Source organism: Erpetoichthys calabaricus, chromosome 2, assembly GCF_900747795.2.
Source record: "Erpetoichthys calabaricus chromosome 2, fErpCal1.3, whole genome shotgun sequence".
In the NCBI taxonomy this organism is placed as follows: domain Eukaryota; kingdom Metazoa; phylum Chordata; class Cladistia; order Polypteriformes; family Polypteridae; genus Erpetoichthys; species Erpetoichthys calabaricus.
In genome coordinates this window covers 157,579,369-157,867,726 of record NC_041395.2, presented here as the reverse complement: position 1 = coordinate 157,867,726, position 288,358 = coordinate 157,579,369, and the positions used below count along the sequence as shown (strand labels likewise).

Sequence of the window (288,358 nt, the reverse complement as noted above, 5' to 3'; positions counted from 1 at the left end):
GGAAAAAATGAATGAGATACTGAGGTTAATGTGAACAAAACAGAAGAGGGCAAGTGCTGTTTTGAGAATGGAGGCAGGCGGCCAAGTATGTGAGCCCAGCGGAGAAGTGTGTACCAATGCTTAAAGAGATCTGAGGTCGCTCCTGTAGAGCATATTGGGGGGCAGCAGAAGCTACCTATCTTCTCCAGGAGGGCTGGCGTGTTAAGTCCAAGGAGTGGCAGGAAGTAGAAGGGAGTGACAAGAGTGTCAAGGGAGTAAGACTCTGCATGGCAGCCCATGGAAGCCTAGGTTTGGAGGCAGGACCTGAGTCTGTTGTAAGGTTTTACTGCGCTATTGTGCCTGCTCAATGGACCTGATTAGGTGAGCAGAGGAGGCATTATGACTCTGTGATTTTTTAAGAATGGATTAGTGTCTATGAATTTTAATGTTGTTTTAAGGAAGTATTTATTTTGAATTTTTAACCCTCACGGGCACTTTTTTAAAAATCTCAGATTATTTATTTATTTAAGAGCCCTGCACTTTTAAAACACTTTGATGGTTTAATGAAAACACTTTGTACTTTTGGCAGCACCCTCTTGCTGACAGTTTGTGTCCTCATTTATTCAGCTCATCTCAGTCATGTTATCGATGGTTTTCGAGTGCAAGTGTTACTAAGTATTGTGGAGCCAACCCTAGCCACCACAAGTAGTAATACAAATATTTAAACTGTATTCTTTACTGTGCAAAACCAAGGATTGAGAATGTATAACCAACACTTTCCATAGACAAGTGGGATCCCAAAGATGTTATTACTGGGTTGCTATTCTCTACATACAGTGGTGTGAAAAACTATTTGCCCCCTTCCTGATTTCTTATTCTTTTGCATGTTTGTCACACAAAATGTTTCTGATCATCAAACACATTTAACCATTAGTCAAATATAACACAAGTAAACACAAAATGCAGTTTTTAAATGATGGTTTTTATTATTTAGGGAGAAAAAAAATCCAAACCTACATGGCCCTGTGTGAAAAAGTAATTGCCCCCCTTGTTAAAAAATAACCTAACTGTGGTGTATCACACCTGAGTTCAATTTCCGTAGCCACCCCCAGGCCTAATTACTGCCACACCTGTTTCAATCAAGAAATCACTTAAATAGGAGCTGCCTGACACAGAGAAGTAGACCAAAAGCACCTCAAAAGCTAGACATCATGCCAAGATCCAAAGAAATTCAGGAACAAATGAGAACAGAAGTAATTGAGATCTATCAGTCTGGTAAACATTATAAAGCCATTTCTAAAGCTTTGGGACTCCAGCGAACCACAGTGAGAGCCATTATCCACAAATGGCAAAAACATGGAACAGTGGTGAACCTTCCCAGGAGTGGCCGGCCGACCAAAATTACCCCAAGAGCGCAGAGACGACTCATCCGAGAGGTCACAAAAGACCCCAGGACAACGTCTAAAGAACTGCAGGCCTCACTTGCCTCAATTAAGGTCAGTGTTCACGACTCCACCATAAGAAAGAGACTGGGCAAAAACGGCCTGCATTGCAGATGTCCAAGACGCAAATCACTGTTAAGCAAAAAGAACATTAGGGCTCGTCTCAATTTTGCTAAGAAACATCTCAATGATTGCCAAGACTTTTGGGAAAATACCTTGTGGACTGATGAGACAAAAGTTGAACTTTTTGGAAGGCAAATGTCCCGTTACATCTGGCGTAAAAGGAACACAGCATTTCAGAAAAAGAACATCATACCAACAGTAAAATATGGTGGTGGTAGTGTGATGGTCTGGGGTTGTTTTGCTGCTTCAGGACCTGGAAGGCTTGCTGTGATAGATGGAACCATGAATTCTACTGTCTACCAAAAAATCCTGAAGGAGAATGTCCGGCCATCTGTTCGTCAACTCAAGCTGAAGCGATCTTGGGTGCTGCAACAGGACAATGACCCAAAACACACCAGCAAATCCACCCTCTGAATGGCTGAAGAAAAACAAAATGAAGACTTTGGATGGCCTAGTCAACGTCCTGACCTGAATCCAATTGAGATGCTATGGCATGACCTTAAAAAGGCGGTTCATGCTAGAAAACCTTCAAAGAAAGCTGAATAACAACAATTTTGCAAAGATGAGTGGGCCAAAATTCCTCCAGAGCACTGTAAAAGACTCATTGCAAGATATCGCTAACGCTTGATTGCAGTTATTGCTGCTAAGGGTGGCCCAACCAGTTATTAGGTTCAGGGGGGCAATTACTTTTTCACACAGGGCCATGTAGGTTTGGATTTTTTTTTCTCCCTAAATAATAAAAACCACCATTTACAAACTGCATTTTGTGTTTACTTGTGTTATATTTGACTAATGGTTAAATGTGTTTGATGATCAGAAACATTTTGTGTGACAAACATGCAAAAGAATAAGAAATCAGGAAGGGGGCAAATAGTTTTTCACACCACTGTATCATTCTCAAAGAAACATTCAATTCAGATTCAAGTGAGGCCAAACCCTAACCCAGTGACACTAGCTGTAAAGCAGAAGCCAACCCCATGCACACTCACACACACATAATCCAGTCCAATTGCAAACTAACTGAAATGATTTTTATAAATAATATTGATGAAAAGGTAATACAAAAAAATACTCAACATTTCCAGATGTCCCTAAATTCATTGAATTACTAACAGGTTTGAGTCTATTAAACAGAAGACTTAAAAAAGTAATCCGTTTTTCACTTCTATTTAAAAACATGAATGAATTAACACAAAAGACAAAAGCTTAAACTCCTGATCCTGTTTTTCCTGGAGAATTTTCATTCTTTTAATCTTCCAAATTAAATAATTCCTGGTATGATACTAAATCCAGTGGTAATTGGTATGCTTCCTGTGGGGTACAATTGCAGTAAACAAACTGTATTATACTAAATAAAAATATGTTTATTGAAAGGCTGTATAGCACATTTAAATTAATCACTAATTCCCGTCCAACCATTGCACCACCATACTGCCCTAAAAGGGCAACATCATCTATAAAATGCTGAAATTCAACCTTGAATTTATTAAATGAAATACTGTCCAAACCTAAGCTTCTCCTTGCTAATGTAAATGGAGTGCACTTTACTGGCATCTCCCCAATTTCAGAATATCAACAAAGAGATGAAATACTCATGAAACCAATGTTTATTCAAATGTAACACACACAAAGGAATAATACACAGACAGACTGCAAAGTATTATAATAAACTCAAGCAAACTGGTTCTTCCATTCTAGATTTGCCTTCACTTGCCTTCAGCATTAGTAACTATGTCTCTCCAATTCCCAAAATCCAAAAACACACTTTTTTCATCTGCTATCTCTCATGACTCGTTTTCTCAATTTACCTCTAATCTGAAACAAATTAAAGCTTCCAAGATGAGCCCTAAAATCACACTTGGCATTACGAGTCGCCCAATTTTGTTATATGGATGCCAAGCTAGTGCTTACTCTTGCAGCACCTCCATAAGGTGCCCTGGTTATGTCTGAGAAATTATTTTTCAGGTTTTTATGTTATTTCTGATAGTTTTATTTATTATTCTTTTTATCCTGTACTGTTTCTTTAAAGTGGTGTCCATTCCTTGTATTCTGTTGGTGGAACCCCAAGAGCTGGGGCCACTCTGACATCAGTCCAGACCCAGCAGTGGATCAATATATGTTATTTGGAGTCATTGTGCGTATGACTGTTTCCTTGGATTTACTAGTTCTTTTTGTGATTATTTGCTTGTTTCTGGGATTTGCCTTGTGAATTGCGTATTAGTTTGCCTTTTTTATGCACAACATTTATGGTTATTTCTGGTCTTTTGAGCATTTTTGTTTTTGTTTATTTATAAAGATTCATTATGGAACTTGTCTCTACAAGCCAGAATTTGATGGTTTTCTTTCAGTTATGAGGCACTTTTGGGATAATATTTTGGACTTCTCTTTACTTTTTTAAACTTTAAGGCAGATTAACATTTTTTTAGTCTGCCAAAGCTTACAGGTGGTTGGAGCTGGCTGACTTGGAGTGATGCCTCTTCTGAGTAGGCCAGTAAAAGTCCTGGTCTACTTTAAAGTCTTTTAGACTCCTTACACTCTTTTCGTCATGTTTCTGACTCCTTGTCATTACAATCATATGAAAAGGTTTTTGATTTCTATTCAAAGTATTCCCAAAGAAAGAACTATGAAATAAGGACTCCTTGATCAAATGATTATAACATCAGTAACTTCATGTAGCATATATGCTAGAAACATTAAAGAAACATTGTTTAATAGTTTTTCAGGCTGCACCTTTTTATAGCTAGGGGCTTTGATTAGACGCCCACGAGCTGCGCTGGCATAGGTTTATACAAAACACTGCACTTGTGTATAATCAGCACTCTGGCCAAAACACTGATGTCTCACATAACTTTCAGGAAACTGGTGTGTCTGACTTTCACATGAACAGTCTGTCTCAGCTGGAGTCAGACAGTGGGGTTTCTGTGTTACTTGCTTTCTTGGGTTTCTCCCTTGGGACACCATTGTTACATCTTTGTTGTGTCAGAAGAAATACCAAAATTCCAAAAGGGATACATCATTTCCTGTACTAGGAGTGAAAACATTTTTAGCACTGAAATATTTGCAGGTGATCTTTCATAAATAGCTAATACAAGGGAGCCCCACATAGATTAGGAATACTTTTGAATTATTGGAAACAGATTAAATCTATATTTTTATTTCCTGTGGCTAGTTAAAGAAACCTTTATGCACAAGGAAAAGCAACTTGTAGAAATCAGTTTTAAAAAGTACTTAAACTAAGAGCATGTTATACGCCATGGGATTATGTAAGATTTTGGCCTACAATCCTTACAGCTATTTGTTTTCTATACTATTTCTTCAAGTAAGAGTCACTGTGCCAAGTTTAACAGTCTTGGAAGGCTACAAGTGAGGAGTTTTTTTTTTATTAATTTCTTTATGCTAGGTGGTCTGTTCTGTAAGGTTCCAAACTTCTGAATTCACTTAAAATAATAATAATACATTACTTTATAGCAGAGCTAAAAAGCTTTGAAATTTTTGTCTGTCTATCTATTCTCAAAACATATTCAATTACATGGTTCTGTTGAGTTTACCCTGACATTTTCTAGCCTATCTACATTTTGTGACAGACTTTGAAACGCTTTGATTCAGTTGAGTATTTACAGAACATTTACTAGTAGTCTGAAATACTGTGTAAAGAATAAATACTAGTATCCAGAAGCTAATTGATTCTTAACCAATAATTTAGTTATCTCAGCATTGAGGGTATAACTTAAGCAATAGAAGGTGTAAAATAAACACAGGGACACTGTCAAAGGTTTGGGGGAATTCTCCATATACTGTCGCACACAAAAAAATGACGTCTTTACAGACAGAGTTCAAAAAAAGAAACTGACACAAAAGGAAATGAGGGTAGTATATATAGGTGGGTCTGCAGGAAGTGATGTGTAGGAAGAGGCATAATCTTGAAGGTTGGAACCGGAAGAGACATTATTGGGTGGTTTCTTCAATTCTGCCTGAAGAAAGGAAAGAAGAATTAGAGGGCAGCGCCAACCCCCAGTTCTGCGGGTAACTGCAACTATTTGAGCCCATAAACTGTCTCGCAAGCACACATGTGACAAAGGTTATACAGCATTTTACTTGATACATCCATCCATTCAGCCCCTTCGCCATCTTTCTGAACCATGATTAATACACTAGATAGATAGATAGATAGATAGATAGATAGATAGATAGATAGATAGATAGATAGATAGATAGATAGATAGATAGATAGATAGATAGATAGATAGATAGATAGATAGATAGATAGATAGATAGATACTTTATTAATCCCAAGGGGAAATTGACTTACTCCAGCAGCACCTTACTGATACAGAAAAAACAATATTAAATTAAGATTGATAATAATGCAGGTAAAAACAGACAATAACTTTGTATAATGTTAACGTTTACCCCCCCTCCCCGGGTGGAATTGAAGAGTCACATAGTTTGGGGGAGGAACGATCTCTGACCACAATGTCAGATGTGCAGTTCCCAAGATGCACATACTGAGGTCTGTCTTTAAGATAGTCCACGATCCATGCCACCAGGTATGAATCTACTCCCATCTCTGTCAGCTTGTCTCTAAGGAGCAGAGGTTGGATTGTGTTGAAGGCGCTAGAGAAGTCTAGAAACATAATTCTTACAGCACCACTGCCTCTGTCCAAGTGAGAGAGGGATCGATGTAGCATATAGATGATGGCATCCTCCTCTCCCACCTTTTCCTGATATGCAAACTGCAGAGGGTCGAGGGCGTGTTGAACCTGTGGCCACAGGTGGTGAAGCAGCAGCCTCTCCATGGTCTTCATCACATGTGATGTCAGAGCAACAGGCCGGAAGTCATTCAGCTCACTAGGACGTGATACCTTTGGGACTGGGGTGATGCAAGATGTTTTCCAAAGCCTCGGGACTCTCCCTTTTTTTCCAGGCTCAGGTTGACGATGCGCTGTAGAGGACCCCCCAGCTCCGATGCACAGACCTTCAGCAGTCGTGGCGATACTCCATCTGGACCCGCTGCTTTGCTGGCACGAAGTCTCCTCAGCTCTCTGCTCACTTGCGCTGTTGTAATTATGGGTGGGGATGTCTCTCCTATGCTGGCATCAGCAGAAGGATGTGTGGAGGGTGCAGTACTCCGAGGTGAGAGTGAGAGTGGGTTAGGGTGGTCAAACCTGTTAAAGAAGTTGTTCATTTGGTTTGCTCTCTTTACGTCTCTCTCGATGGTGGTACCCCACTTCGAGCTGCAGCCAGTGATGATCTTCATCCCATCCCACACTTCCTTCATGCTGTTATTATGCAACTTCTGCTCCAGCTTTCTCCTGTACTGCTCCTTCGCCGCCCTGAGTTGGACTCGGAGCTCCTTCTGCATGCGCTTGAGCTCATGCTGATCACCGTCTTTAAAAGCCCTTTTCTTCTGGTTCAAAAGGCCCTTGATGTCACTTGTAATCCATGGCTTGTTGTTAGCATAGCAGCGTGATCGTGGAGAGATGAATCCTGTAAGAATTAATGGTTTTGTCTTTTATATGAAGAAATAAATTGGAACACCTGGACAAAAATCCAAGTGTACATTGGAAGAATGTTTAAACCCTACACTGAACATTCAGGGATTCTAATCAAGACTCCACAAGCATTGTATGGTAGCAGCACTAACTTCAGCGCCAATTTACCGTATTTGATTTGACTCTTCCAAATTAAATTGATATACTCCTTTTCAAAACCACTGCACCACAGATTATAGTTCAACAATTATTTAATGGACTGGTATTGTTAGGCTCCAATTACAATAATTAATTTCAAATTACTTTCTTTTTTGTAAGTTTGTAGTTATGTTTACTGAGCTTGCACTACGTGAAGAGCATTATACAATAAACTGAACAGAATTGAAACTAAATATAACGTCAAAGACTAACCCTTACACATCCATAACCTAAGCCTGTTTTGAAAAAGCAGCATATATAGCAAAAGTGTATTAGAAAAAAACAGTTGTACAGCTCTGAGAAATATTAGTTTGATTTTTATGAATATTTTCTGGGGTATCTGTTTCAGATCCTTGATGGTTACACCCAGATGCTGTAGTGAATTTCTTCTTTAACATAGTAATCATTGACTGCTACGAGATAGCCATGATAGAAAGAATTAGATGCCAACCCACTGCAGCCCACACTCATGCCATGTTTTTGGAGTCAGTATTAGACCAAAGATGCTCAGGAAAAACATGCAACTTGCAGAGACAGAGGCCAGGCTGGAATTTGCATCCAGTCTCATATAATGATGACTATTAAGGCCATGACACATTAAGCAACTTTTCAATTGATTTTCAGTTGCACTAGGGTTGCCAAACGTCCCTTATATACAGGACATGTCCCATATTTGATAATTTTGTCTCCTGTCCCATACTGACCTTTCAGGGACACCCAAATGTCCCGTATTTAGTTCATTCTCAAATTTTGTAATAAAAATGTATTTTATTACCTTCTTACACTACTTAGTTGTAACTTTATAAGTAATTATACTTTCTTTTCTCAGATTCTCTTGATGAAAATAACCCAAATGTAACGAGGGAACTAGTGTTTGCTGCCTGTTTGCAAATTGTTCAGTTGCTATGGTTGGCCGAGGACAGCGACACTGTTACCATTTTGCTCTCCAGCTGCACTGGTGTATCAGCATTGCAACATACAGTGTCAACAAAGTGTGTTATTACTACTTGCCACGGCCCACTTTTTTTCTAACTGCCTGTATTAAATAATAATAATATTTCTCTGTTGTCTGTATTAAATAAATATTTTCAAATTATTTCACTTTTACAGAATTTTTTTAGCTTGTATTAAATAATTTTGAAATGATTTTACAATTGTTTTCCACATAACCCATTAAAATCCTTACTTTATGTTTTTAACTTATGTCTCTACTTTTATATAATATATTAGTCTGGGTGTGTAGGAAGTATGTATAAATTTATATATATAGTAATACACAGAGAGATTTTATTTCTAATTTTCTAATCTGGCAACCCTAAGTTGTATCCTTCATTTGTATAATCTTATCAAGTTGGAGGCAGTCAGGGCAGTTGTGTAATATCACATGCCCAGTGGCTCACTTTAACTACTCTGTGACTTGCCCAGACAAAAGGTTTGTCTTTAGTTGTAGGGGAGGACTTTATGTGCATGAGAGCTGACAATCAGTGAATGTTTATCCAGAAGTACAATGCATATAATGGATATGGAATGTGGGTATTTTGGACCTCACAAACAGAAGTGAAGCATGTCTGCCTGCTGTCTTGTGTTTTACATACCACAACAGAATGGGGGAAAAAAGAAGAAAAAGGTCTGATATTGTGGCTGAACTCGCCATATCTGTTAACCCTTCATACAGCACTGGCTCTGTCATGTAACATGGTAGTGGCTGTCAAAGAAAGGGGAAAGCATGACTGTGCTGGGTGTTCAGCTTACAGTTGCTAAATGTGACATGCCCAGTGCTGTTCCGTCCTGTAAACTGACATGGTAACTCCGACATATCCAGTGTTAAAAAGTTACATAATGTGACATCACCTTTAGTTGTCTTAATAAATCACTTCAACTGAGATATCTATTTGTATGTTTTTGAGGTAACAAATAGATGAAAAAACACTTAATTCCTAAGTGTAAATAAAGGTTTTCAAAATGTAATTGAAGTGATTTAACACAAAAACATAATCCATTTTATTAATACTTGATTGAATGACCATAAACAGAATGTAAGGTTTTGTAATTTAGACTATTAGCAAGACAGAAAGGGTATTCATGATGTAACATTCAGGTGTATTCATGGACTTAGCTAAATGATTTGAAGTTTGGAGCATTTTAATTTTTTAGTTACTTTATCAAAGAGTGAATATGAGTCACATATTTGTTGATTACATATTTTTGCAACAATTAGTCATATTAAAAAAAACTGATAAAAAAATGTAATTATACGCATTAATAGACTATACTAAATGTGGAGTTAGTGTAGGATTGAGTCAGTATGCATCTGCAAAGAAAAAAAATGTAACAGTTAACACCACACTGAAAAGGAAAAAAAAGCTTAAAGACTGAATCTTTTGGATGTATAGCTTTATCAGGTGTGTGTTGTTGGTCTCACACCAAAGATCAATTCTGAAACTAGAAACTCTAAGCATCAGAGGAAACCTACAAAACTGGATCTCAAGATGGTTAACCAACAAGTTACAAGGTACAGATAGAAGGGGAATATTCCAAACACCTCAGGGGTCTGTCCTGAGTCTGTTACATTTTCTAATGACATCGATTCTGCTACAGTTAGTAAACTTGTGAAATTTGCAGATGGCTCTTAAATTGGAGGAATGGCAAGCACTTAGGAGGCAGCAAAAAAGAATTCAAAAAGACTTGGACAAGCTTTAGAATTCGATGAACACTTGAAAAAGTGCAGTTAAATGTAGAAAAGTGCAAAATGCTACACATGGACAGCAGGAATGTCAATTATAAAGACAAGATGGGAGACACTGTTTGTGCTGACACAACATGTTCATCTTTTAATCAATGTGTAGATACAATAAAAGGTAAATAAAATGTTAGGTTATATCATAAAACTTCCTGAATATAAATTGGGAGACTTTATGCTTAGACTATGTAACACACTAGTGAGACCACATCTGAAGTATTGTGTGCAGTTATGATCACCATGCTACAAAAAAGACGTAGCAGCACTTGAAGCTGTGTCGAGAAGAGCAACCAGGTACATCCCAGGGCAGAGATCTCTGACAGATTAGAGAATTAAAATTGCTTGGTCTTGAGCAGAGGAGACTGCTTGGGGAGCTAATCCAGGTCTTTAAAATCCCCAAAGGAATTGATAAGTTAGATCCAGTTGAATTCAGTTTCAGTTTAAGGGTGAATCAACGTCTTCAAGGGCACCAGTGGAAATTAAGGGGAAGTTAAGTTAAGACTGAAGCCAGGAAGCATTCCTTTACACAAAGGGTTATAGGATTCTGGGACAAGCTACCATGAAATGTTGTTGATGAAACCTTGAAAACCTTTAAGAAATCTCTGGAAGACATATTGGGACAGCATAGCTATTAGCTAAACAAACAAACTTGATGGACTAAATGGTATTCTCTAATTTGTCAAACTTCTTACGTTCTAACTGAAATTTAAAAGCAGGAATCGTATATAGGGGGTAGGGAGCAAAGCCAGGTCAGATTAAAAGAATAAGATGAGAGTATATATGAAAATGCTGCCTTTAGGGAAGACAAAGGGAGAGATGAAAAATGTGGGTGGTCATTGAAACTTGGAGAAATATGTGATCCCAGGGTGAGATTAAGCTTAGCTTTTTCTGATATTCTTTAAAAGTGTCTGTGAAGCTCTGTGAATGAACACAAACAGAAAGATCAATGTGACTATGATCAAGGAATGTAAAGTGTTCTAGAATAAGTTCTTTGACTTTAATTACTCAAATGGCTGGACATTTCCTACAAGAAATGTGATAAAAAAGATTTTTAGATTGGCAAGATTTTCTTTGTTTTATATTGAATTTACCAGAGGGACCAGATACAAGGGTATCATTGGTGATATATGTTCAAGTGACACAGTGGCTCTTTTTACAGTGCAAAGAGGCACATAACATTTTTCAAAGATGCACCCTATGGAGAATTAAAATCTCTGTTTTGGTCCCAATGTAAAATGTTTGGCTGTTTCAGATCATGATAGACTGCAAGATTTGGAGCTTTGCTGATAAATCAGTGTCTGAAAAATACTGAATAATGATAATGTGCAGATAATGCAGCTGTGAGGTTGTTTTTAATGTAACTTAAATATTGAGTAAGTATTTGTTCGCTCTTTGCTTATTGAGTAATGCTTACATATTCCTTTTTTTGTACTTTTATAATTATCTTACCTAGCAGCAGGAGAACAGAGATGGCGCACCAGCAGCTTTCACGCAGACACATCTCTGTTGGCATTTGACTAACTTGTATTGGGTATGTGTTTTGCAATAAGAAGCTGCTGTAGAATAAGTAAAAGAGGAACATATACATAATATAAAAATATAAGTGATCTCTCTCAAGGTAAATTTAAAACAGCAAACTAATCCATAACTGTCACATAGAATGTTTCTCTTTTTAAAGATAGATGAGTTTGCAAATTCGGCCATGCTTTTCAATGGGAGATTTTCCAATTTCAAAAGTTTGTGCACCAGGCTTCATTCAGACATGTCAATGAAAATGAAACTTTCCTGACAAAAGACTTACAGTAAGTGTGGCAAATTTAAACAAAATCGATCCACTGGGAACTGAGTTGTTTCATGTGGATAGTGTTTTTTTCAGCTGGTTATGTAAGTGCGGACAGTGTGGTTCGTGCTCTAGCCTGGAAGGTCTTTTCCTATCCTTGAGGCCTGTACAGATGCCTGCAATTTGTTAATTAGTGTATGGTTAGCACGCTTTCAGTTTTACTAGTTTTGTTTTTTTACTAGTTTTCACAATTTAAACTAGTAAGTTTAAAATAGGTCTGCAGTGTGGGTTTTTCTTTCCCACAAAAAAAAAAAAAATCCTAGAATTTGTCAACGACATTTATTTTATTGCACACTTTCATACACGAGACGTAGCTCAAAGTGCTTTACAAGATGTCAAAAATTTGTTACAAGCAAAGAAAAGCAAATTAAAATTAGACAAGAATCACAATGAATACATAACATCAAGAAATAAATAATACACACATAATACAGACATATAATTAATGGTGAAAGTTTGTTCAGGAGTCTTTGAAGACTATTTTTTTTTCAATTGTTTTTAAAAAGTGAATTAATTTCACTCTTTTGCTGTACTGTAGGCTTTTATCTGTTTTCATTCATAGCTACAGTGTATTTGTTCATTGGAAAAACAAATTTTTAAAGTCATTTAAGAAAAAAATAGTAATCATTTTAACAAAACTGGGACAGATGATAAATGTATTTCTGGGTTTTAAAAGTTTACAGTACATAAATATATGTTCTGCTACATTTGATTAATTGTATACTTTGAGTACAAATACAGGACAATCTGCAGTCTGTCTAAACACCAAGTTCAGCTAAAAGCAGGATGGAACTTCTAATCAAAAGCCCAATTGCAGGGAAAATCTGCAGCTATTACAGGAGTTTCCCAGACATAGAAGTGTTGAAACTAGTAAGCGCTGAGTTAATTAATTCTGGAGATCTATAAAAGACACAATCCAGGATCTGATTCAGAGACTGGCTACAGTCAAAAATTACAGATACAGATGTCTTTAATCCTGAAAATAAGCACCCTGGTCTGCAATTAGTCTTTATGGCACATTTCATAGTACGAATAAATGTTTAGTTTTCATTACATATGGAATCATTCAAGCGGAGCTTTCACAAAGCATAACATGATATAATATTGTCAAACTCACTTAATCCAATACAGGGTTGCAGGAGGCAGGGGCCTACCCTGGCAGCTTTTGGCAAAAGGCAGGAATATAAAGTCATTCATAAATACACTCCGAAAAATACTGCTTCTTTAATGGCACTTTATGGTTCTTCACAGAGTTGTGTGGTTACTGACAGAACCTCTGCTTGACAAAGCAGAATTTCATTGTGGGAAATTGATTCTTTGTGCATTGAAAAACTTCCTAATATGAGAACGAAAATAAAGAAATCTTTAGGCTAGCTAACAGGGCACTAACAGATTATGAACACCAGAGCCTGTGTTATAGTATGCAGTTAGAGTTCTTTTAAAATCAGGAACCCATTGTTATTTCACAAATCTGTTACCGTCTACTCATGGTTATTTACTGTATGGAGACTGTCCCAGACCTAAATAAATAAAGGTTCTTTTTGGATGTGGATGGGTCTTTTGGGAACCAAATATGGGAACCTCTGCACCTTTAATTTTAAGAGTGTAGGGCCAATATTCAGTCATACATAGGACTAATTTGGGATCATCAATTGTAGTACTAGGGTGTTGTACTGTGTTAGCCATTATGAATGTAGAGAAAAGCCAAGCAAAATGACACCTTTTATTGGCTAACTAAAAAGATTACAATATGCAAGCTTTCGAGGCAACTCAGGCCCCTTCTTCAGGCAAGATACATCTTGCCTGAAGAAGGGGCCTGAGTTGCCTCGAAAGCTTGCATATTGTAATCTTTTTAGTTAGCCAATAAAAGGTGTCATTTTGCTTGGATCATCAATTGCAAATTTAAGGGTGAGGATGGAAAATTGAATTCCATGAAGACACACATGTAGACATTTAAACATTAAAAATCCACATGACCAGGCACTGTAGTCAGACTGAGGATATTGATTACCTACTTTATTAGGCAAGTCAGTTAAAAATTAAATAGGTAGTTGTCTTTTCAAATAAAGCACTGTGTTGTTATGATATATAAGCAGAAGGAATATACTGTATTTTTGTTTTACTTTCAGTAATGTTTGGTGTGACTATCAAACATCATATGCTAAAAAAGAGTTGGTAATTGGTGTAAAGATGCCTGGATTGGAAGAGTGCAGGTGTCTCAGGGTGTGAATGTGACCAATGACAGTTTTGATAAAGTAATACCAAGAACATGGTGTTAAAGAGACAGCTGTTGCTTTTCCATTGAATGTGCATGCCTATTCTCACCTGTGATAACAAGCTCTGGGTATTGAGCAATGTTACAAGTACAGCTGTAGATATTTGGTAACTCTGCATGGGGACCACTAGGTGGTCTCAGTCTTCGTCATAAGGTGATAAGTTTGGCAGTATAACATGATCTCTGGATTGAAAAGAGACAGTTGCTGTGATTTGGGCATGTGGGTAAGATGGATTCTGAAAACATATCACAGAATTAGGATGATTCCCCATGAAGAACTATAGACTGCTTGTAAGGATAACGCGGCCTGATCTGTCGAGTCTGGCAGGTTGACACTGTGGTGCTCACCAGGAAGACTGCATCAAAAGTGAAATACAAATGGCTGAAAACTGACAAATTATGAAGTACAAACTGCAGTGTATGAGTGGCTATAACAAGGAAGAAAGCAAATAAGGGGAATAATAACACAGTAGGAGAAAACAAGTCACCGTTTGAAGAATTCTTCTTTTAGAGGCAATTACAGGAGAACATAATTTTTAAATTGGGTCAGCATTCCAGAGTTTGGCGCCACAAATTAAAACTAATATTACATTACCACACCTTTCTAATTATCTGGTTTTAAAGTCTGCTTTTTTTCTGCTTTTACATACATTGAGGTAAACTCAACATATGTAATATATTTTTCTTGTATTTACTTGGAGATTTTTTTCTACTATAGTCACAATTTAAAAGAAAACTTGTTACTGCAACCACAGTATAAAAAAAATTATTTATAAATTCCATATGTTGATAAACACTACACAGTGAAAACATGTCAAAAACAGCTGTGCTGTGTTTGAAATGTAGATCATAACTTCACACAGTCTGCTTGTATAACATCCACATCTGCTTCCTCTTGCAAAACCTTAATGTGCTGATGTAATTTCAACCAATCTTTTGACTTTGAATTCACTGTGTTAACAGAAGCAGTAGAAATTGTAAATATTTGCAGAATTTAATGATCCATTATTAGAACCTTTTTATCCTGGCCACGGTTACTGCCCAGGGATCTAATCTGGTGAGGCTGGTCATTGATGTGATGCAAATGTGATATTATCATTGATACAGATGTAACAGGAGAGGGTTTGTGATGACCAGTGTTCTCAACCTTAGGTTTAAGCAGACCGGAATGTTAAGCAGAAGGAACCAAACACGAGTGGAGCAGTGAATAAGGCCAAAACCAGATATACAATTATATACACATTTTTCTATTGTGCCAAAGTCACTATGAACAATAAAAAGGTCAAATTGCAGTTAAGTACAATATGTCCAATACATTGTGTGTGAAATCAAGGAAGAGAGTGTCATCTTTAAAAGTTTATTATATAAACAATTTTAATCACCCACATAACACATTTTCCATTCTATTTTCAGTGCAAAACCCATGCTGTCATCTAGGGTCCTAAAAAAAGAAATAAGTACAATCCCCTCTTCTTATTTCCCACTCTCTCTATTTAACAGAAGAATGATTGAAAGGATTGCAGTTTCTTCCTCCTCTAACAAACGACCAGCAATCTGAGTCATTACATTTATTCTATGGCCTATACCTCCCAGAGCCATGATTATAAATTCTTAAAGCACTCCACAATGGACTCCAACCTGCACTCTACCCTACCTGGACCACAGTTACTGGCCAAGTGCATTAACAACCACCATTGTCCATCTGCAGTGTAATAAAGACTTTTATATAATTACAGTGTATCACATGACAGAGTTTGTGAAGCCGACCACTTCCTTGTCACATGCACACAATACTCTATAATTACTCTACAGTATGATCATCATCACTAGTGATGAGTGAACCCCACTGAATTTGCTTTACCTTGAGTGTGGTGAAATCATGGAAATGTTTTTTGAACTTCAGCAAACTCTTAAAGAGTCTTTAAAGAGTCCTTGTGTAGGCAAGTATCTGCCAATTGTGCTCAACTGATTATTGTGGCCATAAACTGTGCCCTGAGCTTTGAGTCACTGTGCTTCCTTGAGATGTAATTAATAGAATTAAATATCTGAACAGTAAAGTTTCTTACAAAGAGTGGCAGAAATGAAACACAAATTCATTAACGCTTGCCCTTCACAAATTTGATAGCAGGTACTTACCTCACTCAAACCAAAAAGTGCAGATTTTTTTTTCCTTAATGGTTTTGCTCATTCAATGCTGCTGCTACCAAATAAGCACAATACTAAAGCATAAGGATCCTTCACTCCTTCATTCTTGCATCAACTGCAAGATGGCGGTGCAGCTTGGATCATTGTTCAAAATTTTTAGATATTGTAACAATCTTTGCAGTTTGATTACTTATTCTTAAACAATTTAGGAAGTTAGGACTTTCTGTGAATTTTGATGTAACGTTTGAACAAAAGATGTATTGCAAGGCAACAGCTCACAAATAATCATGCAAGAGGCACAAACTCACAGCTCCTTACCTTCTGAGAGAAGCCACCACTGAGTAGTTTTCGTAGACAAAGTGGACTGTCTCAGTGCCTTGTGGTTTTATTGGCAATAACAACTTTTACAATAATTACTGAAAACCGAGCACCCTGATGTTATTGTAATACTATTTTCTCACAATTTTTTTGGCCATCTACCATTACTACATGCAGGTCTATTAAGCAATGTTGTTTCAACTTACAGGAAAGAGAAGACTAATAAAATAGCAAAAAGAAAATTGATCAATTAAATTTTATTGTCACTGTAGGGATTCGATGATGTTTTTTTAGTCTTGAACAACTGATATGTTTGTACAGTATTAGCATTTGTCTATGCTGTTAAAATATTTAACTTTTTCAAAACCTGAGATGATATTTTGATGGCTGCTATTTCTACCGGCTTTTAGCATGCACTATATGAATCTGGGCATGCTCATACTCATCTACATTTACCCAAATTAGATTTGCTAATGAGCCTTGCAATGATGTTTCCAAAGCAAATCTCCTGGAGCTATAAGACATCACTGCTGGCCCCCAAAAAAGACAGAGATACAAAATAAAATATGAAGAACCCACAGCATTCCTTTATATTCCCACTCTTGATTCTGCCTTTGTTTGAATACAGACATTCAGAAGAAAAGATTTTGTGATCTAGGATTTGGAAATAAATTGATGGGTACAATTTAATCAATGAATTAATGAGCACATATTGTTGGGTTTCCATTTATAATTACTCTGGTCTCCCTAATTATTTGTGTGTTTTAACAAATCTGCATTAATACTGTATGTGTACCAGTTCTGTACTTAGCAATTGACTATAATCCATACTTGTATTTTAACTGAGAATTGTTCACAGCACTCTGCGCCTGCTCTATCTAGAGTGCTATACAAAAATAAGTTACACTGTTTGAAATAGAGAATCAACTAAAGGACTTCTTCTGGTTGTGCGGGAATAGTTGGCATTCACAGTAGAGTGTCCATAAAAACACTTGGAAGGTAGATTTCAAATCCAAACTTTTAATTTGCAGATATAGCTGTACATATGACAGTGTGGGTGTGTGGTCTTCAATAAAAAATAAAGTAGATCTATTCTTAGTTCTCAAATTACACATAAAGGAAAATCACATTGCAAATCTTACATATTGTAAATATTAATCTTAAAGTTGCAATACTGAAGTTGTACCTTTGTAACTAAAGGCACTATTGAGAAACATTTTAGTGTTAATGAAATTACAAGCGTAACTATTATAATACAAACAAAAAACAAATGAACAGAACTTACGTTGTTTCGTTTGACACATACTATTTCTAAGGAACTCTTTAACTTTGTGAAGTGCAAATACTTAAACAGACAGTGGAAACAACCATGCTTTCTCTTTCTTCCTGCTACCCACAGTATTTTGCTCAGCGGAAGGCAGCATCTAAGTCTGCCCTCCTGCTGACTGAACTCCGCCTCTCAGACACTGTTATATATTATACAAGTTTTTTAGAATTATTTTTGGTATCTCTGCCACTCAGTATATTTAAAATGACCAGATATAATGTTTTTGTTTTCATGTTTCTGATTTTTTGAAAGAAGGTTGGAGTTAATACTGTTTAGGCTTTTGGGCCCAACTATATTGAGATGGTACATTTTAAATACCACAACATAGTCCTTTACTTAAGTAAAGTGATATTCCTTATGACAGGGCCCAGTTTCCTTCATCATGGTCTAACTTTTTCCTCCTAATATAATTTGTAGATTTTCTGTACTATTTAAATTGGAGAAACAAATGTTAATTTAGTGAATGACTTGTCCCTTATTTCATGGGGCCTAGAATGGAGTGCATTTCTAACTCCACCTTGTTATGCTTACAGTGACCACATTGCCTCTTTCCCAGGATGTCTAGTTCTGTGGCCAATTGCAATGGCCAAGCTGTGGTTACTATGATTGTATTTGTTCAGGAGTTGTCTCTATTTAAGGCTTTTTTATTTTTTCAGGTACTGTGCCAATTCATACTATGTTTTTATGGTCTCATAACCTTTTAATTTCTTGTAATTTTTAATTTTAGTCATCCAATGAGTTTTGTAAAGTTTTTTTTTCCATATTTTGTTTGATTTCCTTCAGATTTATTGTTGCCATTTTTGTTTCGTTGTGCTTTTGATGTTCTTTTGGCTCAGCTTGTTGGAGCTAGTTGGAGAGACAGGGCAGGGTCATTTATGTGAATCTGTGATGAGGACAGAGTGGAATTGTACAAAACATTTAATGATAGGACCTTAATTCTTCATGCTACAGGTGGCTCATCTAGTTCTTGAGAAACATAAATACACGTAAATAAATGCATAGTTAATTGTATGCAGTATTATTGTATATTTGTCTGATTGTGGGGAAAAAAAATCATGCTGGATATCTATACTGATATGGAATGGGTAATGTGTTAGGAACAAAAGGATGCCACATCGTTTGATGGAAATGAAAATTATCAACCTACAGAGGGCTGAATTCAAAGATACCCTGAGCATCAAAGTGAAAAAATGATGTGTCAGGCTAGTCCATTTTGCCGAAATTTCACTGCAGCAACTCTAAATCGTACACAGTAGTTTGTATGGCCCCCACGTGCTTGTATGCATGCCTGACAATGTCGGGGCATGCACCTAAAGAAACAACGGATGGTGTCCTGGGGGATCTCCTCCCAGATCTGGACCAGGACATCACTGAGCTCCTGGATAGTCTGAAGTGCAACCTGGCGGCGTCAGATGGACCGAAACATAATGTCCCAGAGGTGTTCTGTTGGAATAAGGTCAGGCAAGCGTGGGGGCCAGTCAATGGTATCAATTCCTTCATCCTCCAGGAACTGCCTGCATACTCCCGCCTCATAAGGCCAGGCATTGTTATGCACCAGGAGGAACCCAGGACCCATTGCAGCAGCATAAGGTCTGACAATGGGTCCAAGTATTTCATCCCGATACCTAATGGTAGTCAAGGTGCTGTTGTCTAGCTTGTAGAGGTCGGTGCATCCCTCCATGGATATGTCTCCCCAGACCATCACTGACCCACCACCAAACTGGTCATGCTGAATGATGTTACAGGCAGCTTACAATAATGTTCTCCATGGCTTCTCCAGACCCTATCACGTCTGTCACATGTGCTCACGGTGAACCTGCTCTCATCTGTGAAAAGCACAGGGAACCAGTGGTGGACCTGCCAATTCTGGTATTCTATGGCAAATGCCAGTGAAATTCCATGGTGCCAGGCAGTGAGCACAAGGCCCACTAGAGGATGTCGGGCCCTCTGGCCATCCTCATGAAGTCTGTTTCTGATTGTTTGGTCAGAGACATTCAAACCAGTGGCCTGCTGGAGGTTATCTTGTAGGGCTCTGGCAGTGCTCATCCTGTTCCTCCTTGCCCAAAGGACCAGATACCGGTCCTGCTGATGGGTTAAGGACCTTCTATGGCCCTCTCCAGCTCTCCTAGAGTAACTGCCTGTCTCCTGGAATCTCCTCCATGCCCTTGAGACTGTGCTGGAAGACACAGCAAACCTTCTGGCAATGGTACGTATTCATGTGCCATCCTGGTGACATTGGACTACCTGTGCAAACTCTATAGGGTCCAGGTATTGCCTCACTGACTGTAGTCAAATTCAAAACTAGTGAAAAAACAGTCAGAAAAGATGAGGAGGGAAAAATGTCAGTGGCCTCCACCTGTTAAACCATTCCTGTTTTGGGGGTCATCTCATTGTTGCCCCTCTAGTACACCTGTTGTTAATTTCATTAACACCAAAGCAGCTGAAACTGATTAACAACCCCCTCTTCTACTTAACTGGCCAGATCAATATCCAAGAAATTTCAGTGACTTGATGCTATAGATAGATAGAGAGATTTTTTTTTTGGAGTAACAATGTACATGGTTATATATGCGCATTGCCCATTCTGTATATCTTATTTTATTTGAAAGGTGTCAATAAAAGGTTAAAATGAAAGGTTTACTACTAAACAGTTCAGAAAAATGAAAAGATTGTGACAGGTCAGGTACAATTAGTCACTCACCCAAAATGGCTTCATCAATTAAAAATGTATGTTTTATTTTGGCTTTGTGTTATTTTTTTAACAGATACCAGTTTTGGCAAGCAGTTATTTTCTTCAAACTTAGCACAAAGGTACTTTAGGAGAAAATGTATTTTTATCTCTACTCTTTCCTCCTTATAATCATTACAGAACCTCTTCTCCATGGGTGTCCAAATCTTCTTTTGACAACAGGCATATGTTTAGTCAGGAATTGTTAAACCTTAAGGTTTGCTTTACTTTAGTTAGATATTATGCCAACTGATATTTCATTAGATTTACTCAAATCATTACATAGTAGATTGAATTATATATTTCTTTTACTTTTTCCTACTTTTATTTTTTTGTTTTTGCACATGATAGGGAGATCTGTTATTTTAAATTTTGGTTGACTGGTTGAGGTTCAGGACCACATCCTTGAGGATTGTCTAGTGTGGGCAAAACCTTTAACTTTGTGGTGATTTCTAATGATAGGACATGTTTGTTGCTCTTTCACTGACTGCCTTCCTCATGAAAGTGTTGTGCTTTTCATGAGAGCTGGTAGGGCAAATGTACATTGGATATGTTAACACAAGCACAGCAGACCACCATGTTAGTGGATTTACACAGGATGTCAGCTCAGGGCAGAAGTTAAGCTATGATAATTCTGATTTAAGAGAACTTGGAAATACATTCTGAATTTAAATTTAATTAAAAAATTAAACAGCTTCACTATTGATTTTATTTGTAATATTTTGTATTTTCCTTCAAAATAATAATTGATTTCAAATAACCTAAACAACTTTAAAAAATAACCTCCTTCTTGCCTGAAAATCTAATATATATATATATATATATTATATAACCACACACCGTGGCGGAACGTTAGGCGCTTTGCTTCTAGCGCTGACGTCCGAGGTTCAATTCCCGAGAGGTAGTGCAGTGAATGTGTACGCCTGATGAGCCCAGAATTAGGGCGAAACATGTGTCGCATACTCTTTGCATTATTTGACAGTAAAACTATTTTCAACCATATATATATATATATATATATATATATATATATATATATATATATATATATATTCCCGTAGGGCATCATGGAAGATGGAGTTTGGCTTCACAACCCTGCTGGGTACCCTGAGGACCATTGTATGATGCTGCAGGGAGACAAGGGGATTTTTGTTTCCCGTATAGCCCGGAAGTACTCCCAAGTCACGGGGATGGAGGAACAGAAGTACTTCCGGGCTAAAGAAAGATACAAGTCTCCATCTGATAATGAATCACATGGACAGAAGGACAGGAGCACTTCCAGGTCAAGGACTATATAAAGGACTATGGGAGACCCAGCAAGAGAGCCGGAGTTGGGAGGGAGTGTGACAGAGCTGCTGGGAGGAGAGGAGGATTGTATTATTGTGATTTATTAATTATTGATTATTTGTGTATTGTGGTGAATGTGGTGCTTTAGAAGCACTATATTGAAGAAAATTAAATTACTTCTTGGTGCTTTTAAACCTGTGTTGGCATCTGTCTGTTGGGTTTCACGGGGCAACAGCACCCTCAAGCGTCCACTTACTGACACAGTTTACGGTGCTTGATTGTTCCCATTTAATAACCAACAGAATTTGTTTCCACTTGGGCACCAAATAACCAAAATACAGGGCCAGTGGTCTAATCAAATTATTCTCACTATTGCCTTGCTTCTTGCAGGTATCTGTTCTCCTCGAAACCTGGGTCGGGATTGAAGATAGGCTTCCGGACATGTCATCTTTTAAATTGGCCCCAGGGTGTAAGGGGTGTGGACCAGAATCACAGGACAGGAAGTGTTCATCGTTGTACTGGTCTTCAAGGCTGAGGGAAATAAAAGGGACTCTGTTACAGACAGTGCAGCTTCATCTTCCTTCTCCTTTTCTGTCTTTCTAGAGCACAGCAGCCACTCCTGCAATTTGCATGTGTGACAATTGATAAAACCATACAATGTAAAATGTCAAATCAGAAATTAGGACCATGATTTAACATATACATTTGTACTGCAAAGTTTTTCTCTGAACTACAGTTGACGTGAAGGAAAGAAAGACAACTTTGGACTACTTTTATCTTTTTCACTGACAAATATTATAAATGTCTGAGGCATATTGTAAATTTATTTTATATTAAGTTTGCAGTCATTAAATTTAGAAGTTCATTAGGATGTTGCAAATAGCAAGATGCACTTTAGTCAATTAAAGTATATGCTTTAATGGAAACACTGATAACTACCATTATAACAAAATTTAACAAAACTGATCGTGTATTATAAGTCTGCGGTGGGTTGGTACCCTGCCCAGGATTGGTTCCTGCCTTGTGCCCTGTGTTGGCTGGGATTAGCTCCAGCAGACCCCTGTGACCCTGTGTTCGGATTCAGCGGGTTGGAAAATGGATGGATGGATGTATTATAAGTACATATATATATATATATATACAGTAATCCCTCGCTATATCGCGCTTCGCCCTTCGCGGCTTCACTCCATCGCGGATTTTATATGTAAGCATATTTAAATATATATCGCGGATTTTTCGCTGCTTCGCGGGTTTCTGAGGACAATGGGTCTTTTAATTTCTGGTACATGCTTCCTCAGTTGGTTTGCCCAGTTGATTTCATACAAGGGACGCTGTTGGCAGATGGCTGAGAAGCTACCCAACTTACTTTTCTTTCTCTCTCTCTTGCGCTGACAATCTGTGATCCTGACGTAGGGGGTGTGAGCAGGGGGGCTGTTCGCACACCTAGACGATACGGACGCTCGTCTAAAAATGCTGAAAGATTATCTTCACGTTGCTACCTTCTGTGTGCAGCTTTTAAGTATGCTGCACGGTGCTTCGCATACTTAAAAGCTCAAAGGGCACGTATTGATTTTTTTATCTGTCTCTCTCTGCTCCTGACGGAGGGGGTGTGAGCTGCCGCCTTCAACAGCTTTGTGCCGCGGTGCTTCGCATACTTAAAAGCAAACAGCCCTATTGATTTATTTGCTCCTTTGAAGAGGAAGATATGTTTGCATTCTTTTAATTGTGAGACTGAACTGTCATCTCTGTCTTGTCATGGAGCACAGTTTAAACTTTTGAAAAAGAGACAAATGTTTGTTTGCAGTGTTGGAATAACGTTCCTATCTCTCTACAACCTCCTGTGTTTCTGCGCAAATCTGTGACCCAAGCATGACAATATAAAAATAACCATATAAACATATGGTTTCTACTTCGCGGATTTTCTTATTTCGCGGGTGGCTCTGGAACGCAACCCCCGCGATGGAGGAGGGATTACTGTATATATATATATATATATATATATATATATATATATATATATATATATATATATATATATATAAAGACTCCTCCTTTAATAATAACAATTTTATGTCATTTTAAATGTCTGGTATATGTGCTCACATGTTATCTTACAAGGTACTAGAAAAGGGTCAGTTTTCTTTTACATTTTATAAAAACCCAATGCAAGAGATGCATTACATACAGTAACATTCCCAAAATAAGAGATGGCAAAAAGGATAGGAAAAAAAACCAAAGAAGATGTAGGACTTGTCCTGATACACTAAGAAAACAAAATCTCCTTCTTAATGAGACAGGCCTGATAGGACAGGATAGCGCTCATCGAGTTCTTAAAAAAAAGTTGATCGATCACAATTCTTTCAGTTAAATGATGAATAACCTACTCAAGAAGATAAGTGGAAATGAAAAGATACAAGATGGAAACCAGGAAGTCCCTCTATACTTAAAGCAGTGGTTCTCAATCTGTGGGGTGGGCCCCCCCTAGGGGGGTGAAAAGTAACAAAAAGGGGGAGCGCGAAGATGTGAAAAAAAGAAAACAAGAATCAAAAATATGAAAAATACATCTATTGAAACCAAAACAAATTAACTTAAACTACATTCTGATACTAGAAAAATAAATATAGAGTTAGATAAATGTCGATAAAAGTTAAGTAGGTATAATAAAATATGCATCTATGATATATCATTAATTAAAAAAGAACAAATTGGTATTAGTGGGCTCCTTTCAAAAAAACATTAGGGGGAGTGCGATTAAAACTTATGAAAACTCGGGTCCCGAATATTTAAAGGTTGAGAAACACTGACTTAAAGGGTCGAGGAAATCTTGACAATTCTAAAAAGTATATCTGGAAGAGATAACTTTCCTATGAGTTAACTAAATTAGTTGAAAGGTCTGAATTGACTTCTCTTGATTGTCAAACGTCTTATGTTCTTATGATGTTGAATCAAGAGGTGGCATTTTTGATGGCAAATTTTTGTTGCTCTACCTTTATTTTACTGACAAAGGAAATGCTGATTTAAAAAAGAAAAAATGAAACATTTAGAGGTTTCATTTTGTTTTCTTTTTCTAAGTTATAAAACAGAAGTAAAAGAAAACCTACCATGTATCACATATGTAATTTATATCTATACTACGGGGTTCACCCCCTGCTCGCTTCGCTCGCCAACCCCCCTGGCCTGCGCTACACGTCAGCCACTTTGCATCTCTGCTGCTCGCGTTGTGAAGAGGGGGGCTGAACGCACCTTAAGGACATGTGGTCACTCCTCCGAAACCCCCTCTTAAACAGTGATACAATGGGAAACAAATACAGTTTTTTTTTTACCTCCTCTTTGCTCGATCATCTGCTGTCTTGCTGCTGTGGCCATGCCACGTGATCTGCATCTCGCTTGGCACTTAGAACATTTAAAAGTGTATACAGCAGCTGTCCTACTCTTTGTTTTTTATTTCGGGCCCCAGGCATGGTTAAATCTCTTGGCACAAAGTTTTGTCTTGCGGGAGGAGAGGTTTTGATATTTTTTAGTTTATAATTTAAATATGAAATAAGAATCTGAAAATCTAACAACATCACATTAAAGTTCGATAAATTCTGAAAAGAATGATACCAAACATATATATGTAGGTTTTAAAATAAGCCAAAAATAAGCCAAAAAGCCAAAAATAAGACAAAAAACGTCACATAAAAACGTCACATAAAATCGTTGCACTTTTAGGCTTAAGTTTTTATATAGTTCAAGTTCAAGTTCAAGCACTTTATTGTCATTGTGTAACACAATGAAATTACTTTTTGTGACAGCCCCAAGGTGCACTAAAAGAAGAGTCAAATAATTCCAAATATGTCGTATATGGTGTTAAATGATCAAGTAACCAGAGCAAATTATTATTGCTCAAAGTACAGCAGTTATTGCACCTGTTAATGGGTAGTACATTACATATTAAATATTGTATTACATTAGTGTATTGCACATTACCAATATAGCTTATTGCACATGTTCAATTTAAAATGATCTCAGACTAAGGAGATTCAGAGTTCAGAAAGTTTATGGCAGATGGGAAAAAGCTATTTTTAAGTCTGTTTGTGCATAAACGGATTGACCTAAAGCGTCTCATGATGGGAGAATTGTTTTAAATACTTTTTTATTTCATTCCTTTTTCTAGTATTACTGTTTGCAAATGCACACTCACAGCATATGGGAACTAACTTCATTCCCGGGCAAGGTAACTTATATGTTGAGTTTTAATGTACTCTGTGTTCAAATATATTTTCTCCTGTGTCTAAAGACTGACATGACACTCTTCATAAAACTGATGTCTGCAAGGGTCCGAATTTTTCTGAATTCTAACATTTGCTGTTGGAACTAAAAAGAATGTGTGGAAAATTATTTGGAAGAGTACTGTTTGTTTGGCAACAATGGGCATAGAATGTGAAAATATTATTAAAATAAAAATATCTCCACTAGAGACTGAAATTTTCCTTTTATTTGAAAGCAAATATAAATGTACTTGGCTTGTCATTCTTGTTTAATGATAGCTGTAATACAGCTACCTAGGCAATGGGTGGCAGCAACTCTGACAAGGATAATGTAGCTGTAGAAAAATGAATGATGAATAGATGCTAGAATAATAATGACAGAATTCTAATTGCTGTGCATCATTTGCACTTGCCTTCTCTAGCTTTTTGGTTTGCTGTTGTCCAGTGTTGTTCACCATTGACATATTATGTTATCTCTATTCTGCATGAAAATATAAGATTAAAAAGTTTTCACTGGCTTCACAACAATTCTACATGGTGCAACTAGTATAACAATATCATTTTTTGGGTGCAGTTATGAATGTATTTAGACTAAATTCTCAATTTGTTGGAAATGGGTACTACAACAATAAAAAGTATGAATTTGTCATGTGCAGTTTATTTAGTTGTTTCAAGAAAAGCACAATAAAAAGAGCTCTACTTAATGTTAATACCTCTTCACAAATGCACCGCGCAATCTGTTGTCTTTTTCACTTTAGTAAGGAGTCTGCCCATTCTACATCCCAGGTCATCAGAATATTAATACTCTTGTTTGAAAAGTACTTCTTAAAGATACAATAGTGTGAAGAACCAAGGTGGGGCTTCTATGATCCAGGTTCAATCGGGAATGATTTGTTCTTCAATGAAGAAAGAACAGACAGGCACATTAAACTTTTACATGTTGACTGCACCTCTTCCTGTGTTTCCTTGGATACATTCCCAGAGGAACAGCTGTAACTGTTTGTTAAAATAATAATGTGTAAAATTACAAATCATGGTTTCAAAAGAGTCTTTAAATATATTGTTACAAGTGTCTCATAATTTTGACTTTATTTATAAAAGAATGATGCTACTTAATTAAGTGTTCTTTTCCAGAGAATGTACATTTTAATAGCCCATTCAAATTTTATAACACCTAGAGAATGTTATGGCTGCAGGTCCCTTCCACTTGCTCTTCCTGGGGATTCCTGGGCATTCCCAGGCCACCTGTGAGATATTAACCATCTTCAGTCTGTTGTAATGTAATCTCCAAGTAGACAATGCCCAGGAAATGGATAGCTAGACAATAGACAATTCCTTAAGTATCTTAAATAATCACTGATTGAGCATAAGTTGATTAGGTTTTGCTCATTTTACATTTTTTAATGCAACAATACTAGAATCTATTTTTAGCAGTTGCACATTCCTAGTCATAAGTACATGTTATGCCTCAACAAACCAAAAAATATGAATTTTCCAACTCACTGATTGCTAATCATAGCAGAGAAATGTGTTCATTTTTATAGAATCGGGTCAAAAGTGTACATTCCTAAGGCCTCATTGTTATTAAAGGCACCAATCACCATCTTATGTTTTAAGGAAAGAATGGCAAAGTGAAGGTCTCTGACAATTTCTCCAAACCTATAGGATTTCATTTATAAATCAAAGTGTAACCATCATCTCTCATCTCTTTCAACTCCTAAATCTCCAGCCTTTATATAAGCACATGCATGCTTGTGGAGCAAAACCACATTGTATTTCCAACTGCTTAATCTTGGTACATCTATAAATTATGTTAATTGTGTTTTCTCATCAGGTTTGGAAGTCAATCTAAGTGGTTTTTGCCATCCTTCCAAACCAAGCTGCCTTCCTGTGTGGTCACTGATGTAGTCCCTAATCAGACTAGTTCACCCTCACAAGCTAAACACAGCGTCAGATCAGCTCCTGTCTAAACAGGAAAGGAATATCAGTAGCTTTTCATGGAATGGCTATCTCAAAAGTTTCCATATAAAGAGTGGGTTGCTGGCATTTACCAATTCTATTTTAACTGTACTCAGACAAAAGTCAGATGAGCTTTCTGGGCAGATCTGAGATGTTTAATTACAGAAGTCCTTGTGAAAAATCATGGGTGGATCAAAAATGACATTCCTTTAATGCAAAAGAATGGTTTAAATATATAAACTGCTTAGACATCAGAATGAACACTATCCCTTAAGACAAAACAATACTGAATACAGAGATTTATTTGGTAAAGGATGTAAACTGAGTCATGGAATGTGCCTGCCATAACAAGTCTGTAAATTTATGTGATATTGATGTTGGTTGGATATTATGTAAAAAGTGGAAAAAACTGAAGTACTCTGTGATATTTTTTGGGAACATGGGGAGAATTTGTAATCCAAATTAGGACAGTGGCCAGCAACTAAACAAGGCTTGTGAGGCTGCACATCTGAGCAAACCAGTGGGTCAGTAAACAAGTCTTTATTTTATTAATTTCACTTCATCACAATGTAAATAATATTACAGAAACTGTTCTTTTTGATTTATTTGTTAATTTTCCATACCAGCTTATTGCAGTGCAGGGTAATGGTACAGCTAGGAACTATCCAATGGATCTAATGCTTGACCTTTTCAAGACATAGTCAGGAATTGCCAGTTTAGTGTCACCAATTCACATCTGTCAGATGAGAGAGGAAACAGAACCACCCAGAAGTAACTCACATAAACATTTCAGAGCACATTCATGCACATCAAGTTAAGAGGTTCCAAACAGCTTAAACTGCATATCTTTTTAATATACCAAAAAAGGTTTTGCAAACATGGTAAGAATGTATGCACATCACATAGACAAGGATGGGGCTGGACTTCAGACCTGTGTTTCTGCCACCCTACATTTCTACATTCTTCCTTACATTTTTTATTCGCCCACTATTATCACTTTAGGGTTGCACATTAGTCACAAGGCAGGAACCAGATGTGGATATTTCATCATATTTACAGAGATGTTTTGACAGCCTATCACTGAATGTTCCTGACTCAGAAATCCACACTTTCTTCTAAAGTTTTAACTTTGGGTCACCACTCAATCTAACCCGTGCATCCTTGGAATATGGGAAGAAGATCAGAGTTCCCAGAAATCACAAATAAACTGACAGAAAAAAACACATAAAGACATTTAGAGAGCATGCAGAAAGTACACAGCCACACACCAGACCAGGATTCAAACCAAGTCTTCTGTCCCTTTGAGACAGCAGATCTTACCACTGAGCCTTTATACATCATGGAAACAATGGCACTAAACAGACCACACTGCAAAAAGCTATCAATTAACAAATGAAATGAAAGATACACAAAACTACATGCATGTCAAGTGGTGGAAAATTCAAGAATATGAAATAACTCCAGGATAATGTGACTTATAGAGATAAATAATCCCATGTGAACAGGACAAATTGTATATAAAGAGTATGTCAGGCAGATATAAGCCATCTGACTACTAAGCTACTTCCTGGTAATCTAAAAACACAAGCACAAAAATTTCCAGGCATGTATCCAAAACTGGTGATGTACAAAGCAATGAATCAGGGCATACTGTATACTTGAATTAGACTAAACTGCATCTGATATCATTGTCTTCCCTTAGTGTGAATGCATAATGTAGACATGCCTCCACTCCCTAACACACTTGTGTCATGTTTTCTTAAACTCTGGTTGGCTTTCTGTGATTCATGACATGTCATCTGCTCAGTCCAGCAGTCCAAAACCAATTTCAGTGTAGGGAAACAAAAGTCAAAAGGGTGAAAAACGAAGGCCACACTTGGCTTGTTGCTCATCAAAGGTGTCTAGAGCAAACAATGAGAAAAAATTCATAACAGGGGTTAAAGATTAGATTAAAAATGTATATACAGTATTATCTGAGATAATGCAGGAGAATGATCAAAGGCAGACATATAGTCAAAACATAACCAAAGCTAAAAGAATGTCGTGAGAGAAAGTCAAAACTACAATATTAAAAGCAAAACTAAGCACTCAATTCACAAAAATCCTACAGTTGAAACAAATGCATCAAAAAGACAATGTTCAAGGAATTGCTCTTCAATTTACCAGCTCTCAACCATATGGTAAATGTTAACCAGTACCAGTGGCATCTTTGGCATAAAAAATCGAGTGGGGCCTTGCAAACCTGGGAGAGAGATGCTGTGAGAAGGGGCAGAACCATCCAGATTAGCCATACAGAATACATGAGTGTGTGTGAGTGAGCATGCAAGAAAAAGAGAAGGAGTGAGAGACAGATGATCAAGCACTTAAAGGGCAAAACTTACAAGACTGGCTTCTCTCTTTAAATCCATTAACCCAGTATGCGGCTGTCAGTGAAAGTGAGCGCAAATTATGTTGGAGCCAAATTGAAAGACCTATGGAAACTTGGAGTAGCTGTAGTGGCATTGGAGACTAACTTAGGAAAGAAAAGGCCTCATTTAAATCTCATGAGAGAGAGAGTAAGACACCACATTTCATATGTAGCACTTGTGATCATAAACTGTCAGCAGAATAATGTCATAAAAAATCACACAAAATAAAGGTCTGTCAACATATTATTTTATCATACAGTCATCAACACGACTGCTGAAGGTCTGTGCATCGGAGCTGGGGGGTCCTCTACAGCGCATCTTCAACCTGAGCCTGGAACAGGGGAGAGTCCCGAGGCTTTGGAAAACATCTTGTATCACCCCAGTCCCAAAGGTATCACGTCCTAGTGAGCTGAATGACTTTCGGCCTGTTGCTCTGATATCACATGTGATGAAGACCATGGAGAGGCTGCTGCTTCACCACCTTAGGCCACAGGTTCAACACGCCCTTGACCCTCTGCAGTTTGCATATCAGGAGAAGGTGGGAGCGGAGGATGCCATCATCTATATGCTACACCGATCCCTCTCTCACTTGGACAGAGGCAGTGGTGCTGTAAGAATTATGTTTCTAGACTTTTCTAGCGCCTTCAACACAATCCAACCTCTGCTCCTTAGGGACAAGCTGACAGAGATGGGATTAGATTCATACCTAGTGGCATGGATCATGGACTATCTTAAAGACAGACCTCAGTATGTGCGTCTTGGGAACTGCACGTCTGACATTGTGGTCAGCAACACAGGAGCGCCACAGGGGACTGTACTTTCTCCGGTCCTGTTCAGCCTATATACATTGGACTTCCAATACAACTCGGAGTCCTGCCATGTGCAAAAGTTCGCTGATGACACTGCTATCGTGGGCTGCATCAGGAATGGACTGGAGGAGGAGTATAGGGACCTAATCAATGACTTTGTTAAATGGTGCAACTCAAACCACCTACACCTGAACACCAGCAAAACCAAAGAGCTGGTGGTGGATTTCAGGAGGCCCAGACCCCTCATAGACCCAGTGATCATCAAAGGTGACTGTGTGCAGATGGTGCAGACCTATAAATATCTGGGAGTGCAGCTGGATGATAAATTAGACTGGACTGCCAATACTGATGCGCTGTGCAAGAAAGGACAAAGCCGGTTATACTTCCTTAGAAGGCTGGCGTCCTTCAACATCTGCAATAAGATGCTGCAGATGTTCTATCAGACAGTTGTGGCGAGCGCCCTCTTCTACGTAGTGGTGTGCTAGGGAGGCAGCATTAAGAGGAAAGACGCCTCACGCCTGGACAAACTGGTGAGGAAGGCAAGCTCTATTGTTGGCATGGAGCTGGACAGTTTAACATCTGTGGCAGAGCGAAGGGCGCTCAGCAGGCTCCTATCAATTATGGAGAATCCACTGCATCCACTTAATAGTATCATCTCCAGACAGAAGAGCAGCTTCAGCGACAGACTGCTGTCACTGTCCTGCTCCACTGACAGATTGAGGAGATCGTTCGTCCCCCAAACTATGCGACTCTTTAATTCCACCGGGGGGGGGGGGGTAAACGTTAACATTTAACATTATACATAGTTATTGTCTGTTTTTCACCTGCATTATTATCATTCTTTAATTTAATATTATTTATTGTATCAGTATGCTGCTGCTGAAGAATGTAAATTTCCCATTGGAATTAATGAAGTATCTATCTATCTATCTATCTATCTATCTATCTATCTATCTATCTATCTATCTATCTATCTATCTATCTATCTATCTATCTATCTATCTATCTATCTATCTATCTATCTATCTATCTATCTATCTAACATCAAATATTCAGCAATGAACACAGAAATGCAAATGAATCTTCATTCTGTACACACGAACAATTAGGCGCCTCACTCATAGCATCCCTGAACCCTGAAAATAATGCAAATGAGGACAAAGTACGAAAAATAAGAGTGTCATTAAGCTTTATAAATAAGAAGGAGGGAAGAACAAAGAGAAAATGCAAATAACTCATTTAAACAGAAAAACAAAAACCTGCTGCTACTTGGGGCATGCCTCAGCAGGTTTTGAACCCACTTAAATTTTCAACACCACAACACTTCCTTTACACTCCTTCTTTCCCTGATTCTCAAAATGATCTGTCCTCTCCTTCTGTTGCCAGTAGAGCACTTGCCACAACTTCACAAGTCCAAATGTTTCTTTGGGTCACATAGCAGCTAATGAAAAAACCTTTCTTGACACCATGCTAAGAAGAGAGTAACATGTGATGGGCTGAAACTTTTCTTTTTCATGTCTAGGAAAAATAAACGTCTACTACTTGTTTCATTAAATAGGAGAAGACATTAAATATTGTAGCGTTATTAAATGTAATATAAGAAATGTGAGCTAATAGGAAACAAATATTCTTGTATGAAATGCAATACAACATAAAGGATGAAAGGTTATGTATTAAAGATATTAAACATTTGTCTAAAATTAGTTTATAATCTTCATAATTAGAACTTTTTAGCATTATCCTAATGTAACACTAGAGGGCACTGTCGCTCCTCAAACCCGACAGACAAACACTCAGGACACCAGGTAAAAAGTACTCAGAAGAGTTTTAATTCGTAATCTTCTTATTAATATTGTTCAAGCACCACAGCCACCATACACAAGTAAACAAATAATAATAATAAAGCACACAAATTTCTCCTCCACCCCTCCCAGCAAGCTCTGTCCTACTACCTCCCAACTCTGGCTCGCTTGCCGGGTCTCCACCAGTCCTTCATATAGTCTTTGACCTGGAACTGCTTCTGTCCTTCCATCCATGTGACTCATGAGCACTTCCGGGTCAGGTGGAGAACTGTATTTTTCTTCAGCCCAGAAGTACTTCTGTGCTTTTGTCCTCGTGATAGTAGGAACTCCCCAGTCTCCCTGCAGCGTCTCCTGCCAGCACTCACAGTACCCAGCAGGGCTTTCTTGCCGAACTCCAAGTCCCATAGTGCCATGCGGGCATCCGGGGTACTGCTACAGTCCAGGGAAGCTGCCATCTATCATCCTGCGGAAGGCAATGTCCTTCATAAGCTGCCTTCCCTCATCCTTCCATTACTGGGACTTCCCAGCTGGGATAAACTGCTGGTTGTCCCTTACACTGTTGACTTTTTTGTTTTTGGTAATTTTTATTCTATCGTATGATGTAAAGCCTGCCTAAAAAAAAACATTTTTTGTGAAACTGAAATGCTCACTGATCAATCATTCCAGACCAGGGAAGAATGAAAAAAAATGTCTTCTTTAATGAATTGTAATGAGAAGTCAAGTGAAATGACACCTTTTATTGGCTAACTAAAAAGATTACAATATGCAAGCTGTCAAGCCTGCATATTGTAATCTTTTTAGTTAGCCAATAAAAGGTGTTATTTTGCTTGACTTCTCATTGCATCTGTAATGGCTAACAGCACAACGCCCTAATACTTAATGGATTTTGAATGCTTTCTATGGTTTATCTTCACATGGTGTCATACAGAGTTGCATGCACAAGGTGAGATTTTACTTATCGTGTGAAAATATGCAACATTCTTTGTGAGCAATCTTCAGACTAACACCCTCTTTTGAATGTGTAAATTATAGTGACAGACAACAAATACTTGCCACCAAAACTGGGGTCACTGTGTACTATAGGCCCATCCTCTCCTGTCTGTTGTAGCAGAAGTACAAATGCTCTTTATACTGTAGGTGGGAACATATAATCTAGACTTGGTACCCTTAAGGTTTAAGGGCAGCTGGAAGTCCCTGTAAATAGAGATGAGTCATGTGACATAAGAGGGAGCTGCATAGTTGCTACCTGTTTGTGTTATTCCCTCACCTGATTTAAGATCCATAGAGGCAATTAAAATGGGGATGGGAGATGAACAGCAGCTGACATACAAGTAGAGAATTGAGAGGTACAAGAAAGCGAATGTTAGAGAGAAGGACAAGGACCTTGGAAACCAGTAAATTGGCAAAAATTTCAGAACTGTGTTTGGAATATTATACTTCATGTGTAAACCATATTCATGTTCTGACTGATGCTAATGATTATATATGATTCTATATCTTAGAGTACTTATTACTAATATAAGTATTGATGTATATATTTTATTGATTATAAGAATTAAGTTTAAACTGTGTAGAATGGTTTGTTACTACATATAAATTTAATATCTAAATGGCAAAATGCTATATAAATAAATAATCATGCTAGTGAAATACAGTATGTAATTTTCAAACTGCTTCCCTTAATTCAATGTAGTGTTACAATTTCCTACTCTACACATTTTTATTAATGTTTTATAGCTTGTCACTTAATCTCAACTTCTGTATTCTTTAAAGGTCCACACCTTTTTGACAAAGTTCCTGTTCAAAAATTATCTGGCGCACATCAGATTCAGTTTTTTATTTCATACTTTATGATTATTTCTGAAATGTGTTTAACAAGGGCGGCACGGTGGTGCAGTGGGTAGCGCTGCTGCCTCACAGTTGTGAGACCTGGGGACCTGGGTTCGCTTCCCGGGTCCTCCCTGCGTAGAGTTTGCATGTTCTCCCCGTGTCTGCGTGGGTTTCCTCCCACAGTCCAAAGACATGCAGGTTAGGTGGATTGGTGATTCTAAATTGGCCCTAGTATGTGCTTGGTGTGTTTGTGTGTGTCCTGTGGTGGGTTGGCACCCTGCCCGGGATTGATTCCTGCCTTGTGCCCTGTGTTGGCTGGGATTGGCTCCAGCAGACCCCTGTGTTTGGATTCAGCGGGTTGGATGGATGTAACATTCCCAGCCATCCCGACCTGAACTTTATTTGAACAATGTGCTGGAATTACCCCTCAAGTGACCCCTTGAGTAATTATGCAGGATGTTAACTCTGAATGACAAAATCTATTTGTCCCCTGGGTATAGCACTACTGGCAGTGGGAAGTCTTGTCACTTTAATTGTCTTCCTTCTAACACTCTTTGAAAGTGAGACAAGAAGAAAAAAAAAAAACAAGTAAACTTTCCTTAAGCTTACTTTTGGTACATTTTACAGAAGTGAAAGGAATTAGCACAAGAAAAGCAACATAAAGCAGCTGAGCATACATGTTGGATAGTGCAGTAGTTGTAAATTAAGTCTCTTGAGCCTCTCAATGGATTTTAGTGTTCCTTTGTTATGTAACTTTGGTTTTGTTTATTTATTGTTAGTTCTTGCTAGCAGTGAAACAATGTCAATGCAAGATTGATGGATTCATTTTGTTATGCTCATTTAAATGTATTCAATCAAATAATTTTTGATTCAATATCTGCCTTTCTGAGGCATTGCATTTCATTATGAGCTTACATCAAGTATTAATCTTAACGCTGAACTTTACACACAACTAAATTCATTTAGAAATATATCACTTTTTCACTCTTTTTCTGTACATTCAAGACTTCACACACTTTTCAGTTTTATTTTGTTTGAATCACAAAGAGAATAAACATTTTCTCACATTTCTTTCTCATAATGAAGAACCAATATTCTGAGTTTATAATTAACTTTGCATTTCAAATTAATACAAAAAATAATACAAAATTCATTGTAGAGAAAAGCCAAGCAAAATTACACCTTTGCTTGCATATTGTAATCTTTTTAGTTAGCCAATAAAAGGTGTCATTTTGCTTGGCTTTTCTCTACATTCATAATGGCTAACACGGTACAACACCCTAGTACTACAAAATTCATTTAAATTTATTTATGCTTAAGGTTTATTAGGGCACTCCATAGACAGTAGAATACATAAAAATAATTCCAAAATTAACTAATTTTCTCCTTTTTTAAATTTCTCTACATTCAATTACTTCAATTAGTTCAAAATATTACAAAGTATTTTATTGGCTCCTCAATTCTCAACATTTTTTTCAAATGAGTGTATACATTATTTGTGTTTACATTGTACTGTGATTAAAAAATGAAGAAGAGAAGCAAGAACAATGTGTACCAAAGGGAGAACTAATAATAAAAATATAATTGGGTCAGAGACTCACCTCGCCTACCGCACACTTGGTTTTGTTAAAACCATTCACTACCAAATGCAGGCCAAGAGCACAACATAACAGAAAAGAGATGCCTGCGAAAGCAGCGGATCCTGCCAGGAGAAAATAAAATATCCCAAATTAAAGGTAGGATAGAGGTATATATCACCAGCCACCTCTCCCCAAACTAATTACACAAGAGATTCACTTTTCTATGGATGACCTGTTAATCTGCACTGTAGGGAGATCAAGGAGGACTAAACTAGAAGGAGAGGATTTATATAGATTAAAAGAAAAAGAAGTGAAGAGATTTCCAATAAGAAGCTATCATGGCCCTTGCCACAATTGTTCCGAATGAAAATTGTTTCTGCTTGGATAAAAGACAGGGAAAGAATAGATGGGTCTAAGAGCAGAAATATTTGTGGGAAGAGGTAAATGTTAATTGAGAGAATAGACTACAAATCAAAGGGCTAACACCAGTTGGATCACCCATAATATGTGAAGGAATGTCCTCTCTGAACTTAATGGGCAGAGACAGCAATAGGGGTCTGCAAGCCTGATCAATAACATGACATGTGTTGTGGCAAGGTGTAAGTTATATACTGTATATATTTCAACTAAACTTGTTGATAATTTGAAGGACAATGATATACAACCCCAATTCCAATGAAGTTGGGACGTTGTGTAAAATGTAAATAAAAACAGAATACAATGATTTGCAAATCCTTTTCAACCTATATTCAATTGAATACACTACAAAGACAAGATATCGAATGTTCAAACTAATAAACTTTATTGTTGTTTTGCAAATCTTCACTCATTTTGAATTTGATGCCTGCAACACGTTCCAAAAAAGCTGGGACAGGGGCAGCAAAAGACTGGGAAAGTTGAGGAATGTTCAAAAAACACCTGTTTTGAACATTCCACAGGTGAACAGGTTAATTGGAAACAGGTGTTTGTCATGATTAGATATAAAAGGAGCATCCCCAAAAGGCTCAGTCATTCACAAACAAGGATGGGGCGAGGTTCACCACTTTGTGAACAACTGCGCGGGCAAATAGTCCAGCAGTTTAAGAACAATGTTTCTCAATGTACAATTGCAAGGAATCTAGGGATTTACAATACAATACAATACAGTTTATTTTTGTATAGCCCAAAATCACACAGGAAGTGCCGCAATGGGCTTTAACAGGCCCTGCCTCTTGACAGACCCCCAGCCTTGACTCTCTAAGAAGACAAGGAAAAACTCCCAAAAAAACCTTGTAGGGAAAAATAGAAGAAACCTTGGGAAAGGCAGTTCAAAGAGAGACCCCTTTCCAGGTAGGCTGGGCGTGCAGTTGGTGTCAAAAGAAGGGGGTCAATACAATACAATACAGTACACAGAACAGAACAATTTCTCAATATAGTAAGAAATAAAAAATATAAATTTTAGAAGTACAGAGCAGAATTTAACAGTAGATGATATATCCCATAATAAGATTTGGATTTGTGTAGAGTCCTGGAGACCTCATCCTTCAAGCTGCCTCCCCCATTTGGCCATTCCATGGCTGAAACAGTGCTGGGCCAGCCAATCCGATGAAAGGACCCCTCTTTCCCACGATTCCTGCGATCCTCCATCAGAGATGACTTTTCCTTAGGCAGGCAAAACAACTTGGCAGGTGGGCCATGGCACCAAGTGCCACATTTGAGTACCAAGAAGAAAAACAGAATAAGTGAGGGTTAGTATACAATTATAACTGTCATGTTACTTATGTTTAAGTGCTAATGACTAACAACAGAGATGCAGTCTGTACAGTTAATCAGCAGCTCTAGTCAGGATATGCTAAACTGAAGTAGTGAGTCTTCAGCCGGGATTTAAAAGCTGAGACCGAAGGGGCATCTCTTACAGTAGCTGGCAGACCATTCCACAGTCTAGGGGCCCTGTAACTAAAAGCTCGACCTCCCACTGTTATTTTATTAATCCTTGGAATCATAAGCAGACCGGCATCTTGAGATCTTAATGTGCGCTCTGGTTTGTAAGTCATGATAAGTTCAGACAAGTAAGCCGGACCTCGACCATTTAATGCTTTATATGTTAAAAGAAGGATTTTGAAATCTGCCCTAAACTTAACCGGGAGCCAGTGTAAGGATTTAAGAACTGGAGTTATGTGTTCGTATTTTCTTGCTCTTGTAATAATTCTCGCAGCCGCATTTTGGATTAACTGGAGGCTGTATAAAGAACAGTTTGAACATCCAGTGAACACCGCATTGCAGTAGTCAATCCTACTAGAGATAAATGCATGAATTAGTTTCTCAGAATCCTGTTTATTTAAAAAGCGCCTTAATTTCCTAACATTTTTAAGATGGAAGAAACATGTCTTGGACAACTTTGTAATATGTGCTTTAAATGACATGCTAGAGTCAAAGATAACTCCTAGATTGTGGGTTGATTCAGTAAAATTGACTGGGATTCCCACTGAGTTAAATGATGACAAAATATTGTTGTGATCAGCATCATTCCCTCCAACAATTAACATCTCTGTTTTATCTGTATTTAAAGACAAGTAGTTCTTATTCATCTACTCCTTTAATTCACTAACACAACTAATTAAAGACAACATTGGAGAAACTTCATTTGATTTAAATGAAAGGTATAACTGGGTGTCATCTGCATACGAGTGAAAATTAACATTATGTTTCCTAATGAGAGATCCCAGTGGAAGCATGTACAGTGAAAACAGTAAAGGTCCCAGTACTGAGCCCCGCGGGACACCATATTGAACTTCTGTGTATAATGATGGAGTACTGTCAGCACATTTCTGTACATATTGGAATCGATTTGATAAGTAAGAACTAAACCAAGTGAGCACGGTGCCTGTAAGCCCAACATCATTTTCTAGCCTGTGCAGTAATATAGAATGGTCGATGGTGTCAAATGCTGCACTTAAGTCCAACAACATAATTACAGTGGACTTTCCTTCATCAGAGGATATCAGAATGTTATTTACAACCCGTGTTAGTGCCGTTTCTGTACTATGACCAGTGCTAAAACTAGACTGGAATTTCTCAAATAAATTGTAATGCGTAAGGTGTGTCTGAAGCTGACTGGCGACTACTTTTTCTAGTATTTTAGAGAGAAACGGTAAATTTGAAATAGGCCTATAATTATTTAGTATATGTGGGTCAAGGTCTGACTTTTTAAGTAATGGTTTAATGACTGACACTTTTAGTGTATCAGGTACTGTGCCATGCAATAATGAACTATTGATAATGTTTAGGATAGGCGCTGCAAGAACATCCATTGCACTTTTTACTAGTTTTGTTGGCACTGGATCTAGGGAACAAGTAGTGGGCTTCATTTTAGAAATTAAACTTAAGACTTCCTGCTCAGTTACAGGATTAAAATTACTAAAGTGCTGAGTGCAATGTAAGACAGGGTCTGCTAAGCTAGTATTTGGTTTGTACTGTGATGCAGAGATCTGGGATCTTATATTTTTAATTTTCTCATTGAAGAAGTTCATAAAGTCTGTACTGCTAATGTCTGTTGGTATTTTGCACTGTTGATCTGAATTTCCATTTGTTAATTTAGCCACTGTTCTAAACAGTACCCGAGGATTTTTATTATTGCTATCTATTAATGTAGAATAATATTCTGACCGAGCTTTAAAGAGGGCTTTTTTATATTTATTAACACTCTCTGTCCATGCAATTTGAAAGACATGTAGCTTTGTTGTTCTCCATCTGCGCTCCAGTTTTCGACACTCTAATTTAAGAGTTTGAGTGTTTTCATTAAACCAGGGAGAGTTTCTATGTGCTTTGAACACTTTTGTTTTAAGGGGAGCCACTGTGTCCAGAGCATCTCTCAAGGTCACATTATAATGTGATGTTAGCTCATCTAAATTGTTTTCCGTGTTTACATTTGATGTTAACTGATCTAAATGGTTTTCCACAATTACACTCGACTTACTCAAAGTATCTATAAATTTTGAAGCAGAATTACAATCTAGATGTCGCACTGTCTTTGTTTTAATCTGGGAGTGTGTTGGCAAGGGCAGGACTAAATCAAATGTAATTAAGTAGTGATCACAAATAACTTCATTTAATGGAGTAATAATTAAATTTTGAATTTCAACTTTGTAAGTTATAATTAAATCTAATGTGTGGTTATGATTATGAGTTGGACCTTTGACATTCTGACAAAATCCTACTGAATTTAACAAATAAGTAAAACATTTGCTAAAAGTGTCAGTTTCCACATCAATGTGTACATTAAAATCTCCTATCAGTACTACGTGATCATAATTTATAGCCAAGTCAGATAAAAGGTTGCTAAATTCAGACATGAACAAAATTCAGACATGATTTCATCATCTACTGTCCATAATATCATCAAAAGATTCAGAGAATCTGGAGAAATCTCTGCACGTAAGCGGCACGGCCGAATACCAACACTGGATGCCCGTGACCTTCGATCCCTCAGGCGGCACTGCATTAAAAACCGACATCATTCTGTAAAGGATATTACCACATGGGCTCAGGAATACATCAGAAAACCATTGTCAGTTAACACAGTTCGTCACTACATCTACAAGTGCAAGTTAAAATTCCATGCAAACCATGCAAAGCGAAAGCCATACAGTATATCAACAACACCCAGATACACCGCCGGCTTCTCTGGGCCCAAGCTCATCTGAGATGGACTGACACAAAGTGGAAAAGTGTGCTGTGGTCTGACGAGTCCACATTTCAAATTGTTTTTGAAAATCATGGACGTCGTGTCCTCCGGGCCAAAGAGGAAAAGGACCATCTGGATTGTTATCAGTGCAAAGTTCAAAAGCCAGCATCTGTGATGGTATGGGGGTGTGTTAGTGCCCATGGCATGGGTAACTTGCACATCTGTGAAGGCACCATTAATGCTGAAAGGTACATACAGGTTTTGGAGCAACATATGCTGCCATCCAAGCAATGTCTTTTTCAGGGACGTCCCTGCTTATTTCAGCAGGACAATGCGAAGCCACATTCTGCATGTGTTACAACAGCGTGGCTTTGTAGTAAAAGAGTGCGGGTACTAGACTGGCCTGCCTGCAGTCCAGACCTGTCTCCCATTGAAAATTTGTGGCGCGTTATGAAGCGCAAAATATGACAATGGAGACCCCAGACTGTTGAGCAACTGAAGTTGTACATCAAGCAAGAATGGGAAAGAATTCCACCTACACAGCTTCAACAATTAGTGTCCTCAGTTCCCAAACGCTTATTGAGTGTTGTTAAAAGGAAAGGTGATATAACACAGTGGTAAACATGTCCCTGTCCCAGCTTTTTTGGAACGTGTTGCAGGCATCAAATTCAAAATGAGTGATGATTTGCAAAACAACACTAAATTTTATCAGTTTGAACATTCGATATCTTGTCTTTGTAGTGTATTCAATTGAATATAGGTTGAAAAGGATTTGCAAATCATTGTATTCTGTTTTTATTTATGTTTTACACAACGTCCCAACTTCATTGGAATTGGGGTTGTGTTTTTAAAAACAGAACTTTAACATATGAAAAGTAAATTATGGTGGCAAGTTTGTTGGTAAAGACATGTAGTTTGGCTTGCACAGGGTGAAACACAGTGTTTTCACTGGTTTCAAAATGAGACCAAATGTGAGACATTTTCTATAGTGAGGAAATGATGCAGAGAGAGCTTTTAAAAAAAAGACTTTGGCTTTAACTACCATAAAACAAATTGACTACATACTGTATATTGTAACAGCTCAAAAGACGCTCACTTCAGACAATGCTGGTGCTGGGTAACATTTATAAGGACCATTGGTTATTCTGCTACTGAAACCACAGTCATTTTCTGCCACTGGTGCTCAGAAGTCAAGCAAAATGACACCTTTAAGTGGCTAACTAAAAATATTACAATATGCAACACAGGCCCCTTCTTCAGGCAAGATGTAATTCATAATGGCTAACACGATACAACACCCTTCTACTAACACTACTGCTGAAACTTTGATCTTTCATGGCTCTTTCCATGTGACTGTAATCTTTTTACTGACTCCCATTGTCCCCTCATCTGTCACATCCACAGACTGCATATTAATGTCACAGTTCCACCTCAGGCAGCTCACTTGAGATCAGAGGCAACAACAGCTTTACTTACTTTCATTAACTCTGTAACCAGATCCATGCCAGGATCCAGCATAAAAATCAAGCCAATGGATTTAAGCCAAGGCAAAGGGCCTCCTAAGTGCTGCTCTTTAAGTGCTTGATCCCCAGGCCTCTATGAGTCACACTGCTCATGTCCCCATTGTATAACAAACTGCTCTGAATGGTTCTGCCCCTTCTAACAGCCAATAGACTTCACAATTTATATATATTATACAGTATATATCCTTGCTCAGCTGGGAGGCCATAACAGAAAAACAGCATGAGAGGAGGCACATCCTGGCCTGAGATGGTTATTGATTCCTATCCCAGTTGGGATAAAAAAATAATGAATGGACTAAGAGATTCAAAACAGTTCATCCTCCAGTATGAGAGTTGGCAGTGCTCCTCTGGTTTGGCCCCAGTCTGGACACCCACAGAGTTGCCTGGGACTTGTTGTTTTGAAGAGTGGACCTATTTGGGTCCTTGGGTGTCACCAGGGGGTGCTGTTGGGAACACACCTCCCAGGTTTAAGAGGTTTCCATAAAACCTGGAAGAGCTTCCATTATGCCAGGCTGTGGCTCCAGAAATACTCCCGGGCCTATCATAAAAGGAAGCCATCTTGCTTCAAAGGTTGAGTCAGAGTCAGGATGCAGAAGGCAAAACTCATCTGCAGGAGAAGAAGAAGGAGGCTTTGTGTTCATTGGAGATTGTGGTGTGAAATTTGAATAAGAAAGGTATTGTGAATAAAAACCATTTATTTGCATTTGGGACTGTCTTTGTGTTATTGTGTATAGGGTTTGGTGCTTGGTGGCGCCCTCTGGAGGTCAAAATATATACAATTCAGGGTGGTGCGTGAATACATAAACATATTAAATATTTCAAATGAAACTGACACATTACTTTTGAGGCAGTCCTTAATTGCTATGTTTTCCAGTGGAAAGCAATTCTGAAGGACAGAACAAATTCCCTTTTTCATCCAGTATATTGGCATGTTAGTGCTATGTGTATAATTATATAAGTTTCCATGTTGTGGAGATTCAGCCCGGAAACAAACAGGCAGACAATGATAGTTCCAACACACACGTATTTATTTACAGTTTAGTCCTCAATAAAGTCCCGCACAACACACAGTGCCCCTGCACCAAACACCCTTAAAGTCCAGGCCTTTCAATGGACCTTCCTTTCTTCACCACCTTTGTTCCTCTTTCCAGAGCTTTGTCCTCTTCCTCCCGACTCCGCCTATTGACTGGAGGAAGGCAGCCTCTTTTATATCCACCTGGATGTGCTCCAGGTGGCGAAGTGCCGCATGAGCACCGGGAAGCACTCCGAATGTCCCTGGTATTCCTTCAGGCAGCACTTCAGGCAGGTGTGGCAGAAGTGCTGCCATCCAGGGCTCCTCAATCCTTCGGGTGCCCCCTTGTGGTGGCCATGGGCCCCAATGGGGTTGAGCTTCCATGCTTGGTTCCCGTGGCCCCCATACCAACCAGGGCGGCTGCTCTCTCGTGGCCTGGGGGAGGCATAGTCCCTCTCCCGGTCCTTCCAGGCATCCTGGCTGGGCACAACCCCCAGCTGACTGTCACAATGTATGTACTGGATAAAGTGAGTGCAGAACATGGAGGAAAATACATAAACAATTAATTAAAATTATTAAGTAAACTTTAATGAAATATTCAAGATTTTATATGTACAGTAGTTAGCACTCAAATCCTCATGCCATATTCCATGACCGTTATCTCTTCTTTCACTGTGTCACAACTGACTGCAAAGATTGAAGAGGCTAACAGATATCACTCTTTATTATGGGTTAAAACAAAAGTATGATGTCAAAAATTTCACAACTTATATAGGTGCTGTAGGTCTGTCAGCTCCCAGAACCAAGTAGTCTGCAGGGCTGCCCATTTAGAATGTGTGGTCTCTGGTACAATTTAAAAAGTTCAAATGGGATTTGTTATCCTTTGCTATAGGTGATGTATATTATTCCAAGTATATTATCTGAACCTGCCTTTTTGTGCTTAAGTCTGCAATGGTCAAGCCAGAATTTACAAAGCAGTTCTGAAAAAACAATAACAGTGCTGATCTTTAATGATAGAAAGGTTGATTATTTAGTCATTTTTCATTCTGGCAGTTAGCACCAAATTCTGAAGCAATGTACTCCATTATGGCTATGGCACACTTGCTACAGGCTACCCTTATGGAAAAGAAGTTCAAAAAAAGAGAACATGGGCACAGTAGACAGAATGGGAGAGCATGGGTTGGGGGGGTGTCATGAGGTCACTGGAAAGGGGTGTGTGACGTTCCCAGTATCTTTGCAAAAGGATGAAGGTTCAAGTCTTTAGAGTCCTGGTGCTTCCTGTCTTGCTATATGGTTGTGAGACATGAACGCTATCCAGTAACCAGAGACAAAGACTGGACTCCTTTGGTACTGGGTCTCTTTGGAGAATCCTTGGGTACCGTTGGTTTGACTTTGTGTCGAATTATTTAACCCAAGGTCACTGAATTAATGGAAAAGTCATATTAGAGTTATAGAATACCAGGGGAACATCTCCAGAGCAACTGATGCTAGAAAATGTTTCCCACATGGAACCTGTGAAGCTTATTATCTATGTAGAATAATATCTATAAAGTATGATTTGAAATTTAATTAGTAGTTGGTGTTCAGATATGCAGTGATACCAAAGCGAGCTCAAATGGGGGACCACACAAGGATATCAGAGAGCATTTCTAACTTCAGAAGTAGTTTCAAAGATTGACATCTCTTGGCACAGTTTCAAAGCTGTTCCCTGCCAGTGGATTATTGAGCTTGGATTTGGGAAGTCAATTAACTTTCACAGTCAGGAATACCAAAGCTGAAACAGAGAGAAAGTAAAATAGTGAAGGTTAGTGAGAGAGTGTTTTTGATAGTCAGGGACCACACTGTGTACTCATGTCCATTGGGGCTGTTAGAGTTAATTTCTTTTCTGTTTTACTTGATAACATACATTTTACCTTTTACTATTACTTCTTGTTTGTTTTGTTTCATATAATTATTTCTCATATCTTTAAAATGTGTGACTCTTTTTGTTCTAACTTGGTGTGGCACACAGATGTGCCACCTATTCTGCAGTATTTGAAATAATCTGAATTGAATCAGGCAAAGGGTGGCCTGGTGGCACAGTTGTCAGCCTAGCTGCAGAGTTTGATTATATATTACTGGAGCAATGCATGTTGGGCTAACTAAAAGAGCCTAAGGTGAAGCTGTATGAAAGTGCATGTTCGTGTTTCTATGTCTGTGTCCTGCAAATGCCTGCATGCTTTTGTGTGTTTTGGTATTTACAACATTCCCATTGAAAGCAATAAAGTCCTGCAGCAATGTATGCAAGCAAGTAATTGGAGGCATTTTGAGAAACAACTCTTCCACTTAAGCTGTAAATGTTCTAAATACTTCTAAGAAAATTCTTAAGTATGCAACTTTAAATGCTTACATTTCTTTTGCTGTTTTCCTTTTTAATTTGAAGGCTGAGTCTTGGCTTTGAGGCTAGGGATCTGTGTCAGCAATTGGCAGGTTGCTGGTTCAAATCCCATAAATACCAAAAATGACTCTGCTCCATTGGGCCTTTGAGCAAGGCCCTTAACCTGTACAGTTGCTTCATCCTGGGTATGATGTTAATCTGCATCCACCCCTGCAAGCAGGTCCTCCAATTTACAGGGAAATCTTGGGGGTTGGGGGCAGGATTAGCACTCCAGCCACTGTAAAAAAACCTCATATTGTCCCATTGTGATGGTGGGGTGTCACCTGCTGCACTTGGGTCCCAATCCTGGTGGTTCATTGTGTGGGAGGTGTGGCAACATGCTATCTGAGAATGCTCTGAACCCTTGTCTGTAGTGTCTATTGCCCTCATTTTATACTTATGATTATCTATGAGCAGTGCAGACACATTAAACAAACTACATTGAACCCTATAGAGAAGCAATTACTTCAAGGCCAGTTTCAGTTGTTTGTTCATTAAACATTTCTTAACAATGATCAGACAAGTAAATATGGTACTCAGGTGCTTTCTCTCCTTTCTAGTCAGTGTTGTCAGCATTTGGATACCAATTAAAGGAGTAAACTCTAATAGAGAAAGGTTAGGTAAAAAGAAAAATGCATAGGAAATGTAAGCATTTCTGCCAAAAATGCAGATATTTCAGAATTTCTGAAAATATTCTTCTCTTCTGTAAGAATAAAAGAATACAAAAATCAGGTTACTTCATAATGAAATCAGTTCGAAATAAGAAGGACTATATTTGGGAACCTATACTGTATGTATCTTGCATGTTTTTATCCAATTTTTTAAAATTATAGTAGGCCCATGACAAACTGTGAAATCTAGAAAAACATTAAAGAAAATTCAATTATCAACATTAGAAGTTTCAGATATTTAAAAATACCTAAATAACATTGAATTTTTACTAGAATCTTATGCTAAACTCTCCAAATTACACATTTAAATTACTTTATATTATTGGGAAGGAAATACAGTTAAACATAATACAGTACAATGCTAAAATAACACCATGTTCTCATGATTTTAAGCTGTTTTAACAATCTGTGTTTTCTCAAAAGTGTAAATTTGTAATTTGCAATTTTTCCACATCAAAGAATTAAAAGAATTGTGTAATGAGTTGCACTGAGCCTCTCATAGAGAATACCATCCTTAGTACATCATTCTAAGAACAGAGGTTGGAAAGACACACATTTATACAGCTGGAGCACAGGATGACTAAAGAACTGACTCAGAGTTCACACAATGCAATCTGAATTTGCTGACTTGTGGCTTCCAGTCACCAGCCACATATCCTGCCAACAGTAATTAAATACGTTTCCATACTGCATGAGCTTACTTTTTAAAGGATCAGTGTTAAGAAGTAATTTCCACACTGAAAACCATGTATGATACTGACTTCTGTGATTTTATTACTACTCATGGTTTGTGTTCTGAATATATTTCCATGAACTGCATAGCTAAATGTTGACATGCATTTCCTCTAGAATTCAATTCCTCAATTCTAATGGGATTGCTCTAGTGGGACTGTCTGTACTGTGTATGTAATGACTGTTCTGGCAGATCATACATTTAAAAGCCATAATTGTTTTTTTGGATTAGGTTCAAATTTCATATTTCGGGCTTTTTAAAAAGTGCACTTTCTTCTTTGTATTCTGTAAAATAAATGGCTGACTATTTTATTGAACAACTAACCAATGCTTCAAAACATCACATTATTTTAGTTAAAGTACTGTAAGAGGTAGCATTTGGAGGAATTACTGTAGTAGGATATTTAGATACTGCTTGTCTTTACTCTTAATGTTTAGAAGTAATTTTCACAATGAAAACCACTTATGATACTAACTACTTTGATTATGTCATTTCTTAGAATTTGATTAATGAATGTGTTTCCTCGAAATACACACCTTAATATTGACATGCATTTCCTCCAGAAATAAATTCCTTAATTCAATTGAGCAGTCTTTTCAAGTCTGTGAGGGAAAAAATAACACAATGGACAATCTAGTGAGAAAAACAGTAAAGAATGTGTTAAAAATGCAACAGTCTTGTAACTAAGAGCCTTAATCTACAGAAAATGTGGGTCTTATAATCAGAGTTTGAAACTCCTTTTCCAGAAATGTGGTTCTTTTATGGGGTGAAACGGTTTTACAGAGGATAGTGCTGCTGCCTCATAGCACTCAATAAGCATTCTCAGGATGATTTTCTCTTAAGTATTTTTAACTGACATAATATCTGTTCTTAATTGGTTTGTGAAGTTGTTCACTGTGCAACGTGCTAAGTAAAATCAACTGTATAATGTCTACTTGTAGACGGATGGTATGGTAGCACAGTGGAGCACTACTGCTCCATGATCTTGGGTATAAATCTTCATCTGATTACCATCTGGGTGTTGTTTACATATTTTTCCTTTGTCCTCCTGGAGTACTCCGACTTAGTTTTACATTACAGAGATTACAGGGCACCGTTCAATCAGAGGGAACTCTCATGCACAAATACCAGTCATTCACTAATACAGAGACACATTTGTGTCAGAAATTAAACTCTCACAAATATCTTTGGAATGTAGGAAACAACCAATGTACACATAGGGAGAACACGAAAACTCGCCATAGATAGTAACCAAATGTAAAGTATGAGTTCAGTATTTTTCAATTGAAACATTGTATATATGCATTTGTCACATGAAACTGTCCTAAAGTAACACATCTCTCTATTATAAAAAAAAATCCTGTGGGAGGGAATGACTAGGAGACGATACATGATCTTCACGTTAAAGTCACGGAAGACAAATAAAAGACCCGCGAGACGAAAGATCGCTGGGATATAGAACATGAGATTCTTGCAAGACACGCCCTACTTACAAGCAATATCAGAGCATGGCCAGCAAAAAAAATCAGTACTGTAAAGGGAAACAGCACACACAGATACAGCTGTCTCAGTGCATATAAAGCATATAAAGGACAATATGTTATAAATGAAACGTCGACGAATAAAAGATCGCATTAGCGCAAACAAAAGGAAATTAATCATCAGGACCAGGTGTAATTGAAAAAATAGCAGGACAAAGCGAGGTCAGAAATAAAAGGCAAAGAGCAGAAAACAAAGTGTTTTTGCATTCGCATCATTCAATGCACAAAATGTAGATTTACACAATAATGGAACATATGCTATGAGAATCTGTGGTCCCGCAACAGTTAAAGCAACGACAAGTTTAATCTACATTACTAAATGAAGGATGTATATATGCACGGATGCCAGACGCCAGAAGCAAGCCGTGCCGAAAGTGCACGCACACAGCGCCTCAGTGCCCCATAGTCAAACCCAGCGGCTTCCCAAGAGTCAAACCCAGCGGCTTCCCAGAGGCAGTAGGTGGCGCCCAAACAACACAACACACCGAAGGTTGTATATATGCGCGGATGCCAGACGCCAGAAGCAAGCCGTGCCAAAAGCGCATGTGCACAGCGCCCCAGAGTCAAACTCAGCGGTATTAAGAAACCTTAATACTACACAAGGTTTATGCAGCGGTACATGGTTGGTCATGAACAGCATGAGACAAAATGTTATTGAGGCACAAGTGCTTACGGGATCCCATACTGGCAATACTGTTTTAATTCCCAGAATTGACCTTACAAGTTCTGATCTGGAATTACCTTTTAAACTTAAACGACGCCAATTTCCCATTAAGGCTGCATTTGCCATGACGATCAACAAATACCAAGGACAAACCATGGACAAAGTAGGGATTTACCTATCTGAGCCTGTATTTGGACATGGACAACTTTATGTTGCCTTTTCAAGAGTCCAGCGTTCGTATGACGTTAAAGTGAAGGTTTTAACTACTCCATACCAGGGACAGCTGATTCAAGGACAGGAAACCATCTTTACCAAAAATATTGTTTATAAGGAAATTTTTGATTAACTATTTTGAATTTACCATTTTATGAATTTTTTGTTTCCAATTTACTTCATTTAAACCTTTTAATTTTAGTTTTAATAAATTGGTTAAAGTTAGTACAAATATATTTATTTAATTAAATGAAAAGTTTCCCAGGACCCTTCCACCCTCCATGATTTTTCATCCCTCCAAAGATCGGAGGAAATAGAAAGTGATTGCCATTCTTGGATTTGCGATTCTTTAGAGAATCGGGGGTTTACTGGTTTCAAAGAAAACACAATTCGGTCAGGTGTATATTTATGATCATGGAGAAGCGAGCACAATGCGAGCAGCAGAGACACGAAGTGGCAAAAAGGAGAGCGGCTGTACAGGCTTTAAAATGATCAATGACCCTTAAAATGACCCTTCACAACGTGAGCAGCGTTATACATCCTGCAAGAAAGAGATTTAACCACGCCTGGGGCAGGAAATAAAGGACAAGTATTGTTTTTACAAAAGTTTTTAAAGTAAAAGTGAAAATAATGCATATGTAACAATTCCCATGAAAATAACAATCTCTTTAAAATGTATATCCGGTAAACCAAACATGGGGATGGGCGAGCGAAGCGAGCAGGGGGTGGAGCCCCCTAGTTTCCTATAAATTTAAACAAATGCATATCCTGTCCTAGCATTTCATGGGGCCAACCAGAAAACAAAAGCCTAAAAACTTACCGAATACATTCATTTCTCAAGCCAAGAAAGTTATAGAGTATTTTGAGGTTACACATGCATTGTACAAATGGCTTATACATGTCATTTTTTAAACAAAGATACACCAATATTATGAGATTCAGCCATTTTAAAGAACACCAGCTGTGTGCTATAACTCAATGCATGTCTTCCCCCACAACAACCTTTCACCCCCTGGAGAGTGGTTTCCTCTCGAAAGACAGAATCACACTAAAGTGTTCCTGCCACATGCTTATCGCTGTGTTGATTTGCTTCTTTATTTATGTCAGAACTCCTCCCATGAGGACCACTGCTATTACACAAGTGAACAGAAAATGTATCCTCACCTCAAGAAATATAGTACCAGGAATATGTGATAAAATGCTTTTTCCAGATCTCTTTTGTTGTCACAAAAAATGCATAAAAACACAGAAGGCATATTTTCTTATATTGAAACTTTTGCTGCTTCAAACTGGATGTAAGTTTCTAGGCTTTTGTTTTCCAGTCGGGCCTTGTGCCGCATGGCTTCCATTATAAAATTTCAGGACAGGTGATGTATATTTTAAATTTACAAAAATTGCTTATCTTTAGAGTACAGTTTTGTGTTGCAAATTTATATATTCCATGTTTGTGAAGTAATAACTATGACTTCAGAAATGCCAGGCTTCTCCTTAAAATCAAACTCATGTCTGTGGACTAGAAAGCATTATTAATAAATGTTGTGCCATCATATCACCCTTGGGATATGCAGTGTTTACTTCTGCATTAGGAAATGGAACAAAATCACAAGTTATACACGTTAAAAAGTGTTTCATTTACACAGAATACTTGTCATCAAAAAAGAATTTTTCACTGATCAATGAATTAGCACTGAGGACTTTATTTTTAAAATGCTGAACAGCAACCTGGGTGTTTTCATTCACTTAAGTTGCATCAGTTGTACTTTAGATTGAACCATGTGTGCCTTTATTATGTACTAGCTGTCCACCACAGCACTACCCATATAATAGTGAAACAGGAAAAACTTCAAAAATCAATAATAAAAAAAAAAGTAATTCTGGCCAAGTAGAAAGTAGGTCTGTATCTGATCGTGTTCAGCTCTGATGGTAAAACATCCCCCACGTGGGGAGAAAAGCACGTAACAGTGATATTTCGGGCAAACAGCAGCTACCCAGTAAAACACATGTTGCTCTAATCTCTCACTCTGAAAAACATCAAATGTTAATCCTTAACAATCTGTAGATGATAATGTCTGTTGAACAAACAGGTATCCCTAGCTAAGTGGAGGCAAGGTACACTCCAACACAACAAGAGGTAGACCGACTCGAATGGAGGTTGGGGTGTGAGTGAGGAGGGCCCTCGGCCCACAGCCGCGCTCTCGGATTCTCGCAAATAAATCAATAATGCAACCGAACTATGATACTTAGTGAGATGAGAGAAGTCACAATATCAACCGGAATGTTAGAGCAAATTATAGGAAAAAACCAGATCTAAATCCGTTAAGTAGTTCTCTTGTGAAAAGTGGACGGACGGACGGATGGACGGACAGACAGACAGACAGACATTGGATTATATATATATATACTAGCCATGTGCGCCCAACTACGTTGTGCGTGTTAAAGTTGTCTGTGAAGGGCTCCCTGTTTAAACGCGGCTGCCAGTCGTGAACTGGGCCCTTCGTTGCTCAGCATTATGATTTTTTATAAGGGAAACAAAATTACAAAAGAAAACCCTTGGACATTGATTCGATAGGAACAGCCTACTCAGAATCACTGTCCGAATAGTAATTATGTGGTGGTGTAGGAGCATTTCTGCTTCTGTCCGTTCACAGTCCGTCTCGTTTTCACAACGCTGTCGTTTCCTCTCATGATCTGTTCTCAACCTTTCTCCAATCTCGCAGGTTGCTTTGTGGCAATCCAAAGAGTAAGGCAATATACACGGAGCAATGGTTATAAAAGGGGGGCACATAGGTATCCAGGCTCTTTAAAGGGGGGATCACTTCACTGACATGTGAGCAAGCCATGGTACAACTGTGAGATGCGCAGCACTTGCCGGCTACAACGTAACAATAATAATTTCCAGAACGTGCTGTTACGTTGTCATTCATTTTACCCACTGTCTTTCTTTCATTCATATGTTACGTAGGCACGTACCTTTTATCTTCAGCAATATCGTTCTCTAACCAGGCCTCAGGAGCTAACCAGTGTAACACTGTCCACCACCCCTTTCGTTATTCCGGCACATTGTTGACATCCGTGAGTAACAACAACGTACTAAACTGGAAGGTGGTCTATGCATGCGTGGAATTCGCAGACAAACAAAGATCAAGATCCAAATGAAGATTATATATAAAGATTAGTTCATTTAAAGCACATCAATTTGTTTAGTTTGAATGTCTGTGTTTTGAGGTGTGACTGGAGTACTACAGTCTTCAGTAGTATAAGCCTGGAGGAGATTCTTAATGCAATGCCTATGTTTTAGCTGTCTCTCTACTGCCATCTAGTGCTTCTTCTTCTAATTCATTCGCGGACAAACAAAGATCAAGATCCAAATGAAGATTATATATAGATATATATACATATATATATACATATATATATATATATATATATATATATATATATATATATATATATATATATATATATATAATCTTTATTTGGATCTTGATCTTTGTTTGTCCACGAATTCACTGCCTTGTGTGGTGTTCCTGCTGTGTTCAGTAGAGGGCAGTAGTGATGGAGGAGGAGAGGAAGTGAGGGGGAGGATCGTTGGATGAGGTTGGAGTGTGGTGATTAAAGAGGATTGAACTAAAGGAGACTACGTGCTGTTTGTACTGGCTGAATACACACCTTGGTTGTTACTTTTGTTTACAAACACTGTCGATACCACTCTTTGTGTTTAGATCTGGCGTCGACACCTGCTTCGTTGTCGAGACTGTGGTTTTTTGTGTTTCTATCAACCGTTGTTGGCAGCACTTCGTCCAAATCGAATGTTCACCCACTTCTTGGAGTCGGCAGTCAAAGTATATAAGTCGGGCACACTTCTGTGATTTTCCATCAGTTGGCGAAAGAAGCATTGGTTCTTCCTTACTCTTTGGATTGCCACAAAGCAACCTGCGAGATTGGAGAAAGGTTGAGAAGAGATCGTGAGAGGAAACGACAGCATCAGGAAAACGAGACGGACTGTGAACAGAGAGAAGCAGAAATGCTCCTCCACCACCACATAATTACTATTCGGGCAGTGATTCCGAGTAGGCCGTTCCTATCGAATCAATATCCAAGGGTTTTGTTTTGTAATTTTGTTTCCCTTATAAAAAATCATAATGCTGAGCGACGAAGGGCCCAGTTCACGACTGGCAGCCGTGTTTAAACAGGGAGCCCTTCACAGACAACTTTAACACGCGCAACGTAGTTGGGCGCACATGGCTAGTATATATATATATATACCGTATATATATTGTTTCTTTGCCTCATTCACCAGTCTCTTGATAAACATACGATTTCTAGTAACATTCTGTGGTATTACACTTTTCATTTACAAGTACATGATTATTTGGAAAATCTGATGACAGGAGATAGGCAAATTTATAACACGCCTGTTCAATATGATATTGAAGTATTGGAATCCATTTTCAGCACCCACTTAATCCATCACCAGAGCTTCTTCCAGAGCCACTGGACCAAGGGAGAACTTACTGCCAATTTGTCACAGGCCATAATCATGCACTCATTCACTCACTCATACTGTGAAAATTAGGAGTCAACATTTAAATGAATATATCATTAAAACATTGTGAAAAAACATGTGAACATAAGGAGAATGTAAAAGTTCCACAGAAACAGTGACTCAGTCCAAATTCAAACCAGATATGTGGAGCTGTGAGGTAATAGCTTGATGTCAAGTATACTTGACTTTAGTCTATAGAAGCTTCAAAGCAGTAGCCTAAGATGCTTTGGCTGTATCATTCATTTTCATTTTTTCTCTCTCTTGTGCCCATTTTCCTTTTTCATTTCTTGACATCACACTGCCTACTGTTAAATGATGTATTTAAAGCAGGCATGTAATGCAATACTGAGTTCCAACTGAAGTTCTCTATTATCTAATAATAACCATGTAAACTAGTTAGATTTTTTTACCGAATCATCTTTGCATGTTTCCTGTTCCCACTGTGTAATATAAATATTATGCAGTCTCCAATGAAATCCAGCTGAGGGGGAAAATGAAGGTATCTCTTGTTACATTTCTGGATGTAAATTTTTAGACTGCTTTCTTGTCTTCAAGTGTAAAATATTAGTTTGACCATTCATGATGACTTTACCAACTTTGAGGCTGCGGCTGCACCTTCTGTCCTTGGGTACGGAACAGGATAAAGGACTAGTAAATCCAAATACCATGGTTCTACTGAAAGAATTTGGACTGCTACGGACGAGCGGTGAGGCCAGTCTAGCACCGATATTATCTACCAGTGCTATCCGCGCCTTGAGAACAAGACGGCGGCAGCGTATGCATAACCAAAAGCGAGGTGTCCGCAGTGGGCTGAGCGTTAAGGCTAAAGCTAATCCATGCAGAACGCCACTACCATCGATGTTGGTGGCAAATATCCGCTCACTGGAGAATAAATTAGACTACATTCGGTTGGATTTAATATCGAAGCGGGAGATTAAGGATTGCTGTGCTTTTATCTTTACGGAGTCCTGGCTCACCGACTCCACAACCGACACTGCTATTAGCCTAGTGGGGCTAACGATCCATCGGGCAGACAGGAGCAGCAGTCTCAGCGGCAAAACACGGGGCGGAGGTATCATTGTCTACATAAACAACAGATGGTGTGTTGACTCAAAAACAATCCACACATGTTGCTCTCCGGACACTGAGTTTTTGGTAGTTAAATGCTGGCCTTTTTATTTGCCACAGGAATTTTCCATTGTACTTATAGTAGCTGTTTATATTCCCCCTGATGCTGACACCAAGGCAGCCATTGACACACTCTGCCACTATATCAACGATTTGCAAACCACACATCCAGAGGGAGTAGTCATTGTTGCTGGGGATTTTAACCAGGCAAACATGAAGAGAGGTTTACCCCATTTTTACCAACATGTGGACTTTGCAACTCGAGAAACCAATATATTGGATCATGTCTACACCAACATTAAAGCAGCATTCAAAGCATCCCCACGACCCCATCTTGGCTCATCAGACCACATCTCTATTATGCTAATCCCAGCATATAGACCTGTGCTCATCAGATCAAAACCATCACTCAAACAGGTGAGAGTTTGGCCAGAAGAAGCCATGAATGCACTACAGGATTGTTTTGAGTTCACTGACTGGTCTGTGTTCAGTGAGGCAGCTACCACAGATCAAAGGATAGACATAAATGAATATGCAGAGGCTGTGTCTGGCTACATAAATAAATGCATGGATAATGTCTGCGTCACCAAAAACATCATTGTCAGGGCAAACGATAAACCGTGGTTGACTGCTGAGGTGCGAGTTTTGCTGAAAGTGAGAAACTCTGCTTTTAAATCTGGAGATATAGCTGCCCTTAGAACAGCAAGAGCCAACCTAAATAAAGCTATCAGAAGAGCTAAAAGGGCTCATGGAAAGAAAATACAGAGTCATTTTCAAGATCACAGGAACAGCAGAAGATTGTGGCAGGGGATTAAATCTGTTACAGATTACAAAACAGTTTCTTACCCCTGTGATGATAGCTTCAACTTCCTGAATGACCTAAATAAGTACTTTGGACGGTATGAAGCATTGAATGATACATCACCAGTGAAGGCCACCCCTCATTCTGACGAGAAGGCACTGTGTCTGGAACCGGATGATGTTCTACGGACTTTGAGGAGAATTAATCCAAGGAAAGCTGCGGGACCAGACCAGATACCAGGATACTCAAAGGATGTGCGGAGCAGCTGACACATGTCCTTACGGATATATTTAACATCTCTCTGTGTCAGGCTGTTGTGCCATCTTGCTTTAAAACCTCAGAAATCATCCCAGTTCCGAAAAAACCCATAATCACAACCATGAATGACTATCTCCCTGTAGCCCTAACACCAATAGTGATGAAATGTTTCGAGAGGCTGATCAAGGACCACATTACTTCTGTCCTACCCTCCTCATTTGACCCACTCCAATTCGCCTACCGCTCTAACCGTGCCACAGAGGACGCCATATCTATTGCACTCCATTTTTCGTTGGAACATCTGGAGAACAGAGACGCTATGGTCTACATGCTGTTTGTTGATTTTAGTTCAGCTTTTAATACCATCATCCCTCAGAATCTGATCAGCAAACTGGGCCCGTTGGGACTGAGCATACCTCTGCAAAACTGGATATTGGACTTTCTAACGGATAGGCCTCAGTACGTACGGGTAAGGAAGAATAAATCAGATACCATTTCCTTGAACACATGTTCTCCACAGGGGTGCATTCTAAGTCCCCTCCTCTTCACGCTCATGACCCACGATTGTTGTGCCAAGTTCAGCACAAACCAAATTATTAAGTATGCGGACGACACAACAGTGGTGTGTCTCATTCGAGGTGATGGGGAGGGGGATTACAGAGAGGAGGTGAAGTCATTTGTGGAATGGTGTGATAAAAACAATCTAATACTGAATGTCGGAAAAACGAAAGAACTGGTGATCGACTTCAGGAAGAAACAGCTGATACACATCCCGGTCTACATTAAGAACACTGCTGTGGAAACTGTGCAGTCTACCAAGTTCCTGGGAGTCAATGTGACAAACAACCTCACCTGGTCCCTGCACACCTCCTCCATCATCAAGAAAGCTCACCGGCACTTGATCTTTCTGCAGAGGCTAAAGAGGGCCCATCTCAGTAAGTCAGTCCTCACCACTTTTTATAGAGGGACCATAGAGAGTGTGCTAACCAGCAGCAGCTCTCTGTGGCAGGAGAGCTGCAGCGCTTTGGACTGGAAGGCACTGAGGAAAGTGGTGAGGGCTGCGGAGAGGATCATTGGAGCCCCGTTGCCTAATGTACAAGACTTGGCAAAACAACGCTGTCTGGCCAGAGCTGTGCGGATTTCTAGAGACCCTACTTATCCTGCCTCTGAACTCTTTTCCCTCATGCCCTCAAGCAGAAGGTACCGCAGCCTGAAATGTAGAACTACCAGGTTTAAAAATAGTTTTTTTCCTACTGCCGTTCGTCTTTTAAATGAAGCATTTTAGTATTTTATTGTAGGCATTTTTAATTCAGAATTTTATGTATTTTCAATTTAGACTTTTATACTTTCTGCACTTTTAATTAGAATGTAATTGATTTTAACTATGTGTTTTTATTAATGTCTTGTGCATCGTATTTTCGTTCTGCAGCACATCTTGGATGTTCTGCTGAATGACAAATAAAATTGAATTGAATTGATTGAACTTATAGGATGCTTTAAAGTAGTTTAGGTTAGTTGAAAAATTTCATTCACTCTTTTTAAAATTTCTAACCAGTAATTATAACTGAACTATAAAGTTTTGTTAGTATCTTTAATGCAATCCAATCAAAACAAAAAGGATAACGGCAATGAACAATTTACAATTACATAATAACTGCATAGTAATTTTTGACATCTAATGAATGGCAATATCATTTTAATCATCCATGCTGCTGAACTGTCTAATTATGCAAAAATAGCTTATTGTTATCACAACCAAAACAGGATCTTCTACTGGTATGGCTGTAATTGTGCACTTATGCCTAGTTCCTCCATTGTTCTCCCTTTAATTGTGTGGTTACATCATCAGATCTCATTATTTTCATTATAATTTCTTTGCTTTACTGCTAAATTGCTAATCATGTGGTCTTAAAATAATTTCTTACTATTATCTCTTTGCTTCTGAGTTTGTGCCAGGATTTCTGCAATTCACTGTCAATTTGCTGATAGTGCTGAGAACTTTTCATGCTAATTCTGTTGCTTTTGTGTTCTTTTTATATTTCTAGTTTTCATTTTTCAGATTTTGTTAGGATCACTGTAGAAGAAATCCTTCCATTCACTCATTTATCTCCTTTAGTCCCTTACTATAGTGAGTCAAAAATGATCTATGCAGTAATGTATTTTCATTGATTTTTCAAAGCACAAATGTTTTGCTGAAATAATAATATTTTGCATTTATATAACACTTTTCTCACTACTCAAAGTGCTCAGCAATTGCAGGTTAAGGGCCTTGCTCAAGGGCCCAACAGAGCAGAGTCCCTATTGGCATTTACGGGAGTCGAACCGGCAACCTTCCAATTGCCAGTGCAGAGCCCTAGCCTCAGAGACACCACTCCGCCTATATAGCAGTGGCTATTACTTATAAATATTCAGTGTATTTATTCAACCTGATCAGTTTGATTTCTCTCTACTGAAGAGAAATTTAAAAAATATTCATGTTTATTAATATGACTGCAGTGATAATCACACACTAAAATGCTATTCATTGAACCCACTAGTAAAAATTAATGCCATTTTGGATGTGTTTTAGAAAAATGCAGGAAATAAATACAAACACCTTCTGTTTCTTCAGAAGTGTTTTTTCTTAAGTATTGTATATAATTTGTGCATTGATTTATTATACAGTATATTGCACTATAATAAAAATTAGACATATTTGTCAGATTGGATTTCAAGTTTATTAATTTGCTAGATGCAATGTATAGAGGTAGGAGGCGAATGGTTTAAGTGGGATGGTCATCAGTGGAGCACCTCAAATACAAGCATTAATTCTTTTAATGTATACTGATATCAATATAGTTATTGATGTTGTGAAATTCATGGACACCACCTACACTAATTCATATACTAAAATTGTCCCAATCCAATAGGATAAGGAAATAAATCTCAATAAATCTGAATTCTTACTTTTAAGTAGTGAATCGTGTATAAGTGGAAGTTAAGGGGCATTTAAGACTAAAGACAGGAAACACTTCTTTACACAAAGAGTCCTCTGAATCTGGGATAGATAGATAGATAGATAGATAGATAGATAGATAGATAGATAGATAGATAGATAGATAGATAGATAGATAGATAGAGTGGAACCTCTAGATACGAGTTTAATTCGTTCCAGCACTGAGCTTGTATAGCGAATTTCTCGTATCTAGAACAAACTTCCCCATTGAAAATAATGGAAATCCTGTTAATCCGTTCCGCACCCCAAATATATTAACATAAAAATCAATTTTCCTAACAACACTGATAAATTATATATACTGTAGTCTACCTTTAATAAATAACACTGGTAAATAATATAACTGACTATTAAAAGAATCAAAACAGGTGTCCAAAGTGCAGTAGAGCATTCAAAAAATCTTTAAATAAATAATCCTTAAAACAGTTGTGAAGTGGAGGTTTAAAATACACAAGAATAACAATCCTTTAACACGAGGTTAAAACTTCAACAGGAAGCAGTCTTTAAAAAACAGATGACAATCCCCGGTGCTTCTTCTCTGTTAGCGTCTCACCTGCTTCTCCCATGCGGGCTCTGCAACAGGCGAGACACTCTTAATGCAGCTGACCTTCTCTACACCATCCTGCTTCAGCTGTTTGGCTCGCCTGTTCAGCTCACTGTTCAGCTACACGCGAGCCTGCACTCGCTCGCTCTCCCGCACCGACTTCCTACTGCTGCCGATTCCTGTTGCTTCCTGCCTCCTTCTGCAACCTCCGTTCTCTCTCCTCTCTTTTCTTTTACTTCTTCTCCCCGTTAACCGGCTCGCGCTTCTCTATATATGCGGGGAGGACATGGCAGCTGCAGCCCATCAGCCACAGGAACAATCATGGATTGGGGCAGTTTCCCACCTGTGCACTTAGGTGAGAAATGCAGACACCGCAGATCGCCCTGCGGCTCGCTACTGCTACCACGCCCCCTCGCTAAGCCGCGAGCTATGCCCACAGCCTGGCTCGCGGCTCGTTACGCGAGCCAATGCTCGTATTTAGATCTGAATTTTTCGCTCATACTTTCCTCGTATTTTGAATTTCTCGTATACAGAGTTGATCGTATCTCGAGGTTCCACTGTAGATAGATAGATAGATAGATAGATAGATAGATAGATAGATAGATAGATAGATAGATAGATAGATAGATAGATAGATAGATAGATAGATAGATAGATAGATAGATAGATAGATAGATAGATAGATAGATAGATTTTATTTGTCCCCATGGGGAAATCTGGCTCTTTAAAGAAGCCTTTTAAATAACACACTTTTGTTGAACAATTCATTGGCTTAAAGTCCTCAGTATTAGTGTGTCAGAGAGAGGATATATAACATTGTTCATAATGGCACTCAGTTTTGTTTTTATTCTCTCCTTCACTACTACCTCAAGGGGCTCCAGAGTGTGTCAAATAACTGAGCTTGCCCTTTTCATTATCTTGTTGATTTTTAAGTGATATTACCACCACAGAATACCACAGCATAGAAAATCGTATTGGCTGTCAAAAAGTGGTAGATGTGAAGTGTGTCATATTAAAACAATTCAATTTCCTAAGGAAGAAGAGCCTGTTCTGTTCTTTCTTATATAGTTCTTCTGTGTTTCAAGACCAGTCCAACCTGTCATAAATGTGAACCCCCAGGTACTTGTAGGAGTGTGGCACTGTAACATCAGCTCCCTGACCTACTGACTGGACATGGAGGCTTTTTGATGTGGTGAAAGTCAATAAACAGTTCCTTGATTTTGCTGATGTTAAGTTGCAGACAATTCTCAAATTTCTCCCTCTGACTCCTATACTCTCTCTCATCCCCTTTATCATTACACTCCATAAGTGTAGAATCATCTGAGAACTTCTGCAAATGATTTTGTGAAATAGAGACTTTGAAAACTTTTACACTTTCAGCTTTTAGCTAGCTGATGGACAAGTCTCATTCGTTTCTCAAACTCTTGTTTTTATGCAAAATAAAGCTTGTTTATTTGACATTTCCACTGTGTAAAAGGCCAACATTGCAAAGTTTTGCATTAGGTATCCACTTTTCATACCATTCTCTAAAGCAAATATTGCAGAATGAATCCCAACTACTGCCTTACTGTGACACAGAGTAAGTGTCTTCACTTGTCAGCACTCCATTTGTATAAACATGGAAACAATTGCTGCACACATGTCTTTTTAGGAATGCAATGCTTTAAAGAAAATAGATACAACATAGATATGTAACATAACATTTGCTTGCATGTTTATGCATTTTATTTTGTCATAAAACAAACAGAAAAACTTTTTAAGGGTAAGTGTACAGAGCTTTAGATTAACTGCATTATCTTCTCCCTTGCCTTTTCAGACTACTGTATATGAAACATGCTTGATTCAGTGGGTGAAGGCAATGCTGCTTAGCAGCTAAAGAATCGCAAGGTTTCCAGTTTAATCACAACTTCTAATTCACAGTATGTCATTGAACAAGCCATTTGGCCCGAATATACACATGCAAACAATAATGTTACAGTTCTGTAGTTTCAGAGCAACTTCAATGTTCACTCTAGAACGATAATTATATAAATGAAATACTGATTGGTCGTTGTTTTTGTATAAAGTGCCTTTCCTTAAACATTTCTTTTTTAATTATGTACTGTGTCTAACCACTTTCACTTTTAGCTCTATAACATGTAAACATTTTAACCATACTTTGTATTTAAATACCAAATGACATTTGCCATTCTGTGCAGTCAATCATTTTCAAAATGCAGTGTTGAAAGGGGAAAACAAAGAGATTTAGCCCATCCCAGCAACACTAGCTGTTAAGCAGTTTTTCAGAAAAAAAGATGACTCACTTATTCCTGCAAAGTATTATCTATCTATCTATCTATCTATCTATCTATCTATCTATCTATCTATCTATCTATCTATCTATCTATCTATCTATCTATCTATCTATCTATCTATCTATCTATCTATCTAATCAAAATCTCTATTTATGTGTAACGAAGTATTCTTAATAATATTTCTATCACTGTAAAGAAGACCTACAAAAATATTAGCAATGGCAACATTTTATTTGGCATGTGAACAGAATGATGCAAATCACTGTGAAAATGTTTATAAAAGAATGAATTCAGTAGACTTAGTGTTTTCATGTTGCGTTCCCTAAAATGTCTGAAATGCTTCTATAATATTTGAATAAATTGTGCTTTGTTTTAATAATGTTTTATTTCTCTTTTAACTTTGTGCCCTTTGAAGAACTGAACTGAATTTCTGGCTGAGCCTAATGTTTCTTGCAATATGGTTCCTCAGACTGTTGATGACAGTAGGAATCCTTTATATTGTACATTCATTCTTTTTCCAATCTATTTGTGGAACTCATTTAATCTAGTTTTGGGGTTGTGGGGAGACAGAACCTACTGTAGCAACAGTAATGGCAAGGAAGCAACAAACCTACACACTTGCACACTTACTCCTATACTTGGCCAATTTAAAAGTGTTAAGTAGTAATATCAGACAGACACTTTCAAAGGGGTGATTAATGACCATAAGCCCTACCCCCAAATATTATTTATGAAATTTGATTTAAGAAACCTCTCCCCCTAAAAGGAGGGGCTTAGAGATTGTCAGTTATGACAGATGTCTACCCCTATAGGGGGCATGGCTTAAGGTCATCAATCACCCCTTTGACAGTTTCTGTCTGATATTACTACTGTGCTAGTTAACCCGCAGCACATGTTTAGGCTGTAGGAAGACTCAGGATGAACACAAACACTTTACTTAAATTCTACTGGAGTTATAAGGCAGCAATACATATCACTTCACTGATATGCTACTGTCCATTAATCGCCAGTTTGAAGAAGGTATTTTCTGTAACAAGAAGTGTTAGAGCAAGTTGAGAAAATTAATATGATTAAGAGCATAAATATTAAGAGTAAATAAGGGTAAATTTGGTGTCAAAGTGAATTGATGGAAACTTGAGACTAATTTGGTGTAAGATTTTTCCAGTCTATTTACACAAATAAATGCTCTTAATCACACAAAACCATGGCTTGAAGTGGGCCCATATGTACCAGCAGAGTACTGGCATTATTTGTTAGCATATCGACACGCATAATGCTTCACAACCACCAACACTCCCCTGTTATCCACTCCACTCTCTTGACTAAATGTAAATATATTTAGACATTCGAAACTTTAAGGGGGACTGCCCAACAACAACAAGTCATGCTAATAAACAAATATAAACATTCAGTCATGTAGTTTCATTTTCAATAAATCTTTTTAAATGTTATGAAAATAAAATTAACTGGTGTGTTATTGATGTTAACTACAAGAAAGCTGACATTTCAGTAGACATTCCATTTAGATTCTTAAAAGAAGCTAAGGCCCACTCTTTCTCATCTTTTCCCATATGCTGTACTATAAATTGTATGTATAAAGAAAATGTAATATAATTTTATTTTTAAATGGCTTCAGAAAGGTACCTATCAACCAATAACATTCTTAACCAAATCACTTCTTTCTGAACAAAGTGATATACAGTTACAAATTATTAACTAGCAACAGTACCTGTCAAAGACAAGTAATAGAATAATTAAAAAATATTTTCTGTCTGTTGCCCTACATGTACTTTCAGCATCTTTCCTCTGTATCTCTTCACCGACACTTCTTCTCTTGAGTGCCTTCCCGTAAAGCATTCTCCTGTCAGTATTTTTTAGGTGCCTTTCTCTCCCTCTGTCCTGTTTTATACTTTCCAACTTTAAAGGCAACTCACTCAGTGCACATCTTTATCCCTCCTTGTGCATCTCACAATCGCACTTTCTCTTTTATCACTTCACTATAGCCAAACTGACCAATCACACAAAACCCAAACTGACCAATCAGATTGCACTGAGGAACTAAACACTGTTTTATTACAGTATATAGTAGATAGGTATGCAAAATAAATTCTTTTGCAACTGAAGAAGGAAGAAAATGATTTATTGTAGGATTTAGTTAATTCTGTTACTTTCAAAGAATAGCCTCTTCAAAAACTCTTCCTTTGCAAAACATTACAGTGGATATTATATGTGAGGTGCTATCAGCTTTAAAAATTAAGGTGGTGCAAGAGAGAGAGAGGTAGTCAACGCAACTTTCTGAAGCATGGTCATATACCAATTACAAGCAGACAGCTCTGGAAAAAAAACACCACATGACACACTCATGTACACATCCACACTTATTCATACTTGACCAATTAACTATTTAAAAATGCATATATTTGTGGATAAATTGGAAGTGACTGAGAAACCTCAAGAGGACACAGTAAGAATGCACAAATCTGTCCAAGAAAGTAACCCAGGAGCTAACCACTGAGATAGCAAAATATCATTTTAGCTGCACAGCTCAGTTGTCGAATCTCTTCAGGTACTTACAGTATTGGTTCAAGTTTTTGGATTTTAGCTTAGATAACACGAGATATATCGAGTCAAGGTATTAAGCCAATCTTCTAATTATAACTGGCTGCAAACGTTCACCCATACATCCATTTTTGATACCACTTTACAGGGTCTTGTGGTACTGGAATATTACAGCAATTGGTTTTTAAGCAGAAACTGACTCTGAATGTGACTCAAGTACATCACAGGGCACACTTACACAGACATCTACACCTACTCACACAACATATTTTAGACATTTCAGTTGACCTAATGTTCATGTTTTTGGGTTGTGGATGGAAATGAGATAAAAAAGCTTAAAAAACCCCTGAACAGAAAGGAAACATGGAAAATACACACTTCAGTGATTTTTAACCTTTTGATCTACTTATTCCTTACTGAAAATACTGAGAAAAAGAAAAAGGAACAGAGCTGCAACTGTGAAAAAAATGTAAGTAAACTTTGTTTTGATTGGTTCATTTTTCATAAAGACAATAATTTACAGCATGCCATAAATCATCATCATTTTAAATGTTCATAGAATATTTTGTGGTTATTTGTCTCTCCAAAACCAGCTTTCAAGATTTATGAATTATTTTTCTCTCTTAAAGAAATTCTCTTGCTATGTACCTCTCACAGTAAATAGACACTTTGTCAGTGGAGAACGCACTTATAAAAATAAGGGCTGTCATGACTTCATTAATAAGCTTTAGGAAAAAAAGCTCAGTGCATCTCTTTTGATGTACTATTCTCCCATCGGCCCAATGACTTTTTTGATCAGATATTTCTTCTCTTTTTAAAGAAGGGAGACATTCTGTATCTATCTATATGTATTTTTGCAAGATTGGATATCACATGTTTTGAGAGTATAATGCTTCACTTGAGATTTTCTTCTTTGACTAAATCTGCACCTAATTACTTGAATATTGTTTCTTGATGACAGACAGTCTTAAAGACAAAGTTTATCTCCACTAACATCAGTAAAGCTCTTGATATGGGTCATATTTAAAATCTAATAAAGAGTGTACAGATTTACTTCACTTAGTTTGGTGATCCTGAAAAGCACAAAAATACAGAATAAATACTCTATAAGTTTACAAAGAAAATCTAGTAAAAGACTAAAGTGTAGGGCACAATGTTTTCTCAGTTTTCACTTTTTACCCACTTTTTTCACAATTTTTCTCTCGTGTCTCTATTTTTCAGTCAAGTTGTAAACTTCTATACTGCTCCATTGCACAGAATTTATGAATAATGCTCTAGGCCTAAATGAATAAAATAATAAATGGAATTAACCTCTACAAAATTTGCCAAATCAGAACTTAAGATAAATGAATACATAATTGTACATTTAATCACAGAGTGTTTCTATATGTTACAGTACCAAAAAGTCTTTTAACGCTATGAGATATATTAAACTAATTTACTATAGCTAGTCAAAGATGGGGAAGGGACCTATTTAGAGCTGAAGGCAGCTGAAAACTCTTCACAGCGTGGACCAGAAACTTATGGGATGAGCCAGTGAAGTTAGAAATGCTGAACATTTCACAGAAATGTCTTAAGGAGAGTCCTTCCTCAGTCCAAAAAGGCATTGACTGAATTTTGTAGGGGGTACATGCTACCTGAAAAATTGTTCTTTTATTTTGCAGCCCTGGCTAATTGCCTAATCTGTCTCTACACACACACATACACCTCAAATAAGGAAACTAAACACCTAGAGCATTAGAGAAAAATTACACACATAACTTTCCTTTTAGGTTGTATTAACTTTTCCAAGTAAAGAGCTGTTAAAGTAGAGAAATAGAGGAAAGCAGCACATCATCGGAGCGTGAATTCAACAGTGAAAACAGAAACATGCTAAAATTCCCCCTTGAGAAAAGCAAAATACTATTTATCTATCTATTGGCTAGTTTCTTGCATATGTCTATATTTTTGGCTTTACAGTTTTATCCAGATGACTTGCTTAGACAAAAAGTCCAAAGCCTGGATGGCATTCAGACATTAAGCTGTTGTGACAGACAACAACCACAGAGGTGAGGTGGCTGTTTTCTTGTCATCTTATTCGAATGTCTTTACAAACATTAGCCTAAGATAGAGTTGCACGAAATGCCCATTCTTGGTGTTGTTTCAGTGAGTAACTAGAACATCCTTGTGTATTTTAGGTTAAAAAATAAGTTTGGTACTTGACTTTCAGATTGTATATTTGAAAAGGACATTACCTTACAGTTTTAAAAACATTTCTTAAATCATGTAGGTTTTTAGAATCATTATTGTCATGTAACACTAAACATTAGGTAATATTCTTTCTTGGGAAAGATACATTCTTCAAAGTGTGCACATGTAAATATAGTAAAATGGTGTGTATTCTTCACCATAGCTATTTAAAACATGGTATACTGATTTCTAAATATTTGATATTGATGCACTATGCTCCTTTTTTAAATAGTGGCATCGTTATGTTTCCAGTCCTATAATCCAAGTCGAAAATTAATTATTGTCTTTCCTAATAACATTTTTTGTCTTCTCCAATGACTTTTGAATCTTAAAATATAGGTCAATGTCATTCTCTGCTTTAGTCACACATGATTATGTATTGGAATAAGTTCACTCAGAAAATTGGAGGATGTTTAACCTAATGGATTTTAAAATCATTAAAGCAGTATACAGGCCTCCTTTACATTTTAATTAATTTTTTACACTGTCTTCCAGTTAAGCTTGGGGTAGTCTTTAAACTTCCCTTTCTTACATATACACTTTAAATGACCAAAGCCCTGTCTATCTATTTTAATTTATCACTGCTTAGAAACCAAAGTGTGAATTAAGATCTCACAACGCCAGCCTACTAAAGATTCCAAGGATTAATAATACCCTGACTAGAGCTGATGATTAGCTGTTCATATTATATCTCTGTTTGTTAGTCATATGTATAAAAATATAAGTAATAAAATAATTGTGAACCATTTCTAACCCTTCCCTATTCTGTTTCTCTTCTCAGAGTACTGCCATGGCACTTTTTGATACTGCACTACTTCCTAGAAGTTTTCCTTCCCAAGGGAAAGACATCTGTGATAGTAGGAGCATTAGAATCTACAGATGGAAACATTCTATCAACGTATTAGAAGCTCCAGCACACACTTTACTGTAGAGTGCCCGTGGGAGGGTGAGTGGCCAGTTGGCCAGAGCTCCATGACCATGGACTTCCAAAGATTTATTATCTCCAGGAATGATGCTGTTTTTGTTTTCCTCTCATCTGTTGTCAGCTGACCATAGCTCAATGATAATGTTAATTGCCAGATATTGTTAGGTTCCATTCATACTGATCATTGTGGAGCTGCTTTGGTTTACTATGTGTTTAAACAAATATGTGTCATTATGTTCATGCATTATGTAATCAGTAATTTGTAAAGTGGTAATTGCATTTTACCTGTGAAATTCTTACTGCACTCTGAGCTTCCACTCACTGAATAGCTCTAAACAAAAATAAACAGAATTAAATTGAATTTCAGTTTGCTTAACTTGCAGAATTTTTGACATGGAAATGCCAAAACATGAATTTAAGTGATTCATTACGACTACAATCAGAAAGAAACCACAATTTACTATGATATCACATATGGAATCTTTAGAAACAAGTGATAACATCAGCTTACATTTCTCTTGAATTTTTTTGTATCGCTGTCAGATTTTCTCATTCTTTTTGACAGCTTGTAAAAAGGCCAACTGAATGTGATTTTTTTTAAACTTTTAATAGATTTTTTTTCTTTAGAAATATTTGGAATACGGTGAAAGGTGGTGAAACAATAGACTGTAATGCAGTGCCTCAAGTGCATAACAGGAATTCAGGGTCTATTTGTGAACAGTCGGCTTAGTCTCTCTTTTCAAATATGTGGCCGCAGCTAGCTTTCTGATTGAGAAAAATATGCCTTAATGCTATTCTCGTACTGTGAAAGGCTGAATTCCTTACTGTAAGTACAGTTTATCATATTTGCTGTAGTGCATGTCAAATCAAACTAATAAATACAATGAGCTCAAAGTCTGACAGCAACAGAAAAATATACCGTAAAATAAACAGCTAACCTTAGTGTGATTTTTGAGTTGATATTATTTGAATTATTATAATTACTATAAATAGACATGAAAGTAACTAGCTGTTTTAAATTGACCTGTCAAATCATTTATTTGGTGAATTTTAAAAAGTGACAGTAAATTTTTTTCAGAAGAAAGCTACCAATAACATAGAAATTATGTAACATCAAATAACTTATTCGTCACTTAAGAGTCATTTTCAAGGATTGTGCCAGTTTTCTTGCAAATAAAAACTTAACAGGAGCTTCCGTTTTTCAGCTTTACAGGATGTAAATATTTTTTTGGCCATGAAAGAAACCTTTCACATCTGAACAGCTGAAGTATAATTACTGTTGGAGTTGAATACGTGAATGTTTAAATCTCAGAAAGTTAAGCAAGACTTTAAATAAACATATTATTAATAAAACTATTAATATAAATAATAGTAATAAATAAAGATAAAACATCTGTTTCTTTAATTTAGGAGTAAGTACCCTTGTTTTACACTTCTTTAGAGACAATTCTGTAATATACTTTACAACTCTTTCTGTGAATCTGAACAATATTCTTCAAACTTTAAGTATAAAGCTAATTTTGTAACCTCTGTATTTTGGTGTACTTAACACTGACACATCAAAATGTACCCTATCAAAAATGAAGCTCACTAACTTATATTTCTAACCATAAATAAAATTTGCATAAACAGTACAGCCTTTAGATTCTTAATTTGTAATAATCTGAACATACGGGGTGCTTCCTCAACCTCAGAATTTATGATTAATGCATTTTAATAGAGTCCCCCTTACAGCAAGTATTTTTGAATGTATATTTGTAGTCTTTTATAGTAATGTGAGTTTGTCAATTGGCTTCATGGGAAAAGGGACACAGCATTACAGCAGATAAGGAAGTAGCATCAGAAAAGTGTGATTCCAGAATGGGGCCCACTCACTGTTTTGCATACTGCAGCAGATATCTCAGTTACTTGTCTAGATACAGTATGTTTTTTGCTCAGTTTGAATGCAGTAGTAATATGAAAAAAATGAGTCCCCGGGTCTATTTTTCTACTAATTAAACCTTTACAAGTGTTTTGTTTTTATTCTGTTTTTATGTTTTTGTTCAGCTTTTGGAATGTGTTTATTTTTGCTCATTTTGTTTCTGAATCAACTCCACTTTTGTGGATGGGTTTCTGCGCAGTTCTCTGAGCCAGAATGGTTTTAATACAGTGGTCCCTTAACACTGACAGCGCCCTCCTTGTGTCACCCAGCGATTCTGACAGGGCTGCACTTCCGAGCTCTAGTTCCCAAAAACCCCTGCAGGTGTCCAACTTGTGTACAGGGGATGGAACTGATCCTGGCCTCCAGTTTCTGCTCATCCATCCTCTGGCACCTTCCAACTTGGCAAGAGGCCATGCCGTCGTCCAGCTGGGATGCCTGTTTGTCCTCTATGGCACTCCCACCATTATCTGTAATACGTGTGGAAGCACTGTTTATGCATATGCATAAACTTTAAGGCTGTCCTGAAAATTGACACATTACTTACTAGATGTTTGCAAACAGAACAGGATGAAAATGTATTATCTTTCAATTCAATTTTAACATGATTTATTAGTATTTTATGTGTCACATGCATTTTTTTAAACATTTTATCTTTATATATAATATGCTACCGTGGCAGTTCGTTTGTCTGTCCAGGATTTTAAATCACCTGTAGCTCACAAACCGTCTGACCTACTGACCTGAAATTTGGTACACATATACTACGTGACCATTACTGTCTGCTTTCAGGGTGATTATTGACCTCCAAGGTTATTCTTCTTTTTATTTTTATTTTATTGTAGAATCAACTCTCGGCAGCGGCCAGCAGGGCGGCGCATGTGTACGGGTGCTGTTCTCATCCCTACCACCTTCGCCGTCACTTCCCCTACCTCTTCATATCTTAAATCATTCTTGAGGCAGATTGAAGACTTAAGTGCCAGCTTAAGTGAAAAATTAAAAGAAAACGTACTAAATAATTGCAACACAAACACTGACTTAATTAGTTTTAACATGAAAAGATGCCGACAAAAGAAGAGAAGAAGTGAGTTGCTAGGGTGGAGAAAAGAAGAGTTGCTCAGGAAGCAGCAAGCACATCAACCTCTGAGCAAAGGAACGTTAAATGTACAGAGAAAGAGTATAAAAACTATGAATGCTCAAGTCAAGTGTATTCACTGCACGTTATCCTGAAGTGCGCTGTTATTGATTACTTATAATTCAGTTTCTGGTGGTTTTCAGCCAAAGCACCACGGGGTATAAGGCAGGAACCAACCATTACTAGGACACTAGTCCATTAAAGGTTGTGCTTATCCACACTGAAGGCAATTTGGAGACACTAGTTATCCTCAACTGCCTTGATGAAATCCTATAATGACATTGGAAAAATGTGAGATTTCCACATAGCCCATAACCATGCAATAACTTAAATAATTTTTCCTGGTGTTGTAAGGCAACAAAATCATTCTGGTGTTTTGTTTTTTTATGTAATGTTATACATAAGCACTTGCATTATTTTTGACATATTGAGACACATTCTACTCCTAGATAAAAACTTCATATTGTATTTGTATTTACTACAGCCAACAATTAACCTGGCTGCATATATTTGTACTATGGAGTAAACTGGACCTCCTGGGATAATTCCACAAAACTACCAGAACTGAAGCAAGGTTTAATGCTATCTTTTGTGCCAGTGACCTGCTTGGAGCAAGAAGCTGTTTGATTTAAGGAAGATTTACAATTGTACATCATTGTGCTGCTTGTATTCCCAGACAAAATGAGCATGGTCTTCATATTTTCTTGCTGATGTAATCCAAGTGCAGTAGATAATTTTAAATGCAGTTTATAAGAGACACATTATAGCTTATCTTCTTTTTTAGCTTTACTTAAGGAAATTGAGTCAAAGAGGTCACATAGCTAACAGAATAGGTAATGCCTCCTGTTTTGCACTATACAAGAGGTAGGAGGTTCTCAATAGTAAAAAGAGCTTTTGTACATTTTGGTGGGATTCCACAAGCATAATACTATATATAAATTCCTTTGCAAGAAAAACTGCCTGTCTTCCCACCATCTTCTAAATATATGCACAGTTGATGGTCCACTGCTGTCAGGCAACAGAAAAACCCAGAAACACACCACAATAGAAACAAACCATTCATTAAAAAAAATATGTGTGTCAAGCTGAGTGATAGTAAAGTATGGTTAAAAAAAGGTTTTAATGTAACTATTTAAAGTTAACCTTAGATACAAATATTCAAAGCAATCCACCATATGTGGACCATATATTTAGTACTGCTTAGGATTAAAAAAAACTTCTTATATAAATTGTTAGATTAACTGTGTATAGATATTCTATAAAAGGTACTTTATAACATGTGAATTGCACAATATCCCTTTAGTTTGTTGGGGTCAGACCTGGTGATTCAGTTTTCTATTTTTAAATCAACAGTCTACTAAGATGTTTTGTTTAATATTATTTAAGCTTCAGAAATATATATGATCATTTATTTTGGAATTTCTTTTAGATGTATTTCTAACCCATGTCCACCAGACAAGAAATCTGCTCTATAGTTTTATGGCACTTGTCCAGGCTGATGAATCAATTGCAGACAGACACAGCAGAGCCACTTTAAACTTCAACTTTCAAAAAGGAATTGTTGGAATTATATTTGGTCATTTCCATTTGTGCTAAGTACATCATCATTTTTATGTCTGAAATTGAAAAATAGATTTAAAATGTTATAGGATGGTAGTGGGTGTTGTGCAAGTCTTTATATATAGTACAAAATATTTTTCTTGTGTTAATACTTAATACTGTCATAAACTATATATGGAGGGTTCTGGTTTGATTATTTCTGGACATTGTGGCAGGCGGCTGGCATCCATGCCCAGCCGGGACGCCCCTGCACACTATATTCAGGGGGAGCAGCCCTGGAAGAGACAATACCTCCCCCTGGACGCTAGATGGCCACCCCCCTGGGCTGGAGTTGTGCTTGGGTTTCCCCACAGGGCTACCTGGAAATTGGAGTTGGGGTCAGCCATGTTGGGTCCCGCAGGTACCGCCAGGGGGTGCTGTGTTTGGGACTCCTGAGCCCGTGTGGGCAACAGATTCATCACACCTGGAAGTGCCGCTGGAACTCGGTGATCCAGCACCTGGAGCACTTCCAGGTGACCTATAAAAGAAGCCAGCGACCACCACTCAGTGGCCAGAGTCTGGTACAGGAGGATAAGGTTGCTAGAGAGAAGGAGTGGTGGTGCCAAGGAGAAATGTTTGTACTGGTTATAAGTGCTTGGGACTGTGTTCTGGCTGGGGGGTTTACGGGGAAGATGTACCCTCCAGCTGAAGAGAAATAAAATATTTGCATTGTATACGTGCCTCCTGTGTCAAGTCTGTGCCGGTTCGGGCGTAATATAGCGCCTTTGTGACAACATTATTGATATTTCTAACTTCTCTCTAAAATACTCATGCTCTCGGAGGTGTACAATACCATTCTTCATAACAGTAACAATGTATATGTTGCAGTATTAAGGACTTTATCCCTGCACTTTATCCTTGTGTATAAATTAGTTTTTCTTAGTGTATGTTTTTATAGAGTTCAGAATTACACTTTTTGTATTTTTCATGGCACTGATTTTGATCAAATTCTGCATGTTTTAAGTTACCAGAACGTATCCCTGTTTTAACTATGTTGACAAAGGGTGGTCTGCCAATCTGGGCTAAGGACAGATCTAAAGTGATGAAAGAACAGAGAAAGGAATTATTATAAACCTATCAAAAACAATGTAAATATTTGACAAAGCAAATTATGTTTGTGGATAAAACTAAGTTCAATGTTAGACATAATTTTTCTTCAAAGGACATACATCTAATCTTTCCATATGCTTTTCCAGGTGAGGGTCGCAGTGGCAGCAGCACAAGCCGATCAGCCCAGACTTCCCTGTGACCAGATAAAGATTCCATCTCTTTGGAGAATTCCCAGGCAATCCCAGTCCTGCCGAGAGAAATAATCCCTCCAACATGACCGGGGTCTGCCACAATGGTTTCTAGTTATAGTCATCTGCAATTTAAAAATATTGCATTAGGATCACAATATGGAATACATTGTAAATTAAATATGAAGATGTTTATCTAACTAAGCAAGTTAACTCCACAAAATAACAAGTAGATGTGCAAAGGCTTGTGTTTAGGCATATTTACTGCATATTAATGTTCATCTTTGAATTCTTTATTTGACTGAAACTAAAATCCTTTTTTTTCATTATAAGACAGGGATATTTCAGGAAATATGCCTCATTTAAATAATTTTTCCTCCATCTTGAGTAATTTGATTTTACATTATAATTCCTTGTGTTACAGAAACAACACATGAAAATGATTAATAATAATAATAATGATTAGTAAAACAATAATAATTACAAAAATATAGGATCAACTTGATATCACGGTGATTAGTGATATTGCCTCAAAACTCCAGGACTCAAGCTTTTAAATCATGTGGCCAATCAATGCTTGTTTGAAGTTTGCAGTTTATCTCTGTGTATAAATTAGTTTTTCTTCGTGTACTCCAGTTTTGCACCCACCTGTGCAAGACATGTGTATCTGTGTGTCCTTCAGAAGATTAATTTCTCATTCAGGGATGGTTCCTGCCTTGTACTCACTGATGCCAGGATATGCCCTGGCCTTTCTCAACCCTGAATTAAACAAAGAAGACCCAGATAATGGATGGATATCACTGTATATGGGAGACTGATGCAAAGGGAGGGGAGAATGATGCAAGGGGAGAATCTGGATGTTGCACCACAGCTCACGGTTACCTTTTGTTTCTACTGGCAGGGTTCGTCTTTGCCCAGTTCTCACCTTCTGCTGACTACACCTCTTCTAGTCTCCAGGGAATAAAGACTACAAGACAAGAAAAATGTAGACCAGCATCTGAAGATAGTACACTTTTATTACCAGATAATGGAGGAACTATCTCATTTTTTTTTTATTAGGAGGTAGTAAATAGGATTTCTGTAGTGGATTTCTAACTCTTCTTGTGTTCTCTTTCTGTAATAGATATTATTATTATTATCCATCCATCCATTATCCAACCCGCTATATCCTAACTACAGGGTCAAGGGGGTCTGCTGGAGCCAATCCCAGCCAACAAAGGGCGCAAGGCAGGAACAAACCCCAGGCAGGGCGCCAGCCCACCGCAATTATTATTATTATTATTATTATTAAAGTGAATGCCAAATATTCATATACGATATTGTTGTTCCAAAAAATAAAATAGTTACAAAACCATAAAGCCAACACAATTTTAAGGGCATATACAGTCAAAAAGCAAAATTCAATTATTTAAACAGCTGCTACTGCTAATAAAAGGTGGTTGACAGTTAAATGGACTGATCATGATGAATGCTGCTTAAGACTTTCGGTCTGGGTAACACCCTGCTCTACGACCATCACCAAACACACATGCATTAACATTTTAGCAGGGTCAATGAGTGGGAGAGTAAAAAGTGATAAACAAAGAAGTAATTGATGGTTACACTTACAAATTAGCCATTGCAGGCTGCAATTTGTTGACCGAGCATACAGTAAATAATAGTAGTTATCACAGAATGTGTACCCAGGTGCGCTGCATGGTAGTGATTTAAGTGAACTGATGTTCATTTCTAATAACAGCCTGGCTAAATACAGTAGAAAGTGTACAGAGGTTATTGAAGCAACTGTGTACAAAGTGATACTAACAAAATTAATATTCTGCAAAAAGAATAAAAACTCTATATGTTGCAACATCAAAAAATCCCTAATATAAAAGACTTTTTGTTTTTTGAAAGGTGTTGCTTTAAAACATTTTACATATCCTTGAATGAAAATAAGCCAAATGTAAATGGAAAATATGACTCTTTGAGGGACTTTTCAGGATTATATCTCAGTCATTACATATTGGGTATAGCACATTTCACATCAAATTCAATCATAAACAAATATTTATGACAATTCAAAATTATTACAGTGAGATTGATTTAAAACCATTAAATGATCAAAAACATGCTATATAGTAATATAATATCAGGCAGGACAGCACACTAAAAAGAATAAGTAGAAGGCAAATAGAGAAAATGAAGTGTCACAATTTTGGGAATGAAAGCACCTGATTTAGTGAGGTCAGTGGGTCATGATGCTAAATACAATACTGTAGATAAAATATTACTGTGATGTGCAACTACCCCTGCATAAAGCAAATAATTTAGGAAAACATTTTAATCATTCATAAATATGTCACATTTAGGTAGTGAAAATGTACATTACTTACGTTTCTAACTTGAATTTGAATTCTGAGATGGACACATCTCCATTTACAGAAATAGCCAATTGGTCAGACATATCAGAGATAATAAATATTAACACCCCTCCTGTCACAAGAGTGTATAATAATGTTTTGAAGCATGAAGGGAAAAACCCATGACATTAGACTAAAAGGGTGACTACGAATTAACTAATACTGATTTTTATTGTACGTTTTTGTTTCCTTCTTAGACGATTATCATTAGTTGGTACATTATATAATTATTTCTGTGAATATTTATGCGAAATTGTACATTGTGTAATACTTTAAATGTGTTAACTGCTCTAAGATACCGCTTATAATAGAAACAAACAGAATATTAAATTTAGTTTAAATGGGCTGAGACCGTAAAATTTAAACGAGTTTATTACATGGAAGAATTGAGGATTTTGCTCTTTTAAGTATAAAGGCTCTATACAAAAGAAAGCTCGACTGAGAAATAATCAATGCACCTTTTTTTCTAGCATTGTTCCAGAGAACAGAATTATTATGTCCTCATATAAAGCCGCTTTTTACGTGGTGTCGAGCAGCGGCTCCCACAGGGTTCACAGGAAAGTCAGTAAAAGTCAGCTTTCCATAATTGCTGCAGGCGATTACAGTAGCTTTACAGCCTAGGGGTAAAAGTAACACCCGTATAAGCTGTTGAATAAACTCCGGATATTTCTTTAAAAACTTAAAAAAGTGACTGCACATGGTGCAAACTTTAATTAGGATCAACAAAAGTAGCACGGAGGTTAAATACAGCTGTTGTGTCAGGCAAACAAGACGCACAATTTACTCTCGGTGAATCCGCTAGCTCTGTGTCTGTATTTGGCATAGCGAGCGCGCGGCTAATGGCAAGTGTGCAACTCAGACGGACGTGTAATTAAAGAGCCACGCCTCGAATGACACTATCTGCTCGCTTCTAGCAAGCCGCCGTTTAAATAGGGTTGGGGTGGGGGGGACCAGCTCTCCAGGCGTGCGGGGAGCGTTTGTCGGTAGACAAGAAACTTTCTTCTTCCCATCTGTGTGTCCGGTCAAGCTATCATCGTTACCAAATCGAGGGAAAACCTTTTTTTTTTAATTTACTCACCCACTCACCAGGAGCAGCGGAACATGGCGATGGAGCGCCTCAAACTTTTATTTTTTTCGGTGCCAATTTTACTTTTGGTGACACCCGTTCATCTTACTTCTAACATGGAACCCATGTCGCTACCAACAGGTGAGCGCTTCCTTTTAAGTTTGTGTTCGGAGATCCTGAAGGATGTGACTTAATAGTGACTGCAAGGATGGCTACTTATAATCTATTTATTAAAAAGTCATTACTAGAAACTTGACACGCAATTTATTATTATTTATTTACCTGCACAACCGCTCAGCTTATTATAAATGGTTGCAACGCAAATGACCCAATGACTAAGCTGTAGTTTCTCCTGTTGGAGCAGCTTCTAGCCCGTTATATCCCAGCAGGAATTCGTATTTACATGGGTGACTGCACCCAGTTTTAGTTTGCTTAAAGCATTCTTCCTGGCTTCTCCGAGCACGGTCAGGACGTAAAAACGCATGGCTAGACAATACTGAAAGTAACTGTCCAATGAAAGGTTGTACGGTGGCGCGGGGTTTAGCTCTGCTGGCAAACACATTTTAAATTTAGTGTCAGCTGTGAATTTGCGGAAAGTGAATGTACGTGCGTGCGTACTCGTCAGTGCGTCTGAAATCGTAGACTTGCGTCCAGTCAGTCCTGCCCGATACACACTGGGTTATAAAATGGATGGACGGACTTCACTTCAGCTGCACTTTTTCAATTACCATTTTGAACTCCAGCCGCATCTCATTCATTACACGCCTGTTTAGTCGCAAAACGTTCATTTTTTAACAGAATTAACTTTTCGAATTATGTTAACTCCAGTATGTTTTCAGATGACGTCTTTACTGTTAAAAATACTCCCAAATGCTTCGTGTTTATGTGTAAGTAAATGTATAGGTAAAAGTATTGTTTTTAAGTGACATAAATAAAAAAAGGACTGCAGTGTTTACTGTTGCTGGCACACCTCGCCATAAGACTGTGGTTCGAATCCCTGTTTAGTCTCATGCTGCGTCCACTTTGCACTTTCTATCCGTGTCAGCGTGGGGTCTTCCCCGAGTACACAGAACTATGCTTTGCTCCGGACTAGCGTCCCGTCTAGCGTTTGCTCGTGTTTTGCCACAGATGCTCCCAGGAGATGCTATAGGATAACCACAATTCTGAACTGGATTAGCCAGGTGGAAGGACATAAAGAAACATCCAAGTATTTTTGTAAAAACCTGACATCCCTAAAAAATTATGTTAAAATGATGATGTTAATGATCTCATTATCTTATTATATAATTCAACATTTTATTAATTAGATATAGGCAATTAATTATCGTAGGTTTTTAAAATTTGCCTTTCTTCTCCTAGATTCAGTATTTCTAATCCTATTATTTAATTTGATCTGTGATTATCATTTTTAAAAGGACTATTAACAGCTTCCATACTCATAGTGTATTTGTTCTCATTTTTTGTGAAATGTAATTGTACATTGTAATTTGTATAACATACTTTACAAACATTATTTGATTTGATTTTAAAATAATAAATTTCCAAATCTGCAATGATACATCGATTAAATTAAAATATTGTATTGTGTCCCCTTTTGAAATTTCATTAGAGATAGTAAAAGGAGAGCAAATCCTTGATCTACATCTTGTCCTATGATTTGTAATCATGCTTGTTTATTTTACTGTTATTATTATTTTTTAAAGTTCAGTAGAATCTGCTTTGCTTTAGTATTGTGTAGGAAGATGTGCTTTGAAACACCAGCTTATGTGGACTTTCAACTTTGAGCTTTGTACTTTTTCAGGGGAAGAATCTACTGATGCACACTTCGTTTTCAAAGTCTTCTTATTTCAGACTGATAGATTTGATAAAGATAACTTTAAAATATTTACAAAAGGTAGATTTAAAAAATATATCTTGTATATATACCAGCCGACAAAGTAATTTACAATTCATATACTTTTTATGTCATTCAGCTAGATGATTAAAATACATTGCAAGATTAGGCCAGTTGATAAGACTAAAGTGGTCCATTATAAATGACTGTGTGTGTGTGTGTGTGTGTGTGAGTGAGTGGGTCCTGTGCTCATCATCTAGTCTGAGGTTGCTTTCTGTATTTCATTCATTGTTTATGGGAAAAGCTGCTCTATCTCAGGACTGTGCACATTCAGGAAACATATTTTTACGTTTACCTGTTTGAATCGGAAATCTGCCGCAGCATTTCATATTTATGTCACATAACAGAATACCAGCTGTTTATTTTCACTCAACATGTGAAGTTTAATAACCAAGCAATAAACTCAAACTTGAAGAATATAATTTTAAAAGATATAGTATTACTAAGCAAATTAATTTGCATTTTAGAGCATTTGATAGTTTTCATTCTTTAGCGAGTTACTTTGGCATTAGGAGACATTTCATTTGTTTGTTACACTAATTTCAGTTATCTTGAATTACTGAATCTTTTGAGAATCAGTTTTGATTCAGTAAATTGTTCACCTCAAGGTTTCATTTGAATATAAGAAGCAGTTCTTTGGATTTTGTTCTTGTAAGGGATTTTCAGGCAAGAATTAAACCACTGCATAAATAAAGTATTCTTCTTCTTTCACCTGCCCCTGTTAGGGGTGGCCACAGCGGATCATCTTCTTCCTTATCGTCCTGTCTTCTGGATAAATAAAGTATATGACCAGAAAATATATCCCACCCCCATCAATTCATTGCCTGTACTGGAAACTTGTCATATTTCTGAATAGTAAATTGATGAGTGCATTAATCCAATGGCAGTCAGTAACAAGAAAAGGAAAAAGAGAAACAATCTACTCAGAGTTCAGAAAAAAAACTCTAGAACTTATGTTTCTTAGAAAAATAAAAATGAAAAAGCAGGTCAAACTATGCCAGGTTTTTTGGCCAATAGGCTTTACAGCTACTGCCCATGCATTCAACAATGTACATGCTCAGCCGCAATTGTAAAAAGGGAGAATGCTGTTTAATCCACAAAGACCAGGAGAATGCACAAAGTCAAATAAACAAGCAGTGTCTCAATCAATAAATCAGTAATACCAGTAGATATGAGCTAAGTCAGTAACAATGCAATAATCCTATCTCGCTAATTCGAGTTTTTTTTAAGTAACTAGCAAGCAAAGATTTTGTATAGCCTTTAGAAACTTGGACACTACAAATACCGTACCAGCATCATAAATAGGAAATTGCCTGTGACATCACACCATGACAGTTTTTAACCATGTGGTAGTAATGACAAAAGGAATTGTCAATAGTATGGCAATAGACATAAAAAACATACACAATGGTGGGGTTTTGAACAAAAGTAAAACACAAAATGGTGGCACATATTAAAATAAAAAAGATAAAAAAATGATAACCTCAGAATGAAAAGGAAATTACAAAATATATACAATGATACACTGTTCAAAAGCTTCCTAAATAGTAAGAGTAAAATGGATCAGAAGTTACAGGCAGTGATTTTGGAAGAATACAACATTCTAAGGTCAAGAAAGATACCTCACTATAATGGCAGTGACACTATGGGGAGCAAAGTAATGTGAGAAGGAAAAAATAAAAAGATTTAAAACTGTAAAGCAGTGAGCATTCACTATGTACACCATTGTCCCCTTTAAGTTGGCGGCTTCTAGGTTCTTAAGAGATAAAACATAAGTAAATAGTCATGTAAATAGATAGTCTGAAAAATGTCTCTCTTTTTTTCTGCATGTGAAATCAAATAAATTGGGTTTCCATGAAGAAAAAGCAAGCCAATTCCTATTGCGAGGTCTGGAGGGAAGCAAGGCAATCTTTATTTGCTGCTTTAATTTATGGGCACACACTTAGAGCTCACGAGACCCACAGCAAGAGCTCAGTGTTCCTTATTGCTGTTTAAGTAGACAGTGTCTTGCCAATTTTTTCCCACATACTTTCAATATACTATGTAATAACCATGCAGTTCTCAGTAAGGAGCAGGTAGCCAGGCCCTTCACAAAAATAAATGCATATTGGAATGCAGAGTGAAGTTCATAAACACCTGATTATAGTTCATCATACAATACCACTAAATGAACACAACCTGATTTGATTCCTCCGGGTACAGCAGTTTAATAATGAAAGTCCAGTTTCATTTTGGTACTGGATAATCCCCAAACTGAACAATTTAAATGAGTCAAATATCGTGTGTTACAAGCAGCATCAGTTTAAGTCCTTCAGCTGCTTATGCAAAACACAATTGTGCCACCCCATTTCAATGTACAACATTACAACTAATGAGCAGTAACTCATAAAATACACATGCAGGCCAGTATCTGTGCGTACACATACCCAATTAGTAGTGTAGCACTAGGGGACTATACTTTAAGCACTCATTTGAGCTATACGACACACACGATGACCCTAGAAAATCTTTGAGACTTTAATTAATGTTTAATATACCTAACCAGCTACTAGTGGAAAATTGCAGATATGTACTGTCTTTCTCAGGCAAATCAACAGATTTAAACTAGACCTAAACAGGGAAATAAATTCCTCAGAAACCAGACTGGCAGCATATTATATTTATTATGCTTAGCTTTGAGAATGTATGCACCAGCCGTTCATGGCTAAAAAAGTCTTAAGTACATCATCTATTTCAATTTTCTGTGCCAGTGTATTTTCTACAGAAATTACGGCCACTCCATTAAGGCTGTCCTATTTCATTCAAAATTTCCTCACCTTGTAATGTTAGCTGCTGGTTAGTTTCTGTTTTGGAAGAGACATAACTGTTAACACTGCCCTTGGGATCAGAGCTATCTATGCCTGCTTGTGCTTGTGACGAAGCAAAGTGAATTGGAATCAGCACCTTGATGACTTAATGATAGCAAATTATCATCCTTGCTAACTGAGTCTATAAGACAATGTATTCTAAGAATTAGCATCTGTGTTTTTGGAGTGCCAACTCTTTAAACAGTCTCCTCTTTTTGCCTTCACAGCTAGACGGTTTTGGCCATTTTAAAAATGCTGCACATCACTAGATCATCAACAAGAACAACAATTGATTTCTTGTATAGCCCAAAATCACACAAGGAGTGCCGCAATGGACTTTAACAGGCCCTGTTTTTTGACAGCCCCCCAGTCTTGACTCCCTAAGAAGGCAAGAAAAACTCCCCAAAGAAGGACACTTTTAGAGAAAAAATTGAAAGAAATCTTAGAATAAGCCATTCAGAGAGAGACCCCCTTCAAGGTAGGTTGGCCATGCAATTGGTGTAAAAAAAGACACGGTGCTAGATGGCCAATCTGTCGTTGCCATTTGAGGAATACAATACAATAGTACAAACTACAAGGCAAAATTCAAGAATAGCTTAACAGCTTGTACCACTGATACAGATTTGATGAAATACAAGACAAGCCAGACATAGACAGTCCTGGAAACCTTGGCCAACAAGCCACCTCCTCCCTATTGACGATTCCACAGCTGAGGCAGTGCTGGGCTGGCCAGTCTGATGAAAGGACCCTTCTACCCAATAACTCCAGTGTTCCTTTATCAGAGATGACTTTTCCATAGGCAGGCAAGCAACTTGGCAGTAGAGCAGTGGCACCAAGAGCCACATGAGAGTAGTGAGAAGAGAAAAAGAATAGGTGAGCTTTAGTATCAGTTTATAAATATCGTATTACTTATATTTTAGTACCAATGACTAATAGCTGAGATGCAATATACACTGGTAATCAGTAGTTCTACTCAGGGTATGCTAAACTGAAGTAATGAGTCTTCAGCCTGGATTTAAAAGCTAAGACTGAAGGGACACCTCTTAAAGCAGCAGGGAGATCATTCCACAGCATCAGGGCCCTGTAACAAGTAACCAAAAGCTTGAGTCTCTTACTCTGCTAATTAGAATTGGTACCAGTACCATAGAGTTGGGGCATGGTTGGCCCGAGCTTAGACTGACACAATCTTCTGCCATTTGATATGATTAGAGAGAGCTTGGCAGGATGACATACCTTATGATCAAGTTCCTAATAGTTTGCATTATAGTTTAATGTGGAATATCTACAGAGAGTCCCTTTATGCTGGTACATTTTCCAGGCAATTGCCTAGTTTTCCTTTGTAAATGGGCCAGCCCAGGTTCTGATTTATGTACCAAGCAATGGTTCTTGGTAAAGGCAGTGCCATATATTCCAAAATTTTCAAACTTCAGATTGGAGAGCCTCTATAACCCCAATAAAAACTAAGTCTCTTTCCCAATTCAAAACTTTCATATAGGGTCTTCCTTATCCTTTCAGTTGTAGTCTTACTACAATCTTATATAGTGTCTTTCTGTATTTGTATATCCTCCTGGATTATAAGAAGGAACAGCACATTCTAAATGCAGTTATCTTTCACTAATCCACTTTTGTGAAAGTTTGCCACATATTGTATCTTGTGGTCTCTTACGTCTTTTATCTGAAACAGCACTTTTATCACTGTAAACTGTTACTTATTTTATTATTTTTTGACTAGTAGAATAACCTGAATAGATAAGAGCTGTTTTTTATGAAAAGATTATATAATAGCTTATAAAAATATTTTAATGATCTAATTTATTTACATTTTGTTAGGGTAGCAGCACCAGTGTTTCTGAATCCAGATAATTTACTTTCATGTAGACTTCATAATGATAACCACAGCTTTTTACTTGGCAAAGATTGCTTGTGCTTACATATTTACATGCACAATAAATGTCATATAGAAAGCATTTAAGCTCAGTAGGATGTAGATCAAAGACATGTTAATTGTAATGCAAATTTTTGGTACCTTTCAACACCTATTTTTACATTTCCTGTACACATACAATTAGTTAATTACACTTACTTAATAATATATGTAGTATTATATATCATTCAGTTTTAAACTCAGTTCTAAATCACTTATTGATACAAAATTGAAAGAGTGGCAAATGATGGGTGGGTGTTTGTCTTGTAGTAGTTTTCAAACTCCATATAATAATCACTAAGCCTTTACATTTAGAAACAGAATGCTAAAAGAGTTTCAGTATGTTTTAAAACATTTTTTTCCTCCAAATATATTTAAGACTGCCATTTTTCTATTTTTATAAGAAGCAACTGCAACATCAAAATGTAACATTTCAATGGTTCTTATTTCAGGACTTGGGAAGAGTGGTGCTAAGGATCTGTTTGTTTGTTTGAGATAGGGAGTCCAGATGTTTTGGTTACAAGGAAAACATTATGTATGTTCATTGTTTGACATGTGTTGTGCAGCAGCAAACATTCTCAGAAAATTAGCCTTATTTTAAAAGACCAATGAAAAATTTCATTAGATATTTTTATAGCTTAAGATCTGTTCATCTCCTAAGAATTATGTTTGTAGAAATATACAGAAACTGAGGGAATGAAGTCATTGAAATTAATTACAAAATGTTGTAAATGAATCCATATGTGCTATTTTGTGACGTGATAGTAGAGTTTCCCTGTGGGTGTACCCTAATAATTGTGGAAGATTTTTGTATTTACAGTAAATTTGCTTTTATACTGTAACTATCTCTTGCTTTACTGAAAAATCAGACTGTGATCACACCTATGCATGCAATACTCTGCACCCTGTCAAGTAAGCGAACTAGCCACCATGGCATAATATCTGAGGATTTGCCTCGGGCACTGATGTCAAAGGTTTTACCCCCGCAAGGAGAAGCAAAAGTGCGTAGACCTAATGAGCCCCAATTAGGGCAAAACATGTGTTGTGTACTTTTTGCATTATTTGGCAGGTAGTATTAATTTATCATTTCTATGATCTGCTTGTCACAACTGAGAGGGCATGATGGATATCTTCCAACTGGCCGACCGACCACAAGTGTTACCTGATAGGTGACCACCCATATATCAGATTGTGAACAGACTTACTGTATGCATAGATAGATAGATAGATAGATAGATAGATAGATAGATAGATAGATAGATAGATAGATAGATAGATAGATAGATAGATAGATAGATAGATAGATAGATAGATTAATAAGAGACCAAGTCCTTTCAAGATAACCTCCAATTTGCTTAATGTGCAAAGAGAAGTATGGAAGATGCTCTGCTGGTTATTCCACAACAAATCTATATATTTCTTGATAAGCCTGGATCATATGTCAGAGCACAATTTTTACATTACTTTATACAAAACTTTATTACATTATGGATTCAGGACATTCTTTTAAATAGTTCACAGTTAAAGTACATTACATTTTTTCAAAGTCGTTCTTCCAAATACAGGGGCTCCTCAGGACTGTGTTTTGTCTCTATTACTATTTACACTGTACACAAATGACCGAAGACTGAACAGTGACCACTGTTCCATTATCAAGTATGCTGATGACACCATTAGTAAAAAAATATACTCTAAATACAATCAGCTCTTACTTCTTCTGTGTAAACTCAGACTATTTAAACTGGATAAGGATATTATGATGTCCTTTTACAGTAATGTGATCAAGTCTGTCATCACTTACAGCTTCATTCCCTGGTTTATTAAGAAAATTAAAAAGAAAGAAACCTTCTGACTTGGCTGTCACAGTCTCAGTGAGGCATTATGCAGGTGTATTGCCATTCGTTTGAAGTCACATTTCCTCACACACTTTTGCTGCATAATTCATTGGCTGAAAGTACTCAGTGTTAATGTTTAGGAGATACGATGTGCTGCATTGTTTATAATGATGCCCACTTTTGTTTTAACTCTCTCCTTTGTTACTACCTGCAGGGGGGCCAGAGTACATCACATAACTGAGCTTGCCCTTTTAATTAATTTGTTGATTGAGTGGGCCTGTTTTGAAGTGATGTTAGCAGCCCAGCACACCACAGCATAGAAAACTGCACTGGCCATCACAGAGTTGTAGAATATGTAAAGGGTGTCACTACTCACATTAAAGGAACGCAGTCTCCTAAGGAAAAAGAGCCTGCTTTGTCCTTTCTAATTGAGTTATTCTGTGTCCAGTCCAACCTATCATTAATTGCTCATAGTTAATTGTCATTAATTACTGTTCTGACAAATCAAAAATTTAAAAGTCTCCATCAGATTATCAAACGTGCAGTTAAAGTTATTGGATCTGATGCAGATGATTTAGTAAGAGCATGTCAGACAGCAACTGGAAATCATCTCAGCTGATGACAGACAGCCATTGTGTACAGAATTTAACTTCAGCAAATCAGGTAGGATAGTTGCTTTAATACCTACAGAAATCTCTCCAGAAATTTCTTTTTTTCCCAGTGCTGTATGCCTTTTTATTAAGGAATATTGAAGATAATAACAATTTCAAGGAGTGTGAAGTTTTTCATATGTATCATGTGACCATTTGTGGCAAATGCATACTGTCAAACTGGTAGAAGAAGTATGCAAAGTATTTGTTTTCAAATGATATTAATATTTTAGAATTTCTGTCTAAGTGTTAACCTGACTTGTCTCTATTATAAGAAAATAAAAGTGTTCTGAAAGAGTACATTGACTTGAGCACCATTGTCATCTCACCTTAGCCCAGCTCAAGATTCCTTTCACAAAATGGAAAAGCGTTTGCTGAGCAAATATAATAGCTGGTACACTGCATTGTTAGAAGTTAGATGAGAAAGGAGGTAGTAACCCTGACAAAAATCACAAGTAGCATACTGTAGTGTCATAGCCCAAAAGCTAATATATAAGTGAACACCAATTTGCTATATTCATACGCCCAATTTGTATGTATCCTATTTTAATCTGTATTATCACCAGTTTTGTATTTCCAGTGGTCAGATAAATATGCTCATTAAAAAATAGTGATTTCCAACAAAACGGCAGGGAGAAATACAAGGATTCCTACATTGAATTGCCACAAAATGCATAATTTAGTATACAGGCACAGATCTGCCTAAAGCAACATTTCATATCTGGCTTAATTAGTTTATTTCCAAGTCTTATTTGTGTGGTTAAAAGAAAAAAGCTGAAACTTGGCTTAATAGTGATGTGCCACGATGTGAGTTTTGACCAGAATCTGAGTCTCTGCTACACCAGCAGGAATGCTATGAATGCTGAAGTCAATTTGCCAGAGAGATCAAATAGTTTAAAAAGCATACATAAGTATTCCTGTATTTTTATAGTGGGCAGTATATAATTCTAGCTTCTTTGATATTATTTGTAACTAAACTTTATTGTTGTGTGTGTTGCTATTCAGGATCGATATATATTAGGGTTGACAGTAAATTGTACAGCTCTTTTAAACCATATTCTCTAGCCTGAATAATATTTGTACTCGCACATTCCTGTGGAAGACAATATGTAGAGTTTGTGTATCTAGATTATTATAATCGTGATCTCTGACTGTATATTGCACACTAATGAAATGAAGATCCCTGCTGACATAAGTGCAGAGTACGTATGTTCTTCCCTTGTATGTTTCTTGAGGTTCTTTCAGTTTCTTTTCACATATTAAAGATACCTATGAGTCTAAATTGGTCCAGTATGAGAGAATGTCACTATGCCTGTGTGAGTGCTGGACTAGCTTCCTGTCAGGGGCTGGTTTCTGACTTGTACTCTGTCCTATCAGCTCCCTCAAATTATTTGAGGGAAAAAAGTATACATGGAAAATATATGTTGTTTGAATTTCATTAAAACTAGGGCATTTGATCTTAGCTTCAGTGTAGTATTCTATGACATGTTTTGCTGTGAAAGATATTGTATTAAGTAATGTTTAGTTAACTGAGATTATTAAATGAAGAATTCACACATGTACTTTGTTTAAAAAAGTAAATCTAATAATAACAATAATTATCAGAAGTTATTCAAGTAAACAAGTAGAAAATAGCACCTATAAAAAACTATGCACAATGAAAGGGTGAGCCATGCTCAAAAGTACTGTATTTTATTCCTTTTAGAAGGTGCTGCATTTTAGAGTGCGAAAACACACAATTAACATGGCCTTTCTCAATGTGATTATTTACTAAAACTGTTTTCTGTGTTGATGTAAAAGCTTATGCTTAAGGCTAAATATACATTCATTGTTTAAAGAAAACATTCTTCTGTATCCATAAGAAAGCCAACTGTAGGTTTTAATAGTAGTTCTCATTGTAGGTTATAATTTGTGAAAATGACATGCTATTTTGTATAGAACCCTACATTTTAAGTTTTCTCTTACAAAATAAAATGTCAATCATGACAGGTGTTAAGGTAAGGAAGATAAAAGTTTCCATCCACCAAAAATTACATTCTGTTGCACAGCTCAGTTATTTTTTTGTAATTTGGTGTGAAGTTATTCCTTGTGTTTCCAACTGAAAACTAAATTACTTTTCTACAGGCTACAATAAATAATACATTCTGTGATTTGAATTTGAGAAAAGTGTATTATGTTAAAATAAAACTCAAACTTCATGTTATTGAACATGTTTTAATTACTTGTGCAGTTTTTAATTACATTTGGTTAATTAGCCAGAAAGTCCTGGAGAAAACAGAGAAGCAGCACTTAGAAAACACCTTAGCTCAGATATGAAGCTGCATCTTGGTGCAAAAGATTTTACTGGGAATCAAAACAAATATATATTTTTATAGGGTTGCACCCTCAGGAAATGCAATACTACTACTACTACTACTAATAATAATAATTATAATAATAATGATGGTGATGATGATGTTTTAGTTTGTGGTTGGGGCAGCACAGATGGTGCAGTAATTAGAGCTGCTGCCTTATGGATCCAGCATTCTGGGTGTGAATCTATGTGGAGTTTGCACATTCTCCCTGTGCTGTATGGGATCTCCAGTATCCAGCACACATCCCCAAAGATGTACAGGTTAGATTAGTTAGTGACTCTAAATTGGCCCCGTTGTGAGTAAGAGTGAGCTTTTAAGTGTGTGTGGGACCTGTGATGGATTGGTATCCTGTCCAGTGTAGCTTCCCGCCTTGTTCTCAGTGCTTTTGGGATAGACCTTGACTATTTTGACCAAGAAATAAATTAAGAAGGTGTAATACAAAAATTAATGCAGGCATATACTGTATGCATGTTTGTAGTTTGAGCTCTGGAGATAACCAAGTACCTAATATCAGGGGCCTGCTACTTACCTGACTAAGTATTTTTATTTGTAGTTCCACAGATTTACACAATAATGACAAGCGTACTGATTACTTTAATCCTGTTTACATCTCTAATCTTGTGATCCCATCTCTTCTGCCTTGTCTTCTTGTTTGCTAATGCAATACATGTACATGCTGACTTTTCTTTAACTTGGTCTTATTAATTGATTGCTCTGTAGATATTTGTATATTTTTACCCTAAAAGATTTATCTTAAAAACAGCATACATAGATGCACTAAAAGCAATGAGTAAATTAAATTTGATTGTGCCTTTGTGCTTATATTTACAAATCCTAAACGCTTTTAAAAGTAACCCCCCCAGAAACCAAATATGAACACTGTCATGGATAAAAAACCAACAATGAAAATGAGAGAAAAATATAAAACAAAAAAATTACAGAATTTAAACAGCTGATATCAGTAGTCAGGAAGGTAAGCTATGGATATTTTTTAAACTTATTGAAGCATCATGTTTTATAACCAAGGCTTAAAAGTAGAATTAAATGAGAAATACGATATAAATATACACAATCTTATTCACACTTTTTTTTAAATTTATTTTAGGATTAGCACATGCCAGTTTGTGATAATATTAGAACATGCAACAACAATAATAATAAAACTATACTTAGGCTAACAGTTTCATGTGTTTGCTTTGTATTGCTTGTGCTTTGCAAACTGTTTGCTTTCTTTGCTTGACAAATTTTCTTAGCGTTTATTTTTTTTGATTTTTGAATCTGTTAATACAGATAGAGTTGCTGAAAGCGAAATGCTGTGTCAGAATATAATCATACACAGACAAACCCACGTTCTCTCAGACCGTGTCACTTTTAAACTGCCTGTAAACCTGACAGTCATTGGATTGTGTGACTTAGAGTCATTGGAGTAAACCCATACAGACATGGAAAATGAAAATTAGGTCCAAGCTCTGTGAGGTAACCAAACTGCTGCACTATAATGTCACATTGGTCAAAACATTTGATTTAAAATGGGGTGCAAGAAGAAATGACATACCAGCTATGGAAAGAATTAATGGGGACATCTCACTCTTTGATATTATTTCAGATAGTGATAATAACGTGTTATACCGCACACTTGAAGATGTTACAGAATGTTAATACTTTAGTCCATCCACTTAGAATTGCTTTAGATTGTGTTAAGGATATTTGTTGAAGTTGAGAAATTTATCATTCATAATAGGAATGATTTTTAGTTTTCTTCATACTGAGATGGAAATTTTTACAAGTGGTTTAATATGGATGATTCATCATCCTTTTAGTTTTGACGATAACTCACTACATAGTTACATACTTTCAGCATAAATTATTTAATTACGTCCATTCAAATAGTATAAGGTTGAAGCATACCATTGCAAAAAGTAAGGCAGAAATGTTGCTTTTTTAAGGAAATGGAGCTCCCAATTCAAAACAGCAGCATATTATTTCAGCTATTAGCTTTGTACTCTCTTGCCAAGTGCTCTAGTGAATATATCCTGGTTTTGTAAATTGTTTATCATCATCATCTGTCGAGCTCTTGCTTACTTGACAGCTTTAACAAAAGAACTGTACCTTTTGTCTCCAGTCTCTCATTACGTTTTTCACAACCTCTTTCTTCTACCAATGAGCATTCACCCCAGGTCTGTTCCTAACTCTAGGCTAAGTTGTCCTCTTACCTGAGGCAGTTGTAATACCCTACACCTTATTAATACAAATTATCATTTATTTCAGCTATGTCATATATAACAAAAAGAACTAAACAGTGTATTTAGTTAGTGTCTTAATTTCCTAATTAAATAAAGAATCTGAAATCCATTATTTGTCAATCTAATGTTTTTTCATTATATATTTTGACTAGATTATAAAATGAAAAATTGTTACATAGAATTAAATATTGGTAATTATTTCATTAATCATACCTCTATGGACCATATTAATTGTTATGATTAAATGACATTATATTATCCCTGTTTGTTGCAGAGTCACACTTTATGTATTCATAAATATGTCATGAGTTAGGTCTATCCCTTTTTCATATGTTACACTTTGAAAGTACTTTGCTGTTGCGTGCGTGACCAATATCCCAGGCAGAACTGCCTTGTACTGGAATAATATAAAAATGTATTATTAAACTACATTAGTCCATTTGCATGCAATTCAATTTTAGATACAACCATGTATACAACCATATTTTCTCAAGCAGCATATGCCATAGTGGTGTGACAGCTAAGACTGAAATGTACACTGAAAAACTGAAGATTCAGTCCCCACTCCTTATTCACTGTGCGAGAGTGATTCTGTCCATTTTCAGATTAACTGCTGACAAACAAATGATCAATAATCTACTATGACCTGATTATTCTACAGCATATAGTTATGCAAATAATTGTGTAGCTCAATTTAAAATACATAGAGTTAGTACCAGTTTTTTTAACCTTAACTTGTACGGCATACACTTTTTTTCTATAACATGATAGTGTAGCTTCCTACTCCTCGATTGCAAAAGAGGACACTTGTTAGACAGGAGCATGGTGTTTTTTTACAAAATGAATTGCTTCAGGTTACCTGATTGTTAATTGAGCTGTTATAGCAGCACATCATAGAGAGTTGTGGAAATTAAACTTGGAATATGGGTTTGTAATGATATTATATGGTGCTGATGTTAACACTTATTAGGTGTTAAAACTAACACATCATTTTCAGCATCTCCTTATAGTAACAGTTTTGGTTGCAAGCTTAAAGTAACTTTAATTTTTAATGAGGAAAAGAAAGTTTCCATGTATGGATATTTCCAAAACAGAAATTGGACAGAAGAAAAATTATTTTCAACACCAGATTTGAAAAAAAACAGTACTTTAGGTCACCCTATTATTGACATTGCTTGTGTGAACCCAACTCAACATACTCATAGTATAGAATCTGTAAAAGTATATACAAGTGAAGCCACACATATGATAGCCAGAAGCTATAACTGGCAAAATATCATGTCTGTAAATTATTAATGTTAAGCACTGTATTAATGTACTTGGTATGAAATTCGCTCTTTTATCCTTTTCTGAATTCTCTACATTCCAGTTTATGGTGGCATTGAGCCAGAGCCTATTCATTGGGAGCAAAATATGCAACTAAACATCTCAGGGCACGATGGCATGGACAGTCAATCACAACAGGTCAATCTAGAATGAATAATTAGCTGAGGATTAACACGATTGGGATTTTGGAGGACATTCCGTATATAAAGGGTATTTGGAGGCAAATGTGAGGAGGTTGTGTGTGGAGCTTGTGCAATGATCTCTCCTGGTTTTGAGCCTAGTCTCCTATAGCCATGTGACAGCAGTACTAATCATGCTGCTTGATTCTATTTAATACACACTATATGTTATGAATTATAAAAGATGAAAAACATAATCATAAAGTAGCTGAATTTCACTTTGAGACATTACTCTTTATGTTTTTACTATTTGTGCTTTTCAAAGTATTACACAAATTTATTTGACCACATTTAAGAGTAGCATAGATTTAGAAAGTTGATAGCAAATTTTTTTCAAAAAATGTTTCTAGCGTGTATTTTCTTTGCGGCATCATAATGGTTCAAATTGTTTAAATTAGTGCCTAGTCACGTCCATGGTAGAAGAAAAGCACTAACACATTATTTATCTTAAGTTACAGTAATTTTCAGGAAAGACATGTTTTTAGATGCAGCTCAGGAACAATAATTGAATGTCTAAGTAATCCCCAAAAGTAGACTTTTACATCAGCATTAGTATAATGCTTTTTTAATGACAGTTATTAAGGCTCTATCGCAAAAATACTTTTCTCCATTCATTTGAATAATAATTACAAGAAACAATAATATAACTTAACTGTCTTGACTTTTGATAATGATGAAGACTTTAATCATATGCATTTCACTTATTTCTGGATGCTGCTTGGGCACTCCTGTGCTTTCCTATTCCAGGAAACAGAGAAACATATAATTTGAGAAAAACTTTAATGTATTTCTCCTGTGCAGATGGTATAGTTTGGGAGGTGTATTTTGAATTATTGGTGGATCTAAAAATGTTTTAAATTGGTAAAACATCAATAATGGTGTAATGATAAGGTGCCAACGGTTTCAATTCTGCTTCTTTTAATTCAAAACTATTTTTGTATGTGTGACTGTTATCCTCTTTTCAGTCTGTAATTTATTTGAGATGTTTCTTGTAGTGGAATGTAATTCATTTTATACTGTGTTTCCTTGATGCGACATATTGACACTGCTATCCTTTTTTCTGTTTCTTGAACACATCTGCTTTGTGGTTGTAAAATGATATTCTCAAAACACAGGAAGTTCGTACAGTTAATGTCATAGTTCTGATAATTTTTTAAATTATTCCATACAAATGTTGCCATCCTTCTACTTTTTGGGTTGAGTGCTTTTTTTTTTGTTGAGTTAATGCAGCACAGAGACATAGACAAAGGAGTAGTTCATAAGATCTCCAACACGATGATTTATTGCGTAATGGAAGTGAAAGAGCAATGCAGTTGAGTTGCCTCCAGTGTAACTTTAATTGTTCACTTTCCTACAAAAATGTTCAAGTGGACCACCCACTGGTAGGTTATTCTAACTGAAACTAAATTTGCATTCCCCATTTTCTCTGATAACACTTGCTTAAAATATGCACAAATCATGGAAGAGCTATATCAGTGCTGGAATGTTTTTTCTATTATTTATAGCAGTAACATTATACTGAAATGGTATTATTCCTCAGCTTCATCTCCTGCAGCTGAAATATTTTTAGACATACAGTACTGTGCAAAAAGTCACAAGCTCTTGTAATAAAATACAGTAAGGAGGAAATGCTTTAAAAAATAGGGACATGAATAGTTCTGAGGAATTAATAGACTTGCTATAAACTGTAGTAAAAAGAAAAATAGACAAATGAAATAAATATTTGGTGTGACATAAAAAGTAGTTGCAATTCTCCTAATTTCATTTGCATGCAGTTTCTGAAGGTACTCACATGGTAGGTTGTTCCAAGTCTCTTGAACAAATAGCCATAGTTCCACTGTAGACTTTGGCTATCTTTCTGTCTCCTGTCCCTGCAAGTAATCACAGACTGGTTTAATGATGTTGAGATCAAGGGACCATACCATAAGTTTCAGGATTCCTTATTTATCTTTTTACTGGATCGTTTTCTGTGATTTTAGTTGTGTGTTTGTTTAGGGTCCTGCTACAGAATGAAGGGCTGATCAGATGTCTTCTTAATGTTATAGCATAATGAATAACAATCTGCTTTGTACTTCTTAGCAGTGAGGAAGCCATCAATTTTGATCAAATCACTGAAGAAATGGAACCACAAACCATCAGGAAACCTTCTCTGTCCTTCAACATTGCCTGCAAATATTCATCCATGTACCATTCTCCAGCTCTTTAGGGGACAAACTTCCTTGAGTTAGAGCCAAAAATATAAAATTTTGACTCAATCAAGAGCACCTACTCTCATTTTTTTGCCCCTCAGTCTTTGTTGCCATGCACTGGCTTTATTTTTACATCAAAGAAATGGCTTTTTGGTTGCAACTCTTCCAAGAAGTTCACTTCCAAGGAGACTTTTTCAGATGCATAGGAGTATACTTGGGTTCCAGTAGTTTCTGCTTGCTCTGAGCTGATGGCAGTCCGGGACATTTTCTAGTTTCAAAGGGAAGTCAGCTTGATGTATTTCTTGTTTGCTGCACTCAGATTCCTTGGTTAACCACCACATTTCTTCAACCTTGCCTGTTTATTTGTGCTTTTGTAGAAGAGCTTGGATATTATAACTGCTGTGAATTTTTTGCTTAGGGGATACCTTGATAATGCAGGATGACCACTGTATGTTTTGTCATTATGATCACATCTTCTCTTTACTATGGTTGTAAATTGCCCAGTTTTATCCCATCTATACAGCTCTTCTGTTTCATTTAATGAATTTGGTTCAACCTACACATTATGTCATTAATCATTAGCACCTGTTTATTATATTTGCTTAATCAAGCATTGGGCTATATGCCTACAAAGGCCACACATTTTTTAACTGGAAAGTGGTCTATTACTTTGTTAGTATTTTTAAGGACATATAAAATAACTGTTAAGACATTTTTTTGTGAACTGTCTATAGAGCTAAATACCTTTGCACAGTACTATAGGTGTATTAATTTCCATGGGTCAGCTAACAAATGAGTGACATTTGAGTATGTCTCAGTACACATGAATATAAGCTAGCACTTGAAGCTGATTTGCATACTGTTGAAGGCCAAGTGAACATGAGGAAGCAAGTCTGCTTGTTGAAACAGCTGCTGCTCCTACTACATCCAGTTATAACAGCACTCTTCAGACAATTGCCCTATCCTTTTGTAGAACATCAGTATTCTGTAGGGCAGTGCTCCTCAACCGGTGTGCCACGGCACACTGGTGTGCCTTGAGCCGATACAGGTGTGCCGCGGTCAAATAAGACAATTTTCTAACTAAATAATATTTCAACGGTCCTCCTTAGAAACACAATAACGAGAATACGTGCAATGAAATATTTGTGTAAATAGCCTTTTAAAGGTTTCATAATTTTATGTGTCATTTCTCTGAAATAATAAATCCCATCGCCTGGCGCCTACGATGTACACCCAACGTAGTCGCCAGACAACTGCGTAGTATGCTTTGATAGGCAGAGCGCTTCGTGTCCTCACCTAGATTCAATTCAAGCCGACGTATTAGTCGTGCTACGTCGCATTCACTCGTCTTGCGACAGTAGTTATCATTCATTACTATTAGTTGTGTTGCTGAATTGTGTATGGTTAACGTTCTTCGTGTGATTCATATTTAGTTTTATACCCCTTTAAATATGGATAAATTTTTACGTGGAAAAGATTCGTCTTCACGTACAGATGATGAAGAACCCAGCAAGTGTTGCAAAAAAAAACAAAGAAGATTGTGAAAAGGAAGTACAACGAAGACTACATTCGATATGGATTCTCGTGGTGTGGTGACGAAACGGCACCAAAGCCACAATGCATCATTTGCGGCGATCAGCTATCAAACGAGGCAATGGCACCCAGCAAACTAAATCGCCATCTAAATTCAAACCATCCCAGTTACGCCAAAAAAGACAAACAATATTTTCAGAGGCGCTTAGAACAAAATCAAAAACAGAAGCAATTTATGAAATCGGCCGTTACGGTTTCTGAAAAGGCCTTAGAAGCTAGCTACCATGTTGCAAAATTAATTGCACGTCAGAAAAGACCACATACTATCGGCGAAACACTTATTAAACCAGCATGCATGGAAATTGTTCGACTTATGCTTGGGCCCAATGAAGTTAAGGAAGTGAATAAAGTTTCGTTGTCTGCCGATACTGTTAAAAGACGTATTCACGACATGTCAAGCGATATTTTAGGAACACTGATTAGAAAACTGATATTGGCTGAAAAATTTTGCGCTTCAAATCGACGAATCAACCGATATTAAAAATAAAGCACAACTGATAGCTATTGTACGTTTCGTTGACGAGGACTTTATTAAAGAACATTATTTATTTTGTAAGGAGGTTCCAGAGCGAACTACCGGTGAAGAAATTTTCTGAGTAACCGATGATTTCTTCAAAATATATAATATTCAATGGAGCAATTGCATTGCTATTTGCACAGATGGTGCTGCGGCAATGACGGGTAGTAAAAAAGGTTTTCTCTCTTGTGTAAAACAAAAAAATCCGATAATACAAATTACACACTGCTGCATACATCGATAAGCATTGATGGTCAAGAATTTGCCAGAGGAACTTTTGAACACGATGAATGAATGCATTAAAATCATAAACATAATTAAATCGAGAGCCCTAAATTCGCAAATCTTTGGAATACTCTGTGCAGAAATGGGAGGCGAATATGAATCCTTATTGTTTTATACTGAAGTTCGTTGGCTATGCCAAGGCAAAGTTTTGGCTAGATTGTTTGAGCTTCGCTACGAGGTGCATGAGTTTCTTTTAGATCAAAATATGCCGAACTATACCAGCGCCTCGATGATGATTACTGGATAGCCAAACTTGCATACATGGCTGATATATTCGAGCATCTGAATGACCTTAATAAAAAAATGCAAGGACGGAATGAGAATATATTGACGTGCTCCGATAAATTACAGGGGATCAAAAAAAAACTCAAACTTTGGCAGGAAGAGTTGCAAAAAGGATGTTTAGAAATGTACCAAAGGACCAACCATAGTACGATTGAAAACAAGCAATTGTGGATTTGGCCCAACAACATTTAAGTATGCTTCAGCAGAAATTTGATCATTATTTTTATTCTATTAATACGGAACAATACGATTGGATTCGAAATCCTTTTGCAACCAATGCAATAAATTCTACGGAAGCACTGTCACTGCAAATTTGTGAGGAATTTATAGAATTAAGTAATGACGGGACGTTAAAACTTAATTTCACTGAAGTTCCATTAGATGTTTTCTGGATTTCCGTTAAGAAAGAATATCCTCGCATTTCCGACAAGGCCATCCTAACACTACTTCCATTTTTGACGACATGTTCATGTGAGCAAAGTTTTTCAACTCTTGTGTTAATTAAAAATGATAAGCGGTCATGCTTAAAAGATCTTGACCAAGAACTTCGGGTTGCGCTGTCAAATATTGAGCCGAATATAAAACTTTTGTGTTCGTTGAAACAAGCGCAGGTATCACATTAATCAGTCATTATGTTATAATAATTATTAAGATTGCATAAAAGTAAATATAGTATAGTTTTTATGTATATATACTTATAATAAATGTATACTTATAATAAAAAATGAAAATTTATTGTAAAATTTGTGTATTAAATTAATATCTATATATCAGTGGCGTAGCTGGAGATCATGTTGCCCAGGGCGGTGAAAAATTTGATGCCCTAAAGCTGAAAAATAAATTGGAGTTCATGTTGTCGCCCCTAAATAGCTGGCGCCACCCCCCCCAGCTACGCCATTGCTATATATTTTGGCTTTTGATGTGCCGCGGAATTCTAGGAAGAACTTTGGTGTGTCATAGGTGAGAAAAGGTTGCGGAGCACTGCTGTAGGGTAACACAATGAATCATACACTGTTCTCTATTTGATAATTTTATAATGTCTGCATAGGAATATACTTTAGTCTAGTGCCTAAGGAGGTCTTACTGAAACAGCTTGGAAAGTCTCTCATTCCATGCCTCTATTTTATTAGTAGTGTACAGTATGCAAAATAGATGTGGAAAGAGTTAGTATTGTAGGCATCATAATAATATTAGAAATTACTTAAGCTGATGATATATTACATGACTTCTAGTCAGAGGGGATTTCAAACTTTACAATTTAATTTGCTGATCTTGTGGCCTGAGTATGTCAGTTTACATGGCTAGAAATCCAAATCTTCCCAGTACAGTTTCATGTCTCCAAAGTATTACAAGCTTGACCTTTTTTCTGAGAGCCAATTAAGTGTTGCCTGGTGGATTCAGAGGCCTTCAGGTACAGGTACAGTGAGTTCAGATGCAATTTCTGTTTTTTTATTCTTTTTTTTCATTCTATACTGGTATATAAACTATGAGATATCTGATAGATATCATCTCTGTTTGTGAGCTCGAAAATAACTGGATTTATTCTTGCTTTTTGCTGCACTATATGCATTGTGCTTGTGGGTGGGTATTCATTGGTTGTCAGGTCTCATACACAAAGAGGCCTTCCCCACAACTTAAGAAAATATCTAATCTGTTTGATTTCATGTGAGACATGCTTAGAATACCTGTTTTAATAGCAGTGTCAGGGCCTAACAATTGTATACATTTGTTAAATATTTGTGGCTCAGGTCATTGTACTCCATGTCAGTAAAATTCAGATACCAACAAAAGTAAAGTGTGATTTTTACACCACTTAGATGATGGTTAAGGAGCTCTCTTTTTCCGTTAGAGGAGCTGCTTGCATTTCCCATCTGCAAATTATTCTCTTTACAACATTGACAATTGGGCAGGTTTTTTTACTGATCTGGGAGTCTGTCTCTTCAAATATTATTGGTTATTTTGCATCAGGGTATACTACTCTGTTTATGATAGCCCAAGTATGTCAGACAAGTGATTCTAAGACAGGAGTTAAAGAGATTGACGTTTGCCACAGTGTAGGACAATGTAATTTTATGTTTATGTTTTAAAGTGTTAAAAAGCATTACATAGAGTTTATGTTATCATAACAGTTTGTTTAAACTGTAAGAGCACTTTTCGTGCACTTGAAAATTTGACCTCTGTAAAATTAGCAAGTTTTTACCAGAGAAATAGGATGCATTATTATAGTTGGCAGACTGAAGGCTAAAGGAGCAAAAATTAAACTTACCACTGTAAAAGGGGCAGTCTAGACATAAAAGCAAAGTGGCTCAAACCACTGGATATCTTTGTGCATGCATGCCTCTTGAACATGTGCCACTATGGACTATCAAAATGACAATGGACAAAGAGGGTTTGGGGGTGTTCATCTTGGCACTGACAAGCTTCTAAAAGTCATTAGCTTACAGTAAAAGTAGTGAAATAGAGAGACAGACAACCACCAGGAAGAGGCAGGGAAAACACAAGAAATCCATGTGATGCAGCAATGTAATCTTAATGAGAGACATTGAGTATGTTGGCCAGCATTGCCTATGACAGCTCCTGAAACAGCCAGGTTGTATCATTGAACTGCCACACCTATTCGCATTTATTTATTTATTTTATTTATTTAATTTATTTATAAAGTTCTTTAAAAACAACCTCAAGGCTGACCAAAGTGCTGTACAAAGAAAAACAACACATAAACACATAAGAACTGAAGAGATTCTTAACAGAAAGTATAAAAAGTATACAAATAGCCAACATATTATAAAGGGTTAAAAGCCAGAGAGTAAAAATGTGTTTTTAAATAGGATTTAAAGGCAGCTAGCGTAGGAGCCTGCCTAACGTGCAACGGCAAATCGTTCCAGAGTTTTGGGGCCTCAACTGAAAAAGCTTGATCACCTCGGAGTTTGCATCGTGCCTTGGGAACTCGTAAAAGCATCTGGTCTGCTGACCTGAGAGAGCGAGACGGTACGTAAGGGTGCAGCAGTTCCAACAAATAAAGAAGGGAACACCCATTAAAAGATTTAAAAACAAATACAAGGATCTTAAAATGGATTCGAAAACGAAATGAAAGCCAGTTGAGGGAAGCCAAAATCGGGGTAACATGCTCATGCTTTCTTGTGCCAGCCATGGAGGCCTGGCTAATTCCAAAAAGAAGCACATTGCAGTAATCTAGACGAGATGTTATAAAAGCATGTATCACTGTTTCAAGGTTGCACTTAGACAAAACAGGCTTGATTTTTGACAGCCGCCTCATCTGGAAAAAGCAAGATTTTACCACTGCGTTCACATGGCTATCAAGTTTTAAAGTGGAATCCATTTTTACACCTAAATTTGTGATCATGGATTTCTCAAATTGAGCCACAGTGGAAAGGTCGATGCAGGGAGTCCCGCTGGTGCTATTGGGCCTAAATAGCATGACTTCTGTTTTGTTCTCATTAAAATTTAGAAAATGTAATGCCATCCAACTCCTTATGTCAATAAGGCAATCAAGCAGGGGCTGGACAGAACATGGACCTTTGCGCTTCAGAGGGAAATACACCTGACAGTCATCTGATTAAAGATGAAAGGAAATACCATGTTTCCGAAAAATAGCGCCAAGTGGCAGCAGGTACAAGGAGAACAGAAGAGGTCCCAGGATGGAGCCATGTGGTACCCCCCAGGGGAGGGCAACAGAGGTGGATGTAAAATCATCAATACTGACACAAAAACTTCTATCTGAAAGATAGGACCTAAACTATTGGAGAGCTAAACCTGTGATGCCCACCCACTGCTCCAGCCTAGAGGTGAGGATCTCATGGTCTAACGTGTCAAATGCAGCTGTTAAATCCAAAAGCATAAGTATTACAGGCACCAGAGTCCACTGTCAAAAGAATATCATTAAAAACCCTTAACAGAGAGGACTCAGTGCTGTGGTGAGTTTTAAACCCAGACTGGAACACTTCCATATTGCATGTTCGTCCAGAAAGGACTTCAGTTGGGTATAGATGATTTTTTCCAAGAGTTTGGACAAAAAAGGTAGCTTGGAAATAGGCCTAAAGTTAGCCATAACAGAGTGGTCCAGACCCGTTTTTTTCAGCAGTGGTTGTACGACAGCATGTTTAAAATTTTTATATTTATATACTTTCACTTTTTGTTACATTAAGAATCAATAAGAATGTTAAAGACTATAGTGACTGAATAAAAGTTTATTGCCTGTTCCCCTTGCTTGCCTTGTTTCTCTGTCTTGCCATTTGGGGTTTAAAGAAAAGTGGAGACATCCTCTAATAGAAGAAGTGAAGCACAGTAACATTCAGTTCTGGTTGCAGATGGATCCATAGTTTCAGTGACAAGTGCAATGTGTTTCCTTCCATGCCAGGTGAGTGCAGAGATAAGAAAACAAGTTTGAAGGGGAGGACATATTTGCAGATCTATGAAACAAAGAATCTGGGCATTTGAATAAAAGTATCTGTGTCTTAGGATAGGGTCACACCAAGTCACCCCAAAACCATTCCACAGTATAAACACACAGATCAGGGTTCTTAGATGCAGAAATGTACAGATATTATGCAAGGTGAATGTGTAGTAATGTTTTGGTGTAGTCTACAGGAGTATAAGGAATAAAAGTGCTTCAGTAAGAGACGGACTACAGTTAAACGGATTATCTGGGCCACACAGTAGCAGAGAGGTTATCTCTCTTGCCTTACAGCTCTTGGGTAGAGACTTATCCCTGTGTCTATGGGAGTTGTGTTTTGTTTTTTTTTGATTATCCCATTTTTCATCCCATATCCAAAAAGCATGTTAGATTGAGTGGATCCATGTAAGTGTAGGTGCAAGTGTGGACTGTGGTGAGCTTGCAGCCCATTCTTGGTTGATCCATACAGAAAGGTTGCTACTTCCATGATAGGGACTTGCCCACAAGACTCAAAATTTATATAGCAAATGGAAAAAAAAGTGATAGTGTAAAGGAAATGTATTGTATACTCAGGGCCATTGCAAAGATTATGCATTTTTTGGCTATTTAATTTGTGCTGCCTTGGTATCTTTTCTGATTTCTTTAAACAATTCTCCAGTATGAGCGGCCCGGTGGCACAGTGGGTGGCGCTACTGCCTCACAGTTAGGAGACCCAGGTTCGCTTCCCGGGTCTTCCCTGTGTGGAGTTTGCATGTTCACCCCGTGTTTCGTGGGTTTCCTCCGGGTACTCCAGTTTCCTCCAACAGTCCAAAGACATGCATATTAGGTGCATTGGCGATTCTAAATTGTCCCTTGTGTGTGTGTGTCCCCTGCGGTGGGCTGGCACCCTGCCCGGGGTTTGTTTCCTGCCTTGCGCCCTGTGTTGGCTGGGATTGGCTCCAGCAGACCCCCGTGACCCTGTAGTTAGGATACAGCGGGTTGGGTAATGGATGAATGGGTGAATTCTCCAGTATTACAATATGTTAGAGACAAGGAAGACTGAAAATGAAAGAAAATAATATATGTAAAGTAAAAGCACCTAAGAAATGAATAAATCTAAATTTAAATGTATATCACAAAATCATATCAAATCAGTTAGCTTGGATAAAGATGTCAGTCAGGTTATAAGTAATAATAGTAGGTCACTGGGGCTGCCTACTTTTGAAGATGCTATATACAATTGTCCATGAGTAAACATTCCTGCATTTGATCAGTTCCTGCTTTTTCTAGTGACTTAGCTTTTGTTGATGGTCTTTGCAAGAAAGTGAAAGTGCCTTGAGCATGGGCAAGGTACTGTATAAATAAAAAGTATTATTATTGTTATTATTATTCTTCTTTTAAATTGAAATGGGTAATCAGTTAAAATTATTAGATGTTACGATTTTTATTTGTTTACATTTTTCACTCAGGTATTTCTTTTCATGTTTTCTTTACTTGTATGTGGTCTGCTTTTAAAGTCCACAGATATGAAAATACAGTATAGTATATGCAATAGTAATGTTCTGTTACTAAAAGAAAGACATTTATTAACAAAGTTAAGAAGGACAGTCTTGGTGTGCTTTCAAGTTAAATTTAAACTTTAGTGATATCATGTTGCAGTCTGAGAAAACATATTTCTGCGCAGTAATTACTGAGTTGTTACAGCAACCCCTTGAGTATTTTCTTAGAGAATGCTGGCTGACAATTAAAATATTGCTCATTATCCGCAAACAAAAAATAAAACAACATGAACGCCTAAGCACTCCATTTTGGCATAAACAACACATTTGTAAGTTTATTGTATATGTAGTATTTTACATTGTGAAATAACTGTAACTGTAAAGCATTAAGAAAATCAATTTGATACCAGGGTTGTGTATATTTATAACAATATCTATGCACTCATCCATCCATTTTTAAACTCATTTAATCCAATTCAGGTGTTGAGTTGGATAAGAGCCAGTCCTAGAAGCATAAAATGCAAAGTATGAGTCAGATTTGGATTGAGCCCCAGTTTATTAAGTATCTGCCAGCAAAATTTTATATTCACATAATAAAATAATGGAATACTATAAACTATGGCAAAAAGCACAAAGTCATGGGTTAGTCTTCAAACTCCATCCTAACATGCCATTAGTTTTTTACACAGTATGACCACACTTGCATATAGTTGTCTCATGAAGTTTGACTGACTTTTCTACATGGCCTTTAGACTAGACAATTCTTTTCCAATCCTCCCAGTCCCCTTCCCTGCATTCTAGTAGGACTGTTTGGCTCTTTCTCTTATAATAATTTCATAATTTCCTAGTTTATCTACAACATCTGGACATTACTGGACCTAAATTAGTAAACCCTGCCCACTATTAATGGCAAGGAGGACAATTAAGGTAATTTTCTTTAGCTATTAAGGTAATTTTTTTCAGCCTAATACTCTCCCAGTGTCTGTTGGCATTTAAATGCCTCTTGAAGACTCACTTTGGGACTTTGTTTTACCAATTGTGCTCTTGATTTTATGTTTATTCATTAGTTAAATTATTTATTTATTTATTTACATGTTAATTGATTATTTTTCCTTTTCCATCTAGTTTTAATGTTGTCAAAGGCCGATACTCCCCCTTGACTGGTACATTTCCATTGTCTTGTCAAACAAACTACAGTCTAATCTTTATAGGATTCCTTATGTAAAGGTATTTGTCAAATAATAATAATAGTAATACTAATAATACCCAAAGACATGTGTTAGGTTATTAGGTGAATCTAAAATTGGAGCTATGTGAGTGTGAGTTGTAAGTGTGTGTACAGCCTTGAGTCGCATCCATGGTTAGTTTCCAACTTATTGATACTAAAGATGCCAGGAGTTTAAAGGACTAAGTTTGAGATGTCCTATATTGTGTTAGCATGATAGTTTATCCTAATATGCAGAAAAACAATGCACATTTCCAAAATTCTTAGCGAGACAGTGACAAAAAGGATGAAAGCATAACCAAAGCAATTATATCACAAAATATTCTGAAACTAAGCATCTGGAATATGTATTTGAAAGAAAAAAAAGTTTCCAGCATTACAAACTATGTAAAGTTGCCAATTTACAATATTTTTAATGAGTCAATAAATTTCCCTACCCTTTGAAGAATTGTCTCTTTTAATGCATATTGGAATATAGTGAAGTAAGTAAAATGAAATTCAAGCGCAAGTAAATTGGTAGATAGGGAAAGTGAATTGGCTCATTTGTGTAAATTAACAAAAGACTTTCCATCCTTCACTGCAGCTTGAGGTCTTTGTAATAAAAGAATGTAATGTTATGCTATGGCTTTATTTCTGCATATAAAAATCTACATAGTTGCAAAATTGAAAGAGTCATGAATTTTCACCCAATTTATCTTATAAAATGTTGCATAAAATATTTGGAGTCAGGGAAAATTTTGCGTGGATGAGTGTGTTGTATGACTAATAAGCTTTGCATAATTGCCCTGTACCAGATTTGTTTTAGAATTGGGAAAGTTTAAGAACTTGAACAAAAATATCTGTTTATGTACATGAAATGGAGATATGTTACTGATCCATACCCATCCCTTCCATGACTATATACATTAAAAAAAATTATAAAATCTCATGGTTCATGAGCAGTTTGAAAAAAAAATATTTCCAATTGTCAGCCTTGTAAATCAGCTTAATTTCAGAGTATCCATATCAAATATTAACATATCCTTAAAAAAATTAAAAATAATTATAACTTAAGTTACGTGGAGCATCAGACAACTGTTGATTCTTGTAGAGGTGCATGATGACGAGGTATCAGAATTTTCAAATTATAAAATGACTTTTTGCCTGGACATGCTTATTGCATGATAAGAATGCTAGAAAAGTGATAAACAAAGCCAACAATAAAAAAGACATTTTCAATAAGATTAGTTGGAGCAACAAACCCACAACAGCTGATCCTTAGGAGCCAACAAAAATGCCATTGTGTCATCAAGTAAGCCTCCTCCAAAGAAAGAAGAAATACACTGGTAGATAGTATACACTTCAGGAAATATTTAGTCTTAAATGTGTATTTGTGTCTGGGGCTTTTTAGACTGCATTTGAATGTTGAGGCTGATTGAACTTCACAAACAAACCTAAAGAGAAAGTTCTACACTCAGATCATCAACTTGTAGCCCTTGGCCAGATCCATCCCATGTACAAGATTTCTCTGGTCCCAAGCCTTCCTCCAGCACATTTTTTCAGTTATATTAAAAATAATGGTGAAGCTGTAAATGTAAGGAGGCATCTATAAAATTAGGCATGCACAGAATATTTGAAAGGTGCAGGTGCTGAGTTAGTGTTAACAAGGTGTGAGAGAGAATAACCATGAAATTAAATAATTCACATGTGCCACTTTGGTTTCAGTGTTGTAAAATCAAATGCAAGAATAGCAAAACAGGGGTGAATATGTCTCAAAATAACAGGATAACTAGAAACCTCTGGTTCAGTGTGAATTGGCAAAACAAAAAAGGTGTTCTTTTTTTACAAAGAATTAATTTATATAAATAAAAAGAAGTACAAAAAAGCCAAGGTATAGGAAAATGCAAAAATAAGGCAACCCAAGGCTAACAAGTTCAATTTGTGATCCAGATATCATCATCCACAATGACAGAGGCAAAATTTCATTATACTTGGCATTCCAACCAGAAACTATAAGGAATTTAACTATAAGGCGCTAGCAAACAATACATAACAACTAAATAATATTTAAATAAAACAATATCAATGAAATGTACATAATATCAAAAATGTATGAAAAAATAATTAATACACAACAGAAATAAAAAGAAAAAAAAAACATACATAAGTGAGGGAACAAACCCTGGCTGAAACATAACAAAGAGTCTATGTCATACAATTCACAGTGAGATCATTAAGTAATCATTCAATAATTGCCTCTTTGATTATAAATTCGGCATCTAGAAACAGGACAAGCAGGAGGGTTTTCTTTTAAAAGCAAGTGGCAGTTCGTAGAAAAGAGGCATATCCTCAGCCAGTGTCAGCCTGTACCCTACACATGCTTGCTGTTCCCCTGAAATCTGTTTCACAAAAATATCAGATATAAGTACTGTACACATATGCTGTGCATCCATGTATTCATCAGGGTCTATTACATGACTTTAAATTTTCTCAGTCAAGATATAATCACAACATACAGCACTTACAGCTGACCCAGAACTTGATTCAAGATTCAATAATATTATTCATCAGTCTGTCACTATTTAACATTGATAAAATGGCTGTCATGCATTATTGTAATACCTCAGCATTATTAAAAGCTTTATTGTGCTTAGCCAGTACATGCTTGGGGGGAGTACATGTTCCTTGTTCTTGCTGAGTAAGGATAAGGATGAGTATTTTATTGCTGTTATCACAGCTTGCTTTCAAGGCCTCGATTTTTGCAGCAGCAAGACTCAGACTGTGGTGGATAAGATTCATTGAAAGTAACATTTTTGAAGATAGTGGCACCTCACATTGTACTCTTTTATGATAGTGATTGTATGACTGCAAATGATGAAGATGGCTGAGCATTTCAAAATTATGTTCTTTTTGGTCCATTTTTCATTAAAATATTGATTATTGGTATCAATTTTCCTGTTAAGACATTTTGACATACAAATATTTGCTTGCTATCCTGCAAAGTGAATTTTGAATGCTACTTCCTGGCTAATGAATAAGTTGTGAACTATGACAAAAAATATGAATTTAAATGATTGAGCTTGCTTGTTTGGAATAATAATATCAACAGAATTAATTCAATGCAACATATGCTCAGTGATTCCTTATTATGTGTAGAGATAAATTTAACAGGTTTGAATTGACTTAATGTATGTGTGATGAGAATGAGTAGGTTATTGGATGAGAGTATTCAGGAATTAATTAAGGAGGGTGTCTGTTAAAGTTTGAGGTTTGTGTTGTGTGTTGATGACCCATGTTTAGACAGTAGTAGCCACAGATGAAATTAAGTGGTGAGATAGGGTTTTGGAGCAGTAAGAAGGCTGCTGTCAGAATGATCTCAGCTGGGTTATGGATTTTTATATGTGTAAAATGCATAGTTACATAATTTAAAGTCTTGATGAAAGCAGCTTTATAGCTCACTAACAGAGTTTTGAAGATGGTTGAATATTTGACAGGAAACCATTATAGAAAAGGGATAAATATAATGGTTTTGTTTGGGTCAGAGCTTTGTCATTGCCATTATGAACATACCGCAATATTTTAACATTTATCATTTGAAGACCCGTGAAAAATAATTGCAACAGTTCAACTGAAAACTAGGGGTGGCTTCAAACTATAGTGATTTTTTTTTTATAAATGATAAAATTTAATTTTTCCTGCACATTACTGTCCAGGATGACTCCAAGACCGGGTAAAGAGGAGAATGAGAACATTTTGTAGCAGACAAAGTGTAATGAAAAGGAGAAAAGCTTCTTAAAGTGTCAAGGTTATCCTAAATGAAATAATTCAGATTTGTTTGTGTTAAATAGAAGGAATTTTGCAGAAATTTGGGTTCTTTGGCCATTAATGCACAAAGATGTGAAGAGAGACTTTCAACTAGCACAGGGCATTTTCTGCGTAAAACTGGAACATCATGTCATTATTGACACATACAGTTCTACTTGTGATTACAAAGTACAGAGTCAAAAATATAATTATATTTCCAGTTCTAATAATATCATTATATAAAATTAATATGTGTTGTTTTTTTATAATTTCAATCAGAAAGGTTTTAATGATATCTATAGTGGGAATGTCTTGGTACTCACCAGATTTAGAGAACTATTTTTAGAATGTAATTAAGACATCCTTTTAATTAAGCTTGCACGATGATTAACATAATGGCTTAGGAAGAAGTAATGTAAGTATAAAGGTTTCGGGAGCTGCATTATTATGTCATGTAAATGCTAATGTATGATTTATATCTATTTCTCTCAGGCATGTGGCAAGGCTGGGTATGTTAATTGTTCCATGTAATTTACTATTAAAGTACTTTCAAAAGAAAGCTGCTAAACAATATGCTATGGGCATAATAAAAGAACAAGCCAATCTAATGCATTTGCTGAATGTGCATTTTATGCTGCAAATGTGAAGTACTTTGAATCACTCATTATTAAAATTTAGTTGATGCTGGATCATGCTCTGTGAAAATATATTCAAAGGTATTTTTTCTATGATACTAGGTCTTTGTTATGGGTAACACTGTGTCTTTCAGTTCTGCCACTTTGATTTAATAAATAATTTAGTAAGGTCCGTCTAGCTATGGCAGACTGTACTTATGTTATACTGTGCATGTGACTATAGGCTGTGTCCATCCGTTAAATGCCACAACTGCTGTCTTCTTGTGTGTAGGGTAGTATCCATAGGGTACTATGACATGCCTATAGGTGGTCAAGTCTATGTTCACAAGAGCTTGATCGCATTGCTTCCTCAAATTCACTATGAAATAATTGATTGGTGATTGCAGAAGCCTACCTGCCTACATCAGAAGTAGGCCACACTAACAGAGAATATATAATACTGTAAATTTACTATTACACAGTGTTAATTAAAGTGGACTGTGGATTGCACTTTTCAAAAAGCTGTTATAAATTTCATGGATTCTTGGATACTTCTTGAATAAAATCTTTTAAAGAGAAATGAGGTTTCAGTGACTAGGGCTGTTTAAAATGCCCAGAATTGTTTTGAGATTTTGCCCTCGATGCTGCTTCTTGTGACTTTCAAATAGGATAAAGTGGGTTCTGTAAATAAATGGATAGATGTGGCAGTCATGCCTTTTATATGCATATTAGGCTTCGATTCTGACTATGTGAAGACTTTTAGTGTTTCTGATGTTCTACTCCTTGCTCTAGAAATCTACAGCAATTGTAAAGCAATTTTGATAATGTCTGAGTTCTAGTTTCTCACCTAGTTTTAGATGATTTAACTTTAGCACTACACAACTCATGCTCAACTTAAAATTTTGTTCAATATTCCTTATTAATTTTTTACATTCTGATCACTCATGTATTGTGCATTGCTTTTGAAAGTTGCACTGATAAGAGATGCCTGCTAAAGAATAACAATAATACATAATTTCAACAGTAGCACAAACAATACAAATCAAATTTGATTACAATGATTGGAAGCAGTGAACAAAATGCATATAATCTTGCAGGGACTGATTACCTTATTGAATGCAGTTCTGTGGGCATGCTACCATCTCCTATTACAGCTAAGTTTCTGTAAGCACATGTTGTCTAGGCAGTTTGTTGACTTTCATTGGATATGATTCCAGACTCCAGATTTTTTTTTTACATCGTCTGAGTATTTCTGAGGTTCTCTGGCAACAAGCATTCATTTCTTGTAAATGTGGGAGCATAGCCAGTGAGTCAGGACGCTCACTGGTATGTGAAAAAAGAAGCAGCCTATAACTCACTTACTTGAAACTGAGGTTCTCTAGTATTTCACGTCATGGAGACAGTGGCACTCTACTCAATTCACAAGAATTGCTGACAGTTAACAAGGAAGTGTCAAGTGCTCTGTTTGTGTTTTTTCTTTCTCCTTTAATGTTTTTGCAGCTTTCCTCTGTAGTTGTACAGGCGACTTAAATATCTGATGCCTGACGCTGTAACAAATTAATTGGGATAATGGTAATGATTATATTAAAAAGGCATAGGCAGTGATGCTGTTTCAGCCAAAGGCTTTTCATTAAAAGCAAGATTATTTAAGTAGAATATTTGAAAGCAGTTAAGTGGGTTATTATGTTTACTAGATGCTTTCAAGGAAATTGCCCATGGCTTAAAAGTAATCACGATTCTGGATCCAAATATGTGAGACTATTTTGAAAAATCCAAGAACAATGAAATTCTGGTCTCCCTAGGAGTAAGTGACAGTTTACAGAATTGGATGATGGAAAAAATGTTACATAGAAGCAGAAGACCTTTGTATAATACATAAGTTTGCAAAAAGGGCAAAAAGTCAAAACAAACAAAGAAAGTAAAAATAAAAGTGAAAAGTTGATTTTTAGACATTCATTCACATAAAAAAACAAATGTACATTTTTTTTCAGATAGCAAACCCATGTGGTAGAGCAATATGCCTCTAAACTATATAAATAAATGAAAAATCTTCTAAGCATAAGTTAGCAATTATGTTTTCCACCACAAAACAGTATGTGTGGGCAATACTTTCCTGGATGATTTTTAGTGGTTGTGATACTGGGTTGAGTACAGAAGCAATAGGAAACTGCCTTGCCACTTGGAACCTTGTCCTGTTTGTTTATGTTGTGAAACTAAGCATCTCCTGCTGTGCCCATTCACTTTATTCAGCTGCTACCATCATTTAATAATGAACTAACCATTAAAGGCCAGAAACAGTGCCTCAAAGACACATTTGTACCTGCTGAGTCCACACTCAGTTACTTCCTATCAATAATTACATTAAACCAGAGTCTAATAAAGTTTGAAATTAAGCGATAGAAACTGAATTGTAAGCTACTGCAGATGCCAGACAGCATGCACTGTTGCAGCTTTCTTGAGAATGAGATTGCTGGCACACAAGCTGGCTTCATCTGTGATCACATCATTCATTGTCCATTGCTTAGCTTGTACTATCATTTTGGAGTAGTATTTGCAGAGAAATGTACTACACCGTGTAAATAAATCATGGATTGAATCATTTTCATTCTCCCTGAGTACTCTAGTTCTGCTTCCACATTCCAAAGATGTCCAGGTCAAGTTGACTGAGGTCTCTAAATTAGCCTGGTATTAGTGAGCGTGGATGTTTGAGTGTAAACTATGATGGACTGAGTTGGTTATGACCATAAAATTAGATTAAGCAAGTATGAAACAGATGGATAAATGTCATTTAAGTTCAGTCCTTCTTATAGATTTCGGTGTATTGTTTATTATAAAAAGCACTACATATCACATTAACTAATAGACTGTACTGATTCCTATTTTAAGTGCTGCTTTGAGGAAAGTGTGAAAAAGTACTATAAAAATACAGTAAAGACTGACAGAGAAATTGTGATTTTGTAATTTGCATCTTAAAGCACTATAAAATATGGTTCTTCATAAGATGTGCTATATAAATCAAAGATTGGCAGATTGTGCATGTAGCTCTACTCTTAATTCAGTTGTACTTACTGTCACATAAAATCATTTAGAATAACTTTGTGCCAAAAACACTGCATAAAACAGAAATTAATAGTTTCATTATCATTACTAGTATATCACTTTTTAATAGTACTTACTCTAAAATGTATTATATAAAATAAATAATTATTGCTGAATCAATTTATTTTATTTGCCCTTTTGAACAGTGCTTATCAATGAAGCATGCAGTTTGACTTACTAACACAGGGACAGTTGTTTAATTTGTGATAATTTCTTGCATTTCTCATGTTTGCACAAGTGAGCAAACACAGTACGAACTTGCAGGTTATACTTTACTGTACTGTAGAAGTGTAATGTAAAAGGGTCTACTCAATGCTAGTCTTTGTTGGCCTTCTATTGTAATGTATCGACATGCTTAACATATACAAGAAATGGTTGCTAAACCACTGGGCCTTCTGATAGGTTTATGGTCTTCCACAAATGAAGCACTCAAGAAAAGGCATAAAGCAGCAGAACCTGCAGAATTAGTGAAACCGTGAAAGAGTGTTATTCTAGCCTGTCCTGACATATTTAAAGTAAGAAAAAGTGTCTGTCCAAGAAAAATCCTGCTAGTTAATCAGTTATGACATTCCATATTTTTTGAATATATTTATGGTCAGTAAGAAAACATTTACAGAAGGCAAAGACACCCTAATACTTTGCATAATCTTTTATAGTTTGAGTTTCATTAACTGTCATTGTCACTGTCATTAACTGACTGATCACAGAAGCCATATTGATAAAAACAACCATTCAATTTTCAGTTTCCATTAGTAACCCCAAACATTCATCTGAAGGTGAAGTTTATAGACATCTTAATATACCTGGCAGTGTGCCGACTTGCCTTGTTGAAAATCACACAGTAAACTACTATGTTTCTTAACCCTTGCAATGTCCTATGGTCAAATCTGACCCGTTTTTTGTTTGAAACCAGTAAAAGCCTCCTTAATTTCTTCTGTTTAGGATGAAAGTTTATGATTTTTCCTACGTTTCCCCCAACTAATGAAAGGTAAATAAAATTTAAACATCTCATAAATCTTTTCAAAAGATCAGTTGTGATCCAGTATTAACATTAAAGGATAACTTAGATATTTTTCAAGTCAAAATTTTTTTTTCCATAATCATGATATACAACGGAAGACCCAAAAATTCCTGTAATTGGTCAATAGCAAGGGGATAGAGTGTAGTTATCGAATATCTCACCAGGAAGCCTGTGCTTACTGTCTGATTAATCAGTCCACCAAGTGGCATTGTGCTTATTTGATGGAGTGTATATTTCTGGCATTTATTCTATAATCATACAGGTGACTTTGGTGATTTATTTTATCTAGGCCACCATGGCAGATTTTCAAGAGACAACGATGATAGCGTTTGTTGACATTGACGGATTTCTTCATGGATAACAAACTGTTTATGATCAGACTTTTAATCCATAACATTACTGCTGAGGTGTCTACGACAAGCATCAGAAAAAAAATGTCTGGAAAAGTGGCGTACCTAGAACTGGATTTTGAATCATCACAATGCAACTGCACAAACTAAACTGTCACTCAATGAATTTTTGAGCAAAACCAATGTGTTTGTTGATTCACACCACCCATATTCACCAGATCTCACTCCATGTGTCTTGTTTTGGTTCCTTAAATTTAAGTTGAGAATGAAGTCACGAAGATTTCCTACTATGGAAGAAATCCAGCCAAAAATGCAGGAGACTCTGGACATAGTAACAAATATACAGTAAGTACAGGAAATGTTTCCAGGAATGGGAGAAGCGCTAAGACAGGCGTATTACATTTCAGAAAGATTATTTTGAAAGTGACTAAAAAAGAACTGAATTAACTTTTATAATACAGGTTTTTTGAGCTATACTGGAGATTTTTGGGTTCTCTCTCATATATTAATTTTCCACATAAAGTTGTGCTCTAAAATGAAGCAATATTTATAAATTAAAAAAAGAAATAGCCTGCTCTTGTGCTTTAAAATGGAGGTGAAGAGTACTGGGGTCCAACATGAAAACAATAGCCTCAAAACTTACTGAATATGTCCTCTTTGAAGCAGTAAAAATTTAGATTTAACAAGGTATGCCTTCTTTCATTCTGAGGCACATTTGTGACAACAAAACTAAACTGGAAGTAATAAATTTTATCACTGATTTTCAGTACTATTTCTTTGGGGTAAGGATACATCTCCTGTTCACTTGTCAGCCTTTTGCGGCCATGGTGGGTAGAGTTTTGATATTCACTCCAGGAGTTGCCCTAATGTTGGTACACATACTGAATCAAACAGAAGCCTAAACCCTTCACTCATAAAAAATGTATTGTGTTGTTTCTCAATAACTATTGTGCTGTTTTGCAAAGACTTTACCTGCTGCACATGTGTGTTTCAGCTGTTTAGTGACAGCCAGTGAGAGAAAGACTGAGCATGCACATAGCATGCAATCAAGTGATAACAACTAAACAGACATTATACGGATACATTTAGTTTTAATCAGGGTAAAATTTGATGCGTTTAATTCAAATGTTTTAACAAAGGTCTACATAGAGCTTACATGTTCTCACAATATATTTAGGTATCAGTCAGCATGGTTTGCTGTGAATGATTCCTGTTCAAACCTGAATAATGTTTTAGTATTACTTAGTCTTTCATGTTCTGTTAAGTAAATTATATCCGTCATCTTTTTTCCAGGAATGCTGCTTGTTATGTATGAAAGCAAAAAGACTGCGAGTGATCGTATGACATTTATTCAGTGAAAATTGTTTAGTTATTTACATAATAGAGACCGCAATTCATATGTGGGTGCCAGTATTGAATAATGTGAGTAACAGCTTTTGGAGATGATTTTTCAAAGGGTTGCTGCAAAGGAAGTCAAATAGTGAGGTGGAGTACACAGCTGGTCTTCTTGTAAAGTGCCTGAATCTCACAAAAATGTTTTGCTTTTTGTTTTTTTTTTCCTAAAATGGCATGGATACACTGTGTAGTTACAGAGCACCTAAAGGGACAAAGGTGAGAAAAAAAAATTGATGGTGAAAAAAAAAGTTCTGAGAAAAAACTTTTTGAGAAGAGGAAAAAAATTGATGGGATAAAAAAAATCATATGTGAAGAAAAAAAATTGATTTATATTTTTATTTCTTGATGGGAGAAAAAAAATTCCGATGAGGAAAAAAAGTTGACAAGAAAGAAAATGTTTCATAAAAGAGTTTTTTTCTCTACGTTAAATCTAGTGTTAGGGGGCAGGAAGTTGGAAGATGTGATGTGAAGATACACGAGCAACTGAAATATGGTACATGAACACACAGTATTTGGCATCAGCTTTAGTGATACAGTCTCAAGTCATTCTCATAGCACATAGTACCATCAAATAACAAATAGACTGAAATGCATCATGTAAACACAGCATCAGGTTCATTTAGGCACTCCATCTACTATGAGAATGAGTGAGACTGTGCCATTAGCTCTTACACCCGATTGTCTTTACAGTTATATCAAGTATACCTTCTGCAGGCCTTGTTCCCTGTGAGTTATTTAGCTGGGCTAAGCTGCCAAACATCATGTCATACCGAGCCCCCCATCAATGCTGTTGGGCTTGGCCGAGAGTGAGGTGACAAGACAATCACAACAGGCAGCAATTTGGTAAGGGCTTTTTTTTAACATTATGAAATATTAAAACAAAAAAGTTTAAGTGTGAACTTTAATAATTACACACACATTCAGTGCCTTATTTAAATGTTACCTTTAAATTGGTGAGGAATATTTTCACTTTAACGTTTTTAAAATTTCATTTTGCATAACACAGTTTTGGCATTTGTTTTTCACACTTGAACATCTAATGAAGGGGATTTAGTGTGATGTTTAGTGACAATGCAAATTCCATTGTTAAATTAAAGTTGAATTTTACCCAGACCAACCTGGGACATGCAGGTCAAATTTACTGATATTGGAGTATGAATACCTAGCTAATTTGACCGTGTTTTGTCACAAAACTGTGAAAATAAAGGTGGCCCAATATGGTGTAACTCACCTGTGCAGGTCTAAAATCTGGAATATAAAGTTTACAATGATGCCAATTACTATACAACTTGGAGATGTGCGGGTAGTATAACATAGTGCTTAAGGCTTTGAATTGAGGAAGTGAGTTCAGTTTCTGTTACTGATACTGTGTGAACCTGAGCATGTCACTTTGCGTGCCTGTGCTCCAACTGGATAAACAAATTAAATGTAACCAATTGTATCTTGTATGTTGTAAGTCAACTTTGATAAAGGCGCCAGTCATAAATGTAGTTTCCCTTGTTGTTAACATAGAAAAGTTAACTGGTTTGCAAAAGATGTGGGAGTAAGTAGCTGGCTGCAAGCAATTATTTAGTCAGCAAGTAGCTGGCTGCAAGTGACTATGTAGTCAGTCAGTCAATAATTGTCTAACCTGCTTAGTCCTAACAGTTAGGTGCAAATACAACACTAGCAGAAGACATACCTAACTTCAGCCTTGTGTTCATTTCAGACTTATGGGCAAATACTGTTAAATGGTAATAATTGCCACCAAGCCCTTTCACAAATTTATTTTGCGAAAATATTAAACCGTTTTATCATATAACTCCTACCTGCTCCTCATTCACACACTTGAAATGACTCAGTTCACAAGTAAATGCAGTTTAAAATTCAACGTTGAATAACTTTAGCTCACCCTTCTTCAAAAGAACTGCTTTTCTCCAGACATATTGGTAGATTTGCGAGTGTGAGCTGCTCATTTCAGGTTAAACCACAGCATCTCTATTGGGTTAATGTCATAATTTTTACTAGACCTTTCCAAGACTTTAAAATAGTTTCTTCTGAGCTATTCAGTTGTTGGCTTGCTTTTGTGTTTTGGGTCATTGTTCTGTTGAATAATCCAATAATGCTTCAGATTTAGGTCATGGACAGATGCCTAGTCATTTTACTTAATAGTAACTAAAGTGCACAGTTCATGGCTCCCTCAATAATGGCAAGTCTTTCAGGTCCTGATGTAGAAAAGCATCCCCACACCATCACATTACCACCTCCATGTGTTTAGAGATATAATGTTGTTACTGTTGAATGCTATATTAACTTTACTCCAGGCATTGTGGGACCTATGTCATAGTGGGATTCATCTGGCCATAGAACATTATATCAAAAGGCTTGGGGATCATCCAGGTTTTTTTTTTTTTGCAAATACCAGATGATTATTGATGTTACTGTAAGATTGCAGGGGTTTCTGCCTTGTAACTCTCCTCTCCTATTTTTACTCAGTCTTTTTTCTTACTGTGAAGCCATGAACACTGACCTAAGCTTTTGGAAATGGCTTTGTATTTCTTTCTTGAGTGGTAAGTTTCGACAACTTCTTTCCTCTATCTCTTTCCTATGACTAATCCTAAAATAACTTGTGGTGACTATTCGCTCTAGTGGTAAATGCCAATATATGGTAAGGTTTACGTTCAACAGGACTGGCTTCAGTCATATCTGGAAGATTTCACTCAACTGAGTCTAATTATCAATTAACTTTGGTCAGCTTTTTGAGTGAGAAACTAAGGGGGGGAATTACCTTTTCACATGAGCTATACAGGTAACAGACAGGATTATGTAATTTTAAAGGCAAAAAAATACTTTTGACAATACCAAAATGCTAGTACAAATCTGTGGTCAAAAAGGAGAGCCAAAGTCTAAAGACCAAGACTACCAAAACAGAGATCCCTAACTAAAAATAAGCATTAGATATGATTGTTTATCTAAGTGAACTGAAAGCTAGAATTCTTACCCTGCTGTCCCACCATCTATTATTGGCGTGCATTGTGGACACTTTTTGTGACTGAAGACAGAGAAGAAATTAAAATTAGTAAAAACCTTTTATTGATACATACCAGACAAGGGTAAAATGACAGAGAAATACAGTCCTAGGACACCGCACTTCATCTGCCTCGAGCGCAGATATCCTTGCCCTTTTATAGCTTTTCTAGTCTCCTGATCGTAGACCACGTAAGCAATAAAAATAGCGTCCTGACTCATTTTGTATTATTCCAATTGGTAAAGTCTTTACCCTAAAGGTATATTTTCTTGTCACACACACCATTGAAAGAAAACTTCCAGAAAGTATATATGCTTTTTGTCACGTACGCAAAACACAAACAAGTTTGATGATTCTGTCCTATTTTCTGTACTTACACACATACATTTTGTTCAATTACATCATTTTATGTTTTTACAGCATCAACACTTCATATATATCATGACATTCATGAGACATAACCAGCAACAAGCAGAGCAACTTACAGTAGTGTGTCTGTGACCACACAAAGATAGCCACTAAATAGGACACAAAATGGCATTGTCAGAAGAACAATATTAAATGTTTAATAAACAAATAATAATAATATTAAGAACAATCCAGAATGTTCACAAATGAACAAAAATAATAAATAATTATTCAAAAAGCATGAATCATGACAGACACATAGTCTTTGGATATAATGTGAGTTCTTTCAGGATGGTTTTTGTTAGCTAGACATAAAACAGACTGGTAAGGAGTTCAGGTAAGGAGCATCCATTCTCCTAGTTTTAGTTCTGAGACCATAAATCCCAGAATCATCACATGGCAGGTACCAAAACAAAACTGGATGCCATTATATTTAATTACTTTTTATATTTAATAAATACAGCAGTCTACTTCTAAGCCTCTTAGTCCTAAATGTCTATTGTATAACACTTTACAGGTGAAGTAAACCTGCTACACCAAAAGACACACTTGCTGTCAATAGATTACTTGTTTCAACTCAGTTCCCTTTTCTCCTGACTGTCCAAAAACGTTGCTTTTTGCCTGTTGTGCTGTGGCAGGACCTTAATTTGTATCCCAAGTGCACGGTGGGAGCAACTCACAACATCAGTACTGCCTGGGAAAGTAGACCCTGGTTAGGCTTGGATTAAGGCAATAAGGAGTTTGAAAGTGAGTGGTGCCAGGAGTCATAAAAGCCAGAAAAATGTGACCAGAGGCTAATACAGTATGTTCATAATTCATCTGTAAAATAACAGAATTCAATTCATGATACCTTGCATGTAACATATGATTATTATCAACAGCACTAACCATTTCCTGATAGACTTTAAAAAGAAAGTTTTGCCTTTCTGACAATGTGAGAAGATGTAAAAGCCATAAAGATTTCCTTTGGGAATCTTCCAGATCACTGATAGGGAAGACAGCAAATCATACAATCTGCATTTTTTCCTTTATAACGTTGGCCAAAAATGACAAAGTTGCAATAACCTTAATTTTACTGCAGAGTTGTGAATACCTCTCTCTAGACTCTGCTTACATGTGTTTAATAAAGAGAATGCTTTTATGTCTACACATAAGTTCATTATTACTGAATGTTTTCTCGGCATAAGTTGTAAATGCTTATGTGCTTAACCTCAGCTATCTGTTGGTAACTCATAACAGTCAGCAAACATAATTATTATATGAATTAGAACTATTCAGAAATTTAAAGGACCTTCATCTGAACCATTTATTGTACACACCTGCTTAATTTGTCAACAGACTTTTTTTTATGTTTATACCGTTTCTGAGGTTAATTGCTGATTTTGTCCAGATAGCTATTTAGTCTTCATAGGTGCACTGCCAGGATGTGGAGCATGATATAGACATGTGTACCTCTTCTGAAATCCTGGCAACTAATTTAACAATGACTATAGGTGGACTTCATTGAAGCAATTGAATTACTTCACAAGGAAATTGAATGGATATGAACTTAATTTGATGTGTCACAGCTGTAACAGAAGCGCTATATAGGCACCTGACCCGACACAGATGGACACAGAGGCACATATGAAACACAAAGAGACTTTATTGTTCTTCACCCGTGGACGCACGTCTTCCCCATGACCCACAGGCAATACACAGTCCATAAAGTACTTCTGCACACTCCAACAATCCTTTCATCTCTACCACCACTCCTCCTGAAGCTTAGTCCTCCTCCTCCCGACTCTGGCCCCCGAGTGATGGTGGCTGGCCCTTTTCATAGCCCACCCGGAAGCGTTCCAGGTGCTTGACCACCTGCTCCTAATTGCACTTCCGTGTGGGGCTGAAGATTCGTCCAGCCGAGCTGTTGAAACCAGACAGCCCCCCCTAGTGGCCACCCCGGGCCCCAACCAGACTGTGGAGGACTCCATCTCCCATGTAGCCCTGCGGGAGGTTGGGGAATCAACGTCGGCCAGGGAGGCTGCCACCAAGTGGGCTGCCCATGGTTGCTCCCCCAGAACATAAGCAGTAGGGGCGTCCCGGCCGGGCATGGGACCCGACCGTTCTTCACACAGCAAAATGGACGAATAGCTATTAGATGAAATATTACACTTTTTAATTTAAATTCCATGTAAGGAAAGTCCAAAACAGCATTAATTTTATAGAGTAATTTTGTACATATGTGCCAGGAAATGTCATCCATCCATTGTCTTAACCTCTTCATGGGTTGTGGTGAGTATAAGCCTATTACTGCAATGTTAGGCACAAAGTAGAAACCATGTATTGTTAGAATGCTTGTTTAATCCAGGAGATAAAGACACACAGTCATACAGGGACAGTTTTGAACATATTAACAGGCAAGAGAATCAGGATGTCACACAGACATTCAAAGAGTATGTAAACATCACTCTGTTTCTAGACTTGGAACTAAATGTTGGTGCCTATTGCTTTGTGCTCCCCACTAAGACACCATTGTAAAAACTATGAATCCTTTAAGAATATTTTTGAATTTGAGTTTGCTTCATCGCAAAAAAAGAGAAAAAAATAATTTAATATTTTCTGAAAACAGTGCATATATGAATAATGCAAGTGAGTTTTTGGATTGCAGCATAGATTTGGGTAAATTTGAAATAGTTGTTTGCTGGGTTCCTAGCTATTAGGTGTTTTTTTTCTTTTCTTTTGTGTATATCCTTTAATGCTGCACTGAAGCATTAGATCTTTTCATTGCATGTTCCTATGATTCCTACTTCTTGGTTCATTATAGCGTCCTAGAGATGTTCACATAAAGGTATTTCTTGATTGTTTTCATCATTTGTTTAGTGCTAAAACACCCTCCTCCCATGGACACACATTTTTGTGTTGCTGCCATTTTCAGAAGAGTTCACACTTTGCTTTCTTTCTGTCTCTCTTTTGCTTGCACAGAATGAAAGTTTTCAACAGCTGTCTAGCCTGACGCAGCTGTGGTTTATCTCTGGCTTTTCTGTATTTACACTCAATGCTGGGAAGGCTGCACAGGAGCGCTCCAAGGAATGTAACAGATTTAGTGAATTAATCTTTTGTGACTGAAAATTATCCCAGTAGTGAACCATGGCTGTGCCTGGCAGGCTGGCTGGCATTAACCCATTAATGTTTAAGTGCTGTCTGGTCTGCTTTCTGTCATTTTCAATGATGAGATACTCTCAGACTGTGCTCATAAGTAGTTGATTGAAGACAGTCTACCATCTGTCCCAAGTATATTTTTTATATTAGTATGAGGTATTGCATAGCATGGTGACATAGTTGTAGCACTGCTGCTTCACAGTAAGGAAACCATGGTTTATATCCCGGGTTATCCCTATGTGGAGTTTGCATGTTTTCCCCATGTCTGTATGGGTTTCCTTTGGGTTCTCCAATTTCCTCCAAAGGCATCCAAAATAGGTGAATTGGAGATCCTAATTTGGCCCAAGTGTGTGGTTGGGGTGGATGTGTGTATGAGTGTTTGCCCTGCAATTGAGTGGCGCCCTGTCCAGGGTTTGTTCCTGCATTGCTCCCTATGCTAACAGGAATAGGCTCCAGCAAAACCCCTGTAACCCTGTTCAGGACTAATCAAGTTTGAAAATGACTGACTTGACTGCCTCATGCACATGAAACATGTATCTCCTGTGACGATGGGTTGTGGTGGTATTTGCTTTGTCAAGTCAAGTCAAGTCAACTTTATTTATAAAGCACTTTACATACAACAGCCGCTGAGCAAAGTGCTGAACAAAGGCTAAAATAAATTTTAAACAAAAACAAAATAATAAATAAGTAAATAAAATACAATAAATAAAACTAATTTAAAACATAGTAAAAACAACTAAACAGAGTTAAAACAGAGAAAAATCAACTACTCACACAGGATCAAACGCCAAACCAAAAAGGTAAGTCTTAAGAGCAGACTTAAAAATGGGCAGTGAGGAGGCCTGTCTAATGTGGATCGGCAGTGAATTCCAGAGCCTTGGAGCCACAACGGAAAAAAGCCCTATTCCCCCTGAGCTTTTGCTGAGTCCTAGGCACATCCAGAAACAGCTGACCAGCTGATCTGAGTGAGTGGGAAGGAGAGTGCATATGCAGCAGCTCAGCGAGGTAGGGCGGAGCAAGCCCATTTAAGGACTTAAAAACAAATAAAAGAATCTTAAAATGAACTCTAAACTGAACAGGCAGCCAGTGCAGTGAGGATAATACAGGTGTAATGTGCTCATTCTTTCGCGTGCCAGTTAAAAGGCGTGCAGCAGCATTTTGCACCAGCTGCAGCCGTGACAGGGTGGACTGGCTAACACCAACATACAACGAATTACAATAGTCCAACTGGGTTGTAATGAAGGCGTGGATTACTGTTGTAAATTGATCTTTGGAAAGAATGTTTTTTATCTTCGCCAAACGTCTTAACTGAAAAAACCAGATTTCACCACCGCACTGTTCTGACCATCTAGTCTAAAATCCTCATCTATCCTAAAACCCAAATTTGTAATAACAGGCGTACCATATTGTGCAAGGGGACCTAAATCCACAGGAGCAGAAGTAGAAATAGACCTGATGTCATGCAGAAGTGGTCTGTCACTTATTCAGAGCTATGGAAACAGGAACTTATATTGACAGCCATGGACACAAAGCATGGAACCAACTTTTCATGGAGTACTAGTCCATCATTTTCATGGAGTAATTTAGAGTTGTCAGTTAGCCTAACATGCACATCTGTTGGATGTAGAAGGAAAACAGAGCACTAGGAGATTATCCAAACCCCAGAAAGACAGTGACTAGGAATACAACCTTAGTTTCCTGAATCTTGGGACAGCAGTGTAACCACTTAACTAGAATGCTGCCTTCCCTAAAATATATGCCTCCAAAATATTATTACATATATTTTCAATAGTAGGATATAGATAAACTTTGAAGAACAGTGACATGTGATGCATTTTCTGGAAACTGAATCAATATTGGAAATCCTTAACATATCCTACAGTATTATGGTAAAGAAGAAAAGGCCTGTTACTGTAAGAGTATGAAGAGAAGTTCTTCCAGTGATTACTGAGCATTGCTTGGCTGCTTTACTCATTATAAAAATAGATTTCAGTTACTCCCCAGGAAGGGTTGAAGTTTCAGTAATGGTCTAAGAAGACAGGTGTAGTTTTCTTCACTATTTAAGAAGTGGAATAATTTTGTCATTTCCTGTGTAAGGCTCCAATTTCACATGTATTAAGTTTAAGGCAGTGCTTGCTTGTAGACAGAACGTTACCAATTGCTACAAAGCAGATGGGTGGATGTAGTAGGTTTTTCCATGATATAGTGCAGTTTCATTTTCAAAGAGGGCATGCCTATTTCTGTAATTTCCTGTGACAAGGCTTAAAATTATCTGGAAGAAGACTTTAGCTTTATCCAGTTGCTGTGTTAATTTGCAATAAGTTGATGTAGAAAGGCTAAATGTGGCATCAGCCCTGGATTGGGCACAGTTAGCATCATGGTTATTCACTTTCAGTACAAGTGCAGCTACAGTTGTTTTTCTTTGTGTTGAAGTTGTTTTAGAACTAGCAGTTTAGTTTACTGCTGTATTTTTTTTACCTGTAGCATATTATAGCATATCACATTCAGGAATGGGCGGCACGTTGGCGCAGTGGGTAGCGCTGCTGCCTCGCAGTTGGGAGATCTGGGGACCTGGGTTCGTTTCCCGGGTCCTCCCTGTGTGGAGTTTGCATGTTCTCCCCGTGTCTGCATGGGTTTCCTCCGGGCACTCCGGTTTCCTCCCACAGTCCAAAGACATGCAGGTTAGGTGGATTGGCGATTCTAAATTGGCCCTAGTGTGTGCTTGGTGTGTGGGTGTGTTTGTGTGTGTCCTGCGGTGGGTTGGCACCCTGCCCAGGATTGGTTCCCTGCCTTGTACCCTGTGTTGGCTGGGATTGGCTCCAGCAGACCCCCGTGACCCTGTGTTCGGATTCAGCGGGTTGGAAAATGGATGGATGGATGGACATTCAGGAATTTATGCTTCAGGTCTTGTAGTAGTTACAGAGAGATAGTACATTGTACAATTAATCATAAGTTTCTGTTGGGTAGTTCAGTGACCTTCATCTCCTTTTGACATGTTCCAGTAATGAACAGGTACACGAAGCTTATTGTGTGATGTCGCAGAGTGCTAGAAAGTTATTAGGTAGAATACTGAGTGGGTACTGGGTAATCTTTTTATCATGGAATCCCAACACATTTTGTTTTTTTCTCATACCCCTGGAGTTTTTTTTTTAATATATTTTTTCTGTCCATCTGACTATTACATTGGATTTGGCATTAGAAACATTACAACAAATCTATGTATAATGCCTCTACTTTTTCTGTTGCTTACATTTTTTTATGCAAAATCAAATTGATTACTTCTTATCTACTATTCTTCTATGTCATTTATTCATTCTTATTCTTACCTATTTCTAATTTGTTTTGTTTTTTCGTGGAACTTTTTACACATCATGTAAAGCACTTTGAACTAAAATCTTTGTATTGAAATATGCTATAGAAATAAATGTTGAGGAAATTTTAGCCTTGTTGTTTATTATAGCTAGTTTATGTATACCCTGGAAAATGTTCAGATTTTTTTTATTGCAGTTGTAGATGCAAAGGGGGAACATACTCCATGTTAATGCCCATGGTTTTGGAGTGGGACATGTAAAAAGATCATATAGGTGTGATGGTTCGTGTGTCCACAAACATTTGGCCACATATTTCAGGTACCAGAAACAAAACGTTAGCTAGGCCAACTCAATTTTCCATAGAAATTGTTTTACTTCTTTTTGATCAGATTTAGAAGGAAATAATAAATACAGTACAATAATATTAATAGTAATAAGTCATATACCGTACAAGAGTAATAGAATTACAACTGACTTTTTGGTCAATCTCAATGCTGCCTTTAGTTTATAAAAGCAGGACCCAAGGATATTTTTTAAATTTCTCTAAACTTCTTACTAACTGTGCCAAAGTAAGAAGTTACCCTGCTGTGTCAGCATGTCACAGATAGTTATTGGGAACATTTGTGGTGTGTGTTAAAGCAAATCAATTAAAGGACTCAGAAAATAGTCAGTCATTGGCAGTCATAAAGATTTTTTTCTTTTCTGTATGATTTTTGGGAGCATTTCGAAGACCTTTGTTTGCAAAGTATTAATTACTACATATACATTTGGAAACAGATCTACATTGTGCAGCACTTTGTTTCAACAGAGTTGAAAAATGCCTCTTTCCCATGCATAAACTGTAACACTAGACATGCTTTAGTCCTTTTCACCCCTCGACCGAATGACATGGACAGGAAGGATATTAATAAACTTTCCAGACAGTACAACCTCAGCCCCCTCTGAGTTCTAACGCTAGCATGATTTAAGAGCAAATTCATCAGTTTTTACTACAGAAAAGTGGAAAGCATGCAGTTAATTCACATTCAACTTTTACAAATTCACTTTGTAAAATTTCTTTGTAATAATTGGAGGAATTAGTTAAGTGAAGTGCTGCCTTCACAGAAGCAAAATATACAGATTTTATGTATTCATTTACTGAACACACTTACTTTTGTGCAGAAAACATTTTTAATTTTTAATATACTTTTTATTCCTAAACTGTTTTAAGAAAATGATTTAGAACAATTACGGAAACAAAATAAAAGATATTTTGCATTTTTCATATACTGTGTGTACCAATCTTACCTAATATAAAGCTGAAAGTGTGTTTGTGTGTGTTTGTCCAGTATGTAAATCCACACTGTCAAGCTAGTCTCTACCAAATTATGAACAGATTCTCACATTTGTACAAGTGAAGAATGTAGGCATGGATTTGTTAAAAAATTTAGTTGGTGCCCAACCCTGGGCAGTGCAGGTTACCCATAATAGTATTGCGTATACCTTATATATTAGCGTTTAATATAGTGTACTGTAGGTAGTATACTACTGTTGTTTTTTGTATCTTAAGCTGTTACATTTTCAGCCATACTTTGTAGTATAAGAATATGGGCCAGTTTCTTGATAACAACTGGTGGGAGTCTCATTGGTCCACTTCTCACTAGTTTTTTGCCAGGCTTTTTCATGCATTTCACAGAGGCTTGCAAGAAGAGTGGTGAGAAGAGGAAATCTGTCACTGGTGAAAGAAAAGCATGCCCAAACAAAACACATCCCTTTAAGAGGTGTGGCAACCCAAACCTCTGATAAAAGTATCATTTCAAAACATTTAGCCGATATAAAGCAGTGCAATTAAATCTTAAAATACAGAGGACATTCAAAACATCTGTTTTGGGAAAATTGTAATAAAACAAGTACTCATGAAGTTCCCAACAGAATAACAAGTCTCAGATACAAAACTAAATAACAGAAAAAAGGGAAGAAAAAACAGAAACATAATAAATTTGAAACAGTGAAGAATTGATAATGCTGACACATGCAACTAAATGTCAAAAATGTATAAATAAAGTCTGATATTGGAGATGTCCCAAAGATGGCACATAGACTAAGAAAAAAGCAACTCTACGGAGAACGTGCAATCTCTGTACTAGAGGCAGACATAGAGCAGTCCAGAGAGTCTGTATTTAACCAAAGTAAAAGCATCCTTGACACAACACAGAGGTGGTGTTTTTGGGCAGAAATTGCCCACAAAGTGATTGCAGCTGAGGGTGGTAAAGCAATAACCTGGCAACAAGCAAAAAAATAAATAAATCAATAAAAGGACTGGAAAAAAGAGTGTTAGAAAACCAGTGGTGGGCCACACCCCAAGTGCCCACTATCACTTCAAGGGGAAATGAGGATGTGGCAGGTGGCATGAACGCTACAATTAGACAGAGAAACCCTGCTTCCAGAATTTATGTATAAAAATGAAACAACATTAACTAAAATATCAATTGCAGGTACTCCTGTATGTCAGTACACCATTTGAAATATCTAAAGTTATGGCCATCTAATTTAAATTTTGTATAAGAATCCAGCAGCGCAGCATCACCCTCAGCTTCTGCAGACCAGTCGATTTTACTTTGGCAGGACAGCTCTGTCATGGCAAGATCACAGCAGAATCCTGCTGTTTGCACATGTAGTGAAGACATAATTAAGTATGACACAGAACGTCTCCAAATTCAAAAGAGGGAGGTGCTCTAGGTGCAAAGACAAGTGGAGCTGAGGGTGGGTATGGTGGGGTTGCAGAGAGAATTATTAAAGTCACTTAAAGTAATATTGTAAACTCTTAAGACTGTGGCAGATATTTAAATTAAAAACATAATGTGGCCACTCAAACCCTGGTACTTTTGCTGCTTCACTTGAACCCGTGATTTCTTGCATCTATAGGAGTTCCAACAGTGCCTGTTTCACTTTCTGGTGAGTGCTAACTCTGTAAGTGTACAATAGAGTAAATTAATCATTTTAAGGACATACAATTTCATTGAATGTGATTAACCGAATACCGTATGTCCCTTTTGTCCCTGTGAAATGTACCTGGGGTATAAGCAATACAAATTATTAGGTAAGCAGGTTTTATTGAATAATAATTGAACTAGAAAGCCAACACGCTGATTTATCTTTTTACAGGTGTTTGTCCAGATGGTGAGAAAAACAAAGAACCTTTACATTTTATCCTTTTGTAAATAAACACACCATTACCCCAAAATAAGGTGTGCATGCGTACTTGCGTGTGTGTGTCTGTGTGTGTGTATTCATGGACGAGGGTGCTTACACTGAAACATATTTATTTTGTATCGGTATGTTTCTGATTACACATCCCACCCCATTGTTGTTCATTTCAGTATTGTCTGGCTGGCCATCCTCATGTTCTTGTGCCTTCGTTTCAGTGAGTGGTATGCTGCCATGCTGGCCGATTTTGTGTAGTACACATAATGTAACAATCATTTTTATACTCTTTTCAAAGGAATATTGTAGTGCACCACTTGACTGATGTAAAGCTCTGAGGTTTCCTTTTACCAATTTAATACACCTGACTTGTGTGTACATTGTCCATGTTGCACCTCTCTTCTGCTTCAAATGATGGGTGTAAAACAGTGGTTAACAAGCTGGGAGACATGGAATATCCACTTTCTCCAAGGAGATATGCACTATTGATCTCACCGTCTTCTACCAGGTGCCTTACATTGTAGTTTCTCCATACTGCTGCATCTTGTGTATCTCCTGGACACTTGACCACAGTGTTTCTAATATTAAGCTTGCAGTCACAAATAATTTATATATTTAGGGAAGAATACCCCTTTCTACAAATGTAATTTTGGAGATTTGATCCTAATGTGTAAGCCATCAATGGCATCAATCACAGTGGGAAAGCCAGAGACTGCATAAAATCCTTTCTTGATTGCCTGTGTTTCTCATTTCATGAGCCATGTTATATATTGTAGTATTACATGGCTGCCATGGCACTACTTGAAAAGGTCAGTGAGTGATTTACAGAAGAAGTATTCAGTCCTAGGGTGTCTCCTAGAACATTCTGGGATATTCCACTAGAAAGACATCTCAGGGCAATGAAGACTTGCATTTCGGTGGTCAGGGTGCACTGCCATCTTGTTTGCCATTACACAGGGGTTCTCAGTGTTTCGAAAAGATTGATGACGTCCTGCTTTTTCAAATAGTATTTTTTGATTATGTACTCCTTTCTTACGCATTCAAATATATTTTCTGCTGTTGTACATGTTTAGTTCAATTCCAGCATGTGTTTTCTCTTCCTTTGACTGAAGTTTTGATGTGTCATGAAGTAAAGCAGTCATTTTCTTTCTACCGAAACAGTGAGAAACAAGTTGAGTCTATCACTCAAAAGCTTCTAGAGGTTCTAGACACCAGCCCAATATCATATTGCTTAATGTGTGGCCATAGACTCAAATTAATTTAATAACATTTGTATTGCCTCTTTCCGAATTTAAAATGCTACTAGTACAAATTAAAAGCATACAACAATTTGACTAATTGAATGAAGCACTAGTAATTATTATTAAATTTGTGATAAAAATATACTGGCATAGTAGCTGTATGAACTATTAAAATGCATCATTTCTGGCCCACCTTTATCTTTTATTAATAGCTAGATATTGTAACTTAAGAAGCATCTGAAAGATTATATTATATTGCTTCCAATCTAAAACTCACTTTTTCAAATGTTTCCAAGCTTAAAATTGGGGTGCATCATAAATTTGAGGTATTTCATTGTCACATCTCACAAGACCTTCTGCAGCTAATCAAATACAGGAAATAAGCTTATGAGATTGAGAAAGGATAAGCGGTTTGGCTTATACAGACTTGTCTATTGAAATAAATTCCATGAAAGGATAAAAATGTTGGTACACCAGTGTAATGCAATGGTAATGCGATGGTCGTGGATACCAATATTTTTTTTCTTTCTCAAAACCTGTTTTAGAAAGGATGGTGCATCTTAAATGCAATATGGAAGCAATATGGAATTGTATATAGTGTACTTGAAGGTAAATTGCAATTCAAAAAATCTTAGCCATTAGTCTATCTAGTTTCCTGCATTTTGTATTCAGTTTCACAGAGAGTAACAGTCTGTCTTGGGTGTATCACATGTACTGTAAATTAGGAAGAAAGCCTAGAAACAACACCAATCCATCTTAGAACACATATCATTTTACTTAAACGTTTGTCACTTTAGAGTTAAACAAACATTCTGAAAATAGGGAACAAATTCTAAAGCCCTTTCATTCACAGACATAACATGAAAACTCCATATAAAGTGATCAGTGTGGGAATGGATTAAAACCTTGTGCCTGGAATATATGCTATAGTAGTACAAACTGCTAGGTTAGCATACCTCCAGCATTTTGATTTATACTTGAAAAAGTATTTTTGTCATTTAAAATAATTAGAAACAATCTAGCCGAATATGGTAGAGAGAGAAGTTCTTCAGTATAGCTCACTTTCAGTTTTATGCCAAATGAATATCCTAACCAGATCACAATTATGGTAACTCTAACACATTCATATGTTTTGCTGATCAACAAGATGCAAAATAAGCTTGATATTTTTGAAGTAAGTCACTTTTAAAATTCTTTCAAGATTTTATATGGGAAGAAGAGTGTTTATTAATACAGAATTAGTATACTGCCCAGACTGAGCCTAATTCTTTTGTCCAGAACAACGTCATAAAGTACTCTTTCTCTCAAGATATCTAGTTTTCTCTAAGCTAGGGTTCTCAGGATGACTCTGAGAGTGCCACTTAGCACCACAACCAAAAATTTGTATTACTTAGATATATCTTTTCTGTGCTCTCCTTCATTCAAGTTGTATGTGATTTATTTTTATGCCTTAGTCTAAACAGAAAAGACAGTTTTCATTCTTAAGGAGATCATAAACTAGTTTCATTTCAAAAAATCTTGTTGCAGAAGAAGTTACTACTTATATAAGTATGTTATAGGCATTTTTACCATTTGCTTGTTGCTTACCTGGAGTAGTAGCATTGGTGAATGCAATATTGAGTTACTCAGTCACATTATGTTAATTTCTGTATAAACATATAATAAAAGTCAGTTTTCTTTTTTTGGAAATATTACAAAAAGGGTAATTCAGTATGTTAATATATACTGGTGTATGAGGCATTTATATGTCTGAACATACCCAGACAGTGTGTAATTTTGTCCCAGAGATCAAGAAACATTTTAGTGATTGTTGTTGCTACTGCTGCAGTGTTTCACTCAATTAAAGTAGTTAATTAAAAATCACACATGCTGTTTACCATGAGCATTTGAAAGACTAAGCTGTTGTTCCTCCCTCTAATGATCATCCCTATATTTAAAAAAGATGAGATCTATTGTAACTTTGACCCTGACATCTTGGTTGTGGTAAATCTCCTATCACAAATGTAAAATGTTTCAGGTTCTAAAAATACTACATTGACTGTACTTTAGTGCAGGATTTTTTGGAAGTGTAGCAGTTGGTTCATCTTCCTGTATCTGTCAGCATCTTGGAATGCAGCAGCATGAACTGAACGTTTTGCTGAAATGTCACTGATTTGGGTCAGGCAAAAAATGTGAACTGCACCAAGTAATTAATAAGAATTTAAGCAATAATGAGTATCACAAATCACTGTGAAAAAAGATGTCAGGCCATTTTAAAGTGATATTACAATTCACCACTGGGTAGTTAATTCTTTTGATATACTTGTCATCGTGCTTTTATTAAAATGACAGAATGAAGAAACATGCAGAGAATTTGTACAAGTATATAGAGGTAAATGTTAATAGTGATTTTTTTTAAAGATTAATTGCAAGTTGAATTTAAGAAGTGCATGACCACAGAGTTGATACAGACATAGTTTAAAAAATAAATAAATAATAAAGTACTAAAAGCTATCTAAATACTAGGATTAACTGAGCTCAAACACACTTCTAGTAGTAGTTAGGTAGTGTTATAATCACATTTTTGGACTGTATTATTTCTGTTTTAGATGTGGTTGTTTCATTATGGTCACTTCATTTAAATTTTTTTGTGTTTTTTGCTGTGGACACCAATGTTTTCTGTATTTTCACAATGGTGGCCATAGTGTTTTTATTAACAACGTTCATGGTACATCACATTGGTGTCATTATAAAAGATGGAGTCACACATATTTGTGCCCATGCTTTGGATATCTCCCACAAAACCAGGACCTTTGACTATACTGAGAATCTCTTCTTGTTTGCCCTAAATGAAAGACATCATTTCAATGTCCTTTTATATAAATAACAGCCCTTTGGATTGACCTTTTCCCACTGGACATAATAGTTAGGTGAAGTTTCCTGACTGTGGCAAGTAAGATGTATGACTGTCGTCAAGGCCCAGGGAGATGCATGATCCAGAGTAGGTCAAGATAATTATTGAAAGTTGTTTACATATTATATTACCAGCATAATTGTTAAATATTTTGAATTATCAATGTATTAAACATTGAAGAGACATGAAAACATTGGGTTTTCAACTTTAAAATTCCATGATCCTGTGTATACAACCTTACTGAAAGATTAAATTAATTATTACAAACACCTACACAGCTGCTTATCTGTGCAATTATTTAACCAGCCAATCATGTGGCAGCAGTGCAGTTCATAAAAGCATGCAGATACAGGTCAGGAACATCAGTTAATGTTTCCATGATAAACCAGAATGGGAAAAAATGTGATCTCAATGATTGTAACCATGGAGTGATTGCTGGTTTGAGTATTTCTGTTAATGCTGATCTCCTGGGATTTTCACACACAACAGTCTCTAGAGTTTACTCAGAATGTTACGAAAAACAAAAAGCAATGCTTGTTGAAGAGGTCAGAGGAGAATGGCTGCACTGGTTCAAACTGGCAAAAAGGCTACAGTAACTCAGATTACCACTGTGTACAACTGAGGTTCACAGAAAAGCATTACAGAATGAGCAACACGATAGTCAAACACTGTTGCTTTAGCAATGAATCTCACTTACCACACTGTGGCAATCCCTGGTGCACTGCACTGTGCATTGCACTTATGCTTAACTGTTGCCTCATTATGGATTATTAAGAAGAACTGTGGGGCCTTCTACTAACTACAACAGCACTGCAGCCACAAAGACTCAAAGGTCATCATTGCCTTTAGTCTTGTAGCACTGCTGAATAATTTAGGGAGCTTACCTCTGTTCTGAACTGCTGATATATAGTGTAACTCTAAATGTTACACATTTTTACCTTTGTGTGTCAAATGTATGTTCTCAAATTTTCCTTAGGCACTTGATAACCTTGTCTTAAGGATCACATTTTCTTACACAATATTTATCTCTTCCACTGCTTGATCCCTTCAAGCTCTTTGAATGAGCATCAGTGTTGACATTTTCTGATGTGTGCTGCTTGTCATTACATAGCATTCCTTTATCTTCCCCTTTATAAATAGGCCAGTCCTACAAGGCAAAAAAAGGCTAAACACTTTTTGAAGTAAGAGGAATCTTTGCAGACAGGTATAAAGATGCATGGCAGTAAAAAAAATTCCCAGATAGAATTATTTGAATACTTTTGAGACTGTAGTGTACATCCTAATCCACATTATCTACTTTTCATAGTCTCAGCATGCATATTTTCTGGCAATCTGACTTGAAGTGAATCTATTTGCCACACTGCATTTGTTTCTATTTTTGTCATGCACTTTTTTTTTTACATCTCTTGAAGCACATTTAGCAAATTGAAAAGAAATAAATCTGTAGGACAAAAGCATTGATGTATAAAACATGTGCCTTCAAACATTGCATTGGCTTGTGGCTGCATCAGGGGAAAATCGTGTTAATGTCTGGGCGCTGCCTGTTTCATTTTCCACATTTGCTCATCATTTTCTAAAGGGAAATCTTTGTTTCATGACTGGCATAGGTCACCTCTCATGACTGCATCTTGTATATATTGCTCTGAGTTCCCATTATAGTTATAAAGCTCTGTCCAGTAAAGTGAATTTGTACTTTGTAGTGATCCTAAGGCCATACTCTTAATGAATCAAATAATACATGTCTTCTTTTAGTTTTTTTTCTGCTAAATTATCCTCCATTGGGTAAAACTCTTCATAAACCCTAATTTTTCCTCTTAGTTTGCATGCTGTGGCAGATATCAGAATCTATGCTGCAGTAGTTTTGGCACAGGGGATGTGTGGCATTCAGCTCTTTTATACATCTGAAGGCAACATGAGGATAGTATTTAATGATCTCCTTGCAGCTCTGTGTGGCACCTGTAGATGTGTAAAATGTATTTTACTGCTGGTTTTGTTTCTTTCTATGAGCCTTCCTTGCTTATTAAACTATTCTATATGTGTCCATAAATGATTCTGGGTTAATGGTTAACAGATGTTTCCTGGATGTCCCAGCTCTGCTGCTTATTTGAATAATGAAGTTTAGCTTTCCTCATATTCTGCATATATTCACAGAAAAAAAGCTGCAATAGCTTTAATACACTGAGTTTTAATTCAAGTAAGCTTTTGGCAATGTTTATTTCCAACAAGGCATAACAACAGAACATGATAATAAAAACAAAACTGATGAAACATGTGTTACACATATAGGCTGTTAATTGACAACGTTTATTATCGAAAAGCAAATGGGCCTAATTTCAGAAAGGCTGGCAATGTGGCCTGGAGGCTGTCCTCTGCCTTTTATTACTGTTATTTTTGTTATTTATTTTTGCTTATTTCTTTTGCTTAATTTTTATAAGGATTTGGGAGCCTGTTGTTCCATCTTGGCTGGCTTTCCTGGAGCTGAAATAAACAAATTAAAATAAATTACTACATCCATGGGATGCAATCAGAATTTGAGGGGTGCCCTTACTGACAGATGGAAAGAAAAGAACAGAAACAAATTACATGGTTAAGAATCAAGATCCCAACAACTGAACTGGAGAAAGCAGACAGATGGATGCTCAGGGATGGTCTATGTCAAAAAGTTAAAATGGGTACATGTTGCCCCTACAGATAGAGTATCCAGCATCAGTTTTTGTTTAGCTCAAAAATGGCAAAGCTAGAGTTTGTTTTTTTATCATTTGGTGCACATATACTCCAAAGCTTCCCTTTTTTGCTGAATGAAAATCTTTACATTTATTTTATTATGATTTGATACCACTTTTCCATAGCAAATATATAAAAGTATAGTTATATACTGTATGTGAGTTGAGCACCTTTAACAATGTAACTTAAAAGTTAGAGAGATACATGTCAGAATGGGTTATGTTATGTTATACTATTTATGTACAATAAAAGGAAAATCAGTATTAATTTAAATGTAATCATTTTAAAGAGCTCTTTAAGCAGGTATTTTAAGAACTGGGTTTTCAATACTCTGACACGCTGTTCAGACTGAAGCGCTGACAGAACAATAGGAGGACAAACATGCTGAAAGGAAATGTTATAAAGTTTGTCATTTTGTAAAAAAACAACACTGCCTTCTGCTTTTGTTTATCAAATGGACAAAATTTCATTGATCTTTCAGAGTCTTATTGTGTGCTACTTTTTCTGCTCTTGAGGTAGACCCAAGATGAACTGACAAACTGTTTTTTCATTATAAAATACTTATGAGGCTACTGATTAGCACTAGACTGAAGATTCCTGCAAGTCAATACATTAAAGAACAAATGGCACATTTTGTTTTAATCAAACATATTATGGGAGTACTTGTGATATATATATATATATATATATATATATTAATATATATATATATATATATATATATATATGTATATATATATATATATATATATATATATATATACAGTATCAACTGTGCAACATAACACTAACATGGGTAGAATTGTGCATACACTAGAGTCGGGATCTATGATTCTAGATCTATACAGATTCCAGAGTTGGGCAGATATGTGACAGTGGAATAAAAATGTAAATAATTATAAATGTTAAGTATGCATTTAGAATGTAAAAATGTTACATGTCAGTGCATATTTGGGTTGGTCTAAAACTTGAAAGTACTTGTACATTTTATTAGAAAGATTCAGAAGTTGTAGCTGACACTTCACTTTTTAAAAACTCAGTCAGTCAGTCATTCTCTAACCCGCTTAGTCCTGAACAGGGTCATAGGGGGCTACTGGAGCCTATCCCAGCTAGCATAGGGTGCAAGGTTAGGAACAAACCCTGAACAGGGCACCAGTGTTCAAAAAGTGTACCAAATCAATTAGGAAGGCTACTAAGATGTTAGGTTCCATAGCATGATATATGTCAAGTACAAATCAAATGAGGGTTAAGCCATACAAAGCAAAAGTGAGGATTCTTCTGGAATATTGTGATTTCTCTAATCTTTATATTGCAAACAGATATAACTGCACAAGAAAACTACAGTTAAGACTTATTTGGTTAATTCCAGGAGCACAGAGAATGAACTGCAAGGAAAAAATAAAAAAAGAGCTGAATCAGTGTAGGTGCAAAGGAGACATGATAGAAGCGTTCACAATTTTAAAAGCAAAGAGTAGACTGGTTAACAGCAAATGTCACACAAATGTTAGAAGCTTTTTCTTATCACAAATAAACAAAGTTATGTAGGATAAATTACAAATTAGACAGTAGTATTTGGTAGACCTTCACAAACTCAATTAGACAATATTTTGCAAAAATTAGGCGAATAGAATTAATGAGTTATGTTGGCCTGAGTGGTCTGTTTTTGTCAAAACTGTACTTATATTCATATATGTTTCTCATTTCCCTGGTTTTGAAGTGTATATGTAAATGTATTAGTGTATGTATTGTCACAAATCATCATATACTAGAAGCCCACTTCCAAAATAGGTGCTGATACCCTAGTATTTTGAAGTGTTAATATTTCTTGACACCCCAATGTTGGAAAATTGCAGGAATGGATCATTTACATATGATCTATGTTATTGTGTACATGCTCATGATACAGATCAACATGTTCTTTCTTAACAATGTAATACAAATTCAAATCAGTCTGGTTTTGTAGTATTTGATCCATCTGCGACAGCAGTGAAAACTCTTTTGAATTATGCTGAAACCTGCCCTACTGTCTTTTATAGACTCTGTGATTACCCTCTTTGGGGAAAATAACATTTATAAGCACACATCAATAGGGTTTCTCATAACTTGTCACAGTATAAGCACATACTATTGTGCTTGCAAGTAAAGAGCGTTTACTAAATAATGACTGAACTGCTCTTTAATTTAAATGTTTTTATTTAAATCAATTGATAGCCTAGAAACATGTCACCATGCATAATTTCTGCAGCATATTATGCTGTCAACTCTGCATATACAGATGGTTACTAAACTAATGTTTCCAGTGGACCTGTTGCTAAACATGTGAACAACTAGAATCAAAAGCCTGAAGAGTCACAAGAGCACAAATATATAACATTTACCCTGCAGATAGCTTGCATTCAGATACAGAAGTGGGGCATCTTGAGACAGAAATGTTAACTGTGCAAAAATGCCCTATTACATACATGTATAGGTCACACAGATTTTGAGTGGGCAAGTTTGGGTCAAATGTAATATTTTAACCCTCCTGAAAAGTAAAGATTTTCAGTAAAAAATAAACAGTTATGAATACAAATACATCAGGTTTACACAGGCAGGTTACAGATAACAGTTATAATGTGAAGAAAATGTATCTCCTTTGGTAGAACCTTTTATTGGTGTGGTCACTCTGATGGCTGTCATACTCAGGGAATAGCTATTGCTGTGGCGGATTGGCTGCTTCCAATGATGTTCGATGTCACTCCTTTCAATGAGCTTCTTATGAGACTCAGATTAAGGCACTTTCTGGGTGCCTTGTGTTCTTGTCTCAGTGTATGCTCTAGCCAGTGATATCTAGGTGAGGGAGACATTCTGTTCTCAACTTCACTTGGTGCTTGATAGTTGCCATGCTCCTCTAGTCATGGGTGACTTCAATGCAACCACTGGCACTGACAGAACTGGCTATGAGGATTATGTTGATATTGCCGTGAACCACCCAACTCACTGAGATTGCACAGGTGGTGAACCAGCTGAGGATAGGGAAGGCTGCAGGGATCTGTTGTATCCAGAGTGAATTCCTCCGTGCTGGTGGTAAGGTTTTCCTCCTGACATTGCAAGCAATCTTTGCTTCCATTTGGGAGATGGGCATCATCCCAACTGATTGGAAAATTGGACTTGTCATCCCTTTTTGGAAAGGGAAGTGTGCTGGGTAAGGTCCTCACTGGAGTCATTATCAATAGGATCTGTGATCACTTACTCACCTACCAAAGACTAGAGCAGTCTGGTTTTTACACCTAAGAAGTCTACTATCGACTTCATCATAGCACTGAAAGTTCCCATCAAGTGTAAATGTAGAAGGAGGTAGAACCTCTGCATTTTTCCCAGTTGATATTGGGGTTTATCATGGGTGTATTCCTGCTCCTATTCTCTTCAGTGCTTGCATGGACTGGGTGTTGGGCAGGGCCGTGGGGTTCAGTGGTTCCTGTTGGTGAAGATAGATTCACTGATTTTGACTTTGCCAATAATACTATGATCTTTGCAGAGGCAAATGAGGTTCTGAAATGGGCTGAGAACTGAGCGAGGAGTTTGAGTGTCTTGGCTTGTGAATGTCCTGGATAAAAATCAAGATCCAGGCTTTTAATGACCTCTTGGGCACAACCATCATCAGTGTGTCTGTCTCCTGAGAGGTTGAGAGGTTTACTTACCTAGGCAGCGACATTGATGTCTCTGGTGATTCTTCCTATGAAGTCCATAGATGGATTGGAAAAAGCATGGGGGTGGGGGTCATGAGCTCGCTGGAATTGGATGTGTGACGCTTCTGATATCTGTGCAAAAGGACAAAAGTCCCAAGTCTTTAGAGTCCTACTGCTTCCTGTTTTGCCATATCCTACATGAGACATGGATACAATGCAGTGACCCAAGATGAAGATTTGACTCCTTCAGTACTGTGTCTCTTTGGAGAATCCTTGGGTACCGTTGGTGTGATGTATTATTGAGGACCCAAGCGGCCGGACTAGGCCAAGGGGACACCTACATAACATCTGACTACGGCAGAGAGATGGTCATTTCTGGTGGGTGTGACTGGACCACGTGTCTGTCTTGGGGGTTCCAAACCGGGATTCCAAGCTGTTTCGTTGTGTGGTTGGTGCTGCAATGTGCTGTACCATTGCACGCTCCCCAACCTGACCTGACTTATAGCATATTACATTTTTATCCACAGCCAACAAATAATGAGCAAGCCTAGAGATGCTGCAATTCATTTAAGGGTTACTTTATGGATTATTTTATAAATCAAAAGCTTTCTTGCATCCTAACCTCTGGCCAGTCTAATGTGACTACTGTATACTATATACAGCTGTATACAGCTATAACCCCCAGTGGTTCCTGTCCCCCATATCTATTAATATCAATGTTCATGTGCCAGGTATGGATTAGTTTTTTAGACAAATAAGCCTTTCAGACATGTAGGCATCTTTTTTACTGTTTTAGATTGATATATTACATTAGGTAATTTCAGTTAACAGTATTCTACTTGTTAACTTTATTAGGCACTGGGTTGCATTGAAGAGTTACCAGACAGCTGGAAAACTACAGCAGATATAGTAAGGGTGACAGCAAGAAGGGTGCTTGGCGTGACATCTGGAAAGAGGAAGGAGGAAAACAAAACCTGGTGGTGGAATGAGGAAATACAGGAGAGTATTCAGAGGAAGAGGATGGCAAAGAAGAAGTGGGATAGTCAGAGAGATGCAGAAAGTAGACAAGAATACTAGGAGATAAGACGCAAGGTGAAGAGAGAGGTGACGAAGGCTAAAGAAAAGGCGTATGATGAGTTGTATGAGAAGTTGGACACTAAGGAGGGAGAAAAGGACCTGTACCAATTGGCTAGACAGAGGGACTGAGCTGGGAAAGATGTGCAGCAGGTTAGGGTGATAAAGGATAAAGATGGAAACGCACTCACAAGCGAGGAGAGTGTGTTGAGCAGATGGATAAAGTACTTAGAGAGGCTAATGAATGAAGAGAACGAGAGAGAAGAGGTTAGATGATGTAGAGATAATGAATCAGGAAGTGCAACGGATTAGCAAGGAGGAAGTAAGGACAGCTATAAAGAGGATGAAAAATGGAAAGGCCGTTGGTCCAGATGACATACCTATGGAAGCATAGAGGTGTTTAGGAGATATGGCAGTGGAGTTTTTAACCAGATTGTTTAATGGAATCTGGGAAAGTGAGAGGATGCCTGAGGAGTGGAGAAGAAGTGTACTGGTGACGATATTTAAGAATAAGGGGAATGTGCAGGACTGCAGTAACTACTGGGGAATAAAATTGATGAGCCACAGCATGAAGTTATGGGAAAGAGTAGTGGAAGCTATGTTAAGAAGTGAGGTGATGATTAGTGAGCAGCAGTATGGTTTCATGCCAAGAAAGAGCACCGCAGATGCAATGTTTGCTCTGAGGATGTTGATGGAGAAGTTTAGAGAAGGCCAGAAGGAGTTGCATTGCGTCTTTGTGGACCTGGAGAAAGCATATGACAGGGTGCCTCGAGAGGAGTTGTGGTATTGTATGAGGAAGTTGGGAGTGGCAGAGAAGTACGTAAGAGTTGTACAGGATATGTATGAGGGAAGTGTGACAGTGGTGAGGTCTGCGGTAGGAGCGACGGATGCATTCAAAGTGGAGGTGGGATTACATCAGGGATCGGCTCTGAGCCCTTTCTTATTTGCAGTGATGATGGACAGGTTGACAGACGAGATTAGACAGGAGTCCCCGTGGACTATGATGGTTGCTGATGACATTGTGATCTGTAGCGATAGTAGGGAGCAGGTTGAGGAGACCCTGAAGAAGTGGATATATGCTCTAGAGAGGAGAGGAATGAAGGTCAGTAGGAACAAGACAGAATATATGTGTGTAAATGAGAGGGAGGTCAGTGGAATGGTGAGGATGCAGGGAGTAGAGTTGGTGAAGGTGGATGAGTTTAAATACTTGGGATCGACAGTACAGAGTAAAGGATATTGTGGAAGAGAGGTGAAAAAGAGAGTGCAGGCAGGGTGGAATGGGTGGAGAAGAGTGTCAGGATTAATTTGTGACAGAAGGATATAAGCAAGAGTGAAAGTGAAGGTCTACAGGACAGTAGTGGGACCAGCTATGTTATATGGGTTGGAGACGGTGGCACTGACCAGAAAGCAGGAGACAGAGCTGGAGGTAGCAGAGTTAAAGATGCTAAGATTTGCACTGGGTGTGACGAGGATGGATAAGATTAGAAATGAGTACATTAGGGGGTCAGCTCAAGTTGGACGGTTGGGAGACAAAGTCAGAGAGGCGAGATTGCGTTGGATTGAACATGTGCAGAGGAGAGATGATGGGTATATTGGGAGAAGGATGCTAAGCAGTGTTCTCCCCAGAAATTTTTTCCAGCTGGGTGGGGCAGGTGGTGGTGGGGAAAATTAAATGTGCACTATTTTTATTAGTTAATTATTATTAATTATTTTCCAATGCTCAATATGACTTCCTTTTTTAAGGTTTGACACTTGTGCCAGAATATTTTTATTAAATTTAAGAAGTATCCAATTCAGGATCCTGCAACCCTAACAAAAATTTTAAATAACAATTGTTATGACATAAACCAAGAGGCACAAGTATTGTCGCTGTCTGGAAGAAAAGTGAAAACAATGGATAAAAAAGTATGGGAAACCTAATGAAGAAAAATTTAAAAATATTCTTCAAAGCCAACTTGCATATGCAGAAGGTGTCTTCAGTTAAATATTTATACTTCTTTTCTTCCAAGAAGCCCAGTTGTCTGCAGCTTTCCCATAACCAAAGTCCCCAGGATCTGGGCCCTCCAAGGAGATCAGCATGAGATTATTTAGCATGCTTTGATTCATGCGATTTCTCAAACATGTCTTGATCCTTTTAAGGGCAGAAACCCCCCTTCCCCCATTCACATTCAGCTGTGCTCACTGGGATCACTAGCCCAACATAGGCTGGTTTGTCTAAATTTGGAAACGACTCTTAGAGCTCTGATGTCGTTGCCATTTTTAGTAAAATCTGTTTTGGACTGAAGTCTTTGTATGATTGACTTCTGATATTTTTTGACACAACTGTACATTCTTGCCTGCTACTTTCATATTTTAAAATTGGAGGGCTACCGTTTTTGGAGTAATGATCGAAAAGAATTTTAGCAGGCTCACTTGAATCGTGAGTTTCTGCATTGAAAACTTTTGAAAAGCTGGACATAATTGGCATGTCATGGAATCTTGTATCTAGGTGCTTGACAGCTGTCTCTAGGTATTTATCATATATTGTAGTTTTGAATGGTATTACATCACTCTGTGTATAAACAATGTGGTGATCTGACCATTCTTCTGCCAGACAATGATGAAGGCTTTGAAAATATCTCCCAGGAGTGTCTTTCAACTCCATGATGGACAATTTTGTGGTGAACAAAATTGGTTCAATTTCAGTAAGATTGACATCTTGCCTTTGCCAAGCATTAGATAAGTTGGACAACAAAGGTAATACGTCTGAAAGCATCATCAGAGAGGAAACAAAATTGTACGTTTTAATACATCTGCTTAATCCTTCAACTGTGATGTCATTTCGTTCAGTGGCCTCAGCTATGACACTCCTCATACAATGTCATAGTGACTGTACTGCAGAGTCATGAGACAGCCATCTAGTGTCACTGATCATTTTCAGCTCAATCTGGGGAATGTTCAGAATATTTTGGATTTCTGTTAAACCAGCCATCCTAAATGAAGAATTTTGGAAGAAATAGAACAGCTGCCTTAAGATGTCGTTCAGTTTTATTAAATAACGTACAGCAGCTGCTCCTTGGGCACTTGCAAGGGCCAATCGGTGGTTTACACAGTGGCAGTTGACCAAGAGTCCAGATGTTTTATCTTTAAGCAGTTTTACCACACCTTTCTGTTATCCTAATCATAACAGCCGCTGCATCTGACCCTAGTCCAACCAGATTAGCAGTTTTCAATCCTAGAGTGTCCATAGTCTCACCCAGTGTGTTGGTTATTTGCCATCAATCATATTGCGGGTTGATACAAAACTAATTCTGACCTCTTTAGTGACCTGGCAAACATATTTAATGTAAATAATTCATTGTTTTACAACTGAGATGTCTGTGGTTTCATCACACAGAATACTGAAAAAATATTCAGCGTGTATATTTTTCAGTATGTTAGACTTTATTTCTGATGCTAAGACATCCAGCAGCTCTTGCATTATTCTTTCAGAGGTGTAATGTGCATTTTTACCAACATTGAGATGTTGTCAAAAGGAACACCCCATTTCTTTACAGTGTTCCAACAACTTTTCAAACAACGTTGTATGTGGCAACTCATTTTTTGCCAGCTAATATGTGGATCTTAAAGCTCCAACAAAGGCATCTCTCTGTAAGTTATTTAACACAGATAGAGATCTTTCAGTTTGACCGATTCCAGTTTGCTCTAGTACACTCTTTCTTAAAAGGTCAGCAGAAGACTCAATGTGCGTTTTACTTTTTTCATGGTCCAGCAAGTTTTCTTTTCGAATTCATGTGCATGGCACATTTACCCAAGGTAACTCCCTCCTTGGGGGGTGTTTGTTTTGAATATTTCATGCACAGTGAGCACCACATACCATTTTCTTTGACCATTAGCCAATCAAAATTGTAAACCATTGTTTGTTTATGTTGGATAAGCGGTGCTTAGATTTATCAATTGGCAGAGTGTGTGCTGAAGAGATTTCCCATGATGGACCAGCTTCTACAATGTCTTTGTCTGAAATTACCACATCAGGAGTTGACGCCGTACCTTCATTAGTTTGTGGTGTCTCTTTTCTGAAATAACTGAGCAGTGTTGTTTTCTGAACACTTTTATTACTCATGTTTGTAAAACGTTGGGAAAAAATTAAAAGTAACTATGAATAAGACTTTTGAGTGGGAAAGTGGGAGCCTGTTGGATATTCAATGCACACTTGCACTACGACAGGGCAAGATATGAACAATAAAAGGAATGTCAGATGGGTCACTTTAACAAAACCCTCAGCAATTCAGTGACAAAATTTTTGCTCAGGACACAGTGTGTGCTGCAAGAGTTTCTGCACACTTTTTGCAATATGGACGCAGGTTCCGAATATGAGCAAATATAATAACGGCAGATGGGGTCACTTTAACAAAACCCTCAGTATGAGCAAATATAAAAACGGCAGATGGGGCCACTTTAACAAAACCCTCAGTATGAGCAAATATAAAAACGGCAGAGGGAGTCACTTTAACAGGAACCACAGTGAGTGCTACAAGGATTTTTACACACAGAACACACCTAATGCTTAAACGACTGTATACTGTATATATATTGGTTTGCTATGTACTGAACAAGAAGAGAGCAGCTGTACGCTACACAGACTGCATTGACACTGAGAACAGAGACGTCACTTCCTGACGCCCTTTCTTTGATATCTGGCAGGCGAGTCTTTTTTTTTTTTATTTTATCAGTCCTCCTCTTGCGCGCCCACCTCCACATCTTTTTTGCTTGTGAACTGCCGCTCCGTCCCCACTATTAGCATGTACAGCCCCCTCTCACCCATCCACCTCCCCATACAGCTGCTACTCCCCTGCTATTACCATGTTCAGCCCCCTCTCGAAAACCCACCTCCCCATACTCTTTGCTTGTGAACTCCGTTCCACCTCGTCCCCACTATTAGCTTGTTCAGCATCGAGTGATCGGCAATATCCCGCTCCGCACCTCTCCCGTCGCCACTTGTGATCCTGTTTCTAAAGTATTTTCCCACCCGCCCGCTCGTCCCTTGCCATCTCTGCAGATCATTAGATCTGCCTGTGCCTGTAGATCTGCGGCTATCATCTCACAATGTCATGCAAGATGACAGCCGGGCGCTCAACTAAATTAGCCGGGTGGAGTGCCTGGCTAAAAGACGCTAGGGAGAACACTGCTAAGGATAGAGCTGCCAGGGAAGAGGAAAAGAGGAAGGCCTAAGCAAAGGTTTATGGATGTAGTGAGAGAGGACATCCAGGTGATGGGTATAACAGAGCAAGATGCAGAGGACAGAAAGAGATGGAAGAAGATGATCTGTTGTGGCAACCCCTAACGGGAGCAGCCGAAAGAAGAAGTGGGTAGCGCTGCTGCCTTGCAGTTGGGAGATCTGGGGACCTGGGTTCGCTTCCCGGGTCCTCCCTGTGTGGAGTTTGCATGTTCTCCCCGTGTCTGCGTGGGTTTCCTCCCACATTCCAAAGACATGCAGGTTAGGTGGATTGGCGATTATAAATTGGCCCTAGTGTGTGCTTGGTGTGTGGGTGTGTTTGTGTGTGTCCTGCGGTGGGTTGGCACCCTGCCCAGGATTGTTTCCTGCCTTGTGCCCTGTGTTGGCTGGGATTGGCTCCAGCAGACCCCCGTGACCCTGTGTTCGGATTCAGCGGGTTGGAAAATGGATGGATGGATGGAACTAAATTGTTTCTGCTTTACTGCTTCCATTAAAATAATTCTCAGAGGCAATATTACAAAGCAATGCAACATGTTGCACTCTAATATTTTCCAAAAGTAACTTAAAAAAAAGCTAAAACTCAATTGGCCCTTCCCAAATTAAATAAAAGAAAAATGTTTTAATTTCGAATGAATTCCTTTTTATATTTTGCGTATGCATGTGGATCATTTATTTATTTATTTTGGGCATCATGGTAAATCAACTGTCTGTATGCATCACATTCCCCCTAAAATGACATAGGTTTTTCTCCCATATCAAAATAACATGTTTTATATTAATTGTTTATTCTAATCTAATCCATTCAATGTCCCTTGCGAGGCTAATTCATGATTTGCATCCAGTGTTTTCGAAATACATTTCATCTCTCCATGATCTTGAATTGGAATAAGCATGTTCAAAAGGCAGATTGATTTATTCATGTTATTATTTTTATTTTCAGATAAACTACTTGTATTTACTGTTGCAACTCAGGAAACTGATGGCTTTCTTCGATTCATGCAAACAGCCAAAGCCTTAAACTATACAGTGAAGGTAAGAGTTTTTGATGTGTTCTTTTTTTACTTTTCAGGTGTCTATCCTTGTCAGCTTTTGTTTATTAGCTAAGTCAGATATGTTCATATATTACTTTCATTCAATCAAGCAAACTTCTCATAACATATCTACCATCTATCCATACATCTTCCAAACTCACATATCCAGAGTGGATTTGTGGGGCAGCTGGATATTAAAACAAACACTTAACCAAGGCTCCTTTTCTTTGTATACATTAATGCAGTGAATGCAAGGTTAAGGTTAAGACATAATTATCACAGCTTAAAGCAACAATGTCATCTGAACCCATGAACTTTAAAGATAATACAACTTCATCATGTAAGAGAACTGTTTTACACAGGCCTTTAAAGATTTGCTGTAACTGAGGAGTAATTTGTCAGGGGTACATGTGCCATTTTGTGTGCATCTCAACCATGAAGAGGGCGTTGAAAAAAGTGGCCACTAAAGCACACTTCCATTGGACATCATGTGCACTCTGTTTGACAAACAAGAGCTAATTTAATCTGTCTGAAAATGTAAGATTGTATAATTTTGAAAATGTTGTACTAAGCATACATATGCTATACAAAGGATGAAAAATGTAAAATAACAGCAAAATAATTATATGTTCTTTTGGTGATTCTACCATTGTTGTAAACTCTTGCTAAATCTGTTTTAACCTTTTCACACTAAACCTGTATCTGACTAAACCAGCCAGTAAAAAGAACATTTCATGTTCCATAATTTTTTATTTTTTTAATAAAATAGTTTGAACATATGTGGCTTTTTTATATCATACTTCTCTAGGTTATAGGGAAAGGTGAAGAATGGAAAGGAGGGGAAGTAAGTAATTCTATTGGAGGTGGTCAGAAAATACGCCTACTAAAAGAGATAATGCCAAGTTATGCTGATCAAGAAGACCTCATTGTGCTGGTTGTTGACAGGTATGCTGCTTTATCCTGCCCATATTTTCTGTTCACTCAGAATTTTTATATTATTTTCTATAAATAGAAGTAATTTAGGGCACAACTCAATATAATATATACTGTGTGTACGCCAATGCAAACTTTTTCGTGGTTCAGAATCTGTTCAGTTTTCAGTATCTGAACTCATGTTAAGAGACACTTAAAGTTTCATTTCATCCAGCAGTCAATCATTGATCTTTTATAATTGCCATTATTTAATATTTTAGAATGCAATAATTAAATTGCAAATGTTGCAATGTAAAGTGATGCATTTGTTTGTGACATCTGCACATTCTCTCTGTGTCTGCATGTCACAAAGACTTCCATGTTTGGTTGATTGGTGATTATCTATTGAGCCAGTGAGTGAGAGTGTGTAGGGGAGGATGGTAGGCCCTGTGATAATCTCTTGTCTATCCTAGGGTGACCAAGCGTCTTCTTTTGCCCGGACATGTCCACTTTTTACGTCCTGTCCGGGGCGTCCTGGCGGGTTTTATAAATTCACGAAAATGTCCGGTTTTTCATAGGACCATTACGCGTGCATGTAAATTGACTGGCGTTTTGCACACAATACTAGGGTACTACTTTTTTGCGCGACGTAATTACCGGGAGGCTGCCTTGTGGGCAGGTCTGCGCCGCGCGCGCAAACACACAGACACAGACAGGGAGCAGTGCAGACAGGGATCAGAGCAGAGAGCGGAGCAGTATAGCAGGGAAAATGCCGAAGCGTAAGTGCAGCTTCACCGATGAACTGAAAAGAAAATTTCCCACATACCGTCCCGGTCGGGACAAGTGGGAGGCGGAGTGCACCGTGTGCAAAGCCAGTACATATGTCTCGGTATCCAATAAAGGTGCTGGGGACCTGAAAGCCCACATGGACACCGAGAAACATAAAAAAGCTGTGCGAGGTGAGACTAGTTCATCTGCAAAGTTGACAGAGTTTTTTGTCAGACCAGGAAAAACAGAGGATGATGTAAATGCAGCAGAAGGTGCAATGGCGTTTCATACAGTGAAACATCACAACAGTTACAGGTCCATGGATTGCACCAGTACTTTGCTTAAAAAGGCATTTCCTGACTCTGACATTGCAAAAAAGTTTAGTAGTGCTCGCACCAAGACCGAAGCCATCGTCAATGGTGCTATAGCCCCCCACTCTGTTGAAATCACTCATGAAGCACTCAAAGAAATCCAGTACTGTGGTGTTTCCACAGACGGGAGTAACCACGGAGCAGTGAAAATATTCCCAGTCATAATCCAGTATTTTGACTGGAAGAAGGGTGGCGTGCAAACAAAATTGATTGAAGTTAAAGACACACCCAATGAGACAGCAGAAACCATTGCAAAATATCTCACAGAAACCCTGGCAAAAAACAATCTGTCGGAAAAATGCATTGCATTTACTGGAGACAATTGCAACACAAATTTTGGAGGAATCTGACATGATGAAGCTGGAAAGAATGTGTTTGCAAATTTGAAGAGTTTGCTGCAAAACAAGACTCTGATCGGTGTGGGTTGCCCAGCACACATATTGAATAATTGTGCACACCATGGGGCAGGCACAATAGAAATTGACATTGAGAATATCATATTCAAAATCTACCAGTACTTTCACATTTACACTGTGCGCACTGAGAGCCTGAAGGAGTATTGTGATTTTGTTGAGATTGATTACAGAAGGATGCTCTCTCACAGCAAGACAAGGTGGCTGTCATTGTTCCCAAGCATTGAGAGGATGTTACAGATGTTTCCAGCTTTAAAGGCATATTTTCTGTCTAAGCAAAAGCCATCCATAGCACTCAAGAGTTTTTTTGAAAATGATTTTGCTGAAATCTACCTTTGGCACATGCACACACTCATGTCTGTGTTCCACACCCACATTCAAGAAATGGAACAGGAGAACATGTCCATTATGGAAGTGAAGAAGATATTAAACAATATACATACCATTCTTCTTCAACGCAAGAGCAACAACTTCATGTCCCTTAAAGTTAAGGGACTACTGGCACAGAAGCGCAAAGATGGACTTGACAAAGGCTGTGACCAGTTCTGTGCAGATGTGCATGGCATGTACAGTGCATGTCTGGAGTATCTGGAGAAGTGGATGACTCCCATGGAAGAGTTCTCAACATTCATGTGGATGGATCTGAGTGAGCCACCAAACTGGAATGATGTGGAGGCATGCATCAATTACCTTGGAGAGAAGGGGGTGGCAGTTGATGATGTTAAGTGTTTTGACCAGGTCACCAATCTGAGGAAATTCACAGAAACGTGCAACCATGATGAGGAGTTCAGTGGCCTGCAGGTACACCAGAAGTGGACCGAATATTTTGAAAAGGCAAAAAGCATTGCATGTTACTCAGAGCTACTGACAATTGCACAGTTTGTCTTTGCACTTCCCTCTCACAATGCAAATGTTGAGAGGGTTTTTTCACTAATGCAAAACCAGTGGACCAAGGAGAGGAACCAGCTCTCCGTAGAGTCACTAAAGGGGATTCTACTAGTTCAGTACAACTTCAAAGACATGTCTTGCAAAGACTTTCATGCTTATTTGTTAAGCTATCGAAAACTGCTAGGAAAGATCAGCTCTACAGCAAAATATGGATGGGCTGACAAGGAGGATGAAGAAGAGAAGCAAGGTGAAGAAGAAAACTAAAGATGAAAAGTCTAGATTCTTTTTGTTTAAGAGTTTTTGTCTTTGTGAGACTCTTCTGTTATTTATTTTATTACATTTAAGAGATATATTGTTGAAGCTGGAACAGAATAGTTCATATTTAGAACAATATTTAATTATTTATTTGAAGAGTCTAAGAGAGCTGTAATTTTGTTATAAGTTTTTACAGATTTCATTTTATTTTATTACAGAGGTTAATTCTGCACCATTGAAGTATAATAAATAATGTTCATCAACCACCAAGAAGCTTGTCTGAATTTGTCTGGAGGCCGTGCCGATCGTCCTCTTTTTTGGAAATCAAAATATGGTCACCCTAGTCTATCCATTCTTGGCTTTTGTTATGTGCTGTTTTCCAACAAATAGACCCTGGCCCTGATTAAGGAATTTCAAGAATATTATGTTTTATTACTTTTGTTTGAATGTTGATAGATACTGAAAATGTTGCAAATTCATTTTAACCCTTTGCAATAACCATAAGAATATATGGCAGTAGTTAATGGGCATTGCCTCTTTGAGTGCAAGGCCTTTTGAAATCTGCTGTGCTGAAATACTATTTCCCATTATCTTTGCTAATGGTATTACTGATGTCGTACTGGCATATCATTTAGAGAATATGTAAATAGTCTGCATTTAAAAAATAATCAAAATAAGAATAATTAAGTATGGCAGATAACAAATTCTCAAATTTGTGTAAGTGATAAAGTTTTAATGATACCAGATGTTTCTTTAGACAAAGACAGACTCTAGCAAATATAGTTCATAATAAATTGTCCCCTAAATGCAGAGCAAAAATAGATTATTGCACATTTTGTGAGTTCTTATGATTTACTGAGTCAAGATAGTACAGATAACTCCTACATTTGGGAAACTGTAGCATTCTAAAGAGCAACTAATTTACTTTTTTAAGTAGTTAATAATGCTGCTTTAGCTAAGGGCAACAGAGTAATGTTCAAACCCTTGCCAGGGTTTTAATGTTTCTTTCTTTACACAAATCTTTATACAGGGACAATACAGTGGTACATTAGTTTAATGAATGAATTAAATATCTTTAAACATAAAATATCTGAAACAGATAATAACCCAAACAAAAATATCTGAAAGTGTGTCAAAGAACTTTTTTAAAATTATCACACAGTATGTATACCAAAGAGCAAAGTCATGCTTATCTAACCAAAAAACATGATTATAACCTAACCGCACAATGTTGCCTTTTACTCATTCTGTGAAACCTTCTATGTAATAAAAGAAATTTTAGTTTATAGTTTTGTGACACTGAACTAAATTATGAGGAACAGAGATGGATGGATGGATGGATGGAGTATGAAGTATCATGTAATACTTTTCACATTACAAAATATCTAAGGTTTATGAAAAAAAAGCATGAAACAGAAATCCTTATGGTTAATAAGAGTATATGCACATATAATGAAGTTACTAATGTGCAGCACATGCCAAAGTGTCAGTATTAAAGCATATGTTTAGTATTTTTTCAAATCAAAGTTTAACATGGTATACAACCTTTTGCCTCACAAAATTGTATTCTAATATTGAATGTTTTTAATATATTTTTTAAAATATCTTGCCTGCCCTGAAATTGTAAAATGGAAGCCTCAGGGCATGGAGCACAGCCAGGAAGTAAAAACCTAAAATATTACCAAATATATACACTTTGAAGCTACTAAAGTTTTGATATAAGAAAACATGCCTTCTGTATTTCCAACACATGTTTGTGACAACAAAACTGATTTGAATATAATGTTTTTATTGCATATTCCTGGTACTTTTTTCTTGAGTAAGGGTGTGTTTTCTATTCACTTGTATAATACCTGTGGGAGGAGTTCCCACATAAACAGAAAGAAAATCAACATGGTACCAGGCACTTGGCAGGAAAAGTTTACTGTAATTTGGTCTTTCTAGGGGAAACTATGCCCCAGGGGGTGAAAGGTTCAGGAAGACAAGCACTGAGGTAGTGCATACAGCTGGTCTTTTTTAAAATGGCTGAATCTCACAATAGTGGTGTTTTTTTTGTTTGTTTGTAATTTTCTTGGCTTGAAAATCTTACATACTGTATTCAGTAAGTTTTAAAGCTTTTATTTTCTGGTGGTGCTCAGTGTTCTGTGGCTTCTATTATAAAACAGCAGCACAACCTATGTACTTTTAAAACATTTACAGAATACGCTTAACTTTAGAACACAATTTTTTATGTGGCAAATGTATATAATACCATGTTTGTGAAGAAATCATTTTTCACTTGGAAAAATATCAAACTTATCCTTTAACGCAATGAGAAAAGTATAGCCTACAAAAAAAAATCAGATGAAAAATAAACACCTGTTTCTCCTTATTTGTTTTTGTAAAACGGATGGATGCCATAGAAAGCCTCATAGTGTGTTGACCCAGTATTATTCTCAGCTGGTTGATAGACATTGACAGTTTTTCTCTTTATATTCACTTAGTATTACCTCAGGATATTCAGTTTATAGATACAGTATGCTGTTAGGTTCATTAATAGAAATTATTTGCTGTGTATAAGTCAGTCGTTTGAGAGACTTCCCTCCAATCTAGAATTGGTTTATGTTCTATACCCATTAGTCTCCCGCCTGAAAAGCAGATCCAGAAAATGGACAACTGAATCAATACATAAAGCAAATGTTGTACACCAGGAGTTTTAGCAAAAGGAGGCTAAAATCATAGGTTGTATGTTACTTACTATTTACAGTATAAATCAATATAAGTTGATTGAGCAATTGCAATACATTCTGCATTAGCCAGAGTGTAAAGGACCATTGTTCATTTTCAAACTGTTTGTTTGACTCAGTTACATAAAATATTAGTTTTGTAGCCTTTAATAATCTGTGTTAATCAGTCAGGAAAACATAAGTTTTACTGGTTGTTCTTGCTAGAAATAAACATACAACTTAAGCACTGTACTTCAGAAAGATCTAAAATATAAAAGCACATTGTTAAGTAATGTGTTCAATGCAAAAAACACTGTACTTCTTTTTCATTAAAAGAACAAGAAAATAATGTATGAGATTTTCACTTATTTCCATTTTTAATTGGAATATAAAATACAACTTATGATGTATTATAGTGTCAGTGACCCAGCAGTAAGCATTATCCAACAGCTTAGTTTCAACCAAAAATATACTTCCCATCTCATTTCATATGCTTTCCTAGATATTTTTTACTTGACAGTGACCCTCTTGACCTGGACTGTCTGTGCAGATATGTCACCTTGTCCTTGTGTAAACATTCTTCCTTATTCTTAGGGGGTACATATTAGTTGGTGATGCTAATTTAGGCAACAATGTGCAAGTGAAGGTGTGTAAGTAAAGGTGTTGTTTTCTGCCAACAATTCTATTGCCCCATTGAGAAAACCTGTGGTTCCCACACCTCTTTCAAAAACATAACAACTATCCTCATGTCAGAGGAAACAAAAGTGGACTGTCTCAGCGATAACCACCTGATAGAATTCAGTGCCATTGTTCTAAAAAACTTTAAAAGGCTGGTGCTGTGACACAAAAAACATAACAATGTCATTACTACCAATCAACAGAGGACGCAGTATCACTTGCAACTCATACCAAAAGTACTGTCTATGAACTACAAGTGTATACCTTACCATTTACAATCATTGTACCATCAAAGCTGATCACCAGATTTCTACACTTGGGATTTAATACCACCCTCTGCAACTGATTTTTGAACTTCAAAAGTGGAAGAGCCCAGCATGGGCACAGCGGCATTATTGCTTATGCTCAGCACAAGAACAAAACTGTGCATTGATCCACATGCTATTCTGTGTTCATGCACAGTTCCAGTTTCATCATTAAATTTATTGGTGACACCTCTATAATATTCTTGATTACCAATAATGGTGAGATGGCTTACAAAGAAGAAATATACCTTCTGACACTGTGGTGCAAGATATCTTTGTCTCGTTTAAAGTCAGAAAAAAAACCAAGAAAACAGTCATATAGTTTAGGAATTAGGAGGCACACTATACTCCTGTCTACATGATGATGATGAAGGGTGTCGGCAGCATTCAATTTCTTGGAGTCTCATTCACTGATGACCTGAAGTGGGCAAATGCTGTCTTGATGTTGGAGTTTTATATTCATTCTCTGATTGAGGTTTTATAAGTCTGTCACTAAGTAACCTGTAGGAGACATGGAAGTAAAAAAACTCATTGTACTATAGTACAGTATGACAGTAAATTTAAATTTGAACTGTTTGGGCTGTACTGTATACTGTATTTAAAATGTGTCTTTTGTTATTGCTATGTGTTTTCAATCAATTATTTAATATTTTAACTACAAATATTATCTTTCTCAAAGATATATCTATTAAAGCATAATAGAAAGGAATGTACAGTATCAGTCAATGCCAAGGTAGTTTGAAAAACAACAATATAGTAAGGTGAATGAAATAACTGATTATACATATGCCAAGTGACAATAAAATCTATACTTGTCTGTACTTCCCATGAACTTACCATAAACATTACTATAGCATTTCATTGTGCCTTTACAGTACAATAAATCTATTAGTTCTTCTTCCTACATTGTATATAACTACAATACATCATAAAGCACATTGAAGAGTAATTTCCACTCTAGAACAGAATGAAAAAATGTGCTGCAGATACAGACAGGAAAGTACATCAAAACATAAATGAAAGAAAGAAAATGAAGAGTCACTGAGTAAAAATAAAAATGTCCAGTTCATAAGGCAATAGAAGATCAGGAGGTCATGAGCTCTAGATGGATCCACTAAAGAAATAACAGATTTCTGTAAATATTCGGTGCAGTTTGCATATGTACTGTAGCAAAAGTCTAGCATGAAAATAATTGAAAATAATTGTCCACGTTTTTGTGTTTGGCAGAATAAGCTTGCTTGATGAATACAGTGTATTCATTTTCTCTGAGTTCTAATTCTGCTTTTCATTCATTTTATTTATTTTTTATTTTTTTATTATTATTAATTTAGCTGTGTTTCAGTTGCATAATGATTGACAAAGCAGATGCGCTGCCTGTAGTATACTAATTTGTGCTGGGATATGTTCCATGAGAATGTTGCTTCCCAGGTAACATTTTAAACTAGTGCCAAATATAACAAAATATAGCTCATTGGCAGTGAGGTTTGGATGTTTCTTTGTTCCCACTACTGCCAAAACCAGCTATTATTCTCCATTTAATGTTTGGGCTAAAACAGCTGTGAAAATAAATTAGTAGGTCATTTAATAAAAAAAAATAAAATTATTAAAATTAATTAAAGAAAAAATTAAATATGACTATAATGCTAAACATGAAAGCAGCCATTTAGTTTGGAAAACGTATAGATAGATCTCATATGAACAGAATATTTCAAGAGCTTCAGAGAGGTCTCTTTTGATTTACTTTGACAAATTATATTAGGGACCTTCTCATGGTAATATATTACAGCATGCCAGTTAGTAAACTTTTAGTAATTTGTACTTATTTAACTGACTGTGTGTGTGAACAGAACTGTGTTAGAATAAAAAGGATAATACTAATTGTATCAGCTTTTTATGTTTGTTTTGACATTTTCCCTTTTAATATCTCAGTTATGATGTCATCTTTGCTGGAGGGCCCGAGGAACTACTGAAGAAATTTCAACAAGCAAACCATAAAGTGGTCTTTTCTGCCGAAAGTTTGATCTGGCCAGATAAAAGACTGGCAGACAAATATCCATCGGTCCGTAGTGGAAAACGATTCCTCAATTCTGGAGGTAAAAGATGCATGTGTACTCTGGTATGGCTTAATTGCATTAAGTTTCTTCTTTTTTTTTGGTCTATTTCTTGACAAAGAATATTTATTTTTAGCAAATCTATTTTTAGCAAAACTTTGACCCAGAATTTTACAGAGGTCATTACTGAATTAAAATCTGAAAGTTGGAAGGATTTAAGCTCATTAAGTTTCATTAGTTTTAAAAGAGTGTGGTAATTCATCTGATATATTTATGATGTGACAGTTTGCTATACATTATCAGTTTAGTAATAAATGGTGCTCTCATGTGCCTCAGGATGATAATGTTCTATGCTAAAACAACTTACGACTTCTTTGGAGAAAATGTGAAATGATGGTAGACCATAAATGATTATAAACAGAAAAATGGTTGAAATTATTTTTTGTTCTATTTTAAACTTTTTGTTAAAGGTTCTTTAGGGTCACGTCTGGTAAAAGATTTTGCTTGAATGTCAATGAGTTTCTGACATTTCTGAAATGTGATAAGAGCAGTAAATTTATGCATGAAACAGATGTACTGTACATACTCACACACAGAAAAATGGATATTCCACAACTGACAGTCAAATCAGGTTCAGACAGGTCAGGTCATGTTGGGGAACATGCACTCATACAGCACGTTGGCGCACCCACAACACGACAAAACAGCTTGGGATCCTGGTTGGCAACCACACAGGCAGACACGTGGTCCAGTCCCACCCTCTGGAAATGACCCTCTCTTTTACGTGGGCGTCCCCATGGCCTGGCTCCTCACTCAGTCTCTCGAGAGCCCCAATCGGAGCCTCCATTGACTCCGCGAAGATCACAGCATCGTCAGCAAAGTCAAGATCAGTGAATCTTTGTTCACCAACAGATGCCCCACAACCACTTGACCCCACAACCTTGCCCAACACCTAGTCCATGCAAGCATTGAAAAGAGTAGGAGCAAGAACACACCCCAACGAATGCTGGAATCAACTGCAAAAAGAGGTTCTGCCTGCATTCTGCACAGCACTCACTGTACCAATGTACAGGCCTGCCATGATATCCAGCAGGATGTTCCACAGGGCAGCTTGATCAGCTGAGTCAAATGCTTTATAAAAAATCGACAAAGGCTGTAAAGAAACTCTGCATGAGAACCCTCAGTACCAGGATGCGGTCATTGGTAGACTTCTTAGCCGTAAAACCAGACTGCTCCAGTCACTGGTAGGTGAGCATGTGATCGTAGACCCTATTGAGGACCAAGAGCAGTGTTATCCCCCTGTAGTTGTCACAATCCAGGCAATCACCCTTCCCTTTCCAGATAGGGACGACAAGTCCCATGTGAAATGTGTAGCAGCCACTCAACCCAACACAGACAGATGCTGGAGGCACTTATAAAAACACAAATTTTTAAAATTTTGTTTCTTCACTTGTGGCCAATGTCTTTCCCATTCCCACAAGTCACAACACAATCCCACTAGGCACAATCACAGCACAATACTCTTTTTCTCTTTTCTTTGTCTCCCTCATCCCGACTCTGGCTCACCGAGTACTGTCTGCTGGCTCCTTTTATATTTTACCTGGAAGTGCGCCAGGTGCTTGATGACCTACTTCTGGCAGCACTTCCAGGTGTGGTGAATGGATCGCCCATATGGACTCTGGAGCAGCTGCAGCTCCCCCTGGTGGTGCCCCCAGATCCCAACAGGGCTGTAGACATCTCCATCTCCCATGAACCCTGTGGGTGTCCAAGGCACCGTTGCAACCCATGGGGGCTGCCATCTAGCATCCCGGGGGAGGTAATAATGTTCTGCCAATGCTTGCTCCCCTGTCCTCTCAGTGAAGAGGCGTCCCGGCCAGGCAAGGACCGCAGCTGTCTGTGACACCCATTTTCCAGTCAGTTGAGATGACGCCAGTCTCCCAAATGGAAGCAAAGATTGCTTAGAATGCCAGGAGGACAGGCTTACCACCAGCCTGGAGAAGTTCAGGTTCAAGATGTATTAAATGTGCAAAGTGAACTATTTCTTTCTTCTGTACTGCATATGAAGAATGTGAAACTGACATTCATGGTGTTTCATAGACTTTTAAAAGAGTATGCATAATCTGTCCCGTTTTTTATAGTTTTATGTGGAGAAAAGGCTCAAGTAACATGTCAAAGAAGTATTTGATCTAGCATATACATAATTTTGTTTTTTAATTTTGCTTTTTAAAAATTGTTTTATGTTTTTGAGAAGCAGAACATTACAATGGCATATTACCCATTAAAAAAGACAATGTAAACCTAGCAGATACAATTTATCTAAAAATCAATATAGAGAAAACAAAAGAAAAAAAGAAATACAAAGGAGAAAAAAAGCAAAACAAGATTCAACTCCCACCCAAATGAAAGATTAAAAGAACAGAGGTACAAGCAAAAAAAAAATCTAACCTTGTTAATAAACGCAAGAACGTTAATTTAGAAAGCAAAGATGTGGTCCACAAAGGCACTGACCAGCATTTAGTCATAGTGTATATGCTTACATACACCACATATACTGTATATACTGACTAACAGATCTGCTGTTGTTTCAGTTTTGGCATCTGGCATTGCTTATATTTCTCATTTGACAGCTTTTTCTTTTTTTTAACATTACTCTTCAGCTTTCTACACTGATTGTCAATGGCTATTTTGCAGTGCTATTTTAATTCAATACCGTAAAGGATAATGAAAATAATAGTGCATGTATATACAATATTTCTGTATTGGCATCAAAAATGAACTGCTTTCTGTTCCATGTTGTATTTGACTCTGATTTTGACTGTTTACTCTTAATTCACATCTGCTTTAAAATTATGATTCCATCCACACTAAGCAATGCATTTTCATTTAGCATAACCATTTACTGTACCTCTTGTAATAGAGAGCAGTATATCAAGGATTATATACACAATTTTTAGGGGGTGATTCATAACACAAAGCCACAACCTTAGCTTTAAGACTTGAAGCCCTAAATTGCAAAGTGATGTTCATGGGTTGCTTTCTTCACCGACTGGAATGCTATTGTGGCTTCAGCTGCATTTATTTTAACTGCCACAGCAAATTTTCAGGATTTTTCAAACTGTTTTAAAATTATTAACCAAAAATTGAAATGCTAAATTTAGCAAGATTACCAGTGAGTAAAATAAGTATTAAACCAATATGCTTATGTCGTATACATGTGAAAATTAATAATACAGAGGGTTACCGCATGTGACGTGCTGAGCCTACCTGGCACTTATAGAAAAAGTTTTTAGATATGTCTGCCCAACCTTTTGGGATATCAAGACTTCTCTTATCAAGAATCTATTGTTGAATGGAAGACCCCATTCAGCAATAGTGGTGGTGTGACAGATCAACAAAATTGCTTCAATATGTTGTACAAAGAGTACCAAAGTATTAATTAGAAGCACACTGGTTCAGCTTATCACCTTGATATTTATCCCTTTCAGCCTCAAGTGCTCTTATTTATCTTGTTTTCACTACTTATATGAATTCATGTTCTTGGTGGATCTGTTGCAAGATGGACTAGATCAGGCATGTCAAACACGCGGCCTGTAACAGAAATCTGTGCGGCCCGCATGACAGATCCTAGTTAGCACTAAACTTGTACAAAATGATTACTATCGTTTGTGATTGAATCATTCTGCATCTTTGGCATTACTTATTGACTTTTCTTACTTCTACCGTCTGACAAAAGCGCGTTTTCCCATGGCATTACGGTACCGGAAACGTCATCTGCTAGTATAGACACGAGCCTTGTCCAAAGTTAATGAGCCGCGATGTCGCAACTGAAGTGCTAGGCTGCAGCAGCCTGGCAGCAGGGGCAGCCTTAGGCATGAGCAAACTGTGCACCTGCACAGGGGCGCCACACCAATATATATTGAATATAAAACAGAAAGAGAAAATAACGACACAGCTGAGGGCAATGTGGCCGAATAACATTGTGTTTTTGTTAATTAGTACGCTGTATTTACTAATGTCACTCGAGTCGGAGCAGTAAGCTTATATGTAGTATTATAACGTTCTGCCGTAATGAGAATATCATGGGCCACCACTTGGTTTTCAAGTTACGGACACGCGCATATAGAAGCGTGTCATGAGCACGAGGCAGCTATGTAGTGTCTGCAATGGATGTGGCCATCTGCCTTGCATAAGATACCATATTGACATTGGTGGGAGAAGGGGCCACCGATTCTTTCTCTGCCCAGGGCCGCCAAGAGCCTAGAGCCGCCCTTGCAGGCTACACTACTGGCTGGGCTGCTGAGACTGGCTACTGGGCAGAACTGACCATCACGAGTAGTAATAGCTCGCATATTTTCACGTTTTTTTCCTCTAGTTTTATGTAATTTTGTGCTAGCGTTGTAACGAACAGTTAGTGCAGACTACAGCTGAAGATCTGAAGTGGACGCGAGAAGTTGGTGAGCTGTTTATTAACAAATTTTTGTGATTTTGAGTTTGTAAAATTAGTGTAGGTCAGGGGGCTTTTTTGCATATCGGCTTATTTTACAATATAAACTTTGAAGTAAACTTAGTAAAGTAAAATTTGATTTTTGGAGGATTTATTTTCCAACTTGAATTACTGAGCAATGAATTCAGTGAGCGATTTTGTAATTTCAGTTCACACGAACAGGACTTTGTGTTGTTTACGTCACCATACTCTTACAACGTTGAGAATGTGCCTGAGAATATCCAAATGGAATTGATTGAACTACAGTCAGATTCTATTCTGAAGACAAAATATAACAAAGTTGGTGTGCCGGGCTTGTATGCTTACCTGTCACCCTCGTATGTGCAGATCCGTAAGTTGGCATCGAGAGTACTGTCTATGTTCGGAAGCACTTACCTTTATGAACAATTGTTTTTGTTAATGAAAGCTACCAAAACCCCACATCGCTCAAGACTTACCGTCGAGCACCTCTCATCCCTCATAAAAGTTGCAGCTGCACAAGATTTCAAGCCCGATATTGATGAACTGGTTACTAACAAGAGATGCCAAGTGTCAGGACAAAAGAAATAGATCTTACACTGTAAGACTCCTATATAAGCAATGAATATTGTAGCTGCGTTTTCCCAAAGTTACCAAAGTTCAGCAGCACTAACTTAAAAAATGGGATTCAACAAAAGCCTGACGCGCAGAAATGATTCCACAGACAAAATATCTTCGTTTTTAAAAGTTAGATAGATAGATAGATAGATAGATAGATAGATAGATAGATAGATAGATAGATAGATAGATAGATAGATAGATAGATAGATAGATAGATAGATAGATAGATAGATACTTTATTAATCCCAATGGGAAATTCACATACTCCAGCAGCAAAAAAATATACATTAAAGAGTAATAAAAATGCAGGTAAAAAAAAACAGACAATAACTTGAATAATGTTCAACGTTTACCCTCCCCCGGTGGAATTGAAGAGTCGCATAGTTTGGGGGAGGAATGATCTTCTCAGTCTGTCAGTGGAGCAGGACAGTGACAGCAGTCTGTCACTGAAGCTGCTCCTCTGTCTGGAGATGACACTGTTTAATGGATGTAGTGGATTCTCCATAATTGATAGGAGCCTGCTGAGTGCCCGTTGCTCTGCTACAGATGTCAAACTGTCCAGCTCTATGCCAACAATAGAGCCTGCCTTCCTCACCAGTTTGTCCAGGCGTGAGGCATCCTTCTTCTTAATGCTGCCTCCCCAGCACACCACTGCGTAGAAGAGGGCACTCGCCACAACCATCTGATAGAACATCTGCAGCATCTTACTGCAGATGTTGAAGGATGCCAGTCTTCTAAGGAAGTACAGACGGCTCTGTCCTTTCTTGCACAGAGAATCAGTATTGGCAGTCCAGTCCAATTTATCGTCCAGCTGCACTCCCAGGTATTTATAGGTTTGTACCCGCTGCACACAGTCACCTCTGATGATCACGGGGTCCATGAGGGGCCTGGGTCTCCTAAAATCCACCACCAGTTCCTTAGTTTTGCTGGTGTTCAGTTGTAGGTGGTTTAAGTCGCACCATTTAACAAAGACCTTGATGAGGTTTCTATACTCCTCCTCCTGCCCACTCCTGATGCAGCCCACGATAGCAGTGTCATCAGCGAACTTTTGCACATGGCAGGACTCCGAGTTATATTGGAAGTCCGATGTATATAGGCTGAACAGGACCGGAGAAAGTACAGTCCCCTGCGGTGCTCCTGTGTTGCTGACCACGATGTCAGATCTGCAATTCCCGAGACGCACATACTGAGGTCTGTTTGTAAGATAGTCCACGATCCATGCCACCAGGTATGAATCTACTCCCATCTCTGTCAGCTTGTCCCTAAGGAGCAGAGGTTGGATGGTGTTGAAGGCGCTAGAGAAGTCTAGAAACATAATTCTTACAGCGCCACTGCCTCTGTCCAAGTGGGAGAGGGATCGGTGTAGCATATAGATGATGGCATCCTCCGCTCCCACCTTCTCCTGGTATGCAAACTGCAGAGGGTCGAGAGCGTGTTGGACCTGTGGCCTCAGGTGGTGAAGCAGCAGCTGCTCCATGGTCTTCATCACATGTGATGTTAGAGCGACAGGCCGGAAGTCATTCAGCTCACCAGGACGTGATACCTTTGGGACTGGGGTGATGCAAGATGTTTTCCAAAGCCTCGGGACTCTCCCCTGTTCCAGGCTCAGGTTGAAGATGCGCTGTAGAGGACCCCCCAGCTCTGATGCACAGACCTTCAGCAGTCGTTGCGATACTCCATCTGGACCTGCTGCTTTGCTGGCACGAAGTTTCCTCAGCTCTCTGCTCACTTGCGCTGCTGTAATTGTGGGTGGGGATGTCTCTCCTATGCTGGTATCAGCAGAAGGATGTGTAGAGAGTGCAGTACTCCGAGGTGAGAGTGAGAGTGGGTTAGGGTGGTCAAACCTGTTAAAGAAGTTGTTCATTTGGTTTACTCTCTTCACGTCTCTCTCGATGGTGGCACCCCGCTTCGAGCTGCAGCCAGTGATGATCTTCATCCCATCCCACACTTCCTTCATGCTGTTGTTCTGCAACTTCTGCTCCAGCTTTCTCCTGTACTGCTCCTTCGCCGCACTGAGCTGGACTCGGAGTTTCTTCTGCACATGCTTAAGCTCATGCTGATCACCGTCTTTAAAAGCCCTTTTCTTCTGGTTCAAAAGGCCCTTGATGTCACTTGTAATCCATGGCTTGTTGTTAGCATAGCAGCGTACAGTTCTCACTGGAACTACAGTGTCCATACAGAAGTTGATGTAGTCAGTAGTGCAGTCAACAACCTCCTCAATGTTCTCACTATGTGATCCCTGTTAGTTAAGTTTCAAAGTAAAACAGTTCAAACAAAAAGAAAATTAAAATAGCAAAAAATGGAAAAAATGTATAATAAGAAAAATTCAGTTCTAAGCTTAATCTTGTTACATTTTAAATCGTTACTATTCACTTATCGTTTCTGAACCATTTCTAGACGTTTCTGAACCATTTGAAGACGGTCAGAAAACTGTATGCTTATCCCATCTCTGAGTAGAAAATGGGTCTTTCAAGTCCCTGTTTACTGGGACCTGTTCTAAACAGAACTAGAGCTTATTATCACACTGTTTCTCAGTTATAGCAAGAAGGTTCTATCTCTTATTAACTTATAGGGGGAAAAGACTATACCATTGTTTATGACTATGGAAGAAATTATATTCTATTCAAATTAAGCAAACATTAATATGAGTTTAACTCAAAACTTTAACTTTCTGAGATTGGCTCTTACAAATATAATATAATGAATATAATATAATAATATAAGGACCTAGCTAAAAGGCTAAGAATCTCGCTGTTGTATGGAGATTGTATGGAAATAAATTGCTTTTCTTTAAACTTTAAACTTTAAGTGTTACATTTTTTAAAGTTTTCAGTATGTTACAGTGCAGCCCGCTGACGCACGTATGGCAGTCGAAGCAGCCCACCAATGGTAGTGAGTTTGACATGCCTGCTCTAGTGGGCCCTGTGCTCCCTGCCTGGCACCGTAGAGCTCAATTGGCATTTGCCATAGAACACCAGAATTGGCAGGTCCACCACTGGCGCCTTGTGCTTTTCATAGATGAGAGAAGATTCACTCTGAGCAGATATATCAGACGTGAAAGGGTCTGGAGAAGCCGTGGAGAATGTTTTGCTTCCTGTAACATCGTTCAGCATGACCGGTTTGGTGGTGTGTCAGTGATGGTCTGGGGAGGCATATCCATGGAGGGACGCACAGACCTCTACAAGCTAGACAACGGCACCTTGACTGCCATTAGTATTCGGGATTAAATCCTTGGACCCATTGTCAGACCCTATGCTGGTGCAGTGGGTCCTGGGTTCCTCCTGGTGCACGACAATGCCCGGCCTCATGTGGTGAGAGTATGCAGGCAGTTCCTAGAGGATGAAGGAATTAATACTATTGACTGGCCCCCCACGCTCACCTGACCTAAATCCAATAGAACACCTCTGGGACATTATGTTTCAGTCCATCTGACACCGCCAGGTTGTACCTCAGACTGTCCAGGAGCTCAGTGATGCCCTGGTACAGATCTGGGAGGAGGTACCCCAGGACACCATCAGTCACTGTTAGGCATGGATACAAGCACGTGGGGCCCATACAAACTACCAAGTACGATTTTGAATTGCTGCAATGAAATTTCGGCAAAATCAACTAGCCTGCCACATCATGTTGTCACTTTGATTTTCGGGTTGTCTTTGAATTCAGCCCTCTGTAGGTTGATAATTTTCATTTCCATCAAACGATGTGGTATCCTTTCGTTCCTAACACATTACCCAGTAAATATCAGTATAGATATCCAGCATGATTTTTTTTCCCATTGAGATCTGATGTGTTTTCAAAGTGTTCCTTAAATTGTTTTGAGAAGTTTATGTATTTTTTAAATCTTAAGCCTGAAGAATTTGTCCAAGAATCCTGGTACCAGGCAGTACTATTTCTACCACCTTTCAGGCAATATATGTAATGTTAGAGACATTTTATATAGTCAAGCTTGTAATTTTATATATACTTTTCTCACATACTTTTTAGGCCTAGTAAAATCTTATCAGTGTTTATTTTTCAATATCCTGTTGGTAAAACGCTTACACTTACGGTTTCTGTAGATTGTGGAAAAAAACTTTGACAAATCAGACTTAAACAGGTGGTAAATGACAAAAACAGTGGATTTGTATACTTTTTAAATTATTTTTCATCTAACAAATAATTTTTGGATTGGCCTTAAGAAGTCACAACTGTTTTTGATTACAAACAAACATTTTTCTGTGTGCTTTGATACTAGCCTGGCCATCTTCCTGAACAAAAGCAGTGACAGCAACATATTGTCTGTGACTGTACTGATGCAGATATGGATATCTCTGCTCATTGTACGGTGCCACACTGAGTGCTGCTAGGTCTGTTCCACTTCACTCAAAGGAAAATAAAAGAGAGTGCAAGAACCTAATATATGACTGCTGTTTGTAGTGTTCAGTAAAGCATTGCCATAAATCTCTCCCAGTTAGATGCACATAGATTATGACGTACAATATATAAACTGCAGGGGTATGATAAGTTGCATTTCAGAAGAACAGGTAGGAGTTAACAGGAAACTTGAGCTGTCAACTGGTGTAAGTAATTCAGTCCAGGTGCAGAATCTTGTACAGATCAACGCAAGTGTGGGAAAGCACAGATAATTTGACTGTCTGTTTCATGTAAGTATCTGCAGAAGTTATAAATACAAAATCAACCCCTAAAACAGAATAAATGATAGTTTCAAAACAGTGGGTCTTCTAAAAACAAAATACAATGATGTCCTTTACTTGTCTAGCAATCTTCAAGAGGCAGCCTCGCCCTTTCTAAAATTGTAAAGCCACAATGAGTTTTTCCACGTTACGGTATACAGTGCCTTCATTTAGGCTTTCTACCTCTGATTTAGCCCGGTCATGCTTAGTTGTGGTTTTTCAGTGAAAATCTTACATATATGCTTTGTAATTTAACTTTATTTTCATCTCCTCATCATTTATTCCCTTTCCATTTCCTCACGTCAGCTCTGACATATCTCGGCTTAAATGTCTCATTGAGTAAGATATGAGGGCCTCTTAATGATGGTACCATATGTCCTACCACTACCCATGGCATAGTGAAACCCTACAATTTAGCATAACTGCAGATTACCGTATTGAGCTATAAAATGCCAGACATACTAATAAGTCCTACACTGTTTTCATCCCTTAGTTTAGAAACTCAGAACAATTTCCAGCTATTACAAATGGGACCTCACCCAAAATCGCAAAAGTTCAAAGAGTTCTCAGACTTTTGGAAAGCCTGTGCATTGTCTGAATCATTTTCTAAATGCCATTCTCACATTAGAACATTGAGAGTTTTGGTCTGCTTTAGGAAAAAAGAGGAACTTGTATGAAGAGGTCACAAGTTCAACAAATATACTTGGGCAGTCATGTCACCTCAAATTGCCAATGATTATTTTATATAGAACTTCATTGTGTATTCTTCAAAGTGCTTATACCAATATTGAAAAACTTACATTTATCTGCTCAGCTTCACCATACTATCATACAAACTTAATACTTAAGGGTGCACAACCCAGTCTTTGCTAATTTAGATGAACCAAAAAATAATGATGGAGGTTAAATGAGCATGTTTTGATCCTGATTTTGTGATGTGATACCCTACACAAAGAGAATGATCAAAATGAAGAGCCTGCACAGAGACTAACTGCATTTTAAACAAAACAAAAAAAACAGCCCAGAGATCATAAGAAAGAAGTATCAAGCAAAAGTAAGACTCTTAACACCTGGCCTGAGTTAGTGAATGTTAGCTTTGTATCACACTGTTATATTGTCAAATACAGGACACAGAAGTGTAATTCCCACAAAGGTGCTTAATGAACTAATGTTTGGATTATCTCAATTTATACTTTTAGTTTTTATATAGGTAGAACTATAAAGTATAATAATAGGCTACATTATTTTAAATAGGCTTACAGATGGTAAAGACGAAACACAAGTCCCGGACTGCTTGTCACATAAAGACTAGGACACACTGCCTAAAAAGGGTACCTGGTGTCTGGCACATTACATGACATTGGAGTTCATGAGTGCAGTGGAACAATGGGTCTTTAGTGGGTGTTTTGAGGCTAGTTATCCCAAACCTTTACTAGGAATTTTTCAGATTTTAGAACTAGTATGTAAAAGGCAATTTTGCTAACAATGCAACATGAAGACAAAACAAAAAAAAATCTGGTTTGTTGGCTAAGCAGATGTAGAGTAGCATTCAAGATTACATGTTGAACTTTGCAAGCTGGAGTCTGGAAGTCTTTGATTAAGTTACTTTGTTGTCAAATAAGTCACATATAGTCATACAGTGTATGCCTGGTTTACTACTTTCAATGCACAGTACTACATAAAGAAACTTGGAATAAATCTCATGATATAAAGGGAAAAAATAGTCTTTAAGCACCCTGTTTATTTTACTTTACTAAGTACATGTCTAGTTACAAAAAAAGTATAGCTGTCAGCTTTTTGTTTCTTAATTGTGATTTTTTTAGGTGCAGTTTGCATTTTAATTTCTTTCCACAGTTCAAATCATGATGTTAGATAAAGTGATAGTGATGTGTGTTTGAATGTTTTTAGATCTCACAAAAACCCACAATGGCTTAGTCAAAACTGAAGAAGTGCGATTAGGAAATGAAAAGCCCAAAATGAATAGTCAATATTGTTGTTGATGAAATAGGCTAGGGTCTTTTTTTTGTATTATATATTTTAATTTTATTGAATTTTTTAAAATCAAATAACATTCCATACAAATAATTAGAGTTTTACAAAAAGAAAAAAAAAGAAAAAGGTTCAAAACAAATCAACCCCCACCCCTGAGAAAGAGAGCAAGGCCAACAGTATAAAACTTTATGCTAGTAAAGACAAATGAATAGATAAAATAATAAATGAATAGAGATAAATGGAGTAAAAGAGGGGAGAGAACATGCTTCATCAATTGAAATGCTTATTCTAAAATGTTATTGATTAGATCCTGCCAGGTTTTGAAAAAGTTTTGTACAGATCCTCAAAGTGCAAATTTGATTTTTTTTCCAGTTTCAAATAGTATATCACATCAGTTACCCACTGACTTAGAATAGGTGAGTTAGGATTCTTCCAACTGAGCAAGATAAGTCTACGTGCCAATAGTGTAGTAAAGGCAACCACAGTTTGTTTGTCCTTCTCCACTTTAAGCCCGTCTGGAAGTACACCAAACACAGCTGTTAGTGGATTAGGAGGGATTGTGACATCTAAGCTGTCTGAAAAGCATTTAAAGATTTTGGCCGAAAATTATGTTCATTTGGTGCAGGCCTAAAACATGTGACCCAGTGAGGCCAGAGCTCGATTGCAGCGTTCACAGGTTGGGTCTTGCCCTGGAAATGTTTTGGACAGTTTTAAACGAGAGAAATGCACTCGATATATAATTTTAAGGTGAATAATTCTATGCTTTGCGCATATGGAGCTTCAGTGAATTCTGTGCATTGCTACTTTCCATTCCTTTTCTGAAATATTGAGTAAGAGATTCTTTTCTCACTTTTCTCTTGGATCTTTGAAAGGGAGGAACTGTAAAATAGTTTTATATATTACAGAAATGCTGTCTGAGTCCTCGAGACTGACCCAATATTTTTTCTGGTATAGAGGTAGGTGGGAGGTGAGGAAAATTGGACAGGTTCTGTTTAACAAAGTTTCAGATTTAAAATTAGTGAAAGAAATGTGTTGCTGGTAAGTTAAATTTGGAGTGTAATTGTTTGTAGGATGCAAAAACATTGTCTATGTACAGATCTCTAAGTGATTTAATCCCAGATGTTTTCCAGGTATTAAAAACTGCGTATGTTTGAGAGGGTGGGAAAAGGTGGTTCTTTTGCAGTGATGCCACAGATGAAAGCTTATCTATCTTAAAATACTTTCTACATTGATTCCATATTCTGATTGAGTGAAACACAATTGAGTTGTTAGAATATTGGCGATAACTTGTATTTATAGGGGTACAAAGCAAGGAATATAAAGAAGTACTACAGGATTTTATTTCTATTGTGGACCAAGTCTATGTATGTTCATCTATTTCTGTCCATGTCCAAGTTTTTATAGTTTGTATGTTTGCTGCCCAGTAATAAAATTGAAAGTTAGGTAGAGCCATGCCACCTTAGGTCTTTGTAGGTTCGCCCTTTGGATACGTGGATGTTTTGAATTCCAAATAAATGAGGTTATGGTTGAGACTAATTTCTTAAAAAGTTATCTATTTATGTATATTGGAATGTTTTTAAATAAAAAAAGGAGCTTAGGAAGGATATTCATCTTAACAATGTTAATTCTTCCAGCTAAAGTGAGATGAAGGCTTGACCATCTATACAAGTCTTGCTTAATTTTTTCCATACAGATGGCAAAATTTTGTTGATAAAGAGCTTTATATTTAATTGTGATATTTACCCCTAGGTATTTAAACCGATACGCGATGATTAAAGGGAAGGTATCCAATCTAATATTGTATGCTTGAGAATTCACTGGGAAGAGCACACTTTTATTCAAATTGATTCTGAGACCAGAAATCTTTTGAAATTCTGTTAGTGCTGTTAGGACTGCAGGTACAGTATTTTGTGAGTCTGATATATACAGTACCATATCATCTGCATATAGAGAAACTTTCTGTTCCAGTCCTTCTCTGATAATCCTATCTCAATAGAGGCTAGGGTCTTATACTAAAAGACCCAACAAAAAAGAAACCAACAAAACTAGAGACTCTGAGCCAGCTTCATAGTCAAACAAAACATTGCCAAATGTCCTATCACTACCTCATCTTAATTACCCCAAATTACCACTGAAGAAATAAATTATTTTTTAAGAAAATCCAAAACTCATGTACATGCTGTTGGGTGCCACTATGTTACTGTATATAAGCAGAGAACGATAATGTGCTACAGATCTAACCAGCAGTTGACAAACAATGAGCATAGCAACTGTTAATAACAACGAATTGGCCTGCAAATGTGGATTCAAAATGGCAGAAACTATGTGAAAAAAAACAAAATACAATATATGTATTGTAGAATAAAAATATATACACATACACTAAAATAAACATGTAAACATTACAAAAATGGCAAAAACGTTCAGGGATGTCTGCACTGCATGTTCACAACAGTAGGAAGGTGAATGTGCCCTACCATACCACCGGTGACTGCTTTATTTGTTTAAACAGCAAATGCATACAGCCCTTTGTGCCAGCTGTCAGAAATATATTGTATTGAGTCAATGTAGAGTATCTGTCAAAGTAGTCACACACATACACATTGTTGATTAATTCTGAGCAGTGCTGACACCAACTTCAGTTTACAAACAGTAGCTTCAAAATTACACAAAAATGGCAATTATATTTTGAAAGAATGTTACTGTATAAATATAAGAATCTAAAGCCTAACCTATTTTGCTTCTTGTTGGCTATAAATAAATGGCAATGCTTAGTCATCTGACCTGCAAATCCACTTTAAATTAATGCATTTGCCAATTATTGCAGGAATCATTGGATATGCACCTTACATCAGCCAGATTGTGCAACAGTGGGAGCTGCAAGATAATGATGATGATCAGCTTTTTTACTCCAAAATATATCTTGATCCATTGCAAAGGGTAAGAAAAAACAATATAAAATATTTGGTGAATGTAATTATTTTTATGGTGATTTGACTGAAATTATTTGATTGATTACTTTGTTTACTTTTGCATGTTCCATCAATAATGAAATAAAACACTTTTTTATGAAATATGAACAAAAAGTTTTAGAATTTGTAATGTTTTAGTATATTGCCATAGTTATCTACAACCATCAGAGACAATTCCAGTAGTCTCTTCAAAAAAACGTTTATTTGGAGATTGAACCCAGTTTATAAAATCTAATGTAGTGTGACAGGTTTATATTGCTCCTGTTATAGTTCATAGCTCTCTAGTCCTGAACCTACAAATTTACACAATTCAGCCCTAGCAGTATACATGAAACACAAGGGAATGCCAAGCTAGGTTAATAGTTTTGTTACTTTTCTGATTATTGCAACACACTCAAGCCTTTTTGTAATAGTAATATAGTTTATATTTTATTATATTATCCATCCATTTTCCATCCCGCTGAATCCGAACACAGGGTTACGGGGGTCTGCTGGAGCCATTCCCAGCCAACACAGGGCATAAGGCAGGAAGAAATCCCGGGCAGGGCGCCAAACCACCACAGGACACACACACCAAGCTCACACACTAGGGCCAATTTAGAATCGCCAATCCACCTAACCTGCATGTCTTTGGACTGTGGGAGGAAACCGGAGTGCCCGGAGGAAACCCACGCAGGCACGGGGAGAACATGCAAACTCCATGCAGTGAGGACCCGGGAAACGAACCCAGGTCTCCTTACTGCGAGGCAGCAGCGCTACCACTGTGCCATCGTGCCGCCCGTATTATATTATATTATATTATATTATATTATATTATATTATATTATATTATATTATATTATATTATATTATATAACCTAAATTGAAATTGAGAATATAATGGATTAAGAAATTGTTGTGTTTTTAAAAGTTTACATAAACTTTCTTGGCAGTAACAGCACATTTTAATTTTTTACTTTATAAATTTTAGGAACACCTAAATATGACCCTTGATCACAAGTGCCAGATTTTTCAGAATCTTAATGGTGCAGTTGGTGAGTTACATTTTTTACGCCTGGATTGTGAGATTTTAAAAATAGATTATTCTTCTATTAGGAATTTTTAATGTTTTACGGTACACTAAAGACACTTCCTTTTTTCTTATTACTATTTCTAGATGAAGTCCTCCTGAAATTTGGCACTGAAAGAGTGAGAGCAAGAAACAGCTTATATGACACGTTACCAGTTATAATTCATGGCAACAGAAATACCAAAGTGAGTAGCTTCTACATATGCAACATTATTTTGGGAAACTTATGTGAACTCTTACTGCTGTTGACATTATCATCAAAGGACTGGTCAAACAAATCTTTCCATTTTCCTACTAAAGGCATCAAGCATAACTCCAGCTGTCTTGTTTTGTTATTTTTTTTTTCAAGCATATTACTAAAGATATTTTATTATAATAACCTGATAGCAAACTACATACAAAAACAAGTTAAAGCTATTTAAGCCCATATGACATTTTTGGCTACCACTTCCATATAAATTCCACACAAACATGATTGAGTAGGGGTTAGGTGAGGCCAAATATATAACAGTACAAAAAAGCATTGGAGTCTGAAGTAAACTACAGAGGAACTGTTCTGGTTTATAGTGAGTATACTAACTCATGCTAGCACAGTCCTTGTTGGCAGTTTACATGTTTATAAAACTAAATGAAGTGAACATACAATTGTAAGGTTGATGTCTACTATTCTGTGTGGATTATGCTGTGCTGGTACCTATGCAATGAGCTGATGGTCTGTACCTAAGCAGATCAAAGAACAGTTTAAATGAGGGCCATGAAAAATTTTGAAACTCATACAATACATTTCTTTTCTTGATAGATACACCTGAACTTCCTTGCAAATTACATACCAAATGCCTGGAATTTTAAAAGTGGCTGTGGCATATGTGACAATGATCTCTTTGATTTATCTAAAGTAAAGGTAAGTTCTAAGTTATGCATAATTATTTTTCATTTCATAATAGGTGTTTGACATCAACACTATCACTACAACAAAGCACAGAGAAAACATAATTTACTGAACCAATTAATCTATCAATTTATTATTTTGTCAGCATTGGGTATAAAGTAAGGACAATACTTTACAATGAGCAGACACCACCCATGATAAACGGGTTCTTTAACTTTACAGCCGTAGCCAATAGTCTAATCCTTTTACAAAAATACATTTCAAAATAAATAGCATTCTTTACCACATGGAAAAGTGAGTCGTATTGCTGCTTCGGGATGGTGTTGTTTGTGTTTTGTGATTAGTGTTTGTGTTTTGCTGTTTGGAGCTGTTGTATGTCTGTTTCTGACAAACTCCAAAGGAATACATGAGTATTGGTATGGCATATGTGTTGATGGCTTTAATTGTGTGTCATGCATGTTGGTGTGTTTTAAATGTTTGTGAAAGACACAAAGTATATTTTTGCGTAAGAGTATATTTATTTTGATTGTGTTGTGTAAGTTTGTCCTGTTGGAAACCAAAGTATTTATATACAGTATTATTATTATTATTACTATTATTATTATTAAATTTTAATAGTGAAACACCCTTATTAAAATTGGTGTCTCTTGTTTGTAGTGAGGAATATTTACTTTTTTGTGAATTTCAAGTTCTTTATAATAATTTGGGGGTGGCATGGTCATATATAAGTTTGTGTTGCTGTCCCCCAGTTGAATACCAGCCTAATTAATGTTTATACAGAGTCACCTTTTTGTTTTTTCACACTTTTTCCAAAACACTGACTGCAAATTCATGTGAACAGACCAATATAGAAAGGTATTTGATGTCAAATGCTTATAATGAAAATTCTAAGACCACATGACTGTTACACAACTATTCAATACTAGCCAACCCGCGGCGTACCATACGCCGCATAATCAGGCCACTTTTTTAATGATTTTTAAGCACAGGGAAAAAATTAACATTTGAAAAATCTGTAATTTAATAAACCACCAAGAAAAGTAACATTGTAACAATGCACGGTACGAACCAACATACAATTGTCCGTGACTGAAAACTGGAGGACCGGCATCGCGCCTTCTCCTCCCAGAGCGAGGGATGGGGGTGGACGGCGCGGAGTGTGGAACGGGAGGAGAGGGGAAGGACGCCCATTCCGCCCCTTCCATCATGCTAGTCTGCTGATTTCTCGTTCAGTATCCGCTGCCTGCTCATGTGCCCACCCCCAGTCGTTTTCATCTTTGCACAGTCCACATGCACCTGTGAGTCACGTAGACTTTTCATTGTTCTTTGCAGTTCTGGCTGCTTTTCTATATATAATCCACCAAGTCACCCGACCATGGTAGTAGCGAGGGGGGGGTAGGTGTGTACAAAGGGCAGGGACGTAATCAGTGCAAATGTATGACCCGCACTTACTGGGAATTCCTCGTTCGTGGGGAACAATTGCAAGCCCCGGTTTCCAGCACGAGTGGGGTTCAATGGCTTACCCACGCCTTTCTGCGCCGTGTAGACACACGTTGATCCATTCAGTGTAGCGCGCGTGCAGTAAATGAAGATCTCATGGCAAGCCTGAAAGCATAAAATTGGAGCTGTGTGACTCGCGTTCTTTTTGCGGTTCGCTTTTCCTCAACATGGGTCAATTGTATGTGCCAGCCTGGATCTCCGTAAGGGAATAGCAGTGGATAAACCATGAGGTCACATTTCATATTGAGAACAGAGATACGCTTGCAAGCATCTCCCCTTGGATATATGCAAATGTCGCGTTGTGCAGGAGGTTCCCGTCTTCACCTACAAAGATAAAAGCAACATCAGTTTGACAGGACGGGGCGTTATACCTTCTCATAACCAGACTTGGATTTTCCATGAACACCATTCGTACAGCAGTAACAGGGTTACCGTGAGTGATAATGTCATGCATTTGCATGTAAGACTTTGCGAAGGGATTAACCTGTCGTATCATGTTGTCTAGTTGAAGCAACAAAATGTCACTGCAAGCGCTATTACATTCCTTTTGCAAACGTTGACTGGTAGCCTCAGCAGAATTGAAGATATACAGTGGAACCTCGGTTCACGACCATAATTCGTTCCAAAACTCTGGTGGTAAACCGAGTTGGTCGTGAACCGAAGCAATTTCTCCCATAGGATTGTATGTAAATACAATTAATCCGTTCCAGACCATACAAACTGTATGTAAATATATATATTTTTTAGTTTTTAAGCACAAATATAGTTAATTATACCATAGAATGCACAGCGTAATGGTAAACTAAATGTAAAAACATTGAATAACACTTAAAAAACCTTGAACAACAGAGAAAACTAACACTGCAATAGTTCGCGCTATAGTGCTTTGAACCGCTCGCTAAAAACACTTTTTTTAATGAGTTTTAAGCACAGGGAAGAAAATGAACATTTGAAAAATCCGTAATTTAATAAACCACCAAGAAAAGTAACATTGCAACAATGCAGGCTACGAATCGATCACTGTAAATAGAACTGAAAACAAAAACAAGTCTTCTCTACCTTATGTGTCCCTCGCTCTCCCTCTCCCCCGCCTGTGTGTGTGTGCGTGCTTCTCTCTTTTGCGAGCCTGGAGCGCCTGTGTGTGTGTCTATCTAGTGCGCTCCTGTGTGTGTGCGCGCGCCTCTCTCTCCCGCGCCTGTGTGTGTGTGCGTCTCTCTTTTGCGAGCCTGGAGCGCCTGTGTGTGTCTCTCTCTAGAGCGCTCCTGTGTGTGTGCGCGCCTCTCTCGCACATGCTCCTGTGTGTGTGCGCGGCTCTCTCTGTCTCGCGCTGCCTGTGTGTGTGCCTCTATCTCTCGAGCTGCCTCTGTGTGTGTGTGTCTGTGTGTGTGTGTAGCGCTCTCTCTCTTGCTCGCTGCACAGGAAATGCACTTGGAGAGACTGAACATGTACAAACCGAAAGGGAACCTGGCTTGTTCGTATACCGAGTGTGTGGTCGTGAACCGAGGCAAAAGTTTGGCGAACTTTTTGGTCATGAACCGAGGTTCCACTGTATAGCTGACCGTATTGTGGTGACGTGTCAGGATTGGTATATAAAGGAGAGACCTGGTGATAAATTTGACCGTGGATTCTGAAAGCATACGGTCCTTGTCCAGATGGTTGAGCGATGTGTGTGCCCATTGAAGCGAAAGCTAAAGCAGAGTTGTATTCCCTGATATGATCACAGTAATTTCGGGACAGCGGGTTCTTGCCAGTCAAGAGGTCTTCTAAAAAAAGAGGGGGTTTGGATAGCGGTGGCAAAGATACCTTGCCGGCATGACAACACTTAGTGTAATGTCCGGATTTGTTGACCTCTGCTGGCCAATGAAGAGCATTGCAAGAAGCACATAGTGCGGTAGGTAGGCCAATGTTATGTTCTTCGACGTGAATGGCGGTATCTTCTTGAAAAGCTGCAGAAAACTGAATGCGATGTTTGTGCATGAACGATTTAGTGCTGTGTTGACACTGAAGGGAATTGCAATGAGTTGTTTCGAAGCATTGCTGGAAATGTTCACATTGCATAATTCATTCAGTGGAGTGTGTTTTTAAATGCATGTTGAGATATCTCTGCACTCGGAACGTTTTTGAACAAATCGTGCATTGAAAGATCTGTTTGGAATGTGTTTGTTCAGTGGAGTGTGTGTTTAAATGTGCTTTGAGAGATTTCTGGCGCGTGAAGGTTTTGGAGCAGTGTTGACACTGAAAAGAATTCATCAGGGAATGTGTTTTGAAATGGTTAGTAAGGTATCTGCGTGCGTGAAAGTGTTTGTCGCAAAATTTGCATACAAATGTTTGTGTTGAATGGATCTGCATATGGTTGTGGAGATCCATCTCACCTGTGAAGTCCTCGTTACAAAATGTGCAATTGAAGGTGAGAGTGGAATGAGTTCGTAAGTGTTTATTGAGAGCGCGATTTGTTTTGAAGCATTGCTGGCAATGTTCACATTGCATCATTCGGTTAGTGTTGTGTTTTTTTAAATGTGCGTTCAGATATCTCTGAACTCGGAAGCTTTTGGAACAAAAGGTGCATTGAAAGTCATGTGTGGAATGCGTGTGTTCAGGGGAGTGTGTCTTTAAATGTTTTTCAGGAAGAGGAGAGTGGGCAGGTGACGTCACATTAGTGTGGCGAGCAAGTGGGTGTGCATCCTGTGTGCACATACCAACAGCGTCAAAAGATGCCACCAGAAGGTTATCACGTGTGTATTTGAGAGGCATGAGAACCTCGTAATGCCCATGATCCAAAGGACCGCTAAAGAGCCGGGATATGGAGCGACGTTGGGCCAGATTGTAAACTCGAGGAGAGGCATGAGGACGTTCTTGGAAGTAAATGGTGATAGTAGCTGGAAGGACTTGAGACATTGCCACAATTTCTGCCTCGCCACCATAGACTCCGGACGTAGTCATCGTATTGTTGAGCAGACTGTATAACAATGCCTCTGTGACTAACAACAACGGACACCACGTCGCCGAAGTTATCCCAATATTGGCAAACAATGCCAACAGCCATGTTGCGAAATTTGAGAGCAACAGTTTCGTCAATGACATTTTTCCAGAAAAACCCAACTGATAGAAACAAACAGTTACCTGATGAAGGAATTTCTATAACATTGAAAGAAGTGTTGTTTCCATGAAATGCATTTGAAGCGGTAGCCATGGAGGGCAAATGAACAGTCAGCGTAGCTCACAGCTGGATTTGGACCGCAGCACAGACCAAAGCGAGTGAGTATGTGTTTGATGAGCTGTTCGAGTTGGCGGGCAGTGCTCTGAGGTGCGTTCCCTATCACGTGGGAGGAGGGCTAGAGTTTCTGGGCAGGGCTTCATTGTTCCTTTCCCATGGTTTTCGATGGTGGATGCGGTCGGGTGTTGTAACCGAAAAGAATAATGAAAAGTCAACGTGGCTCAGAGGTGCATGTGAACTCCTAGCACAGACGAAAGCAACTTACGGGGTGGGCGGTGAGTTGTTGCATCCGGGCACATGAGCAGGCAGTGTGAATGCCTAGAGAGCGAGGGTGGACGCGAGCCGGGGAATAAGGAGTGTTGGTGGGCGGCGAAGCGTTTTTCGTGTTACTGCAGGACCATCTAAGAAGACACATGTTTGTTGCGGATGCGAATCGCTGTATGTAGCGTGTAAAACAGTTTGTGATGGTGCACGCGGTCGTGCGTCGTAACCGAAAAGTCAATGTGGCTCAGAGGTGCATGTGGACTGTAGCACAGACGAACATAAATGATGGCGTGTTTTCCGAGGCGTCGCGTCCGAGTTGGAGGGCGTGGCTCTGCGAGTTGTCGTCGTATCCAATGGTCTTAGAGTTGGTGGGCGTGGCTGTCTTGTGTGCTTTCCATGGGTGTCTACTTGTCGGCGGCTTAGTGAATTATATATATAGATACTGTTGAGTACAGTGCCTAACAGTAAATTTTACAATGTCAAGTAAAATTTAGTCACTGTTGTGTTTCTATACATTCACATTGAAGCAGACGCTTCACTTATAGCAGAACAATAGACCTGTACTATTCATGCTTGCTATTAAATAGTATTAAAGTATTACACTGCATATATCTATCTATCTATCTATCTATCTATCTATCTATCTATCTATCTATCTATCTATCTATCTATCTATCTATCTATTTAATATTTTACATTGAAATACTCTTTGTTATTCTGACTTAAAAAAATCTAGGATACCTGATTCACATTGTCAAATATTTCTGACTATTGATATGAATTAAATATTAGTTTTAATTCAGACTGAGACTAATCTAAGAAAGTGAAGCCAAAGCTTATATTTGTATCAGATAAATACAGTATCTCACTAACTTATAAAAAGCTCAAAATATATCTGTAAAGTATCGATTTTCCTTTGAGTAACTAAAATAAGGATGCTAAAAATTAATGGAAGCCTGGTTCCTGGATCATAAAAACAAAAAATAATATTAAAAATAAAAGGACATAATAACATTACATGTAAATTAATACATTAAGTTTAACTGCTTTTCTGACTTGTTAAAATTAAAAGCATACCCTTTTCATGCCTACACTTGTAGAATATCAGTGACGAACACTACAGTTTTCTGCTTCAACTGTTTTAGTTACAAATTCGTAAGACTTGTTAGTTTGTAAGAAGTTGCCCTTTTCACCATTCAGCAGCTGAGACAAAATATTTACAATATGAATATCTAGACTGTCTTTTTTGTTAACTCATTTTTTTGCAAAACCATGTCAACATCTTTCAGGAGAGCACTTCTAAGAATTTTTAAACAAACTAAAGAACAGTCATAAAACCTCCTGTTCTCTCTATGTGTAACCCATTATGTCAGAGCCTGCCGATTAACTCTTTTGCAATGTTTCACGAATAGACATATTAACAACACCTTAAATGAGAGGCCATAGTTAGTAATTATTTATTGACTATTGCTTGTATAAATTTATGTTGTTCGGCTGGAAAATAAATTCAAGATCTTGTTCCTTTCATTTGACACTTGGATGCTCACAGACTTATATTTGAATAAGGGGGTAAAGGTCAAGTTCCAGTAAACAGTGAAAGTGAGCCAAGGTGCTTTTAGCACAAACTCTTCCCTTTTATGGAACATCGACAAATATGAGTCATGTTCACTTGTTGAAAATTTTAGTAGATATGCTATGGTCATTCCATAAGAATTACTTGAAATCATACAGCCCATGTCAATGGTTCAAGATCAAATTTGTCTTACATACTGCATGTCAGTACATAGAGACAGAGAGAGACTTAGAAATGAAAAGAGTTTATTACAATCATCAGAGTAATACATGTTGTATATTGCTTGTCTGAAGATTACATAATTCAAAATGCTAGTGGTCCTTAATTAGATTAGATTAGATTAGATAGATACTTTATTAATCCCAAGGGGAAATTCACATTCTCCAGCAGCAGCATACTGATAAAGAACAATATTAAATTAAAGAGTGATAACAATGCAGGTATAACAGACAGACAATATCTTTGTATAATGTCAACGTTTACCCCCCCGGTGGAATTGAAGAGTCGCATAGGCAGAGCGTTTTCCAAACCTTCTTCCCAGATAATGTTTGTTGAGTCTTTCAAAAGACCATTGAAGACTTAGTTCTTGCTAATATCATTCTAGGATTTACTGTGCAGTATCTCTTGTATAATTTAAAAGCTCTGTATTGTTTTTTTTTTCGGAGATGTTCCTTGACATTTGATGGTGAAATGTAAATACAGTTATAGTATAATATAATACAAAGTAAATGTTGTAAACGACAGATGGAAACATTATAAAGTCAGTCAGTCATTATCCAACCTGCTATATCCTAACACAGGGGTCTGCTGGAGCCAATCCCAGCCAACACAGGGTGCAAGGCTGGAACAAACCCCGGGCAGGGTGCCAGCCCACTGCAGGGCACACACACCAAGCACAATTTAGGATCGCCAATGCACCTAACCTGCATGTCTTTGGACTGTGGGAGGATACTGGAGCATCCAGAGGAAACCCACACAGACACGGGGAGAACATGCAAACTCCGTGCAGGGAGGACCCGGGAAGCGAACCCGGGTCTCCTTATTGCGAGGCAGCAGCGCCATCGTGCCGCCCCATTATAAAGTAATACATGAATTTATTATATATATTATATATTACCAGCACTTAAGGAATGAATTTTGCAAGCCATTTTGGTTTTCTAAATTGATAACACAGTTATCATGACAGTAGGTATAGCAACAGTTAAACGTATAGAATAATAATGACCCACTTATGAACTGGAGTGATAATTTTAAATTCCCAGCTAAATCATTATGTAGAAGCAAGTCAGACATTCAAAGTAAGTAAGAACAATGCAGGATAGAGATGGCAGTAGTTATTTTTTCTTAAGGGACTTTGGTAACGTAATCAGTTTGAATTAAAGAATATAGAAGATGGTATTGGAAATTTCAAAGAAAATCAAAATATGTTAGTATGCTTTTAGATAATAAAATAGTATTAAATAAATACAAAAAAAATAGATACAGCAGAAGCAAAGGCTTAACAGAGTGAATATCTTACATGTTTTAGAACAATGTGAGACAATACTTTTTGTGTTATAAAACAATTGTTAATAATAAACCGTTAATCTTTACATTTTTATATATCAGCTCAGTAATATTGATAGCTATTTTTTTCAAAAAAGGATATAGGTAACACTCAAATTATAATCCCGCTGACTCACAGGGAAACATGTTACCATCTATACTATTCTATAACCACAGTAGATTGGCATAAAGATCACCTTTTCTGTCTAATTAATGCAAAGCATCGTAGTGACTTTATCAGATTTTTTTGATGTCTTTTTGGCACAATTGTTTGGTCTGCTTGTGCCAAGCTAGTAAGTCTCTTTCCTTGAAGCAGCTCTCCATGTGCAGGTAAAGTACACATGGGGCATAATGAAGTAGATATACCTAATACTCATACACACAACATAGTTAACAGTAATTGTTGTATAGGTTGACTAAAATTACTAACAGATAAACTTCATACATAGTATATTCAAGGTATTGTGTTAAGAGCACCTGGCGTGTAGCCTAAAGCTGTACACATGGGGTGCTATAATGCAAGTACATTAAACTACAGGTAAATTTCCAAGATAAAGCAGGACATGTGTAATCTCCAGGGGCCTCATGTATAAATGGTGCGTATGCACAGAAATGTTGCGTAAGAAGGTTTCCACGTTCAAATCGCGATGTATAAAACCTACACTTGGCGTAAAGCCACGCACTTTTCCACGGTACCTCATACCCTGTCGTACACAAGTACGACAAGACTGGCGGCACCCAGCATCAAAGCAGTGCTACTGTTCCTGTGTGGTTACCCTTTCTTTGATCCACATCCACGACGGCGGCTTTATCAAATACACTGAAATTAACCGCATATCGTTCATAAATTTAATGCATCTGATTGTAATTAACCTGTAACAATATAATGGTCCACAGAATGGTCAAACTATTCTAAATACCATAACTGCTTTAGCGTTGTTACTCTCATTGCACCTTCTTCTTCTTCTGTCAGCTGCTTCCGTTAGGGGTTGCCACAGCAGATCATCTCTTTCCATATTACTCGCACTGCACCACTCGGAGTATTTATATCACTGTATCTGAGTGTGAATCACAGATCTACAGTGATCGGAAAGACAATTATCGGTATACAGCATCAAGCACTCGCTGCCTCAGCCATTCGCAATTTGAACTGCTCTCATCCGACCAACGCTTCACAGCCTTTCCTGTTCGGACCTCGCGGTTCACAAATAGTTTCATCCCAAGAACTATACACGCACTCAATCAGTCCATCAAGTGCTCCTTGTAGAACTGTTTGTACTTGCAATTTACCGTGAGGTAATTGTACTTATGATACAGTTATAATATTGCACAACCTGAGCCGCTGTATAAAGCGCGTATTTACATATGATGACGATATCATTTTTAAGGTGAAATGCAGCAAAATATGTTGATTATATTATACAGTTTAACTTTAACTACACGGTGCCACAGCACTAGCGAGCTTGAGCTTCGTTCACGGTTTGTTAATGCCTCGTGCTGTTTTCATGCTGTGGCTGGCGCAACACTGGAAGGATAGATGGATAGAATAATTAAACATTACGAAGATATTTCGATGTTCCTTAAAAGTTTTGAAGAATCGGCATTCTAAGCTTACAGGTGGCTTAACGTCTATTACAGAGCTGATTGTGTGGTGATTGGGTATTTGGAGAAAGAAAAGGAAGGACAGGAATTGGGGGTTAGTACATTTGAAAAATGCAGTACGTCTGTAATAAAGCATTTCATTGAAGGTCGCGCATGGCGCAGCAAGCATCTTGCTGTAAGACATGAACAATCACTGCGCCACCGTGTTCCAATGTTTAATAACATGCTTTAGCTCATATCATCATGAAAATGATATCACGTATACTTCTCAGTATTTTAATTATTCAGAGAGCTGTAATATTACGAACGTAATGGATTCTGTGTCCTGTCAGAGGAAGAGCACGTAGTGATTCGGGCACATAGAAGATCAAATACAAAACAAAGCATTTAACGTGCTACTTTAATTACGATGGGATTTGGGAAACTAGTAAATTAAACGATTTTAAGATGAAGTTTATGATGTTCTACTTTAATGACAAAATAAACTACGTGATTAAAGTGGAAATTTCGAGATTAAAGTTGACATTTCGTGCTTTTTTCACAGTGTGCCTATTTTTTTTTCACTGTACCCTAATAAGCTTTCATATGACACTCAGACGGTGGGCTACGAGTCGCCTTTTCACGCCGACTTTGATATGTGACAACTTTTTTATTTCAGACACTGTGCGACTTTGTGAACTTGAGCTTTCAAGTTTCTCCGACACGCTATGTCACTCGATCAACTTCCTTTTGTTGCTTATATAACTGTTTAAACCAACAAATAGTAAGTTTTTCGTTGGCTCCATTTGGTATTCGCTGAAATTCTTATATTTTCCCCCGTGCTTTTCCCATTGTCTTTTCACAGAACGCTGGGCTTAAGGGCTATTTATATTGATTTGCATATTCAAAGAGGCGTAATTCTGGGAGGAGTTGGGGCGGGACAACAAGCGCATGCACTTGTGTTTATTTCCACGCTGAGCGGGATTTATGTAGCGGAAGAACGCGGAAGTTGGCGAACACACAGATTCTTGCATCTGGATTTTTCTGTGCGTAAGCACATTTCGGCTTTTGTGCTTACGTCATGTTATAGTGCGAATTCTACGCACAGCGTTATGCATGAGGCACCAGGACATTTCCTTATCTTCAGGAGTGCACTTGGTTGATGAAAACCCACTGATTAATGAATTCAGCTTATTGATTAAATAATCCACTTCAGATCAAAGTTTTAATTTACAGAATACAGCTTCAGAATATTTACACAGATAAGAAAGTAACAACAAATGTAATAACATGCAGTCTTTGTTTTCATATTCAGTATACAGTTACATATCATGACAGAGAAAATACAAAGAGTTTGATGATTTTTTTATATTACCAAAGGTGAAAAGTATGGCATTAAAAATTTAGCTAACAGAAGACATAAGATGGTATAGCTAATTCAGAAACTCCATTTGATACAGCTCCTGGGAAAATAACCTGCCAAAGACTCACAGTTTTTAGGAAAATGTACTATTAAAGCCCACCTGATCTAACATTTACAGTATTGTATTTACTACTTCACAACAGTTATGTCCCACTTAGTTCTTGCGATGCCATGCTTTCTGTTTGCGGTGCTTTGTTTTTGTGGCCTTCCTTTAGGATTCAGGATGCATTTCATACATCTAGGTTTATTCACAACTTTAAATTTTCTGGTATATGTATGCATTACTGTGTTTACTTTAGGTCTGTTTTGCATACTTTACTGTCAAGATAGGATGCATGTCTCCAATGACCCTGTCGTAGATATAAAAATAAATTTATATATTTTATATATATATGTACTGTATTCAGTATGAACTATTAAGGGCCTATATCTCTGAATTAGATTAAGCAAGTTTAAGAACATAATTGTACGTACGTATGTAACAATTTATGATCACGGCAGCTTTGCTAATTTACTGTAAATCTGAACAAGGTGTGCCAATGTTCTTATTTTTTATTTTATACAGTGATAGAAAATAAACTGAGTTTAAAGAAATGTAAAGTTAAAAGTCAAAGGTCTGTACAGATTTTTATTACATTTGTGGAGAAACTGAGGAAAAAGTAAAAAAAAAATACAGAGTACAGTATATGGCTCAAATTCTCCAGAAATTTCTTCAAATATGCATTTTAACAAGTGGCCATTTCCTTGACATTAGTGTGGCTAGGGATTTAAAATTTGTCTGTCAGCGCTACTAAGTTTAGTTGTGTGTGTGTGATTGTGTCAGTGATGGACTGGCACGATATGTAGAGTTGTATGATTTACACCTAATGCTGCCTGATTGATTACTGTTCTCCTCAAACCTGAATATGTTTAAGTGGGTTCAGTAACTGGACAAAGTAGGTTCAGATAATGGAAGAATTAATGTTTTGGTCTGAAAGTTTCCCCATAGCTGTACTTTTCTTTGTGGAAGGGTGATTGAATGTTGTTTACTCTGCAGAGTCACAAAGTGGGGCTGCCATACTCTATCTAAGCCTTTGTTTTTGGAAACACTGACACTCTGGCAATTTAATTTTGCCTCTCTTGCAGCCGTATGATCCCATTAACATTTAATTTATATAATATGTGTTTGATTTATTTTCAGGAGTACCCCACAGTTACGATTGGTATATTTATTGAACAAGCAACACCATTTGTACCAGAATTTTTTCAAAGACTCTTGAATCTGGATTATACTAAAGAAAAAATTAACATTTTCCTCCACAATAATGTAAGTTTGCATTGGCTAATGTACTGCATCCTACATAAGTAAACAGGTCTATTTTTCTTTTGACTAGTCCCAAATTCTATTTTTTTTCTTTCAAAAGGAAGTTTACCATGAAAAGCATACTCAGAGGTTTTGGGAGCAAAACAGGAATGCCTTTAAGAGCTTTAAATTTGTTGGCCCCGAGGAAAATCTGAGCCAAGGAGAAGCAAGGAATATGGGAATGTATGGTTTTGGAATCATTTAAGATTTTTAACATTTTGCTGGATTTTAGCTATGTGTAGTGCGTACATTTACAAGTGCTTTAAAAAGTCTCGTAGTATAGTTAAAAGGATTTAAAATAATTTAGAATTTACCTATCAGTGGAGTTTGGATAATTACACAGATCTATGAAATATTATGTAAATTTTCAGACAGACCAATTGCCTAGGTTAAATAACAAAAGAGCAATTCAATTGCAGCATAACCGCTGACGTTTGCTTCAACCTAGCATTATCTTCCTGTTCAGTCTAACTTTAGTGTATTTAAAAAAAATTAACTTAAAATCATGTGGTCAAGGGACTTAACCTTATGATTAAATATAAAAGACCCAAGTTCTTTCAGATACACCACCTAATCTCCTTATAAGCTTTAAATTCCCCTCCACACAGAGTATTTGAAAATATGGGTACATCAAAAAAATGTTATTTTTCCCCTCTTATTTGATTAAGATTTTAAGATGAACTGTCACTCAGCCCAGTTATATTTTTGAAGATAACTTTGTTTTCCTTGAAATTGTGGGTTGAATTGATCAAACATGTGTGACTGAAAATAGGTATATGCTTCTCAAATGAAGCCAATTTTCAATAAGTTGGAGAAAATCCAGCCTTTTTAAAACCCTGCCTCAGTCACGTTCTTTTCCATATACATACATCCTCCTCACATCATTACTCCAGTATCCTAAGTGCAGATACATTTGCTTTGCTTTGGTCTGTGAAGAATTAGTTCTAAGTTCAAAGTAAAAAGCAAGCACTGAAAATGAATTAAACCTCAAAATCACAATCTGTAACTTGATTCTATTAGCCATAATACTGTATAACATTTTATTTCAAATTTAGATAATAAGCATTCTGTTTTAATACCAACAAAAATTAGGATGAATATGCTTTTGTATGATTATAGTATTCTTTTTCTGACAGGGACCTTTGTCGACAGGATGAAAGTTGTGACTATTATTTCAGTATCGATGCAGATGTCGTTCTAACAAACCCAAAGACTCTGAAGTCATTAATTGAGCAAAACAGGTAATGCCGTATTGGGGCAAAACATGGCAAGCCTGTTATAGTTTGTTATACCACTAGGATTTACATTTGATTAATTATTATTCAGATTAAAAAAATTTGCAAGTAATGAGCAGTTGTGCATATTAAAAAAAATCTTTTTAACCAATATAAATTGTGCCCACAATGTCTGAGCAGATGAACATGAGGTCATCGTGGTGGGAAACCTAAAAAGCACAAATGAATGTTTACCATATGGTTTCATGATGACTAGTGAAACAGTTCAGAATTCATGAGGCTTTTTTTCTCAAATTAACACAGTCAGATGGCCCCCATTGCAAGTAACTTATGCCATTATTTATACAGATGTAAAGAAACATTCTGACAGTAATTACACAACCAAACTATGAGGTGCAAAGGTTATTTTTTACATCTGGCTTTTGTGTTTGCTAGATTTTTCATTTGTGTTATATAATTGTAAGGATCCCATACAATATAATATTACTGTTTAAAATAATATAATTAGTATTTGTCAAAGTAATATTTTTTCTCCTATAGAAAAATAATTGGTCCACTTGTAACCCGCCATGGAAAACTGTGGTCTAACTTCTGGGGTGCTTTAAGCCTGGATGGATATTATGCTCGATCCGAAGATTATATTGATATTGTTCAAGGAAAACGTGTGTAAGTTTTGAGTTATTTTATGGTCTACAAGGATTTTTATTAAAAAAGGAAAGGAACTGACCAAAATTGTTAAATACATATACAAAACATTTCTAAAAATTGCCATGCTTTAAAAATATATTTAAAGAAAACTACTTCGACTTAATCATCTGAATCCCTTGGCTTGTACAGTACATTGGTACATTAACACTGAATTTCTTTTAAAATAAATGTAATAGTTATACAGTAAGATGGTTTTATATACTGCGTAGCCACATTATTAGGTACATGTTTTTTCCCACTTAGTCTGTTTCTCCATTGGTAGCAGAATCATGCAGTGTGCAAACAATGAAAATTGGCATATACCTATAAGTCATAACTACTGTACAGGGATAAAGGGAGACACTAAACATTCATGTGCCTTAGAATGTAGAGGGATAGAGGACCTTATATGTCCTGACAATAATGTGCCCAAACTGGGGTTTCATGTATAATGGGTATATCAATAGGCCTCAACCGAGAAGGCATCCACTGGCAGTGCTGTGGTTAGAAACAGACTGTTGGTTAAATGAGACAATGCAAGCTGATATGGCTTGTTTAGAATTAAGTAAGAGGCTAAATTCAGTAATCTAACTGTTGACTGTAACTGTATTGCCAAAACTAGCATATCTGAATTGGTCATATCACAATGTGATCTGCAGTAGCTAATTCAACCATTTGCATTCTTCTTTTGGTAGCAAAAAACAAAGAGGCTGTTTTTGTACTATAGACAAAAAACACTGAACACTTAAGAATTGGAAGTATATTCCCAGTTTAATAACTTACAGTTCCTGATGCATCCATAGAGCCATACTGTAGTGGGCAAAAGTTATTAACTGTGGTTGTAAAATGGTGTGTGATATGATTTCATTTCACATGTTCCATCCATTTATATAAGAGCAAAATTTGAATAACACAGGGTATTTGAACATCATTGCCAACTAGGTGCAACCTTTAAATGCATCCTGTTACTTACCTGTAATTGGTGCTTTTCAAAAGGATAATGTTCCAAAGTCCTGTAATGGTTGCCATACCATTGCAGTGAATTCAGTTTAATGCAATATCCTCCCAGTTGTCAGATGTCAATTCATTCAAACATTCAAGTGTATGATTAATATTACTTATCACTCCATTTCTATATATGAATATCAGATGCTTGCAAGTATCTTTTTACTGTGGTTTAGAAGAGTTACTTGATATTTTGCATGTGTTCTTAATTTTTCATATTAAAAATTTAAATTATGTTAGATCATGGTGTTCTTGTGGTTGGAAATATTCAATGAAAAGTTAATTTCCTTTTTCTTCAGAAAGTGTGAATCATGTACATTAAAGCTACAGTGTATGCTTTTTCATTAGTGGTGTGTGGAACATTCCTTACATGGCCCACGTCTACCTAATTAAGGGCGAGACTCTTAGAAGTGAATTGAAAGAGAGAAACTACTTTGTGCTTGAGAAGCTGGATCCTGACATGGCACTCTGCAGAAATGTGCGGGATTTGGTAAGCAAATGCCAGATACGTAATTCAGGTGATTAGATGGCTGCTTTACAGGAATTAATGAGAGCAGTGAACAATAATTGCATGTTTAAAGCCATTAATTAAGTAAAACACTCTGTGATAGCTCATGATATAAAATTCACAGTATAAAATTAAAACTGATATGTATTTCCATATAAAGACATCTTTGGAATACTGTATATTTTTTAAGTTATACCTGTAAGCAGTAATAATTTTTGTTAAACCTGATTGACATTCATGCATTAGTATACAGTATATACAAAATAGTTGTCATAAAATAGCATGGTAAAGAAGTTATTATGTTTTATCTTGTTGAAAATTAAATAAACTGAAAATAGAAGTATTACTGTGAACTGTCTGTTTGCCAATAATTTGTTGTTTCTTAAAATTATATAACACTGATGGAATGAAATACAAAAAAAACATATGCATGCATAAATGTGAAATTTTCTCTTCTAGGCATGAATTCTTTCTTTTTGTTGGTATACGGACTCTTGTTTTGTCACCTTCATCATCATTCTGCCTCCCTATCTCTATTTGCCAATTGCTTGCATTAAGCCAATGAGGCCATGCAGCTGGCTTTAGAGTTAATTGTTGACTATCACCTCTGACTTTTCATTCATTGCTTTTTTATTATGTGCTGCAAGCTTTTGAATATAAGGCAGCGACTGAATTGCAAGGTGCAACATGAGGGTGTTACTGTTGTCTTACAGGTTATGGCCTACAATTCCAGCTTTGCTTGCTGGCTGCATGTCCCATGATCCATAAACATACATGGCATCCCTGTCAGCTTTAATACATCATCTTTTCTTTATTTAGAATTTCTTTTTTCTCCCCCTCTTAAAAGGGGTTTGACAAAAATAATTACAAATGTTACACTACTTACATGGTGCTTCTCCTTCATTTTAGACAATACAAAGGGAAAAAGACTCCCCTTCTCCGGAATCATTCCATATGCTCAGGCCCCCAAAGGTGTTATTTTGTTTTAATTATTTTATACAGTTTTATTTTGTTAAATTAATTATAAATTTGTAATTCTTGCTGCAGATTGCTTCCTTTTTGCTAGCTGAAACATTTAAAAATCTTTTGTTTTTTTTTAGAAAAATATGCACTTTTGATGTATATTTTCCATATTCTTCAGCCAAAAGTACCTGGTTTCCTTAAAAGTGGTAACGGGAAAACATGTGGTTTAATTTTTTTTTTTTATTAACAAAGTTCACTTCCTGACTCATCTTTTCAACTTACAGTTAGTAATTGTAGTTAATAAAAAATCAACTATTCAATATATACAGTATGTGTATTTATGTACTATACATACTGTATATTAGTATACCATATGTTTGTATATGTGTATGTTTGTATTGTTTTATCTTCAATGTAGCAACCAGGGTCGATTCTACCTGAAGCATTTATAGAATATGTTCTACCTCTCAAGAAAGAAGACACTGCCTTTAAAATAATAAGGCACAACAGGGCTGGGACTGGGCACCCACTGCAGCTAACAAGAACTAGAATCTTAGCAGATGCTGTCATTTATATGAATCCATCCATCCATTTACTAAATCAACCTAGTGATTTATTTAAAAATGAAGTTCACAACTTTGTGTTTTGTCTGAAACATATTTTTTTCTTTCTTTATTAAATATGTAGCTGTTACAAAAATGATTGTGGTTAAGGCTTGGGTTGGATTATAGTTATCCATTAAAGTAATATTTCAAAGAACATCACACAAGTCTTAATGGGATACATGTTTATGAAGGGAGACTAAAGAAAAATGTTCTATGATTTCTTGCTGCTCTTCTTGTGCGTGAAAAGATTTACACGAACAATGTCAATGAAACTTACTGCTTTTTGTAAACTCTATATAGTCAGTTTGTGGCTTTGCTTTATGTGCTTTATTATTTACTAGCTGTGTAAGCCCGTGCTGGCCCGGGGTCCTAGAAACTATTGAAATCGTCAGAAAAAAACTGAAATGTAGAGAAGTCAGGTAATTGAAAGGAACTACTCTGGGTATCTCTCTCCTAGGAGGATTTGTTTTGCCGACGTGCTCTCATCGCTTGTGCATTAGAGGTGGGAGGAAAAGTAAAAGAGAACCATTTTGCCGATGTTAGCGGCTAAGCGACTTTGTCTTTCTTCGGAGGTTTCATTTTGCCAACGTGCTCACCTCGCTTGTGTATTAGTGGCGGGAAGAAAAGTTAAAGGGATATCGTTTTGCCAATATTAGTGATGTTTATATATAAGAAGCATAGTTTATTCTTTCAGATTATTGAAATATATTCTGTTAATTGTTTGTAGACAAATAATCCTAAAATTGCTGTCTCATTTGGATGAGTAGGTGAATCTGCACACTCCAATAATATGAAAAAAATAAAACTGAATCTCAGATGCCATAAATAAGTGCTAATAAAAACTAAGGTTGAAATGTTTAAGTTAGCAGGACTGGTTGAAAAAAAGGTAGAAAATCTGTCAAAATGTTAGGACACAAACCCTAAAACTTTTATATGTAGTCAAGTACGCTTTTTAATGTAAATATCTTTGCCCTGGATATAAATATGGCATTTATTACTTGGGTGACATATGAATCCAAGTTAAAAGTACAATGCTTGGTATCAACACCTGGTGGAAACAGTTTATGTGCTTCATTGTTTTCTGAGATTAACCAACCTGAATGGTTTATGTTACATTTTAAGACTTTATTAATGGCAGAAAAAGTCAACTTAATTTTATTAATTAATTTTATTTGAAGAATGATTATGAATAATATACCTAATGAATATATACCAGTTTATATTCGATACATTGTTGGTTTTGCCATATACCATTAATGATTACTTATAAAACATTTTATCTCATGCTCTTAGGATATTGTGTTATATAAGATTAAGATTTTAATTAGAATTTTAGTGAATTTTAAATTGGCAGTTGATATCAATAAATAAATATAAATCATATTTACTATATGACATATGTATATTCAATTTAGTACTTTAATCGTGTATTAATAGTGTTATTCTAATTAAAAGGGAATCTTGCAATAGGGATGTCAAAAATGAACAAGTAATTACTGTAAATGTCAGATGCATGACCTATAGGTAGTACCACCTGCATTTCAAATAGATCAAGCCTACATTCTTTATCTTTGCATGCTGTTGTCCAGTGATGTTGACGGTAGTCTTTGCCTTGTGTGTGCCGTTTCTCCCTAAAATGTCAGCAGTGCTTAGAACCTTTGCTACAGATGTCTTCAAATGGCTTTAAGCTTATCCGTAATTGTACTGTTTTACCAGTTTCACACATAGAATTCTTTTGAAGAAAAATCTGAAGTAAAAGAGAGACTTCAGGGTATTAGATTTTCCTCCTAATGTAGATTCAGCCCATGTAGTAATTAGAGCATGAAACCATTTGTAGCCACTGTAAACTGAATCAGTTAGCCTGCTGTTTCCGTCACTGACATCATCATTCTCAGCATGCGAACCATGTTCCGGGGAATGATTCATTCATTCCAGAAGCTGTTTTAAATTGAGAAGATTAGTATTTTGTTGGTGAAGAATGTTTTTTAGGTGAGTATGCCATTTATTTGCCCTCACTAAACTATTATATTATCAATCCATTGATGTGTGGTGGTATTTGTTTCTTCTAATAGGCAATAAAAGCAAACTAGGGTAAATCACAATAGAATTAGTGACAACCTCAAGTGGTCAACATAATGTGCCAAATATATGATGGACTTTATTTTACCATTACTGCTTCTGCTATATCAGTTCTGACAAAAATAATTTTAATTACAGAAGGTAGTGAAATTTTTATGTTTTTATATTTAAACAAGCTGTCGAACAAAACTACTACTATTGAAATATGCTTGTTGTTACACCGTGTATGTTTTTATTTTTCCCTAATGCTTTTTTGGATCTACAGTATGTACTCTTCATCTTTTTGTGTCAAACCTTGACCTGTATGCATTCTTGCATTGTGTTCAAATCTATAGCACATTCAGCTGAACATTTTATTAAATTTTGCCCATTTTTACTAATAATCAATTTTTATAAATTCTGTATAATAAAATCTTAATACAGTGCAAAAAGTTACCCAGGTCATTATTATGTTAATAATTTGCTTTTTTTAAAAAATTCTTTTACATGTTAATTGCTGAGAATAAATTCTTTGTTATAGTGTGGATCGGTGAAATTCGCAAAAAAAAAAAAACTCACTGGTGACCTTGTTTGCTGAATATTTCCTATAAATTTGCCTTGTGACTGGCTTAGTCAAACATTTTTTCCAATTCCCTGAGATGCATTGAGAATTCACTATGACATCATAGAGCTGTAACAGCCATACACAGAACTTTAATTGATGCATACTGCGTAATATTTGTCAAGCTGCTTCCAGCATTCGCAATGTCATGACCCGATCAATATGCTAGCCTCTATGCATTAGCTGATCATAATGAGAATATTATAAGTACTGCCACCAGATGCTGTATATAATGTTGATCCCTGTGATCTGGAAGTACAGCGCCACATGGCAATTTTGCATGCATATTTACCCATGTGCTGGAGCTGCTCTGACTTTAAACAATGGAAAGAGCCAGTCTCATGCAGCCGTTTAGTTCCACAGTTAATGTGTGCCCGAAGACTCTTCAACTCTGCAATGGTATAAATATTTTTTTGAGCACCATAAGGTTCACTCATCACTAGAGAACAGTGCATGCTGCTATGGGACAAACATTTAAAAAGTTCCTGCAGTGATACAAGCCCCCTCATATCCATGCTGTGTCTATTAAGCACAGATTTAAAATGTAGAGGAGGACAATCCCTATATTGATAATTGTGGATAATTTTATAAAATATCGATGACTTTATCCTACTAATTTAATAATCATATCTTTATTGAAAGTATTTAAAGTTTAAAAGCAGTTGTATACAAAATGTAAAAAAATGATGTAGGCACAATTCACATTTTTTCATGATGTAATTTGTAAGATTTTATCTTTAACAGGAGTGTTAACAGGAGTGTTAAGGTTTTCTTTTAAAAAATGGTGAAAGCATTTCCCGTGTTCTGCGTAAAAAATATTTTTACTAGAAATTATTTTTTGGTTGAGAATACACTGAAAGGTGTTCAGTAAAATGAGGATTTATAATTTAATCTTTAATTAATAAGTTTTCTCATTCAGTAGATAAATATGAAACAAATTATTTTTACACAATAAAGCTAAGCTATCTGCAATGGAATGCAACAATTGCTTAATGGTAACATCTCACATCATCTAAAGGTAGCTCTTAATAACAATCCAGCTAAATGCTTGATTATATGAGCAAGCACAATTTAGCATGGACATGACAGGTCTTAGTATTGAAACTAATGTGACACATCTTTGTCAGGGGACATTGTCATCTGACCACATCACAAATTTTGCCACTTTCCTGACGAAAAACACAAATGATGAATTATTTGCCCCACTCATTCCAACCTCGTACTGGTTGGAGTCTCCAACCAGGCCTGCTCACTACAGTTCCTCACTTCATTCATCTCCATTGCTCTGAGTCAGCAGCTATGATGCCTTTTGCCCATGAGCTCAGTCATGTTTCCACTTCAAGCAGGTACCCACAGGGAGCTGTCTCTGCTATCTACAGCTGATACCCACAGAGTTTAACCTTGATTAGCCATCATCCTTTCCTCCTTGATCCTGTCACAGGTTCAGCATATCTCCTTAACAAAATAAAATTCAAGCTGCCTGAGATCACTCTGACCAGCCTCTTCATATCTCTCTTTCCACAGTCTCCTAAAACTGACTTCCAAAGCTGATTCTTTTCGTTCCCCCACTCTGTCCATTTATCCTAGATGCTGGGTTTGCCCCAGTCATCTCCCGGTGAATCTAATGAGATGCAGCCATGTAGATCACTCAATAGCATGTGCCACACAGTAACATCTTGTCTTTAAACCTGCATCACCTCTATTTGCATAGCAGCATTGTCTTTAAAACTGCAGTTGCTGTTTGCTATAAACAGCCCCCTGAACCAGATTATCTCCTGTCATGTCACAGTGGCAGGCAATACCAATCTGCAGGAATCCACGAGAGTGTAGTACCATATAAATTATTAGGTGTTACTGTACATATCATTTCTCACTATTTCAGATTTCAGGTATGCAGATCCTAGTCAAATAGCATTAGAGACCTGACAGTGTGCATGAGCGATGCTTTTCTTTCCTGTACAGAGAGAATACTTGCAACCTTACATCTAAAATACAGTATAAATAGTTTACAATACTAGGGCACTGTGTATTTTGAGATAGTTGTGAAAGGATAAAGACACAGTGGAGATATTATAAGTATGAAATCATTAGAAAGTTATATTCACATCAGTAGTATTACTAGAACATAATTTATTAAAAAAACACATCTGAGTAATTTTTAGGACAGCTATAATCCCTGCAGGTTTTCACTGCAACATCTTTCCAATCAGAGACTATATCTTATTAATGAGTCATTTGCAATTTATTGATTTGTTTCAATAAACGTTTTGCAAATTTAGCATGAAGGGCTGCTTCATAGGTTCAGTGTTCTGGAAAAAAAAATCTCTCATTTGGGCACAGTTTCATTCCAGTTATTTCTGGTTTTCATTCTACGTCTCCAAAGACTTGTGAGTTAGGTTAATTGGCAAATTAACCCGGTGTCACCTGATGCCAATGGCCGAGGGAGAGGCACACGGAAGCGGTGCAAGAGGAAGCGGAAACGCGGGAAACGAGCAGGAGTCCGTGCTAGGCTAAAAGCTAACCCTAGCCGGCCGGCACTTACGTCCATATTACTTTCTAATGTCTGCTCCCTGGACAATAAATTGGACTGCATCCGACTCCAGCGAACTACCCAGTGTGAATTTAGAGACTGTTGTGTCTTTGTTTTCATGGAGACGTGGCTCAGCGACAGAGTTCTGGACGCCATCATTCAGCTAGATGGGCTAGTCGCATTTCGAGCCGACAGAAATGCTACTCTGTGCAGTAAGACTCGCGGTGGTGGACTGTGTGTTTATATCAACACGGAATGGTGCAGTAACTCTGTGCTTGTTTCTAGCTACTGCTCACCGCTAGTGGAGTTTGTGATTGTTAAATGTAGACCTTTTTATTTGCCTCGGGAATTCACCACCACCCACATAATAGGAGTTTACATACCCCCCAGCCCTAATGCTAAGGAAGCACTCTGGGAACTGTACAGCGCCATCAGAGACATACAGAACACACACCCGGATGGACTGGTTATTGTCGCTGGAGATTTCAATCATGCGAATCTCAAGTAAGTGCTCCCTAAATTCCATCAGTTTGTGGACTTTGCAACGAGAGGAACAAACACGCTGGATCTTATTTATACAAACATCCCTGCCGCGTACCGGGCAGAGCCCCGCCCCCACTTTGGAAACTCAGATCATATCTCTGTCATGTTAATTCCAGCATACAGACTGCTCATCAGACCGGTTCTGAAGCAGGTGAGAACCTGGCCAGCAGAATCCATCTCTGCTCTTCAAGACTGTTTTGAGTGCACTGACTGGGACATGTTTAGAGAGGCTGCAACCAACAGCGACTGTATCAACTTGGAGGAGTACATGTCATCTGTGACCAGCTACATCAGTAAGTGCATTGATGACGTCACTGTCTCCAAGTACATCACTGCATGCCCCAACCAGAAACCGTGAATTACAGAGAAAGTGCGTGTGCTACTGAGGACCCTGGACTCTGCCTTTAGAGAAGGTGACGAAATCGCCCTGAGAACAGCGAGGGCCAAACTATCCTGATCCTTCAGAGCAGCAAAACGTGCACATGCCCAGAGAATCCATGGTCTTTTCCTACATGACAAAGACGCACAGAGCATGAAAGGCATCCAGGCTATCACTAATTACAGGACAACACCACCACACCTGTGACAGTGAAGCCTCCCTTCCAGATGTGCTGAATAACTTCTATGCACGGTTTGAAGCACAGAACAACGTGGTGATGAGGAAGACCACCTCTCCTCCTAGCGACCAAGCATTAAATCTGACTTTGGCCGATGTGAGAAATACTCTACGAAGAGTCAACCCATGGAAGGCTGCAGGACCAGACAATATTCCTGGCAGAGTATTAAGGGGATGTGCAGACCAGCTGGCAGACGTTTTTTCTGACATCTTCCCTGAGCACTGCCATCGTCCCAACCTGCTTCAAAACTACCACCATAGTTCCCATGCCAAAAAAGTCACAAGTGTCCAACCTCAATGACTACCATCCCGTTGCACTTACACCCATCATCGTGAAGTGCTTTGAGAAGCTTGTCATAGGCACATCAAAACCCTGCTGCCCCCCTCACTGGACCCCCTGCAGTTTGCTTACCGCCAGAACTGTTCAACAGATGATGCAATAGCCACCACTCTCCATCTGGCTGTTGTTCATCTGGACAATAAGGACATATATGTTCGAATGCTGTTTATCGACTTCAGCTCACCATTCAGCACGATCATTCCTCAGCAGCTGACAGAAAAGCTGAGCCTGCTGGGACTGAACACCTCCCTCTGTAACTGGATTTTGGGCTTCCTGACTGAGAGACCTCAGTCAGTCAGGATTGGAAACAACATCTCCAGTACCACCACACTGAGCACTGGAGCCCCTCAAGGCTGTGTGCTCAGTCTGTTACTGTTCACACTGCTGACTCATGACTGTGCACCAACGCACGGTTCTAATCACATCATAAAATTCACTGATGACACAACTGTGGTGGGTCTCATCAGTAACAACAATGAGTCAGCATACAGAAAGGAGGTGCAGCAGTTAATGGACTGGTGTAAAGCCAATAACCTGTCTCTGAATGTAGACAAAACAAAGGAGATGAATGTTGACTTTAGGAAGACTAAGAGTGACCATCTGCCACTGAACATTGACGGCTCAACTGTGGAGGTCGTCAATAGCACCAAATTCCTGGGTGTCCATCTGGCAGAGAACCTCACCTGGTCCCACAACACCAGCTGTTTAGCCAAGCTACTTCCTGCGTAGGCTGAGGAAAGCCCATCTTTCACCAGCTACTCTAACAACATTATACAGAGGAACCGTAGAGAGCATCCTGAGCAACTGCATCACTGTCTGTTTTGGAAATTGCATGGTCAGAGATCGCAAAGCCCTACAACAGATAGTGAAGACAGCTGAGAAGATCATCGGTGTCTCTGTTCCCTCCATTATGGACATTTACACCACATGCTGCATCTGCAAAGCCACCAGCATTGTGAATGATCCAACACACCCTTCACATTCACTGTTTACACTCCTGCCATTGGGAAAAAGGTACCGAAGCATTTGGACCCTCACCACCAGAATATGTAACAGTTTCTTCCCCCAAGCAGTCAGACTCCTGAACACTCATGGACCGGTCTGATACTGTATCTGATATATGTGTTCTGTTCTGCAGTGTTGCACATGTTTGCACATTTGACTCACGTGCACCTTGTTATATATTATGTGTCTTTATGTTATGTGTTATGTGGATTCTTCATTGTCCTCCGTTTTATGTAACACCATGGCCCTGGAGGAACGTTGTTTCATTTCACTGTATGCTGTACTACTGTATATGGATGAAATGAAAATAAATACTCTTGAATCTTGAGTGGCCCCTGTGGTTGACTAGTGGACTTTCCTGGGCTTTTTATGATAGGCCCTAGATCCCCAGAAAACCCCGCATTGGATTTCCTTTGCCTTGTAGTACTAGGGTGTTGTACCGTGTTAGCCATTATGAATGTAGAGAAAAGCCAAGCAAAATGACACCTTTAAAGGTGTCATTTTGCTTGGCTTTGCCTTGTATAAATTGCAAAAAATTAGACAGCAAATTCATTAATAAAGGCTCAAAATCACAACAGTGAAGTCCTGAAAAAGAAAAAGCTAAATTTGTAGAGTTTCATTTAAAAGCAGAAGTCACCTCTAATGCAGAGATTAGTTCCTGTGAATATTACTAACTAGGACCAGGGTAACCTATCAATAATTTAAACAATGTACTTAAACAAAATTTTTGAATGACTTGCTTTTTGGTGTCGTTTTGGTTTTAAAAATGATAGAGGCTGGAACAAATATATTAAATAAAAAATGTATAAAATATACTAGTTTTTCAATAATTTTGTCCTGTAGATATTTCACATTTCAGATTTGTATTAATCATTTTCTATGCTTTCTACACATAAACCTACTTTGCTCCATCTTAAATACAGATGTGCCAGCTAAAAGAAAAATAAAGTAGCCACCCCTTCCTTCTTTAGTTTTAATTTATTAATTGCTATTATTAAAGATCCTTTACATTAATTTGAAGATGAATGAATATGTTTTGTTTAGTCTAATTATATTATTAGTTATTAAATATTCCATTTTGCTTTGCATCTCTAATGAATAGTCTCATGTACCTTCAGGGGTTTATTTATGTATTGCTGTGGAGAACCAAGCAAGTCTTGATTTCTCACTGGTGGTCCCTACATATGACCTAATCATTTCCTCCATATGTTTTTGGGAGTTTCCTCATAAAAATTATCCTGTGTCTGTCATTCATATTTCTATACACCTCATATCAGTATTCAATGGTAAAAGATGGAATTTATTTCAATTGATGGCAATGAACATGGCAGGAGGTGTGTTTGAAAGTGAATGTGTCATTTTGCTTCATAAATAGCAATAGTTGGAAACTCTTGCCCACCTTGATGATTTTCATGTGAATCTGAAAATTGTAATTGACAATGTATCGTTATAGCAGATGTGAAAGTGAATGTCCATAAGATTAGGATGGCATTCCTGTTCCTTTCCTCAACTGCTTTTTAGAGATTCTGTGGAGTGCTGCTCATTGCTGCTAATAGAACGAGCAAGACCCTTGTCCGTAATCATAATTACTGTAGGCTGTTCTAGCAAGTAGTGTGCAGCATTCTCAGCATCCCTGTATCTATGCTTCTACCTGCTTGTGGCAATTTATGGTGTGTCCCATGATGGAAAGGCATGCTATCCACAGTGTCTTCCTGATGTGTGATTGCTGAATAATTAGGCTCTGTACTACATTAATTTTTTTAGCTCAATGAAAAAAAATTGCTGAAGGGTTAATGAATTAGCTCTTTCTGTTTACTGCTTACCCAGGCTTTATCCTATTGGACACATTTCTGAAACTCACATATTATTCCTAAATTAGCCGGCAAAACTACTAAGGCTTTGAACAGGGTTTTCCTGATTCAAATGTGTCTGTTGCTAAATTAGTGCCATGCTTATTCATTTATTGGAAGGCTGCATGTATACTAGTAACATCTTTATTCTCAGCTGACCATATTAGTTTTAATTGCCAGCAAAAGGGAAGCATCTTCTTCACGTTTTAAACGATTGAACAAAAGAAACAATACACATTTTTCCACTTGTTGAGAGGCAGATGTACAGTATATGCAGATCACATTTTTCCATATACTGCATTCATTGCTTTGATGCTTTCTTTACAAAGTAAAAAAATGAAGCCACATCTTGATGTTTTACCCTTTTCAGTCCAAGTTATTTACTCTATCATGATTAGATACAAAATAGCTTGTTACATTTCTGTTTAATAGCAATGACTTAAAAGAGTTTAAATTCTGGCATGTATTGAACCTTTGCCATGGACTAAACATATTTAGAAAAATAGTAAATATTTTTGGTCTAGTTACCTCATACAGAGTCAATAAAGCAAATATAGCCTGGCCTGAAAAGGAATGTAACTGTATATCATTAAAATATATGCCTCTGCTTCAAAATGTTCCCCCAGTTGGAGACTGTAATTTTTTTTTAAAGTAAATCCGTTCCTTTGTTTCAAACTTTTTTTTTTCTAGATTCTTTCTTTTACTTCTTACTTTTCCTACTTTAAATGAAATATATTTTCATTATTTTGTGCTATTTATTTGCCCTTTTTCAAATTTGATGATCTCCAAATGAGTTTACTTGTAATAAATTCCAGTAATACTTTGTCTTTGAAAGCTTTCTGTGGCCAGGCATTTCATTGAGGTATGAGGGTAATCATTGATGATAAAAAAATGCATTAGTGTGTAAAGCAAGCTTTAGTTATAGGGATGATGATGCTCTTGAAATATTTTTAAAATTACCATCATTAAAAGTACATATTTTATGAATGTAAATAAAATAATTTCCTAATCGTGTTATTACAAACTATTGTGCAAAAGAAATATAATAAATACTGTTTTTCAAGCTGCATGTGTATGCTGAAAATGAAACCAACTATAAAGATCGAAAATATTATATGAGTAGTTAGTATATATGAGTCTGCATAGTGAAAATTATAGATAAAGAAGATAAGATTACAAGTATTCAAAGAAGTTCATACAAAATTTTAGCAGTGTAAATTTAGTAATATAAATAAAGAACTCTTACCAGTTTTTAAGACTAGTACCAAACTTATATGCACAAATTACATTATAATATATAAGAATATACAATAAAGAAGTCAGATATACTGTACTTTGAAAACTATGACTATAAAATATATTCACCAACCCAGTATTTCAATTTGTAGAGTACATCAGTGTTTTAGGCAGAATACATTTCACACTATAGAATTTGATACTTCAAATATAGTTTTCAAAGGGGTGAAATAAATGTAATTATTGTATTGTTAATTGAATCAATGCTCACACTGTACAACAAAGTAATATCAAAAAGACATCAATTCATTGTAGCTTCATACTGTAAATGATTAACAGTCTAACATACTCAGCTAATGTAGTGACTGATAGTGCTCACATTAAAGATTTTCATGCCCTATAATCCATTTCCAACATTGGATTTGTGAGTTACACTAAAAAAGGGAATTATAAAGATGGCCATAAATGTATTTACAGCTTAATTACTTAATGTTTTGTGTTTCATTTTTAACAGCTAGCTGCCTTTTTCTCTCATTCAGTATAAGTTTCCATCTCTGTTTAACTGACTAGGATTTCTTATTAATTTAGGGAGTTTTCATGTATATTACTAACCGCGAAGAATTTGGAAGACTTATTTCAACTGCTAATTATAATACTTCTCATCTGAATAGTGACTTGTGGCAGATATTTGAAAATCCAACTGTAAGTATTTTAATAATTTTTTTTCATTTTGTGAATCTATCTTACCTATGCATCTATTATAATGGCTGAATATTTGTTCCATTATTGCATATTTGAATGTGCTAACATGTCAAGACAATAAAGATTAGATTTGATCAATTTATGAGTAAGAGAGAGTTTATAATTTAAAGTTTATGGTTACATAGTACATTAGAATGAAGAGATTACAAATGTATAATGAGGAAAGTTAGCTACCTGGTTATGCAGTACCCTCTAAAAGTATACTCTGAGATGACAGTGTTGGAGTTTATATTGAATAAATGGGAGGTTGAACTTGTTCATTTGCTCCCTCACACCTCTTATTTTAGAGTTTATTCAGTTTTTTTTTTTGTTTGTTTTTTTTAAAGTGTTACTGTTTCAAACAAGTTTCTTCAAGCCTGCCATATTATGAAAATAATGTTTCCTTTATTATTTTTAAATTAAACATACCATTTGATTAAAAAATAAAATTGATCCTAAATATAACTGTTTAACCTTTGTCCCTCTTTTTCCCACACAACTGTTTAAATGAATCTCAGTGCTTGGAGCTGAGTGTTACTTTAAGGTTACAGCTGTTCTTGTAAAAATATAGCACTGAATTATTCCTTGAAAAGCTTCCTTTGACACTCTTCTTTCTTAAACCAATGTTAACATGTCAGCATCGTGTAAGTAGGTTTTTCTGATTGCCCCCTTGTGACTCATAACGGAAGATGTGGAATCGCATTGGAGATTTTTAAAGTGTTTTCATTCCCCAGTAGGCATTCTAGTAATAAGATCATGAAATGACTGAATTGAATAGCATACAAGGAGACAGCATAAAAGCCCCAGTGTGATGATGAATGGCTCTTATATAGTGTCTGATAATAGAAGTAAATCTGATGGAGGTTGAGCATAAATAGAGGCCAAGTGTGCTCCATGGAAGAATGTCTGCATATTATATACTGAATATTTTACTTTTTGTACAGCTATGGCTCATGAATATCTCTGTTTTACTGCAAGATGTATTCTGTTGTTTTTAGTTGGAGCACTAAAGTAATATTTCTATTTAAGTGTTTGTATACTTTTAGTAAACATTTTTATTTTTATATTTTTTATTCACTTTTCTATGCTTTTTGTACTGTAGTAAACAAATTAATAAATTAACATTAAATAAATAATTCATTTAAAAAGTGCCCACCTCTAAAATATACATACATACAAAAATTAAGAAAATATGTCTTAAATAAGTTTTTCAAAGGTGTTATAGTCATATGTCATTGAGGATACCCCTACTTGCTTTGCAGATTGAGATACTAAAATGTATTTCTATTCATTACAAAACTCTTTCTCTACTTTGCTGATCAGCAATTTAGAATCCTTACAACATGCTTTCATTTGGATTATGATATGAACTTTGACTGATTGACTCACATTATTTTTTTTTTCTTATCACAGCTGTCCTTTTGGCTTTGTTCATATAATTTGCATCATTGTTAGGTATAAGCCATTCACACAAAACTGCATTTGTGGAAAGAACTTAAGAGTTTCTTGTTATCATAAGTTAGCAAAACACCAGTAAAATATGCATCACTGACACAGGAGGAAAGTGTTTTAGTTTTCTATATAAAAACAATTTTTCCCATATTTTCATCTGATGCTCAACAAAAAATTGTTTTCTAGTATGTGCCTGATTGGAGTAGAAGGGTTACACTGGCAAAGTTTATTTTTTCATCTAATTTGTAATCAATCATTTGTGCAGGTGTTTCACCACATACTACTTTGTTTCTCCAGCACCCCCCTTCCTGCCTGACCCCCATATTAACACTCTACAAAACTGGCTGACAGAAAAACACCAAAACGTTTGATTAGTCATGTCACATTCCCAAAATATACTTCCCCCCTTTATTTTCATCTAGACGTTTTTTCCAAGGAATTTGCAGGTCCAAAAGGGGTGGCAAGATGTTACCAAATCTATAGGGACCAATATTCTTTGCGTTCTACACCAAAAAATACCTGAACAACTTTTTAATGAGTTTCATATATCACAATTACAAAAAATTGTATGTGAAACAAATATTATTTTTGTTTTGTAGACACTTCTTAAGTGACTTTCTCCTTCTAATGTTATCCTAAACTTAAAATATTCCTTAATTTAAGAAATTTAAGAATTCCAGAAAACCTAATGATGTCAGCAAAACCATTACCTATTCTAATTACAGGACTGGAAAGAAAAATACATCCATTTGAACTATACTAAAATATTTACAGAGAATCTCACAGAGCAGGTGAGTACAACCTTAAGAATATGTGTCAGTAATACTGAGTGCATCTAAATAAATAGTATTTTCATTAGTGTACAGACAGTTTTGCATTTTTGGCTTTAAATATTAAGCATATTTGAATTTCTGTGTTCCTTCTTTTGAACTTGATGTCGTAAAAAATATTTCTATAGAATATGCTATAAATGTGCAGTCATTTTAGTCATTTTGAAGAGAGTATAATCAAACATATACATTGTTTTTTATATTTTGTCTCTCTGTAGCTGAGTTGGTTTGTTTATACTAGCAATATAACCAAGGTTACATCTCTCTCTGCTCTCCAACATTGTGTTCATTTTGTATTTGAATAAGAGTGTATTATACAAGTGGTTTGATAAATGTCTGTTTTCTGTCATAGCCTTGTCCAGATGTATTTTGGTTTCCGGTATTTTCTGAGGTTGCCTGTGACGAACTGGTAGAAGAAATGGAGAACTACGGCATTTGGTCTGGTGGGAAGTACATAGTAAGTTGAGGCTTACTTTCTGCACTTCATATGGGCACTTTCTATAATTTTTGAAATAAGCACCCCTGGCTGTTTGATGTATCATAAGTAAAGGAGATATAAAACATGCAATCCAAATTATCTACAAAGTGTTAATAATTCATTAGACTGTACACTGGGGGTGAGCAATTTCATAATCACATTGGACATCCTAACATTAAAAATTATTTCTGACAACAGAAACGGTGTAGATTTAGCATGACATGTCACTGCATGACATTATTCTGAAAAGCATTTTTCCTGTGTTGGGCAGAACTGTGGTAAATTGGTGAGAACAGGAGCAACTTGGTTTAAATTCAAGGACTGTTCCTGCCTCTATGGACTTTACATGTTCTTTCCATGTCCATGGAAGTTAAGTTTCCTCTAACTACTTTGAGTCATGCAGGTTAGGATAAGCAGCAAATCTAAACAAGCCCAGTGTGACTGAGTTGATGTGAATATGGCTTCCATCTAAGATGCTGTAATGAAATAATAGTGATAGAAGATGGATACATATATTTTATATTTATATGTCATATTAACTCAAGAAATGTCAGAGTCAGTCATTTAAATCAACTTCTATTCAAGTATAGTTAGATGTTAAAAAATCATAAAAAATCTCATAGAGACATGGTACCCAAACTGGTGCCCATTTAATAGAATGCCAAAACATTTTTAATGTATACATTTTTGGGGGGGTCAGTATCTCTTATGTTGCATAAAATTAGTATTATTTGTAATGCCTAATACAGTTTTGTTTCTTTTTTATTTTATTTTATCCATCCATCCATTTTCCAACCCGCTGAATCCGAACACAGGGTCACGGAGGTCTGCTGGAGCCAATCCCAGCCAACACAGGGCACAAGGCAGGAATCAATCCCGGGCAGGGTGCCAACCCACCGCAGGACACACACAAACACACCCACACACACTAGGGCCAATTTAGAATCGCCAATCCACCTAACCTGCATGTCTTTGGACTGTGGAAGGAAACCGGAGCGCCCGGAGGAAACCCACACAGATACGAGGAGAACATGCAAACTCCGGCGCAGAGAGGACCCGGGAAGCGAACCCAGGTCCCCAGGTCTCCCAACTGTGAGGCAGCAGCGCTACCCACTGCGCCACCATACCGCCCATTTTATTTTATTTCTTTTTTAATTTTATATTTGCACATTTCAAATACTTACCTAATTTTCACTGCTGTAACCAATTCCCAGATAAAATGTGGTTATGAGAGTTGTTCTTTATGAGTTTACCATTCCATGTGTTCATTATCAAAGTTGCAAATGCAGAGCACACTATTGGAATATGGATGATTATTCTGTATTTATTACTTCCCACAGTCATTGTCTTTCTTAGCATTTATAGTATTTTTTTCTTTTAATATAATTGGTTTTCTTATACAGGCACATATTCTAAGCTTATGTTAAAGCAACCATTCACACTTCTGTACATTTTTGGTTATATCAAGGTCACACTGGATACACATTAGTCCTGGAGACTACTATGTTAACAAACAAGTGTTTTGTTTTAAAATGGAACTACAGAGACACTGATACAATTTGTTGAGCCTTACATCTCACAAGTCCACTATTTTGAATCTCACGTGACAGTTAATGTTTATACTTTTTACCTTATAGAAAGGAATGCATGCATTTTTTATGGAAAACCTCAACATTCTCTCCATATTTTCATGGTTTTACTTCATCAAAGAGTCTGGTCAAATTATGTTAGCTTGATAGGCTAAATTTAGTTTTCTTTGTAAATAAAGTTCATATTATGTTGGGTCAGTGCTCTGTACATCTTATCACAATGCCAAATGATATCCACATTAGCACTTAACATAGAATTTCAGAGAAATAGTTATTTATAACAATAAAGGTTAAATAGAGTGATATTTTAGATGTCAGCCACCAAAGCAAAGGAAAAGAAAGGAAGAAAAGCAAGTACTCTAGGGTAATGTAAATTATATACAAAATAAACCTTGGTGGTTGCAGTCTTCACATTATAAGTAAACCCTGGAAAATTCCACATTATATGAGTTTGTGGCAAGAAAACACTGCACTGAGAAGGTTTGTCACTTTCATGTTGCTATGCTTCCCATGCTTGTATTCTCCTATTGGCTGTAAGCTGGAAGAAGGTAGACATGGTAATTAGGTGCACTGGAGTCAACAAACAGAATGAAGTGTTAATAGATTACTATACTTGCAGTGCATGATAAACTGAACTTAAAAATATGGAAGAAATTCAAAGGCAATTACGTATTGTAGGAGAAGTAAAGTACACTGCGTAATGCCCGGGATGCCCGCAGCTGGCATACTCCTCCTTGAACCTGGAACTTCGATAAACATAAACTGAGGATGGGCTGTGCATTGAGCGCGTAGAAGAGCAAGGGTGATGCAGAAGTGCACAGTGTTTTTATTTCCACAAAGTGTTCAAATAAAAAATAAAAGTGTAGTGCAGTCTTCTTAATAAATAATCTAGAATAAAAACAGTAATCAGGTGGGGGTTAAAATGCAATTAAACAAATATTCCTTAAATGGGTTAAAAGCAAGAATAAAACACAGTCAGGATTCATTTGTAAAAAAAAAAAAATCACAAGGTGAGTCTAAAACAGATGTTCCTTCTGCTAACTTGCTATGGTTTACTCAGCAAGGAGAGACATCCTCAGGCAAGTACCCACTACTATCCCTCTGCATCCATGAGTACCCCGCAAGCACTGCTGCCTTCTCCCACTGTCATCCCTCAGTGTTCTGTTGGGAACTTCCTGGAGCGGTCAGTTGCTCCTGCTCCCTCAGTGCTCAGCAGGAGAGAGTCTACCGTATGCACACTGTGTGCTCGCTCTATATGGGGCGTCTTTCCCGACCACTTGGTTCCTCTCTATAGCAATAGCTATGTCACAATTCTGTCTCTCTTTTCATTTCCTTTAAACCTCTTGATCTGTCGTTCTCCTTTCTTTTTTGCCCAGGCTCGTTTATATCCTCTTTGGGATTTTTTTCAAATAACTTGTTAATTTCACATATTTCTTCTCAGACCTAGTTTATTTTGTCTGTTCTAATGCAGTGTACAACTTTTAAAGTAGTTATCATGGTAAGTAATTTGTGGAGATCATATTTGTGAATCACATCATAACTCTCCTACAGGCACTGTATTAAGTAAGGATTTAGTCTAATTCAGATGAATTGATGACTGATTACATTTTCTATTTTTAAACAGTATGGATGCAACAGTTGTACTTGTTATGGTTGTAATTCATGCCTGAATTTCTAATAGTGCATAAGATGATAAAATACATGAGCATTTATTTCATTTTGAAGTCACCTAAGGGATAATGCCTTCAAGCTGCAGTGCTGCACTTTTTCAGACACTCTGGCACAGAGTATTATGTCATCAGCAAAAAACAAATTGCTCATGTATGCTCAGTTTATCCACAGCCTATCCTTCTTTCCAATCTAATTTCTTGAATATGCATTACAGTTTTAATCTTGAGTGATTTTTTTCCTCCACCAGGATAAGCGCATTTCTGGTGGTTATGAAAATGTTCCAACAGATGATATTCATATGACACAAATTAACTATGAAAAAGAATGGCTGCATTTTATAAGAGAGTTTATATCTCCAGTAACCTTGAAAGTTTTTGCTGGATATTACACAAAGGTAAGAAGCTTTGAACTAATTTGTTAGAACTTGTATCATAGAAATATATTTTATGGAATAATGCTGAGAATTCATTCCTGGGAGAAAACCATTATGGGCACCCTAAAGTAATACTACATGGATTTTGTAGTGATGGCTGAGAAAAACATTTAGTCTAATTTTTTTTGGAGAATACACATAACAAAACTTCTGATAAAATGGGAATCTTTGGAGACCAACATTGGACAGCAGCAAACAAATTCAACATCCATGAGAAAATTTTATGTTACTTGTGTCACATAATAATCCACATGTCAAGTCATCCATTTGTTTGCTCACAACATGCATAATGCTTTGAATAAACTATCGTTAAATAAATACTTCCAGAAAATTAGAGTAGTGCATAAACAGGAAACACATTCAAGTGGAATTGTGCTTTTGAATTGAAGATCTGTCTCTCCCCCTCATTCTTTGGTCTGTATGTTGAAAATGAAAAAATATATGTAATGTATAAAGCATATTTAAAGATTATCACATATGTGAAAAATCATGAGATAGACTGTAGAAAACTAAAGATGTATACACACTGTCAACACATTCATTTATTTGTACTCTAAAACCAAAGTTCACCATCTCACTACTTCTAACTATCTGTCATCTGTCATTATTGGAACTTTATTAATACGAGTGTGCATTTCATTTGAGAGCAAGGGATTCTCAGCAGAGCCTCTGGTCTTATTTATGTAAATCTTAGAAATGAGTTTAATTTTAAATGTATGTGCTTAACTTAATTGTCAGAGCAAAACTTTTTATACTTCTTGGTAATAGTCTAATTTTAGACTTTCCAAGAGCAGACATCATATTTTGGTTCAAAATTTAATATGCCAGAAAGTTTACTGTATTTTTGTTATTGATTTATATTATAATTTCAAAACCATGAAAGTGTAGTTAATTCTAAGGTACTTTTCAGTATGATGTCATATCCTGATGTATTGTACAGTGATATAAGCAGAGAAAGGGAAGATGACACAGCTGGCATTTTGCACAACCATATAACCATTGATTTCGTTGCTGTAGGAGGTGGACCTTTCAATATTAAGATGGCAACATCAACCTTTAAACGTGACGAGTGCCCACTTGATTTCTGTCGAAATGCAGATTATTTTGAACAATGATAGGCTGCAACTATTTCAGAATAAATTTCCTGCAAATTCTTTATCCAGTGCTGAAAGTACATGATTTGAATAACCAGCTAATTACTGAAATAAGCAGGGGTTCAAATAAGCTAGTCTGCAATAAACAAGAAAAATTTAATTAGAAGAAACAAGGCAAACGGAGATTAAGAGGTGACACGAGCAAAGTGTTTAAAATTTTGAAAGGAATAACAGTTGATAACAACTATTACTTAAAAATGAATTCTGTAACAAGAACATGGGGACACGGTTGGAAACTTGTTAATATCAGACTTTGTATAAATGTTACAAAGTTTTTCTTCACACAAAGAACCACAGACACACAGAATAAAGGGTGGAGAGAAGGACTATAGGGGACCTAATCATGATCTAGGTGAATAGAATGGACAAGCCTTTTGAGCTGAATGGCCTGTTCTTGTCACAATTTTTCTAATGTTGTAATGTTTTAACATCTTTGTCCTTGCCTTAATGTCCATCAGTTTTAATTAGCTTCATGCCAGAGATGGATGATTGATGGTTATTAGAGTGAGTTGGTTGCTGTGGAGATACTAGGAGAGAAAGATACATGGATGCCTGAAGAACATATTTTCTAATGTTTCATGTGAACATATTTAATTTTTCGATTGATTTTGATTTGTTATACTTTATGTTCCTGATATCAGGACTTAAACATCAATATGTTTAGGAATGGCTGTTTGGCTTGAATTTTGGGTGGCAAGGGATAACTCCAAAAACTTTTTAACATTGTATTATTTTTATTATATAGTTATTTAAATGATTTACATAATTTTTATGCTATTTGATTGGTTAGGAAAAGTCAGTATTACTGTTTAAAACATTTTTTCTGTAAAAATATTTGAATGTCAGACATTTGTGTAACATATTCAGACATGTATTATTTTATAATGCACACCTGACTGCCACACAGATACTAGTATAAACAGTGAATTGTCTTCATTGCAGGGTTTTGCCATGCTGAATTTCGTTGTGAAGTATACCCCTGAAAGACAGCCATCGTTGAGACCACACCATGACACTTCTACATTTACAATCAACATTGCACTGAACAGTAAAGGTAGAGATTTTCAGGTGAGTTTTGCATGGCTATTTAATTGCCTAAATGTAGTAAAAATGTTAGTCAGAATTGTAAAATATAAGCACAACAAGCTACATAAAGATCAGATTATTTCTAGTGTATATTGTTTAACAACTGTAAATTATGGGTGTACTTCACAATTGAAAGCACTCATTGTGCTATATGTACTGGGAAACGTTAAGATGTTTACAGACTCAAGGTGCCGATTCACTCCATCTTGCTTAAATATTTTAATGTAGTAGCTAAATAATCCAGTTATCTCATTAATTTGATACTGAAAAAGTAGTTTAATAATGTGAATTACGCAGTTTTCTCTTATCTTTAAGTAAAGATAGGTTTCTTCCTCTTTTCTTTCCAAAATGTTACAATTGAACTATCATCTGTCAAATCACTGTCTTTTTTTGAAATTTGTTTTCTTTTCCTAATATTACAGGGTGGTGGCTGCCGTTTTCACAGGTATAACTGCTCAGTTGAATCTCCTAGAAAAGGTTGGAGTTTTATGCATCCAGGAAGACTTACTCACTTACATGAAGGCTTGCCTACTACAAATGGAACACGATACATTGCAGTGTCATTCATTGATCCTTAAATCAAGAAGAAATGCTCCAAATACTGTTTGTACAGTTGTTTTTTTTTCTTTTTTTCATATAAGTGGTGCTAAACATGAAATGGATGTGGAAAGCAGCCAAGTGTCACATTTAGTGTGACAAAAAATCCCTTTTTGGTGTACTGCTTACCATCATCTCAGAGATATAAAAGCAAATGCTGAAAGACTGTGAATAGGTGAACATACTGCGTTATTACTGCCCTACAATTATTTGATATGCCAGAAAGAGACAAGAAAAGTTGACTGGAAAATAACATTATTTATGCAAACATGTACTGGTGTTGTTCAATTTGATGTTTAGTTCAAGAGTCACCTAAATTAATTTAAAATTATTTTATAATTTAATTTTAACATACTTTTAATGAATATTGTGATTTCCCAGAATTCTTGGACTTTTGTTTACTTTTTAAAAAAAATTTTTTTACGTTTTTTTGCATTTTATATCAACATGGGTTTAATGTTTTTAATGGGACTCGATCAATTTGGAGTTCATATTTCAGTATACCAGCTTGGGAATGACAAGTGTTATTTTGAGAGTTTTGCACAATAATGTAATTCTTGTTCAGGAAACAAATTAGCTGAATAATGAAATATGGGTTAACACTTGAGGTGCTGCAAAAATGCATTTATTACTCATTTACTCGTATGTAATAAGACCTCGACAAAGGCTTCTTTTGTTCTTCATAACACATGTAAAACATAAGTAGATAGGTTATTCATGTCTGTGCAGTGTGGCATATTGACATGATGGTAAAATCACTTCTTATATGAAGGATTCTCAGGTCTTATACTAAATATGTAATGTCAAGAAAAATATGTCTCAGTTAAGTCTCCTCACTCCACTTCAAAATAAAGTTTTGTTAGTAGGTCACATTGCAGAGATAAATAAACACTTTACTGGTGCTTTGTAAGTATTATGAGGAAGACCCAAAGCAGTGATTGTTAATGTCATGTTACATAACAGTAAACAAGGAATTGATGTATTTTTCCAGTACCTAAAGTGTTATCAAAATATGATTTCTTTTACTTGAATTTCATGAAGTAGAAATGATTTCAGAAAATTAAACTTGACTGTTCACCCTCAAGTTTGTCAAAAACTTTTGATTTTGATTTTGTGGATCTGTTTGTTTGCTGCAATAGATCTGTAATTCCAAATACCGGTAAATAAAAAAACAAATATAGTGTTTAATTTATTATTTGAAACTGAAGCATAAGAAAGATAATAAAAAGGAAAAAAAAAATGTTTTGTGTCTTTTTCTGTCCATATTGCAAATGCAAAGTGTTGTTAAGATGTACTGTACTAGAGCAAATGTCACACAGTATGACATTTTTGATCAATTCATTTCACTCAGTTAACCTTCACACAGCCTAACGATCATTCAGTCAATCAGTTCAACTCATTAATCTAACCACTGCATCCATTTATTTTTCACACTGCAAGCTTTGTTATTTTTCAGAGTGAGATGAGAGACAAAACTGGTAGCAGGTTATTCACAGCACAGCCTTGTGTAATTAATCAGTTGATCTGTACTGTATATCATTCATAACGAGTTATTTCCCATGGCAGTTTGTGTGAGAAGAAACATAATGTGCAGTAATTCTTAAAAATAAAGTCATCAAACAGGCAGTAAAGTGATCAATTTAAGGTGTAAAAAGAAACTAATCATAAGAACCGATGACCATTTGGTTTTAAAGTAACAGTAGCTTCTGTGAAAAAGCAAAGCATTTATACATTTTACAGTAGAGGTTAAATTCAAAAAAGGAATATGTTGTAGCTTCGAGTCTGGGCATCATTGTGCTGCCTCACAGTTTTGGGAACCAAGGCTGCTCTCCAAGTCATTTTTAGTGTGGAGACTGCAAGTTCCTCCTGTGTTCACGTGGGCTTTCTCCCTATTCAGGTTTTCTGCCACATCCTAAATATGTGAATTTCAGATTATTTGGCAACCTTCAGTTGTTCTAATTTACAGGTGATGCATGTGAATGTGAGTGGGCTTTTTGTATTGTCTGCTTTCTCATGCACTGTAGGCTCTTTCCTTGTGGTAAATGTTGCTAGGAAACACTTCAGTAATTGAAAACATTAATTCAGAAAATAAATGTAATACATTAAATTAATTTAGAGGGATTTTTTATTCTGGTTATTTTGATCATCTAAATTTGTTGGAGGATTTTTTCCCCAATTTTATTATTTAACCAGGTTATTTTGCAATATAAAATTATTAAAACAAATGAGGGTGTGAGCATTATGTATTTCCTTCATGATGCATTTTTTAAATTATTTTTATCATTTAAGTTTAATTATTTTTCTATGTAAACATAAGACAAATAAAGCATAATTTCTCTTTGCTCACTTAGCACTTAGAAACGAATTGTATTGCTACTATGTGTCATTCCAAAATAAGGAATTATCAGTGCCCTTATTTCAAATGAGAGTGTAACACATTGTGCTATAAATTGAAAAGTCAAATGCAATGAAACAAGACAGCAACTTGCAGTGTACAGAATAAATTTCACAGCATTTGTGGTTTTATTTTAGGCCTTTTTAACATTTCTGCCAATTCCAAAGACATTTAAAAGTTGTAAGACCAATTAAAGGTCAGCTCGGTGTTGCCAAAAACTGCAATTTTTAATTTAACCTCTTGATAGAAACAAATTGTAATTTAGATTCATTGTGAGAACTTGTTGTATGGAATTCAGAATCTGCTTCTAGATCTGCTTCTAGAGAATGCCAAATCTGCAATAAGAGTAGAACCTTTAGCCAACAGAGGTCTTGTCAGTTTTAAGTAGGCAACCAGTAAGAATAGCATTGCCAATCTGCAAAAATTGATTTGAGTACCTGCTATTATAAATCGAGTGGTATCATTACCAGCATATCAAAATGGTAATTACAATAATGTGACCTTCATTTTTCTTTAATATTCATACTGTTCAATGTCTTATATTGTGTTTTGGATCAATTAGCCCTAACAATCAAACTATCCTCAACCTTAAATATAAATATAAATAAAAGGCAAAAAATAATTGGACGCATCAAAAGGAAAAAGCAACAAATCAACACCATTTTCATAGAAATAAAATTGGTAGAAAATGATGACGCCTATGATTGTATGTCAACTATGCATTTATTATCATGGGACACCACTTACAAGACATTGTGCTCTTTTGGGAAATTCTACATATGCAGAGATACACTGTTGAGTTCATATAGGATTTGTTTATATAATTTGATTATGTTTTATGTCAGTTTATGTATAAATGAAGGTGTGTGATTACTTTGTGTATAAATAACAATCAGTTTAAATATATATATATATATATATATATATATATATATATATATATATATATATAAACTTTAAACACTAGTGTTTCCTTCTTACCTTTTTAGGTTTCAAATTATTTCTATCTCTCTATTAATAGTTACAAGAAATCTGTTTTTAGTAGGGTGTTGTACCTTGTTGGCCATTATGGATATAGTGAGAAGTCAACCAAAATGACACCTTTTATTGCCTAATTTAAAATAGTACAATATGCAAGCTTTCGAAGCAACTCAAGTCCCTTAATTCTAATAACATTTTGAATTGTTCAGTTTAAGATTAATTTTACATCTTGCCTAAAGAAGGGACCTGAGCTGCCTCGAAAGCTTGCATATTGTAATATTTCTAGTAAGCCAATAAAAGGTGTCATTTTGCTTGACTTCTCAAGAAATCTGGTTTTATAGGAGCTTACTCAGAACCAACAAAGGATATGGGAAAACAAGACTTTTTTTTTAGAAGGAAGGTTCTTATGATAAGGTGAACTTTACTAACTGTACAAACTTGCGAAAGGTCCAGTGAATGAAGTTGGTCTTTTTGAGCCTCATCTCCATTTCTTCTCTTTGTCAGGCTATCCCTGGTGCAGGTCTGTTTCATTAATAATCTTCTGGCTAATTAAAAAACTATAGTGAAATTACAGGCAGTCCCATTTATAGCTTAGCCCTCCAACATTTTATCTAAAGTGGGATGGCAAAACACAAAGCACCAAGACTGGTACTTCAGCCACTTTTGGTGTCCCAAACTCCCTGCAACACTTGAAATAAATATGTAACATCACTGTTTATGCCAGATATTTTAGGTTGTCTGTAGTAACAAAGTAATTGCACTCTTAACAGCTGAGTACATATTGTCTGTATTTATTAAGTCAGTGGGTGAATGATATAAACAAATGAGCACTACCCCACTGCTTATTATTTTACTTTAAGTACATAGCAGTATAAAGTATTTGTTCATGTAATTATACAAATATATATTTCCTAAACTAATGTGTGAGAACAACACAGTAACTTTTTCTCTTACTTTCTATTACTAGATTATTGAATATGAAGCAAGTGTAATTTTCTGTGTAAACACTTTGATTTCAGTCTTTTTTTCCTAAAACAAACTTTTCAAATTTACGTTTTGTGTTTAAAGTTTTTAAAAACAACCCATCTTTAGAAAGTTCCTAGGTTTAGAAGCAAGCATCTTTGTGAGTGTTACTGCCATGAAACGAGCTTCCTTCACACAAGTTGGGTGTTGTCTTTTCAAATAAAATGTTTAACATGCTATGGTGGTTGTTTTCTTTATATTTTTCTCTGCTGCCTAATGGTGCTATTTTAAGTCATGCTATGCTTAGTCAACACTGGTTTTGTAAAATCTTGCTTTCCTGACACGCTACTGTCAGGACATGCTATTGTACTCAATATGTTGCAAAAATGCTTCACTAAGAATTGGAAGGTTATAATCTTTATTTACTGTGGTTTCTTGTGGTTAGGAACATAGGAGATGTTAATGCGGTATAAGCTCAGAGTTTACTTGGACAACAAGAAGGCTAATATAATTAATCCATACTTAAAGGTAAGCCAAAATTTGGGCTATCCAGTATAGTTTATGATCATTAACACTGGGCTGCTTTGCTTAGACTACGGAAGGATAATGAGAGCAGGGTTACTTTTTGGCCATTTTCTAAATAAGAAATTGATTTGTATCTGTTATTGAACTTTAAGTTTTAATAAAATTCTCATTTTTGAATTGTTCCATTTAAAATTAAGATTCTAAAATAGTATTTTGTTTTTGTAAGTCATTTAATAAACCTGCCTTCTCTGAGAAAACATTACATGTAAGGCCTTAAGGTGTTACTAGCTCTTTAGTTACAGAAGTTTTAAAAGAACATTGTTCAATTCCAGCCAACAGAATGAGCTACACAGGCACTATTAGATTACATGGAGCAAAGAAAGGATTAGTAATCTATTGCAAGGCTTAGCAACAAGCATAGACATAAACTCGTGCAATACCAAATTATCGATAACAATCAATTTATTAGGCAAAGCCTGTGTAGCTCATTCAAATTTGTTGGACACAATAAACAGGATACAAGCTGATAAAATGAGTTGTTAATATGGTAGAATCAGCATCAGTACAGTAGCTGTATAAAAAAGAAATCAGTGTATTTACAACTATAGCCAATTAAAACATTTTATAGAGATTAGGAGTGTGTTTTTAAACATGATTGCAATATGATCACAATTAGAGCTTCACAGGCAGAGCTATAAATGTCTCAGAGCCACTGACATAAACATAAACCTGTACCGATTAGGTAGACAGAGAGAGCGAGCTGGGAAAGATGTGCAGCAGGTTAGGGTGGTAAAGGATACTCACAAGCGAGGAGAGTGTGTTGAGCAGATGGAAAGAGTACTTTAAGAGGCTGATGAATGAAGAGAACGAGAGAGAGAAGAGGTTGGATGATGTGCAGATAGTGAATCAGGAAGTGCAACGGATTAGCAAGGAGGAAGTAAGCACAGCTTTGAAGAGGATGAAAAATGGAAAAGCCGTTGGTCCAGATGACACCCCTGTGGAAGCATGGAGGTGTTTAGGAGAGATGGCAGTGGAGTTTGTAACCAGATTGTTTAATGGAATCTTGGAAAGTGAGAGGATGTCTGAGGAGTGGAGAAGTGTACTGGTGCCGATATTTAAGAATAAGGGAGATGTGCAGGACTGCAGTAACTACAAGGGAATAAAATTGATGAGCCACAGCATGAAGTTATGGGAAAGAGTGGTGGAAGCTAGGTTAAGAAGTGAGGTGATGATTAGTGAGCAGCAGTATGGTTTCATGCCAAGAAAGAGCACCACAGATGCAGTGTTTGCTCTGAGGATGTTGATGGAGAAGTTTAGAGAAGGCCAGAAGGAGTTGCATTGCGTCTTTGTGGACCTGGAGAAAGCATATGACAGGGTGCCTTGAGAGGAGCTGTGCTATTGTATGAAGAAGTTGGGAGTGGCAGAGAAGTACGTATGAGTTGTACAGGATATGTACGAGGGAAGTGTGACAGTGGAGAGGTCTGCGGTAGGAGAGATGGATGCATTCAAGTTGGAGGTGGGATTACATCAGGGATCAACTCTGAGCCCTTTCTTATTTGCAATGGTGACGGACAGGATTAGACAGGAGTCCCTGTGGGCAATGATGTTTGATGATGACATTATGATCTGTAGCGATAGTAGGGAACAAGTTGAGGAGACTCTGGAGAGGTGGAGATATGCTCTAGAGAGGAGAGGAATGAAGATCAGTAGGAACAAGACAGAATACATGTGTGTAAATGAGAGGGTGGTCAGTGGAATGGTGAGCATGCAAGGAGTAGAGTTGGCGAAGGTGGATGAGTTTAAATACTTGGGATCAACAAGGTGATAAAGAGAGTGCAGGCAGGGTGGAATGGGTAAAGAAGAGTGTCAAGAGTGATTTGTGACAGACGGGTATCAGTAAGAGTGAAAGGGAAGGTCTACAGGACAGCAGTGAGGCCAGCTATGTTATATGGGTTGGAGACGGTGGCACTGACCAGAAAGCAGGAGACAGAGCTGGAGGTAGCAGAGTTAAAGATGCTAAGATTTGCACTGGGTGTGACGAGGATGGATTAGATTAGAAATGAGTACATTAGGGGGTCAGCTCAAGTTGGACGGTTGGGAGACAAAGTCAGAGAGGCGAGATTGCGTTGGTTTGGGCATGTGCAGAGGAGAGATGCTGGGTATATTGGGAAAAGAATGTTAATGATAGAGCTGCCAGGAAAAAGACCGGTGGTGGGTGTAACAGAGCAAGATGCAGAAGACAGGACAATATGGAAGAAGATGATCCGCTGTGGCAACCCCTAATGGGAGCAGCCAAAAGAAGAAGAAGATGAAGTGTCAGGAAGGGTATCCAGATATAAAACTTTAGCCATAACCTTAATGATGAGAGATGATAGAGATGGTACATGGAGGGTGGGGAGTTGGGGAGAGAATTGGGTAAGGGGAGAGGATAGTAGATTTTTCCATCACATTTAATTAGGAATTAGGGATCAACAGTACAGAGTAATGGGGATTGTGGAAGAGAGGTGAAAAAGAGAGTGCAGGCAGGGTGGAATGGATGGAGAAGAGTGTCAGGAGTGATTTATGACAGACGAGTATCACCAAGAGTGAAAGGGAAGGTCTACAGGACGGTAGTGAGACCAGCTATGTTATATGGGTTGGAGACAGAGCTGGAGGTAGCAGAGTTAAAGATGCTAAGATTTGCATTGGGTGTACCGAAGACGGATAGAATTAGAAATGAGTACCTTAGAGGGTCAGCTCAAGTTGGACGGTTGGGAGACAAAAGTCAGAGAGGCGAGATTGCGTTGGTTTGGACATGTGCAGAGGAGAGATGCTGAGTATATTGGGAGAAGAATGCTAAGGATAGAGCTGCCAGGGAAGAGGAAGGCCTAAGCAAAGGTTTATGGATGTGGTGAGAGAGAACATGCAGGTTATGGGTGTAACAGAACAAGATGCAGAGGACAGAAAGATATGGAAGAAGATGATCCGCTGTGGCAACCCCCAATGGGATCAGCCAAAAGAAGAAGACTGACATAAACAAATTCTCTCCCAGAAATGCCTTTTGAGTCTTTGGAATAACGCAAAGGCTTACATCAGAGGACCTTTAATGTCTGGCAGGTTTGGTGTCGGTATGATTATTATACTTGGGGCTAAAGATTCTTAGGTTGATATTACAAGCTTTTCACATGCTTTTGATCCTGATCATTGGAAATCAGTTTGGACTTACTAGTTTGGTACTTCCATGTTTGACCATGGCCTGTTTCTGATTTTGTATATCTTTCAGTCATTCAGTCTTACTGATTTATGCCTTTTTAACTGTAGTCATAACAAGTGTTGTGATTGCATTACTATTTAACAGTAGTACATTTTTCTGAATGCTACTATTAGTGTGAACTTACAATATAAATATCAAGGAATTAGGATATAACATGTTCTTTATTTTAAGTCAGTTGTAATTTTGTACCATTTTGCTTTGGTATTTACCCATGATGCCATTTGGTTTTAATGAATGTTACCATTTTGAAGTCCCATTGCTATAACAGAAACTACAGTTCCTAGTGGTGTGTCCCTGGAAGTCACATCAGGTGACGACATCAGACTGATAGTATATAAACCAACACCATAAAGACTTCATTGATTTATGTTTTATCCTTTAATCACCATATACAATTTCTTGTATTAAGAATTTATCATTTTTCACATACCCCAACATACTCTCCAGGGAGTTTTGAGCTTAGAGCTAGCTATTTGTACTGTGCCCCTGGAGCAATTATAGGTTAAGGGCCTTGCTCAAGGGCCCAACGGAGTTGCATTCCTTCTGTTACTGGTAGGATTTGAACTGGAAACATTCAACTTGCCAGCCCAGATCCTTCAGCCACAGAGCCACCACTCCACCATGTTCGTGGAGATTGTAATGACTCTTTTCTAGTTTTTTTTTTCTGACAATCAAATTTAGGCCCCATTCTTTGACTTTGATTTTCTTAATTTGTCGTTTGGCAAGACAAAAGAATTAACAAAAAATGAAGATATAATTAACAACACAAACATTAAATATATAAGAAATAAATTTAAGCCTGAGCAATAACCCAGGCTGAGCATTACAGAACGTAATTAACAATTGCAGAATAACTAACAGAAACAAAGTTAAAACAGGACAAGTTTGAAGAAAACAAAATACAAAAAAAGCAAAAAACAAACCCTCAGCACAAGACCCTCAACAAACCATAACACAAATCACTCAAAATCAGCTATTTTTAGGGTATTTTATATATGCCCTGAAAGCTGGTGCACTAATCCATTGCAGAATGTCTAAATATACATGGAGTTCATTTAACAGTGCTAGTTAACCTGACAGCATGATAATAGGTAGCGAGTGGTAAACCATAAATATCACATTTAAGCGTCTATGGGGTGTAAAATTAGTATGGTGTAATGACTATCATCGTATTGGGTAAAAGGTCTCCTTCCTCTTCATTTTTTCCTACTTCTATGTGCGGTCAATGTGGTTGATCAACCTTTTCCATACAGCTCGGTCCTGCGCCACTTCTCCCGTCAGACCCTTTTTCCTTCAAATCTTCTTTTGCTTTATCCATCCATCTCCACTGTGGGCCCCCTCTCTTTCTCTCCCCCTGTACTTCCATTCCCATCTTTCTTTTGCCCATGTATCCATTGTCTCTCCTCATTGTATGTCTATACTACTTCAGCCTTCTTTCCTGTACTTTCTTAGATCTCTCTTCCACTTTTGTTGTACCTTTGATTGTCTCATTTCTTATTCAGTCATTTTTGTAATGTTAATCTCACCATTCTCATTTCTGCCACATCTTACTTCTTCTCTTGTGTTCCCTTTACTGCCCATGTCTCTGCTACTACTGCTTGGCTTACCACTGTCTTAAAAACCTTAACTTTAACCTTCACCTTAATTCTTCAATCACATAATACTTCTAATACATTTTTGCAATTGGTCCATCCACACTGCACGCTATTGGTTATCTCTGCATCTAGTTTTCCATCTTGGGTTACCACTGATCCTAGAAATTTAAATTTATCCACTTTTTTCAATAGATCTCCCTGCAGGCTAACTTCTGAATCCTGACCATCATTAAACCTTGTATATCCTGTCTTCTTTCTGTTTATCTTTAATCCTCTATCTTCCAAAGCCCACCTCCATACTTCTGGCTTCTGCTCCACTTGCTCTTTTCTGGTTCTACACAACACAATGTCATCAGTAAGAAGCATACACAAGCGGGATTTGTTTTTATCCAGTGACTCAACACGTCTATTTCCAGATTCAAGAAGTAAAGGAATTAAAGAAGATCCCTGGTGCAGGACTGCTCTAACTAGTATGTTGACTGTTACCCCAGCATTGTTTTTAACCCGAGTCCTCACTCCCTAATACATATCCTGGACAATTCTCTAAGAACTGCCTCAATGCAAAGACTGCATCAGTTGTTCCTCTCCCTGGCATAAAACCAAATTGCACCTCACCTATGTTGGTCTCTTCCCTAAGCCTTCTCTCCATAACCCCTTCCCAATTTTTCACTGTATGTGACATCAACTAAATACCTCTGTAGTTTCCACAATCCTTCATATGACCATTCTCCTTATACATGGGTACAATCACACTGTTCCTACACTCCTCTGGTATTCTGTCTCGCTCATAGATCTGCATTAAATCCCACAACACATCTACTACCTCTTCTCCTAAACTCTTACACACTTCTGCTGGCATTTAATCTGGTCCTGATACGTTTCCATTTTTCATTCTTTTCAGTGCTTTATTCTTGGTTCTACTCCTTCTTGGTACTTCATCCCCACATATGACCTTTCATTCAACTGCTTTCCAAAATACATCTTCAATCTATCCATCCATCCATCTATTCTTAATCCTACCATGTCCACTCCAGACCACACTATGTTCATCTTTCATCTGCTTTATCCATCTATTATCCTTTCCAGCCTTGTTCCTAGCCTTTGCCATTATAAAAGTTTTCCACTTTCCCTCTTTTATCTCCAACTTTGTATACACCTACCCCATAGCTTGTGCCTTGGCTCTTGCTACTGCCTTCTTTCCCTCCTTGTTTGTCTACCTATACATTTCTCTAGTTTTCTCCCTCTCTGATTGGTACTATGTCTTCTTTGCCACCTTCTTAGGCTTTATCACACCCTGCACCTCTCTATTCCACCACCATATCTTTTTGTCCCCAAATGGGCTCCTTCCTGTTGTACTACCCAACCTCTCACCAGCTGTTAATACAACTTTGATATTCTTCTCCCACCATTCTTTCACACTCTCAAGTGATTGCACTTCATCTAAACCTGTTCGTAAGCCTGTCCTTGTTTAATTTCTACCACTTTATCCTTGGTGCTGCTTGCTCTGGTTTTATTTTCATGCTGATTCCACTCTCCCAGTCCATCACCATTACTTTATGTTGCACTGTCTGTGATGGTGCAGGTCTGACTCCATGCTCCCTCTCCCTGTTTTGGGAGCCTCTTGAAACCTGACACCGTCGATAATGTAACTGAATGAGCTCACAGATGGGGACAAAACACATGCTAAACAACAGGATGGTGCAAAGTGCAAAAGTGCTTTTATTAATAATAAAAGTTTGTGTCCAAACGTGCACTTCTCAAAAGTTCATAAAAACAGTGAAAAATCCAAATGTTTAAACCCAGCCTAAAAACAAGAATAAAAACCACCAGTCACTGGGTCATACAAGCCAAGCACAACCGCTTCCAAGTCTTCCAGCTCACCCATTGCTCATTCAGCTGGGGAGACTTCAGCAGCAGTGGTCCTTTCAATCCTGACCCCCATCTTGGTTGCCTCCGTCAGTATCTGCCAGAATGCTCGAGGTCGGTTGTCTTCTCATCATCCTTCAAGCCTATGCAGTAGTCCCTTGGATCCCTGGAAAGGACACCACCTCGATCATACCACCTCCGCACAATCAGTGGGTATAATCCATCCCTCGAGCGCTGATCCCTTGCTCCGATCCCTTGCTCAGACCCCTGACCGCGCTGCCTTCTGTCTTTTTCTGCCCCAATGCCACACTCTCATTCTGCAAGCCTCTCTCTCTCTATCTCTCTCTCTCTTTCTTTCATTTCTTTCTCTTCTCTCCCTTTCCTAACCCATCTACTATCCTCTCCCCTTACCCAATTCTCTCCCCTACTCCCCACCCTCCATGTACCATCTCTATCATCTCTCATCATTAAGGTTATGGCTAAAGTTTTATATCCGGATACCCTTCCTGACAATTCATCTTCTTCTTCTTTTGGCTGCTCCCATTAGGGGTTGCCACAGCAGATCATCTTCTTCTATATCGTCCTGTCTTCTGCATCTTGCTTTGTTACACCCACCACTGGTCTTTTTCCTGGCAGCTCTATCGTTAACATTCTTTTCCCAATATACCCAGCATCTCCACTCTGCACATGTCCAAACCAACGCAATCTCACTTCTCTGACTTTGTCTCCTTTGTCCAACTTGAGCTGACCCTCTAATGTACTCATTTCTAATCTAATCCATCCTTGTCACACCCAATGCAAATCTTAGCATCTTTAACTCTGCTACCTCCAGCTCTGTCTCCTGCTTTCTGGTCAGTGCCACCGTCTCCAACCCATATAACATAGCTGGTCTCACTGCTGTCCTGTAGACCTTCCCTTTCACTCTTGCTGATACCCTGTCTGTCACAAATCACTCTTGACACTCTTCTCCACCTATTCCACCCTGCCTGCACTCTCTTTATCACCTTGTTGATCCCAAGTATTTAAACTCATCCACCTTCACCAACTCTACTCCCTGCATCCTCACAATTCCACTTAAGAAAGGGCTCAGAGTCGATCCTTGATGTAATCCCACCTCCATGTTGAATGCATCCGTCACTCCTACTGCAGTTCTCACCAATGTCACACTTCCCTCGTACATATCCTGTACCACTCTTACATACTTCTCTGCCACTCCCGACTTCCTCATACAATTCAACAACTCCTCTCAAGGCACCCTGTCATATGCTTTCTCCAGGTCCACAAAGATGCAATGCAACTCCTTCTGGGCTTCTCTATACTTCTCCATCAACACCCTCAGAGCAAACATTGAATCTGTGGTGCTCTTTCTTGGCATGAAACCATACTGCTGCTCACTAATCATCACCTCACTTCTTAACCTAGCTTCCACTACTCTTTCCCATAACTTCATGCTGTGGCTCATCAATTTTATCCCCCTGTAATTACTACAGCTCTGCACATCCCACTTATTCTTAAATATCGGCACCAGTACACTTCTTCTCCTCTCCTCAGACATCCTCTCACTTTCTAAGATTCCGTTAAACAATCTGGTTAAAAACTCCACTGCCATCTGTCTTAAACACATCCATGCTTCCACAGGTATATCATCTGAACCAACAGCTTTTCCATTCTTCAGGCTTTCCATAGCTATCCATACTTCCTCCTTGCTAATCCATTGCACTTCCTGATTCACTATTTCCACATCATCCAACCTTCTCTCTCTCTCATTCTTTTCATTCATCAGCCTCTCAAAGTACTCTTTCCATCTGCTCAACACACCCTAGATGTTTTCATCTTTATCCTTTATCACCCTAACCTGCTGCACATCTTTCCCAGCTTGATCCCTCTGTCTAGCCAATCGGTACAGGTCCTTTTCTCCCTCCTTAGTGTCCAACCTTTCATACAACTCATCATACGCCTTTTCTTTAGTCTTCACCTCCTCTCTTTTCACCTTGTGCCTTATCTCCTTGTACTCTTGTCTACTTTCTGCATCTCTCTGACTATCCCACTTCTTTGCCATCCTCTTCCTCTGTATACTCTCCTGTACTTCCCCATTCCACCACCAGGTTCCTTCTCCTCCTTCCTCTGTTCAGATGTCACTCCAAGCACCCTTCTTACTGTCACCCTTACTACTTCTGCTGTAGTTTCCCAGCTGTCTGGTAACTCTTCACTGCCACCCAGTGCCTGTCTTACCTCCTCCCTAAACTCAACCTTGCAGTCTTCCTTTTTCAGCTCGCACCATTTGATCCTTTGCTCTGCCCTCCCTCTCCTCCTCTTCTTCTTGATCTCCAACATCATCCAGCAGACCATCCATGCTGCCTATTCGGGATTGGTACCGGCACTATGTTGGGCTGGTTTGACCCCTGATGGCCAGATTAGTACTTGGTAAAAGGTAAGGGTGAATATAAATCATCTGAAATTTTGTTTGAGTCATACTTTTCTTGTCAGGGAATAAAAATGACCAGATGTGCTCTTCCCCCATTCATAAGGATTGCAGCAGAAGTAGGGATGGAGTTGATCGAGGGTGTGCATAAAACGCCAACACCTGGCAAGTATCATTGTTTAATGAGATGCTATTTTTTGTTTTTTATAACCTTCAGGAATCTTCAGTCTAACATACATGTGCTCAAATTCACAGTCTAAAATTGTCTATATACTGAATTGGGTTTCTTATGATTGCTTAAAGACCACATTAAATTATTTACTTACTGTATCACACATTCAAGTACAGATAAAAAAGGTCCAAAGACCTTTTAAAAACTATTTTTGCTGCTGTAGAAGCTAACTGCAAGTTTGATGATTGCAAGGAAATGCCTGAAACAGTTAAACTTCAAAAGCTTTCTTATAATTTACCGAAAATCTCCATTTGGCAATGAGCTTGTGTGCCTTTGGGTCATTATTTGAGTTTTGCAGAAGCCGACTTTGTCAAGTAGGTCAGGTGTCTGGGAAAAATGTCAAGGTCAATGAAAGCCCTCATTGTTGGCAAGAATGCTTCTGACTTGAAAAAATGAGTCAAATGCTACACTTTTCTTGTAGAGTTTAGCTGTTTATTGTTCTTCTGAACTCTCAACAGAGAAGAGAAATTGGGCTTAAAGAAAGAGCCTTTGAGTTAAAAGTAATATATATAACTTCCCAGACAAAATTACTGTATATTTCAGGGAGTAGAATATTATATTGGATGTCTCATTGGCACAGTTTTTAGCTGTACCACCTCGTCATCGTCTATGTGAAGTTCTCACATTTTCCCAGTGTTTATGTGGGTTTTCATCTAAAACCTCGGCTTTCATTCACAACCAAAAAATGAACCCTGCACTGTTTACTGCCTTGTAACTGATTCTTTAGTACAGGCATCAACATCCCACAACCTTAGAGTGAAGTTGAATAGACTAAATCAAAGCTAAAGCTTATCCCAGCGATATGTAAAAGGGAAAGAACCAACCCTAGATGGGACATAATTGTCCTAAACACAGCCACACGTACTCACAAAAAGTCAATTCAGAGATGCTAAACAATCCATCCTGAGTATCTTTAAAGAAATACAAACCATGCCAACTTAAACCTTAAAATGGACAAGACAAGTCAAGTCTTACCACTGACAAAGCCTCACAGGCAAATCTCTCGAGAAAAGATCAAGAAAGGAACTTTTTCTAAGTGTACCATAACACAGTTTTAAAATAGTAAGACAGCTGGCATTAGAAGATATTGTGTGTCTGGCAGATGAATATGCTTCAAGTGCCAGTGTCAGCTGGTTTGAGGCCTCAGAATACATAGCTTGCTAATCAGTAGCAGAGCTTTGAACCTGATTTACTTTCTGTTAGTTTATGGACATACAATATGGATACATTTACAGTTTAAACTTGCTTTGGACAGTTCCAAGATGGGTCTTGCTTTATTCCAGGTTGGAGAGGCTTTAGCTTACTTGTGATCTTAAATGAGAAAAAGTAAGTACATAAAGCAAATGGACATATACCAACTTCATTGACTGTGTATCAAGTGAGGTGTCTCCAGAATTATTCTTAGTCCTTCAATGGAAGTCTTTGGAAGTGTACATTCCAAAAAGGTAAAATCCCACCTAACAATATTTAGGATCACAGAGGGACAAGAACCTTTTGCAGCAGAATGAGGCACAAAGCAGACCCAGCAGTAAGGCAGTCCATCAAGTTGCTAGCTCACTCACACAAGGCCAATTTGAAGTCACCGAGTTTTCTAAATATTTTTGAGGGAGAAAAACGTAGAATGCCCAGAAGAAAACCTACACAGATATGGGGAAGATGTGCAAGGGCAACATGAGCGACCAACAGGCCAGGGATTTAAACCCAGGAAACTACTGTGTATTTAATAAAGTTCTGTCCCTGTGATTTGCACATTAGACCTCTTTATAAAAATGCATGCTGACATGGTGAAACTTCACCCTTGTAGCTGCAAAAGAATACGTCTAAGCCAATCAGAATTAAGACATTTTGCACATGAATGGTAAGCAATAAAAGAGGATGTTACAAAGGGTTCATTAATGAGAAAGACCTGCCAGATATATACTTAAACACATGTTGCCATTTGTTTGTTCTTTCTTCTGCACTGTTTTTATGAGGTGTGAAACAAGCAGTTAGGATGACTATTACTGGTTCAGTCCCCAACAAACAGCTAGCACAAAAAATATTTTAAAAAATTAATTAAACTTCACAAATCAATGAGTAGACAAAGTCCCTCTATTTACTAATTATAATACAACTTATTTTTTCAATAGTGATCTTCACTGAGTGCAGGCACAGTGCGCTGTGATGAATTCTCAGTTAAAATACTGAGAATATATAGATTATACAATAACTAAATAATATATATATATGTTTTTTTTAATTTTCTTTCTTTAATGGGTATTCCAGTGTGACAATGTACATTTTTGAAATATAATGTACAAAGAATAAAATAGTATAAGTGTGTTCATGAATTCTTCTTCTAGGATTTTGGGGTTGTTAGATGCATTTATGCAGTTATGCATGCAGGTTTTTAACTTTTAATTTGTAACTGTCTCAAAATATATGTGTATATATATATATATATATATATATATATATATATATATATATATATATATATATATATATATATAGGAGTTTGCATGTTCTCCCCATGTCTGCGTGGGTTTCCTCCGGGCGCTCCGGTTTCCTCCCACAGTCCAAAGACATGCAGGTTAGGTGGATTGGCGATTCTAAATTGGCCCTAGTGTGTGCTTGGTGTGTGGGTGTGTTTGTGTGTGTCCTGCGGTGGGTTGGCACCCTGCCCAGGATTGGTTCCCTGCCTTGTGCCCTGTGTTGGCTGGGATTGGCTCCAGCAGACCCCCGTGACCCTGTGTTCGGATTCAGCGGGTTGGATAATGGATGGATGGATATATATATATATATATATATATATATACTAGGCGGTTTGCTGCCTGCTCGCTTTGCGTGCTAGCCACTTTGCGTCTCTGCCGCTCATGTTGTGAAGAGGGGGGCTGAACGCACCCCAAGGAGACGCGGTTGTTCCTCCGAAACCCCCTCTTAAACGGAGATACAATGGGAAACAGTTTTTTTTTTTTACTTCCTCTTTGCTCGATCAGCTGCTGGCTTGCTGCTGCTGCAGTGCAGCATGAACTGCATCTCGCACGGCACTTCGAACATTTAAAACCCTGTACAGCAGTTGTCTTACTCTTTATGCTTTATTTCCGGCACCGGTATGGTTAAATCTTTAGGGCACAAAGTCTCTTTGCTCCTTTATCGCTGAACTTTAGAAGGCTTTAACTTCTAAGAATATTCAAACATGAGAGCTTTGTATTAATAATCTAGTGTCACACACGAGCGCATGAGAGGCAGTCAATGGGCTTGGCTAGATGCAGTATGCCTCAGCAGGGGTTGACTGAACGCCTTTTCAGTCTCCCCTCCAGATTCTCCAAACAGAAGCCTGCCTAACTCTTCACTCTAGCACTTATCTCACTTCTAGATCCACCACCTTGGACACACCTCTTCCTCCTCATCCTCTATAAAAGCTTACATTTTTCCCTAGCCACTAGTCCTGTCTTGGACTCTTGGGCTCCCTTGAGCATTAATTGATTGCATTGTGTTTTTTTTTTCTTCCCAGGAATTGTGAATATATGGGGTGGACCCCAAACCTTGTAAACCTTTTGGTCGTTTACATTAGTTATGAACAAGTAAAAATGTATTTATCGTTTATTTTTATATTCGACATGTCACCATTTTGCAGTCTGAACAATTTGTGACTTTGTTACTAGGATATGCTGCATTATCGCTACAAGCTGCTTCCCAGAAGGCACTATGCACCACATCATGGATGCTTGTCTTTATAGCCCGATGTCACGTTCAAATCACTGTCTGTGAGCCCTTATGGGCAAACGTCTTTTTAACTATTGATTCACAGCAATTCTCTTTTTCTGGAACAGTCTTGTGAACAGATTTTGGCAACAGTTTGCTTTCAGGTTATACTACGGTCTTAAGTCTAAGTTTTTGCTATGGCTCACCATTGGGCTGTTAGCTGTGCTTCAGGCCTGGAATTTTGGAGGCATATGTCTTCTGGTTGTTGACTTGTGACAATTCTTGTTTTAACATTAATCACAGTTTTACACCTCAGTTTGAGAATAGTTCTCTGTGTTTTGATATAAACCCTCACTAGAGTTTCCCAAATAAATGCATATTTCCTGGTCTGTCTGCCTCAGACGAGTCTCCCTCTTGCCAGCTTACAACTCCAGCTTACAATTCAGGGGAGTCAGCTAGAGCGAAAAAAGCAGGTGCTTTTGCCGATTCTTTGGTTCAGCAGACCCTGGATAACACAACTGACTCAAGAGTTGAAGGCCTTTAGCTGCAGTTGAACCTTTAGGCCTAAACATAGCAGGTTTGGTTTTTAGCTTAGCGACTGGGACTTTGGATAGAGTAGGAGTCCTAGAAAAAGTCAATGGTTTTGTTTTGTTTTTGTAGCTATTAAGTCAGACATGCCTCCCTAAGCAGTGGCCAGCCTTTCCTGAGAATTCTGCCATGTTTTCTCAAATAGTGGTTTGGAACTATTCTGCTTCATTTCTGAAGTTCATTCACATCTATAGAGAAAAGCCAAGCAAACTGACACCTTTTATTGGCCAATAAAAGGTGTCATTTTACTTGGCTTTTCTCTACATTCATAATGGCTAACATGGTACAACACCCTAGTACTTCACATCTATAGGAAAGACAACTGTGTCATATTGAGAGGCAGTAGTTCTTTGAGCTAGCCAAAAAGCTTTGCTGGGGTTATTTTGCTTTTACCATGCATTCACCCAAAGTAGAAACAATTATCTCTTCCTTCTATTTAGCCATCCACGCCTCCTTTGTCTGACAGCTTATCATCTGCATAACTGGCAATTGCCTTTCTCTTTCTTGCCTTTGTAGTGTCATGCCACCCAGTCAGCAGATTACTTGTTTCTATTTATATACACAGATGGCTAGCTTACAGGAGACCACCAGCTGCCTCCTTCCTGCTTGTCAGAGTAGCTGGCTTGTCCACCTAAGCATCAGCTGCCTTGTTTCTGTCCTGTCTGCCTGCTGATAACTGCAGATGACAACCATAATCTGTGCAGTCTGCAGATGTTGATAAAGAAAAAAGAATCTCATATGAATTTCCAGTTTGATGTTTGCAGTCCCTTATATATTATTTTTGTTATATATTTTTAATTGATCAGCCACATCACAAAGTTTTCTTTACGCTCACAAAATATTAAACAAAACCAACGTACCCTAGCCAAAAGGTTTTACATGAAGATGTTGCATAAAAGTTTATGCAGGTCATAATTCCAGTGAATATTGCAGATACAGGATTTAATGTTGGCAGATTTAGTTATTTTCTGCAATCACACAAAAGTTCTACCTATTTGTCCAGTTTAGTGCTGTAGTGAGCCAGTGGTCATTATGTCATAACTGGGCACAAGAAAATAACTAACCCTAGTGACATAATAGATTACCCATAAGGCAAATCTTGATTGTTGATGATGCTTTTTCTAAGGATACTCTCCCTGTGATGTGTCTAGTAAAATATGGTGGATGCTATAGTGCCTTTCACTATGAATATCAGGCCATTAAAGAGCTTGCAATGATTAGTATCAAACATAAGACGAAAGTAAGCGAGGTACATCTTACAGTTAAGCAAAAGTGCAAAGGAAATGAATATCTGAGTATATACATTTATTTTAAAGCATATATCAATATAACAAGTCACTACTCATTTGTGTCAAGCTCAGTTTATGGAATGCCACAGTAGCTTCAGGTTTTCATTTCAGCCATATTCTTATTTTGTAAACAATTACAAATAATAATGAAACATAGTATGTTTCCTTGATTTTAATTAACTTGTTATCACTTGTGGGACCAACCTGTGCTCTTGGGAACCTTCAATGCTTCAGTAAATTTTTTAGCCTTCCATAGATCTATGTCTCAACGCAAACCTGGTAAAATGCAATGGGGTAGCCCCCTAGTACCCAGAGTGCACCAAATGCCAATATTCACAGTATCAATTCACAAGATTGAAGACTGGTTTAAACATCAGATTTATCCTCGGTGAGTTTGACTCAGATTGGCTACCCTCTTACTCTGATTTCACAAATTAAATCTTCACACAATAAAATCACATTTGCTTCTTGTGTACAATTTGCACAATTTTTCTCATACATCCCAAAGATATGCTGGTTAGGTTAAGTGGAAATTCTAAATTAGCCCCCTGTGAATCTGCGGGTACATGCACGTAAGTGAGTACTTGGATAATCTGCCTTCCTGGCCAGGGATGGTGTAAGCCTTGTGCCCAGTCCCAGGTGACCCTGAGATGAATTAAAAGAGTTTGAGAATGGTTTATGTTTGAAGTTTGACACAAGAGACAGCGATAGGAATGAGCAATGGGCATTTCAATTATTCTAAAAAGCACTTTGTTTGAAAGCTCATTATCAAAGACCGAAAAAGGAAAGAAAGAAGAAAGGAAAGCAGAAATTTTCTAAGTAGGTTGCTTTAAAGAAATTTCCAAGATTAACAGCTTTGTTATCATACTTCCCAACATAACACAAATTCCTTTTCACAGTTTTACAGGCTGTCATGATTAGTTAAGTGTGTCTTGAGTCAAACAATGTCACCCGTCACAGATTATCAATAACGTGTAAGAATTCACACTGACTAACAGAGTTTTATATATATATATATATATATATATATATATATATATATATATATATATATATATATAAAACTAATTCATCCACTTTCCAAATATAATGTTTCTTCAGTTATTACAGTGGAACCTCGGTTTGCAAGCATAATTCACTCAGGAAATGTGCTTGTACTCCAAAGCATTCGTATATCAAAGCAGATTTCCCCATAAGAAATAATGGAAACTCAGATAACTCGTTTCACAACCCACAAATATTTATATAAAAATGATTAATTTAAAATCTTCACTCTAACTAACGGAATCACTGCTATCTGTTGGCTCACTGGAATCTTTTTCTTTTTTGTGACTTTAACAAGGAAACCTATCCAATGACAGTTGTTTCTGCCTTGAAGAGTCATTACACTTGGACACAAAATTTAAAAAATGCTTTACACACTATAAGGTTTCTAAACTCTTTTGGGATTCCCCCCCAATGGGACAACACGCGGAAGAGCGTCACAAAGCAAGCAACTGCAGGCTCCCAGCGCTGTAGCAGTTCACCGTTAAAGAGAATCAGAAAAGATTGTGGACATGCTATAAGCGCCTGCCATTGATGGGTGATACAAGGAACATTATAAATGCAAGAGCACAGTATTACTTGGCCTCTAACCTGGTCACAACCCTGCCTGACTGCGGTGTCTGTTTATAGGAGAGTGGTAGATCCCGCTACAATAATAACCGTGCTGTTCCTGTTTCAAGCTGAGTAAAGCTGGTGTTGCTAAAGTACTGAGATTCAGACTCGTGTTTTGGGGTGCAAGACAGGGACTCGCACGTTACAGCACACATACACGTGGTTACCATGCTATAGTAAACAGTATACACTCATACGGATGTTGACTATATGAGTGAGGCATGCCGACTGAGAACGAGCATGGGAGACGATTACCCATAATCCCCATGTGATGCTCGGCGGACAAAGTGTATACGTACTAATTGTATTGCAAGACCTCGCTCGTTTATCAAGTTAAAATTTATTAAAAATTTTAGCTTGTCTTGCAAAACAAGTTACTCACAATCCAAGGTTTCACTGCACCTTGTACTAATTTAAATGTTCATATTCATGTCAAAATGCATATTCAATCATCCATTTAACTAAAATCATTTTTCTAGAGCTGGGTCACAGGCAAGCTGAAAGCTATCCCAGCAAGCATCAGGCATAAGACAGGGAAAATCCTTGTATAGGTTGCCAGTCTATCACAGGGTACACACATCAGAGGACAGTATAGCATTACCAATCCACCTAATCTGCATACCTTTGAACTTTGAGAGGAAACCAGAGCACCCAGAGGAGACCCACATGGACATGGGAACAACGAGCAGACTTCACACTGGGAACAACCAGAGCTTGAACCTCAGTCTCTGTGTGAGGCAGCAGCACTACCACTGCATCAACGTGTCACTCTGTTCATATTAGCAGTAATTACAGCCAACAGTAAAATAACACTATTAGTGTTAGGCCTTCGAAATTTCAGTAGAAGGAGAAGTGTTACAAGATGCTACATACTGGCTACCAGCTACAGTCCCCTAGTGTTTTATATTTATTTCTCATGATCACCATTTTTGGAAAACCTGAATTTTGCAACTCTCCCTAATGTAAAGAATGTGTTTATTTTTTTAAGTATGAATAGCCTCACTCAATGAGCTCCTATAATCTCAGGGCTATTTAATACTGAACAGGGTGATTGTACAAAGCAAACCTGAAATAATGTTTACTTGTTTTCAGAGTTGTTTTTCTAACTTTTTGATACCTTCAACCTTTTTTTCTGCAAATATCCCACACAGCTGTTATCTTCTATAACAGCATGGTAAGCAATTATTTAAATTTGCTACCTGCATGAATAGCTTTTTTGAATGTAATGCACAATACTCTTTAACACTTTCTCTAAAGAAATATGCTTATGCTATGGCCAAGTTCATCGTCTGTCTATTTACCTCTGGAACCAATCAACCATTTCCACTTAATTTTCTTGTGTCATTTGAAAGAAAAGGACCTAGATGTGTATGTACGTTTTTAGCAAAATTAATTGGTAAAGGTTTTTAGATGTTTAAGAAAGCAGAGTCCTGCTCATAAGGCTTTGCATAGATTTGTGCTCAATGTGCCTGCCACATAACATAACTGCACTAAACCTCATCACTATGAACTTATATTGTTTAAGTTTTTTATGGGTATCTTCCTGAAATGGGCAACTCAAATGTCAGTAGTAAATATTAATTATTCTTACTTGATCTTCCGTAGGGTCAGGAATTCTTGAAAAAAATTCTCAAAGATAAGAGAATTGTCAGTTGGTGTAAACAGCATTAAACAGGTCAAAAGAAGGACCAGACAAATTATCATTCTGTAATATATAAGTGCATTCAAATCACGCAAAAATATTACATACCCTTAAATTATAAAGACATAGTAGCTAATATTTTTTAACAGTGATTCTTAACATAGGGTCTCTGGAGAGGAATGTGCTCCAGTTTCCTCCCACATTCCAAAAACTGGCAATTCTAAATTTTCTCTAGTGTGTGATTAGATATGGGATTAGGATACATTCTTGGACCATAAGATGAATATATGATGGAAAAAGGGGAGCTGAGAACTCAAGTTTACTCTCTTTGTGCCAGGCATACATTGTGCAATTTTTAGAAGTTGTGGTCAAGTGACTACTCAATGCAGAGTTGCCAGTCATATACATTCTCAAACTGTACAAACACATTCAGTTGTTTTGACATGCCGTTACGATGTTGGTGCTCAGGCTATATGGTCCCAACAGAAACTTTCATCCATCCATCCATTATCCAACCCCGCTATATCCCAGCCAACACAGGGCGCAAGGCAGGAAACAAACCACGGGCAGGACACCAGCCCACCGCAGGACACACACACACACCCACACACCAAGCACACACTAGGGACAATTTAGGATCGCCAATGCACCTAACCTGCATGTCTTTGGACTGTGAGAGGAAACCGGAGCACCCGGACACGGGGACACGCAGACACGGGGAGAACATGCAAACTCCACACAGGGAGGACCCAGGAAGCGAACGTGAAAATGAGCATGACCATGGCAGTACCCAATGTACAATATACTACAAATGATCCACAATGAAATTTGCATCAGAAAATCTGGTTGTGAAGTTGCTCACACTACAAGACTACTTAACAAATTTCTAACATGACAGAAAGTCGGCCAGTTGTATGACAGCCCTGTCGTATGTTGCCATCGAGCATTGCGTCCCTCATACTGCACATGAAATGATGGCCAATAAAGCTGAAATGTGGTATCAGGTTCAGGTTGGGGAGCATGCACTGGTACAGCGTGTTGCCAGACCCACTACATGATGAACAGCTTAGCAACACCCCAGACAGACATGCGGACCAGTCCCACCCTCTGGAAATGACCATCTAACTGCCAAAGCTAGTTGTTACGTGGGTGTCCCCTTGGCTTGATCCAGCCATTCAGGTCTTCAACAATGAGGATTCTATGAGCTGGATCACCCTTGGGGAATCGCTCCACATGGCTGACACTCCCTCACAATGCAGGTAATGTGCATCATTTGGGACTCCATGAGCAACTGCTCATTCAACACAAAGTCAAATCAGCAGTACCCAAGGATTCTGTGAAGAGACACAGTGCCGAAAGAGTCCAGTCTTTGTCTCAGGTCACTGGATAGCGTCCATGTTTCGCAATCATATAGCAAAACAGGATGCACCAGAACTCTAAAAACTTGGATGGTTGTCCTTTTGCAGAGATATCGGAGCGTAACACACCCCTTTCCAGCGACCTCATGACCCCCAATGCTCTTCATAGGAAGAATCACCAGAGAAATGAATGTCGCTCCCAAGGTAAGTGGGTCAAATGTGGGTCACCTCAGAAAACCAATCAAAAACTGCGAATCATGTTTAAAATCATGCTAGAATTGCACAGTACATGCCCGGCATAGGAGAAGGCAATGGAAGTACATAACTGCAGATGCACAGAAAGGTCATCCAAAAAACAGGATAATCCAGCTTCACGCAATATGGACCGAGCCATTGCGGATGCACTTAGAAACAGGCTAGCTGTGTGTTTTTCAGAGGACTGGAATCAGTTTACAGCTGTTTCCTGCCTTGCATGCATTGTTGGCACAATGTGACCTTTCAACGTAAATTAAATAAACAGAAGTTTTGTAATTTTAAAGGATGGGGAAATATGTAAATGCAGTACCTTTGGCAAATGCATACTAGTAAAGAGAAATACAAGCTCCCCTGTCTGTTTTTAAAGTGAATTGCTTGTAATAGCTTTACCACTTCTTTGTCAAGACTGTAAAGTATTTATCAAAAATCCTAGGTGACACGATGCATGTGGAAAAATGATGTGTGCTCAGTTTACTGTAAAATGTTCGGATTTAAAACTCTAGTCAGAGAAGGCAAACACATCCCCTTCAATGTGTAGGAGGGAGACAGATGAATGGAAAAGTACTGGGAAACTGGGGAACGGGCCAAGATTTGGTCTTGTGTGGAAGCCCTTGTGCTGGAACACAGTGCAGTGCCGTGTCACAAACGAAAGTGCAGTCTAGACTGACAAACAACAGGGCACTGACTCTAGCAATGTGGGCATCAGGCTAAACATTTCTATAAAGAATAAAATAAAAACATCAAGAAAACCAAGGTCAGAAAGATTTATTTTTAAGAATGAAAATGTTTAAAACTCAGTCAATCAATTCTTATACTTTGATTTGATGTCTTTCAAGGTGTCATACCAGCCTAATACAGAGATGAGGTGCTTATCTGCTCTTCTCTCAGAGTTCATAATCTGCCATATGTTAAGGCAAATAATGTTGGATAGTACAGTATACTGTATAAAACAGGCCTCAGATTCCCTCTTGATAATATGTTTTCTTGAGTAGTCCTTCATTTTTTTCCCTCTGCACACATTAAGGTTCTTAAAATTGACAGTATCTTTAACTGTATCATGTAGAGTCTTGCTTTACACTACATTCACAGTGTTTAAATTTTTAAGCAGTGTTAAAGCAATCTGACACATTAAGTTGAGAACAGCATCCATCTAAAAATAAATGTAGAATTTATATTATTATAATAAGCATTTTTCTCTAAAAGTACCACATAAGTTTTGCAGATAAATTTTCAATAAGAAATCCATCTTTCTGTTTCCAGCACCTTTCATGTTGAACGTTTTTTTTTATGAGGAATAAATGCAGCATGTGGTAATAATTTGGGGCAAATACCAGCTAAGTTGCTTAATTCTTTCTGCAGAGCAAATTAATTTTAATCATACATGACATTTCACTGTGTCACTCAGCATTAAATCCTTCAGATTTTGACTAATACAGTAAACTGATGCGGCACATTTAAGTTTCATATGACTTTTCTTGCATGCCTCAAGTATACTAATTATCCTTTCTTTTCCCAACTAAATACAGTCTTAGTCTTAAAAATACAGGAAAAGGTCACTTAATTCAACTGTCTGACTATTCATCCGGGTTATGTTCCATTTCTAGCCTAAATATAAACAGGGGACACTCATACATACGTCTTCACTCACAATGAGATAATACAAGCAAATGCATCAATCTAAGAGCATCTCTCTGGACGGTAGGAAAAAACCAGAGTCCCATCGTCAACACAAAGGCTATGTCCACACTACAATAATTGAAAATGGTGTTTTTAAACGAAAACAATCTCTGTCTACACCAGCATTTCCATATCATATTACGAAAGTATTTTTATCCATACTACAATGATCAAAAACGCATATGACATAATCGTCTGCCTACACTGGCCATACACACAGCATAGACATCTTCAAATGGCATTTCCTGGGTGTAATTTTAAACCCAGTTTGCAGGTGACCACTAATTTTCTGAGTTGGCCCAAATTTCATCTTCATTGACTGTCATTTTATGTGCAGTAAGAGATGGGTTGTGATTGCTTCTCATAATTGGACTACCGCCTGATCAGACGAATTATTGTCATATCAATTGTACCAGACATGCTTGTGCAGTTTGAGCACATATGCAAATGGAAACTCGTGTTGTGTGAGTAGTCACTTGACAATGAATTTGCACAAAACACAAGGTAAATGCATTTAGGTAAACAACAAAACACGTGCCATGGAAAGCAACTCTTCTATGCCCATTATGTTGGAATGTGTTTTTCTTCCATGAAGGGTGACCATTGAGAGAATAAGACATTGTAATAAGCAGTGTCCTATCAGTGAAGAGCAACAAATCAGTACACAATGGAGAAATCTTCATTTTTGCCCATCCACACTAACAGTGCACTTTTTTCAAAAGTATTCATTTTCAAGGGTTGAAAACACTGGGGTAGAGTGTACAAAAGTCGAAAATTGAGGCAAACATTTGCATTATTAAACATAAACACACTAGTGTGTACGAGGACAAATCAAGTGTTGATCAGTCAAATCAGACACATTACCTCTGCAACATTTTTATTGGAGATGCAGATCCATTTTGCCTTCACTAAAATTAGACTACTGAGCCCCAGCAGTCCTGGGTTGTGATAGAAAAGTGCTTCTCCAACCACCCCATCTCTGCCAACCAACATGCAGTTTTAAGACTAGAAATAATGGGTTCATTAATGTACATCTACTGGAACTATTCTTTCTTTGAACAAATACTGTAATCTGTATAGTTAATTTATAACTTCAGTATATACTTGCGTATAAGTCTGGTCTTGAAACCAGAAGAATCAATCATAAAATCAGACCCGACTTATACGCTTGTTCAAAAATGTGACACTTAACATTTTTTTTTAACAGCTTCTTGTTTCCTCCAATCTTGCATCAGTTTCTCAGACGCATCAAATTTTGTTACAGCAGTGCAGTTACCAATTTCTTTTGCTACTTCAACAACATTTTAATTTAAAACCAGATTCATATTTTCTTCTGATTGAACACTACATCGTAAATGCTCTTACGATAAAGGTGTATGAGGGTGTGAGATACAAAAAACACAAATCAGTGCAAATGTCGCTTCGGAATTGTTCGGATGTGGTCATGTAGGCACAATACATAGAAAAAAAAGGCAGTGTGCTCCGTGGTTACTCTCTCAGGTGGGCGTTAGCATATCATAATCTCTTGGACCAATAGCGTGAGTTTTCCACATTCAACTTATACAACCGACATTATAAAATATCAGAAATTATACAGTAAAATCAAGTCCCGACTTATCCACAGGAAAACTTAAACGTGAGTATATACGGTATATGCGACCCAGTCAGACAACATCTACAAGTATGTACAGGCTAGTTTTGTATTACTCTCATATTGTTTTTGATTGTGGCCAGGAGAACATACAAACTCCATGAAGACAGTCAAACCTAGGTGTTCAGAGCCATGAAGTAACAGCACTAACCATACCGTTACACTGTCTACCCAAAGGCTTTTTTACTCAAGCAAAAATTAGAAAATGTTGCTGTTTTGCAGTTACGACTGACAGCCTTCTGTTTTCTTGATGGACAAGATTTATTCCATTTAGTGGACAAAAGTAAGAAATGCAAATTCCATGGGTAAGTAATTTACAGTACAAAGAGTGCCAAGCCAAACAATGTGGCCATGTCTGAACTACTTGACCCCATTCTTCAACCAGGCCTTTATATTGACAAATGAAGTATAAAACAGTAAAGTTAACACTTTACTCTAAACACATTCCAGTTACAGCCACTTTAATATATTTGAAGCACATTCAACTAAAGTACACATTTCTCACTCTGATGTATCACAGTGTTTACAAATGTAGCACAAGCTGCTAAAGTAAAGATTAGATTAAGGTGAAACAGCTGTGTCTGACATCCAGAGGTTCTTTAACACTTTGCAGCTGTGACTACCATTCTTTCCCCCTCATGTTGAACTTTAACTTGTTCTGTCATGAATGTCCTAAATATTAAGTTGAGGTAGAGTTTTCATAATAACATGCTATTAGCACATTAAAAGATGGAAATAAAGGTGAATGCATCACCTATGTACTTACGGCGCTAGTTTTTCCTTTCTTTTGAGACAAAAGTAGTAAAGTTCAGGATCTTCAGGCAAGGCAGTTTATTGCCTTTTTGAAGCTATAAGCAGTACACCTACTTTGGGGTCCTCACACCTATTCACCTATTTTTTGTGTGAGTTGAAAGATTCACTGGCCATGGGCTGACAAGCAGTCATTTAGCTGGCTGAAGTCAGGAAATGATATTGCCTTCAGGAATATATATCATAAAAAGTAAATTAAGAACATGTCTGGCTGACTGAGGATAGTTGGAATCATGGCTCAAAATCTTCCTCTCTATATATAAATATATGGTTGTGTACGTTGTGAAGATGAAAAAAAAAGAAGTTGTCAGCACAAGTTGACCACTTTTTTTTCTTCCATTTTCTTCACTGTCTCATTATGCTGTGTGTGGTTTGCTTCCTCACTGGTCTAAGCACTTGGTTTAAAATAATGATGGGACTGCAAAAGACAGGTAGGTAGGTGAGGCTTGGTGTTATTATGGTTTACTAGATTAGCTGAGATCTGCCTGGGGAGGCAGAAGCAGAGGATCATTGGTTTGCTTAGCCCCTCTCAACATATTCCGTTACTCTTTGTAATTTGGATCTTGAACGTGATCGTCAGTATATTCTGAAATAGCACTGACTTTAGCAGTAGTGCGGGCAGGCAAAAAACAAGAAGAGTAGCTGTGCCAAGGGTGGGACAGAGATAGTAGTTTCAGCTGACAGACCATTATTTAAATGAGCAGGTTTAATGCCAGCTGCTGGGGTGGACCTATAGAAAAGTGGTCTCATGACAGCCATGTTGTTCCCATATCAGCATGACATACTGAGCAGTCGTTCTAAGGATAGTAAGCCAAATAAAGGGAAGGAGGAATTATTAAAAATCCATTGGGTTACAACAGACTGAAACCATGTTTTGCTACTATATACAGTATGTTGTAAATACAGTATTATATAATTGTATTTTTTATAAATATATTATATTGCTTGCAGTGTGCTGGCACCCTGCCCAGGATTTGTTCCTACCTTGCACCCTGTGCTGGCTGGGATTGGCTCCAGCAGAGCCCCGTGACCCTGTGTTAGGATATAGCGGGTTGGACAATGACTGACTGACTGACTGACATTATACTGCATGAGGTATGATGTTTCTCTTTATGATTCAACGTTATGTTATGTTTTATGTGTCATTTTTAATACTATATTTTTCAATGTTTTATATCATGCTGAACTCTTGAATGGATGAACACTTAGTAAGGAATTGAACTACAGTACACTGAAATCAGACATCTCAGATTTATTCCAAGGAATTGCACTAAAAGTCAGACTAGGATAAGAATTTGTCCTACCTCAAAGTAGGAGATAAGAAGTATTTTTGAATTGTCCTACTCTTGCTCCCAGCTAGTAGTATGAGTTTGAGTTTGTGCTTAAGAACGAATGACATTTTGTAGTGCCCTTAGAAATCATGATGATGCTTTGTGTTTTTCTGATACCACTGATACAACTTCACCACAAAGATAATAATAATAATAAAAATAATAAACGTATAAGAAGAAGGAAAACATAATAAAGTAGGATATTGCGCTCAGCTGTACATAATGGTTACCATTTCACAACAACATCTTAAATAATACTGTAACAAGCACTGAGATGGAAAGATGGAGACACAAACAAGAAATGTGAATAAAACCAGATAATAAGCATGTTTGTTAAACAATGAATGATCCATAGCTGTACTTTCAGAAAAATCACATTCCTGCTGCTATGGCCTTGGGAAGCACCTCAGAAAGTAACAATTATACTGACAATAGCCAGGGCTAAACAGTAAGTCAGGCTTACTATTCCAGTGTACTGTGTTGTGCTGTGCCTCAGTCCATGAGCCCCCCTTATCTTCTGCAAGGCCCTATTTATCCAATGACCCAGGAGTATGTGTCTGCCTTCCGGAACCTTTTCAGGCTTGAAAACTGTAATGTATTTCGCTGTCAATCACCCATCCAGACCTGCTTCTCTTCAGGGTAATATGCTAGCTATAAAATACAGTTTACATTCATGACTACCTGTGCGTTGATACTGTGATATAACTTGTGATTCACATATGCATTTTCATCCATACCTGGGGCAATGATCTTTATGTTGTGAAATGAATTGCCTCGACGCGCGAAAAAGGTTTGGGGCAGCCACCCATATACTTGACCTTGGCAGCAAAAAGGCAAAGTTTTTAGTACAATAAAGTACAGAGCTGAGTCCAAAACAGAACTGATCAATGGAGGGAGGAAGTCAGGTTTTATAGGGAGGTCAGAGGAAGTGACGTCGTCCTTGGAGCTGGGATCGGAAGTGATGTCGTCCTTGGGGTCGGGAAGTGATGTCTTCAGACTCAGGCAGAATTTCCTGTGTCTGGTCTGCAGGGATAAAATAAGAAGGTTTAGTGCACCCCGCCACCCCTTGGCCTAGCGTGGAATTCTCTTCTTTTGGTCCCTATAGCTGGCTCCCATGCACACGTGTGTGACAATGTACATGCCGATTTGTTCATTAATCATTAATACAGTGTGCTTTAACATAACCTTATGTGGAGTAGTGGGAAAATGTATTAATATGCATATTATCTCACTCTTTGTAAGGACGGTCAAAGTTTAGTGCAAATTTTGAGATATAGTTGGTTGTGAAAAACCCAAATCATTGCTTTTGTAAAGCTACATTTTATACCTAATGTCACCAACGCTTTAATTATGGAAAAAAGTACATGGCTTCTCCACATACATGGAACAATCATGTAATGCACAAGATTTGTTACGAATATTATTCCATCCCTGTCAATCGATATCTTTTTACAAGTTCATTGTTCTACAGAGTTTCCAAAACATTTTATTTTTCCCCGGATGTGTGTGTTGATCTCAGCTTGAATGCATTCTTCTGGCAGCTCATAGCAAGTTAGGACAGATCACAAGCTCTCCTTAATTCTGGTGAAGTTATGACTAAATTTGTAAAATTGATACAATGTACTTTTACTGCTAAGAGTAAGACCTAATTTGCATAACTCTGAGATTTCTGAGCCGGTCATGAGCATTTTCCTACTCTGAGACACTTGATAAATACTGGCACAGTCCTTGTTCAAACATTTCAATTACAGTAAGTAGTGATATTTTTCTTTTGGCTTTGTGGAATTATGTTGTGTTTAGTGTTGTGTCTCTTAGTCACAATCTGAGTGTAGTAAGTATGGTACATGTACCCTGCATTCATAAACAATTTCTTCAGATGCTCTCATAGAGATGCACATTGGCTTGACTAGTAGCTCTAAACTGGTCGAGTTTCACAGAGAGTGGATATGTCCAAGAGTAAGTACAATGGAAGACTTATGTCCAATGGAGGGCTAGTTCAGCTTTGGGTCTTTCTTTGGAAGAGATTGTCTTCTCAATTCTGTGTCAGTGCAGGGGTAGGTAGCATGTGCTGATAGCAAGGAATCTTTCAAAAATGGGTGAACAGATGGATAAGGTACCATCACTTTTCTTTCTATATACCTTTTAAGGTTACCATGGGGGTTGTAATAATAGGTGAAAGGCACAACACCTCATTTATCATAATGTTTTTACATGGCTGTATCCAGCAGGGGACGCTAGCTCCCTTGCTGGAATGAGTTCTTTTTCAATTGTGGTGTGTTACATAACCCAAAACTATATAGATATAATATAAAAAGGAGATACCCCTCCCTTAGTGATATAGCAGTAGGAAATCACATAGGAGAAATAACTTTGCATTCTTTAATGACGGATTACATGGCATAACAGACAAAGGAAGCCATGACAAGACCTTTGGGTGTGGGGGCCCGATGTATAGAGTCTGCCATTTTTGTCGCTGCATTGGAAGGATTTTCTGGATCAGATACCGTTATCTCCCATCCGTCTGTTCGCTTCAAAGGTGTGCCGGGCAATGTTCCAAGGTTTTATACTCTTTCTTCATGTGCAGGCCCCCACTTAGATGAATAATACAATTCCAAACAAGGCAAGGAGAATTCAAATTCATGCTGACCCTGACAGATGAAAAATAGTGCACAATGCCCATTTTGCAGTTGTCCCTGTCTTGTCTTCTAATGCTTGCCTAGCAGTTCTAAATGATGAGCAAGTCAGGTCAAGTCAAGTCAAGTTGGGGAGCATGTACTGGTACAGTGCGTTGCCGCACCTACTACACGTCGAAGCAGCTCAGGATCCCGGTTGGCAACCCCCAAGGCAGACACGCGATCCAGTCCTACCCTCCGGAAATGACCCTCTATCTGCCTCAGCCAGGTGTTATGTGGGCGACCCCTTGGCCTGGTCCAGCCACTTGGGTCCCCAACAATGAGGATCTTATGAGCTGGATCACTCTCAGGGAAACACGCCACATGGCTGTAAAGCCGTTACTGACGCTCCCTCATAATGCAGGTAATGTGCCTCATTCGGGACTCCATGAGCAACCGCTCATTCGACACAAAGTCAAACCAATGGTACCCAAGGATTTTCCGGAGAGACACAGTACCAAAGAAGTCCAGTCTTCATCTCAGGTCACTAGATAGCGTCCATGTCTCACAACCATATAGTAAGACAGGAAGCCCCAGGGCTCTAAAGACTTGGACCTTCGTCCTTTTGCATAGATATCGTGAGCGCCACACGCCCCTTTCCAGCGACCTCATGACCCCCCATGCTCTCCCAATCCATCTACTGACTGAAATGATGAGCCCCTGTGCTAAATCTGGCTTTGTATTAGCTGTGCATGTGAGTAGAAAGAAAAGTAGATTTATAAAATATTTGTACAGAACACGGTGACATATTAAACATATACACTTAAGTCAGTGGGTAACTGATGTTATATATCATTTGAAATTGGAAAAAATAAAATTCTCATCTTAGGAGGATCTGTGAGGAAATTTGTCCAAACCTGGCAGGATCTAATCAATAACATTTTAGAATAAGCTTTTAAAGCACTGAGAAAGCAGATTCTCTGTTGTTTATTGTAATACGTTCAAATCCCATGCCTAATTATTGTCTGTATGGCATTTGCAAGCTATTCTTCTGTCTATGAAGGTTTTCCTCTGATTTTCCACCCACAACCCCATGGAGGTGCATGTTAGGTAAATTGATAATTCTAAATTGACCTCCTTGCGCATGTGGGCATGAATGTTCCCTCTGATAGACTGGTTGCCTTTCCAGGATTAATTGAGTATAGCCCCTCATGAGCTAGAATTGGATTGAATAGCTTTGAGAATGTAATGGTATATTAAAATGGCAGAACAAATATAGTCTAGCTAACATCTGTTAGCAGCCAGCACCATAGTAGACTTAATCTTGTTCATGATACCCAGAAATCTAATATCTTTCCATAGAGTTCTGGCAGGCTAGTGCCTGGAATAGTCTGCATTTCCGATTAACTCCTAATATCTGTTGGCATGTCCTGTTCTCATGCTATTGCCTAAAATATATGCATTAAAAACACCATGCTGGAGCAATTTCTACTCCAAGCATTTAAACTGTCTCTTTTATCTAACACCCATCTAACAATACTGCTGATCACTGTCCTTAAAAATCAGATATTCAGTGTAACGTTCATAGTGATCCTCTACCTCAAGGCAGCTTACAAAGGAACTTTGGAGTCTTCATTTCATTTCTCAATTAGCTGCATCACAAAGCCATTTCATGAATTATTCTATTGAATATAGCACATTTTCTTGAGTAACCCAAAGCACCCTTAATTAAAGTGTTTCTCTGACTTTGCAAAGCAAGCAACCCCGTACAACATAACGAACAAGGCATTCACACTTAGCCACGGCTGGTTCACCATTAGCAGTCTGTCTAACAGCACGTTGGTGGGTGGTACGGCTAGCACAGGAAGAGCCAGCGAGCTCCTCACAGAAGGGTGTTGTTCTCCTTGAGGCTGGAGTCTCATTAATCGTGTGTGCTTCACCTGTTCCACACAGGAGGGGACTCTCCTCTTCTATTTATGTCAAGTAGATGAAAAAACAGCAAAGCAAGAATTCCAAAAAGTAATCCCCTACGTTCGCTCTCCTCCTTCTCTCACTCATTTTTTCTGTGTAAGGCAGTATCGTAGGCCAAATGTTGTTTTAATTATAAAGGATAATCCCAGAGAAAAAAAATGCTATGGGCAACACATTCCAGTCTGTTCAGGGAGTGGATTAAAAGTTCACTCCAATTTCATACACAAGCCAATGACTAAATCCCTGACAAATCATTCAAAGCTCTACTGAATTTACTTTTCACTTTTTATTTTCCAAGTAGATCAGCTGGATATAAGTGAAGGTGGGTGTCTGTTTCTGTGATGGATTTTGGTTCCATCAGTTTCTGACTAGCACCAGGCTCCCTGTAAATGTCAATGAAAACAGAAATCATGTAGACCAAAAAAAGCAAAAACAAAAAACAACAATTAATAAATTGATTGGATTACCTACAATGCAAGTGGACAGAATAACATAATTAACTGTTCCACATGAAAGGGTGCCTAATGCCAAGGAATTCAGGCAAGAGGATGAAAGCCATCTTTCCAACATCAAACTTAGATCTGGGGTGTTTTATAGACTGTTGATTGCTAGTTGAGGTAAGTATGAGTTACAGAGAAAGTGGAAATGATCCATGCATGCAGATGTCCTACGTAGAGACGCCTCTTAGCTTGCTGGCACTGCTTTCTGAGTAAATATGTATTTGTGGACTCATTTTGGTTCTTCACAGGAAACAATATGGACTTTACTTAGTGCAAAAACAGCTATTACAGTTAATGAGGCTCCAGAAAATGTTTATATGTTCAATTAGTCACCAAAAACATTCCAAATGTAGCATTTAAATTACGATGGTGGGGGTGAGGGGAGTAATTAACACAGGAACGCCAGAAGGAATAAACAGCAGCAGATCATGGATGCCTGTGCTGCTGTTAGAGACAGTCTGCAATGCTCCTTACACTTTGCCACTCAAGAAATCACTTGAATTGGAATAAAATTTCCTTTACAAACCTAATGTTGTCTGGCTTACAACATTTGAAATACAATTGGTTACATTTCTTTTCTTTTTCCATTTGGAGCAGAGGCAGGTGAAGTGACTTGTTCAGGGTCACAAAGTGACACTGGCAGGATTTGAACACACAGCCTCTGGGTTTGATGTCCAAAGCCTTAGTTACTGTACCAAAACAGATCTGTGCTTTCTTTTTCTGTCAGTTTTCAAGAATCCACACTTTGGTTTTCATGTAGTAGAACACCAAGGTCAGACAAAAAAAGAAGGGAAAAAACCCAGTATTACAGTATGTCTATATTTTTATTCAAAACTGAGAATTAGAAAAGGGGAACTCTGAAAGTTTACTTTCCCAATTGAAAATTTGCCCTGCTGTGATAAGTAGTCTGTGGCGTAGGGCAGATTTTTAAATAAGTAATCGTATTCAGGGATGTGTGGGCTCCAATTGGGTGTAGGTGTGTGCGAGCGTACTTTGCTCCAGGGTTGATAGGAGTACTTGGCTGATCACGCACACATGTGCGGAGGTGGGCAGATCAGTCAGGTGTGTCATTTGCGCCTCAGAGGTAAGAGTGTATCACACCTGCACCCAGTCACACAGATAAGATAAAAAAGGAGTATGCACAGAAGGACAAAATCAGGAAATAGATGATGATGGGGCACTCCTATCGAACCATACTGGGGAGTAGGATTGGCCTGCTTTGTGGTGTCTCCTATTGACACCAAGGGAATAGTGGCAGGAGATGGATGTGCAGCTTGGTGCAGCTCCCCATGATTGTTACAGGCTTGGCAATGGGGACCTGAGCATGGACTTAAAGGGAGCTGCACCTGTCAGCGGGCATCTCTTCTTACTGTGAGATCCAGACAGGATAGGAGTGGAGACGCCATGTTTTAGAGTGAATCATTAGGGCTTACTTTTTTTTTTTACGAACTGTCTCTGGATTTTACCCCTGTTTTTACTGAATTATTTATTTGAACTATTTTTTACCTCCACAGATTTCACAATTTTCTGGATTATTTATTTATTTAAAATAGAGGAAGATTTGAATCACCACATTAATTGCATTTTGTGTTTTTGGATTGGATTTGTTAATAAAAGCACTGACACTTTTACACCTACTCTTGCTGTATGTGTGTGTGCCTTCACTTGCCCAGCTCATCTCAGTCTATGACTATCAATATTTTGGGTTCAAGAGGCTCCCAGATGTAACATGCTTTGACTATTGTTTCAAAGAGTTTCCAAAATATATTAATTTAATCTTTATTTGTCATATTGATTTTCCACATGAGCTGTGTGCAGAATGTTATGTTGTCAAAGACGTCCCACTTGGGTTGCCTGTTGCATAGCGCTTGCATGTTTTCACTGTGTTCATGTCTTTTAATTGTATTTTCAATAGATACCTATTTCCTCCTTCAACCAAAACAACTGCTGTTATATGGGCTAAAGAAAGGAGTGGTTCAAAGTGAGTGTCTACTGCAGATGGTATACATCAGTGGTCATGTTTGGCTTCTGTGGCATTAGCCCCAGAATTCAGGCATCCAGCCCCTGATCTTCAAGAGCATCACCTCCATCCCATTTCATGATCCCCTATTTCCAGCCCATGATTATGGAGATGGCAGCACCCATTCCTGCCATTACACTCTCAAATATGTATGGCTGGCATGGAACTCAATGGGGGACTCCTGACATTCCTTCTTCTACGAAAAAATCCATTTGGGACCTCCCACACTTTTCAATGGCTGTAAAATTCCTGGTGGGTCTCCATACCATAATGTTCAACTAGTGGCATTAATGGGGGGGCCGAGCCCCTTGAGCAATGGAAAGGGATTATATAAATAAAATGTATTATTATTATATAAGTGCTAAAGCTCGCAACACCTCTGGTGTACTCTGTGACAAAGTGATAGATAGATAGATAGATAGATAGATAGATAGATAGATAGATAGATAGATAGATAGATAGATAGATAGATAGATAGATAGATAGATAGATAGATAGATACTTTATTAATCCCAAGGGGAAATTCACATATTCCAGCAGCAGCAGCAAAAAAAATAAATAAAAAAATTACATTAAAGAGTGATGAAAATGCAGGTATAACAGACAATAACTTTGTATAATGTCAATGTTTACCCCCCTGGGTGGAATTGAAGAGTCACATAGTGTGTATTACAGACCCTGACACTAAATTGAGCTACCTTGCTGCTTCAGTTTTATATACATTTAATGTAACAGGTGATTTCATTAATAGCAACACAAAACTTGGTTTACAAACTAAATCTTTCTTTATATGTTACACCTTCATAGTGTTTTTTTCACTCTGTGATGGCTTGCGCAGTAAGTAACAGGTTTGCAACTGGATAATTGAGGCAAGAAGACAGGGACAGGATCAAACAAGGCCCAAAGAATATGAGAGAGACAAATAGATATGTGTTGGACTACCAGCCTGAGGAAAAATAAAGGCTGTAGGTGTCCAAGGTGCCCTGGAAAACAGGGGCACCAGCAAAAGATAGAGAAAACAAATGATCCCACTTGTAAAAGTTACAAAGTTGCAAATGATGCAGCCAACTCAGATAGGTTAAATAAGAGAAAAAATGCCAGAGGCAGAAATACATTCTGGAAGACAGAGGCACACAGTCCTAGGGCAGTTTATGGGGTTGTGGTTTGATAAAACAAAACTATAAAGGATCTGTAATGAAGACCTGATATGCTGAGAGCAACAGGTTACCAAGTGAGTCAACACATGCAACAATGAGTAAAAGGCAAAACACCTCATTTATCAGAGTTGATAGATAGATAGATAGATAGATAGATAGATAGATAGATAGATAGATAGATAGATAGATAGATAGATAGATAGATAGATAGATAGATAGATAGATAGATAGATAGATAGATAGAACTTGCAATGTTACAGCCACTGATACACAAAAACAGGGAAAAAAACTCATGTTGAAACAGTAAATAAATAATTAAAATAAATAAATCATTATTCTGTGAAAAAGTAATATATTAAAATTCAGGGTAAGAAAATACAAGATTATTTAGTACTATGGGTTTACATGTTTAAATCTCATGCCTAGTTGTTGTCTGTATAGCATTCACAACTTGTCCCTGTGCCTGCATATAGGTTTTCTTTAGGGTACTCTGATTTTTCTTCCAATATCACCAAAGATGTGCATGTTAGTTAAATTTGTATTTTTAAATTGACCCCAATGTGCAAGCATTTGAAAGTGTCTGATAATAGATGGGCTCACTTTTTAGGATTGATTACAGCCCCTCATGACTTTACATTGGATTGAACAGCTTCAAGAATGTTATGGTATATAAAATGAGTGAATCTATATAATATAGCTTACATCTATTGACAGGCACCAAAAACAGAGTTCCCATAACACTTTTCCAAGCATCATGGCAGACTTCACCCTGTTACTGATGATAGTCAGCAGCTTAAATAACAAGGTTGCAGGGACCCCATACTCTTCAAAATATCGGTTCAGTAATGGCACATTACTGGGTTATGTAGTTCTTCATTGAACCATTGCTTGACAACAAACCAATTATCGGGGCTTTGGGCTTTGAAAAGGCTCCAACTTTGTGGATAAAAGAGAAATCTTTAATGTATAGGCGGCTGCCTAGCAGGATTCAACAGATCAAGAACACCTGAAATTAGCCTGTGTAATTGTTTACAGCAAGAAAGCAGGAACCCAGTGGTATTTCACTCATGTTTATTTGTGCAGTCTGTTACAGATCTACATAAATAAAGATGGATGGCTCTTTTGGGAACCAAAAATATTTCCCCTATGACATTGCTCTGAAGAACCACATTAGTGCGTTTATTTATAAGAGTGCAGGGGCAACTAGAACATGTTCTGGCCATGTGTGCCTGTAAGTGGTGGCTATGACATAGATGACTTTAAGATGTCACTTCATTGACAGTGGCTTATTGATTATGAGACCAGAGAAGGGTGGTTACAGCTGGCAAGAGGAAGTGAAAAGCCAGGAAGGAGAGAGAGATAAAGTGTTAGAAAGATTTGTTTTTTGGTAAAGAGACCTGAGCGTCTGTGCCTATAAAGTTTGGCCCAGACTGGCTAAAGTTTGTTTGTTTTACCTTTGTTTATTTATTACTTTGTATTCTGTCTGTGCAACCCTCCATTAAATTTGATTATTTTAAAACATCCCTATTTGTCTATGTTTTGGCTTTTGTGTTGTTCTAAGTAAGGGTGACCACAACAATTGTGCTTATTCAAAGCTGTAACCCTTTGAGAGAGCTGTTAGAGTTGTGGTTTGTGAATCTTATCAGTCTTTAACTTTTGTTTTTTGGAAACTAAGGTACAGAAGGAAACTTTGTGCCTTTCTAGAAGGTTGACCTCACTTAATTGGTTCAACTTATTAAATAAGAGCCCACTTTACTCACCTATTTGCAAACAATATAAATAAGTAATGGATATGAATATTGTATCGACCCTAAGGAACCACACAGGACACCATGCAAGCTTTTCGTGCATGCAGTACCTACCACAGTTTTCCTCTTGTGTTAAGGTCCCGGGCACACCGTCAAAATAAAGAAAAATCATAAGTATCTATGGCCTTGTTCACTGCTGTAGCTAGCCCTGTTTTCCTCTCCTGCTGTGGGCACACAGGATCAGGAAGCCCAATTAATGTTATAATATAGAGACTAGCTGAATGACTAATGACTAATGAGATTATTGAATGATTTATTGCTTCACTAATGCAGCAACTGACCAAATGATTGACTGATGCTTTTATTCAAATGTTGCTTGATGGAATAGATAGATAGATAGATAGATAGATAGATAGATAGATAGATAGATAGATAGATAGATAGATAGATAGATAGATAGATAGATAGATAGATTTGTCCTATTTTGGGAAACTCTATTTCATAAATGCTCCTAACAAAGGCCAATTATTTGTACTTTTCACTGTAAGTGGTGAATTTGGCACTGCACACTTGCTGCTTTCATCCAAGACTCTGTCTCACATAATCCTGTGAACAGACATTTGGTTGCTTTTGAAATGCTGAGGGAAAAGAAAATTGAAACAGATGCCTGTTGGGCCAAATTCCACTTATTGGTGGCTCTTTAAAAACATTATATGCTGCAACTGAGTCAGGAGCAGGAAGCATAAATATCAATTGTGTGTAAGCATGTAACTTGGTCAGCCTCCACTAAATATGTCACTGTATTACTGCAACAGCATTCAGATAACAATAACATTGAAAATAGACTGAAAGAACTGAATGGTCTTGGTAAATAGTAGTTAACACAGAAAATATAATTTCGGATCAATTCCCTTTATGTTCAGAATATTAAGAAGTCTTAAATGATGACAAATGAGAAGGTTCATATTTTTCTTTATAGATCAGAACTATTGCTTCGACTTTTTAGAACTGGAGCTGCTATAATAATGATCATTTCTAAATACCCATTAAATAGTGGTTCACAGAAAAAACTAAATACTGTAGATATAATCATTGATTGTTTTTCACTCAGTATGTCGAAGCACTAATGAGAGTGGTAGTCTATCTTGACTATCTAGCAATAATTAACACTGAATTCAGAAGTCACAGTGTTCCCCAAGTCTGATTGTCTGCATTGTTGCAGAAGTTGTCATAGTGAATTTTCTCAGGCTGTTTAATGCTTTTACCAGTAAACAAAAAGTGTTTAAAAGACAGAAGACACTAGCATTTGTTGATTTGTTGATTTATTTTTTTTTATATTCAAGGTAATTAAATATGATCTTCAGGTCTGAAAAGTTATTATCTTAACTCCCATAAGCCCTGCTCATTTAAAAGGAAAATTAGAAAGCTGTCTTAATAATTTGGTCAGTAATTAGGTCTGATCTTCAAATCAAATGAGACTAACTTTACTATTTTCTATAAGCATGCGCTTTCTAGTGACAAATCATAATACAATCAAAGGAAATTTCTAAAAGCTTTCACATTTATCACTGAAGAAAGGATTACTTGGCTACATAAGTCTATAGGGCTCTCTAGTCTCATTGACTTTAGTGACATTTGGAAGAATTAGGATCGGATCCAAGGCAAAAAGCTATTCACAATAATAAGAACCTGACCTTTCACTTCATGTTTAAAAAAATACACCTAGGTAATTGCTGAGAATTCTGGAAAATAATTCTAGTGATATGTCAAATCCAGAACATTTTGGTTGACATGGGCTCAGTTAACATGGCATTCTACTGTAAGAAGATTTAAAGCAAGGCTGGGTTAATGTCATGGTTGTCGGGTACTTTGCAACATCAGAAATTGGTGCCCTGTTGTCATTAAATGTTTAGGATTGTAAGTAATGGACACCATTTTTATTGCTTATTTTCATGTGCTGGTTCTTTTTTTGGCTTCTGTTCATCATTTTTTTGTAAGTTGGAAACTACATAATTATGTGTCAATTAGGTTATTAAATTGTACTGTAGGTTATGCTGCTATGCCATGGGCATTGTTGACAACTACACTTCATAGACATCATGGTTAAAAAATGTGTCAGTTCAGCAATCTTGTAGGTTTTATGTTTACTAAATGCAGCAAAAGATAGACTCCAGTAGATGACAGTAGATGAGACTGAGGAGGAACATTTTTCTTGGATGAGCACAGTTTCTAGAATTATATGATACCCTATTAATAACCTAATATATGACAGTTAACAAATTATTTATTTAGTTGTTATTTATTATTTAAAACAAATATATATTACAACTTTAGAATAACAGAACAATCTACACTAGAACAGGTCATTCAGCCCAACAAAGCTCGACGGTCCTATACATTTAATTCTTCTAAAAAAAAATCAACTGTAGTTTTGAAAGTCCCTAAAATCTTACTGTCTACCATTCTACTTGGTAGCTTATCCCATATGTCTATTGTTCTCTATGTAAAGCAAAACGTCCTAATGTTTTTGTGAAATTCACCCTTAACATGTTTCCAGCTGTGGCCCAATGTTCATGATGAACTTATGCTAAAATTTTTGCTCCACTGGACTAATTTCATGATATTAAGTCGTGTAGTTTGACATCCCCTAGTCTGCAGTTCAACTGGACTAAATCAAGCAAATTTGATTAGGTCTTTACATACTATTGCACTAATTTAACATAATATTGTATTGATATTTATAGAGCAATGTTTTCATGTTATTGCCCATTATATTTCTCTTAAATATACAGTCTTTTAGTTTAGAAACTAAGCATTTCACTACATATTGTTCTGTATGTATAACAAATGAAAGTTTACTTCTCTTAACTTGAAATAAAAACACTTTGTTACTTCCAGGGATCTAATCAGAGCCCACAGTTGTGGTCTTCAGTAAGTCAGGAAAAGGACATTCTCAAGACCACATAGATGCAATGAAACCTTCTTCATTATATGCTGATGTGCCAAACCGATGACCAGTCATGCTCCTGTATGAAGAAGCTACAAGTACTTAGATTTTCCACTCCACAGGTGAAAGTAGACTTCTTAGTGAAAGTGGAGTAAGTGCTAGCTAAATAAAATTACCTTTTATCTCTAATACTTTCCCTCATGTTGAACTCCTCTTCACTATTTTTTAATGGGGTGTCCTAGGGTGACCTGTCCAAGTGTCACAGCAGCACAGCAGAGGTGGGTGTAGGATTCCAGGGATAAAAGTTCATACCAGCATGGTTGGATAGGACAGAGCAAATCAATGAAATTTCCAGTAACTGTGTGGATGGTGTTGCCACTAGGGGATATTATTTATTTCATTCAGGTACTGAACAGTCATTCAATAATTTTTCAAATCTCTACCTTACACGATAATAGAGCACAAGAGCCTATTTAGGAAGCATCTCAGGTGTCAAAAAACAACCCAGGACAGGAAGGCAGTTTAATGTCAACCACACACACTGTCTTATTCACTCACAGAGGGACAATTGAGAGCTGCAAATTGACCAAACCTTCACATCTTTGATGTATGGGGGGAACCCTGTGGGTTTAAACAGAAAGTACATTAACACCACACAGATGGGACTTAGGACAGGGTATGAGCCCTGCATCTAGAGCAGTGAAACAAAGTTATTTGCCCATGCTGCCCCATATACAAAATGAACCACAAAGTTAAATATAATGTTTTTCTGTTTTAGAAACTAAGAGCTTGTGAGCTTTACAGTGAAACAGCATAGTTGATATAAATACAAATATCCCATTTTTCTTCTAGTCTGAGCACAGACCAGTTAAATGACAGGAAGTCAAAGGTGATGGTTAAAGTAGTACCAAAGGTTTGAAGTCTTATCCTTTAGCCACTAGGCCACGCTGTTCTTTTTACTATTGTTTCAGAAATGCTTGGAGTGATGACTTGCAATAAACTAATTGCTTCTGAGTGAAACAGAAAGTGCCGTTACTTATTTTTTAATACCCCAACTGTTATATCCAGTATGTGATGTACACAAACAGACTTTTTTTATAATATAGGGGACAGTATAATGACAAATGACACAGTAGGTACCCAACTGAACCTGTACACAAAGGAAATCTATACTGGTGAAAGATGACATGATAGTGTACAGAGACAGGCACAACCAGAGGGCAGTTTATCATCTAAACATAAGATGACTAAAGAGTTTTCTCAAGGGGCATTGATGTTAAAGATAAGCCAATGGGGACTGGCAGAAAGCTACAAAAAATCTTTCAGGTGCCAGCTCAGGATAGGTTCAGTAGTAGCTTGGAAGTCAGGAAAGCCCCCTGAGAGTTAAACAGCCATACACCCAGAAGTGCAGTGAATTCAAGGGCCAATAGAGGGCACTATGATTTCTGAAGGCTAATCAGTTCTTCTGTGTGCCCAAAAGGGTAAGTTCAGAATTAAAGACCAACTATTACTAGAGTCCTAGATTCACCTTGAGTATGTGGTTTATTCACAGAGGGAATCTGAGAAAGACTGAGGCACTAAAGTGTTTTTGGGTAGAGTTGTTTGCTTGAGTAATGGGTACGTGTGTGAGCTATTCTTCCATACTGAAAAGACAAAACCTATTTAGACAGACCCAGAAGCACCACAAGGATTGTGATTTCAACTTATTAGATTCTTTAAGTTGCAATCTGTGCATCCCTCCATTTCTTTTAATTGTAATTCTTTTAGGGTGTATCCTGCAATTTTACAGAGGCTTCCTGCAATTCTGAGTAGGAACATGAGATTTAAAGCTGGCTGAATGTATGTAATTTACAGACATAATACATAAATATTGAGTCCCATTTTTTTAATATTACATTTTTTTCCATGTTGCAAAATCAGCCCATTTGAAATGAAGTGCCTCTGCATAAAATATGTAATACTCCTCCTGAACTTTCTGATGATTCTTTTTTCTTTGACAAATTTTTCTACAGTATATTAACAAGAAATGTGACCCGAAGTCACCTTTTGCTTTGCGTTGTGAAAGAGTGGGGTAAGCCAGCTATGTGCAGTCTGGCCACTAGATGGCAAGCCAACAAAGCAAACAGAAGAGACAGAGGGGCCATACAGTACATATATGGGTTTCTTTGGGTGTATTTTGTATTTCTAGTACTAGATTTATTTATTCACTACTATTTCATTTTTGGTTATCACTCTATCATGTAGAGAAAAGCCAAGCAAAATGACACCTTTTATTGGATAACTAAAAAGATTACAATATGCAAGCTTTCGAGGCAACTCAGGCCCCTTCTTCAGGCAAGATGTAATCTGTAATCACTCTATCATGTGACATGGTCACAAGAGCTACACAATGGTTTGTCAATCTTTATGCCAAGGACAAGAAGCAGCTACAAGAAATGGTGAGCACCACTTATAAAAGAGACAGTTTTCTCCTCATCACTGTAGATTCACTCTGCTTTCCCAAAATGAATTGCTAATACAGTATTCTATTCACTTTCATTCCATTTGATAAACAGTCAATCAAGGCCAGAACAATTACAGTTCATAATAACACTTATTCAGAAACAACGAGCTGCACAAATTAAACATCTTGAGAAGAATTCAGGAATGTCTAAGTGTCATGTCACTTTTTAACCCATTTAAAGCAGATCAGGGCTGTCAGGGGTGCTGTAGCCTATCCCAGCAAGCACTGGGCACAAGGCAGGAACAAATCCTAGACAGAGCACCAGTCCATAACATGGTGAACATACAACAAACACACATGTATATATTTATTCATCTTTCCTGCAAGTCTTTGAGCAGTAAAGGGAAACTGGAGCACCCGGAGAAAACCCATACATGCAGACAGAAGGATAACATGTAAGGTCCTAGGACATGAACTCTGGTCTATTTACAGAGAGGCAGCAAACCTAGCACTGCACCACAGTGCTGCCCAATGTCTAAGTGCTTTTTAAATAAATTGTTTTTGGGCTGTGTTTTGAATGTTGATTACTGCTGTCTTTATGTTGTATGTTAGTATTGATGTTTAGTTTGTATGGGCTTCAGCAAAACTAATTTCAAGCAAGTGACATCTATATGAACAAAACCAAAAGCCGTTTGGATGTCTGTTTGTTTGTCTTTTTGTATAACACAAAAATGACTAAACCAAATTTTGCCAAAAATTTGCATGCACATTGCTGTTGGTCCTACTTAAAATACAGACTGTATATGCTTTTAGGGAGATAGGTTATAATGGGATGGGGGCAACCCAAAAAAAACAGCACCAACATGGGAACCACAATTTCCTTCCGGCAGCAGGAATGCACTACAGCTGATGGAGGAAAAGATTTCCTATTGGCCAAAGACCGCAGCATTTTCTTCTTAACAGTTTCACTGTCATGCTGGATTACAGCTTTTGTCTAAGAGTACATTTTTTTGTTTCATCGTGGCTTGTGTTTAGCCAAAAGAAAGTTTTTCTCTGTTTGCTTATACCAGCAATGTCAGGTACTTCAGCTCGTTGGGAATAAAGTACTAATTTACATGTCAGATTTATTGTAGTTACCAAAGTTTAGCTCGATTATTAGCATTGAAGCAAGGACAGGTACAGATACAATCTTCAGGTATTGTGAGATGGTGTTACCTGTGTCTGACAGCATCACTCGCATCTGTTGAGTACTCCCACTCTAAAGACAATAAAAATGATCATTGGTTTTCTGGAAACTGTACAATAATGTAGACAGTGAAATTGTAATAATAGATTTTGAATAATAATATTATTTACAGTACATTACAATGTATAATTGATATATTAGTAGGTGGCATGGTGGCAAAGTACTGCCTCACAGCTCCAGAATTTGGTATTTGAAACCCATTGTGAACACAGCACGTCTGAAGCTTGCACACTCTCTTTTCAGGTCATTAAGGTTCTGTTTCAAATGTAAAGTGGACTAGTGAAAGTGTGTAAATGTGACTTACAGATGCTGCAGCCAGGATAAGCACTGGAACTGATCCTGGAAGAAGAAATTTTGGTAAACGATTAAATTAACAATTCGTTATACAGTGGCTACTCCTGCTGCTTTACAGCTGCATAGTCATAGGTACAAACCATGAGGTAGTTAATCAGGTATTTATCTCACAATTTTTTTAAAGACACAATATATAAGTCTGCGGTGGGTTGGCGCCCTGCCCGGGGTTTGTTTCCTGCCTTGCGCCCTGTGTTGGCTGGGATTGGCTCCAGCAGACCCCCGTGACCCTGTAGTTAGGATATAGCGGGGTTGGATAATGGATGGATGGATGGACAATATATATGTTTTTTCTTCACATCAGCATTGGTTTCAACACAACACCAGTTCCAACAATCTTAAAATCACAATTAAAAAAAACATACTGTCTTGGGGCCTGTGATGAACTAGTGCCCTGTCTAGGGGTTTTTCCTGCCTTGTGCCCTTGCTGGTTAGGCTCCTGAACCACCCATGACCCTGTTCAGGACAATGCTGGTAGTAAATGGCTGACTGGCTGACATACTCTCTTGGGACTTTGAGCGGTTTGCACATTCACCTCATTTCCTCCAATACTGCTGTTTACCTTGCTTCCCAAGGACATCTATCTTAGGTTAATTGAGGCTTCTATGTTGGCTGTTTATGAGTGAGCATGTGTGTGTGTGTGTGAGACATTCCTTCAATGGTCTGAGTTTATTCATCCAGGGTTGGGTCTGGTCTCAAGCTTGATGATAACAGAATATGCTCTGCCATGACATAGGACCCTGAAAATGATTAAATGGCTTCAGAAATAGTTGGACAGATACTATATATTTAAAGGTAGCATAGTGGGTTGGGCTGGTACAGTACTTCACAGGGCTTTCAGTAATTTACACCCCAGCAGGGGAACCCTTTGTACTAAAATTTACATTTTTTCACCATGCTGGCTTTCACAGCAGACACAGATTTTCTGAAATAGTTCAAAGACATAATGTCAACCTAACTGAATACTACAAAGAAGTGTAAATGATCATACTTGTGTACGACTGTCTGCTGTTATGGTCTTTCTTTCTTTCTTTCTTATCACATACACTACATTAGCATAGTGAAATTCTTGGGCCACATTTGGTGGGGGTTGTGGTGTGGTGGGTTGCAGGGATATACTGTATATACAGACAATAAGACAGTAAGTATGGATGGATGGACAATATATACGTTTTTTCTTCACATCAGCATTGGTTTCAATACAACACCAGTTCCAACAATCTTAAAATCACAATTAAAAAAAAACATACTGTCTTGGGGCCTGTGATGAACTAGTATTAAACAGAATTTGATGTACTACACATACGCAAAACAGAACTATACAGACATATAAATTGTACAGGTCAATAGTACTGCAAAACAGTGCAAAAAACAAGTAAAAGTGCAGGTAAACACAGATGACAGTACAGAAGTGACATAGAGCAGAATTAAACATAATGCAGCAAATGGGTACAGTATGGAGCAGGTAAATTCAGATTATTAATAGTTCTGTGACCACATGCCCTGGGGAAGAAACTGTCCATTGAGCAGATGGAGCATGTTAAGCTGAATGGCTAACATCAATAATGATGGATTCAGCTCTTCTCAGACATGGAGCTATAGAAGATCTGCCCCAGTGATTTTGGAAGCAGTACAGAGAGTCCTTTGGAGGAGCTTACAATTCTGGCAAATCAGGTTACCAAACCATACCATGATGAATCCAGTAAGGATGATACTCCCAATGGTACAAGGGAAGAAGAGCACCAAGATTATAGTTCCCACTCCAAAGTTCTTTAGCCTTCTCAGAAAAAATAACCAATGCTAAGGATTTTTAAAGATGTCACTGGAGTTGACAGACTCCATAACAGGCAGATGATAATCTGGATACCCAGATACTTGAAGCTACTAAATGTCTGGATGGGGTAGCCATTGATATAGAATGGAGTATGATTCATTTTCATCATCATGATGCCATGGTACCATATGGTCTGGTCTTTTATCCTCCCACTATACGCGGTCTTGATCTCATCACCGATGAGGCCAATCACAGTGGTGTTGCCCACAAACTTGTTGATGCTGTTGCCCTGATGCATTGCTGCATAATATTAATACTATTATGTATTTTGTCTTTTCCCATTGATTTTTTTCTCCACTGCTTTTTCGCTATAGATGAAGGCCCATCAGAATGCAAGGAAGAACAGAAGTTATACTTTAAAAAATATATAATCAATAAAGGATTATATAGTATCGCATAGCTATTCATATTCTTGCTTAGATGTGTTATGGGTTCTGGATTCTACAACCCTCTTATTAAAGTTATAATTTAATAGATAACTATTCTTTAATCCCTAGTGTTCTGATCTCAGTAGGAATTTTAATAGAAACAGAAACAGTTTAATTAAGACATTAATTTAAAATACGTATTTAATATATGTAAATGAGTTATGTAAATGGAAGCAAATGAACAGCTCACACAAGGTTGTAAAAAATGACAAAAATTGCTCCAGGCATACTGTGACCACACCTTTTAATGCTTTGAGGGATACCATTGCTGTTTCATGGCTGGCTAAGTAACAACCTACTCAGAAAATATTCCTTTAATACTGATTTGACCAGGGTGTAGATTATTAAAATGCAAAGACTGGCACAATATACTGTTGAAATATGCCATTATTAAAAAGGATATGTTTATACCTATTATTGATGTTCTTAAAACATCTGTATAACTATTGTAAAAGTAATATATTAATTGGACCAATCCACTGGGCAGAAGAATCACTCAAAATTTAGTCGTAATATAGATGGGAATGATGCATAGACCATTGTTCAAGTGTCAAATCTTAGATCATACTGTACAAAGTTGTTGAAGTCATAAGCTATTCAAACATTTTTAATGTCAAGGAAATATAAACCATCTATCTACATGTTATAGATCAGAAATAGCTCCCTTAAGTACCTTTCTATAGCTGATTTGATATCAATGTCTTTCCGCTGTTCATGGAACAACATCATATTTGTCATCCACTTTCAAAAATCAGCTTTAAAGTTAGCCTTTGACAATTCTTCCAATTCAACTCAATTACTTTTTTTTTTCCAAAGGGTCCTAGAAGTACTTTTAAAATTTCTCATCTTATCTTGCCCTGTATGTGGAACCTTTGCCAACACCAGAATTGAACCTATAGATTAATACCTACCTAATATGCGGTCTACCTGTTAATGAGTAGACAGTCAAGAGTTTTTTTTTTGACAATCTGTTAAAAATATTACAATAATAATTAATTTCTAATTTAGTCACAGCGCTTCCAACACCTCCATTAATCCAGTTTATTTCCATTCCCTTACACTAATTTATTGCCAACTACCTCTCTCATCATTTATCACTACCTCCCCACCTTGACTTGCCTTTTCCTGCTACAAAGCCTTCTGGTAATAATATGTGTATTGATTAATTATTTAAAGTATTGTTTGACTATATTATTTTTATGCCATAATGGTCTAGACCGGTATTTCTTAAACTTATTTTTCTTGTGACCCTATCTTGCCCTTGTTAGTGTGTTCGAGATGCAGTCAGACGACCACCAGATCAAAGAGGATCTACCATGGAAAATCGCCGCAGAGAGTCGTTGCAGGTTTCCTTGTAGAATCACCGACTGTTATACTGGATCAATGTCAATTGCTTAAATTGATTGATCACAACAACCCATTGCAAGACACTTCATAAACTCTACGCAATAGTGAGTCATGACCCTGCAAGGCACAAAAGATGGCAACCGGTGAACCAAAATGGTTCAGCCTGCACCAAATACCTTTTTTCAATATCATCAGGTATTTTCTATGTTCAAAATGGTGATGATAATGACTTAAAGATAAGCTGTTCTGTTTCTTTTGCAGTCAAAAGAGAGAGAGAGGTTAGAAGCATGCGTTGATACAACATGTTGCTGCACCCACCACATGACAAACCACCTTAGGATCCCAGATTAGGACCTGAGTGCAGCCATGCAACGGGTGACACCTCAGCACCACACTAGTTCAGATAGAATGGAACAGTGTGAGATTTTTTATGGTGTCTGGAGTGCCAACCCTGCCACCAATCCCCAAGATTTCTCTGCTGGTTGGAGGGCCTACTAGCGGGGCAAGATGCAGGTTAACGTCATACCCAGGATGGAGGTTAAGGGCCTTGCTCAAGGGTCCAATGGAGTAGAATCATTTCTGGCATTTATGGAATGTTAACCAGCAACCTTCAGATTGCCAGTGCACATCCCTAGCCACAGAGGCACCACTCTGTCTGTTGTCAAAAGAATAAATTCTAATTGCAGAGCCAACCTTTTTCTTATACAACGCCTGATTTGGCAATCTAGCGTATTCCCTATCAGTTCTAGAAATCTCAGCTCTGATTTTCTTCTAGTGTGCAATTTATTTTTAAATGAAACATATCAAATAATATGTCCTTTTGTGTCTTCGGTGTTTCCCACAGTATTGCTACAGAAATCTCTAGGGAAGCATTGGCCTCTAAGAAAATACCAGTTTGTGTGGAGATGAATTTTATAAAATCCCCATCAGCTAGCGTTAATAGATTAAGTCGTCAGATGTGAGTTGGGTTTGCGGAGTATAACGATTTGAGCTCCAGGATAAGAGGAGTATGGTCAGAGAAAACAATAGCTTCATATTTGTAAGAGTTGATAGAGGGTAGCAGTTTATTGCATAATTCTTGAGCATTTATGATGTACTGACTAAAAGAAGAAAATTCTTTTAAATTTGGATATAGAAATCTCCATGGATCAGAGAGAGTTTGTGATCTTTAATAAAGTGTGAAATTACTACAGTGGTCCTTGATGTTAGAGTTCCAGATGTCTATGTCTGGATTTAATACATAGTCAAATTTTAGGCTTAAAAGGTTATGAGTTCTGATCCTGGGAGCTATTGCAAGAACCCAAATACAAATCATCTGTCATTCATATTTAATATATATATTTGCCAGAATTATTTAGATAACTATAGATTTCCATCTACCATAATGCATTGCCTTTCAGAGGTTGAATGCTAAGTCAATGTCTATAAATTTGGATGGATGGATGCTTCTGGTTTCCTTATCATAGTTAGAATGAAAAGCCTGACCAACGCAGTCTCTTTTCAGCCAAAATTATTCCTTACTTCATCGGTTATTTGACAGTAGTAGTATTCTTTATGATATTTTGGGTTAGAGTGATTTTATGTGAACTTGAACTTGGTTTGAACAAATAAGAATTTTTTCCATAAGAGATAATGCGAAAAGGCTGTTCAGTATATGAATAGCCACCAATTTCTAGGAATAAATTAAGCCTGTAAATTGGATGCATATATGCATTTGCTAAATTACTTATTTTAGTGAATCTTTAAGTAAAAAAAAATATCTTTGTAGGGTTTAGACTTTAAACATGTCATATCTTCTGCAGCATTATTGATTGACTATATTTTATTCTGTTAAATAAACCTTTTTGCACACAAAGAATAGTGTGGTTTAGTGTTTGTGTGTGCTTATGAATTTTATAGCACTTTGGAAAAAAAAACTCTCTGCTAAATAAATAAATGTAGTGTGCAAATATTTGGGTAGGATTCAGTATCATCCACCAACTCTGATTTTCTCTCACATGCTAAACACGTGCTATCAGGCCAGTTGGTTTGATTTCAAACAAAACACGTGAGTGCCTCTGTGGCCTGTGACAGACTGCACTCCATCCCATGCTGGGTCCGGCCTTGCAGTTGTGTGCTGCTGGGATGGGCTCAGACTTTAACCAGCACAAGGTAGGATTAAAATAAATTGTTTTCATTACATGGCAAAATACAATTTCTTTTCAGTTACTGTCTACAGAGGTTCTAGCAAAAAAGGAAAATACTTTATGGCCATGAATTGAATAGAAAAACACAGTAAAATGCACACAATATGATCTAACCTTTGAAGAGTCAAAGTGCTTGTGTTGTTCATAATAGGAATGGAAAAAATCCAAGCCCCTCACTGATTTTATGAGATGATCTTGTTGTCATCTAGCTCACCTGACGAGGCCCTTCTTTCATCTGCAAAATTCTTTTTAAACTATAAATATGTGTAAAGAAACAATCACTTGGTAAGAGGTGCTATTGCACATATTTCGCAGGCTTTGAGAAAACATCTCACCTATTTCATTTCTACTTCACAAATGTCTCAAGATTTGAATCTGCAGTTAAAATGCTGATCGCGTCAGTATTTTGTTTTGTGGTCTGTGTGCTACATTGAAATATCGGTGCATTTCACTGCCATGGAAACAAACCCATATGTTATCTATTTAAAACCCTAAAGATATAATTTAAAATGTCTGGCAAAGGAAGATTCCAAAAAGAAATGTAATAAATCATTCTTTTAGCTCGTTTTGAAAAATATATGTTAAAAAAAAATTATCTTTTAGTTATAAGGAGGAAATAGACATTAGCCTCCTCTGGTGGTTGGAAAGTGAAATAATACAAGCAGGGAAGATATTGTCAAAAGAGTCACATTTTTACTTACTTACTTATTATTTTCGCTGATAATGAAATTGGCAGAATGTTTGCCCTTGAAAAGTAACAATGAAAATAGTTCATTTTCTGAGTTATTATTATTATTATTATTAGTAGTAGTAGTAGTAGTAGTAGTATTGGTACTTTGAGCTGCATGTTATCATTTTATTTTAATTGCTGATTATATTTTAAGCATAAAGTATTATTAAGATTAGGTATTATGCATAGTATCTTAAAATATAAAATTGTTGGATACCCCAGGGCAGTTACATCTTTAACTTCACACGCTCATAAAGAGACAGTATTATCCTTGTTCTGATACTGTCTTGTCTCTCAATTTTTTATTTATTTATTGGCGGTGCTTTTTCGTTGGTGAAAATATCTTGTTTGTTCCATCTAAATTAAAATATTGTGAATTGTTTTGTAGATTGTTTGTTTTTAGATAAGTTGTAATATGAAAGGCACTATACGTACCAACTGCAAGAGTTACCGTGTGTTACACTGGAGACTTATAGGAGGTATCAGCTCTATATATGAACTCTGTATACTTATGTATACTTTTTTAAGACTGTTTGACAGAGATTTACACTTATTTTACATTTTGTCCAGAGTTTTACAGAGGATATACAAAAAAGAAAGGATGACTACAAGGTAAAAAATAAAATCAATTAGTTATGGTAGACCCAGAACAACTTTAAGCTATATCAGTTTCTCAGAAAAAGCAGAAAAGTTAGATTTAACACTTAGTGGCAATGATAACAACAACGACAACAACAATAATAATAATAATGATAATAATAATAATGGACAGCAGGGGAGTAAAGTGGCGGCAGGTTTTCATTCTAACCCTTTTCTTAATTAGTCATCTGTTTTTGCTACCAATTAACTTGTTTTCCCTTAATTTTAATTGAGCTGTCTGTGTAAACGTTCCTCCCAATACTCTGGTGCCACCCTTCACCACAACTCAGAGATTTATATCTCTTATCTTAATTAGCAACTATAAATTGGCTTCATGTGGAGCTGTTATCTCTTTAATGTGCCTTCTGATGGACCAGCATGCATCCAGTATTGTTTCCTGCCTTGGGCCTGATGCTGTTGGGATAGCTTCCAACCTCAGACACTGGATTAAGCAAACAGAATGATGAATTAATGAAATAATAAAAATAATGTGGTTGTACATTGCCACAGTGGTTAACTGTTAATGCCTCCTGACTCCAGGAGATTCCATATTTGCTACTTTTGCTTGCTGTGCTATTCTGGTTTTTATTATCATTCCACACACATGCACCAGGTTAGGTTGATTGTTAAATCTAGGATGACCTGATATGAGTGCGTGTGTTATCCTGTCCAGGATTATTTCCTGCCTGATGCTGCAGGAGCTGACTCCAATTTCTCACAATCCTGTAAAGAAGGTTCAGAAAACAGATTTATGATAATAATTTAAAAATAAATAAAATTAATAATAATAATAATAAACTCTGTAAACCATGGGTGTAAACTCCAATCTTGGAGGTCCACAGTGGCTGCAGGTTTTCATTGTAACCCTTTTCTTAATTAGTGACCAGTTTTTTCAGCTAATTAACTTTTTTTAGCTTTCATTTTGATTGACTTGCTGGTTAGATAGATAGATAGATAGATAGATAGATAGATAGATAGATAGATAGATAGATAGATAGATAGATACTTTATTAAGACTCCAAGTCCTTAATTTTCTTTTTTCCTTGATTAGCAGCCAAACAATAATGAGGTACAAAACAAACCAACACATGAGCAGCTAACCTGTGTCAATGATACAATACTTGAAAATTAGAAAGGTGACCATTTTTATGCAATGTTGATTGGTTCAAGTCCACCGATACTTTTTACATTGGTCTTAGAAAAAAGAAAATCAACAGTTTTAAAAATGTTTGGTATGGATGAATGAGAGCACCAACAAGCCATGCAATTAAATAAAGGGAAAACCTGCAGCCACTGTGGCCCTCTACAATGAAAGTAGAACACCTCTGCTCTAGTGTGGGCTGATTTTAGAAACCAAATGTAATGTTCCTTTTTTTACCACAGGATGGCACCCTCAAGCCACTTTTATTTCTGCTTCTACACTGCACTGTACAGCAGTTATCATTTTTGCCTAAATTGAATTCAGCTCACCATCATAATTCTTGCCAGGTTTAACATGCAATCAGAGTAACAAGAAGGACGTAATGACTAATTATGTAATGCGAACAAGGATCATTAATTTTAGAAGAGTGAAAAACAAGCTCCACTTTGTTTTAGACTTTTCTTGTAAAATTGTTGGCTTTTTTGACAAATACATAATATTTTGAAAGAAGGCACAGCTCCTAAAATTAATCTTCAGGAGAAAATATTTTTTTTCAAAAAGTAGGTCTGACTAAAAATGGCTTATGAAGTGTTAAAAAATCATCAGTGGAGCACAGCAACGTACTTGTTTTTGTACTGTTAATTAAGCCCTCTGATTCATTAAAACATCTGGACTTCACCTTCAAGTGTGTAATCATACTATTTCTTGCATACTGTAGGCAAGTGCTAATTGATTTCAAAGTGTGACGATAGGAGGATGAGGAGAAATGACTGATGACCATTGACAATATACTGTACACCATAACTAATAAAAACATTACAGTTTGGCAGTGACAGATGCCAACTATACACTTCATTGTCATTGTTTAGTTCAAGTTAATATGATTTGTTTTCTAGAAACAGATAAACAAAAGTACATCAATGTGTGGACTTTCATGGCATATTCACCAATACATTCAAGAGATACTAGGATTAAGGAAATTTTTGGTCAAGATGAGGGAAATGTAACTTATTTGGAGGATGCGACATGGAATAAGCCTTGATTCCTCAGTACACATTCATTATACTCCAGTGCAATTACAGTGTCAAAAGAAGCTTCAGTCTATCCTTGTAACTCTCAACACAATTTCAGACATATACTGTAAACTGGAAGGTATGTGTGATATAATAGGAAACCTTAGCATATTTTAAAGTTATTAAGGCAACATGACCAACTTGTGTCACTAAAATACTAATATACTGTATTCCACTTGACTTCATTCTGCCATGTTTGAACTGTCTTATTTGACTGGCTTTGGAAGAAGATGCTATTTGGAATGGCTGATTCCTTTCTATGATTTGTGGCACTGCATTCTGCATGACAGTTTCAGTAAATAGCAATTATGCAATAATCTGTACTGTACGGGTATATCTTTTTTGGCAGATACAAAATAGATACATTGCTTATACGTAAGTGGAGACTTTCTTAAGGAGGCCAGTAACTCACCTTTTGACAGAACGCATACGAATGCCCTTTTGTTCTTCTTGTCAGAATTATACATACTATCAATTGCTAACACAGAACAGAGCAGCAGGTCAAAGTGTTGCATCTGGCACAACCAGAACAAGAAGGACTGTGGTTAACTGTAAGACATTTCAAACGTGTTTATTGACAATAACAGAACAGTGTCACCATGTAGATTGATGTCACTACTATAGTAGCTGCCTTTCCATTCTTTGAGCAAGAGAAATGTTTAATTTGCTTTAAGAACTAGGGGAGTGGTTGTAATAAGAATGTAAGTTTAATGTCACTGTGCTCTGTACAAAAATTATTTTATAAATCCACCCACATGTACAGGCCAGGCCAAAGTTAATACACAGGGGCTGTCAGCATTTAGAAACTGCGAAAACAGGCATTGTACTATTCCTGTATGTAAGAGATGAAATTGAATCCTTTCCATTCCTTGTTTGGAAACCAAGGAAGGGCCTACACGTGGAGAAGACATTATATAAGGCTTGGACTGCTGACAAACACTTCGAAGCTGACAGACGGATGATATCGTTATCCGTCCTGAAAAGCCTTCCAGCGCAGTGATGAAAGATGGCAGACTGTATAGATCAAAATCCCACCTTGGTATTGTCTTTGCCATAGGCTTCCCGTCTGTAATGCCACGTAAATCATCAATAAAGAAAGCTAAGTTATTTTCCCTTATGTGATTTTTATCGCCGTATCACTATGGAAGAGGTATCGCCTTTTAATATCATATCTATATAGTTTTCGGTTACTTAAAACACCGCAATTACAAAAGAACTTATTCCAACTAAGGAGCAGTGGTGCACATAGAGACTGGGTTCAAATCCTAGCTACTGTATGAGTGAAGTCTGCATGGTATCATTGTATCTGCATGGACTTTCACTTTGGTTCTCCAGGTGTCCTTATAAGAATACAGAAAATAAGGTCTGACAAAGAAGAGCAGACCATTCAGTCTATTAAGCTTGTCTAGGTAACTAACAGCTACATTGCCCCATTCTCACATCCAGATACTTTTTAAAGTTTGTCACGTTTTCTCCTTCAAACTGTTTATTCAGGAATGTTTTCCAGATTCCTACATTTTTTGTGTGAAGGCTTCTTGAGTTAAGAGATAAAACAGATATATCCTCCTACATTCTAAAGAAGTGCTTTGTTAGGTTAATTAACCATTATAAATTTGTCCCAAGAGGTCCCGAGTGAGAGGGTAGTGCAATCGACTGGTGCCCTGTGGAATGCTGCTAGCTGTGGACCTGAATTGGCTTTTTTTATGTTGTGAGGGTAGAACTAGTAAAACCCGATAATGGTGACAAGAGAGATTATTAATATGGGATTCCAAGAAAAGGTTTAATGAAATCAGGCCACTCATCTCAACATGATGTGGATTTCTTTGGGAGCAAAAAGTCAAAGAGTGGAAAAAATTAAACATTACTTATTTTTGGCCAAATCCTCAATGCTAATATGAACTTCAGCTTGGATGATCAAGCCACATCCCACTCTGAAAACAAAGATAAGTTGTGTCAGAAGCAAAAACTGAATGAATGACTCTAAACTTTGTTGGAGAAGATGTTACATCCAGAACTTTACTGGACTGAAACCCACATGCTTGTAAAATGAACCGTACCCCGGTATAAGACACATACATTGCATGGAAGAGGGCAAAAATAATATTGCCCTATTCTTCCCCAACTTACTGTGCTGAAGTGGATAGACTTGTACATTCAAACTGCTTCTCCTTCCATACCATAGTCAAACACTTTTTTTGCAAAGTGTAAGCATAAGAAGACCATGAAATTCAACCCAGTTCACCAGTGTTAAGCCCGTGGTGTCAGCAGCTCTAGTTATGTCTTTCTTGTGATTATGTATTATGCTTATTCAAACATACTGTGAAAAGGCAGCAGCTCCGTGTTCAAGCAGCTGATAGACCACCATTGGCAGGATCACCTAACAGTGCCCCACTCTTGCTGAGCGTGGTCTAAGCACTATACCAGTCAACAAATGCAAAGAGGTAGAAGAGTATAACTTTTGAGTATTAAAGAAGGGTTCTTGTAGATGGGATGAAAAAGAATCTTTTCAGAGGTGCAGAGCTACAAAGCTGTGTGTGCCAGTCCATAGATTCAAGAGCTAGAGGTGGTGGTAAGATACAAGCATCAATGATAATGGCTCCTAGAGTAAATGTGGCTCTTGTTCTTGAGCATGCCATTACAGCCAGGCATCAATAATGGTAAAACAAATGCCACATTACAAGTATAGTGAGAATCTAACACCGAAGTGTCTTGCAACCTTGAATCCTACAAGCAGAATAGCGGTTAATACAGTGACACGCAGTATGGAGGGTATGGAATAAGGAAATCCTTGGTATTCAATAAAAGATCATCTATAACCTGCTCTCTCAATGGTACCTGTAGCAGTTCCACCCTCTTCTAGGAAAAGAAAAACACATTCCAAATAAACACGAGACCTGTGTTGGTCTTCTGTATGATATTCTGTCCCCTGTCTAAATTGTGACTATATGTTTTAAAAATGCTGTCAATTAAACCGAATCAGATGTCTATGCTAATTATGACTGCTGCATCCAAAAGTCTACTTTAAGCTGAATGGGTATTGGGGGTTTGAGTTGGTGCTGTTAGGATTCATTTGGCCTGTGACTTTACTTCCACCTAGCAATATGCCGGGTCCCGTCTCCTTTGTATGAAGAAAATATGTGAATGAAGTGCATAATATTGAAGTACAAATGTAAATTTAGATGTCAACATTGAAGTTGTTTTGGGGAAAGTAGGGAAGTTCTACTTAGGTGACGTTGACTCAAGATGGAATTGCGGGTGCAGCAGTGATAGCCAAGGTGAGATGAGCATAGTAGACATTCTGGGAGTTAAATGAATATCTAGTAAAGTTTATGAACACTCATGATGAGTAGTGTACTCTATGGGAGTGAGACAAGGCTGTTGAAAGTAGAATGTGAAGCAGAGCTGTAAAGAACTGAGGTTAAGAACAATCAGATGAATGTGTGGAGTGTAACAAAGTGCTAAGAAGATGAATGCTGAGTTAAGAGGAAACCTTTATGTCGAGATGATAGGTGTTCTGCTAAGGAGAAACGGGAAAAGGTGGCTTGGGCATGGGGAGTGAAAGGTAAAGAATGACTGCACCAAGATGGAGGTGTAGGCCATGAGGTACAGAGGCAGGCCAAAGAAGAAGTGGTTGGAGGTGGTGTTAGATACCCAAACCACATCCAGGATCACAAGGAAAAGGGTTTTGGGGGCAACTGGCAAAATTCAGAAAGTGGCCATTAAACCAGTAATGAATGAATGAATTAATGGTGTTGTCACAGGTTGTGTTAGCACAGAGGTCTCTTAATTTAATTCCTGGAGTACCACAGAAGTTTTCTTTCCAATTACTTTCCTAGCTTGAATCCATTTCTTTCTGCTAACAAATCCTGTCATTTTATTAGGCATTATAAATGTAAGCAACCTCACAGACTACTAACAAAAGATTTTAGGCTTCCGTGAAACACAAAAAATGCTGATTGTGGTCATATCCTCTAGTACACAAGAGTTACGTCACCATGTAGACATCTGTTTTGTTTTTCATTTTCAATGAATTAGGTATTCCTGAAGACAGATTGACCACTTCTGTAGTGATGTCTGACTGTTTGTTTGCCTGTGTATGAGGAGGTGAGTTTGTGACATGATAAGTCCAAAACAATTTACCTGGTCTGAAAGAAACTTTTCTGCAGCAATATAAAATGGTAGACACCTAATAATGCTGAGCAGTCTCTAAAGTAGATTTTGCTTTACAGGGATAATGATTTTGCTTTTTTGCACATATTTGTGTCCTAATGGTAGCAAAACTAGGGAAGCATTATATGATTCTTCCATTTCATATCAAACTTTGTAATAAAATGCTGGACTATCTTATATTTTCAATATCACAGCTTTATGTAGAGAAAGTCATGTGCATTGCAGATTTTTTTTTGCTTCATTTTTATTTTGATTATGTGTAAAGACCAATTCCTTTTTTTCTTAACTTTGTGTCAATTAACAATGAGGTGTAAATGGCAAGTCCTTCAACAGTGTAACACCTTATTTGAGGCAATCTGTACACAGTGACTGAACGCAATATTTAAGAAGAACCTAGAGTGAAAAGTGTTGAGGACTGAAAAGTACTAATTGACTCAGAACCGCTAAAATATAATTAGCCTTTCAACAATATGTGTAGAGGTGGATAGAGTAGCCAAAAATTGTACTCAAGTAAGAGTAGCGTTACTTCAAAATAATATTACTCAAGTAGAAGTAAAAAGTAGTCATCCAAAAAATTACTCAAGTAAGAGTAAAAAAGTATTTGGTGAAAAGACTACTCAAGTACTGAGTAACTGTTTGAACATAATAAATGATTTATTTTTTAGAAATGTTGTAATAAGACAGACAAAAATATAAAATAATGTGCAAATTCTGCTATTTCCAAATAATAAAAAAATGAGTACAAATAAATAACATCTTTACAAAATAAAGATGCACAAATAACGCAAAGTTCCAAATCTCAGTTTTTCCCAACAAAGCTTTTGAAGTCAATACCTACAGTAGGTAACATGTATGTTTGAACAGTTCAAAGTACTTACAGTGACAAGATATACTGACTGTACACTGACAGTATAATATTGTATATTCACTTTGTGGTGAATAAAATAAAAAAAAAGGCCAGTTTCAAATCCATAAAGCCGTGTCACTCTCCATAGGCGCAATTGCAAGACCGCGGGGAGTTAATGAGGTAGTTAGAGTGAGTCACTCCATTCTCAATTGCTTCATTGGCTTTCTGCAGCGTGTGATTAAGGCCCACGGAGACGGGAGTGTATATATACGGTTCGGCACAAAAAAAAAAAAAAGAAGGGGGAATCAAAAAAAGGAGAAAAGAAAAAGTCTGTAGGGGACCAGCATCGTCACACACTCGCCCTCCAAATAGCACAGCTGATAGAAAATAACATTAGAACAAGGCAGCTTGTGCATGTACAAGTAGTCTCACTTTACCATGACTGTCTGTGTCTGTGCATGTTTGGTTAAAACCTGCTTGTTCTTTACTCAGTGAAGTGATGGCTAAGCTTCAGCAGGAGTTGGCTCTCAAGGTTCTTGCAGTGAAGCTGTGACCGTTTAGCAGTGAACAGGAGCCCCACATGACTAAAAGTTTCTCACAGGCTGCAGACGCAGGAAGTTTGTGTGTGGTCATGTGACTGCATGGCTACGTCTGATTGGTGAAACGGAGTCATGTGATTATTGTTGCTACGTCTGATTGGTGAAACGTAGTCATGTGATTATTGTTTCTACGTCTGATTGGTGAAACAGTCATGCAGTAGATCCACTAGCGACTTCTCTCTGGCAAAAATATAAGCGTATATAATGGAAAAAAAGTAACGATTCGAGTGTTGCCCAATGTAGCAGAGTAAGAGTAGCGTTTCTTCTTCACAAACGTACTCAAGTAAAAGTAAAAAGTATGGTACAGTAAAACTACTTTTAGAAGTACAATTTTTTAAAAAAGTTACTCAAGTAAATGTAACGGAGTAAATATAACTTGTTACTACCCACCTCTGCAAATGTGATAGGAATTCTTGAAATGGTACAAAGGGAATAATAGAAAATCACCTAACAACATCTAAGTAAATGACAAATTAGTTAACAGAAAAGCATGGCTTCAAATTAAGAAGATTATTCGAAGAAAAACTGTAGATGGTATGTCCTTGCAGAAGTGAAATGTGAGTTCCTGTTATAGTGATACTATAAGAATATGTGGAGAAGTTCATGTGTTTTCCATTTTGAACTCTTGACATAAGAACAAGTGCTGAAATGAAATAAAGAGCAAGAGAAATGACCATAATATGGAAGACACATGAGAAAGCTGGAAGACTCGTATGATGGTCAGGTCACAGGCATGGATCAGAAAGTCAAGAAAACAAAATCAAAACCAAAAAGAAAGTCTCAGCAATCCATTTTAGTTTCCAAGACACTAAACAAAATCTTTTGCAAGAATGGAATTTGCAAGAAAGGAGTCTGATCCAATGCTTAAATATCAAATGTTGTGCATGTCCGTCTTAAATAGGTGGGAGGCAATGAATTAATACATCATTTGACTTCTCTCTTGCCATTATTGAACAAATGGCAAGAACCAGGTAAAAATGGACCAGGAAATAAAGAGGGGAACAAAAACACTGTCAAGAATACTTAGCAAAGTCATTAGACAAAATTTAGCCCAACCAATCATTAAATATTTACAATACATTACATTTACTTATTTGGCAAACACCTTTATCTAAGGTGACTTACAATATTTGAGATACAATTGGTTTCATTCCTTTTGTTTTCATCAGCTAGAGCACGAACAGGTGAAGTGACTTGGTCATGGTCACACAGTGTCAGGAACAGGATTTGGAAGAGCAACCTCCAGGTTTAACCAATACACCGCACTGCCTGCCTAAACTTAACAATTGTAGCTACAAATGTCAAACAAAAGTCACAAATATCAAACATTTTAAACTAAATGCACCATAACAATTTCACCACAATATTTACAAACTTGGACACCAGGGGCCCCATGAAAAATAAGCTTCAAAAAAGCAGTGATTGTTGTACAAAATAGTGCATCATTGCTAGAAGGATCCATCCATCCATTATCCAACCCACTATATCTGCTGGAGCTAATCCCAGCCAACACAGGGCACAAGGCAGGAAACAAATCCCGGGCAGGGCACCAGCCCACTGCAGGGCACAGACACACACACCCACTAGGGACAATTTAGGATTGCCAATGCACCTAACCTGCATGTCTTTAGACTGTGGGAGGAAACCCACACAGACACGGGGAGAACATGCAAATTCCACGTAGGGAGGACCCGGGAAGCAAATCCAGGTCTCCTTACTGCGAGCCACCGTGCCGCCCCTCATTAAAAGGATACATATTATAAATGTTATGATTGATTTACTTTAAAATTAACTATTTTGACTCATAACAATTTCTTCTGAATATATGCTATATTTCTTAGTGGTTTTGAACCACAATGAATTTTTTTTCGTTATTTTTACGCTATATTTCTGTTAATGTTGATTTTTTAATTAATGTTACATTTCTTTTACTGCATAGACATTTAAATTTTTGTGGACGCCACCATTCTGTTGCTGTGACAATAAAATGCTTATTTGCAGGGAGTATGGCCCTGGAAGTCATGCCATATGCAGTGGTGTAGCTAGGGATGGGCAGAAGGGTGTGGTTCACCCCGGGTGGCACATTTTGGGGAAGGGGGGGGGGGGGCAATATTGGCCAAAAGGCTCAGTACAATTCGTGTGTATGCAGCAGGGTTTGGAAAAGTATCACTCATGAATAAATAAAGTAAAATTCTCTGATTTTTGTCCACAAATGCTTCAAAAATAATTTTCAGACTGTCCTTCTGTGACGGCATCAGACACAGCCGTTGAAATTTTTGAGGCAATAACAAAAATAAACATAAACATTACACCGATAAACAACTAATTTACAATTTATAATTTCATTTCATTATCAATCCGAATGTGTTCTTGCTCTGTACGGAAAACATCCCCACCTATCACTTGTACACTACACTGGTTCTGGTTTTCGCAGCGTAATTATATTAAACATAATTAGAACACGGCTTATCAGTGCGTCTATACTATATTCTTGTCTAACATATTCAGATATGTTGGAGGGCGGCAAATTGAAGCACTGCCCCACCCCGAGTGGCACGAACTCTAGCTACGCCACTGGCCATATGATGTCAAACACGCTACACTTTATAAGCCAATGCCACATATTAGATGGCATCCAAGATTGTGGACACTTTCTCCTGCACATTTTTTACAATAACTTTCATTATAGCATTCTGGTTTTGAATTTATTTGCTGTGGTATTTGACTAAGTCATTTGTTTTGTGATTTTAGCTAGGACACTAGTGTGGCCGATCCTCCAGTTTTCACTTTGGCTTAGTTTTGACTCATATTCATCTCCTGATCCCAGTGTACTGTCCTAGTGGCCTGCCATTTTTCATCTTCAGGCAGATTAATAAACAGTAGGAAATTCATGTCCAAATAAGAAAAGTACTGTATCAGAGTGTTTGATGCCAAAACACTCATTAACTAAATTTTCATACTTTTTTGTCATTTGCTTCAAGTTGACTTTGGTGTCTTTGTCTTTCTTGTTTGCTTTCTGTTTTTCATGTGGTCATACATTAGGTTTAGATAACATGTTTTGTGTTATGCATGTTTTGGGATGTGATGCCAGAGGTAAAAAAGAAAAAGAACTAAATTTAATTTTCAAGTAAAAGCAAAAAGGAAAGAAACAAGAAGGAATTGTCATGTCAGCAACCTTGATGGCTGAACTAAGTAGCTTGTATAAGGATCTTTTAAGTGTCTGCACTAAGTTTCCTGATGATGACTGTTCAGGCTCTATAACACTGACTGCAGTTCCAAAGTGTGGTGGGTTAGTCCTCTTGTATAGATTAAAGGACGTTCCAGTGGCTCTTTGTCTTGTCTGTATTTCTGTCCCAGTGACCATATCTCAAGAGCTTGTTGAACATAAAAAACTTCTAACATTCTCATCTCTGCCCTTTGTGCATAGCCTGTTGTTCCTCAGCCAAGCCAGCAGCCACTCCACCACATCTGTGTAACCAGACTCACTGGTGGCTTTAGTATTTAGTCCTTGTTTTTTCTGCACATAAGGCAGAGTCTCAGCCTATTGCTGTTTGCCTAGATTCTCTCATCTCTTCATCAGGCCCACTGATTTAGGTGACAGATGCCTCTGGTGTCTCTCTGATCTGCCTTCTTCTTTTCTGGAGAATAGTACTGTGTGTGTTTGTTCATGCACAATGACAGCTTTACTGTTTCTGAGCCTGGCAACTTCCTGATCACGATTTTGGTGCTTCCCCTTGCTAAAATCACTTTGAAGTCTTTGTTTAGACTCATGCTGCTTTCCCTGACATAGATTCTGGCATTCTCTTAAAAATAATATTTGGTATTGAAACATTTTCTGCAATCAGTCTCCCACTTTGTTTACTGACTACATTTCTCTGCAGTGATTAGGCACTTAACCCCTGCTCTTTTGAAAAAAATAACATTAGCTATTCAACAAGCATCTACAGAAACAAAACAATGTAATGTTTTTTTTTTCCTACTCACCCATAAAAGAGGCAGACCATACTCCCACTTACATAGGCAAGCTTATGAAAGGGTCAGAAGGTCTACATATCAATGAGCCACCTTAACTGATGATATTTTTGACTATTGTCAAGGACATTAATCTGTATCTTTACTTCCTCAGCCATTTGAGGAACATCTTTTATCCATGCTCTTAAGCTTCTAGTACAAACTGTCCTTCATCTTTGTAATGACATCCTGGGACTGCACCTGCTCAGTTCAGGATCACAAAACACTGGCACTGAGGTCATCTCAAAATATTGTTGGCACACAGTTCCTTTCTGTTCAAGACGCACACACACACACACACACACACGCACACACACACACATACTGTATATATATATATATATCTTAGAAAGACAAATAGTTTTTTAAACGACCTCAGCCATCCTGCACATTATCCACTTTTCAGGACAATTAGAACTCACACTGCTAGATGCAGGGACAGTTTTAGCACATTGGCCATTAAGCTGCTCAACAACTACATTTTAACATCATAATCGTACTCCAAACTTCTTGATTCTTCTTTTTTACTACTGTATGATGTTGTATTTGATATTTAGTGTTGTAGACACTGATGTGCCTGTCATATTTGTATGAGTATTCAGAGGACACTCAGGCCAAGAATTATATTGTATATACATGAGAGAAAACTTAAATATGTAACGAAGCTACAGAGTGTGTGTATGAATGGAAGGATTTATGTATAGTGTTATTGCTTGTATATAATCCTTCTTTAAAAATCTAAATGTTTTATTTATTTGGTCCTGTTATAAATAAGTGCAAATGATGACATAATTGAATACGTATTTGACTATATGACTAATAAGGCCACCATTGTTAAAACCTGTATACTGTTATGTTGGACTTATTGTTTGCTAAAAAAGTGATTTAAAAAAAGATTTTAAAAAGTTTGCTGATAATTCCTTTAGTAACATTGGTAAAGAGCAGCTGGATTAGCCCTGAATGGAACCGTTTTGATTGGGAAAATTATATATATACATATATATATATACATATATATATATATATATATTGCACTGTATAAATTTTGTTTCAAGGTAATTTTGACATTTTGGGAGGTTTTGGACATCAGAGTATCTCCATGTATAATTATATAAGTTATAAGTTACTTGTTCTAATCATATGCTATTATCATTATGTGTTTGGTTTAGCATAATTCCATTATATTTATGCATTGGTGTCACCATGTTAAGCAGCTGTTGCTAGGATGTGGATCCCAGTTGCTAGGCCACACCTCCTGGAAGTCTCACCATGTTACATCATTGGTTTTTTCTGTTGTAAAAGCTGGCACCTCATGCTCAGTGACATCTGAGATTGTCATTAGTAGTTCCAGTGCATTTCCCTCTTTAAGTGATCTTTGGTTAAGGATTATAGTGAGTCTTTTTTGGCTTAGTGTTTTTGACATTGCTGCCTGTTTCTGTTGATCTTCTGGTTTTGACTTTTGTTAAATTTAAAGTTACTATCCATCTCCTGATCCAATTATTGTTACAGGAATTTTGGGTTTTAAAAAGCAGATAGCTTTGCCTATGCTGCAACCCAACTGAACTACTAGTTTTATTCTCTGGCATGTATTTATTTTTGTTTCTGTAACTGTATGGGAACGGCAATGCAGGCTACCTGGATCTGCACCCAACCTCTCAAACTAACCAAAGTTAGCAACACAATTTGATGTGCAGTGTCTTTTCTTGAGCTCTTTTTGATGCAAGTAATTTTACATGGACAGGGTGAAAAGTCAACCAAAGATTATAATCAGAGCACATCATTTTTCTGACGCTTTTTAATATAGGACTATGTGGTCTATTGTTGGGGCGGCACGGTGGCGCAGTGGTAGCGCTGCTGCCTGGCAGTTAGGAGACCCGGGTTCGCTTCCCGGGTCCTCCCTGCGTGGAGTTTGCATGTTCTCCCCGTGTCTGCGTGGGTTTCCTCCGGGTGCTCCGGTTTCCTCCCACAGTCCAAAGACATGCAGGTTAGGTGGACTGGCGATTCTAAATTGGCCCTAGTGTGTGCTTGGTGTGTGGGTGTGTTTGTGTGTGTCCTGCGGTGGGTTGGCACCCTGCCCGGGATTGGTTCCTGCCTTGTGCCCTGTGTTGGCTGGGATTGGCTCCAGCAGACCCCCGTGACCCTGTGTTCGGAATCAGCGGGTTGGAAAATGGATGGATGGATGGTCTATTGTTGCCTGTGTTTTTATTTATTACATGTTTTTTTCACTTTGATTTGTACAATATACTTCTTTTCTGTGCTTATGTATTTTTGTATTGTAGCCTTGGAGGTGCAGGTTTGATCTGGCTGATATTATTTCAGAAAATAAGTTGAGGTGCCTATTCCATAATTGTAAATTGGCTGTAATATTAAATCATAACACATGGCTTTGCTCTCTTTCTTCATTAGGGAGAATGAACAGTTACAAACCTAAACTAGAAACTAAACAAGATACATTATTTGTTTTTTTTATTTTTATGCCTGCTATGTCTGACAAGAAAAAAAATGAAGAAGTAGATGATTTTGCAGTTTCAAAACAAGTAGCACAGATCTGACCAGGAGTAGTTCACTTAGTGGTAGGGAATTGTAATTGTAACAGATACTTCTTACACAAAAAAAATTAAAACAAAATGCACCTAAATGACTATTTTGCTTTCAACACTTCTACATTTAATAATCAATTAATCAAACATTCTTTTTTATATTATGTTACACATTGAGCAGTAACAACAGCTGCCTGATACAACACACCAAATTGCTTCAGACATAAGGAAACAGGAAAAAAACTTTAGGGAAAGATTGCAAATGTGCAAGCATTAAGTCAGAATACAAAAATACTGTATAAACGGAATACATACAGAGGAATATTTTGGACAAAAATAAATAAATAACACAGAAATAAATAAATGTATTATAAAAAACAAATAAAGCACAATGGTATGTAAGCATAAAAAAATGTTTCATGAAATATTTTGTGGCTTAACTGGAGTTATTTTTTTTTTCTGTCCACCAAGCTAACAGATTTTATCATTGAACTGTCATTTACAAACTTAAAAAAACAATTCTATATTTTAAGGACTCCATTTCTTTTAACAATATATCTTTCTTATGTACATTTTTATTATTTATCCATCTTTCATATACTATTTATTCATTATCATTCTTATCTAAATTTAGTTTGTTTTTCTTTAAATGTTGACGTATATACTAGTGTATAAGTCGGGTCTTGAAACCCGAAAAATCGATCATAAAATCAGACCCCGACTTACACGCCCATTCAAAAATGCGACACTTGTATATTTTTTTATATCTTCTTGCCTCCTCCAATCTCGCACCAGTTTCTCAGACACATCGAATTTTGCTGCATCGAATTTTTTCTTTCGCCACTTCAATGATTAAAACCAGCTTCATAATTTCTTCTGATCGAACACTCCATTGTAGATAAGGGATGCTCTTACGATAAAGGTGTATGAGGGTGTGCAAACATCGCTTCAGAATAGTTCGGGTATTACTGTGTGGTCACGTAAGCACAATACATAGAAAATAACAACAACAACAACAACATTTATTTATATAGCACATTTTCATACAAAAAGTAGCTCAAAGTGCTTTACATAATGAAGAGAAGAAAAATAAAAGACAAACTAAGAAATTAAAATAAGACAACATTAGTTAACATAAAAGGCAGTGTGCTCCGTGGTTACTCTCTCAAGTGGGCGTTAGCATATAATAATCTCTTGGACCAATTGCGTGAGTTTTCTGCATTCGACTTATACGACCGACATTATAAAATACCGGAAATTATACGGTAAAATCAAGGACTGACTTATCCGCGGGAGAACTTAAATGCGAGTATATACGGTAACTATTTCTTTGACATGTTGTAAAGCAATTTGAGCTACATCCTTTGTATGAAAATGTACTATAGAAACAAATGTTGTTATTTATTTCTGTATTTATTTATTCATTTATTTATTTCAGTGACAAGCTCAGATAAATGGGGAGGGTTGGTGTCAGGAAGGTCTTCCGACAGTAAAAATCACGCCGTAACCACTATTGGAGGAGTCTAGGCTATTTAAACAGCTACCCCATATAAAAATGGGAATGACTATGGAAGAATAAGAACAAGATGCAGTGACACCACGTGCAACTTGAAAATTTCTCCTTGCGATTAATAAAGTTTATCTAATCTGTTCTAATCTGAACACATCATTGAAATAATTCTGTCAAAGTTCTGAGGATGGCCTCTAACAACTGCTGTGTTTTGACGGGTGAATCATCAATAGGTGTACAAAGGTTTGAATGAACCCAGCTAAGCAAGAAACTGATGTTTATTTTGGCTGACAACCTGTAAGAACGCCATTCCTATATGACATTGACAGAAATTAAGTAGTACCCATTAAGCGGCGACCTTAAAATATATAACTTTTCACTGAAAATTAGCTTCACTGTATATTGGTGAACTTCATTTCAGTAATACAGATCATCAATGTAATAATTACTTTACAAAAGGAAGTCCAATAATTGAGAGATGGTGTCTTATTACAGTAAAAAACAGTATGCAAGATGTAACAACAGCAGTACATCTGCTTTGCAATTTTGTTTTCAAAATTAGAACACTGTTTCACCATTATGCTCAAAATAGTAGCAAAGTAATTAAAATAAGGACGCTTCAAGTGCAAAGTCACCAAATGACTTTTATCAAACCTTTGGGAGATTTTTATATTCTGTGACATTAAGAGCTCTGCATTGAAGATAAATAATTAGCTAGTAATTGTCTATTATTTAACAAGCTTACATATTAAAGTAAGTATACGGTAACAAAGCACACATGCAGAAGTGCTTGGGAAATGGGCACAAAAAGAACCCACTCAACTCTCAGCGGCAAATTACAGAGCTTATTCATTCTCTGCAACGATTAAGAGAAATAAGAATTTACAGAATGTGTGAGTGAGACTAGTCGCTCTCTGTTAAAGCTGTTATCTATAAATAGTGTGTGAATAATATGCTGTGTAAATATATTAACAACAAATAACAGTTTATCTTCTGCTGTATGATCTCCTGTTAACTTCATTTTCTGCCTTATTTTAGGTTATAATTGATTTTGTGTTTCTTTAAATGTGGTTTAAAATATTGAATCTATTTATCTATCTAGGTCAGAAATCGGATCTGCTGATTAAGGAGTTAGGAGGTAATGATCCCTTCTTGTATTTACATTAAATGACATGCTTTTGGTGGTCCAGCATTGTCTTATTTGGGAATGTTTTGCTGTTTAATCCTCAAAGCTGCAGCCTAATTTTCTATGTGACACAACACATTTAAACCTATCTTTCATTATAAATTGTTAAGTATAAAAATAAAACCAGACTAATGCAATGTCCTGTTATAACTGTATTAGAAATCAAAAGTATACTCATATTGATATAAAATCCAAAACAGCAATTTGTTTTTAACTTAAAAAGCCAAAAAAATTCAGTGAATATTTCAAAACCCCAAGGGAGACATAGGACATATTCTGTCAGTTTTGCAGCAGCTTTTTTTTTATCTCACATGGAGCTAAAAATAGTTCTAGTGCCATGTGATTCTTATTTTATAAAAAAATAAAAGTGAAATACGAAAGAGTAAAAATAATGATGAAATTGGAAGCCATTTCATGGTAGCTTCACAAATGACACTGAGTTTTTGCCTCTGTGTATGAAAAAAAAATAAATGCCACAAATTGAAGATTAGACTTTCCTTCTGTGGGGAGTTGGTGAATGTCACATTCATGCATTGTGACCTTAATTTAACTCAGAATCTGATGACTGAGCTGTCTTTTATGTTTTTTTAGAAGGCATTTCTTATTGGAAAAAAAATCCTAATGAAGGTATACTAATCCAATGACTGCAAAATTCTTAAATTAATTTTTTATTTAAGTGAAGTAAGATGACTTTAAATCAATTATGCATATTATGCACTCATGCTACAGGGTGGTTTTTGATGTCTATAGTTAGGCAGCTATAAACCATGTAAAATGCAAACATAACTGAATTTAATTAAATATAATTCTATATCTCTAAAGACTGGACATTGCAATCCTGAATGATCCCAGAGAGAGACGATTCACAAAGGAATTATTAAGTCTTTATTTCATACAGCAGAAGGCCGCCTCACCACTTCTTTTAAGTTTTGCTCTTGGAATTCTAAGGAGACACTCAGTTGAGGATCTGAGGTTACGATTTGGAATATAAGGTGTCAGACATTCCGATATATAAGCTGGGGTGAGATTATTTAAAGCTTTATAAACCATAAGCAGAATTTTAAAGTCAATTCTGAATGACACAGGTAACCAGTGTAGTGACATCAAAACTGGAGAAATGTGTTCGGATTTTCTTTTCCTGGTAAGGATTCTAGCAGCTGCATTCTGCACTAGTTGCAAACGATTGATGTCTTTTTTGGGTAGACCTGAGAGGAGTGCGTTACAGTAATCCAGCCGACTGAAAACAAACGCATGAACTAATTTCTCTGCATCTTTCGATGATATAAGAGGTCTAACTTTTGCTATGTTTCTTAGGTGAAAAAATGCTGTCCTAGTGATCTGATTAATATGCGATTTAAAATTCAGATTACAATCAACGGTTACCCCTAAGCTTTTTACCTCCGATTTGACTTTTAATCCTAATGCATCCAGTTTATTTCTAATAGCCTCATTGTATCCATTATTGCCAATCACTAAGATTTCGGTTTTTTCTTTATTTAATTTGAGAAAGTTACTATTCATCCATTCTGAGATACAAGTTAGACATTGTGTTAGCGAATCAAGAGATTTAGGGTCATCAGGTGCTATTGATAAATACAGCTGTGTGTCATCAGCATAGCTGTGGTAGCTCACGTTGTGCCCTGAGATAATCTGACCTAATGGAAGCATGTAGATTAAGAAGAGCAGTGGACCCAGGATAGAGCCTTGTGGAACACCATATAGAATATCATGTGTCTTTGAGTTATAATTACCACAACTAACAAAGAATTTTCTCCCTGCCAGGTAGGATTCAAACCAATTTAAGACCCTGCCAGAGAGGCCCACCCATTGACTAAGGCGATTCTTAAGAATATTATGATCAATGGTGTCAAATGTGGCACTCAGACCTAAGAGGATGAGAACAGATAAATGGCCTCTGTCTGCATTTACCCGCGAGTCATTTACTACTTTAACGAGTGCAGTTTCTGTGCTGTGATTTGTTCTAAAACCTGACCTGATAAAATCATTGAAAGTATCACATCTCTGCATTCTTTCTCTCCTATAGTTGTCCTCCTGTACATATCCCTGTTGGAGGATCCTCAGTGCTCACCTATACTGCCCCCTATTGCAGTACCAGTTATACTGGCCCCGTGGCACATACTATGCTTTACTGGGACCTTGCATAGTCCTTTCTAATTCTAGGGCCGTTATTCCTCTTGCCAACCAGAGTTTCTTGTACAATATAAAAGCTATAAGTAAAATAAAACAGCCTAATTTGAAATCAATACAAAAGCATTGATGTTGTTTTTTTCTTTGGAACAAAATATTTAGCATTACCTAGAATTGTAACTTGAAAGTATATACAATAGGGGGCGCCACCAAGCCTCCAAAAGGCCCTGATCCAACACAACTCTAGGATAAAATAAATGAAATGCGCTCTTTCTCTCTTTGTTACTTTCTTTTTCTCCTCCACTGAGTTTTGCCCTCCTCCACCCGACTCTGACTCTCTGGGGTATGGCTGCGTGCTCCTTTTAAGCTGGACTCAGGAGTACTCAGGTGGCACGTTGTGGCTTGTTGGAAGCATTTCTGGGTCATACAGAAAACGAGAAGGTACTCCCCTGGCAGCACGCTCCAACGTTCCACTCAGAGAACACTATAGGGTTGTGCTTCCGGCCTCCAAGTCCCATGCAGCCCTGTGGGTGTCCCAACTGGGACTACTTGTGAGGAACACTGCCATTTATTAATTTGGGGGATGAACTGCACCCAACTTCCAGCTCTCATAAGTCCCTTCTTTATTCCAGCATCCCAGCCAGGATGGGAATTATATGGCGTCCCAGCTGGGTAGTGTCCACAACCTGGCCATCCTTTCATTACGGCTTGCCGGCCGGGCAGTATCCACAAAAAGGCCATCCTTTCATTATAATATGCCAGCCGGGCAAGAAATCTTCCTCTATCTTGGCTGGGATGCTCGTCCATCCTGCTGGGCATTTACAATATTTTGGAGCTGTACACATATCTGCAAGTATTTACATGAGGAAACAAGGTTATTATCATTAAGGAAAACTGGGTTCTGCAGCCCCAAAATGAATCAAAATATGGTATATGAATAAATATTTGTTCTTATTATATGACTGATGAATGAAGGGCTGAATATGACGCAAGAGATCATCTAAGCATAACAAAGCCATGCATGTCACCCATATATGTGAATATTATACTCAGAAAGCGCACAAACATTAGACTGTTTACTAGTCAGCTTGCAATACCTTAGAAATGCAGATGCAGTGATGAGTAATTTCATGAAATGTACAACTTGGAAACAAAAATGTACACGGACGCAGCTGGTAACTCTCCAAATGATAGTGGAGAAAATGACCTAAAATATTCAGTAGCTTGATGATCACATGTGATGGTGTGGACGATCACTTAGACAAGACAGCAGGTGTGGTCATATAGCAGCTTTATTTTCCATCGTCACAGTGAGCAGGTTTCAGAAAAGCAGGCAATCAATATTACATGACAGCTTCAGAGCTCTTCTGAACCCTGTCTGTTGGATGGGGCAAAGTTTTTATACCCCTAGCATACGTGATTTAATATTCATTATGAAAATGCAACAGTCAACACTTTATTATACACAATCCTTGAGCCCCTTCAATGCCCCTTTTGTAACTTGATTCCTTGGCCCCTTTGTTATGGTGTTCAGATGTAAACTAAGGGAAAACGTGATGAGGCAGTCTCAGTGTGGAATGCTTAGACCTTGAGTCCTTTGAACAAATATTTTTTTCTGTTTGCTCAGCAAAGCATGCTGAATGGTTTTCGTAAAGCTTACTTCTCAGACATGAATTAGTACAAGGGAACGAAGAGAACATTCATCTTCCACAATGGCTTGAATGTTCCAACAATGTTTCTTTCACAAATGTTCAAGTGTTCAGTCTTACAACATGAACATTAACTTTTCAAAATACACCATTATAAATAGATCTTTTTTATGCAGTCACAGAGGGGAATCTCGTAAAGAAATCAGATGCTTACCATTAACCGATATGTACTCTGGGCTCCTAGCAGGTATACCAGAGACTGTGAAATTGCTCTTTACTATTTGCCCAAAAAATGCAGAGTGTAAACATGCTTTTCCAAGCCTGTACCTCATCTTTACTAACTTGAGGAACGTCTTAATGGTCCAAGCATGGCAAACTTAATGTAGCTGAATACACTGATCATACCAAAATAACCTTGAAGGTCAAAATGATGATGTTTTTGGTGGGGTAAATATTAGGCCTAAAAACAAATTTTGAGAATAAATGCAGTATTTTGGTTCATTTTTCATAAAATATTTTTGTATATATCGCAAATAGACAACATTAACATGACATAATCCTTTAAAAATCATCTATTTGCTAAAATATTTTCTTCCAAGATGCCTATGTATATTGTGGTACAGGCGTGTTATGCACTCATGTACATCAAAACTTTACAAATAAACATTGCTGTAAAAAGTTGAGGGTAACACTCCACCACTCTGTATATAAAGCTGGGCTACCACAAAGTATACCTGAGCTTTATGATTTGCTAGCCCAGCAGACTACCATATTCATTTACAATTTGTCCACCTCTGCTATGTGACAAGCCATAGTTCTGAAACTTTGCTTCTTCTCTCAGCCACAAATTTAACATGTCATACATTGCATGAGGCACATGCCTTGTTCCCTGTGTTGGCTGGGATTGGCTCCAGCAGACCCCCGTGACCCTGTAGTTAGGATATAGCGGGTTGGATAATGGATGGTTGGATGGACGTTGCATGAGTAAAAGTTATGGTGGAAACATACAAAGGTAAATTGTGCAATGGAGGAGGACGTTTTCCCCTTCTTTACATTATTTCAGTATTAGGCTACTTCAGCCATTTGTTGTTTTCTTTATTCCAATTAAATTTGCATTGATAATTTGCTTGAAAAGTACAATTTGTTCAAGGAACATGATCTAAAAGTATACTATTAAACTGTTCATATTTAGTATCTGGAATGTTGTTTTTGCTTGTTTTTAATGGGAAAAAACCTGTAGGCTTCTACTAACATAAAACAAATATTATATCTAGACCCATTAAGTCTACAGTTCTATCTGATTATGACACAAAAATAAACTAAAAAAAACTGACTGTTTCGTAATTACTAAAACGTATACTGACAACTGATAAAGAATAAAGTAGAAATGTTTTTATAAAATAAAAACTGAACCAAAACTGAAAATGCACTAAGAAGAAGAACTAAAACTAAATTGTAATTTCAAGTAATATAAATATGATATAAAAAGGCAAAACTCTATTTAACCTTGCAAGGAAACACTTACCTGCCATTTCTGTGAAGCTAAATACATGTATGTATTGTACATTGTTAATCTCTAGAGGAGAATGCACTTTTATTTCCCCTTTTCATTTCAGCCTTGTAAGTCTTAATGCACTTTAATATACACAGCAGCTGAAGCAGAAATGTTCATCTTTTCACACTTTGGTGGGCTCCCTTCTCCATCGCTCACTTCTCTAAGCAGATATGCTTGTTACATTTACTAATGACAAACAGTGAGAAGAGGACTCATCACCTAGGCAGGCTAAACCGTAAATGAAAAGACTAACATAGCAGAACAATCATGAATAAAATGTCTCATGTTCTAGGGTTTAGGTCTCCCTGGTGTCACAAAAGGTATTTAACTGGGACAGTGATTAGATAACGGTGCTCATCAACACCTCCCAGCTGCTCTTATTGTTCAAGTGGGTTGTCGCAGCATGAATAACATCTAACTTCTTATTTAAATATATCAGAATGGTGTGTATACTCAATCTGTGCAGAAAGTATGTGTCATGTTTCAGCCAGCATTTGCCCCCAGGCTGGGGTTCAAATTCATGTTTCGGGTCTATTTTATGTAATTTATTTGTATTAATGTTTCTTTTATTTATTATGTACAGTTTTCTTTTTATTTATTTGTAAGTAGTAACGTCCTAGGTCATGTCCCTTGTGTTTTGTGGGTTGTCCCTCCAAGGGGCGTGGCCACATGGCAATCACTGTCAGGAACAGCCCTTCATCCTGTTTATGGGAGGGCCTTCCATAGTTCCTGGTAGTTCATTTCAAACACTCTAAGGAGTGGAGTATTTTATTGTATTTACTGTGCTTTTTGCTTGCTTTTATGCATTTTCTGGATTTTTCAAACCTGTGCTTTGTTCTCGACTACATCTTTGGATTTTTGTATTGGAACTGTGTTTGTTGATTATTTTAACCTCAGCTCTGTTTAATGACAGCGAGTTTGGTTTCTGATTTGGTACATGTTTGCTGTATTTTCCTTCCCTTTCAGGCAATTCCTTTGTGCTCTGTGGAACTTTTGGCTTGCACGAGCCTTCTGTTAAAATAAACCTTATATTCTTTAAAGATCATTCATGGCCCTTTTGGCATCTAGTTGGGGTTTTTAACTGTGTTTTTTCTCCTCTAGTGGGCAAATATTGCAAGTGTTTCTGGTAACCTCTGCTTTTGAGAGTCCTGAGTCACAACAGTATGCTACCATATCTGTATTGCATACATGCTGCAGTTAACTGGAAAATGGCCACTTATATTGTGTCTCCACAAAGTGATTTTCACACTGTAGACATCCACTCACTAGGATAATGGTAACAAACCTGGAAAATACTAA

The 288,358-nt window shown here is 37.2% G+C and overlaps 1 protein-coding gene across 2 annotated transcripts; it reads left to right on the top strand.

Moving 5' to 3' along the window:
• The first annotated feature begins 77,344 nt into the window (after positions 1-77,344).
• Positions 77,345-211,451, top strand: plod2 (procollagen-lysine, 2-oxoglutarate 5-dioxygenase 2). 2 transcript variants are annotated; one of them, XM_028794689.2, is made up of 20 exons: positions 77,346-77,744; positions 145,905-145,996; positions 146,804-146,940; positions 155,220-155,383; positions 169,917-170,029; positions 171,032-171,095; positions 171,218-171,315; positions 171,930-172,031; positions 184,300-184,425; positions 184,523-184,644; positions 185,598-185,702; positions 186,237-186,362; positions 187,737-187,878; positions 188,806-188,868; positions 200,853-200,966; positions 203,183-203,248; positions 203,640-203,744; positions 207,273-207,419; positions 209,555-209,680; positions 210,121-211,451. In XM_028794689.2, exons 1-20 carry the CDS (start codon positions 77,639-77,641, stop codon positions 210,274-210,276), a joined length of 2,274 nt encoding a protein of 757 aa, XP_028650522.1. In that variant the 5' UTR covers positions 77,346-77,638; the 3' UTR covers positions 210,277-211,451. The 2 variants fall into 2 exon arrangements, with proteins under 2 accessions (XP_028650523.1, XP_028650522.1); XM_028794690.2 differs by lacking the exon at positions 188,806-188,868 and having other exon boundaries at positions 77,345-77,744.
• The last annotated feature ends 76,907 nt before the right edge of the window (positions 211,452-288,358 follow it).

Coding starts and splice junctions, on each gene's coding strand:
- plod2 (XM_028794689.2), top strand. CDS start 77,639: ATGGCGATGGAGCGCCTCAAACTTTTATTTTTTTCGGTGCCAATTTTA. Junction 185,703..186,236: donor TCATTAATTGAGCAAAACAG/GTAATGCCGTAT, acceptor TTTCTCCTATAG/AAAAATAATTGGTCCACTTG. Junction 203,249..203,639: donor CAGAGAATCTCACAGAGCAG/GTGAGTACAACC, acceptor TTTCTGTCATAG/CCTTGTCCAGATGTATTTTG.